The sequence below is a fragment of the Conger conger genome, chromosome 4 (assembly GCF_963514075.1).
Source record: "Conger conger chromosome 4, fConCon1.1, whole genome shotgun sequence".
In the NCBI taxonomy this organism is placed as follows: Eukaryota; Metazoa; Chordata; class Actinopteri; order Anguilliformes; family Congridae; genus Conger; species Conger conger.
This window is the reverse complement of record NC_083763.1, coordinates 44,392,368-44,680,725: the sequence shown is the minus strand read 5'-3', so window position 1 is coordinate 44,680,725 and position 288,358 is coordinate 44,392,368. Positions and strand designations below refer to the sequence as shown.

Below are 288,358 nucleotides of genomic sequence, written 5' to 3'. Positions count from 1 at the left end.
GCACCGAGAAGAAGAAAAAAAGTCATTGTATTTCCTCCAGGAAGATTTAGGTCAAAGTATTATTTCCACAACCTCCACAAAATCCATACGGTGTGCTTCGGAAAACAAAAGGCTCGTTCAGACAAAGGAATGCACTGCGGGGAAGTCCGCATGCTTTATAATAACACTTCTTCAACATTAAGCACCGAACACTGGTGATGAAGTGAAACTAGGCTAGGGCTGTAATCAGCATTGCCTCATTGTGTAAAAGTCAGGATATCCTGGCCTGATGTAGTGGCTTCCTTATTGCTTCCTATAGCACTGCTGCCGGGGTCTCTCAGATACACAACCTTCAGCCTGTCAGCACACAGCAGCTGGCTCAGCCCAACCTCCATTTAATGCCTAGAGCAGACACTGCAGGAAAGAATGAAAACTTCCCCCTTGAGTCTTTGTGGCCACTCAATCAAGTTTGACCCAAGCATCACCACAATCATGGTGTTGTCCTAAACCTCACTGTGTTTTTAAAGTGAACCATATTTGAGAATTATTGAAAATATTACAAAATTGTAACACTGAATACTTTTGGATTTACCCTGATGTATATGACTGCACATACTTTCCGTCTGTCTGAGCTATCCACCTACTGTGGCTCAGAGGGGAAGTAGCCTAGCTCACTGCCAAACACCACTGATTTCTGATACCTAAATTGTCAAAATAGTATCCAAAGAAACCAGCATTACTACAGGCATGAAAGCCATGTAGCTCCATCATGTAATTCATAGACATGGGAATTTTAGGGTAATCGCCACAATATCTTGCGGATTTGTCCACAATATCTTGCGGATTTGTCCACAAACTAAGATAATCTACAAACCTCTGTCTTAAATATTCATACTCATTCAAATTCATTTCAAAAGCTATATTCCCATCTAACAGACCATAACTGTTGCTTTCAGCACAAAAATAATTTGCTAGCCTCAAGCTATCACACGACTGTTAACGTCAAACCATGCATTTAATAAAGGAATCTGGATGACTTCTGTCGAGCCAGTGTACACAAACCCAAGAGACTGTAGAAACAGACATGGGTTCATTTGAGGAAAAATGGCGGACAAAAATGTTTGAACCAGAACCACAAAAAGCAAAGGAATTATTTGAAAAGCAAGAACATTTTATAAATAACACTGCACACAAACATTTTGCACACAGCTTCAAAAGTTCACCTTAAATGGACTTTTCACAGGGTGAGCGCACACTTTCAATGTCCTACAGTGGGGAGGAGTGAGGAGCCAGGTTACAGTCCAATCCATTTCACATTGTGTCATTAGCACCAATCCGACTTCTATGTCATTTATACACATGCTCCAATCTTAAAGACGAGCTGAAACAGAAGTTAGGGCAGCACTAGCTTCCGTGATATGACGTCACGAGTATAACCGATCTTTCTTTTATTGGACGGAAATGAATGTGGAGAGGGATGTCAAATGCGGACACCCATTGGTACACGATGATGTAAAATCTAAATTCAAATTGTTTTCCTGGAAGTAGATGGGGGAAACTTTGGTGTGGAAATACACAAGTATAACAATTTTATAAATTTTATGGAATATATACTTTAAGACGTGTTCATATGGTTATGAGGAATTTACTGAATTTAGTTTGTTTTTCAAGAGAGCTATACTTTATCCAGAAATCAAATGGTACAATACTTGTTTAAGGCAATTGATCTATAGCATTTTTTTTATTTCCCAAAGCAAAACTTGAATATTAAGGTCCAAAAGCCACAACATGGCCAACAAAAGGATTTTGGAGTTTGTTGAAAGATATTAGAAACAACCAAACACATCTATCTCAGGACAGTTACAAAAAGCAATCCAAAGATACCCTTCTAAATATAATAGGTCAAAGGTTAAAAATGCAAATAGGTCTAAATGCAAACAATGGTTGGGGAGGCCACAAAATGGCATCATCTGAGCAGCCGGGAACCCATCAGGATGAACACAGCAGTAAATATTTGAAAGACCAGCACTGAGAGACAGGATAAGAGCTGGCTGGTTATCGTGTGACTGCGCACTGCTCTCTGCATTCCAAACACTCCTATCTACACAGGAAAGCAATAAACTGTTCATCATGTGTGGTTACGATGGATCACAAATCATTGAAAGCTGCAGTCAACTTCAGTTTGCATTCTCGGTCATAAACGGTATCTATGACAATCGGTAATTCAAGGGAAACTGGACAACCATGGACATTGAGACATATTGAGACATCTTCTGATTAATAATTAAGGTCCAGTTTTATGAAAAAATAGCTAAATATTGATATGTATACGTGTCTGTATACATGTGTGGGCTCACGTTATTCAATTAAGGAGATCACCCTCACTTACAGTAACATGTTAAGTTTAGTTGTAAATAAGCCATGAATTACAGATTAGGCTGTGTGTGCATGTGTACTGTATCAGCGTGAGTGTTTTTTTGTCCAAATAAAGTTGTTAAAAACAGACTTTCATCCAAACTGGATTTCACACAACACATTGAATCTGACATCTCTCAGGTAATGGGTTGACATTTATCACAGGAACTGCTCACAAAAACACTGAACAACATCCAGGCTTAACTCATGTAGAGTAAATCACTGTAGAATTATTTTCACATTTCCTGAAGTTCCTTAAAAACTCAAATCTGTGGCGAGGTTTAAAAAAACACACACAGAGAGTTACTGGACGCACCTGGGCCCTCAAAATCCCACATGAATTTCTCTATAGGAATGTGTTTGGAATTTGTTCTTTTTGTATAAGTCCACCGACATCCCCTGGGCAGTCAGGGCCCTGCGAGTTGGGCTGGGATTGAGGGATTAATCCTGCATAGTCGTTTTCTCGCGATGGGACTGGGCAGTAAACTAATTGAAAAATAAGATGTTTACAGCACAGCAGCTTGAAAAGCCACTGACTAATGAATCTCAGAATGAAGTTCGCTGGAATAGCCATACGGTTCTTCTAAACAAACCCAAGCTGAAAACAGAAACACAAGTGAAAAATCAGACCATCAATAGCACAGCATACGGGTCATTTCTATAATTTAATCAAGCAGTTAATCAATCAAGTTTGCCAGCAGTTATCAATAATTTAGGATGATTTGGTGTCCAGTGTTAGGACATTTTAAAGCATGTCACCATAAAAAAGACCTCCTGTTTGCCTCTAGATCTAAGACCTGACAGATCACTCCATTCAAAGTGGAAGAGGTATCGTGACACGTTAACCAGATAAACTACAAAAGTGAAAACAAATTGCTCTGACGGACTCTGTTTACCAAAGCTCGTAACAACATAACAGAGGCACGCAATGTAGAGAAACAAGCTGAAAGATATGTAAATATACTACACCGTTCAGTGCAGAGGAACACTCTGACCGATATGTAAACTACACCCTTTCAGTCACTCTTCCTTCCAAAAGAGATAAATGTACAGGTAAGTGAGGACATCACAGGGAGAAGGTGCATGGCAGTTATGTTGGTTTCAGGGAGCTGTGTACAGGCTGGGGATTCTAACCCACCACAGTGCCACACCACTGAGACCAGGGAGATGAGTCTCAGGTGGGAATTAGCACTGGAAATAAGATAGCCAACACTTTCAATAGGCTCAGAAATGGTAAATAGCAACTAAACAAGGACAGAAATACAAAAACAAGAATCTGTCATGCTCCAATGTGGATACCACCACCAACCTCTAAAGGAAAGACAAACCAATGCAAATTAAAATAAATGTTTTTGTATATAGTAAACAACTATCTTAACCTTGGAGGCTTAATAAACAATACAGGGTTAATATAACAATGAAAAACAAAAAACCAGTAAACATGTTGACCCAATTACCCTGCTTCACGCAATACAAATGCTTGCACAGAAATGTTTTACTTAAACTTCATATGACATAATTTCCTCTTGAAACACATCACAAGTTTCAGTCTTGGGAGCATGGATTAGTTTCTTGAACAAAGTGAAAACATCAATGAATTAAAATTACCCTAGATGGTGAGAGGCTTTAGAGGGCAGATGTGGAGGATATTGTAACATACACAAAGGGGTAAACTTCTGAAATACATTTCAGCTCAGCTTCTATTTATAGGGAAGCAACACAAAAGATGAGAGAAACAGAAAGCCTGCAACTGAAACAGCAGACCCTCTCTTTAAAACAAAGGGATTTCCTTCAGAGTGCAAAAAGTGGTCTTAAATAAATGCTTACCTACAACTCTGACCTAACAGATCTAATATATTAGACAAAAAAACAGATGTAAATAAACCATCAAACAAGGAATCACAAACCATCGCAAATTGTTCTCATTCTGAACACATTCACAGTTTTCACACGAGTGAAAACACAAAGACACAAACCTATTTCCTCAAATTAGGAAGTTAATCATCTCATTATGGTACATTCATATTTTTATTTTATTTTATTTGTCCTTTATTTAACCAGGAAATGTCACCATTGAGATACAAGATCTCTTCTTCCAGGGAGTCCTGGCCATATGAACTGTGCAACTATCATTAGGCTACGCTTATGAACATCCTATTGTTTTTACAAGTTTGTATCAACATACATGGTAAATGGTAAATGGTTGGCATTTACATAGAGCCTTTATCGAAAGCGCTGTACAATTGATGCTTCTCATTCACCCATTCATACACACGCTCATACACCAACAGCGATTGGCTGCCATGCAAGGCGCCGACCAGCTCGTCAGGAGCATTCGGTGGTTAGGTGTCTTGCTCAGGGACACTTCAACACAGCCCGGGCGGGAAATCGAACCGGCAACCCTCCGACTGCCAGACGACTGCTCTTACTGCCTGAGCCATGTCGCTAGTTAGAGGGGAGCAACATTGCAGATTTTGCACACACTTGCTTTTTATAAGGTTTTTCTAAGATAGAATTAATAGTTTGACCAGACAGAAATGTTTGATATTACAAAAATGTCTATGAAAACATTTTTAGTAAATTTGTTTTATAATATTTTCCTCACTGACCGATGCAGCTCTATTGAGCGGCCGCCACTGCTTCACAATGAGTTAATGAATTAACAGGCAACAACCAAAGAGCTAAGCCAAACTATCCCTCAGCTGTCCAATGTCATTACTTAGTTAGCCAACTTTTCAGACAGGAACCCCGATGCTGACCTAAACTATTGTTTTAGCAAAGTGGTGCACAATCTGCATCTAGTGCTCTGTTAATGTGTAACCCAGGCTTCTCAGGAAAGTCCCAGAGGGAAAAATGTGCAAATAATGTGCCGGCACAAGATGGAAAAACAGTGTTGGCAATTTGATATTGCCAGGAGCTTCGTGCTTCTTCAAGCTAACTGAATTAATCAGCTCAATAAATAGTAGAGGAGGCAAAGCTACGAAGCTGACAACAGTGAGACAGTCACCAAGAGCACTGAGGATAAGTTACCTTGATGTAACAAGCAGCTTAGAACAGCCTAGACAGACTAGTTTGCTCACTTTCGCTAACTCAGCTGCTTGGAGCACTGCTGAGAATTTCTGTGAATGAGCCAAGGTGCTATCGGGCTAAACAAGTTGATAAATCAGTTGGTGAAAGAGGTCAGGTTTACGAACAAGAACTCTCATTTCGCCGGTCTGAGAACATGAGCACTCTTCGACTGGGCATTCTGTCATCAGCTCACTCTGGAATGTCTCCAAACAAAAATTTCCTGGCAAGAGTTCATTTGCGATTGCGATGATGTGATGTGACTTTGGATCACAAGGTTAAATATGGATACATCTTACCTAGCAATGGAGAAGAAATTACATTGAGCAAAGGTGGGTAAAAGAAACAACGGACATCCATGCTGGATAATAAAAACCATTGCTTTGGAATAATGCTGTGGAAATCCTTTTTACGGTTTATCGTTTTTTCATGTTTCGCTATAATGACATGGGTCGCAGGCGGCCTGATTTGATCATAAAACAGGTGCAAATTAACCCTTTGAAGTATAGGTCCTTTTTTCCAATATTTCAAGTCAGTGTTCTAGAACACTTTTAGCTATAATTTACGTTAATAATTACTCAGTGTTCTTTTTAGAGCATAATTAAACAAATTTGGGCTGAGAGATTCTCAGTACTGGGAGACTGACATTAGAGCTATAATGATAGACATATGGGACCATGTTTACTGTGTCTTTATTAAGCTCAGCTGCCAAGTTACCCAAGCTAACAGCACTAGCAACTTAAATAGACATCAGCACAAACAACAAATTCCTAATCAGTATTAAAACCCCTGAAGTAGTTTTTAATAGCACATGTTACTGCTTGTAGAGTGCTCAGCATTAATAAAATATTAATTAGCACAAACCACATTTTCATTTAGTGTCTTGGGAAAAACCTATTATAAAAGCATTCCATCAACATGACAGTCGCCTGCCTGTAAGGACTCCTGTTACCGCAATAGTTGTTGTCTAAGAGACAACAGTGGGGTTTTATGGATTCTAAGCACTAAAAACAAACCGAAACTAAACAAAATTACTGGCTTCTTTTCATTCCCTTTCCTTTTTGAGTCAATTTGTGCAGTTTTCCCACAGCCATTGAACTCTCTCTGCTACCTATGGGTGCTTGTAAAGACTTCCCTAGCCCAGGATTCGTGCGCAAAACAGATGTTGCCAAAATGACATCACAGAGCCTGGCGGTATTAAAACAAGCCTCCTGCTTTGTCGCCCCCCTGCCAAGCGCTGAGAACTCACTGTGCGGTGGTCCCCACTCAACCGGCATGCTAATGACAGAGCTAGAACCTGACTGCCACTTTGTTTGGAAAACATGTCAAATCAGAGAAAACAAGACCTTTCTGGCCGGAGGGGTTCGCCTCCCAAAAACCAGATGACACAGAATGAATGACAGGTCAGGTGCGGCCTCCGCGCCAGCTGAACGGCGGCTGATCTGGGAACAGCTCCCACCGAGCTCCCGGCGAGGGAAGCTCAGGTTCGCTCACAGGGAGCATGAGGAACCAACACAGAAACTCGCTCAAAGCCACTTCCGCACAGCCCCTCACACCGTTTCCCAGAATTACCAGTGTCTGGCGCAGGAGGTAAGAGCAAGAGGGTTGCCTGTTCGATTCCGCCCTGGGTGTGTTGAAGAGTCCCTGAGCAAGGCACCTAACCCCCAAATGCTCCGGAAGAGCGGGTCGGTGCCTTGCATGGCAGCCGATCGCCGTTGGTGTGTGAGTGTGCGTAGGAATGGGTGAATGAGAAGCATCAATTGTACAGCGCTTTTGATAAAGGCGCTATATAAATTCCAACCATTTACCATTTCTAGTTATCTGTGGGCTCGAAGTGACGTTATGTACGTTTATATCGCTGGCAGGATTATCGCCCCCAGGTTAGGAGAGCACCTTTTCATTTGATAATCATATCCATGCAAATTATAAGCATAAAATCCCACTCCACTGTACCAGCAGCAAGGGATAGTTATGAATGCATACCTAAAGATTATAATAGCCTTTTTTTCTGAAATTATGTTTACTTTGAATTGTTCTACTTTTAATATCATTCAGGTTACATATTAGATACATATGTATAGGCATGTGACACATTCAAGCCCCCAACATCTGACCATAGCAGGCAAACACCACACATTTCGATGGTCCACACAGGCTTACAAATAGCTGTACAGGACAATAAAAACAGGGGCCATATTGCTTAATATTTCCTTGGTCTACACATCTCATTATTATGCTACTGGCCAATAAGGTCATGTCTCTCTCCCACTGCATTCCATGATTACTTCTCCCTCCCTAATAATGATGATTAATCAGAATATCAGGATAGACCAGAAAACCCTGTAAAAAGGGTCTAAACATACACATGACAACAGGACAGCCCAGATGTTAAACTGTTTAAGGCTTTGTTCTGGGGCCTGAATCATCCCCCTTTCCGGTCTGTACACCCGGACAGAACTGTGCATGAGCCACAGGGAGAGACGCTCCGCGGGCCAGGCTTCTGCATGGCAGGGATTGGTGACATTGGTCAGCTGACCGAGCAGAAGAGTGGAAACTGATGCTGAGGTGAGTAGCGCTAGCCAAGTTCAGTGAGCAGTCTTTTTCTGGGAATGTTTATTTTGTTCTAGAACTCCATTGCTTTCGGTTACCAGTAGTGATCGTTACATCAGCATGTTCAGTTACGAACGTTCTAACCACATATTTGTAATCTTACAAATATGTGGGTTTAAAGGAGAGGGTTCTGGAGGAGCAAAGGAAGTTCGGCACAGCGACTGTCAGTGGACAAACGTGCACACAAACACCAAAATAGAGACATTAGGGCCTACAGAGCTTTCCCATCATGGTTGCCAGACTTATTTTTATGACTAATACTAATGAGTAATTCCTGTTTGATTAAAGTCTTTTTATGTGGCATGCAAATTATTATTATGAAAAATGATTTTTCAATTATTATTATTGGGCCTTATGCCTGGGCCTATGCGGGGATCCGGCCCTGACTGTTGCTTCACTTTTTTTAAAAGCACTTTGCCGCATTGCTGATTCAATGAAAAAGGCCCTTTAGGAAAAAAAGAGCCACAGTCACAAACACAACACTTCAGAACATTCGCTTTTGCATTACATTACATTTACATTAATGGCATTTGCCAGACGCTCTTATCCAGAGTGACGAACAGTTGATTAGACTAAGCAGGAGACAGTCCTCCCCTGGAGCAATGCAGAGTTAAGGGTTGTGTCCAAGGGTCGAAGTGATGTACCTTAACCACTACGCTACAGCCTTTTTGCTTATAGAGGCCTGTCAGCAAAATGGGTTCCTCACCTCCAAGTGGTAGAATTCCTGGGCTTCGTCCAGGCCCTGCACCCGGATATGAAGCCCCTTCCCTGGGCCCTTCTTCCCGCCTGGCATCGCCGTGCTGAGGGTTTGGCCCGGTTCCAGGGTACTGATTCCGGCGTGGGGCTGGGCCCCCAGACGGGTTCCAGGGGTCTGCAGGACGCAGTAGGAGCCCTCCAGCTCACCCATCACTCATCTGTGGGCCGCACACAACCTGCCAAGTGTACACCCTGTAAAACAAGATCAGGATCAGGACCAAAATGAGAGTTAAGTTTAACATTTTCCACACCGGGGATGCTCAAATTTGGCCCTCATGGCCAGATCGGAGGGGAAGAATTCTGGTTTTCATTCTTCCCCTCTGATCAGGTCGTCGATTTGTCCTTGGAGACTAGGCGCCTGGGATCCCTGGCCAATCAGAGATCAATTAATTATAGGGTACAAAAGCAAACCAGGTACTATATGCCTCAAGGATAGATTTGAGTGTCCTTGTCATACTTAACCAACAATCTTAATGTTAACTAATAATGCATCTAATTACACTCAAAATAAGTAAAAAGAATTTAATTGAATTGAGGAGCTGTCTTGTAAGGCTTTTCAAAGTTTTGATGCATGTAATCCAGTTGCATTTGGAGTGGACAAAAGTACTTCAAAAGTACTTCACGCAGAATGCTTATGGATATTCTTTAACTATCATTTAAGATGGAACAGTCACCCTCCATAACTCTGGGAATAGGAGAAGCAAACCATGGCAAATCATGAACTTTACAGACTATTGCAGCAGCAATCTCACTTGAATACTTTGGAAACATTTGCTAAATAGCAATATTTCCAGTGGCTGGCATTAAGATGGATGCAAGTGTTAATCTCGATTGAAAAAACTGAACAAATAAATAACTGTAAGCATAATAACAATGTCCAATGGGAAGGCAGGCCTAGAAGATAATGAATCAATAATGTGCAATGACGTGCGTGTTGGACATACTGAATTCAGCCGTTAATGCAGACTGTGATATCATATCAACAAATCTTTGAACACAGAATACACAACCTTTGTTACAATAAGCCTTTGACATTTCCACCAATCATTTCCTCCTTCCCAAAATCCGTTGGAACTTTGGCAATACTGAATTCCCCACTTCTGACTCACTCATTTTTTAAAGGGTTCATTTGAAAGTTTGATGGTTTGTGTGGGTTGAATCACAGTACAAATATTAGGCTCATGAACTAAACCAGCCATCAAAATCAATATTTCTAAAGTACCTTCTGTGAAATGCAGAAAATTGCTCAAGTTGGCAGATATTCACACACATTACTTTGTTAAAATGTGAATGCCAATATTTAACATCGATAAACTAATGGGGGGCATGTTGGTAGGCGACTTGATCTACTATATTGGAACAAAAAAAGTATACATAGCAATAATCAATAGGCCTATCTGTGCCTGACAGAAGCTGCCTAAAAAAAATTCTGACATAAAAATGTTGATTCTCTTCGTGGATACTTTCCAGATCAAGCACATGGTATACTAAGGGGCAGTATTGGGGACAGGACTGGAGGAGACAGACATTTTTCAACAACAAAAAATATAGGCTATATATTACTTGACATAACCGCAGTCTATTTTATGCGTCAGATTATCCAAGTTAGTACATTATAAATATTTTCATACTGGCCTGTGTATTTTCATTTTGATTTCGGCCCCTTTTTATTGCATTACTGCGGAACACAGTGTGTGTTCTTGAACCCATTCCAACTCCGAACAAGTCGATACACTGAGGCTGTTTTACGCAGACTGAGGCTGTTTCACTGACTATTTTAACAACACGCACACCAATATGCACATATTAACAATATGCACAACTCGGCGGGTTTGAGGAAAGTACTCATAACCATAGCTTATCTGTGAGTTCCTCAAGTTTTCACTTGCAGTCAGACAACCACTCCTTATACAAACACACATGAAAGTTTTATGGCGCAAAATCAATTGGCGAAGTGGCAATTTTGTCAAAAATATTTTTCAATAAACTGTTCAACAGAACAGAAGCAACACGTTAGTTACTTTGACTAGCAGTTCTCATATCACTGACAGCCGTAAGTTATTGTTGTTACCTATATGACATTCTATAACATACATTCATTGCCGCTTTCGCAACGGGACGCTCCAATTTCCTACATTGGATTTCCAAGTACAGTACTTGGGTTTCGCTTCGCCGATAATGGGTACATTCAGAACAGCATAAATTCCCACTATAAAATGTTTTCCCATATTTCAAAAGTATCTGACAACATGTAGCCTAGTTGTAGCTAACGTTTCAGAAGTTGTATCGCGATATGCTTAAGTCGTGCAATAAGTCCATTTCAGCAAGCTAGCTATAGACAGTGTTCTTGTGAAGTTAAATCCCCGAATCGTAATCGTAACGTAATTAAATTAACCAGTAATCATAACCGTTTCTCCAAAATGATCACATGGGCAAAAGTCACATAAAACCCATTAACCATAGGTATACTATTCGATTCATTTCAAAGCAGTCAAAATAATAACTTGAAAGGTTGGAGAAGATAACCAGCAAACCAGTTAGAGACTGGGTTGTCGATAATAGTCAATTAGCTTTTCTACTCGATCCAGTTCGCTATCAACTTTAAAGTTCAACAAAAAAAATCTATTTTACATCGGCGCTTTTTTTTCGCTTGTTAAAACAGCGAGTTCATAGAAAACCATAGGCTGCCTTGTGTATTGTCAAATAAAATGTGTTTTCAAATCAATACAGCTACTCGTATCAAAATATTATTGAACTGAATAAACAAAATCACGTCGTACCTGATTTTTTCCTCTTGTATTGCAAGAACTCCAAAGCGATTCTCAGACGGCCATAGCAAGCCAACTGCATTGCAAATTCCACCCTCATTGGGTACAATCCACACCCATTCCCATTCCCATTGGTCCTCCCTCCAACAAAATTTCATTTACAATTGGACAATAATATTACCTGTCAATAGATCGTGGTTGGTTGAGTGAAGAGATAGTCCACATCGATTGGTCAGCAAGAAAGTTTTATTTGGCAATGGATGAAAGTGCATGCCGCAAACGCTGGATATTATACTTCGTTGTCTCTGACTCTCTGCCAGTTACATTTGAAATAATATGAGCGTAGTTTTGATGTTTTCATTCTACCCACTGCGTAAAAATAATAATGCGACATTCATATGACATTTACAAAAGGTATCGTTGTAAATTTTACAGTGCAAAGGAGTGTGTGCGTGTTATTTTTCACTTAAAAAAAAAACTTTTTAAGTGATTTATAAGGTTGTTGTATAATAATATTAGGCTACGTATGTTACCTGACTGAACAGGTGATGTCCACCAAGTCTACCTCTGGTCCAGTTGTGAAAAGAAAGGACTGGTTTTACTAACCATTATGCGTCAACTGGCAACCTTGAACCAAAAATAACCCATTAGTGAAAGTGGTTAGTGACAGGTTGACCATAATCTTACCAGAAAACACTTCATGTGGAACATACATCCTGTGCAAAATCCAAGCAAATGTAAATGCTTTAATGATATTTACAACACATAATCACCTTTCCCAGTTCTTGAATATAATCTAACGCTATGCATTCGGGGTCCAGGCTCAGGGAACCTCAGCAGGTGGTGGGAACGCTGCCCCTGGACATGATGCGGCGTCTCAGCACCCGGTTGGCGGCCTGCAGGACATGGTAACGCTGCCGCAGGTGTCTCCGCCGAACATACTCGCTGGAGATCTCCACCACAGTGCTGCTGGGGAACCAGCCCCTCTCCCCGTCCACCGGCCTCCGGCCCTCCAGGAAGCCTGGGACCAGGGGAACGGGAGGTTGAGTCCTCTGTTAACACCCGTGAACTGGGGTTGGAAAACTCAAATAATGCTGGGATGCCTCAGTTTACAGGCGTCTTTGAATAGTGAGATTCCTGTTTAAACAAAGCCACAGGTTTCCTTTCCAAGAGGCACTTCAATAGAGGAATTTAAATTGAGGAAGAAATGGAAAGCAGAAGTGTTCAGGAGGGATATATCACCTACTCGGTAAATGGTCAGCATTTATATAGTGTCTTTATCGAAAGCGCTTCTCATACACACACTCACACACAAATGGTGATTGGCTGCCATGCAAGGGACCAACCAGCTCGACAGGAGCATTTGGGGTTAGGTGTCTTGCTCAGGGGCACCCAGGGTGGGATCGAACCGGCAACCCGACTGCCAGACTCTTACTGCCTGAGCCAATGTCAGCCCCTTGCTCAGGTACTTCACATTTACCAGCTGAATTACAGTTACGTAATAAATATGTTAATCATGACCCTGTGTGCAAGGCTACCCACCGTCATTGGTCTTCTGGATCACATTGAGGACATCCCCAATCAGCAGGCTCAGCTCTCCGGGCTGCTGGGCAGAGTAATCTGCTATACACTGCACCTGGGGGCAGTCTGAAACAAGTCACACCCATTAAAGATCCAGTACCCCCTCCCCCTGCAACATCACAACTGGTGAACCGCATAATGCACTCTGTGAATGTTATTGGCAGCTCTGCCCTCTAGTGGTCACAACACACACACACACACACACACACACACACACATTTTAACAGAACAGTGGTGTGTGTACACTCACCCCACTCTTCATACATTTCATTTTTCTCACTATTCCGTGGTTTCAGGGCCTCCACCCAGCTGGCCTTCTCTTCCCTAAGACAAGGCAAGAGTGTGAGAGCTAGAACAGCACAATGAGAAGCAGCCTGTGTGCTGCTTTCGAATAAAGCCTCTCATAATAGTGAAAGAGCAGGCAGGGAGCTGCAGAAGCTCCTGAAGACAGGAGGGATGTACAGTACTCACGAGGAAGGGGCTCTCAGCAGGCAGCGAGAAGTGGTCCCTTTGTGGTTCTTCAGCAGGACCAGCAGGAAGGTGTTCTCCAGCTCACATTCCACCTCTTCCGCCTCATCGGCGATCTCAATGAGGGAGCGGTGGACATGATCCTGCACCACGAAGCGATCGAGCCTAGACCAAGACAATACAGTCACATTTGGGATGCCTAAATATAGAGAAATGCCGTGGCGGGGTGGCACGGTGATAGCATCGTTGTTTCACAGCGAGAAGGTCCTGCGTTCAAATTCTGGCTGGGGCGCTTCAGTGCGGAGGGCATGTTCTCCCCATGTCCGTGTGGGTTTCCCCTGCATACTCTGGTTTCCTCCCACAGTCCGAAGACATGCAGGTTTCACAAATTGGAGAGTCTGTAGGTGTGAGTGAATGGTGTTCCCTGCATGACCTGTCCAATATGCATTTCTGCCTCTCACCTAATCCATGCAGGGATAGGCTGCAGCCTTAAGCAAGTTAGATATTGAAGAGATGATGGAGTCCAAGTCTACTGCTTTATCCTCCCTTTACTAGCTCTGAGTAATTAAACAATCCTCAAAGCTTTAAACAAACCTTCATCATCATTTTGATGATACCTTGACACTGATCTGTTACCCAGGAAATCAAAAAGAAGTCTTGGTGGAACTATGAGCAGAACATACCCTTTTTTGATAGTGACTAACAGCAGGTCATTGAAGAGGAACAAGTGGACAGGAGAGCCTTTCCTTTGGCCAAAGATGTTCCCCTTGTCAGTCAGCTGAGCCAGTTCCCCTTGCCTCACGAGCCAACGGGAGGAAGAGACCAGAGGAAGACCCTGCCCAAAGGAAAAGTGAAGATACAAAACAAGAGGTTACTATGTTATAGTTTCATGTTCACACTACAAGGGGCATTCAATAAAAATAAAATGATAAGTTTGAAGGCAATTTCAGTGCCACATTTTTGTAATCCGACACTAGTATTATGCCAAAAAATTAGAAATGTTTTTTCTGCTGGGTCACATGAGGATAGAGGAGTTCACCTTGCAATTATATTCTGTCTTGTTGGCAATGTGCACCAGCTCCTCCATCTGCTGCATCCTTCCCACCTCATGGTTACAGGCCTCCACTACCTACAGAGGACACAGCAGGCACAGGTGACAAAGCAGTGACTGCCAAACAGATCAAATACGCTGATTCTGCATAATACTTAATAATCTTGAAACATAAAATGTAAGATTTGTTACATTTTATGTTTATATTATAGGAGTAGTAGAAATGATACCATTGTTTAACACCTTATTTTTTAACATTTTAGAAAAGTCTTTGATATTTTTAATTGTTATTATGTGAACCTCCCTACCCTCAGTTCAATTTTATTTATTTAAGAAATAAAATGACATTAAACTAAAGAGAAAAGTGACAGCCGCATGAAGTAATAAAGCATCTAATGATTATCTTACACATTGCAAGATAATGGTTCAATGACAGAGATGTCTGGGATGAATACGATGTTGTCCGATGCAGAAAGTCATTTTCATGGCTGTTGCAGAATATGAGTGATGGTTTCAGCCCCTCTGCCTTAGTACCTTTGATACCTCCTTCAGTGCTCTCTCTGCCGATAACTGCTCGTCTGATCCTGGGTCCGTCCTCTTCAGAATAGTCTGAGAACAACGACATCAGCAGTTTCATGTTTAGTTCTTGTTACGATTTATTTTTTAGTCTTGTCATGTCACGTTATATAGTTTATTCATTGTCACGATTTATGTTTGTTTCATGTTATGTTGTTCCGATCATTGTTTAGCATACACGTTTTTGTGTCTTTCCGCAAACCTTGCGTTCATGCTTTCTCTCTCTCTGTTGCTGTCACTCACGCTTCCCTAATTGTTTCATTTTCCCGTGTCTACTTACTAATCTAGGGCGGCATGGATGGTGCAGTGGGTAGCACTGCTGCCTCACAGCAAGGAGGTCCTGGGTTTGAATCCCGGTCGGCTGGGGCCTCTGTGTGGAGTTTGCATGTTCTCCCCGTGTTCGCATGGGTTTCCTCCCACAGTCCAAAGACATGCAGGTTAGGCTGATTGGAAAGTCTAAATTGCCCGTAGGAATGAGTGTGTGTGTGAGTGAATGGTGTGTGTGCCCTGTGATGGACTGGTGACCTGTCCAGGGTGTATTCCTGCCTTTCGCCCAATGTATGCTGGGATAGGCTCTGGTTACTGGACTTTTTGCATGGTGTATCGATTTCGAGACTGCCTTCTCCTTCGGTACTGTACTTTGGTTTTGGCTGGATTATACGTGTATGAACTTTGCTTATTTTTCGACTACGCTCATTGGACATTCCCCTAATAAAGCCCTGACGGGACTTTCACATCTTTGTTGTCTGAGTCATGCATTTTGGGTCCAACCCCCACGCACCCGTCTCAGATTTAATTAGGTAATCATGTGGCAGCAACTAAATGCATATAAGTATGCAGACGTGGTCAAGAGGTTGAGTTCTTTGTCAGCCCAAATGTCAGAATGGGGAAGAAATGTGATCTAAGTGGAATGATTGCTGGTGCGAGACAGGGTGGTTTGAGTATTTCAGAAACTGCTGATCTCCTGGGATTTTCACGCACAATGGTCTCTAGATTTTTCAGAGAATAGTGCAAAAAACAAAAAACATCCAGTGAGCAGCAGTTCTGCGGGTAGAAATGTGTTGTTAATGAGAGAGGTTAGAGGAGAAGGGCCAGACTGGTCGAAGCTGACAGGAAGGTGACAGCAATGCAAATAAGCACACATTACAACAGTGGTATGCAGAAGAGAATCTCGGAACACATAATGTGTCTACAGCAGCAGAAGACTCAGTAAGTCTAAAAAATGTCTAATAAATGCCTAATAAAGTGATCACTGAGTGTATACTGCTAGAGCTGGGCTGGGGTCTGTCAGACTAGAGCTAGACAAGGGCTTATATCTGGGCAACTGAGAAGATAGTCTTCAGAAAGTATTCATACCCTTTTTCACTTTTTGCACCCTTTATTTTGTTGTAGATTAAATTTGAAATGCCTGAAACCTCTCATTCATGTAAATATTCAGACCCTTAATTTAATACTTTGCAGAAGCCCCTTTGGGTAAGTCTTCTTGGGTAAGTCTCTACAAGCTTTGCACACCTGGATTTGGGAAGTTTATCCCATTCTTCCATCAGATTGGATGGGAAGAGTCTATGAACTGCCATCTTCAAGTCTCTCCACAGATGGTTTAACTTTGGCTGGGCCACTCAAGTACAGACAGAGATTTGTCTCGAAGCCACTCTAGCATTGTCTTGGCTGTATGCTTTGGGTCATTGTCGTGCTGATAGGTGAACTGTCATCCCAGTATGAGGTCAGGTGCACTCTGGAGCAGGTTTTCTTCAAGGACCTGTATTTGGCTGCATTCATCCATCTCTCAATTCTGATTAGTATCTGTGTCCTTGCTGCTGAGAATCATCCCCATAGCATGATGCTGCCACCACCATACTTCACCACAGGTATGCTATTAGCCAGGTGATGAGCAGGGACAGTTGTTCACTAGACACAGTTCTTGAAGTTTGATTTTTCTCTCATCAGACCACCAGCCATTCTACCATGAAGGTCTGATTGATGGAGTGCTGCTGAGATGGTCGTCCTTCCAGCAGGTTCTCCCATCTCTGCAGAGGATTTCTGAAGCTCTGTTAGAATAGTTGGGTTCCAAACTTCTTCCATTTCACAATTATTGAGGTCACTGTGCTCCTGTGGACACTCAAAGCTTTGAATTGGTTTTATACCCTTGCCCTAATCTATGTCTCACCACAAGGTCTACAGAGAGCTCCTTGGACTATGTCCAATCAATTCAATTTGGCACAGATGGACTCCAATCAAGTTCTAGACATATCTCAAGGATAATTGAAGCGGGACGCACCTGACCACAATTTGGGAGTGCCCGAGCAGAGGATCCGAATACTTACATAAATAAAAGATTTCAGTTTTAGCTTTTTAATAAATAGGGCAGCCTGTAGTGTAGTGGTTAAGGTACATGACTGGGAACCGCAAGGTCGGTGGTTCAATTCCCGGTGTAGCCACAATAAGATCCGCACAACCATTGGGCCCTTGCGCAAGGCCCTTAACCCTGCATTGTGCCAGGGGAGAATTGTCTCCTGCTTAGTCCAATCAACTGTATATCGCTCTGGATAAGAGCGTCTGCCAAATGCCATTAATGTAATAGATTTGGTAAAATGTCTGAAAACATGTTTTGTTATTATAGGCCACTGAGTCTAGATTGATTGGCAAAAATGGCAATGGCAATGGCATAAATCTACAACACATTAAAGTATGGGGGGATTGTGAGGCTTTCTTCACACCCCCAAGATGACTGATTAAGAAATCAGTTCTTTCAAGCCTAATCCAAAACCAAACCATAATGCGAAAGAAACTGAAAGTGATCCAGGATCAGTTCTTTGGGGTAGTATATTCAGTATTTAAGGCCTTCAACATTCCCTAATTCTAAACCCCCACCTCTCTCCCCTCCCCTCACCTGCACCAGGATCTTAAGGCGTGTGATCCTCTGGAAGGGCAGAACCAGGAAGGACTTCAGTGGCAGACGGTTACAGCGGGAGTCCTCCTGCAGCTGTCTGAGAATTTCCTCTATCTGGGGGTTTTCCTTCCTGCATGCATACGCAGGGAGTTACTCATAGGCCCATGGGTGCATGGTAATGACTCCTCCTGCCCCAGAGAGCTTGTCTGTACAGTTCTCCTACCCCAGGTTATGTAGAGTCTGCTCCTGGTAACGTATGTTGCGTATGTAGTTAACGTAGGCGGCAAAGTTTCCACTGGCATGGAGGCGGATGACCTCACACACATTACAGTACAGATTTGATCCCAGCTCCACCTTCATGGCATCTAGAAAACTGTGCACACTGTCAGTGACATCCTCCCCAACACATGCTTTGCCTCTAATGTAAAACATACTGATTGTCTATATATGCATATAGAGTACGCAAAGACATAGGACATTTGGAATATATTGATGATGAAGTATGATGGCTGTGATGGCTACATTCTTACTTTTGGCTGATCTCTCGGATCCTGCCTATGCTGGAGAAGAGGGATTTGCGGTCTCGAGGTGCAAGGACCTTGTTGAGGGTAGGCGACTCCATGAAGAGGTCTACCACCACATTCAGGCTCTTCAAATAGGACTGCTCTGTAGTCACCACCTCATACATGCTCTGAGCCATAGGACAGGTGACAGAACAGTCAAACTTTCAAGACCACCAAAAACACAACCACTGGATATTGGGCACCAGACGGACACACAGACACATGCTTGCAACAAGATGGGTGCAGAGATGCAGACTAAGCCATATGGCTCATGACTGAGCTCATTTGAAATCAGGACAAAATAAACTAACTTAAATTAAAGAGAAACTGAAGCACACATGTACAATAACTGAAGAACAAAGACAAGTATATTTGCAATGTTAAAAACCTTTACCTCTTGGAGCAGCAGTTGCTGCTTGTTTAGTTGTGTCAGTACTCCACTGTTCAGCACAATGGTTCGGTCCTTCCAGAATGGTTTCAGGAACATATGGCACTCCCTGATGGACGTCTTACTCATGACACACTGTAGAGATGACATTGTGTCTTGAACATCCTTTGCCAGGTGGGGCAACATGTCTTCTTCCTGGTCCAGACATGCCTGTATGCCCAGTGGAGTGGCTGGGGAGGTGGCGTCAGACGCATCCCTACAGTCTTTCACAGTTGTATCCCCCTCAGACTCTCTCTCAGGGCTCTCCAGCGCTGAGGTTGACTGAGTATTCACAGTGGCTTCCTGGGGTTCTTGAATGTTCTCCTTGCTCTTAAAGGTTAACAAAATGAGCTCTGCCAAGGGCGACTTCATTTTCTGGGAAGATGATGGTGCTGTCGCGTGTGTGGGGGACCTCTTGCAGAAAAGGAAAATGTTATGCCCTTTCTCCTTCTTCAAGTGTGTCTCCTTCTTGGACTTAGTCTCCTCACTATTGCTGGGGAACTTCTCCTTGAGTTCTTCCACAACCTTCTGGGTGAGAGTTTCATAGATCTTCCTCATTTCCCTGTCCGTGTTTGTGCTTTGCATCCTTAGTGGTGGCAGGGGTTTGGCAGGGGCGGGGGGGAGGGGGTTGTGCACTTTTGAGAACGGCGGATGCTCTGCTTCTCTGACACCACCATCTGGGAAAACTGGAGACCCTGTCCAGGAAATGGAGGGGATGTCTGGGATTTTATTACAGTGAGCACGGTAGCTATATGTCTGCATTGGTTGATAGCTCATTTTGATCCTCAATATCTCACGTGTTTTGAGGCTTTCGGCAAACATTTCACTTAAAACACTTTTTTGTGATTAGTCATAGATTAATTCAAGTGGATCTCTTAACAAGACCAATTAAAGAACATTCCACAATACCTAAGTTGCTGCTGCACAGGACTACAGTGGTACAGTGGACATCTACTTCAGATGGTGATGTGCCTAATTCCATGTACATTCCCTCAGGAATGTCAGGTTCCTCCTTCCTATCTATATACATAAGGAGATAACATCACAACAGCACTCAGGGAACCACAGAGCTCTGCCTGAATTAATAACAGTATCTATCACAAAGACATTAAAGAAACCAACTGATATGTTTGGACAGGAAAACTGTTAACAGGAAAAGAATGGGAGATGCAACAGCACTGATATTTCATGTGAAATACTTAAATATGCATGCATTCTATTTGTAGAGGTGAAGTGTTCTTTAAAGGGACATAACATCTCACTCAAGTGGAAATTATGTCATTTACAGGAACGCCCAGCCCAATGTGACATAATCTGGAAAGACTGGAACAGGGAGGAATGCAAGGCTGCAAGGCCTCCTGTTGCTCTGGGCTTAACTGCCATGATAAGTCTGTGTTGACTTTCCCTCTGGGCACAAGGAAAAAGGCAAGTGCTGACTTGACCCTTGTAACTGCAGTGAAGGGGTGTTTGTGTCTAATTAAAATGAGACTGTTTTAATTCCTCCTAAGTTCCTTTCTTGGCCTTTGGTTTATCATCTTCCTTTTTTGGGGTTTCCATGTTAGCATAACGGGTTAGCTTAGTATAAAGACTTGAAGCCTAAAGGAGTCAGTTGTCTACCTCCTTCAAAGTGAAGGAACACACCAGGTTGGGAATTGAGTGGGGCTTCAGGGTAGGGCTCAATTCTGTGTGGTTTCTCTCCAGCTTTGGGGTCGCTGCTGGAATGGGGAGAAGAGGGAGTGCAAACCAGCTGAATCTCACTTGAGGGAGAGTCTCCCTCGCTGTCATTGCATCCATCAAAGAGTCTGCCCTCTACAATAAGGAGAAGGAAAACAAGCACAACAAAAGATTATCTGATTGTGAGTTGGAACAAGAGGAACAGGACAAATAGCCATCTAAAGACCAGGGATGGGATTGAAAGCTGAAGGTCATCTTCCACTGAATACTCAACTGCAGCAGGGTTACTTATGACTACAATGATGTTCAGGTCCAAGTTGCATTTCATACCTGAGAACTAAACCATCCAAATGAGAACTAAGTCTTCCAAATGCTCTGTGAATTGCACATAAATGCGAAAGAGAAACAGTCTTTGTCTATTTCTCACTTTAATGCCTTTTTCTCAATCGCCCTCAGTGAGGTATCCCCGAACAAGCTTGGTGCCCTTTAAGAGGTAGGTTTGTGGCATTTGTCCTTTCCTGAACTTCAGTAAGAAAATATTTTACACTGTACAGCAACACAGAATTCACAGAATGAGTGAAGAAACACTTTTGGGGAGACTCATAAAGTACACACATAAAGTATATGAAATGGCACAATAGTACAGCTGGACTCAGTCTATCGGAAAGGGGCTATACCGTGTTCAGTGGATGCTGCTTCACCTGAGTCACCACTATCAGGACTCTGCAGAGTCGTTGTGCTGGACACTATTTCTTTATCAGCTGCCTGGGATTTGCTGTCCTGTGGCAGGGGTGTTTCTTGAAGGCGGGGCTTTGGAACTGGGAGGGGCATAACTTTTTCGGAGAAACTGAGTAGCTCATCAGGCTGAGGAAATGGGCTGTCGTCGGTAGCCACAGACAGGCATGAACTCTGGTCGGTTGGAAAAGAGGGTAGAGATTTGTGTCTTTGTTCTCGCTCTTTCCCTGGAACTTCACTGCGAATAACATCAGTTGCTCGCCGTGGCCGTGTCTGTGTCCCCCTGGGCTCTGGTTTGGGGGGGACCTGAGGTTTTGGAGACAGGGAAGGTTGGGACTGGAGGGCTTGGCCGATCTCCTCAGTAGCCATCAAGAACCGCAAGATTTAATCACCTTAAGGCAGGGAACAGAAACATGTTAATGACAGATACAGAACAGAATAAAAATGGGGCAGAATCACCAGGAGCCGTGATACTTCTTAGGCCAGTTACTGGTAACGGAAAACTACATCTTGTATTTAACATTTTTCATTGGATTTCTAAGGCCAGAATCTCAAATTCCCCATTAAAACCCACGCAAGAAAGAATGTGCTTAGTAACTTGGGAATGTAGGAACGGAATTCCCCAGGATGAGGTGATGCATGTTTGTACAAATTTTGAATTGTCCTAAGAGGTAGCCCAATGCATTTGTAAAATTAATAAGGTACAACAAACAAGGAAGTTACAACATGCAAGGCACTGGCAAACAGAAAGTAGTGTGCTTCAAGGAAAACAAGTTTGGGCCGTGGGTGTGTGCTTCCTGCCGCCGGCTGTCATTTTAAGGCCATTAGCAACCAACGATATGAAAATGTCAGTTTACGCTGTGCCAAAGCTTAAAGCTGCAGTGTATCACAATAAATGTAACAGTAAAAAAAGAATTATAATAATCACTGCCAAAGTGTTTTCACCTTAACTTTGTCTTCGCTCTTTGGTTTTCTTTTAGAAACCTGTTGTTGCCATATTTTAAAGCCCAAATAATAATAATGAATAATAATACATTTTATTTATAAAGCCCAAGGTCACTTTACAGGGAATCAGAATCAGAACCAAATACAGAGGCACACAGTACAGAGGGGAAAAAAAGAAAAAAGAAAAATAATAATAATAAATACACTCAATGAGCACTTTCTGAAGTATTTATTAGCCTTTTTTATGATTTATTAAATCTTCTGCGGCTGTAGCCTGTCCACTTAGAAGTTTGACCCATTGTGTGTTCAGAGATGCTCTTCTGCTTACCACTGTTGTAATGCGTTATTTGCGTACTGTCACCTTCAGGTCAGATTTGACCAGTCTGGCCCTTCTCCTCTGACCTCGCTCATTAAATGCCCACAAAACTGCTGCTCACTGGATGTTTTTTGTTTTTTCACACCATTCTCTGCAAACTCTGTTGAGACTTGTGCATGGAAATCCCACGAGATCAGCAGTTTCTCAGATACTCAGATACTGAGTCAGTTAAATCACATTTCTTCCCCCCCAACAGCTGAACCTCTTGACCAAATCTGTATGCTTTTATGCATTTAGTTGCTGCCACATGGCTGATTAAATATTTGCATTAACAAGCTGGTATACTGGTCAACCTAAAAAGGTGCTCAGTGAGTGTATATGTATTATGATTAAAAAAGAAGAAAAGGTAAACGTATGCATGTGTTTGTGTGTGTATTTGAGTATGTGGTTGAATTATTTCTTATATGTATGCTATTCTGAATAAATGGGTCTTACATTTAAGAGAGTGAGTCAGAGGAGCAAATGTGCAGTGGAAGGGAGTTCCAGAGTTTTGGTGCTGCATAGTTCAATGCCCGATCACCAAGTGAGGAGAGGCGTGAGGTGGGGGCTGCGAATAGGCCAGAAGAGGAGGAGCGCAGTGAGCGGAATGAGTAGGATACCAGGAGGTTAGGGAGATGGGTGGGGGCCTGGTTGTGGAGGGCTTTGTAAGTAATAAGGATTTTAAATTTAATTCTGAATTTAACAGTGAGCCAGTGGAGCTTGTGGAAAACTGCAGTAATATGGTCATGTGGTTTCATGTGGGCTAACAATCTAGCAGCATTGTATCTAGCAGTTTTGGATTAGTTGTAGGCTGTTGATAGCACAATTAGGGATACCCGTTTGAAGCTAATTGCAATAGTCCAGTCTGGATGTTACACGTGTATGGATTAGAGTTTCTGTGTTGTGGGAAAGGGTCTGAGTTTGGAGGTGTTATGGAGGTGGAAGAAGGTGGTTTTGGTAATATTTTGTGGTTCAAAGGAAAGTGTTGGATCTAGAAGGCTAGACCATGGCTCTTGACTTGAACGGAGACGATGGGTATGTTGAAGTGAGGAGTTTTGGATAAAGTGGATTTGGAGCCGAGCAGCATGAGTTTGGTCTCGTTACTGTTGAGGTGTGGGAAGTTGTGGGTTTTAATATTGTGCAGGAAAATGTGTGAGAGCGAGTGGGGGAAGAAGAGAGGAGGGTTTGGAGCTGATATACAGTTCAGTGTAGTCAGTGTAGCAGTGGAAACAGGTGTTGTGACATCGCATGATTTTACCAAGGGAAGGAGATAAGTGAGGAAAAGTAAAGGACCCAGCACTGGTTGGCAGATATGTCAAATCCACTCACATTTGGCAACTGGCAGATAAAGTACACTTTCATGTTTTCTGAAAGATTTGTTTTTTGAACAAAGCTGTTTTCTCCCTTGTTTTTGGGAGGAACATTTTCTGAGAACCTTGTTATTCACAACTTTTTTGTTTTGTTGTTTAGATAAAGTCTGTTACAGTATTTCAATGCAAACATTTGAACAAAAATGAATTTGTGTGCTTGGAAAGTGCTGTCATTTTCCATTTGAAAGGGAAATCTCATGCTTTGAATTTCTCCATGAAAAACAAGTGAGAAAAACCCACCCACATTTCTGTCGTAAAATGTAGTTGGCTGAGATATGATTGACAACACAATTGCTTTGTTCTACGACAACTGACCTTGCCCCTGTTGCTTTTTTTATAGGCTCACTTTTCAGAACTAAGTCTTAAATCTGTGTTTTTGCTTTATTGGTTTTATTTTCTGTGATTTTATTCTTTTTTTTATTATTCATTTTATGTCTTTTTATGACTTTATATTTCTTAATATTTTTTATTCTGGTTGTAAAGCATTTTGTGCTGTATTGATTCGAAGCTGCTGTATAAATAAAGTTACCATTACTATTATGGCAAACAAATTTCTTACTTTCGCTACATGTCCAGGCCCTGGTACGATACCAGTCAGACAATCCCCTCTTACTTGGCTTCCCTGCCACTCTGAGTGCTCCAGCTAATCCAGAACTGAGTTGTCCACCACTGTCTGTTAACACCCCTTTCCTGTCTCTCTCTGGGGTTCCACAACCACATACTCATTCTCCAACTTTCCTACTGAATGGTGAACTGAGGTAACTACTATGAACAGAACAGATATCACTCCTCACCTTCTGGCACTCTCTAAATTCACCTCTGCCCTAATGTTAAATAAATATAATTTAATCATATTTCTCATTTGTATTACTCATTTCAAAGTAGGTACACTGGGGATTTGTGTTTTCTTTTGTAGATGATGATTGCATGCTCTCTTCTCTTGTGTTTGAGTTGACTTCAATATGAAATATTTTCTACTTACATATTTCATAATGCTCTGTCAGTTGCAGTGGATCTGTGGGTATGAATAAATGAAGAGCACTAAAGCTGACAAAGTCTTTTCTTTGGACTGGCGAACAAAGAGCCAACACTCTTCCTGTAGAGTTTTGGCAATCGATTCAGAGATGCAGACAGCGGAGTAGAGATGGCTAGACTAAAATGGCAGTTATCTTGTCGACAATCTGGTTATGTTGTCACAATTCAATGGGTGAGACCAGGTGTTCGTGGCAGGCATACAAATGTTTGATACATGAGTCCGTTGTGCAAAAAGATATTATAAAGCTAAAGACTAGAAACTAAGTCCATTTTAAGCAACTGATTCATAGTTCAGAAAGTTGGCAGAATGATAAACATTGTTGATTTAACACTTAAAATGAGGACACATGCAGGGTAGTTTCACTCTAAGAAGTTAATGTTAAATTTTGCTTCTAATATTTCAGTAATAATGCAGAAATATATATATATATATATATATATATATATATATATATATATATATATATATATATATATATATATATATATACTGTATATGATATAGGCTACATACTGTGAATAGATTTCTGGATATATATATACATATAATAATAACCTGGTGTCACTCATTATTTTGCCTGTAAATCACGGAACTACTACTCAGATCATAAATCTTGATGTTGTCTTTTTTTTTTTAAAGAAGAGATTACAGCCTAGTTTTACCTGCCATCATCTGGCATGTATTTTTTAACATTGTGTAAGGATTGTGCCTCCCTTACATTGAACCACAAAATACTTGAGTAGCCTCCTCCAAAGCTGTCTGAATACATTGTGCGATGCAACAGACAAAGAATAGGACTGCATCAAGGAGCCGTTCTCCGGCAGGACACTTCTCAGGGTTGCGCTCACTCACCGTTAGTCCCAGGTCGTTTTCGATACTCGGACGTGACGTCCCTTCACTGCACTTCCGAAAGTCCAAGCAAGAGTCCAGTAGTGGAGCCGCTACAACACACGGGGACGGTGCGGATTTTGTGTGTGTTGCCTCAGCCAGCCTACCCTACAACTGTAAGCAAACAGATGGGGATGTTTCTGTAAGGCTAGGGGAGACAACGACGAGTAGCTACATGCAACACTGGCATGCTGTCATACCAGAGACAAATGCGAAAGCCCTGTAATTTCACTAAAGCAGGGAAAGACATAGGAACCTTGTGTCATAACATAAATGCTATCATCTCCGCTTATTCTAATTCAGTTTCCGATTTTTAGCACTTAGATTTTTAGAGACCGAACATGATCAGGGTAACCCAGACAATCTTCCAGTGGAAAGAATATGCAGCTCTGTCATATTTTCGAAAGAATGGCTGATTTTATTTGTTGTATATGTTATACATACTGTATATACAGTGCGTATGTACAGTACTGTGCAGAAGTCTACCTAGACTTTATTATATATATGTTTATTTTTTTGGAGTGTGTTAGTATACAATAACACATTTTAGTTTTCCAAATATTCATTTTCTAAAAGATTTAATTTTACAGAGACATTTTTGTATTTTTATATTCTTGTACTGTAAGAAATTTACTACTTTTTACATAAAAACTTGATCAAGGCTGTCTGCAATGTCTGCTGTCTGATCAATGTCTGCAGAAGAACTGCGGCAAGTTCTCCAACATGCTTCGAACAACCTCCCTGCTGATTGTCTTAGCCAACACTGTCCTGCAGTTCTATATCTCAGAGAAGTGATGCAGTTTTAACGCCAAAGGGTTAAACACACAAAAAATATATATTGATTTGATTCAGTTTTTAACTATTCTGCCGAGTGACAAAAATGTGATGGAAAAGTTAGAGTATGTTTATTTAGGACCTTTCATTGAATTATTTTTGAAAGAATCTTATGTGGACAGAATGGTATACAGGTGCCTAAGACTTTTGCACAGTACTGTAAGTCTTGGGACAAATGCATATTTTTATCTTGATTTGGCTCCGTACTCCATTATTTTAGATTCGTTATAAAAAAAATTCACATTCACAGTGTGGATTTTAAGATTTTATTAAACAGCATTTTATACATCTCGCTTTCAATATGTAGAAATGACATTTCTAACAGTCATTGCATGCAAAGAATATTCAACCAAATATTAAAAATGATTACTTTACACTACATTATGTTAAAAAAATTTGATGCCCGAAAATACATTTACATTTACATTTTAGTCATTTGGCAGACGCTTTTAATCCAAAGCGACTTACAAGTGCATAGGTTCTACCAGAAGTCAAAGCATCACAACCAGAACTAGGAAAATACACCTGGACTGCTGTTCTAAACATATAGTCGTCATCATAAGTGCAATTTTTTTTTTTTTTTTTTTTGGGGGGGGGGGGTTAGACAGGGATAGGGGTATCAGAAGGGGGGGGCGGGGTAAGTCAGGAGGGAGGACTAAGGTAGAGTTTGAAGAGGTGTGTTTTGAGTCTGCGTCGAAATAGGGGGAGGGATTCTGCTGTCCTGACAGTGGTAGGCAAGTCATTCCACCACTGAGGAACCAGAACGGAAAACAGGCGTGAACGTGCAGCTCGACCGCCAGGTGCCCGTAGAGAGGGAACCGTAAGGCGACCAGAGCTGGCAGACCGGAGTGGTCTAGCTGGGGAGTAGGGAGTGATCAGGGATTGTATGTAATGTGGAGCAGTCCCCTTAGCAGCCTGAAATGCCAACACTGCGTGCGGCAATAGGAAGCCAGTGGAGGCCAATGAGAAGCGGGGTGACATGAGCCGACCTGGGCTGACTGGTGATCAAGCGGGCTGCAGCATTCTGGACCAGCTGGAGGGGCTTGATGGCGCACGCTGGGAGACCGGCTAGGAGGGAGTTGCAGTAATCCAGGCGGGAAATGACGAGCGCCTGGACTAGGAGCTGGGTGGCTTTCTCCGTCAGGAGATGACGGATGCGGCGTATATTATACAGAAAGAACCTGCAGGTTCTGGCAGTGGAGGATACTTGTGGAGCCAGGGAGAGGCAGTTATCAAGAGTCACCCCAAGATTCTTTGCCGTACGGGAGGAGGAAACTACAAAGTCCTCCACAGTCAGTGAGAGGTCAATTGACGGAGAGGACTTGGCAGGGATGTAGAGAAGCTCAGTTTTGGCAAGGTTGAGCTTCAGGTGATGGGAAGTCATCCACGCAGAGATATCAGCCAAGCAGGCAGAGATCTGTGTGGTGATTTGGGTGTCGGGGGGGAAGGAAATGAAGAGTTGGGTGTCATCAGCGTAGGAGTGATAAGAGAAGCCGTGGGAAGAGATAACAGAACCAAGAGACATGGTGTATAGCGAGAAGAGGAGAGGCCCAAGAACCGAGCCCTGCGGGACTCCAGTTCGTAGGGGTTGAGGGTCGGAGACTGCGCCCCTCCAAGTCACCTGGTAGGAGCGACCAGAGAGGTAGGAGGAAAACCAAGCGAGTGCAGAACCAGTGACACCCATCCCAGACAGCGATGAGAGCAGAATCTCATGGTTGACTGTATCGAAGGCGGCTGACAGGTCAAGGAAGATGAGGACAGAGAAGAGGGATTTTGCTTTAGCAGAGTGGAGTGCCTCAGTGACCGCGAGCAGGGCGGTTTCAGTGGAGTGGCCACTCTTGAAGCCAGACTGGTTGGGGTCATGGAGATTGTTGTGGAGAAGATAAGTGGACAGTTGGGAGCAGACCGCCCGTTCCAGGGTTTTAGCGAGAAAGGGAAGAAGAGAGACAGGCCGGTAGTTGTTCAGGGCAGAGGGATCAAGAGTAGGTTTTTTGAGGAGGGGAGTGACTCTGGCCCTCTTCAGGGAAGAGGGCATGGTGCTGGAAGAGAGGGAGGTGTTGATTAGAGAGGAGAGAAAAGGGAGAATGTCCTGAGATATAGACTGTAGGAGGGGAGAGGGGATGGGGTCAAGAGGACAGATGGTTGGGCGGTGGGAAGTAAGGAGTTTCAGTGTGTCGGCGTCAGAGAGGGGAGAAAAGGAGGTTAGGGAGTTGGGGAGGGTAGGAGGGTCAGCAGGGGTGGAGGGTTGGGAGAAGGAATTGCGAATAGCATCGACCTTCTTTTCAAAGAAGGAGACAAAGTCATCAGGTGTGAGTGATGAGGGGGGTGGGGGGGGGGGGGGGAGGGGGGGCCAGAAGAGAGGAACAGGTTGAAAACAGTTTGCGGGGATTAGAGGCGGCCGCGTTAATTTTCGAGTGAAAGAAGGAAGATTTAGCTAGAGAGACAGAGGAATGGAAAGATGATAAGAGGGCATGGAAGGAAGCCATATCACTGGGGAGACAGGACCTTTTCCATTTTCTCTCCGCCGCCCGCAGTTCGGTTCGGATAGGGGAATTATGGTTCTATAATTTCTAAATGGTCCATTCAATATTGATGAAAATACTCTGAAATTAAAGTGACAGCCTGCACTTCAACATCATTGTCATTGTATCATTTCAACCTCATAGTATAAGCGTACATAACAAAATAACAAAAAAATATGTGTCACTGTCCAATCAATTATGGTACTCACTACTTCCAGCAGGTTAATGCGTATTTCACAAAGCACACGTCATCTCAAGTCGGTTCCACAAACGCAACGCAACTAGGCTACTCAAGTTGCCCGCCACAATTATTAATGAGTAATAAATGAATGGCAGTAGTCGAAATACAACTGTTTGAGTGGCAATGTACAAAACGCAATAAACAGGTGAGAGCTCTGTGTGTATCAAGCGTGAGTGATGGCTGCTAACCACAAAACTTGCTCAGGAGCACATGAACCCCACCCCCTCCCATCTGAAGTCTGTTATGAAAAGCAAGTCGCGCAAGTTATAGATAGCTGTTTTTTCATCATGATTGCAGCTGGAAATACTTGTATGCTTCCGAATACAAATAGCGTAATATTGAAGAGATTTGGGAGGAACAAATATTAGTAGGCATAGGGTTGCCACCTGTCCCAGTTTTCCCGGCATAATCCTTCTTTTCAATAGTCAGTCCCGGAAAATGTACACTTAAAGGCTATATCAATTTTTACCGTTTCTGTTTAATTGAAGATTTAGATCTTTACGTCTGTATGTCCATTATCTTGACATGCATCGTTTTCCCGATGGTGTACACTATCATTGGCTGGGATGTGACGTGACTAGCTCATCAGCCTTGACGCCGTAAGGCCAACCCAAAGAGACCCGTTCTCCGCTACCTGTGTTTTGTGTCCAGCCAATATTTCTGTTTAATATAATAATTAAATCATGCAAAAACAAAGAACCACCAGAGTTTTGTATTAAATCTAGCCATTGCACCTGTTGTGACAGAGGACGGAAGCAGTGTTTCTTGTCTACTTATCTACGGATTGTGGCAATAAAGTAAGTGCGAAAATCTTTCATGATTCGAGTATTGCCACAAACATAATGTTGAAGAACAAAAAGTGAAGCTTTAGTTCAAAATGTCTTTGTGCCTTGCAGCCAGGAGAGTTAAAGTATACCCTTGGACATATGATTCGATTGTACAATAGATTATAATCAGACAGTATATGTTTACACGTGAAAATAAATAAATAAGTCATGTAGAAAGGGACAGCAGCAGGCAAAGGAGTTGAGAGAGTGCAATTGCGTCAGGGAATGAGTCTGCGTTTGGGTCACCCTCATCCTGAGGGTCCTGAGTGCCCGGTTTTTCACAAATCAACGGTGGCAGCCCTACCTGTGAAACACATTAGGCATATTCGTGCTTTGGCGAATATAGGCCTTGTATTATTTCATATAATTAACCGAATATCCGTCAATTAACGCGCATTAACTTCACTGCTGGCTGTGGTGCAGATCTCGCCGGTCTCCAGTGTGGGCAAAGAATACACCCTCCGCCCACGCGTAGCCACGTGAGTGAAACAACATTTGAGGACAATTCCTGAAGGGCGCGGAGTCGATTTGACGGCAAACAAGGAGGGGGAAGAATGCGCGCTGCTGCGTGAAGGGATTGGAGCGGAACAGAAAATTAACAGACATTTCATAGACATACACGCCCACTGGTAATCAATGACATGAAAATCTAAATGCAAATTGGATGGGAAGAATATTTTTTGTAACATAGGCTGCACAAGTAGGCTACAAGAATGACATTAATCTTATGGAATGTATATTTTGAGACGTGTTCATATGCTTAATAAGATTTGACACATTTTATGAAAACGTTCATTTTGATTTCCGCTTGTTTTTTTGTTTTTGTGTTGTACTGTGTATATATAATAGAAACTTGACTGAAAAATTGACCCCGACGTGATTTGAACACGCAACCTTCTGATCTGGAGTCAGACGCGCTACCGTTGCGCCACGAGGCCATTCCGTAAGAGCGGCTATCCATAGCCCCCCAGAATAATAGCACAGTTACGGCACTGTCATTCACTATTTTATACTACTACAGTTGCTAAGTAGTAATGTAGTTTTCCATATTCTTCAGTTTTGCCTCTGATGGGGATTCACCTGTTTGTGCCTTTCCTTGGAAGTGCCAGAAACATGTCCCAACTCTCCACAGTAGTGGAAGCCTGAATTATTTCTGCCTCGAGGGGAAAGGAGATAGAAAGTCTCACAGACAAATAATTGTAGGCTACCTTACACCATACAGGTGTATGAATTGTGACTACCACAAAAGCATTTTAATCACACACTATTCAAAAGTATATTGATAATCATGTGCTTGTTTACAAAATAAAGAGTTGATCTCCAGGGTAATCGTTTGATTTATTCTTTGCATGGCTGTGCAGTGTTCAAAGCTCATAAAAATCCTAGTCTGGGGACAAGCCAGAGGGAGTGTATCTTAGATTAGCAGTAATTACAATATGCCTATTGCCATTCTTTCTTAATAAGGATCTTCCTTATTTTAGCATAAAGCCAGAAATTCTATCAGCTGTAGGAACACACGATGAGCCACCTGCACACCACAATACCTACTTTTACCACAACAAGAGAGGAGTGTGCCAGACATGGAGCACAAGTAGAGTGTGTGTTGACACCACATGAAAAGCCAGAGGACTTGTTTAAACATTACCTTTGAGAATTTCTCCTGCATAGCCAAGGGTGCTTATGGCATATCCAGCAGCACCTGGGGAGGACATTTAACCTCTGAATGAAAGATGTACAGAAGCCTAGATTCTTATCCTGCTGGTGAAAATATCCAGCTGGCCTGCCTGACAACAGTAAGCAGTGGCAGCTGGATCAGCCAGTGTTCAGTTTACTGCTTGGATGGATTGTGAACTCAATGGTCCTCAAAAAACTCTTTACTCTCAAGTTCCTTTCAATGAATCTTTGCTTAGAGCACGTATGCTTTGGCTATGTGTTTGGGTCATTGCCCTGCGTTTTGAGGCATTTGTTTCAGGCTACCAGGCTGTCTGCTATTGCTGAGCTCACCAGCGCTTCTCAGCAATGTACCAAACAGCAGATTGTGACACACCTGAAATGTTCCTCCTCATGATGGTCTGCTTTACTTCCATTAATACTGCTTTGCTTTTCTTGTAACTGGAATAGTGAAAAAGGCATCAGGCCCCTATGGGGATAGAACCCACAACCCTGTTAGAAAACATGGGAGCCAAGCCTAGTAGTTAACCCCGCTGAAGTATCTCACCTTGTAGTGCACCAATCTACAACCTTGTCTAGCCCATAATCCAGTCAAATGTACTTGTTTGACCAGTACTTCTGGGTTATATCCTTTACCCCCTGCCACTGTCCAATGTCCCCACACCTGGTTTCCCCCCCCCCCCCCCCCCCCACCTGATCCAGCCAGCCCCCCTCCCGTGACGTGATTTCGCTCATAGAAATGAACATGGGGTCCATTGGTTCCATTGAGGGACAGGGTATAGGTGTTGACTTTATTCCTCAGTTGTTGGTTATTATTCATCTGTACTTGGGGAAGTGTGAAAAAAGTGAAAACTTTCTGAATCCTTTATGGGTCTCTCTTCTAGGCAATGCAAACCCAACTGAAAGAAAATAGGAAGCAGATTTAGGGGAATACATTGATGACAATAAAAAATTGTTCCACAAACTTTGGGACCCCTTTATTGAACACAAAGGAAACGTTGAATTGTGTAAAAGAAAAACCATACATCTATAAAACTATAGATCACACTATATCCTGTCAAATTATGTTTTCGTTCAAACAAATGTTTTGCATAGTCCTGTCTTATTCTCTTGTTTTTTGTTCCATTGCACTTTGTTTCTTTTTTGCCATGAGCATGGATCCCATTTTAACATTGAGGATTATTCTTTGTACTCAATTTAGCCAATTCCACATTAGCCACATGTAGGGAATGGGGAGCACATGAATGAATTTGAAGCTCATGTATTGTTATGCTCGTAAAAAAAATACAGTTCCAATTTATGAAGGGGTAATTATGAATTATAATTCTGCTTACCTGCCAAGGATATAAAACACAAGCTTCTCAAAATAAAATTCAACATTTAATATAAACTTTATTATAAGAATATCAAACAAAAGTTCAACTATACAATAAAACAGGGTATTCAGAGTGTTCTGCCTGAAATATTAGACCAATCAATACGACCATAAAGACTTCAACAGTTTTGATATGTATTCAGTCAGGCGGCACATTTCACATTTCAAAACCTATAGATTTTAGTTTACATACTCCATTAATTCACTGTAAACAATAGCAACTGAACAGCTCAATGTTCGAGTCACGGTGTAGTGTACCATGAACCACAAGCAGCAAGAACATGCCAGCACTGTGGGTAATAAAGTGCAAAAGGTAAAGAGCAAAGTCACAGGCCCATTAGAACAGGGCAATTCCACGGTGACATACGTTACAACTGCTGGATATTTGGGAAAACCCCAATACAGATACATAAGAGACTGACATATGCTTTTATAACCCTCAGGTGTCAATAACTCTTAGCAGTCTGAACTATGTAGCTGTATTGGGCTTTACCACCCAAATATCCAGCAGTTGTAATGTCAGTCATCGTGGAATTGCCCAAGAGCTACTTCCATACAAACCTTGGTCCACCAAGAGAAAGGCGTCATAGGGGTTAAGAGTCTTAAGAACTTTGACATACTGTAGTCTCACCATTACAAAAATGGGGAAATAATTACAATGCACTTCCTGGTTTGATACAGAAATGCACTACTATGACCATCAAATATATTCAGCAGAGATGCTTGAGTTGGGCATTTTGTGTCATTTTTGTGTCAATACATCTGGATTTTAAACAAAATCCCTGTATCCCCTGGTCTGGAAATACAACAAAATGTAATACAACAAATCTCATGATAAAGCATAACGAATATTACATACAATCTGTGACTCAAACTCACTACCGCTTTGGCTTCAAACTAACAAATAGTAAATTAGTTTAGCTGAACTGAAGCCATTTGGTTTATTTCGCATATTTGCTGGTGTCTGACGGATACTGCAAGAGGTGCTTATGCCCTTCACAGCATCGTCAGGTTTGGCGACAAGCAAACGCACATCCATAACCTGCCTATAGGGCTGGGGCTGCTCATTTAAAACTGGCAAAAATATTACAATTATATTGCTTCATATCACACGAATGTTCCTCAAATTGTTAACTGGTGCTGTACAACATAGTACCGTAACAGACTTTGACATAAGAAGTACGCTATGGACAAATGGGAAACAGGAGTGGTAATGGTTACGGAAGATCCGGACTCTCTCTGCTGCTCTTCTGACCGGTCTTGACCTGCTGATCAGCACCTGTGAGAAACAATCCAATTACTGACCGTTAGATAGCGTAGCCCCTCCCCCTCCATTCAGAAGCATGTCTGTACACAGCACACAGTGAAGATGTGTCACAGGGAATGCTGAAGACACTCTCCCAATTCATTTCACATACCGAAAAACACCTGCATTATGCAAAAAATGTGGTTATGAGAGGTACCGTCTAAACTAGCACATCTCATTGCTGAGAAACAGAAACTACTCAGGGCCCATGAAACCTGCTCCAGGGGTTGTGCGACGAGCAAGGGGCTCCAGGTCATTGGGGTGTGCGGCAGGAGTTTTGCCAAACCCTTCGCACGAGGGGGTAGTCGTCCCTCACCTTCTCCCTGCCTTTTCATTTGGGCCTGCATCTTGGCGATCATTTCCTGCATGCGTCGCAGCTGGGGAAGGAACCAGAGCGAATGAGCGGGTTTGAGACCAGAGACAGGCAAGGGTAGGCTCCCACTTGTCTGAGCGCCCCATTGCAGGTAGCGCTCACGCTGCATACAGTTTGAAGAACCCCAGACTTGTAGACTGAATGAAAGCACCAACAAGCAGCTTCTGTACTGTACACTCACCTGCTTCTAGTCACTGTTCTACCTACAATGACCTTCGCACATACAGGCAAAGCAATTATTATTATTAATAATAATAATAATAATAATAATAATAATAATAATAATAATAATAATAATAATAATAATATATATATATATATATATATATTTTTTTTTTTTTTTATTTTATTTTTTTTTACTGTCGACATTGGGGGAGGCTTTGTCTTCGGCATTGTTCATTATCATCACTTCAATGCGAAACTACCATTTTTTGAAGCGTGTCGGTGTTGTTTGACGATCTACTCCCTTCAATGATCTGCACAGGGTCCTTTCATATCTCTGTTGCGTAGTGACGAATCATGACGTGACATGCTGTAGAACTTCCAAAGCACACATTCAGAACTTAGCTTTCCTACCGTTGCCTAAAAGAAAAGCCATGAAAATATTATTTTGTCCATTTGCTTGTCTCAGTTAAGGTCTTAGAAGTGTATCCACTATGTATAGGCAAGTATTTTGCCATAACAGAACATTAAATTAATACTTTAGGTGGCTACGTTGTCACCCACACAGCACTTTTGATAAAAGCAGCAGTTTTTAAACATACACTCCATCGTACTTCCAGTGCTTGATTACTAGTTTCCACCAATCAAAATACTACGTCATGATACGTCACCACGCAACAGAGATATACAAGGACCCCGAGCAAAAGAGTAGATGCATGTAGAGAGAGGTTTGTGAGGGATTAAGAGTGACTGAAGATGATCCTACCTCAGCCTCCTTCTCCAGGAGGATCTTGTCCTTGTCCACTCCAACCATTTCAGCTCCTTTCCTGCAACACAAGGGACAGGGAGTGGGTGATTTCCTCACAAAGCGACCTTCGTGACACATTAATAAGAAAATGTAAAATAAATTCATGTATTTTTAAAGGTTTTAAATAAAACTTTGGCAATAACATTGCATTTATACAATTAGTTGGACCGCTATCTTCAGAGTCACTGGTAGAGGGCAGATGGGAGTCAGTTTAGATCAGTTTTATACATAATTATTGCTATTATGGCAGTGGCTATGTGGTGTATTTGTAAATACATGCTTGAATATGGCTACATGTGACAGTGAGAGGGAGAGAAAAACTTATACATTTAAACTGAGAACTGCATGTAGCTACTGGTAAAACAGGCTCACCCTACCTTTGCATGTAGGTTTTTACAGGCTATATAAAAATAAAAATAAACCCGCCCCACTTGCCATTTTCAATAACACTACGTTACTGCAATTTGTGAGTAAACACTGCCTCATGTGTACTTTGTCTATGTACAGCAGTGTGAAAAGCACCGCTACTGGTACCAAACTCACGGAATAAACTCAGTGTCTGCGCCAATACACAATAACTTTTCTAGTAAAAAGGCATGAGATGCAACCAATTTTCTGAAGTGATTTGAGCTCTTACTGTGTATGATCCTCCAAGTCTATTCTATTATGGCTTTCGGCTTTAGAAGAACCACTTCAAAGAAAGATTAGACTTTGTGCTGAGGAGCATTATGACAACAGCGAGATGAAGCCGGCCCTCTCATATTCCAACAACAGCAGCGGCCCCTGCGGGCGGAGCTCCAAAGGGCCTGCGTTGTACAGTCAGTCAGTAGAGGAGAAAACCCAAATAGAGAAGAGGAGGGGAGGGGAGTGAGAGCAGCAGAAAGACAGCAGGGGGCGGTGGAGCGCTGCAGAGGAGGGAGTGAGTGAGGGAAGACAGACGGACCTGCACCTGAGCCCCCGATGGCACCCCCCTCCTCCTCCCTCTCCGGGTCGGCGCTCTGACGGGTTCGTGCTGTGTGACCCTGAGGGAGGCCTGCCGTCTCTCCGCCCCGGGGAGCGGGAGAGGGGCGAATTCCCCGCTCGGAGCCTGTGAGTCATGCATGCACGCGGCATTGGCTGAGGAACAGACGAGGGCACTACGACAATCTGCCGCCTCAGGTGGCTGCGCTCCTTTCTCTCGACAGACGAAGAGCAAAACACAGATCTGCAAGTCGTTAGCGCATCAAAGCGGCCATAATTACAAACATATTTTAGGCCGGATATTACCGTTTGTAACCAAAAGCGCTTTTCTCAGTGTACATCTACTAGATGTACTTTTAGACTAGTATATTTAGATTAGTGCCAGCAAGCGTGTGCTTTATCCAGAATCGGACATTTTGAAGAAAGAAGGCTGCCGGACACAAGCTTTGATTCCCAAAATATTATTCTTATTTTAATCCAGAAACCATCTTTTGGCACCATGTGCCACTTTTGGCTGTTTGATCCGAACTAGTTTTACAATGAGAAAGATATTTCGTGCGTCAAAGCTCAAGTGTGCCAAAGCAGTCGAGATTATTCCCAGCCAGAACCTCCATAATCCACGTGTGCTTTACCCTTGCTAAACAGAATTGTACATTTTAAGATACGGAGGGCAACTCTGAAAGCGTACGTGCACATGTGTGTGTGGGTGTACGCACACGAACATGTTTTTATGGTCTCATCGTCACAGAGGGAATGTTCTGCTCACCACAGGGCTCACAACTCCTATGTAAAAAGGACACCACCGTTTTCACTGTAAATAAATGACGATAGCACACCGGTTTCAGTTGCAAAGCTAAAGTCAATACGCCGCAGGTGAACCGCCCTTTCCACTGCTCATTATCCGCGCTCCAGCTGAAGGTTGTGGCAGCAGGTGAAGCCAGCCAGGCTCGGGGAGGTCTGGGAGGAGGGGAAAGACAGGTGGAAAGGCACGTACGCAGGAGACAGGTACGCAGGAGACAGAGGGAGAATGTAACCGTGGGAGGACAACCTGCCGCCTCGTTTCAGGCGCTCGGAGCGGAAGTTCTCGTAGTGCAGGTCCTGGGTCACCTCCTGCAGATCCTGCATGTGGGTACTGGGGGAAAGACCAGCCGCACTTAGACAAAGAACTTCCAGTTCCAGTGTAAACACCGCGGTTTGTAAGCATTACATTACATTATGTGGCATTTAGCAGACGCTTTTATCCAGAGCGACGTACAACAAAGTGCAAATCAAACAAGCATTTTGACAGACAACAATTTTTGTTGTGTTGGCTCTGTACTGCGACAAGCTGGATTTGAAATGAAATGTGAATGAGGCTGAAGTGCAATCAACTTGAATGAGGGTATTAAATCCATATCTGGTGAAGTGTGTACGAATTATAGACGTTTTTATGCATAGTTCCTCCATTGGGGCGGCCTGTAGCGTAGTGGTTAAGGTAAATGACTGGGACACGCAAGGTTGGTGGTTCTAATCGTGGTGTAGCCACAATAAGATCTGCACAGCCGTTGGGCCCTTGAGCCCTTAACCCTGCATTGCTCCAGGGGAGGATTGTCTCCTGCTTAGTCTAATCAACTGTATGGCGCTCTGGATAAGAGCGTCTGCCAAATGCCAATAATGTAATGTAATGTAATTCCCGCCCCACTTCAAATCCAATGTGCCTAGCAGAGCCAAAAATGTCCTCATTATTGTCCTACATTTTCTCAAGATCTTTACCATTCAAACCACAAAGATTGACAGCACTGTAAGCATTCTAAAATTTGCAATAGGAAAAACAGTAATAATTTGGCTATTGCACCTGCCGTTCCGTGATAGTATGGTTTCCTGTACACGTGCAAAAGAGGCAAATCATGGCAGCCCAGGGTAAAACATGGACCGAGATATGAGCGGCAAGCAAATCGCTGTGAGTTTCAGTTTCTATTTATGGAATACACACTCAGTGAGCACTTTATTAGGTATCTTAGACTTATTTCTTAGACTTAAGTCTTCTGCCTAAGCTGCTTAAGCTGCTGTAGCCTATCCACATAGAAGTTTGATGCATTATGTGTTCAGAGATGCTCTTCTGCATACCACTGTTGTAATGTGTGGTTTTTTGCGTTACTGTCACTTTCCTGTCAACCTTGACCAGTCTGGCCCTTCTCCTCTGACCTCTCTCAGTAACTGCCTTTTCTGCCTGCAGAACTGCTGTGCACTGGATGTTTTTTGCTTTTCGCACCATTCTCTGAAAACTCTAGAGACTGTTATGCATGAAAATCCCAGGAGACCAGCAGTTTTTCAGATGCTCTGAAACCACCGTCTGGCACTTCCACAGTCAAAGTCACTTTGATCACATATCTACCACATTCTAACGTGGTCGGAAAAACATCTGAACCTCTGGACCATGTCTGTATACTTATGCATTTAGTTGCTGCCACATGATTGGCTGAAGAAATAATTAAACAGTTTATATTCATTTTAAAGCAGGGGAAAGGCTCACATGAGCATGGTGCGCAGCTTGAGGAAGTCGTTGTGCTCAGGGTTCTCCACCTCCACCCCCCCCCAGGGATACAGGCGGCCACGGACCCTCTTCCCCTTAGCCTCGATCTGCTGGTTTGAGCCCACCACCGCAAAGGGAACGCTGGCCTGAAGGTGAGAAAGAGAAACGCTGGTCAGTCGCAGTTCTACCCCAGAATGACGGGCAGGGGAGGCGGGTGGAAGGCGTAGGGGTGTAAAGTCTACCTTCAGAATACGCGTCTGCTCCTTGAAGTCCTCGTCCTCATCGGACTCTGCGTCGGGAAGGTGGTAGATCTTGATGTCGTGCTCCTCGATCTCGTCCAGCACCTGCGAGAAGAGCGTAGCTGGTGGTCAAGCAGCCATCTGCTGCTGCATTGGACTAATGCCTTCCGATAGGTTTCCCTTGTTACGCGCTTGAAACGTTCACATTTTTTAACCCCACTGTGTTAACAAAAAAAACACTACAGCATGAACAAAATTTTCAAATCTTCAGGTTTCTTTTCATAAGACGGACATTCAGGAAAATCCCTCATTATGTCTCTTGTACCATTCTCTCTTAACTATTACACTGGGTAGGCCTGCAGAGAATGGGCTCCCCTTCTACAGCTGGGTTCCTCCCAAGATTTACACTTCAATTGCTAAATTTTTAGTGATTTCAGGCCTGGGCTTTTTGGCAAATTTAATTTTGTATTTCTGTCTGTTTGTATTTTTGTCTTTGTGTCAGTGTCTCTAAGTGCTATACAAAAAAAAGTTGAATTGAACGCTTCTACAAGATCAAGCTGCCTTTTGTATAAACTTTTGCGTCCAATGAATGCACAGAAATTGGCAAATTGGTACATACCCCAACCAGACAAAAGTCAGTCAAAGGGGAAGATCATTGAGCTAATCTAGATCAGGAGAGCAGAGGAGCCGCGCTCACCCTGCGCTTGAACCTCTCGCGCTCCTTTAGGGTTAGGGTGTCAGCCTTGGCGATGACAGGTACCACGTTGACCTTGTTGTGAATGGCCTTCATGAACTGAACATCCAGTGGCTTCAGACTGCAGCAGCAGAGACAGGGCACAACAGGGGGGTGGATGAGAGGACCCACTTAACTCATTGATACACAACACGTGTATCAAAATCAGATGTAATCAAGACAAAGGTCCGCCCAAGCATTTTGTTCCAATCAGCTACATTTTCTAATTAGCATAAGTATTCAGCCACGACATAGAACTAATAAACAAAATGAGCTGGATGAGTTCATGGGCGGATGACATTGCATGACTTTTACTTTCTGACCTTATAGACTTTCCACCTCGAAATGTATTACATTTAAAATCAGTTGATTTAAAATCAACTGAAACTTCAGTTAACTTCATTTAATAATGTTTAAACATTCAGCGGTGGGGAAATGTGGAACAATTCTCTGCGAAAATGCTATTTGATGCCATTTGTTTTTTGAATTGCTATTGAATTTACAGAGTTGCAAAGCAGGGACACCCCCCGTTGTCGCTCTGCCACTAGGGTGCACCAAGCACTCCTCTCACCCGTGCCCCAGAGGGGAGATGAAGTAGAAGCAGCAGTGCACTCTGTTGTCCACTATGTGCCTGCGGTTCAGGCCACTCTCGTCGTACAGGTAGCGTTCAAACTGGTTATCAACGTAGGAGATGATGGTTCTGAAGCTGAAATTGTATACAGTATAATGAGCAGCAATCTTGTGAAAACAAAAACATACATCATACAGGCGCCTTGGTAGTCTCTCATGTGAAAATAATCCAATGAGAGCAGCACAAAACGGCACTGACAAGCTCAAATCATTCCAATATTTGACGACGGGAAAACAAACATTAGATATGATGTTCTGCCACTTTTGGAATACGCTCCTCTGGAATGCCTGTTTGTGAGCTGGGGAAACCTCATCTTTCCAACATTCCAGATGTTTCCGGTCTGTAGATATTTTAGCAGGACTAGAGTTTACACAAAGAGAGTGGGAGACACAAGGAATATGGAACAATGGGGTGCTACACGTGGAGTGACAAGGGTTGGGGTCCTGTCACCAAATTACCCATGGGGGGGAAGCATGCTATTTGTCATTAAATTAATAACTAATAACACTGTGCCACAACCTTGTCTCAAGCATTAAAATGCATGCTTTTTCTTTACACACTTGTAGCTCAAGGAGAGTTTTGTTTGTTTTGTCGGTTTGATAAGATAATCAACTGCACATTGATAATATTCCCTGCATACTTTACTTTATACCATGTCAACACTGTTCTGTTAATTTTCTATTAGAACCAATGCATTTGAGAAGACTTTCAAACTCTCTTCCACACTAGAAACATAGTCTTGAGGCCTATTTCATGATTAAAAAACTATTTATTCATGATTCAAGAGATTAGGCAAGACTAGCCACTGTTACTTCCAAAAGTGAGCTTTTGATTCACCACTCCTTCAGGACAATTTAAAAACTTGTCACAGCTCTTCTATAGGAATACCATTTTATGTTCACTGAGGTCACAAGCATGATCAGCAAAAACATCACAGAAATGTGAATTCAGTGACACACCATGGTTTCATTTTGAACTATGGTACATTTCCAAACGCACACAGAACATTTGTATACTTGTATATATATGAGACTATGCAACCGTAAGCCACAGGCATGCAATCCATTCATTTACATTTCTGTCAACACTGAATGCTATACTTGATGCGAATGCGTTACGGCAGAGGCGCAGAGCGAGGCGCAGAGCGAGGGGCAGAGCGAGGGGCAGAGCGAGGGGCAGAGCGAGGGGCAGAGCGAGGGGCAGAGCGAGGGGCAGAGCGAGGCGCAGAGCGAGGCGCAGAGCGAGGCGCAGAGCGAGGGGCAGAGCGAGGGGCAGAGCGAGGGGCAGAGCGAGGGGCAGAGCGAGGGGCAGAGCGAGGGGCAGAGCGAGGGGCAGAGCGAGGCGCAGAGCGAGGGGCAGAGTGCGGCGCAGAGTGAGGCGCACCAGTCTTGGCTGTTGATGGCGTCTCCATATCCGGGCGTGTCCACCACGGTGAGCCGGAGCTTCACCCCCCGTTCCTCGATCTCCACGGTAGATGCCTCAATCTGAACAGTATGCTCTATCTTTTCTGCAGGATAACAGCGGGTTTCAAAAGGACAATGTCAAAATGACTTTCCACTTGAAGCAGATTCCTAAAGGCTGGCTCATTATTCACTAACCAGTCTTCCACTCCTAAAATATCCAGTACATTCTTGTCAGTGCACGGATCAATTCCATTTCATTTTATTTCAGCTAAGGGAATTAACTGGAATTAATTGATTGAGAAATACCCAATGTGCTATGAGAATTCATTGAATTTCAGCTCATTTTCAAAATGAATTCAATTGAAAGGTATCGAACCCAAATCTAGCTCTTATAAATAACATTTCCCGGGCTGCTGGGTGACTTCTTCCATTAAGGCACTGTTCCTACTGTGCCTACTATCAATCATAGACCATGCCACACAGCAGGGCAACACACATTTGGCAGTAGTATGATTGTGTTTATTGTTTGTATGCAAGAAACTGAAAATTGACTAGTTATGGCTGCTCAGCAGGTAATGACCATGTCACTATGGGCTACATTACTCATGATGGAAGAGAGGTCCGAGTAGAGTAAAGTACCCTGCATGGGTGAACCCAACCCAACAGAATATTTTGAAATGGCACCTGCACACCAAAAAGGGTGCTGATTTCCCAATGCTGCATATGGACTTAATATATGGACTTAAAAAGCAATTACAAGTAGGCTAATAAGGAAACCACCATAACAAGAGTTAAAGAAACTAACCACAGTTTTAGTGTTTGATGAAATTAAATTACAAGAAGCAATACATGTGCTGCAACAGAATCAGAACTCAGACTAGATTAGATTACAAAAGTATAGCATGCTCCACTCCACAAACTGAACCAACAAAATGCGAACTCAACTTCACACAAAATCCTAAATCTATTATCAGGCATTTATAAATTTCCTGACAGTGAATTATGAAAATGAACATAATAGATGAAACTCTAGCCTGTTGAATAGCAAATTCAAATTGACTGGCTGAGGGGGAAGGCCCAGTTGTGCCAGTGAGTCATGGAAGTCAATTTTGAGGCTAAGAAATAAGAGAAAGACAGGCTGTTTGGAAAATCATTAAGAAGAAAGAGAGCACTGGTGAGCTCAGCAATTGCAATGTGACTCGTAAATCATTTTCACCGTTTCATTTCAAATCCAATGTGCTGGAGTAAAGAGTCAAAAGAACAGAAATTGTACCACTGTCCAAATATTTACAGACTGCACTATATAACAAGAAACAGCCTGTAATTGCAGTATGGTTGGATTAACCACCAGCAAAAGCCAACAGTCAAGTCGAAAGGTTAAGTAGAGAAGAGAATGGCTTGCCTGCAGCCCCTGGGATTATACGCTCTGGGTACAAGTCCGTGAGGAACAGGCTGTTGATAAGGGTGGACTTCCCCAAACCAGACTCTCCTGTAAATGGAGGAAGAAAATTACCTAAGCAAGTCAGCTCCAGAATTATTGGCACCCCTGACTGGCAATGCACAAAGTACTTAAAAAAACAAAAACAATATAATCCTTTAGATAATATGTTGCAACAGAACCAACCAAAATCAAACATTCATTTAATAAAAAAAATGATTCCGTAATTATCGGCACCCCTGGTTTAGTACTCTTTTCCTGTAATGCTTGACAAGGTTAATGAACACATTTAGAGAGATTTTGGACCATTCCTCAATGCAGATCCTTGCAAGATCCTTCACATGCTTGTGTTTGCGCACATTAACTGCTCTCTTCAGTTCAACACACAGGTTTCGATTGGATTATGGTCCGGTGCCTGAGATGGCCTTGGAATAATTCACACTAAAATACCTACCTGCAGTGCCTAATCTGTTCTAGCATAAGAGCCATTCCAGGTCAACGCAAAGAGGTTGCACCACATTGACCTCTTGGAATTTTCAATTTTTCTGTGTGTTAGTAGACAACTATGAGATATAGAATTCCGGAAATCTTGAGCTTCATACTCCATTTTGTTTTCCCTGTAGAGCCAATTAAAGTTTGCCGGGTGTCGCAATGAAAACAGAATGTGATATTTAGAGTCCATAACTTTGTAGACAAATGCCATAAATCTTAGTAAATTTGTATGTAGAGGTAATTTTGTATGAATCTCTGGTGGCGGGAATTTAAAAAAAAATCTAATTAAATTGAGAATTATTATTTTATTTTTTTTGAGTGAGGATTAAGAAATCCTAACAGCATTTTATAAGACCAGCTGGTGTGTTTTTATTATCACTAAAAATAAGATAGGGCATTCCAAAGTCATCCAATGGAAAAAGAAAATATTTGCACAAGGAGCCAATGTTACTTTCTATATAGGCTTTGAGGGTGGTTCAGTTCCATTTCAGTTCAGTTCATCATCCATCCTCTCTTGCACAGCACCTGTCAAGTTTGCCAGTTGCACATCACAGCTTTAGTCAGGAAATTCCACCTTCGAGGGAAGATGGTGGGAATGTGTTAAAGTGGAGACGAACCCAGCCTGGCTCTTCCCTCCCTGCCCAATTCTCTCTCCCAGTCATGATGTACTGTACTGGCCCCCATAGCACTCCTATCTTTTGTGCTAATTCATGTTATAGCATTGTATTTTTAGATTATTATTATTATTGCCTTTTCTTGTAATGGCTTATTTCAGACATTCTATATGATTTGAATTTTGTGTCTTGGTTAGTACAGTTAACACAGTACAGTTCTTTACTGAGGTTGGATTTGTACCTGCCAGGCTGAGAATGTTGCAAGCCAGGTCTGGCATGATTGTTCACATGAATCAGGTGAACGTACTCAAGTTCCTGGGTTGCTGGACAAAAACGTCTGCTAAATTAATGCAATACTGAAAGCAGGCGTTTCCATACAGGGGTGATTCCTGACTTAATTAACGGTCATCAAAACGTTTGATGACCATGACAACATTGTTACTGATTCTATGGCATTCTCAGTCACTAGATCAGAACCCACCCAATCATTAGTAGGAGATTTTAGAACAACATCTGAGACACTGGTTTCCAGCTCCATCAACAAGGCATAAACTTTCTAGTGGAAAGGGGTTGAATCCCTCCTGCCAGATTCCAGACAATGGTAGATCCTACACCATGGCAGATAAAAGCTTCTCTGGTGACACATGGTGGCTCAATACTCCATTATAGGACTTCACACTTGTATTTCTAACTTTTTTGCCACTACCTGTACATGCTTTGGTCCTAAACCACATAAAACCAGATTTTTTTTCATGACAGGCATGCTTGCACTGCATTCCATGGGACATACCAAGAATAACTGGCATCACAATGTTCTCTGTAGCAAGGAATGATGAATTCTGAGACTACCACAGATACATACCCACCACCATGAGGGTGAATTCGAAGCCTTTTTTGACAGACTTGCGATGGACCTGGTTTGGTAGGTTGGCAAAGCCAACATATCCTGGGGTCTCTGGGTTGGTGAAGGGGCTCTGCTGAGTAGAGAGGTCTGTACCATTAACCCAGTAATTCAACACAGTAAAGCAAACAGATTTCAGAGGGGTTGCAATAAAAGACCACGCACAACAACTAAAATCCAGAAGAGCTGTAGGAAATGGTTAGTTTGGGCAATGTCTGCATTTCCTATGAGAGATGAATTTAAGATATTGATTCTTCACAACTAAGGTAATGTTGGGGGTAAACAACTCTTTAGTTTAAATAGAAGAACACAACTTCTATACAATTTGTCATTACACTTGTGGAGATTGTCTTCTCTCAGGGTAGAGCTTTCAATCAATAAGCACTCTAAGAGCTTATTGAACTTCCAATTTCAAAATCTTGTCAAAATCCATTTCTCAGATTTCCTGAAAGTCAAGGTCAACTTTGTTGTGGCACACTGGGATTGTACACATAGCAACAACAATAAAAGACAGGCTGGAGAGATTAAAATACAAATATATTGAGTAATATAAAAAAAAAAGCTAAACTATTTTAATTAAATTGGATTCCTCAAGTTCACATGTATAAGCATTCATAATCATCCCCCTCTTTCCTTACATAGATTGCTATTCATAAAGCAATATTTAAAGCCCAAATTAAATGGTCTTCTTGCAATGAGACATTTGTATCTCCATGCATCATTCCAACATTGTAACATTCAAGCCTTCACGTGTACACCAGTGACGTGTGGGCCCTACCTTTGGTTTGTCCGACTGCGACATTTTGAGTTACAACCTGGCAGACAGAGATTGCAAATGTATAAATGACATAGGCGCAGTATATCAATTAATCTATACCCAACAACCTCGCCAAAAACAGAATGTATAACATATTGGCAAACAATGACTATAATAAAAACTGAATGAGATGCGTGTATATCGCTGCATTCGGCTACCTAGGTTAATACATAGCCTACATTCGCTTGTAATTGGAAGAATGTAGGCAGTAATTTCCTAAACACCGTTGAGGATTATATCAATTGGGGGTTAGGTCACCCAGATACCTGATCACTTGATGGTAATTAAATCCTAAATAGAAAGACACTAGTCTCGTGTTGAGGCACAAAAACAATTCATTTTTCAATGTTTTTAAATTTAACTACGCCTAAAATAATTTTCAGATTTTTATCATTACGAATGTTTGTCCGTGACTTTTTTGCCCCATGTTATTCAAGGCTCAAGTAGCACGATACCTACCGAGTGAGAATACGACTTCGAACTGTAAGACACAAGTAGACAAACTAGCTCGATATACCAAGTAAGATGAGCATAGCCTATATCTATCCACCAAGCTAGCATTCTCATAATTACTAAGAAAGTTAACCGTGGTCCGCAACAATTAAATATAAAATCAGCTAGGTAACCACTGCCACCTGGTCACAAGTTTAAAAATGACAAAGCGCCCTATTATTCCACACCATTACTTACCTTAACAAACGGTCCGTATGAATACCTTGCACAACAGTTTGCCAACCTGTGGTAGCGTATCGGTTGGAGTGAATGAAATTACCTAAAGTTCCAAAATTGCAGAGAGACGATTGGCGAAATGGCTGTCTAACATTAGCTGTCTTGCAGTCTTCCGAGTAATATCAGGCAGCGCCCCGAAAATATCCATCCAACATCCCACAGCGCCGTTTAGCTCCTAGTCTCGATTAAATCAGCTTTCATTAGATCTGAAACGTGCGAGTTAACAAATTATGAATTTTAATACATTAGCTTGTATTTTTATCCGTGCCGATACGTATGGTTAAATGATCTATTATAATGTAATCACAGGCGTCAAGCAAAATACTACGAGAAAAGTCCCCATTTGAATTTCTGGAAATACATTCGTTTATATGAGCGGGCAAAATGTATAGGCTACCATTTATGTTGTGATGAACCTTAATTCCATCCAGGTATCCTCCTGTAGGAGGATTCATTACAAACAATTGCTGGCCGGTTCCCCGTCCCTAAATGGCTCAATATGCCCTCCTAGTGGTAAGTGTGAAAACTCCAGATCCTTTTAATGATTTCAAATTGGTTTACTTTTTTAACCAACATAGTGAGTAAAGTCTGTTGTGACACGAGATCCACTGTTTCTCGTTGTTTTCGCCTGATCAGAAACAAACTGTGTACACCCCCATACACACATGTACACACTCTCCTCACTGTCAATTTCGTGCTCCGTCATATTTATTATTATTATTATTATTATTATTATTATTATTATTATTATTATTATTATTATTTACATTGCGGTTATTTTTCACAATGTCCTGTGCTTAGCTATTAACAAATCGTAACGTTTATCATTTTAAACCACAATGTGTGCTATCTGTAGATATTCTTGGCCGAGTAGGTGGGTTCGTTACAAAGAAGGGGTACGTTGTTATACATGTTGCATATGCTTCACATGCAGATCTAATCAACCAAAAACACACATACAAACTATATAATTAGTGCATGTACTAGCAGGTCAGCCGAGACGGGATCCAGCATGATTGGATGACAAATGCTCCCGTAAACTCAACTACAAAGTTGTAAGTAATTTGAATTACAACTGGTTGTAGCTAATCGTATTAACCCAATCTTTAACAATATAATGATGACACAAGTACCTGAATACATACAATTAATTTCCCGAGCTTTTATGTTCATTTTTAAACAGCTGTAACAACTGACCTCACTCGTGGTAACAAACCACCCTGTCGGCGGGGTGTCCATTGTTGCAATTTACGGGTTTTCACGTTTCCGATCGAGGCTAATAAACATCATAAATAGTTGATAGGCAGACTGAAGATATTGTCATTGTTATGCAAGCGGTCTCTTCGCAATCGGGTAAAATACAAAAAGTGTCACAACGGACCAAAATCTCCCTTATGGCCATGGAGAAGCCTATTAGCTCCAGCGGGCAGAATGAGACACTCATTTTCAGCTTTAGCTAATTAAGTTGTTTTGTATGTCGTTAAAGATGCTAAACGTTAAACATATAGGCTGCGTCATTTTCTAAGTTAAATGTTATACTAATGAACTAATCGTGGTCTTTAATCAAGACCTTGATGAGTAGAATCAGCTGTCCTAGTCCTGTGCTAAAACAACAACCTGCAAATACACCGGCCCTGTGCTAAAACAACAACCTGCAAATACACCGGCCCTTTCTGGATAAGATTGGACACCCCTGATGTAAGCAATTGAAAATGAAGACAACACGTGACACGTCTTGAAAGTATTAGGGACTCTGCATCTTTTTGGCAGTTTCAGGAAGCTTATAGTCAACATACGGTAATTTTAAACGTATAGGGCTAACGGCGACTCAGAATTATTTAACAATGATCTTACATTATTTTATACCAGATATGCATGTCATGCTTCTCTCGGTCAATGATTCAGGAGTTACTGACACAATTTTCTAAACACGAGTTTAAAATGTTAACTTCTGATTTTTGATAGTTAATGTGTTATTTGTATGTGACACGTTTTGAAGATGTCTTGAAACATTTCGTCAGAGTCAACACCTGGGAACTCTCATGGCGCTTGTCGCAAATGTAGCAAACCACATTCGAAAGGAAATGAAAAAATATTCCATAGCCTATAGTTTCCTTTATCACCAAAGTGTTTTAGCCATTCATTTTTTTCCCTTAAAATATGTGGTTCGTAATAGTGCTAGGTTCTGACGTGGCTGTAAGCCATTGGAAGCTTAGCCCTGGTATAAATATGACAGGCTTGTAGGCCGTTCGTTCACTGTTGGAGTGTCATTATAGACTTCTGCACCATATCGGGCAGACAGGAACACTAACACAAGTAAGTAACAAATTATACCCAAATAATGTTTCACGAATCCCGATTGTAGCTATTATGACGAGGGTGTAGTATCCGTTTCGTAACATTTGTAGAAAGGCATGGTATTGCTGGCTGCGAATGGCTTTTGTTAGAGAAAGATCCTCACCGTGAAAAATGTGCACAGGCTCGACTCCATGTCAATTTCTCCAGATTGTTTAGCCTTCTACCATACTGCCTACGTGGACTGTACAAGAACAGCAGAGTAATGATATAATTCAGAAAACATAAACATATGTTTGTCTAGTCAACGACACGAACCGTATTTCATCCGTGTTTTTGGAGGCATTTCCTGATTGCTTTCAACATTTTTATTCATTGTATTTTAATCAAGTTTCCAAATGGAGTCTGATCGCTAGCTAGCTAGCTACGTGTCACATCCGCGCACGCGCAAGTCAAAGTTTATTCAAGTTTATTAAAGTTCTGTTTCATTAACCATGTTTCGTGGCGAATTTCTCACGTCTTTATTAACTAGAAGGAGGGATATGTTGTTTTTATCGTTGGTTAACTAGCTAATGTTAGTTTGCTAGCCCGTAAAGCAAATGGCATATGGACTTTTTTTTTTTTTTTCATTGTTCACCAACAAATGGCTTGTTTGTTGTTCGTATCAGTTAGCCAGCTACTCTGTTGGCAATCTAATGGTTCTGATAACTACGTAGCTTAATTGGCTAAAGCTTTGCCCATAATTATCTATCGGGACTGGATCCAAGATGTAACATTAGACGTCTCGTGCTGTTGTCTAACATTAGTCAACAAATGTTAGTAATTCAATTATGTTACAAGTAATGTCGTCTTGACATCGATCATCGTTTGATCAGTTCCACATGTTACTTGGTAGCTAGGCCTTAGCCCATTTCTAGTGACAGTGCAGCTTGCTATACTAGCTACGTTGGAATAGGTTCCGGTTTTATTCAGATAGGAGTAACGTTACGCTTTTGCCTTGTCAGTAATGTGTTTTCGCCTAGCCTAGTGAACATTCTCCTTTACTGGCGTAGCAAACGATAGCCTAACTACCGCAAATATTTTGTGTTTTGAAGTTCTTGCTCTGCGAAACCCTGCCTGCCTAGCTAGTAGCAAGGTTGTTTCTTTGACTTGTGTTTACAAACGATTAATTTAATCGTAAATCTAGATGGGCAAGCAAGACATCGGTTATAAGCACAAGTTTGCAGTTAGACTACTAGCAAAGATGTCCCTGCTTTGTCACGCCATGTACCATACCTGTAAAATGTGAGGCCTGTAGATTATAGCGAGCTATTCACAATTGTTGGGTTTTCACATTTGCCTGGCTATATGCAGTCAGGCTGCTGGTGGGAACGGAAAGGGCGTGCGCTGCCGTATGAACAATGTTGGTTATCCGTATGGAAAGCTAAGGGGTAATTCTATAAACATTTGTTATCTTATTTAATGTACGGAAGGTGTCTCCGATAATGTAAAGGTATAAACGTGAGATTTACGACTCTAAGCAGGCCGCTTTATATCAAAGCTCAGTGTTTAGCCTACCATTGTTAACGTACCAATATAGCCATTTATTGGTATTAAGATTTCAGCAGTGGGTTGACTCTTTGCTCCAGCTCTACCTTAGAGCTTGCTGAAAGTGGATATCTCTTAATACCTGTCTGGTGCTCCTGTCCTTCAAATGCATGTCACTTGGAGTACTGTAGAACCAGTGGGTAATCAAATATCCATGGTAGTGGATTACCTAATGCAGGCCACTTGGTGGCTCAAATTTTCAACACTATAGTCTGCACTGTGTGCTGTCCTAGAAGCAACAGGCATTTACTAGCTATGAGGATAACCATGTCTGTATAAATATCTGGCATCTCCTGCAATTTCAGTTGTGAAATGGGATAGTTTTTTGCCTGTGTTCTATCTCAGAATCCCAAAGCAAGTATTGTTCTGTGTAATGTCTAATTATTACCCTCTTTCCCATGTCAGATGCTGTAAGACTGTCACTTGTGGAATTGTTTTCAGAATTACAGAGCAGAATGGTTTTCATAACTAGTTGCATTTGTTTTAGTATGCAAAGTCCATGTTTCTGGTCCTGTAGCCCATGTTGTTGGGACGTTTTTATTCAGTGTGTTACGGTTACTGGAACTGAAAAAGGAAATTTAAGTTATCCATTTTACTAAGATCCTGCATGTCTCTTGTAACTCTTGGAATTAGTTAATTCATCTTCTGTTCAGTAATATAGGCAATCAAACTCATTCTTTCAAACAGTCTTCATTTTGTTGTTCAGAGTGCCCATACTTGTAATAAACCTATGGTTAAAGGGTGCAAATATGCATTTTTGTATTAACTGAGTTCATTGTGATTTCTCTAGTTTGATGCAACAGGACGCTGACCGTTTGCAGGAAGCCTCAGTCTGTGTGCCTTTTGATAGAATGTTATAGCAGAATCGCTTTGTAGCTCAGCGAGCCCAGTGAACGAATGGTCAGGCTCATATTTTGCAGAACCTTGCCGTGTGCTTTAATGGCTTGTTTTCAAATTTCAGGCAAAAGCTGGCAGGCTGACGCGAACGGGCAGCTTTACAGGACGGATTATCTGGTAACTGACCATTTAGCTGGTAAGGTCTGATGCCTTGTTTTTGACTTCTCCATGCTTTTGTTCTAACCCACCGTTTTAAAAATGGTTTTAATAAATGCTTTTTTATGTTTCCAATGCTGATGTAACACTCACTACTGGTAATTGAAAGTACTGGGGGGGTCATTAAAGAAAATTGTTCAAAGGGTTAAGCAGTGATCGCTCATTCCACCAGGTTTTGTTTTTGTTTTTGTTTGTCCACTTATGCCCTGGAATCTGACAGTAAACAGAAGCTGCTCGGTTGACGCTCTTTTGTGTCGCGCTCTGTCAAAAGCTTTTTTGATCTGGTTTAACGGGCTACAAAATTATGTGCAGTGTTCTCAGCTGGGCCTGGAGATGTCTGGAGGCCCATGGAGGAAGAGGCCCAAGAAGGGGGCGAGGGCAGCTCTGCGAATCCTGTGAAAGCAGGCAGAGCGCTCAGCGATTCCTGCATGAGCCAGAACTAACATGGAGGAGCATTACGCTGGCATACGCTGCTAACGAGTGCCATAAAACTGACACACCCCCAAAAAGTATTTTAACATTGCTTTATTTTTATGAGCAATACCCATCTGGTCTTGTTCATGTAAAGTAGCAGAGGACGGCTCACACGGAACATTTTGTACTCCAAAATTTCTGGAAACGGGAAGTTCTTGGATTTTCATGCCTCCGTATCTTGTAGGATCGGGACCTCTACGGATTTTATGGGGACTACATGTATGTGATATGAAAACGAATGAGGAAATTAACTGAACTGCCACATGCCACTAATACTCTGTAGAGCTGGCAGAAGCCGTTTACTCCTTTGTGGAAAATTCAAAAAATGTAGTTGCCTGGTGACATTTGAACACGATCAGCATGACTGTCCTTTGAAGAAAAAAAACAAACAAAGAACTTAGTAATCACCTTTCATAAAATCTGATCTAACCGATACTGTTTAGGCTAAATTTAATGGGTATTTTCAGGTAGACTTGAAGGTCTTGAGTCTAGTGATCCCAGTAAATCTAAGTTATGAAGGTTTTGGTGGTGGACTCCAACCCTAACTTGTCATTGTGCCAAGTGCGTTGTGGTCACTGCTTTCGAGTGGAAATTAATTGCAGTTTTGGGCAGGATATTCTTTCCTCCTCTGCTCTGTTATTCATGTATTGCTGTTGTCTGAACTCAAAGGACCAGGGAAATACTCTTACTGAACCTTTCAGGTCATTTATCGTTCATGTTCTGTTTAAAAATGTCATCTTTGCAGTGAGTGAATGCGCAAACAGCCCCCCTTCCCCATTATGTGTATGTTACCCTTTGTTCTCTGCTATCAGGATGTACAGGCATACAATATCCTTTTTGAACTTTTAAGATTTAGACTAATTATTTGTAGTTTTATACAATGGAAAATTAATATTTTGGTTTGCACACCAATCCTGTCCCTTTATTAAAAGGCACATTTCAAAAATGCTAGAATTGTCCATTCGACCATTTATAAGATGGATGAAGACCAATTGTACTTTACAAGTTGTATAACAGGGGGAGGGCACTATCATTCTGCATATGTGTTTCTGTGAAAGTGCCATGCTTGCCTAAAAGGCTCATTTTCACCTGTGGACTTGTTGTAATGGGTGACATAAAATGTCCTATAACAGGAGCAAAATATTACAACTGGCACACAAGATGAGCTGATTTCATGATCTGAAGTGGCCTCCAGTATTATTGGCAGCCTTAATAAAAATGGAGAAAAAAAGGCTGCATATAATAAACTGCATTGATAATGATAGTGCTGTTCAAACATGGGAAAACTATACTTTTATTTCAATAAACGTACTCTTACTCTTTATTTTAATTCTGAAATCCACAGGTGCCAAAATTACTGGCACCCCTAACAATTATTTTAAATAAAATCAAAGTGAAATTGCCAATGCATTTTTACTTAATTTAGTAAATTTATGCCGAAAAGGAACTATATTGTCTTATTGTGCCATTACATCCCGTTTCACTAGAGTTTAGAAAATTAGGTAGCGATGCTAAACTCAGCGTGGGAACGGCTGAAGCACTGTCAGCAGTCACAGACCGTAATTAACCATCACAAGTCCAGTAATGGCTGCAAAAACATGCATAAAAGGATAAACATACCACCTGGCTGTCTAAGGGTAATAATAAAAAGGTGTAAAACATGGAATGGTTGCAAACTTGGCTGGTAGAGGATGCCAGTGTGTAAATGATATCCATTGGACGGTATTGAAGATGGTGAGGGGGGGGAAGCATCGCAGTTTAAGAATTGCTGAGATTGTTTGTGTCTTGGGGTCTCCCAAATCTTCAACAACAAAAAACCCTCCATTCCACCTAACTCTTTCAAAGGTTGTCAAGATGATGCCCCTTACTGAGCACAATAAACAGAACCAAGCATCTTGAGTTTGCCAAACCACATTTGAATTATGACTGAAAGAGAGTGCTATGGTCTGATGAGACCAGAATTGAACGTTTTGGCCATACTCATCATGGTAAATGGTAAATGGCAGGCATTTATATAGCGCCTTTATCCAAAGCGCTGTACAATTGATGCTTCTCCATTCACCCATTCATACACACACTCGCACACCGACGGCGATTGGTTGCTGTGCAAGGCTCCTGCTTGTCAGGAGCATTTGGGGGTTAGGTGTCTTGCTCAGGGACACTTCGACACAGCCCGGGCCGGGGATCAAACCAGCAACCCTCCGACTGCTGGACAATTGCTCTTACTGCCTGAGCCATGTCGCCCCACACCCCACATCGTCAACGTGTTTGGTGCAAAAATTGAATGCATACCAGGAGAAGCACCTCATGCCTACTGTGAAATATGGAGGTGGGTTATTGATGTTTTGGAGATTGATTGCTGCCAGTGGTCCATGGGCACTATTTAAGTTTTCAATGGCTCAATGAAGTACCAAGAAATCTTGACTCTGCTAGGAAGCTAAGTCTTGATAATGTAATCCAGCAGGACAATGACTCCCAAGCATGCATCAAAATCTACACACAAATGGTTCAGTAAAATGGCCTTCTCAGTCTCCAGACTTAAATCCCATGACAAACCTCTGGTGGGAACTAAAGAGAGGGGGGGGGGGGTGTTCAATGATATCAATGATTTCTTAAAAGTTCTGCATGGAGGAATGGTCCAAAAATCCACCCAAATGTGTTCTCTGACATCAGCACAAATTATAAGAAAAGACTCACAGCTGTCGTCTTTACAGTGGGTGTTTGCACAAGGTATTTGTTCGGTTGATTCCATGGAATCATTAATACTTTGCACACTGCAAAATAAAGCTTATGTCAACTGTATTATCTTTAGTTTAGAGCAAGTTTTGTAAAAAAAATTTTGCAGGAGTCCCAATAATTCTTGACCCCAGTGTATATTGAGTGGGGTTTGTTTCCTTGCTTTAACAAATTCATTATTGTTATTATTTTTTAAAGTGGCACACTCGGACTTCGTGTAAAAGTGGGATTTCGACCATGAGCTCCGTCGCCGTACTTACACAGGAAAGCTTCAATGAGCACCGCAACGGTCTCTTGCCTGAGCAGGCTGGTGGTAAGTGATGACCTTGGAGGGCTCTGACTGCACTTCATAGTTCATTGTTGCATTCAGTCTCAGACAGGAAATTTAGGAAATGGCCGTGCGAACACTCGCCCGTGACTGACTCCGGCCTTCTCTCCGCTAGCTGCCTCGGGCGGGCCAAGCAGTGCGGGTGATGAGGAGGCACTGCCGACCTACAAGGATGCCTTCCCCCCTCTGCCCGAGAAGGCGTCTTCGCCCGAGGGGACTCAGGATTCGGCCAACGCCTGGACCAAGATCAAGCCTCTGAAGTCATCGGTCATCACCCAGGTTTGAATGCAGTTTTAGAACGTTTTACGAAGAAAGTTTTATCGGTGTGAACTGTCCAGTTTTAGAATGTTGGCTTTCCGAGGTTGCCGTTTAGAAAACTGAGCATGTCAAGTCTATAGACCGGATTTTTAGAACAATTTGTGATTTACCGTTACAGTTAACTCGGGTCATCATGGAAATAGTAGTTTTTACTCTGCGCTTTGGTGTGGACAGCCTAGTGCGTACTCGCGGACGTTTTCAGATTTCTCTCATCTCAGCTGGTTGGTGGCTTGGTCTTATGGCTTGTATGTCCGTACGCTTGCACGGCGGGTCATTCACGTACTCTGGATTCCAGGTTTTCCACGTGCCTCTGGAAGAGCGCAAGTACAAGGACATCAGCCAGTTCGGTGAAGGAGACCAGGCCAAGATCTGCGTTGACATCATGCATAAGACCGGCGCCCATCTGGAACTCTCCATGGCCAAGGATCAGGGTCTCTCCATCATGGTGTCTGGGAAACTGGACGCAGTCATGAAGGCCCGCAAGGAGATTGTGTCCCGACTGCAGACTCAGGCAAGCGCAGAGTTAATCAGTCACCTGTTTGGTAATTCCCTTCGAGTCGTTTTGCAGAGTGGGCAGTCTTGTCTGATAAAGTATCCACTTATCTTCTAACCTACCCTTGTGAAAACTAAAAAAATGGGGTGATCTTGCATGGGCTTTTAAAGATAATCGTTATTAGTTTACTAGATTTACTCTTGTCGTTTTTTTCCTCTTGTAATGAGACTTTTCTCCCCCTAGAGGCGTCATAATGGATGGTGTTGTCATATAGGAATACACAGAGGTATTGGGGAAACCGTGCTGTGGTACTGAGCAGCTTTCTTGTGCTTGGCAGGCCTCGGCGACTGTGGCCATACCCAAAGAACACCACCGCTTCGTGATCGGCAAGAATGGGGAGAAGCTGCAGGAACTGGAACTGAAGACCGCCACCAAAATCCAGATCCCCCGCCCCGATGACCCCAGCAACTACATCAAGATCTCTGGCACCAAGGAGGGCTTGGAGAAGGCCAAGCACGAGATCCTGCTCATCTCTGCTGAGCAGGTACGTTTCTCTCGGAAACTTACACTTACTTTTACTTTAAGCGCATCCCAGCTATGGTTGCTCCTTCGCTTTACCGGCTGTTTTAATTCCTGTGTTCCGACATACTGGCGTTTCTGTTGTTGACTTGACCTTTGCGATTACTGGCGCACTAGTGTTTTGAATTTTAGAATTTATGGTCTGTAATCGCTTCTTCCCCGCTCACAATCTTATCACCTTTATCTTGGTGTTTTATGGGACATGGTGGCAATAAATGTCTTAAAGAGTATGTCATTTATTTTATTTAATTCTTACATGATGTGACCGCAGAGACTTAATGACTCCTAACAAGGCTGGTTGAGTTGGCCAGCAAGCAAGACATGTTAAGACAACAGGGAAACTTATTTAAATGTACAATAAAACAGTAAAGACCATGATGCAACTGTGGTGATATCTTCTCAGCTAGCTGGATACAATTCTCCCTTCAAAAAAGTTTTACCCATAAAGCAACCGGCTGAAGCGATGTCTGCACTCATGGGATACTCACTCCAGTGCGTTAGATTTGCCTGGGGAATTCAAATGAAATGGAATGTTGGCTTGCAAGACCTGCCTTGTCAAGATTCAGTGATTATTGCATAAAGCGGCAAAGCCCTGCCTTTGTGGCTTGCCGCCACATCAGAACCACTGTTACGACCCGGGTCGAGCACGGATGAAGCACTGGGGTGAACAAGCCAAAAAGGGCTTGGCAGGAGTCAGTTGTAAGGGAGGAAGCAAGGGTCAAAATCCAATCGGCAAACAAATCAAAAGGGGCTAGATGAGTTGTAAAATGCAAATATGGTCGTACACAAGTCAACGAAGCAGTCACTAATCTGCCGGTCACACACGCAAGGGTTCACAGTGCTGGTTTACCTAGATCAATAGAATGCGGCCTTTTTAAAGAAAAGCATGAAGTGGAAATTGCCAATCTGTGGCAAACCGGAAGTAAAACAAAGATAGTCGTCCTTCCGGCAAAGATGCGCAAAAGATGGAAGTTGTGACACCACTATAGACTCGTCATATAGTCACTGTAATTTACTTAGGTTGATCTCTTAAATGGGGAAACGTTTACAAATGTAATTTGAAGGATACCTGTCAATTAATCAACAGCTTAATATTCCTCCTCATTGCCTTTGATTGAAGGGGGGTAAACCTCCAACAGTCTCTGTGTTTAGAACATGTTGAGCTGAGGTCACCCCCTTTTATTGAGTCGTTTGATTGCTACACTGCAACTATGAATTCATTTCCAGTATGTGTGAAATAAAAGGAAAGTATCCCTCAATTGAGGCAAATAAAGTATTTACTTCTCTGTCCTCATCTGTTAGGACAAGCGTGCTGTGGAGCGGGTGAACATTGATAAGGTGTACCACCCCTTCATCACCGGAGCCTTCAACAAGACGGTGGGAGAGATGATGCAGGAGACTGGTGCGCGCATCAATGTTCCACCGCCTAGCGTCAACAAGACCGAGATAGTCATCACTGGGGAGAAGGAGCAAGTGGCCCTGGCCGTGAACTTGATCAAGAAGATTTATGAAGAGAAGGTAAGCCACTTAGCTGTTGTATGGATCTCATGTTGACAATAGACCCAGTATTGCTCAGTATAAGTCAACAAATTTCAAAAAATCCATTCCAATTTTAACTAAACATTGGCTTGATTACAACGTGAGAACTAAGGAGGGGTACAAGTGGGCACCAAACCATGTATTGCAAACCATAAAGTACCTTCCACAATGGATACTATCAATTGTGGTTGTCATGCAACCAGCAATGCAGATTTAAATGCTTCGCATTTGTGGGTGACTATCACCTTCTGGGTAAAGAGCTGAGACTTGCAGCCCCACCCAGTACTTCAGCAGGATACTTGGGCCAAATTCCTTTGGTAAATATTCATCCGTATGATTGGAGAAATGCCAAATGTAAAGTGGCAGCAGTGTATCAATTATTAAGAGCTGTTAATCAAGATGTTGCCTGTATAAATTCCAGGTGGTTTGTGGCTTTATACCCTTGAGCAGGATACTTAACTTGAACTGCTTCATTAAATATATAATTGTATAGATGGATAGTTTTTGAAATGCAAACATTGCAAATCCCTCTGGGCGTGGTACTATTTGTTATTCTCTTGATTTATGAAAGTAAATGGTTGCCTAAGTTGTAGCCATTTAATATTATGCAGCAAACCTCAAATGTCCTTCTCTACAAGTACCACAATATCTGAAGCGCCAAATGAGGTGAATCATGTCTCTAGTCATGTGATTGAGCCTCCCTGTCACTGTTTTTTGTAGTAGGTGAAAATAATTTTGTGCTCACAAAAAAGGCAACATGATTTATGCCATGTTAAATGGCTCCATAATGAGCCTTTATCTAAAGATATGGCCTTAATAGTCTTGTTCGTGATTGAAATTAAGCAGACCTGATTTCAGACTCATTTGCGCATCTTTGACCACTACTTGACACTCTACAAAAGTGGATTGAGTGAGTGGCTCATTAGTGATCTGTTGATTTGTACATCAATCCTGCTTATGCCACAGGAATTGGGTTGTGCCCTAACTCTGACTCACTTTGGTTTGAATGCTGCTTCATTGGGCTTACTTCTGGGGTTATGACTAAGCATGTAAACCTTTCCTCTGCTACTCTGTTCAATGCAGAAGAAGAATGCCACTACCATCGCAGTGGAAGTGAAGAAATCTCAGCACAAGTACGTGATCGGCCCCAAAGGGAACACCTTGCAGGAGATCCTGGAGAAGACTGGAGTCTCGGTCGAGATCCCACCACCTGACAGCAGCTCTGAAACGGTCATCCTCCGCGGAGAACCAGATAGACTTGGCCAGGCGCTCACTGAAGTCTACGCCAAGGTACATTATCACTATGAGGACTCACTCCAGGGCTGGAGGTCTGCAACATCTGCTTGTTTTCAGTGCCTTGGGGCCACACGGTGGAGCAGTTGGTGCACCATTGCTTCGCAGCAAGAAGGCTGTGGGTTTGAGCCCTGCCCGGGCCTTTCAGCGTGGATTTCTGCATGTTCGCCCGATGTCTGCATGGGTTACCGAAAGTTCAATCCAAAGACATGCAGTTTAGGCTCATTGGAGAGTCTAAATTGCCCCTTGGTGTACAGGAGTTGGTCCCGGGGCGCTGTACTATGGCTGCCCACTGCTCCTAGGTAACTAGGATGGGTTAAATACAGAGGATGCATTTCATTGCCTTTGAAGGCAGTGACAGCAAATCTAATCAAATCTAATCTAATCTTTCAGCATTGAAGTGCATACTATAAGGAATTTAATCCATCTTGTTTCAAAGGCCTAAGTTGACTGTTGGTTGAAAGGAAAAGCTGCATATATTGCAGGTTTGTTTCGGTTGTGGCTAACTGGACTCTCGTATCTGGGCAGGCCAACAGCTATACTGTGTCCTCCGTCTCCGCTCCGTCTTGGCTTCACCGCTTCATCATCGGCAAGAAGGGGCAAAATCTGGCGAAAATCACCCAGCAGATGCCTAAGGTTTGGTCTTTGTCCTCCTTTACTAAATGGTTGGTTTGTAAAAACCTGTACATATGTGAGTGGAGAGACAGCAGCCTTATCTTTGTGCAAGATGAGCTTGTTCTATCAAGGCCCATGGTCCTAGAACGAGTTGCAGGCTAAACTATAACTTGAGTATCTCATCTCGTTACCAGATTTTAAAAGACGGATAATGGATATGTTGTCTGTGACCTGTTCTTGTTTTAAAGCCTCAATTACTTAACACTGTTTCAGTTTATGTCTCCTTTCATGTTGGTTTTATTGTTGTGTACTATTGTTATTTTTGCTGTTTTTGTATGCGCTTTTATACGGTTTTGGCTAGGTCTCACTTGTCAAAGAGGTTTTAATCTTAATGTGACTATCTAGTCAAATAGGTTTAATAATATCATTTTTGCAGGTCCACATTGAATTCACCGAGGGTGAGGATAGAATTACTTTGGAGGGACCCACCAAGGACATGCAGCTGGTGCAGAGCCAGATTGAAGCCATTGTCACAGACCTGGTAAGTGTGAAACACACTGCCCTCGATGTTCTCTAGGCCAGACCACTGTCACAGGATTTCAATTAATTAGTTTTTATCATTTTCACTTGGAATTTCAGTGTATTTCATGGGTGAAATCGGTTTGACGGACTTGCCTGTTTCCGTGACAGGTTAGCCGTATGGATTACACCGAGATCAGCGTGGATCCCAAGTTCCACCGACACCTGATTGGAAAAGGCGGTGCCAACAGTAAGTGTCAGCGGTCTCGCCGGCTCTTTGAAGTGAGAAATGTTTTCTGGCTCTGCTCGTTCTGCGTCGCTTCATGTTGCATCAGTGCTGAGGGGTGAACGCAGTCTAGTGTAACATGCCCTATTCTGCAAACTTCTGCTGTTGAGTTTTAAACCGCTCAGCTGGGTATCGCAATTCCAGTACATGTAAATGCTGTGATGAAATATGAAGAACACAATGAATGATACCACACCCCCAGTTTTGTAAAAATGCCTAAAATGTTATTTATATTTTTGCTTTTTGGTAAAGAATGTTATCCGTGAGAGAATTGGAAACATTAGAATCGGATTGTATGGATCTGTCACCTTGAAAATAACCAAAAGCCTGTAAATATCGATAGTCGATAAAGTTTTGAAATGTTACATTTTTGAAATTGAAGAGTATGGAAAGTTGTCATAATTGGTTGTGCTAAAGTTCGTATGGGGACAGGATTGCAGCACCACAACCCACATTCGCTGTCAACTACCTGCAAAATCGAACACTATTGTAACCCTGTCCCTGTATCTTCTCTTTGGTGGTTCAAAATTAGTGCATTTATTTTATTGTCATCCTCTGAAATGTGTAAGTTTGCATAATGGGCAAGGCAGATGAATTGGGGAGTGTAATGCTAACCCCTCCTGCGCACTTAGTTAACCGCATCAAGGACCTGCACAAGGTGTCCGTCCGCATCCCCCCTGATAACGAGAAGAGCAACCTGATCCGCATCGAGGGGGACCCCCAGGGTGTGCAAGAAGCCAAGAAGGAGCTGCTGGAGCTGGCGTCACGCATGGTGAGGGTCCGCTTTCTCCGGACCACCGAGGCCGACCTTAATGTCCACTGGCTACAGAGCATCCTCTACAGCAGCGTTTCTCAACTCCTGTCCTCGGGACTCACTTGCCACACAGTTGTAACCAGCAGCTCACACACCTGTGTGTCCCTCGATTAGTTAAATCAGGTGTGAGTTCCTGGTGACAACAGAAACCTTCTGGCCAGTGGGTCCCGAGGACTGGAGTTGGACTTGAAAAACGCTGCTCTAAAGCTACTGACCTTTCTTTTCTTTCCTCCTCCAGGAGAACGAGCGTACAAAGGACATGATTATTGAACAGCGTTTTCACAGAGCCATAATTGGGCAGAAAGGGGAGAAGATTAAGGAAGTCCGGGAAAAATTCCCAGAGGTGAGGGTGATTGGAGTCTTCTGTGGAGTGCATGTAAAAACTCGGTCTGTCTTGTGGTTATTCGGTATGTGCGGCATTTGCGGAAGGTTGCAAACCACGCCCTCGTAGTTGGCAACCGCTGCCCACATACGCCTCACAGATGAAGTTTGGTTGCCTGGTGATGTGACGTGGTATAGCAGCCATTCGTATAATATTGGATAACTTCCTGTTTAAAATTCACAACAGGAGAAAAACACCCAATCTGAATTGGTTTGATTAGACTCAATAAGAAGGGTTTTGTCGATACCGACATACGTTTCCAGTAAATGCATGTTATAAATGCTTTAAATTTTATATAAGAAATGTGATTACGTAGCTTGTGCAACCTGTGCAACCTGCTGCACACGTATAAATGCTCTGCTGACTACCCAGAAGTATAAAACTGCTCCGGGGCTCATCTGCTTTGATCTGATCTTAAACGTGCTTGATTTCTGATGTGGCGCTCATATTTGAAAGGTTATTTTAAAATGTAGTCTTTTGTGGAAAGAAGCATGGGATCTGCCCCGAAACTAATGCTGTCCTTTCTTTTTCCTGAAGGTCATAATCAACTTTCCTGACCCAGCGCAGAAGAGCGACATTGTTCAGTTGCGTGGGCCCAGAACTGAAGTGGAGAAATGCTCCAAGTTCATGCAGAAGATAGTGGCTGAAATGGTACGGCTTGGGATTACTGATGGTAGTAAAGCCTTGAGCATGTTGAGAGAGGGGGTGGGGGGAAAGGTCATGCAAAAGATTAGTTGTAGTTTTGTTTCATAGTTGAAATGCTGAGGTTTATTGAGTGCCTAGTTTATTACTTGAAAGTAATTGGTTTACATGCTTGCAGTTAACAACATGGTTGTCTTTTGTCACATCTGTTTTATTTTATTTTGGAGTATTTTAAGCCTGTCAGGGCTCCAGCCCAGTGTGTATAATACGGATGGTGCAGTGGGTAGCACTGCCATCTCACAGCAAGGAGGTTCTGGGTTTGAATCCCGGTCGGCCGGGCCTCTCTGTGTGGAGCTTGCATGTTCTCCCCGTGTTGCACGTGTTTCCTCCGGTTACTCCGGTTCCCTCCCACAGTCCAAAGATATGCAGGTTAGGCTGATTGGAGAGCCTAAATTGCCCGTGGGTATGAGTGTGTGAGTGAATGGTGTGTGTGCCCTGCGATGGACTGGCGACTTGTCCAGGGTGTATTCCTGCCTTTTGCCCAATGTATGCTGGGATAGGCTCCAGCCCCCTGTGACCCTGTTCAGGATAAGCGGGTTAAGATAATGGATGGATGGTTCTCAACCTTTTTGCCCCCCCCCCCCCCCCCCCCTTTTTTTTAAATTTATTTTCAAGCCCATAAAAATGGTTTTTAAAAAATGGTCATGAAATGTAACCATATTAGTTGTAGTCTGGAGCCCTGCCAGTCCTCCAAAGATTTCAATGACCATTATCTCAGTTTGTGATTTAACTGCTGCCAATCATCCACAGTTTTTCAACCATCTTATTTTCACTTGGTTGTAATTCTGCGTTTCAGAATTCTGTTGAATGTTGCGATGACTATATGACTTGCGATAAATAAACACATATTGAAATGAGCACTGTTCTAATGTATTTCTGCCTTAGGTACACTGCTAATATAAGCCCCATATATACAAATAACAAATAACAAATAGCCTATGCCCACTGAATAAAAAAACAAATGCATTTATTGAAGAAATTGCACATGCACAGCCAATCAGTTTAACAGGACATGGGTTTAAATGAATGCTACCCATCGCCGTCCTAGCAGTCTTTTGTGATGACTATATATATAGGATATAATGGGCAGCCCTAATTGACATGATTTCTGTCCAGCAGTCTCTCTGTGGAAATGAATATCCAAGTATACGCTTCCCCAGGCGGTTGTTGGAACACAAGCGATTGGACTCGTCTATAGCAGAGCATTAAAGTAATGATTTGTTGGAGTACACTGTATCCGTATTTGATCTTAATCCCAGCCTTTAATGTAATCAGATATGCGCAGTGAGATTTTATTGCGAGCCACAACATTCGATTGTATGACCTTGGTGATGATCAATACTTTTTTCTTTGTTTTCAGCTCGTAACATACTTTGCAATTGGTGTATGATCTTGATAGTACTCAAATTGCTTGTGTAAAATTTGCAACTTGATGTTTTCTTTGTAGGTGGAGAACAGCTTTACTGTTTCTGTCCCCATCTTCAAGCAGTTCCACAAGAACATCATTGGAAAAGGAGGAGCAAATATCAAGAAGGTAAGACTAATGAAAATCGCTCTCGATTTTGGAGAAATGGTTGAGCCCCGCATTGACCTAACGCCTCCCTTCTCAGATTCGTGAGGAGACCAACACTAAGATTGACTTGCCTGCAGAGAACAGCAACTCTGAGATGATCATCATAACTGGGAAGAAGGCCAACTGCGAGGCCGCTAAGAACCGCATCTTGGCCATCCAGAAGGAGCTGGTAAGGGTCTCCAAACGCTGTTTGTAGGTTCCCTTCCGACACGATCCTTTCATGTGTACATTTCCATAATGCACTTTACTGCAGTGTTCATTGCCGCTATCTACTGTAAGTGTACTACAGAGGTGACCACGCAAGGCACATGGCCACTCTATTTAGTGAAATGTGGCGGTCGGTGGTTTCGCTAATGCAACCGCGCACAAACGTTACAGGCGAACATCACGGAGATGGAAGTGTCCATCCCCTCGAAGCTGCACAACTCCCTGATCGGCTCCAAGGGCCGCTTTGTGCGCTCCATAATGGAGGAGTGCGGCGGCGTCCATATCCACTTCCCTAGCGAGGGCTCCGGCATCGACACGGTGACCATCCGCGGCCCCGCAGAGGACGTGGAGAAGGCCCGTCGCCAGCTGCTGTCGCTGGCCGAGGAGAAGGTAAGCTAGCTAGCTGGCGGATGCATCGCTAGGCACACACATCTCTACACCATGAAGGGTCGTCCCTCTCGATTCGCTCACCTGAGCTTCTTCCATCGCTCGTCCCCCAGCAAACCAAGAGCCACACGGCGGAGCTGCGAGCCAAGCCGGAATACCACAAGTTCCTCATCGGAAAGGGTGGCGCCAACATCCGGAAAGTGCGCGACAGCACCGGCGCGAGGATAATCTTCCCCACGTCCGATGATAAGGACCAGGAGCTGATTACGGTGGTGGGCACGGAGGAGGCTGTGGGGCAGGCACAGAAGGAGCTGGAAGAACTCATAAAAAGCCTGGTGAGGCACCTACTGTTCTCGTTGAACAAGACCCCCCCCCCCCCCCCCCCCCCCCGTTCTGCCGGTTCTGAGATGAAGTGGGTTGTACCTGTTGGCCTTGAAGTCCATGTGCAGTGCAGTCTCATCCCTTGTAATAGGGCTTACACTGTAAGCACAATAACTGACTTCTGCTCTCCACCACATGTAGAAAGCCTGGGAATGTAAATGTGAGGCTTTCTTTTTTTCCCCCAACCCTTTCCCGAGGCTGTTATAAATCATTGTATAAACTTAGTTTATTAAAGTGCTATGTTGACTGGGACCCACAAGGTTGGTGGTTCGATCCCCGGTGTAGCCACAATTACATCCGCACAGCCGCACAGCCCTTAACCCTCCAGGGGAGCATTGTCTCGTGCTTAGTCTTATCAACTGTATGTCACTCTGGATAAGAGCGTCTGCCAAATGCCATTAATGTAATGTAATCAAACAATTCATACATGGTCAAAGTACAGATTCTCAGCTTTTATTAAAGGATATTTTTGTACATATTGATTTCACTATGTAGTAATTAAAGTACTTTTTATGCATTTGAGAAAATTAACAATGTCAAATAAAATAATACATTTGTTGGCTAAATGGCTTTATGTCATCAAGGGTCCAAGGTATCAGATGAGCCTCAAACCATCGTGCTGCCAGATAAGCTGTAGATCCGGGTCACCAGCCCCATTCCTGGAGATCTACCGTCCTTTAGGTTTTCACTCCAACCATAGCGAAGCACACCTCATTCAACAGCTAAAAATCCTGTTGAGCTGCTAACAATCAGGTGTGCCAAATTTGGGTTGCAATGAAAACCTACGGGACGGTAGATCTCCAGGAACTGGGTTGCTGACCACTGTTGTAACATTTCTTCCTGTTGAATTTATTCAGGAGAAAAGACCCTTGAAGTATCTATGGAAATAAAACATTCATCAAAAAAGCCAGAAAAGGGCATGGTGTTTCCAAACTTTTGACTGGTACTGTATATACCTTTAATAATGTAGAGGATTGAAAATGTAGATGTCAAACTGGTAGCTGTAATAGTATGGTCTGTCTTTAAAAGTACTTGGTCACATCTTCCCATGTGTCTTACTTGTCGGTTCTCTTTTCCCCCGAAGTTAAAATGTTTTTGTAATATTCTTTTGGGGCGGATAAAAGGGTAAATTTTTGACCATGTCTTCTGGTCGCCAGGACAACATTGTGGAGGACTTCATGACAGTTGACCCTAAGCACCACCGCTACTTTGTGGCCCGCCGTGGCCAGGTGCTCCGGGACCTCGCAGACGAGTACGGCGGAGTGATGGTGAGCTTCCCTCGCACTGGCTCCCAGAGCGATAAAGTCACCCTGAAAGGAGCCAAGGACTGCGTGGAGGCCGCCAAGAAACGCATGCAGGAGATCGTCGAGGACCTGGTGAGTGCTTGCTCAAAAGGGAAGCTGGCTACCGTTACCTGCGCTTAGTTTCCTAGCGTTGGGTTTCCGCAGACGTTGTTTTCGAATGTAGAATGCACTGCAGCTTGTAATTGTGGGCCGTTTTGCAGGATGCTCAGGTGACGATGGAGTGCGTGATCGCCCAGAAGTTTCACCGCTCGATAATGGGTCCCAAGGGATCTCGGATCCAGCAGATCACCAGAGATCACAATGTGCAGATTAAATTCCCAGATCGAGAGGATCCCCAAGGTGAGAGTGAGGGGGATCCTGATTTAACAAGTTTTGAATCTTCTAACGTGACATGCCTTGAAATGCTTTCATATCACTTACCCTTGTAAAGGGTGTGTTTGTGTTTGCGCTTTGCTTAAATGGTTGATTTATTAGATGACTAGTCAAATTGATTCATGATATTTATTTGCATCGTTATTTTTTGCATTAGATGGATGTCATCTTTAATTGCCTTTTATGCATTCAAAAACATTTTAACTGTTAATTTATTACAGTTACAGAATTTTTTTTGTCATGCTCCACAAACTGTTTGGGACAATTAAACTTACACTAAAACGTTTTGCGATTTCCCACAACATGAGGATTTTGTTGTTATCTAATTGCATTTCTTGTATAACAAAGAGATTTATATTTAACCAGTCAGCACTGAGTGCTTAGTGGGTATGCCAATCATTACTGAACTGTCAACTGTATGTCGCTCTGGATAAGAGTGTCTGCCAAATGGCAATAATATAATAATATATAACTTGGAAGTGAATATCCATTCGGAACCAACGTTTTGTAGCATGTTTTGAAAATATCAAAAGGACGTTTTTAGTTTTCATTATAAATTCAGAGAGGTATAAATCCATCCCATTAATTAGTGAGCATTAAATTAAGGAGCAGGGAAATAGGGTCTGTAAGATTGGCATTAAAATTGCATTAACTTGGGGATTAAGCTGCATGATGCATAGAAATTCAGATGAAAGTAGTCTGATGTGAAACTGTGGAAATGTGTAGATTGCTGCCCTTGCCCCCTATTCATAACCTGCTCCTCTGTTGCTCAGCTCCCCCTGCTGAGGCCCCTGTCCAAGAGAATGGTGAAGCAGTTGGTGAAGTCAAGGAGATTAACCCTTCCACCCCCAAGAAGTGTGATGTCATTGTGCTCTCTGGCCGCAAGGAAAGGTGCGAGGCGGCCGTGGAAGCACTCAAGGTTCGTGTCCTTCTCACGTTGCTTGGCACGATTTATTGAGACCTTCATCTTACGCTCCTGACATGGGCAATTCTGACATCCTTCAAAACAGTCTGTTGTGTTTCCCCCATTGTAGGCTTTGGTCCCTGTGAGCATAGAGGTGGAAGTACCCTTTGAGCTTCATCGTTACATTATTGGCCAGAAGGGAAGTGGAATTCGAAAGATGATGGATGAATATGAGGTAGGTTTTCATTGCAGTTGTTCAAGGCATAGTGAGCAATGCAGTCAGTGTTTTTGCATGTTGATAGGTCAATACTGCACAACCGGATGTGATATGACGGTGACTGTAACTGCAATTTGATGGATGAAGTGACCACAAATTGTATGACATTGAGGACTTTGTCAGAATTGAGTAACCTCATCTGCCTTTATCTAAATATCAAAACTGTAATAGTTCAAGTTAAGCTGCAGTGTTTCTGTGCTTGGGTTAACTGAGTGACCTTTTGAAATGAGGCCTACACTTTTACTCTAGGTTTTCTAGTCCCTGGAATTTTATTTCAGTTTTATTTCAAAGTGAAATTGCAAAAAAAGGACTCATCAATGTCACCTCTCTCTCCCTCAGGTCAATATTCAAGTGCCTGCTCCTGAGCTGCAGTCGGACATCATCTCCATTACCGGCCTGGTCAATCACTTGGACCGCGCCAAAGATGGCCTCCTGGATCGAGTCAAAGAGCTGCAAGCTGAGCAGGAGGACCGGGTGGGTGGGGCTGTGGGTCTGCCTATCAAACACAGCAAAACTGGGTTTGAAGCTACCGGTTTAGTTTGAAGGAGCTGCACGGACAAACCTAAATTCCCCCTCCCTACTTTCCCCTTCTAGGCTCTCAGGAGCTTCAAGCTGACCATCACTGTGGACCCAAAGTATCACCCCAAAATCATTGGCCGTAAAGGCGCCATCATCACCCAGATCCGCACCGAACACGATGTCAACATCCAGTTCCCAGAGAAGAATGATGAGAATCAGGTTGGCCGTTTCATGAAATCTTGTCCTTCCATGCAATCAGGAATTCAGATCTGTATCTGCTTCTGTTTTTGGGCCATCTGCATATGTGGGATCAGCCTGTAGCCTAAGTGGCTAAGTTGCTTGCCTGGGCTTGGAAGGTTGGTGGTTCAGCCACAGCAGTTGAGCCCTTGAGCTAGACCAGGGGTCTCCAATCTTATCCTAAAAGGGCCGGCGTGGGTGCAGGTTTTTGTTTTAACCCAGCAGTAACACACCTGATTATACTAATGAACTAATCGTGGTCTTTAATCAAGACCTAGATGAGTAGAATCAGCTGTCTTAGTCCTGTGCTAAAACAACAACCTGCACACACACCGGCCCTTTCTGGATAAGATTGGAGACCCCTGAGCTAGACCCTTAATCCTGCTTTGTTCCAGGGGAAACCTGTTTGGCTAATCAACTGTAGGTCAGCTAAATAACTATAATGTAATGTTTCGCCAATGGCTTGCAGGATCAGATCACCATCACTGGTTATGAGCAGAACACCATGTCTGCCCGTGACGCCATTCAGACCATTGTTGATGAGCTGGAGGAGATGATCTCGGAAGACATCACCCTGGACAGCAGGGTCCACGCCCGAATAATCGGGGCTCGTGGAAAAGGCATCCGCAAGATCATGGAGGAGTTTAAGGTGAGGGCACACCAACAGGCAGAAAGGGCGTCTGGATCTTCTTGCAGAAGATTCCCTAGGTGGGATCACTGGACTGGACTGGTGGCAGTTTTGAACCTGCACCTTATCTATGACCTTGTTTCTCATCCGTAGGTTGATCTAAGATTCCCTCAGAGTGGAGCTGCAGACCCCAACGTTGTGACTGTGATGGGCCGCCCTGAATTTGTGGATGAAGCTATTGATCACCTCTTGAACTTGGAGGAGGAATATGTTAGTTACTTCATTACAATAAAACCATGTTCAACCTGGAAGCAGCCTGCGCTGTAACCCATTTAAATGGTCTGATTGTCATTATATCGCATTTGTATTTAATGACGGTCATTGTGTGAGTGGTGTGTTAAAGCCAACTAAGCTTTCATACAATTCATAGCTGAGCTCAAACTAGTTGTGTGTTCTGCAATGCTGATCATGTTTTTTGTCTCCGTAGATGGCAGATGTCGTGGAGAACGAATCGAAACAGGCCTACATGAAGCCTCGTGGGGGAGGTGCTACGGCGGAGGAACCCAGAGGCCCATCAAAGGGCTTTGTGGTGAGGGAGGCACCCTGGACAACTAGCAGTGAGAAGGTAAGGGTCTGCAGAACTGTCCACTTTCTACTCGTTTGTACAATGTCAAGATTTGTAAACTCGCTTAAATGCAATTGATGTGGTGCTGCTGGGTGGCTCATTCGGTTAAGGCACCAGGCTTTGGATGAGGCCAGACTATGCCAGTGCTGACTGTGGCCGGGAGCTCCATTGGGCATTGGTGATTTCTTGCCTCTCAGGGTGGAGGGTTGGTTAGGGGCCTGTATTTTAGAAGAGCTGTGGTTGTGTTACTCTCTGGAAACCGCAGTTGGATTTGCACTTGAACGCTGCAGCTGTCTGCTGTGGTTGCAGACTGTTGGCCATTCCAAATTAGGGTGGGAATTGCACATGTTCAGCCCAGTGTTGGGTGCCAAATGTATTTTTAAAAGTGTAATTGATATGAAGATTACTTATTTTTGCCTTTTCTCTCTCACCAGGCCCCTGACATGAGCAGTTCTGAGGACTTCCCAAGTTTTGGGGCACCCGTAGCTGCAAAGGCCTCCCCATGGGGCCCCAAACGTTTCTAACCTGGCTGCTAAAGATGGGCATTCATCCCATTCAACCATTTCCCTGAAATCCCCCGTCCCTGTCACCCTGATTGACCATTGGCACTGGCCCTTCCAGTTTCTGCTGTGAAACATCAGCTGTGGCTTGGTGCACCACCCATAAACTCTCCCAAGAAAAATGAAGTGGTCTTTAAATAAATCAACCAGATTTTATTTGGTCCAAATTTCAAGTCATTTGGTGGAGAAAGGCTTATTGGCTCCAGAAAACATTGGCTTTCCATCTAATTTCTGGTCTGCCTTTGTAGACTTATTTCAGGATGCCATTTTGGATCTGAGCCGTAAACTATGCTCATTGCATTCAGAAATGCAATGTCTGGCTTGATGGGACCTTGCCCTCTTCAGTATGTTTGACCAGGTTATTGCTAGGTTGAAATGGGAAGGTGCCCATTTTGGGTAGAAATGGTGATCTAGAATCAGTGTTGTCACACTTCCTCTGTTGTGATTTGAACTTGTGCTGTGTTACAGTGGTAAAACTGCTTTTAATCCAAAGCTGTTGCCAAGGTGATTGAACAAAGCTGTCAGGGTTGAATGAACTGCCCCTGTGAGTTGCCTTGGAAACAGATTGTATTACCTCTGATATTAGAAGAAATGTGGCCCAAAGCTTCTATTTCTCCAATGGTAGTTGAAATTTTCAAACTTCAGGTGACTGGCCTTTTCAGCCCCTCCCCCCCCTTCCTTCCCCACAACCCCCTAACAGTAGCCATGTAGAACCTAGTTTGTCTCAATGTTAATGGAGCTGGGGTGCATGACCCTGTCTAGTCTACCTCTAGCACTTTATAATCTACACCATAACAATTTACAAATAGACAAGCGGGGAGGTTTGGACTTGCAGTGCAGAACCAACTTTTAAAGTATTGGACAGTTTGAAGTATCTTTGAGCTTAAGTTTAGACTATTCTAGCTTGGAGCTGGAATGGATGCTTCAAATTGGGAATACAGTTCCAACTGCACAATTGTTTTAATTTTAATTTTATTCCCCCCCCCCCCCCCCCCCCCAAGCTCCAAAAACAAGCCTCCCTTTGGTTTGCTCATTTGCTTCCAATCATGCCAGTTTATGCCAATGAGCAGCCTAGTGATGTCATGTCTTTCTCAACCGTAGCTACTGGGTCCGTGTCCTATCCCTTTTCTTGTCTTCCAGTTCCAGGGCAGATTCTTCTGTTTCCATGGCAACAGCCCTCTTATCAGCCTTAAAACAAGATTATGCAAAAACCTTACAAAAAGTGAAATTATATGGATAACACTGGAATTTTAAATGTCCAACAATAAAAAAGGAAAAAAAAAGAAAAGTGGTCATTTCCGTGTCTTCTTATACTTGGGTTTTTTTTTTTTTGCTGTATTCTGATTATTGCCATCTTTGTTTTAACAATCTCATATTGTAGTTATCTCTTTGTCATGATAGCTTCTCAATCATTATAGCCTACATATTGGTCTGGATTATTCAGCAAATGTGTTTCCAGCAATCCAGCAAAATAAACAAAACCTGTTGAGTAGGGTAAGCTACTGCTCTTTAAGATAACGCTTTACGTCCCCATTTTTCAGCGCAGCGGCTGCCACTTCATAGGCTAGGCATGTGTATTAAATGTTACAATTTTATGACACAAGGAAAACTAATAGCCTAGTATGCTACACACACTCAATATATTTACTTCTATTAATCAAATAGGCATTTGAATCCGGTTGAGAGTATTCATCGGTTTAGGTTACTGAAGGTTTTCTCCATCCAATGGTATGCCACTGCTATTGATGTGAAGAATACAAACATACCCACAAGCGACCAATTGTGGGAGGCCAGAGCAATGCAATGCGATTTCATCACAGGATGTGTGGCTTCAGTCACAACCAGAGAGGAGGAAACTAATTAGTGAAATCCGCAGGAAAAGTGATTGGTTAGAATGAAAACCTCCATTCTCTCGGCCCTCCATGGCACTATTGGGCACCCCTGCTTTCTAACATCGTATTACAGTTACAGACTGTTGGAATGACATCAGTTTGAAACCGCAGTAGCTGCATTCATACCAGTATGGCAGTCACAAGTATGCCAAAATGCTTGACCGACATATCCAATACCAAAAATTGTGACTGCTGTAATATGCAAAGTCACAATTGTGTCCAAACTAACTATATCACGGGCAGGTCCATTTCACCAGCCTATATTGCCTCCAGAAATAGTAAATTCAACTTCAAGGCAAGCAGAAGCCAGTCTGGAACTGCAGACCATGGTAGGTGATTGTGCAATCACCACTTCTGCCACACCAGGTTTCTCCACCCACTCATGAGCCTATCCCATCAGACCATGTAGGGCAGGGATGGACAAGGCGGGCCACCTTGGCTACGGCTGGCGGGAGTTGTGGTGGTTGGCCATAATAATTGTATTAGAAATGGTACTAATATATTTGGTTATATAATATAATTGTTTTATATATATATAAACGTAGGCGGTGCCTACAGTGGCTTTGATGAAGCTCCTGAGTGGGCTGTTCTGTCAGTAGCCCTCCTGAGGAGATCACATCAGGCTAATGCAATGTTGCGGCCTGATGGTGATAGAAGCGGGCTTGTTGTGCATGAAAATCCCAGGAGATGAGAAGTTTCCGAAACCACCCTGTCTGGCACCAGCAATCATTCCACATTCAATTTGGTCTGAAAAACAACTGAACCTCTTGACCATTTCTGCATGGTTTGTGCATTTAGTTGCAGCCACATTGTAATTGGCTGATTAAATATTTGCATTAACAAACTGAGGGCGGCATGGATGGTGCAGTGGGTAGCACTGCTGCCTTACAGCAAGGAGGTCCTGGGTTTGAATCCCGGTTGGCCGGGGCCTCTCTGTGCGGAGTTTGCATGTTCTCCCTGTGTCTGAGTGGGTTTCCTCCAGGTACTCCGGTTTCCTCCCACAGTCCAAAGACATGCAGGTTAGGCTGATTGGAGAGTCTAAATTGTCCATAGGTGTGAGTGTGTGAGTGTGTGAGTTGTTCAGCTTCATAGAAGATGACTTCCAGCAACTGGCCAACCAAGCTGCTCACAGTGAGCACATTTTAATACAGTGTAATGGTGGAAACATACTTCTATTGCATTTTTGGGTGAACTGTTCCTTTAAGGCTGAAGTTTTTCCCAGTTATTTTTTAATCTTGCCTCAATCCCGTTGCGCTAGCGTCAGCATAAATTCCTTTGTTTCACCATCGAGCGTGTGTATTGTACATCTACGATGAAAAAATGACCCCGACGTGATTTGAACACGCAACCTTCTGATCTGGAGTCAGACGCGCTACCGTTGCGCCACGAGGTCCCGTAGTCAGAGCCGCCTTTTCCGAAGGTCCGTTTTGCAGCGTAGACGGTTGCTAGTGTGTTGTTAGGTGGTTGCTATGGTGTTGCTAGATTGCTGCTAACCGCATCTGGCCGGTTAGCTCAGTTGGTTAGAGCGTGGTGCTAATAACGCCAAGGTCGCGGGTTCGATCCCCGTACGGGCCAGTTATTTTACCACGAAATGGGCAAGTTTACCACTTATCCCGAGTACTATCGATCTAACTATCGGAAGTGTCCCATCATCCTTACCGTCCGTGGGCACAACGTGCACCCTTGTTCTCTTCCTGGTAAGTTTGCAATCATTCCATATCCCATCTTTTCTTTTTTTGTTAATGTTATTTTTGGGTGAACTGCCCCTTTAAGTCATGTCATGTATGATTATTACAGCTATTAGGAGTTGTAAAATACAAATCATATGCAAATAAACAAGAAAATGTTAAAACATGCCTAATGCAACACACACTGACCCTCCTTGGATCAAAGTCATTCTAAGCCATGCAGACGCGTTTAGGATACCTACTTGCTATGGTAGCTATTGCGAATTGCATAATTATATACACTTTTACACAAAAAAAGAGAGACACGAAAAGACAGGGCTCGTCCGGGATTTGAACCCGGGACCTCTCGCACCCAAAGCGAGAATCATACCCCTAGACCAACGAGCCGGTTGTACAAAGCATTCGAATCATAGTTTTTGTTGACAATGTATGTAGATTAAACGTAGAAACTAAACATTCTGTGTTTATTTAGTGGTGAGAGCAATAACAAAATATTTTCAGGGCAAAATTCTAGTTATGGTGGCTTTAAAGCACTTGGGACACAAGGGAGTGAGGGAATAGGAGAGGATGTGTAGAAGCAACAGACTGAAATGTCTTTGTTTAAATGCTAGAAGCTTGAAGCAATTATTATTAATGGGGGCTATGACATTGTAGGGACTGCAGAGACATGTAGATGGGGATTAATATAATATAGAGGGGTATAAACTTGGGCCAGTGACCATTCCACAATAAGTTTTCATGTATTTTGGCAAAATAAGAGGGGTTCCTCCAAATCCAGGATTTAAAATTTTAGGCGGGCCAACTTTAAAAAGATGTGATCAAATTTAAGTAATGTAGACTGGGAGTTCTTGATTGCAGGACTGTGAATGAAAAGTGGAGCAGGTTCAAAAGGGTTATACTTGACGCACAGTGTAAATTAATTCCTAAAGTGCAGAAATGTAAATTGAGAAAACAATCTCCACAGTGGATGAATACAGCTATATGTAAGAGTTTGCGAAAAAAGAATAAACTGTATCAGATATATAAAAAGGACAACACTGAGAGTAATAAAGCTGAATATTGTAATATGCATCCTAAGGTAAGAAAATAACTAAGGTTAGCCAAAAGGCAATTTGAAAGGAGAACCGCAGATGATGCTAAATGCAATCCCAAATGCTTCTTTCGCTACTGCAGTAGGAAAATGAAAATTAAAGAGGAGGTCAAGTGTATTAAGAATAACAAAGGAGAACTGCTGTAGAAGAATAAAGATATTGCTGAGGCCTTAAATGGCTACTTTGTTGCGAGTTTTACCAGGGATGAGGTTACTAGTAGGCCGGAAGGCATACTCAATACTAACAATGTCTTAGCCAATATTGAGATAGGAGATAAAGAAATATTGGATGACTTACATAAACTAAAGACAAATAAGGCAGCACGCCCAGATGGCATATTCCCAAGGGTACTCAATTAGTTAAGTGAGATCATTTTTAAACCACTGGCAAGTATTTTTAGACAGTCCTTAGAAACTGGAGAAATACTGGATGACTGGAAACAAGGTAATATAATACCAATATATAAGAAAGGGGACCGTACTGATCTTGAAGACTACAGGCCAGTCAGTCTAACTTGTATTACATGTAAAATACTGAAATCTATAATTAGGGAGAAACTGGAATTATTTCTTGAAAATAACAACACTCTAAGGGATAGCCAAGCATGGTTTTCGAAAGGGTAGGTCATGCCTGACAAACCTTTTGGCATTCTTTGAGGAAGCTACTGAGTGTCTTGATGATCGCAGGGCTTATGATATTGTATACCTATACAAAATGAGGACGGAATTGTAGGACCCATTTTGAAGTGGGTTCGGAATTGGCTACGAGAAAGGACACAAAGAGTAGTAGTAGGAGGGGCCTTATCCGAGCAGGGTATTGTGAAAAGTGGAGTCCCATAGGGATCAGCGCTGGGGCCATTGCTCTTCCTCATTTGCATAAATGACCTAGACATGGGCATTAAAAGTAATTTAGTTAAATTTGCAGATGATACAAAACTAGGAGATTTAGCTAACAGTATAGACTCTACTAAAGCAACCGAGGAAGACTTAAAACAGAATCCGGAAGTGGTCGGAAACCTGGCAAATGAAATTTAATACAACTAAATGTAAAGTTCTGGGGACCACACTATAAGAAGGACATAGAGGCACTAGAAAAGGTTCAGAGAAAGACAACCAGTTTGATTCCATGTATGAAAGATAAGAGTTACGAGGATAGACTTAGGATGCTTAATCTCTTTAATCTTAGTAAAAGGAAGCTTCGGGGGGATTTGATTGAGGCTTTTAAATTCATTAAATGGATTAACAAAGTGAAGTATAGGGGATTCTTCAGGTTGAGTTCAGTTTGCAGAAGGAGAGGACACCAATGGAAATTGGCAAAGGAGAATTTCCGTACAGATATTAGGAAGTATTTTTTCACACAGTGAGTGGTCAACGCGTGGAATAGCTTGCCAGTGCATGTAGTGGAGGCAGAAACACTTGGGGTTTTCAAGAACACTGGGGGTTTTCAAGACCAGGCTTATTACGGTGTTAGATTCTATTTAGCTTTTAGGCAATTTAGGCAGTAGGTACACTTAGGGGTAGGAAAAGGCAAACATTGCTGGACTAAATGGCCGGTTCTCGCCATTACCTAATGTCATGTTATGTTATATCAACACCTGCCTCCTGAAAATTGTTTATGATAGGTTGGGACATGTGATTAGGGGTTTTTCTTCACTATGATGAGAATTATTCAGCCATCAACTTCCTTGGCCTACCAGGTCCCCCTTTGTGATTACTGAGCTCACCAGTGCTCTTTTTGTTCTTAATGATTCTCCAAACATTGATTTTGGCATGGCTAAGGTAAACTAAGGTTTGGCATATGTCTCAGATTTCTCAGCCTCATAATGGCTTCCTTGACATTCAGTATCTAGAATCTTCAGATATTCAGACTAGATACTGAATGCTCTAAGGTAGCAATTGAATACACGACTGATCAGAAACACGTGGAGCCATTTGTTCAAAACATGATGGTGTTTGTGGGAGCTATATGTAAAAAGCACTGTAATGTCAACATGGTGAAACCAAAATGTATGGAACACTCTTTGTCCTAAATGCTACCAAGGGCACTGTATATAATGTTGTATTCTTTTTTGTGAAATGAATTGTAATAATTGATCTGATGTAAATATGTATAACTTTCTATATTTTGATATAGTGCTATTTGCCTGTAAATGCACATTTCTCTTTTATGCTGTCTCATTGTCTAAATGTAAATATCTTAAAACATTTATGTACTTTAATAAGTTATAATTGTCACCCTATGTACATATTTTGCATGCTCGGTTGCATTTGCTTTGCTACTTTTAGTTCTTTCTGCCTCTTATTATGACGTCAAGTGTGAACACAGGGTTATGTTCTTGTTGTGTCGGTCATTCATCTTTTGGACCGACTGACTGATGTAGACTTACGTATCAGTAATTAGGTAGATGAAATTGTGTGAAGAAAATAGGCTAAATTCAATGTTGCATCTTTGGACTTTGTTCTTCTCAGCTTGGAAAAATGTTGAACACAAGAGGGTGCCATGAACAAGGAACAAGGTTTTGACAACAGCCACATAAATCCGTACATATCAAGTGTAATTGTGTCCTTCATAAACTGAAACAGGTTTACCGCGGAGCTCTGAAGTTTATCGTTAGAAAACGCCTTGGTTATAAATCCAGAAAGTAGGCCAAGTGGGCTGATCAAAAACAAGAAATAAAAATGCTCATTATCATTACAACGGGTAAAATAAGAAATTAAATATTATTACCACAAATAAAAATAATTCTGAAAGGCTATAACAAGTTAGAATTATAATTCAGTTATTAATTTATCGAGTTATATGGGTTGACCCTTTTTATATAAAAACTTCAGGCTTGATATCAAGAATGTCATTTTATGCTTTCCTCTCCATGCTCTGGGCTCCGGCCTGGAGATGTAGCTCAAGCACCACAACCTGACCCCGGGTTCAGCTAACCTGCTACTTCTGCCCTCCTTGTGCCAAGAACCGGACCTTCCCGGATAATCATCTATATCGGCATAATTATTATTTGTATCATTATTTAACACTACTATAATATATTTATACACTACATATAATACTGCTGTTAAACTCATTTTTTTGCGCAGTGCTGGCCAGAAGCAGATGGGCTCCCCCTCTGATTCTGCTAAGTTTCTTCCTGTCAGTCAGGGAGTTTTTCCATGCCACTGTCGCCCTAGGCTTGCTCTGAGGGGGTCTCAGGCCTGGATTCTTTTTAAAGCTGCTTTGTGACTATTTGTATTGTAAAAGGTACTATCCAAATACAATTTAATTCCAATGAAATGTAATTGTTTTCTCAGACTTTTCCCATTGTGGAACATTTTCCATTGCATGTGTTGGGTCAGCTTGTACCACCCTGGTGGCAATCTGATGGAAGTTCAAAACTATCCTTAAATCCAAGGGCTTAACCTTTGCAGGTTTTCAGGTCCAGTGCAATTGGAAGTCATTTATTTCCAATGTAATTTGTACAGTGTAGTGTGTGGAATTTTGACCCTTTCGAAACACCAGGGTTTACGGTGAGGCACTTTACACTGTCCACAACCCCCCAAACAAATGGCACTGCTGCAAAAACACGTTTGTACAATAGTAAAATATATAATTACATATATACAGAGAGATCAAACATACCAAGACATTCCCCAAATATATACAGGTATATTTACACTTTTGGAAATTAACACGGCAGTTGTTCTCTAACAAACCTGCAATTCACCACTCTTGAGCTAACACTCACCCCAATACTGTTTGGGAGCCCCTTTTCAATTATTAGTCTGCCTAACTGGCCAGTCCAACTGGCTGAGGGCAGATCACTTCATCAGTTTCAGTGAGTACCCACAACTAAATTCATTAAAAGAAATTCTAACAAAATGTAAAAAACAGACACTCACTGCTGAGGAACAGTATAAGAAATACTAAAATACTCATGTAAAGTGTCTATTCTTAATTGTTTCAGTTTTGTGGATTTAGTGACTGAGGGTTACAAAACTTTATTTTCGCACTCCAAATACCAGAGTTCCACTCGAACCAAAGCTATGGTTAGGAGCTGAATGTTAATTTTTATAGAATATAATCAAGCTGTAGCGTATTTTGGAGAAAGAAGACTGCCAAGAGACAACCAACAACGTCGTCTGGCAGTGTAATTGAGCAACATATCAAATCTTGTTTTAAAGATGCTTTTTGGAATTTAAACATGTGGTCTGTCAAAGTTGAAATGCCAGGTCCTGTGCATGTCGCACCTGACACCACCACTCGTGGTCGGTTATCTTGTTCTTATCTATCATTCCCATGTTTTTTTATGTAGCATATTTGATGCCCTTTCAGCCACTCCTATAAAATATCTTGAACCTGTCCACTTGATGCAGCAACCTCAAATATCCAGAAACCAGTCAATTAAAAATCATAACAAAACTTGATCATATATAGCCGATTCAGTATTATTCACCTGAAAAATTCCCATGAACAATTTTACATGATTTTGAAGTGAAGACAGGCACATTCAATTACACTCAGATCGTTTTTTACATATGTCATCAGACAGTTCTTTGCGAAATTTCAGCATTTCCTCCAAATTCTTACACAGCAGGATCTCCTGCAGTGACAGAAATCTGAGATCTTTGGTACATCTGAAACTGGAGGTGCTGTGCACAGAGCACATCATCTCTAGTGAAATTGTGAATGAACTTCTTTGGTCAGAGCTCAACAGGAATATTCTGGCATTCCACAAACTGAGGCTGGATCTGTCACCTGTGAACTTCAGGCTTTCGGGGCTCAGGCCCCAGCGGTCCAGACATTTGACCAGGCTGGTTCCGAAGAGCTGCAGTTCATTCACGTCCGAGAGGGATGTTACACTTTGCTTAAGGTTGTCCTCTACTCCAAGCACTATGGTCACAAAGCCAGTGGTGCCATCCACATTCACAGCAAGTGAGTGCATGAAGACACTGGGGGGTACACACTGGCCACTGTTTATCCAGCAACCACTAATTATCGAGTTCTGACCTATAGTCACATGGCTGCCAATCCTTGAATATTCAATAACTGTGCCTGGACCTACAGTACAACTAGGGTGAAGGATGCTGTGCATAACACAAACGTCTGCTTTTCTTGATGTTTCATATGAACAGATGCTAAAAGCATCTGAAATGAAACCAAGTTCAGCCCTGAGATCTTGATCTTTTGTGAAATGAAAAAGGTATTCCTGAGTGGTTCCAACATGATAGAATTTCGAGTTATTGAGAAGAATGACATTGAGAGGTGTTCCTTTGAGAGAGCTGAATATCTTTTGTCGAACTTCCAGAAGACTGCTTTCTTCCTTTGTTACATTTACAGTATTTTTAGTGTATGATGATGTGGCCCCAGGGCCTAATGCTTGCAGAAAGTCCCCATAGGCATCAATCTCACAACTGAGAGGCCCAATGTCTTTGAGTAAATTCAGCAGTTTTGTCCCTGTGGTATAATCAAAATAATACGTGCTGTCAGTGTAGACAAATTCAGGATTTCCAGTAGAAAATGGCATGGCTGCACCTTTACACACGGCACCTCTTTCATACATATCACTGATGCTTGGTTTGTGCATAAAACATTTGCAGGAGCGGTACTCAATTTCACAGACTTGGGATTCTTCCTCTGGCTTCAAAACAAACACTCCATGAGTGGTACCAACAGAAATGGGGGAAGGGTGGGCGACGGCGGTGAAGCCGGGCTTGTCGAACACAATGCACTCAGTGTCGTTGATACTGTAAAGCTCAATATCGTCAGCGCAAGTCACGAGGACACCTGGCTGCATATGCAACGGGAAGTCGATGTACATGGCCAGTTTGAGTTCCAGCATCTGGTATACCGGGTTGCCAACAGGCAGAGCAGTGAAAATCTTCCCAAGAGCACTGGCGTTTGGTAGCCGCTGACTGTATCCACCTTTTGCATTAAAAAACAATCACAAACAAATAATTTTTCTTCTCATTTTCATGCTAATCAGAGTTCAAGTTACTTTAAACCGAGAACCTGGTTCAGTGCAGTCATTAAAGATCCTATTATGGCATGGGATTTTTAACAGTTAAATTCTCAGAACATTATAATACATCTAATACATCTGGTCATGAAATCAACTTGTGTAACTACCCTTTCCATTTACCACTCACTTAGATTTTTACGCTATTACTGCAACTGCAAGTTCAGTTGTAAGTTCACACATCTGGTGAAACAACACGATTCGTAACCATCAAAATATTGAAACAAACATTAAAACACAACTGAAAATGACAATGCAGAAAAGCATACCTGCATGGATCATAAGGACTTTGAATCCACGTAACTTCTGTCCATATTTCTCTTCTAAACATTTCAAGGAATACAGTGTAGATCCACCGTTACCTGAAAATTACCATATGATGAACTGGCATATAATCACTATTCGTCCTTCCATGGGATGTACACAGTGACAGACGGATATAAACTCACCTATTTTAGGTCCGGGGGGATCAGCAAATACATGATAAGGAATGCCCAATGGCAGCTCATTCCTCCGAAGTTTCTCCGAAATCTGAAGTTCGTATGCGTCTTTCTGAGTTTCATCAGCCGCTGTGACAACGACAAGATCCCAAAATTCTCCTGTTCTCACATCTGTACCTACAAGGACAAACAGAATGAGCAAATTCGTTATGTAGCTGCACTCACCAGAGCAGTTTCACGAAACACGATTACGGAGCTAGGTAAAACTTGGAACACTCACAAATCTGGAACAAAAGACTTCGGTAAAAAAACAGATGTCCCGGGTTTTACGCAGTGCAGGTATACGACATAAATACGAGCGATTCTACTGTCAAATATTAATCGACTGACCTGTCCAATTAATTTTAATGTGCGTTACCTTGGGAAACGTTATCGACTACGCATTGCATTGTATCAACCAAAAAGTAATCGCAGAGGTAGCCAACAAGCTAAAATTCGTTAATTGCAACAATACTACTGGGAATTTAGGCTAAAAATCCTGAATGCAAAACTACGTTATCTAATGTCCGAAAAGGAAAAAATGAAATAAGCCATTTAAACTATGTTACTACGTAGCTAAGAGCATTACCTCTTAAATTATCGAACCTTTTCAGTTTTTCCCCGGTTGATTCTTGCAACTTAACATTTGTATTGTAATTTCTTCCTTGTCTGTCCATTCTTCACTATTGCAGACTTGTGTACTAGTTTGTGTGTGAATCAAGCGCGGAAGTTAACAGTCATGTGATCAAGTGCGTCCCCAGACTCAAGTACAAAAACCGTACGTCAGAGCTCTCTCTTCTAAACTCTGTCTATAATATGTCGAGACAGCGACGCCCATAGAAACATGAGAGTATAGCACTTGACCAAGTTCACCGGGGTCACGTGATCCCCGACGCACAGTTCCGTAGTTGCTCCAATCCGCCATCTTTCGTCGCCGCGTGTGTCAGCGTTTGTCTGTGGAACTGGTCCAGTGAAGAACTATTCGGCAAGCTCTTGTCAACCTTCAGGTAATATAGCTAGCTAGTTAGCTGACCAGCTTGGTCGAGAATCTAGCAATTGGCCACCCGCAAAAATTTTTATGAAAAGTATTTATTACTGTAGCTACATATTTTCCCACACTCGTATTGTAGAACAATGTAACGTTATATAGCTAACTATACAACTACAATTGTATTTAAAATTAGATGTACCAGAAAGCTAACTAAAATTAGCCAGTGATGGGCCTTGCGCTAGCAAGTCAATTGTTGGCAAATTGGAATATATTGATTAGCTTGCTAGCTCACGTTAACGGCAAACTAGCTGGCTTTTTAGCTAACGTTGGTAACAAGCTGGTGATGTGTTTGGCGAAATGCTTTGGCGGTCGTTTGAGTGGCTATCCAACGCTAGCAAGCTGTATATTCCAAGTTGGGTTTTGGATACTAGCTAGCTACAGTTATTCAAATACTTCCTCACAGGCACTCGCCATGTGTGTCCCTCTGTGCACGCTTTCATAAACTTTCAAGCCAAGCGTCAATTAGCGTTAAGTTACATGGTGGTTTACCTATAGTATTAGTTAATGTTATCTCCCAGATTACAAAATTTGACTAACCTTCTAGCGCTAATTTGCTTGGTACTTGAGCCAGCTTCTATGTATCGTTAATCCTATGCATTCCACGGACCGTGGGAACCTTCCTGGATCCGATTGTAAAACGCGGAATGACGTCTTTTTGTTTTTATTGTCCTTTTTCTATGCCAAATAAACTGTAATTGGCACATCTCCGCCCGTTTAACAGAGGAATTTTTATTTATTTTTCAGAGAGCAACATGAACCAAGAAAAACTGGCCAAGCTTCAGGCTCAGGTCCGGATAGGAGGGAAGGTATGTGTATTTCAATTGTTTAAGTGACCTTAAAAATATAATTATTAAATATTATTCCACGATCTACTTTACCAGCTTAATGTTGTAGAAATTGACTTTGGGCTTACACAACAACATTTAAGTGGCCCAAAATAAACCCCAAAGGCCTACTCTGGCATCATCAGTATTACTTGTAGATGAGTGCTGTAGATGAGTGCTGCTGTTTTCCAGGACTGTTCTGTGTGTTTCACTTTCTTTTTATTGGTTGCATCGTCACCCCCATCGACCAACCTTTTATGGATATTACTGGGCTGCATTACAGTACCTACATCACATGGTTTTATATCTGATGCCAAAAGGGCCACCTTCCTCAGTACTGACATAAAAACGTTTTAGATGCATAAAATTGGCCAGTGTCCATACATCATTTCAAGGAAGTTGAGGTGAAGGAGTTTTGGCTGAAGATGGTGAATGGCACATTTTACGTATTTTGACTCTCTTGCATTTCTATTTGAAGTTGTCTGGCCTCACTTTTTGTCCTCTTGTATTACTTTAACGCTTGTTTGTTCTTCAGGGAACAGCACGTCGAAAGAAGAAGGTCGTCCACAGAACGGCAACAGCTGATGACAAAAAACTTCAGAGTTCATTAAAAAAATTGGCTGTGAATAATATTGCTGGTATTGAGGAGGTACGTGGCTTTTAAGTTCATCTGAGGATTCACATATGGCTGTGAACTTGTGGTATAATATTTAAAGCTTTTGAATAATTCTAGTAAGTATTCATTGGTGTATTTGGTGAAATACATCATTGTTTGTGGATAAGCTGTTTAGTAACTTAAGCACTACACTGGATAAAATCATGACTTGTGTGACAGCCACTATGTTGACAGCCACTGCGGTGCAGGATCACTGGAAGAAAGGGCTTAGGAAAAGCAGTGCAAGGGCTTGACAGGAATATCACCATCTCCATTCGAACTTAACCATTCACTTTCTTGCATTACTGGATTTTCTGTCAGGGCAGTGGAAGGTATGTTCTAACTAATGTTTCTTGGGGGGCAAAAAAACACGATTTAAAGGGCTTTTGTGTTTGAAACCCGCTTTATAATCTTACTTTTCCAAGAACTAGACATTTAGGTAGTTAATTTTATATTGTCAAAGGGATTTGCATACTTACACAATATTATGTGCATTTATGAGATTTCACAAAGATTGTGTGCTTGTTTGCAATTGTCCTTTAAGTCCTTCCAAAATAAATACTTTCATCTCAAAAAGTCATAAAATGTTGTGCAATTCCACCATATTGAAAAATAAAAAGTCAAATGGAATATTAACTGCCATGGCTTGGCCACCACCAATAGTATGCAATATCAGTGTGTGAATATTACAAAAAAAATGGCTAACTTGCCTGTGTTTACATTAAGCCCACTAGCAAGTAATTGGTGACAGAATTTTTCTGCTACAGTTTCCGCAAGTATGTCTGCACAGACGCACAATGTTTTGAATTTAATGTCTCAGTGTTTTCCCTCTAAAATTCCGTCATCAATTGCCCACTCATTTGAAATCACTTGCAACAGTTAAAATGCTTTTTGCATCATTTATCCACTGAGTATTGAGAGAGCTTTGATAATATTAATCTAATTTGAGATGAAACTCTGCATGTATTGCAATGTGCGTGCCAATGTAATCAGTTGGAGTGACAGTCATGAAAATGGGTATCCTAGCCCTGCCTCTGCTTCGTTGAGTTTTGAAGTTGATTTAAATGTTCAATTTTGTCAGTATTGTATTTTTTAGATCTGTGTCATTGAACTTATGCTGTGATTGAAAGGTGGTTGCAGTTATGAAGATTAAAGGAGTAGCATGCTATTTTTTGCGTAATTGATTTTCAACTTGCCTAATGTTGATTGATTCCAAAAGTTTTGTTTGTTAGGGAAATGTTTTCATAAGCTTTGGAGCATGCTAAATGTCCCCTACCTGCTCTTATTCAATTTGATGACCGTGGGTAATTCTGAAGTAAGAAATGGCACAAAGCAATTATGACATCCATGTGAGAACTGTTAGGACCATGGGTAGGTATGAAAATAAATGGTGAAATAAAGTCTGATCTACTCCTTTAAGGCCTAGCAAAAGTAATTCTCATGTGGAAAGGTCAAATCCATGCTACGGTTTGCATCTTGTTCTGACCTTAAGGCCTCCCTCATAGGTGAACATGATTAAGGATGATGGGACAGTGATTCACTTCAACAATCCCAAAGTGCAGGCCTCTCTGTCTGCCAACACCTTCGCCATCACGGGCCATGCAGAGACCAAGCAGCTCACAGAGATGCTACCTGGAATCCTCAGCCAGCTGGGTGCAGACAGCCTCAGTAGCTTGCGCAAGCTTGCAGAACAGTTCCCTCGGCAAGGTGGGCTTTTTATTCGGACTTAACATGTAACCACACACTCACTGGGTAAAACCGATCGCTTAAGCTCAAAAGCTGAATGTAGTTTGTGGAACATTTCCTTTTTCCACAGGAAGTTATAGGTGTGACCAACCAAAATACAATTGTTTTTTGTTTTTTTTCCTCATTTGCCCTCTTAGTTGGGAATGTCAAATTGCAGTTGTAGGCATGTCCCATTGCTGCAATATCAGCCAGTTCATGGGGCCTCATCTAAAAAGCGCAGAGCCAGCTGCTGCCTCACACTGTTGTCCATGAGCTCAGCTATGCTGCTGAGGCATTGGCCCCAAGGATTACACAATTTTGTGCATCTGGGACAGGACAACTGCTTTTGCCAATACAGTGGAGGTGTTGCGATTCCATATTTAAATATTTGAGACTACATGTAATCTGACTTTGTAGATGTGAAAATGGTTCAGTTTACTGAGCAATGTGAAAGCTGGATGCCAGGAAATTGTACATTTATAAGGGGACACGTGTTTTTATTTTTTTAAATTTTTTTTCATTTTACAGATACTGTTTTAAGTGGTTTCCTGATAAATATACCTGTTCTAATATAGATGCGAAAATAGTTGCCATTTAAACGAGCAATATGAAATCTGGGCGCCTGGGAGTTATCACTTTACATGTCGACAAGCTGTTATTTTCATTGTACTGATATTGTGTTAAGCTGCTTCCTGATGAATTACCCGTTCTAATGTGGATATGAAAATAGTTTCCGTTTAATGAGGAATATGAAAGCTCCACAATGGGGAATTATAACTTTACAAACGGACAAGCAGTTAGTTTAATTTTACAGATATTGTTTTAAATTCTAATGTGATAAGAATTTAATCGCAGACAGTGCGTTTTTGTCACCCACTGCCACAAACGGTATTGTTCCTGAAGCTGTGTAATTTAAGTTGCCTACATTGCTGGACTTGCTAGCTCCTTTTTACACAGTGCATACTTTCCTAGCTTTGAAACCCAGTGCTTTGGGGAATTCAGGGAATTCAGGCAAGTTGGTATCTTGGCTGCACCTTTTCAAATACATGCAATTGTTTTTGCCAGCTTTGTCACTCATTACTATAATAGGTGGTGGCTAGCTGTACAGAATTCTTTAAATCATGAGACAACTCTTGAAGCAAATGCAAATGCTCTTAAAATAATGTTTAATAGTTGTTAGCTTGTTTGTTGGCTGCTATTGCAGATGAGTCTGACAAGTTGCTGCATCTATTTGTTGTACACTGGAAAATCACAATTTTAATTCTAAAGTATTGATGGTTGTTATTACTTTCCTTTGTCTCCAGTATGAGCTATTCAGCATGTTAGACTATATTGTAACTAATGACATGGCTAAATCTTTTTTAGTCAAATGGGTGTAAGCAGCTCTAGTTGCCTGTCCAGAATTTTCTAACCCCTCTCCCTTCTCATCTGCTTTTGTTGGAATTTACTTAAACCGAGTTGGCTAATGGTTGCATAAAACTTCCACAGCGGCAGATTGTCTGTCATAATGCACAATTGATTCGACCAGTTGACCATTTTTGGGAATGTAGCAGATGCTCTTATCCAGAAAGCTTACATTTTTTAAAATAACTCATTTATACCACAAGATTAATTTACTGGGGATGTTCGGGTTAATTACCCCACTCAAGGATAACTGCAGCACACATCAGAATTGAACATGGTAATGGAACCTTTCCGTTGCAATCCCTGTTCTCTAACTTGTGCTATGCTCCCAACTAATTGTATTACGCTTACTCTGTGTACTATTTTTAACACTTTATCCTAATATGTTACAAACTGGTCTTGATTGCTGCTTCTTACAGCAGGTCAAATATAGCCAGCCATGAATGAATGAATGCATGAATGAATTGCACCAGCCTGAAAGAATGGTAAAATGCATTTTTGAACACTGTATGCAAACTGCACTTTACACCTAAAGTTACTTTGTGCTTTGTGTGTAGTATAGATCCATATCTTAAATATGTTCACCACCGCGTCATATTTCATGGGTAAATGGGTGTTTTACCACATTTTGTTTTGATGACATTCCTTTGAGCTTGAAGAGGTTTGGTTGTCACCTTGCCCTTGCTCACCTTGGCCAGTAATAGGCCAGTCTTGGGGCACCTTCACTATCATGTTTTGATTATGCCTCAAATGTTAAAATAATGTTTCGGAGACTCATTTGGATGCTAAGATGTTTGACCTGGGAGCATAGCACAAGTTAGGCATGGGTTGTAGAAATCTGCAGCCGTTAACGCCCAATTCAAACAGCATTCATGTTAAGTACTTGAACCCTTTGCTAGCAGTTTGATGGAGGGGTGCTTTTTGAACAGTACATCAATTCTATTTTTCTTTTTATCGTAGTGCTTGACAATAAGGCGCCAAAAGCAGAAGATATTGACGAGGAAGATGATGACGTCCCAGGTACTAATACCTTCATTTGAATCTGTCATTTGAGATTAATATTAAAGATTATTTTATTAACATTGTTCCTTAACTTTAGATCTTGTAGAGAACTTTGACGAGGCATCGAAGAATGAAGCGAATTGAAGGTTCCTTTGAGATGAAGGGGACCTCCAAAGATGGGGACTGCAATCAAGAAAGGAACTTGTCAGTGTTTTAACTTTAGGAAACTAGTCGTATCATTTTGACACCAATCAGGGACTGCTGTATCATATCGGGTTGACTCCATCGAGACTTTCCAAACAAACAGAATGGTGCGCTTAAATCTGAAAGTTGTCAAACTATACACAACGGTTCTATAAGTGTCTTTAAATTGTCAGTTTTGCCTATGATTGCGGTGATACGGAATGAATGGTAGCCTTTATTTAAGTATTTTGTTTTGTTTATGCAGTAAAAAATAAAATGAATTAACCTTTCTATATTGTGATGATTTTTGATTGCAACAAGGATTAGATTTCACAAATATTTGGTCTGCATGATATGTACAAATAAATCATTTTCTGTAATCACAATTACCTATGAAATAGCGGCCAGGAAGTTAAGTCAATTTGGGCAATACATTAGTTCTGTATTGTCCGGCTAATGTAGATTAATGTAGCAGTTAGAATGTGATGCCGAAATGAGTTTGGGAATTTAGTTTTTTCCTTTTGAAGGTAAAACCGTTGAATACTCGATTGCAGATGGAAAAGCAATGTATAGAACACGTCGGCGAATTCAGTGGTGTCCTTTCCAATGGACTTTCTTTTGCCATTACATTTGTATTTCAAGTTGTTCTCAATCGTTACGGTACTGCAATAATTGGTTGTTGATGCAGTGCGCTTGCATTTCGTCCAGTCTTGGGGGGCGCTGCCTATCGTGCATTCGTATCCGCAGATGCTTATTTTGGGGTTGGGAGGGTGGAGCAAAGTTTAGCGTATGAAACTAATGCCATTTTGGCTCAACCTGACCCGCATTGATTGGGATTCATAACATTGAACGGAGTAGAGCCAAGATGGCCACACTAGGCATCAGTTTCATAACCGCTACGCTAAATCTCGGGGAGTGGGTTTTGTGCGCCTTCACCGAACTGTTCGTTAGCTGGAGCCTGGAGAGCCCGGAGTTCTAAGAAGATCGAGAAATCAAGGGGGAGATAAACCGAGGACGAATCGTTCCTTATATGCTAGCTACATTGCGGTTTTGTGGCTAGTTTAAATATGCTGGATGCAAGCTAAAAGGCAACAGCGGTTTCTTGGCGCACGGGCGCGTGAGGATGAGGGTTCCTCAGGTGAGCTCAGACGCGGGAGTTGTATTTGTCATGATGCAAGCAATATCTACCATCTGTTTAATTGTAAAGATCTAGTATTTGGACAGTATGTTATCACAATTTAGCCATCTTCGTTCGAGGAAAATGCACGAGCTTATAGATTAGCGTCATTGTGTAGAAAACGGCACTGCTTTAGTAAATCGCGCTATTTGGCTTGATGTTTGTATTGGCAAATAATAAAGAACACCCAGGTAGCTCCACGTTCACTAATGGATATGTTTAGATTAGTATATTTTAATATATGTTCTATTGATATTTATGCTTTTATTTACGTTGCTACATGACACACATCAAACTGATCAAGCTTGAGAGATAGCAGTTTGTCATACGAGTCGTGCTCGAAATCCCCAGAATTTAGCTGGCTAACGATGCAGTCTGTCTAATGTTCCATTCAGTTTTATGCGCTGAACAGCCTTAATATTTGCTTTCAAAAGCTCGATTTAATGAACATTGCATTTAGGATAAGCCAGGTAGCTAAGGTTTGCTAGGTGTTACATTTTATTTCAGTAGAAAACTGCCACGCTTTGTCGCTTAGTTTCATAGCGTAAGGTAGGCTACATCATGCATTTAGTTAGCGCTATTCATATTTCAACTTGACCATTTGACTGTAATCGAAGGGTTAAACAGCTGTCTTGCTACCCACTGCAATGACCATGGGAACGTTATAATGTTCCAGTTTACTGTCAGTTATTCATTTCGTTATTGGAGAAGTGTGCCGGTTGCTGGATCTAAGAAATAGTATATGACCGATTAATATATAATGACGAGAAACAAGAGTTCTGTAACTATTCTGGTGACCTGTACTGTGCGGTTCTTATTCTATGTGTATTTTTTAGGTCGGAGGTTGCTTTGCCAGGCGTGATCAGTATCTTGCATGCACCCATCTTAAATGAGTAACACGTTTGAACATATACAGTACGTAGCTATACTGTGTAATGGTTCTGTTGTATGCCAGCAACGCCACACAGAATGGAAAATTGCTACCAATTAATAAATTACATCGTGTTCAATGACATCATTTTTAGTGACACGTTTACCCGTTTACCCCCCATTACGTTTATCTGTGACATGTGTTATGCAGTACTTTTGTGCCCCATAGGATAATCAAAAGGTTCCAACCAAAAATTGTATAAAACATTTTTTTAAAGAATAATCTTGTAATATGCATACTATGTAGAGCCATTGCTGTATAATCAATGTCGGACAGCTCCTGAATGCTACTTGCCATTGTGAAGGTTGTCAAACCGTCAAAAGCATATAACAAAGCTGTAATGTTATAATAATAAGCATTCAGTTACTGTTTATATGTTGAGAGATAATTATCCACAAATTATTTACAAATTTCACATTTATTCAACATAGTCAAATAGTCCTAAAACAGTGAACTTTACAAAGTTCAATTTGCTCATCTGGCCATTCACAGTGAACGAATACATGAATATTTTATTTCATTAAAAACCCTTTATTTGACAGTTTTTTGAACACATTCCTTTCAAATATAGTTGGATTTTGATAAAATTGTTCAATCAAATTCTTGTAACCATTTTAAGTTATAAAATGTATTTATTCTGCATTTTACAAAGGCGACCTTCATTACTGACCCAAATTCACCAACATTATCTTTTTACACAAGCTGTACACAGGCATTCCACAACACGACTGTGGGTTAAGACGCTAGACAAAAGTTCATGACCAGTAATTTGGGTACATAAAAAAAGGAAATTGGTCAAATTGACCCACAGCATAATAGGATGGGTTGGTCTTGCTTTGGGACCTTTTGTCATAAATATGTTGTTGGAGGGGTGTGATTTCTAATGCTACTCATGAGTCATGTGTAGACTACTGACATCCTCATTTTTGTAATCTTATTTTAAATGACACAGCTCATGGAAATTTCAGTTACACAAAGATTCAGAAGAATTGTGCAACTATATAATTAAAGGGAAAACTTTGGCTTGCAAAAATCTGCTCACAGGAATGTGTTTTTTTTCCCAATTTAAATTTTGTATTGTTCACCTCCTCCGACTTAACCTCTCACGCTTAAGCATTGTGTAAAATAGGGCTGCTACCATTTAACAGTTTTTTTTCTATTTTTTTCCCACCACTCATTTGAAAATTGCTCAGTGAACAGTGCTTCCTGTAGCTGTGAAGTCAGTCAAGAAGGGATTCCCTGAAGCATTAAGTAATCATTGAAGACAGAATTCTTCCACTATCTTTTAAAGCTGCTTTTGATTTCCATTTTTTGCTTTATTTTGAATGTCATTGTTTCACATTGTGACAGATGGACATCTTGAAATGCACCTAGGGTCGAATTCCATAATGCACTACATAGCCTTTCTTTCTGCTGATCTTTGTTGTGTGTAGTGATGAACAGATATGTGAGGCAAAAGCTAAATGATGTCTACTTTCAAGTCCCTCAAGGCAGACTGTGTGCAGTATTGATGTGACGAAATAGAATACAAAAAGCTGTGTACAGGTATTGCTATTGCTCCATTTTTCATGAAGAAAAGGAGCTATTGTGTTCAGATATTTTTCACATCCCACAGTTAAAGGATGACATTTTGTTGTAGTGTTAATAGAATGCAGCTATAGCTGCCCTCCTGCTCTGTGGTAAAGTTGGTCTAGGCCTATATGCTGTATGAAGATGTTGTTATGGGACATGGTGTGATGGTGGATTCTGACATTTTGAATAGATGTACTTAGTGGGATGGAATCTCCCAGTTGCAGCTTGATTGGTGGGAAGTATGTGTCAACGTCTGGATTCTTCATGCTTGTCCCATCCACTACCCTGGCAGACAGCTCTGCCGAAGTCAAGAGTTGCTTTTTGTATGCCAAGGGAAATTTAACATGTGAATTTTGAAGTGGAAAGCACTACTAAATCAGTGTCAGCCTGCTAGCTTGATAGTATGTTGTATTGCCCAGAGGGCCTCTCACCACATCTTAGATTTATTTTTTCAGGATACAAAGTCTCTCCTGGAGTATGTTAGCTTGTTTTGAATGTTTTAAAAAATATTTTCCCCTTTTTTCCACTTCACGTTTAATCTAGATCAAACCATGGGAGGGGTATTGCAAAGCACTGTTGAAGTTTGTTAAATGACCCTTTTCTGTGTAAGGCTACTGTTCCTTGCATCTCCTCAGATCAAATTAGCCAATGCATTCAGTCTCTTATAGGCTATATACACAGTTAGTGACCACTTTATTGGGTATTTTTTTAGACTTATTCGTCTTCTGCTGTTGTAGCCCATCCACCTGTGTTGTGTTTGACATGTTCTGTGTTCAGAGATGCTCTTCTGCATACCACTGTTGTAATGTGGTTATTTGAGTTACTGTCACCTTCCTCTCAGCTTGAACATGTCTGGCTATTCTCCTATGACTCCTATGCTGCTCACTGGATGTTTTTGTTTTTTTGCACCATTCTGTCTAATGTCTAGAGACTGTTGTGCATGAAATTCCCAGGAGACCAGACGTTTCTGAAATACTCAAACCACCCAATTTGGCACCAACAATCATTCCACGGTCAAAGTTGCTTAGATCACATTTCTTCCCGATAGTCAGAAACAATGGCCTCCAGGTAGTATGTCCGACAAAAGTAAAAGTTATCTGCTAAGTGCACTCCTCTGTCAGAAATCAGATCCTGACCATGTCTGCCATTACTGTAGCAGGCAGTCCTGTGTAGGGCTATGATGCCTCCCAGAGATGGAAGGTTAAACCAGAAGCCCCCCTCCCCCCACCTTATAATGCGGGTGTGCTCTGGTCAGTCAGTGCCTGCAGTCTGACTTTGCCAGAGGGGTAGTCCTCTGACATAACGGAACTGTTCACTTGGTGGACTGCGGAGAGGATAAAAAAACATCGGGAGGCAGAATACATTTTGGAGGACATGTGTACTATGCTCCTGACGTGTTGGAGGACATTGCAGAGATTAAACGATTAGATCTTCCAAATTGGTTGAAAAATAAAGTAAAACAAAACGGTCTTGGTGGGATACGGGAAATGCTGGCCCAGAGATTGGCTGAAGTAAATGCATATAAAATACAGCGCCTTTGGTTATTTTGTGCAGAGCTGAATTATTCAAGGACAGCAGTGAGCAATTAAATCTTAATAAGGACAGGTTATTGCTAGTACCGCTTTAAGAATGCAAGCAGCCCTGATTTTTGGAGCAATGCTGTAAACAGCAGGGCTGGCAAATGTGCTTGCAAACAAATGCTGACAATCCAGTCTGCCAGTTCATTATTGTCATCTCAATGTTAAAAGTCAATACCATGGTGAAACCCATCTCATAATTGCTCTGCCTTCTGGTCCACTGAAGTCAATAAGGGGAACATGTGGAACACCTTTGAGATTGCTAATGGCTACTGTACTGGTTTTGTGAAACAGATTCATGGCCTTTTTTTTTTGCTTACAGAAGATGCAATATCTTGTCAACCCTGCAGTACATTGGCCAAACTTCCTTGGCCACAGCACAGTCAAGTTTATAATGCAGTTTAATTATTTTTATTAATATGTGTTAGGACCCGGTCTAGGGTCAGGCAGTGACAGGGTAACGGATAGAGAGATAGAATGTAGAATGGGAAGTGGGAACGAAACGAACACTGCAGACTGACGAGTAACTCCGGTCCTGCCTGCCTAAACAAATCTAAATACACCTCTGCTAATCTTCGAAAGCTTACCGGGCTCGAAGCGGTGTGTAGCCAACTCCCAACGGAGATCAAGTCTCCTCCCAGGATCGCCTTCAAAAATAACAAAGCAAAATAACAAAGCAAAATAACAAACAGTTGGAAGGATGCAATCCAGCTGGAAACACTACCTTTACCGGAGCCGCTATACGGTGAGCAGAGGGGCAAATCCCTGGTTATGGGTTTGCACATTGCACTGTTGTATGTAGCTCTGGATAAGAGGGTCTGCCAAATGCCATTAATGTAAATGTAATGAGCAGTCAGGGTGGGCGAGCAGGGTCGAGTGAGGCACTGGGGCGAACAGATCAAAAAAGGTTGGCCAGGAATCAGAGTCCTAAGGGATGGAAGGGTCAAAATCCTATCAGCAAACAAATCAAAACGGGCTAGGCTAGAGTCAGAGTCAAAAACAAACAAGGCAATGGTCATACACGGAATCCAAACAGCAGGCTAGGCGAGAGTTCATATTCATAATGAAGCAATCACTAATTCACAGTCACATTCGAAAAGGTTCGCAGAGCAAGTCTACCCAGATCAGTAAGAGTGGCGGCCTTTGCAAATAAATGAACTGGTAGCGGAAATTGCCAATCTGTGGCAAACGGGAAGTAAAACGAAGATATGTGTGATATGCTTGTGCATCCTGCAAAGCTTACGACAGAGGTTGTAACAACTTGCTACACGCTTGATTGGTTTGTTTGGCCTGTGTTAATAATTCAGTTGTCTGTAATGAACACTATACCTAGAATGGTCTAGTGTTACATGGGCGCACAGTATGGCATGATTAAAGTAACAAGCTGTGTTCAGTGTTATTGCTATCAATCATGTTATTGTAATCCTTCATAACTCTCATGTATTGGCAGCATATCACTGTTCTGACCTCGTACCCTGGTGATCAACATAGTCCTAATATCCTAGACTGCAAATATTAGTGCAAGTTTCAAAGTGTTTGAAGCATTCAGGGCTTCAACCACTTTGCATGCAGTGAATGGTTTTCTGCTTTACTAAACAGTTTTGGAAATGGTGTAATAGTTAACATGCTGTGCATTTGTGAATAGTTGTATTGAGGCTCATTTTTAATTGTTAATGGCAATACACTTTGCATTTTGCATTTGCACGGTGTTTAGTACACTTCCATGCAGTTTACTTTTTTTGGCTTGTATAATAAATTGTGATTGCTTACAGTGCTGCTTTTTAAAACTGGTTGTGAACGGGTTCACTGCAGTCGGATAAACTGAAAGATATTTACTTAGCAGTTAAGGCATCTTTAGACAGTTAAATCTAGATTCTGCATAATCTGATATGAAATCTTGCCACATCTGATGGTAGTGTACAAGAGATCAGGGACTCATGTTTCATGTCGGCAATGTCACGTGATAAGTAATTACATCAGTGTGTTTCTGAAAATTAGCATTATTTTACATAACTGAATTGTACAGAACTGTTCAGCATTTGCCTTACATTCACATATTTATTTGAATTTGTGGATAAATGTGACTACTCTTTATTCTCTGTGCCTGGATTTCAAGGTATATTGATGACATGAAAATCCATTCTCCCCGACTGTGCATCATGAGATTATTTGCACTAAAGTTTATTAGCTAGCATTGAGCACAATGTGACAATGGAGACATTTTCCACTTGTATTTAGCCTATAATTTGACTGGAACTCTGAATTGATGTCTTTATTCTTTCAGCTACCTGCATTCTGTAACTTGACAAGACAAAAGGGAACACTTGCTATTACTTAGGCTTTGAGTAGATTATTCATATATCCAGCATGCCAGCATTAATAGAAACGGTTACTCTTATTGTTCCATGCCACTCATAGATTGTTCCGGAAATACATTAGTCTGTGTACCCAAAGTGGTGTGGAATTGGTTAAAGGCCACCTTTGAGCATAGTGTAAAGGTAAGTGCAGTGCCAGAATCTGCCTTTCAAATGCAGGCCCAAGGACAAATGCAAATTATAGTAGAATATTTCAGAGTCTGAAGTGATAAACCCTATCTCCTCTTTTGCGAGGCCTCTCCACAGCCAGCAGTGATTGCTCACTGTTTCTTGTTGCAGGAATGGGTGCCAGGTGTGTATGTAACAGGTAGGAATGACTGGCTGGTGACTGGCCCTTGTGCATTCCACTGATACCGCTGGAGAGGATCTGGGAGCAGGTAAGTTAGATTCCTACCAGTAACAAAGACTAGCCAATCACAGTCCAGAGGCTCAGGCTTTGAGGATAGTGGACATGGTGTTGATCAGAAGCTTTAGCTATGGCGGATATAGTTTGTACATTGGCATAATTTCTGATCAGTAGCATAATAACCACTTATGTGCAACACAATGGAATGCTTGAACATTTTCACACATTTAAAACAAGTATTCATTTGGACAATTAATTAAATGATTAGATTTACTTCAATGTAACACTGAGAAATGACACTATTCCCTTGAAAAATTTACTATAGTCTGTAATTATGCATCTAGCGTGTTACAATAGCACATGCAGCATGGACTAAATGCAATGAGATTTTAATAACACTTGAATACAACAACCATATCCAGTGAGTTTCAAAATGAATGGTTTATTCATGATTCAATTCATTCTGCATATTAGCTGTAGCACTCAATCGTTTTGCCACATTTATTTTTTATGTAAAATATCAGATGTCTGAAACATTTTTTGTTACCGTTCATGGCTAGCAAATTATTTATCGGCTCACTAATTCCTAGGATTAATTCCTGAATTAAAATGTTGATTGTATTTGAATGCTATTATATCAATCTGGCGGGCTAGTGCTTTGTCCACTTGTAGCCGGACAATATTCATTTTTTGTACAGCTGAGACAATTTTTGCCATTATTCACTGTGATCTCCAAGTGTATTGACGGATACGCATTTGGTAATTAAATGCCATTGAAAGCTTCTCACATTACCCAATGGAGTTATATTGATATGGTGATCTAAAAAACAAAAGGCTAAAGGCAGTTTTTGTCAACTTCATCTTTAGCACCTACACTACAGTGGAGTGGTGATTGTGCAATCCTCTCATTTGGTTCATATGCAGTAATAATATAAAGTACATTTATTTATATATATCACTTTATATATTTTCCGATATGTATCATGTAATTAAATTCATGCTTAAATGGTCGGTCACTCTTTACAATAAGGTACATTAAATGGTATTAACTATTGTAGTTGTTAGCATTACTTAATTTAATTAATTGTGTAATTACACAAAGTTACATGGCCCAGGCCCGGTCTCATAAGGAGAACCATCCATCTGGCAGCCATCTTTTTTCTGTCTTTTCTTTTGCTGGGCCAATCACATCCCTGATTAGCAAACCATAGGATAAACTTACAATAAGTTAAGCATTAACTAATACATTAACAGTTTTTTCATTCCAATATGAATTGGCATTAACTAATGTGCTTGTTGACAGGAATTAAGTTAATTAGTTAGTTAACAACTACATTAGTTAAAGGCAATTCATGTAACCTTTTTGTAAAGTGTTACCGAATGTTATAAACTGTTCTGTAAGCCTAGAGCCTGACCTCCTGACCTCCTTCCACTGAGTGAATATATCACAATATTTCAACAAAAAGTACATTTTTCTGATCATATATAGATGGCCACACACATGGAAAGTCTGGTGGGAAATCACTGTACAGAAATAGGGGGGGAAAACCCTTTGGCAGTCTTCAAGCAGTGTTCATTTGGAAGGATTTGAGAACGTCTCTTGTCATCGCTAACTTGCTTTTTGCTCAGTTTTTGTCTTTGTCTTTGTTCACTGTGACCTCATGGCAGGCTTGTGTCATCAACTGGGAGAGGAGGAATGCACAGTCAAGCATGTAAGTATTTGATACACTTTCTGAAAATGTTTTGCTTATCAGGTGAATTCTGACTTACTCAGGACCATGTGACATTTTAGAAAGCTCTGAATGAACCTGCATTTACAAGAAAGGAGGGTCTATTCAAGTGATAGTGGGAATGCTTCTAAATATGGTTATGCCTTAGTCGTGTGTTTCCCCATTTCCAAAGATTCCACTGATGCTACAGTGTAGCTTTTTTTTTAAAGGTGTGCTGGTTGATGTGACGAGACTTATTGCTGGCTTTGTAGTTTGACGCCTAACCTAGCAATGATAAGCAAATGGCTTGCCGACAGAGCCTGGCACAGGCTATCGGTGTGTCTGGATGTGGGCTACATGCACTCCTGGTTGTGGTAGTAATTATAGCTACTCATCCTCCTGTGGGTTGAGTTCCAGGAGCTCATCATATAGAGATGAGTTACACTCTGGAGTACTCTTTTCCACTAATTCGGTCTGGTTGCCTGAAGTGTGTCTAGTCCCATATGCGAAAAGCACAAAGATGTGCACAATAGATTTAAAAAATCTAGAACTGCTTGCATATATAACATGGATTTGTTGTCTGGAAATGTTAGTTGGTCATGTACAGCTTGTCATTGCAGTATTATTGTTTGAGATATTTTCTGTTTGCTAACACATATGTGGGCTATCTCTTGATAATGGACCTTCAGTGGGTGTTATGAGATGGGAATTGCTCTCTATGGTATTGTTGTTTTAGGCAACTGCACATTACCTCTACATGTGTATCTTAACAGCAAACTATTTAACTTTCATGTAAAAAATGTGTGAGTGTGAAATATGATGTTTGAAAGTTGAGTTGAGTTGATTAATTTGATTGATTTTTATTTTATTATATATATTTTCTTTTTAAAGTTTTTAAAACAAGTACTCCTCACATAATAGTGCAAGAAAAATAAAATAAATAAAATCTTCATCCTGCCCTGTCATCATACCTTTTTTATGTACAAAACATCAATATATCTAAAGCACTGAACATTTTAAACGAAACATTTAAAAGAACACCTCACAGGATCTGTCTACATGCCAACCATCTTTCCCCAGAGATGAGCCCATACTAGACCTTTGAAAAACCCACTGGTGTTACTGTAACATTTGAAAGCACTGTTTTTAAAAGTGCATTTTTGACACGAGTATTGTGCAGACTGCAATTTTGGATATTTCTAGTTTCTAGACTAAAAAGGTAGCTTTTTAGTGAACATCGGAACATAGTTGGATACACTACAAGAAAATAAATCATGGTTTTGATTACACAATTTCATTTTCATTTAAAATAAATAAATTTATCTGAATTTATTCTTTAATGTGTTCCAAATGGTTTTTGTTTCTGGTAAATTTTTCTTAATTAGACTTTTAGTTCTCTTTACTATCACTTTGTTCAGTTATGGAGTAACAGGTGAAATCACTGGGGTTTTAATTGCTTAAAGTTTAATTGCATTTTCTACTGAATAGCCTGCCAGAGTAGAGTGTGACACATTCACACCTGGGTACCAAAACCTGCTGCCTATTATCTGGCGGGAGATTTTTGTGAAGAAAATGGCGTCAACTGCCTGTCGATTTTCTTTTCTTTCAGATTTTTCCCCTTTTCTCCCAATTTGGTTGCCAATCGTACCCTATCTATACCAATTACCCATGTTATCTAGGATACACCTTATCATACACTAGGATACGTCTCCCAGCAGCACGAATGGATCTAACGATCCAGAGAAAAATAATTTTTGATCTTTGGCTGTCACGGAAAGTCTCTCTCCACTCTCTCTTGGCACGTTTTGGAATTTAAATCAGATGGCATCTGCACCAATGCTCACTGCATTCTTTGTAACACAGTGTTTAGCCTTTAAATTTCTTCTCCTTGTTAGGAATGTCCAGTCAGTTGCCTGATCCCTGTTGTGCCCTCTGTCAGTTCAGAAGAGCCCCAGTGAGTGTGCAGCTGCCGCCCCTGTTTACTCCACGCTCTGCCAGCTGAGCTGCGTAGCCACCGTCCCAGAGGACCGTGCCGCGTGAGCAGCTGACGCAAAGAGACCACAGATGCCTGATTGACCGGAGGCCTCGCTTTTCAGCAGACAGACGCTCCTTCCTGGGGCACCTCTGCTATTATGCAATTATGCTTCTCCCTCTTTGGGGCCACAGGCCACTGTTGGCGCTGCACAAGTCAGGCTATGGCACGCTTCGCCACAGTGAAGCCCGGCGCATTATTCGCATGCCTACCTGGTAGCTCTCTGCGGGCATCTTTGATCCTGAAATTGCATTTTCTGTTTTTATTACCATTCCATTTTTGGAAAATATAAGCGCAGCTTCAAGGAAGAAAAATGTAACTGGTAGTGGCATGTGAGAAAGAAAAGCAAAGAAAAACTAGAGCTCTCTGGAACGCTGAGATTGGCGTTGGAGTATGCGGATGCTGTTTGGTGAACATCGCCTTTCTTTGCCAGCCATAAAAATTTAGTGTGGCACATTGGATGAGAGCTCATGCCTGAATGCGCTTTCGTGAATTGGCAGCAGAGGTTGCAACAATGATGAGATGATTAGTTTGATAGGGCATTCCAATTTTGGGGAAAAGGGGGAAAAGATGTAGAAAAAGAAATTGATGCAGTGACATTTTATACAGTGCCATGAAAAAGCATTTGCCGCCTTCCTGTTTTTCTCTACTATTACATATTTGTCAGTCTGAATGGTTTCAGATCTTTACAAAAAAGAGTAGTAATATTAGACTTATAGAAAATGAGTAAATTCAAAATTCAAATTTCATTATATCAATAAAATGTGTTTTGTGTTTACTGGGGTTCCCTATGTCTGATATTGCATTTTGTCTACGATTGTCTGAAACAATTCAGTGTGACAAATGCAAGGAAGGGTGCAATTACTTTTTCATGGCACTTTAGATCAGAGCGAGACAAAGTCCAGGGCCACATTGCACTGGCTTCCCAATGGTCTTTGTCTTTGTGCTAATACTGCATATATGTTTATGAAGGAACATTCCTGATGGTGTGAAGCAATTGCAGTCGCAAGTTGCTATGGTTTCAAACCCAAGCCTTTCTTTATGATGCAACCTGTTCACTTTGTCACGGTGCACCTCTCCAAAATATAGGATAAGTGATTCAGAAGAAGAACTGTTTATTTTACACATGTCCGTTAACAATTACTTTGCTCACATGTTTGGTTAGTATATTACTATGCATATTTTTGATGCTACTGCATCTCCATCTGCATTTCCACTGCTAACAGGTCCACTGCTCTTATTAGATGTGTGTTGATATGTGTTAATGTGCTTGGTTTTAACCAAATTATGTTTCTTATGCCTGTCCCTCTGTAGCTGCACTGGTAACAAGCAGCAGGCAGCACTTTGTAGCTCAGGCTGTGAATGAAAAACCCAATACAATCAAAATGCATAATTTTAATGGATACAGTAGATATAAAAAACAGATAAAATGAATACTCACATCAAGCATCTTTTATTCATGATAAATAATAATAATAAATTAGCTTATTAATCCAGAAAGCAACATTTTGTACTGGCAGCTACAGGAGGATATTGTGTTGGCCACTTGGAGTCAATTTTTCTTGTGTAGGTAACATGAAACTTACATTTTAACTGACCTGACCATTTAGTAGACTCCCAATCAGAAGTGAACCTGAACTGAAAACATATAGAAAGAACACGTTGTATCACAGTTCCAGCTCTTATGTTTCTGAGCACTTGCAAGAAAATGCAAGAAAAAAATGCATGCACTGGGCCTTCCAGTGAGGATGACCTCACTGGCATTGGGAAACTGCTTTCAGCCTAATGTTTCTCACTTACTGCTGGGCGTAGAGGCTATTTCCCTGACCTACATTTAACTGCCTCTCCTCAGATCCGTACAGCATTCTGCAGGGTGGTGCTTCCTGACCCATGGAGAATTACTTCCAGGCAGAAGCCTTTAACCTCGACAAGGTGCTGGACGAGTTTGAGCAGAACGAAGGTGGGTAACCTTGCTGCCACCTAATGAGTCACAACGGTCTGACCCACATGGGATTAAAGTAAAGGGCTAGGTGCCCTCCGAAAAACTAGGAACTGTCCTTTTTCAGATCTCTCTTTTCTGGAGCAGCATCTAATCTATGCAAAATTGTGTCAAATGCTTAAATCTGCACTCCCTCAGCTCCAACTGAAAACAGCCATCAGTGAGGTGGTCTTCTTTAATATTCCTCGATTAGTGACACTTTTAGTGAATGGCCCCGATCATGTAATAGTACAGTAATGTAGTTTATATTAAGTCTGTACCAGTCTCAGAGGACAGATGGCTATATTAAGTTTGAGAGATTAGCCTCCCCTTTGTGTGAGGGATTGTGCAGTGAAGGTTATTTAGACTGTGGAAGAGAAATTACTTGAATAGCCTGATTTCATGTAGGATGCACAGCTTTTATTTTACTAAAAACAAGAGAGCCCTGCTGAAAAAACAGCTCAAGGTGATTTACCAGTTCAGACCAGTTCCCAGCTCGACATGGTTTAGCTGGTTGACCAGTTCAGACCAGATCCAAGCTCGACATGGTTTAGCTGGTTGACCAGTTCAGACCAGTGCCCAGCTTGGCATGGTTTAGCTGGTTGACCAGTTCAGACCAGCTCCCAGCTTGGCATGGTTTTGCTGGTTGACCAGTTCAGACCAGCTCCCAGCTTGGCATTGTTTAGCTGGTTGACCAGTTCAGACCAGCTCCCAGCTTGGCATTGTTTGACCAGCTCAAGCTATGTTCTGCTGGTCGAAGAGCAGTAACCGTTAATGCAGCTAGATTGAGAAATTCTCATTTGTTTTGTCCAAATTCTCACTTTCCCGACAAATGGAATGTAACCTGGTTGAAGATGATGAACACTAAACATAGCACACAGATAAACTATTAATTAGCTAGAATATAATTGTCCGCATTTATAAGGGCCAAATAAACTTTTTGGATGTCACTGGTGTGGCAAATGTGCTGGTAAGCTATTTTGTTGCCAATACTAGACAAGCAATCCATTAACATCTTTAATGGGCAGTGCATAAGCATGATAAACGTTTTATACTGAAGTAACATCATGCCTTCTAAATTATCAAACTGCAGGGGTTGTTTTTAACTGGTGTTAACAACCATGGGTTTCTCTAAGCAGTTGTCCAAGGATTTCAGAATGAAAATCTCAGTGTTTCAAACTACCCGTTTCAACTGTCAGAAACATTATTATGTTGAGTGAGAAGCATTATTATGTGTGAATGAGAAGCATCAATTGTACAGCGCTTTGGATAAAGGCGCTATTTAAATTCCAACCATTTACCATTAGAAAATGGAAGTTTGAACAGTTGAAGTGAAGGCAAGGTCTGGAAGACCAAGAAAGATTTCAGATAGAATGGCCCGAGACCTGGTGAGAAATTCTCAGAAGAACCCAAACATCACTGCAAAAGAGCTACAAAAAATTAGTAGCAAACACAGGTCTAGCTGTTCACAGAATGACCTCAACACTGAATGAAGCGTCTGAAGTATGCAAAATAAAACATTGAGAAGCCTGAAGCCTTTTGGAACAATGTGCTTTGGACTGACGAAACCAAAATTGAACTTTTTGGCCACCACCAACGAAGGTATTTTTACGAAAAAAAGGGTGAAGCCTTTGTAGAGAAGAACAACTTGCCAAGAATGGATTCCACCAAATATCAAGAAATTCTAGAGGCTAATGTTCAAAGGTCAGTCCAGAAATTGAAGTTTAAGACAGATTTTCCAGCAAGGCAATGATCCAAAGCATACCTCAAAATAAACCTCCAGGAAAGATGGATGAATGGCCACCTCAGTCCCCAGATTTGAATATTATTGACAATCTGTGGAGAGATCTCAAACATGCCGTACATGCAAGGAGGTCAAAGAATGATTGAGCTAAAGGTGTTCTGCCAGGAAGAATGGGGAAAAATTCCATAAAAACGAGAATTGAAAGACTCTTAGCTGGCTACTGGAAGCGTTTGCAAGCTGTTTAAAACTGGAAAAAATGTGTCATATTTAATGTTGTACCATTTAGAGGTCTGGTTCCCTTCTATTCACTTTGATATTAATTGTAAAAGGCTTTTTTACCAGGGGTGCCCACATTTTTGCACACTACTGTATGATGCTAATTAGTTAAAGTCTGCCGCCATTATTGTGAGCATGAAAGCCCTTAGTTCGCCTGACTTTTAGCCCCACTTAACCTTAAAAAAGACAGGATGTGCTATAAGCCTGAGCTTTGTCACATCTGAGTTTTGGTGGACTGTGACTGTGGAAAGAGATAGTGAAGGAATCGACTGGAGTGGCAGGGAAAGTTGGGAGCGATGCCTTGTGGACCAGTGGCAGGAGAGGGTAGACAGGCCAGGATCCAGAGTTGAGGTAGCAGAGTTAAATTTTTACTGATACTCCTCACTTTGTTAATGCAATTTCTGCTATATGTAGGCTGATATCTTTCTGTCTGTGTTCTAGATGCATGTTAACATGATAATTGTAATACTTGTTTGAAAGATTTGCTACTCCCACTTTCTTAAATGAGTACTGTAACTATCCTGTGTATATTTTGTATCGACAGATGAGACAGACACTCCGACTCTTTCTGACGCTAAGTGGACCCAGATTTTGGCTCCGTCCACCCACCTGTTGTCCCTGAACCCTGCCATCGGTAATGCCGATGAGGACCTGTGTCCCCAGGACCCTCCTCCACTGAGCATCAAGCCCCTTGAAGACTGTTCGTATGGGACCGGGGCAGACCTGTCCAACGGTGATGAGCGGGGGCCTGCCTCGGAGCCAGAGGCCTGGGTCGACACCAGATCACCATCCCCTCAGCCCAACATTGGCAAGCTAGTAAACAGCAAGAGCGAGGTTCCAGCAGCCCCATTCTCCACAGCAGTCCGGAGGACAGACTCTGAGAATTGTGCACCAGTACTGGAGAACGGTTGTCCAGATGTCAACGGTTGCTCCGAAGAGCTTGATTGCTCTGAAGACCTTCCTTCCATCAACCAAACAAAGATCTCACAGCCCCACAGTGATGCCCTTGAACAGCATGTGGAAATGGAGGGCAACTGCTTTAAAGAATCTCATTTTTCCATTGAAGAGGAGAAGAGGCATCTTGGGACGCTTGGAGTTGAAGACCTCACTCTGAACGAGATGCAGAAGTTGCAGGATTACAACAGCATCATAGGGTCACCGAAGGGACAACATGACCTGGATGTACGAAAGAAGCCTTGGGCCAGAGAGGAAGATGTCATAGCATCATTGGGGGTTGAAGGGCACAGCGAAGGGTTGGAGTCAGATGCCATAACTCATACAGAAAAGATCCTGAACGGAGAGATTGTGGAACTGAGTGACAGTGAAGAGACCTGCATGTGTGTTAAAGGCATTTCAGCACAGGAGACATTCACCATTATGGACGCAAAAGAGAAAGAGGAGAGCGATGGCACAATTTTGAGCATCTCTTCAGGGGGAGAAAAGCAAACCGAGGCAACTTTACAGGGAGATTTACACTTTCCGGTTCACTCGCCGGAAGGCTTGGAGGTGGAGGAGTCAAGTTTTTTGCCGGACGACAGGTCCTCCCAGGCGCCCCTCTCAAAGGAGGACTCTGTGACAGAGGAGAAAGAGGTGGAAGAGAGCAAGCTGGAGTATAATGACCAAACCCGTGGCGTAGAGGCGGGGGGCACAGGATTGGGTGCAAGCTCCCTGAATTTTGACAGCGGCCGACTCCAGCCGGCCAGCGTCCCATACGGAGGGGCACGACCCAAGCAGCCTGTCAGCACAAAGCCGCAGGGTACGAGGCTGCTTTCAGGCCAGGCTCTGAATGAGCCGGGCCTGCACGGCAAGAACAAGAACCTGGAGCACCAGTTTGAGCCTGGAGCGGACCTGTCCTCTACTGACGGTTATGAGGAGGACTCGGGTCTGGCCCGAGTGAATGGTGAAAATGGAGAAAGCTTTAATTTAGGAGGAGATGTAACGCCATCTCGGCTGCTGTCCCATGAGAGCCCAGACAACGATGTCCAAGCTGGGCACCTTGGGTTACTCTCCAAAAAGCCATTCAGTGCTCTGGGGGAAGTGGCCCCTGTTTGGGTCCCAGACTCCCAGGCACCCATCTGCATGAAGTGTGAGGCCAAGTTCACCTTCACCAAGCGGAGACACCACTGTCGAGCCTGCGGAAAGGTAAGGACATTTTTTCCATTGCCCCCAAGTCCACAACACGCCAGTCATGCTGACATTTTTAATGGTGTCTTTATGTCCATGGCTTAGAGTAAAACAATAAGGTGCAGAAGCAAGCTATGAACAATATTGTAAATATGTTTTAATCAAAATTTTCGTGAAATGTTTTATTTTTTTATTTTTTAGGTCATTTGCTTTTCTGCTATTTATTTTGCTGTCAGAAGCACATATTGTTCTGGGGAGGCTCTCTAGACTCCAAATAAACCGTCACCACCAGCTAAGCACTTAAAAGTGAGGTGGGAAAACAGATGGCCGCATGCAGGATTCCTATGTGACTTGCTAAGGGCTAAGGGTATTGCGCCGGCAAAGGTGCTGTGTAAATTGTGCGAAAGGTTCTTGTAAGCCTTCCTAATTACTCCTGGCGATATAAACAGATGTTCTGTTCAGGGGCACAGCGGTGCCGGCTGCTCTGGGGCAGTGTAGCTCACAGGTGCTGTCACCGAGATGGGCATAAAGTCTCATTAGATTTGGCGCAGGGTTTGATATTGATTCAGCGTTATCAATTACAGTATGTTCCTCCATATTTAGCTTGCTGCAGCTTCTCTAGCAAGGGACTTTCTCTCAAGCATTGGGGTATTTGTCATCTCAAGCTATGGGTTGTGTATTGTTAGTGTGTGCATGTGTGGGTGTGTAGTTTACATCACACATTTAGAAAAACACTAAGTCAATTTAAGTGCTCATGTCATCCTTTTATTTACTCAAAAGTCACATGTATAATTGAACAAACAAAAGCGTAGCCTTCCCCCTTTTTTTCCTCTCGGCTTTCCATCTACACAGACGACCGTGAGCGTGTAGGCGGGCCCGGTTCCCAGGCCCCCCCCCCCCCCCCCCCCGGCCCTCTCGGTCCCAGTATCCTCCACCGCTCCTCTGAGGCGGTGCTTAGAAATCTGCTGATTGCCCAGCGGCCTCATCTCCTTGGCTCTGCCCTTCACGGGCGCACGGTGGCGGCGCGCCTGCCGTCATTTCTCCTTGAGCCACCCTCCGCGGCGCTCCTCCGCAGGCTGCTCGGCCTCCCGCAGCCCATCTGTCACTCCAGCCGAGCGCCATAAACCGCGTCCGTTTTTTTTGTCGCATCCAAGCCATAAATCCTCAGGCTCTCGGGCGCGTTAGTCCTTTGCGTGGCGCGGGGTGAAGGGCGGGTGATAAAATACAGTGAAGTGCTACTCTTTCAGGTCTTGAAGACTCCCAGCTGGTTGCGCTGTTCTCTTATGAACTTGTGGCGGCCGGTTTCAGAGTGACGAAGAGCCGCTGTAACAGGGGTTCCCAAACGTTTTTCTGATGTGACCCCAAATGAATGAAACTTACACGACCTCAACACCCCATCCACATGCAGTTTGTGCCTAACACCACCGTTTAGCCACGACTATGCTGGAAATACCTCTCCTGCCTCATTGCTTTATTATAGATTGTTTGGTGTAATGTTAAACATGTAGTGGCCTGCATTCACATATTTTAAAAAGACAAACATTTTATTTCACCTTTTTAAAGATTTTCAGGCGACCCTATCCTGAAATCAAGTGACCAAACGTGGGGTCCCAACCCATAGTTTGGGAACCCCTGCGCCATAATGATTACAGGGTTATTGCAGTGGTTTCAGCCGTTGGAGCAGTTGTTTGCATGTTTCGTTGGGGAAACCTGCAGCTACTGTGGCCAGGGTTGAGGGTGGTGTAACCTGTTGTGCCATGCAAGGGAGATGCCAGCGACCATGATCTTGTCTGTGTGGTGTGCAGGTGTTCTGCGCAACCTGCTGCAGCCTGAGGTGTCGACTCATGTACATGGACAAGAAAGAAGCACGCGTCTGCATCACCTGTCACTCTGTGCTGACGAACAGTGAGTGTCGCGGAAAAGACTTATCCACATACCGCATAGGACGAGTAATTGAGTTTCAGACGCTTGATATTTTTACCTATAACTTGATTGTTTGCTCAGTGGGTTTAGAACTAGGGTGGGGTGGAGGATCGTATTCTGTATGTAGAATTCTTGGCAGATTCTGCTCTGAAATAGTCTAATAAACCCTGCTATTTGTGTATTCTGACACTTTGGCTAAGTTTTCAGATGGGCTCATGAATGACAGCTGAAGTCTATTATTATTATGTCCCCATATTAAAGGTTTTACTGTGGTCTAATTTATGAGTGAACCCCTGTAATTGGTGGAAGTTATTTTGGACTGTAGCTATTACTGAAAAGGCTTAAAACCACTTCAGTAAAAAGTATGCTCATTGCTCAGAATCATGTTAAGATTAAATCTGAGTAAACCGCTGAGTTTGTCCAGAGCCAGTGGATGAAGTGCCAATGCTTAAGGGCACTGGAGTGTCCCAGAAAAGATTAGCCTACAACCAATTACCTTCTACTCACTGAACCCAGATTAATTTCACTGCGGCCCTCAGTTAATCCCATAGACGCATTTGAAGCCATGAAGACGATAACCGGCTCTCTTTCACCCATCCCCCATCCAGCGTGGGAGAACTCGACTGGAGCTTCTAACCAGAGCCCAAACCCCAACAACCCGGCAGAGTACTGCTCCACCATCCCCCCACTTCAGCAGGCCCAGGCCTCTGGAGTGCTCAGATCGCCTCCACCCACCGTCATGGTGCCTGTCGGCGTCCTCAAGCACCCAGGTGCTGAAGGTAACAAGCCAGGGCCAGTCATGTTTTTTGAGCCTTTAGAGGCCCTCTCAGTCATTTCAGTTGCTATTAAAATGCTAATAGATGACAATGACGAAGATGTGGCTTATAGAATAGAATTATTCTGCTATAAAAATTATGATAAGAGCCTCATGAGAAGAACTTCAGAAGTGTTTAAAATAAGTGCCGGACTGACAACTGTTCCTTGTTTGTCTTCCGTCTTGAGCGTTTTTCCTTGTTTTTGATATTTCTGATTGAACGTCCGCAAAGAATGCATTGCGGTGTGCTTCTGGGAGAAGCCTTGAACCAGGGTCACAAACTCCAGTCTTGGAGGGCCACAGTGTCCGCTGTTTTTTCTGATTTCCTTTCAAACAGCAGCCAATTTAGGCCTTGGAAAAAGGGGTTGCAGACTCTGGCCGATCAATGGCTTAAATTAAGCACTTAAGTGCAGGAACACATCAAAAACCAGAAGACACAGCGCCCCCCCAGGATTTGAGTTTCCCTTGAGATCCTATATTAGGGAGTTACATCAAGAAATGAGTTAACACATTCCTATCAGTGTAGTTTCTAGTTTCATTCTGTCTATATGAATGGAAGATATATCTGTACTGACCACGCAGTTATGAATGATCTGTGGTTTATAGCATAGACTGACAGAGGAGACATGCATTGAGGCTCTGACTGTCATGGCTGCACAATACCAGTACATACTTAAAGGCCATGTGTGTCTTAATTTTTTTACAAGGTTTCAAAACATTGTGTTCCATCTTCTCAAAACCACATATGCATGACTGAATGGAAAAAAAAAGCCTATATGCTTAGAACAACTGAGTAGACACATTGAATTTAAGGGATTGGTGTGGATGGAACCTCAATTTGCCTGTGGCCCACTCTCTCACACACAACCACACACACACACACACACACACACACACACACACACACAGGAAGCATTTCCCGGGAGCAAAGGAGGGTGTGGTTCGCCGACGGGATCCTTCCCAACGGGGAAGTGGCCGACTCCTCCAAGATGGCAGCCAGCATCCCTGCCCCTTCAGCCCCCCTGACCGTGACGCATGAGTGCGACAAACTCACAGCAGCCGACATGCCGGGGGTAACTCCGCCACTTTGACGCCTCTGCACTGCACACACTACACCTGCCAGGGCTTTCTTTAGACTCATTAAGCATAATGGAATAACGAAAATAGCCTGAAAATATCCCACTGCTTTCCACATGTCATTTTGGAAACTGAGGTAGGAGCTTGAAATACAGCAGTTGCAGAAGCTCCTTTCAGCCGGTAACAACAGGCTTAAATCAGGCTTAAGAATGCCAGATGTCATTATCTGGCTTGTTCTCACCTCACTGTTATGTATAGGTAGTTGTTTCCTGTCACGAAGACAAGTCACGCGTGGGATTTCGCGCACCTCAGCTACGGCCTCGATGTGACCCCTCTCTGTCTCCCCCAGGCTATCTCCGTCCCCCCCGCCCCGGGTTCGGGAGCCCAGGCAGGCAGCCCCGTGGGCAGTTCGGTCAACCTGATCCCCGAGGACGGGCTCCCTCCCATCCTCATCTCCACCGGCGTCAAAGGAGGTACGGGGAGCCAGCTCACAGGTGCTTGTTCATCCTGACCTTCAGCTGCCTCCTCTCTGGGGCGGGAGGGAGGGAGGGAAGGAGGGAGGAGGGAACGGCATATCCATGCGACGACCGTGGAGACACCCAGAGAAAGGGGTGGGGGCAGCAGGTGCGAGCGGTAAAGTGTGGTGACTCGCGCTCTCTGGTGTCTTCTGTCAGATTACGCTGTGGAGGAGCGGCCGTCTGAGATCCTGCTGATGCAGCAGCTGGAGGAGGGCGGGCCAGACCCCCTGGTGTTCGTGCTCAATGCCAACCTGCTGGCCATGGTCAAGCTGGTTAACTGTAAGTTTAGTTTATTTCACTTTCTGTATGTCGGGTTAATTTCTTGTTTGTTTTCACACCACTGCCGGGGTACTGATATCTTGACCTCAAGGTCAGTATTACTGCTGGTTTAAAGGTGCAATAGGTCATTTCGGACTTCTAACGGTAACAAGAGGAATTGCAGCAACAAACACCCTCAAACCACAACACTGTTTATCCCTCCCCCTTCTCTGTGAACGTGCAGGATGTTGAAAAAAGTATTTTCCTATCATTTGTGATACGGTGAGAGAACCCTTTTGGAGGGATTTTGACTGCTTGTTGCCTCATTCTTATACTCTAGTGCAGGGGTGTCCAATCTTATCCAGAAAGGGCCGGTGTGTGTGCAGGTTGTTGTTTTAGCACAGGACTGAGACAGCTGATTCTACTCATCAAGGTCCTGATTAAAGACCACAATTAGTTCATTAGTATAATCAGGTGTGCTACTGCTGGGTTAAAACAAAAACCTGCACCCACGCCGGCCCTTTTAGGATAAGATTGGATACCACTGCTCTAGTGAAACAGGAAGTGATGTAATGACAGACTGTAGTTTCTTTAGACTGAGATTAACCAAATTAAGTACAATTGTATTGACAATTTCACTTTGTTTGATTTTATTTACAATAATTGTTCCAATAATTGGCAATCATTTTTACACCTTTGGTTTTCAGAAAAAAATTGATTACTTAACCATCCCATTATGTTAAGATTTTATGACATTTCATGTTTGGGGTCAAATTGAGTCCAACAGTTTAAATAAACACACAATTATTGTAATATAAATATTTGGACACTTTGGTTGTCGCCTTCTCATTGTTTCCCAAATGACTAGCATTTATCCATAATTATGAAAAATCTGAGTAACATCTCATTTTTAAACCTGAGGTTTGGCACCTGTATGGGAAAGTGTCACCAGAATTATCCACAAAGAAATAACATTTTATACAGTAACAAAGGGTCAAAAGAACCCCACACAACCATTTTTTGTATGCAAAGATGGTACAGGATTTAGCAAAGCAGTATGTTGATTGCATTTTTACCATTTAATCCCGCCAAATGAGATAATTAGAAAAAACATACAGTCTCAATATCAAACAAGGTTAACTGAATATTAAGTGATGTCTAACACTAAATGGGGTCAATTGTTTATTATGTGCAGCCTTTTTTCATTTTTTTAAGGATGCCAATAATTCTGGAGCCCTCTGTATGCTCTGCAATGCAAGAAAGCAGAAACAATTTAGTCAGGCAGAGTGATTCTGATTCAGCAAATGTGAGGGACTGGTCAACATTTAGTAGTTATCAACAAACATTTGGATAGTTATCACGACTAAAGGAGGTTTCATCAGCGACTGAAGATAGAGAGTGCTTACCTTTTCCCAGCAGGGATATTACATTTTTATCTGATTGTTTTTTGTTGAGTATTTGTTTGAAAAGTTACCTTTTGTCTTATTTTCTGCATTCAATGGAACTTTTCTGTACTAAGACTTGTGATGATCAAATATCCCTTTTAATCAACGTGTCAAAAACAGGAAATTATATGTGGTGGGAGAGCAGTTTTTCACGACCCTGCCTTCATTGTTTCATGACATGAGTGGCATGTCCTGATGTGAAAGAAGACCAATAAAACCACCTTGTCAGGTTCTGATCCCGAGTACGGGGAGATGTGGGGTAAAGGCGTGGGGATACGCTCGTGTTATTGCATCGCTGACCACCCTGGCTCCCCCCCTGCCCCTGCAGATGTGAACAGGAAGTGCTGGTGTGTGACCACCAAGGGCATGCACGCGGTGGGCCAGGCCGAGGTGGTGGTTCTGCTGCAGTGCCTCCCGGACGAGAAGAGCGTCCCCAAGGACGTCTTCAGCCACTTCGTGCAGCTCTACCAGGAGGCCCTCGCAGGTGAGAGAGGTCACCGGCTCTGCTCTCCTGCTCCCCCGGGGGAGCTCCCTCCCCCCACCGCCACGCCAGGCCGCTATACTGCAAGAACGTGAGATGCTAATGCTATTATCAAGCCTGAGGCTTAACCCCACTTCAAGGCTAAAGACTATTTGCAGTTTCGTTTGGTAGGCAGCAGCAGGGTATGATCCTGTTAAAGGCTTCTGGAAGTAGTTATGTAAGGGACATCTACAAATTACAGACAGAAGGATGGGCAATAATAATTTGGGCTTGCACTAAACCAAGCTGATCTTTTATCCACCCTACTCGCATGTCCTCACGAGGAACATCGTGTTTTAAGAAACATTCACATATTTATTTTTGGTCAACATCCCAAGCCCAACCTACCTTGAATGTTACTGGTCACCTCACTTCCTTACAGTTTCTTGTAAAAAAAAAAAAAATAGCCAAAAAGAACGAATAAAAATTTAGAAATCCTGTACTAAATTACAAGGTCCACGTTAAGCTAATGGTATTGAAAGTAAACTGTAAGCACGGGAGCCTCTCACGCCTCCAAATCTGCCCCTCAGTAGAATGGCTGCCATTTCTACTAGACATTTAGGATAAGCGGTATGCTGACAAGTGACCGAGGGGGTCCAGGCTTGGAACAGTACGGACGCACCCCCTGGACAGCTGCGGACTGTGCCGTTGCTCCACAGGTGCAGTGAAAATCACATGTTCAGTTTCCCAAAACACGGAGCGTGGAATACAGGGCCGTCACCTTGGAGGCCTGTCACCGATCCTTAATGGTCATGTCTCCTCATGGTGGCTTTTGCATTGCAATGAAATGAGGTCAGAGCAGCATTCGGGCAAGGAGAAATGCCCTATTAAGTATGATTCTTGATGCATTTATTGAAGACTGCCTTTAAGTTGATTTACTGTAACTGTAACTAATTATAAGCATGCCGACAACTTGTAACATAGTGAATTTTGCTGCCAGAAGCTTCTCTTGGGCAGTCTGATATTAAGTGCAATTTGTAAACATTAAAAACATAGCCAAGGGCGTCTCAAGTATTAAAATGACCCTTTCTTCCTGGATCACATTTAATATCCAAGCCCCTGCGATGATTTAGTGGCTTGTACTTCAGATATGCGGATGTCTTGTTGTTTAATGTATTTATTTGCTTCTTTTTATTAGATTTTCCCCCTTTTTCTCCTCATTTTGTAATGCTTGCATTACCATGCTGAGTGTAGCCTCTGTTGATTCCGGAAAGCGCAGACAAGAAAGTGCTCTCCAAAGTATAGCTTGAAACGGGCCCACATATTTTAGCCCGACCCACCTTTGCACATATTTTTATCAGCCCGAGCCGACCCGAGCCTGTGTGTTGTGTTTTAAAAAGCCCGACTGAATTTGAGTGTGTTAGTACAGTACAGTGGACGGTGCAGTATGTAACGTTGACGGCTACCATAGCCTACTTAAGCAGGGTTTCACCAGAATTACCAGATCAACTTATAATATATAATTACAATATATATATATATATATATATATATATATATATATATATATATATATATATATACAACTGCTAATTAGCTTGCATGGTGCTTTGAGCTCAGAATTTAAAGGGCCAGCTACCGACCCGAATCAAGCCAGATAATGAATGACCCAACCTAAACTCTCTGTTCGGGTTTTATCAGGCTTGGCTCACAATTACAAGCTCTACTCTGAAGTGCACGTTGCAGAAGCTTCTTTTCAGACTGTGGTTGATAAGTTGGGCTTGCACAGGCATGAGTCAGAGGGAGACGCCTCGTCTGCAGCTCAACGGTGAGCAGCCGATCAATCAGCAAGGGTCGCTGGTGTGCGGTGAGTCATCCTCACCCCAGCCAGCTGAAACCCACTGTCTCCCTGTGACGCTAGCACCACTGCTTTGTTCTGCAGTGCTGCCAACTGCTGTTGGCACCAGCATGACCCAGATTAAATACCTGTCCGTGGGTCTTATGCACCGGAGCAGTGCCTTAACCCATTATGGATTTTAAGGTGCCCAATAGAAAACCCATAGAAAGGCCTAGGAATCAGAATGCATTTCAACGGTCATGTGTCTTCAAAAATGGTCATGTGATCAAATACAGTGCTGGTGTCACATCCGTCTGTTAAGGGAGATGTAACGCGCAGGTCACATCCGCCTGTTAAGGGAGATGTAACGCGCAGGTCACATCCATCTGTTAAGGGAGATGTAACATGCAGGTCACATCCGTCTGTTAAGGGAGATGTAACGTGCAGGTCACATCCGTCTGTTAAGGGAGATGTAACGCGCAGGTCACACCCGTCTGTTAACGGAGATGTAATGTGCAGGTCGCACCCACCCATAAGGGGTTAACAGGCCTCCCAGCAGCCCAATACTGGACATAATTTTACATCAGAAGCTGAATGTCATTTTCTCTGTTGTTTGTAAAAAGTATCACCCTTCCCTCTCTCTGTGCAGGCAACGTGGTGGGCAACCTGGGCCACTCATTCTTCACCCAGAGCTTCTTAGGCAGCAAGGAGCATGGAGGCTTCCTCTTCATCAGCCCGACCTTCCAGTCCCTGCAGGACCTGCTGCTGCCCAACCCACCCTACTTCTTCGGCATCCTCATCCAGAAGTGGGAGACCCCCTGGGCCAAAGTCTTCCCCCTCCGCCTGATGCTCCGGCTGGGAGCGGAATACAGATGTGAGTCCCGTGCCCACTTCATCCCACGGGCAGGGTGCACCCATTCATGTACACCAGGGGTGTCCAATCACGTCCCATGGAGAGTCAAGAGTATGCAGGTTTCCATTACAACCCGTCACATCATCTGCTGATTTCAGTCATTTGTTCCCTCCTCTTTGAAGGCGTGTTAATTAGTGAAATCAGCTGGTGAAGTAATTGGTTGGAATGAAAACCTGCTTACTCCTGTCCCATAGCACATGATTGGACAGCCCTGGTCTATACTGCTAAGCACACAGGCCACTGGTAGGAAGGGCTGGTGTGTGTATAGGCTTTTGTTCCAACCAAGCAATTACTGATTCTACTATTCAGCCAGTGGATCGGCTACAGCATTCGAAGACTTAATAAGTCAAAAAAATACATCTGATAAATACCTAATAGGATAATGATTTCTTTGACTTATTGGTCTTATGCTGCTGTAGCCTAACAGACCACACAACCCATCGAACCATGAAGTGGATGGGCTACAGCAGCAGCAGACCAATAAGTAAAAAATACCCCTAATAAATACCTAATAAAGTGTACTGTTATTTCACTAATATACATTATTCTGAATAATAAAGGAACAACTCAGTTGAAAAGCTCATATTAAGTAGTGTTTTCAGTTTTTTCCGCCACAGAGTTGAAAGTAATTGACAGTTGTTAAGGTAAACTCATTTGGTACTTATTCTAGAAATTAATACTTAAAATATTTCCCTACTTCATAACGCTGCATCCAGATTTTATTCTATTGACCCCCCCCTCCTCCACCAGCCAAACAATTAATGAAATGACGGTTTCAAACGTGAACGAAATCGATTGGAATGTGAATATATGGCAATCTAAAATGCCAGATTTGAACAAATCTAATCCTGCCAGACCAGCCGAGCCTGCTGCTTTGCTTGCCTGCCAATTCTAAATAAAATAATGCATATTCTCCCCAAAATGTCTGTGCACAAGGAGATGTAGAATATTGATGAAATATATTCCCACTGGAGGAAGTAAAATGCAGAGGATGGAAATATTGATCAGAGGTGTTTTTTTTTTAAAATAACAAGAAACCATGGCCCTTAATGGAATAACTTGGTTCCTTAGGTTATTCTTAACATTGCAGTTTCTGATGAATAAAAATCGAACATAATTGCGCTGTCACCACCAGCATTGTTTGAAGGGAGTGCATTATTAAGGACTTTTCTCATCCCCTTCTCCCAGACTGCTGTTGTTATCCAGCGAGGACGCTGAGCGGGTAGGCAGCACTTTGAGCGATGAGACAGTAAATTATGTCCCAGACGTTGGGGTGTTGAGCGCCGCTCTTTGGTCTGTTGCCTGGCAGATCTAGCCTTCGGCTCGGAGTGTGTTTCGACCGCGGCGCAGGAAGTGTCTAAAGACGAGCCCTCTCTCGCTGCTCCCCTGTGGACTCCGCTGGGGCTCTGTGATGAGTAGCCTTATTATAACGCTTTGACACAAAGAGTTTCATGGGGACAGCCGTGCGGCACCGATTATAGATGCTGTAAGAAATACAGAAATGGGAAAAAAGCCGCGTGTGCACAAAGGAGGAGTTTTTGGAAGGAAAAGCCTCCTTTGGGGGGAAGGCCAGATACGGGAAGAGGTAGAAAATAATGAAAGGTGCCGGCATTTGTACTGGTAAGGAGTCGGACCTGGTGAAAAGGGGTGGACGTTCTGAACCGGGAGACCCCTCATAGTCTCTTGCTCTCATGTAGAGTCTGTGGTAAGATTATACATTTTTCAAATTAGACTTTCCGAAACGTATTATTCCCCACTGGGTCTTGTGCTTGTTACACTTGGATTTGGTGGGAACGTATCGCTGCAGTGCAGGGCACTTATTCTCAGGCCAAAATTCAAACTTCAGTTCAGCCCAGCTGCTGCAGAAACATCGCTGCTAGTGAGGGCCTCCACCCCTTTGTTTGTTTGTTTGTGACAAGCTGCGGTTGGTCCTCACCTTGCGCTGTTGTGTAAACTAAGCTAGTGGCAACTTCCCTAACGAACATGCACCTGTTGCAGTCTACCCCTGCCCGCTGTTCAGCGTCCGTTTCAGGAAGCCTCTGTTTGGAGAGACCGGCCACACCATCATGAACCTTCTGGCGGTGAGAAACATCCCACTCTACATTACATTACATAACATTTCAGTTAGCAGATGCTTTTATCCAAAGCGACGTACAGAAACGTGCATATCAAGGTCATACAACAAACATCCGAACACGCCAGATAAGGTACAATTCATATGATACTGATACTGATACTTTTGTCAGATATTCATCTTTTGGTCTCAAATTGAAATACCTTAAGTATATAGCAAAAATAGCAAGTTTCAATCTGCTGTTTGAAGGGTACTGTACTGGATGTATGCATAGTCATTGATACATCAGGGTGAATAATCATATAGATGTTTAATAATGCATAAAAGCTGATTTTGAACATTTTAAGGCTGAGATGCGGATTGCTCAGACAAATTGAACGAGGTCCTGCAACATGGCTTATGTAATGAGTAATGACTGAAAAAAATGCCCAAATATTCAGTAACAGATGCACAAAAAATGCACAAATATTCAGTAACAGATGCACAATGAATGCACAAATATTCAGTAACAGATGCACAAAAAATGCACAAATATTCAGTAACAGATGCACAATGAATGCACAAATATTCAGTAACAGATGCACAATAAATGCACAAATATTCAGTAACAGATGCACAATAAATTCACAAATATTCAGTAACAGATGCACAATAAATTCACAAATATTCAGTAACAGATGCACAATGAATGCACAAATATTCAGTAACAGATGCACAATAAATTCACAAATATTCAGTAACAGATGCACAATGAATGCACAAATATTGCAGAATTCGTGAAAGGCCTGTAGGGGCAGAGCAGGTCAGGGAGGGCAAAATGGAGGCCAGAAAGTTCCAAAGCAGGAAGCCAGACAAGACAGAAAAATATTATTTTTGCCTCTTTATGTGAGAGGAATGGCAAACAATATTAGCCTATTGCATCACTTTGTATTTCTCCATTCTTCAGAAAGATGCATATATACTGTATACACAAGCTTGTGTGCCTGCGAGCATACACACACGCAGATATTTAACTGTCAACTTTCGTTGGTCTCTGGTGTTTGTGTCCAATTTTAGCACCTAATTCAAAATTAATAAGTGAAAACTGGGTGCTGCTAGTCCTACCCTTTGAGGACTGTGCCTTTTGTTCTTAAAACTGTATATGTAAGCACTATGCATCTATGTAAGCATTTTATTAATCTAAAATGTTTTCTACTGACTGAATTTCTAGGATTTCCGTAATTACCAGTACACGTTGCCAGTGGTGACAGGCCTTGTGGTGGACATGGAGGTTCGGACTACGTACATCAAGATACCAAGCAACCGCTATAATGAGGTCAGTGTCCCTTGCCTGTAGAACTGGTCACTCAGTAAGGTACTGATTGAGTCTAAGGGCCAGGGCTGCGTTTCCCATCTTAACGCTACGTCGTTCGTAAGTTATACCTTAAGCTCTATCTTAACGTTTAAGTGTGTTTCCCGAAACGTTCTTAGCTAAGTATACCTTCTGTAAGTGGTACTTTCGTAAGGTTGGTCTGGACCACTCTTAGCTATACCTTAGCGATGTTGTCAGCTCACTCCGCTAGTAGCCACCACTGTTACGACCGCAAGCCTCTGAAATCAGCTGTTTCTCTTACATCTCAATCTGTTGAGCAGTATGTATACTAATAATTCTACAGTTGTAGTTGGCTAATGTTACTACAATAACACATGAAAATACCACATTAATGGGAGTGTTTTCATGCAAATAATAAATGGTTGGCATTTATATAGTGCCTTTATCCAAAGCGCTGTACAATTGATGCTTCTCATTCACCCATTTATACACACACTCACACACCAACGGCAATTGGCTGCTATGCAAGGCGCCGACCAGCTCGTCAGGAGCATTTGGGGGTTAAGTGTCTTGCTCAGGGACACTTTGACACAGCCCAGGCGGGGGATCGAACCGGCAACCCTCCGACTGCCAGAAGACTGCTCTTACAGCCTGAGCTATGTCGCCCCCTAAAATAATTGTAATTGTAATTGTACATTACGATGGATGTATGTTGCACTTGAACGTGTAGCCTAAATGCCTTTTAAATTATATTTATAAACTGACGATTTCCCACTCTCTCTGTCGGCTGGAGTGATGTTTAACCATAGTTCTTTCTTTGTTTTGTTGGACATTGTAGTCCTAAAACTGGAAAATAATGTTTCTTTATTCAGCGGCACCTCTACAATATCTCCATTTTGTTTGCTGTGAAGCTGTGGGACCACTTCTTTCTTTGTTTTTCCAAATTCTGCATTTTTCTTGTTGGTGTGCTTTTATTGAAAACGTCAGCTAATCAGAGAAAATAGTGAATTACACCAGTAATGTGATGGTGCTTCTGGCAAATCAACCCTGATTGCAAAGTTTAAGGCACCACAACAAAGATATTAAAATAATATAAATAAAACATTACATGCCAAAGAAGGCGTATGGCCAGGTGGGTTGGTGGGATGAGGTGTGATACCACGATCTGAGGTGCTGCATTCTTGCACCCATTTGGCGAAAATTATATATATGGTTGGATAATTCAGTTTGTAAGTCACCTTTCGAGTCTTCGTAAAACGCTAAGAGACACCGTTATTGGAAATGAGGCCCAGCTCATTACGCAATCAACGAGTGGGATTGCCTACGAACTGCATTTTGCGAATGAGCCAGATCTTAAACAGCGCAGTTAAAATACGTGTTTAGTGCATTGAATGAATATCTCCTCTGTATGTGGTGATATGCATGTATCGTCTGCCACGTAGAAGCGTATCCCGTGCAGAAATTTTTTTTTAAGTATTCTAGCTGTGGCGGTTATTGTCATTTGAGTTAAAGACTATAAAGAGTGTGTTTTGTGGGTGTGTCTCTCCCCCTCAGCTGATAAAGGCCATGAACAAATCCAATGAGCACGTGCTCGCCATGGGGGCGTGTTTCAACGAGCACGCTGACTCCCACCTCGTCTGCGTGCAGAATGATGACGGCAACTACCAGACCCAGGCAATCAGCATTCACAACCAGCCACGCAAAGGTAGGCAAATAAACCTACAGGCTGACCCTGGACATTCTGACTGCCACACACATCAACACTGAACTGCCTGAAAGGAGAAGGGCCAGACTGGTCGAAGATGACAGTAACGCAAATAACCACGCATTACAACAGTGGTATGCTGAAGAGCATCTCTGAACACACAACATGTCAAGTTGATAGGCTACAGCAGCAGAAAAAAAAAAAAAAAAAAAAAAATACCTCATAAAATGCTCACTGAGTGTATATTAATAATTAATATAAATCTAAAGAAGGTTGAAGACTATTACATTTTATTTGCTATGCAACATTGATTTTGGGATATGATCCCACATTAAAATATACAGTGGCTTCAAAAAGTATTCAGACCCCTTCACTTTTTTGCACAGTTTATTGTGTTGTAGATTTCATTTTGATCAAATTTAATCAAGCTACACTCAATAACCCATAATGACAAAATTAATTCATGTTTTTAGAACTTTTTTCAAATTTATTCATAATCAAAGACTGAAATCTGTCATTTACATAAGTATTCAGATCCTTTGGTGTAGCATTCTGTTTGCTTTAATTATCCTTGAGATGTGTCTATAACTTCATTGGAGTCCACCTGTGGCAAATTGAATTGATTGAACATAGTTTAGAATGGCACTCACCTGTTTACACATGCCACCTCACACTGCATGTCAGGAGAAAAGCCATGAAGTCCAAGGAACTCTCTTGAGACCTCCACATTAAAATTGTGGTGAGGCATAGATAAAGGGTAGAAAAATATTTCTAAAGCGTTGAGTGTGGAAGAACTTTGGAACCACCAGGACTCTTCCTAGAGTTGGGCGGCCAGCAAAACTGATTAACTTGGCAAGAAGGGCCTTGTTCAGGGAGGTGACCAAGAACCCAAGGATCACTCTAACAGATGGTTATCTTTGCGGAATTGGGAGAACCTGCGGGAAGGACGACCATCTCAGCAGCACTCCATCCGTCAGGCCTTTATGGTAGAGTAGGTAACCGGAAGCCATTTTTGAGTAAAAGGCATATGACTGCCCACTTGCCAAATGGCATTTAAAGGACTTTAGCAAAAAGCATGAGGAAGAAGATTCTCTGGTCTGATGAAAAGTGAATTATGTGAATTAATTAACACCAGGCACTGCTCATCACCTGGCAATGCCTACAGTGAAGCATGGTGGCGGGAGCATCATGCTATAACGGTGCTTCTCAGTGGCAGGGACAGGGAGACTGGTCAGAATTGAGGGACAGGTGAATGCAGCTAAATACAGAGAGGTCCTTGAAGAAAACCTACTCCAGAGTGCACACGACCTCATACTGGGGCAACAGTTCAGCAGGACAATGACCTGAAGCATACAGCCAATGCTGGAGTGGGTTTGGGAAATGTCTCTGACTGTCCTTAAGTAGCCCAGCTAAAGCCCAAACTTAAACCCCATAGAACATCTGTGGAGAGACCTGAAGATGGCAGTTCACAGACACTGCCAGGAAGAATGTTTTAAGGGTCTGAATACGTATATAAATGAGAGATTTCAGCCTTTGATTTTTAATAACTTTGCAAAAATGTCAAAAAATATGGGTTATTGAGCGTAGATTGATGGGCACCCATGACAATTTTATCAATTTAAAATGAAATATGCAACACAATAAAATTTGTAAAAAGGGATCTGTGAAGGGGTCTGAATACTACTGAATACTACTGAAGCTACTGTATGTGAGTTTTTGATGGAATTTTAAACTTGGTAAGGCTAAATACTTTAAAGTGGTGTGGATAATTCAGTGGTATGCAATTCACAGATCAGAAATGATTTTACTAATTCTATTTTTGGAATTAACTCAGATAATTGAGAGATAAAATTGGGGGAGAAAGTAACTTATTATTACCTCATTATGTATTTCTGCCTCAGTTACAGGCTCCTGCTTCTTTGTGTTTAGTGGAGCTTTGAAGGCATCATCTGGATATCTGGCCAAGACCAGCATCGTAGAAGGTACTATGGTTTTGTTAGTTGTTAAAAATTACATTCTTCTGTTGTATTCTGCGGTTCCAAGAACAGAAAACTGAGGCTGCAGTGGGCACAGACTCACCAACACTGGACAGTTGAAGACTACAAAAACTTAGCCTGGTCTGATGAATCTCGATTTCTGCTGAGGCATACAGATAGTAGGGTCGGAAATTGGGACCAGCAGTGTGAATCCATGGACCAAACCTGCCTTGTGTCAACAGTCCAGGCTGCTGGTGGTGGTGTAATGGTATGGGCATTGTTTTCTTGGCACACTTTGGGCCTGTTAATACCTATCAGTCATCTTGAATGTCATAGCCTATTTGTGTATCCCTTCTTGGCTACAAAGTACCCATCTTCTAGTGGCTACTTCCAGCATGATAATTGGAAAAGCAAAAGTAGTCCCAAACTGGTTTCATGAACATGACAATGACTTCAGTGTTCTTCAGTGGCCTTCCCAGTCACTGGATCTGAAACCAATAGAACACCTTTGGGATGTTGTAGAATGGGAGATTCGCAGCATGCAGCTAACAAATCTTCAGAAATTGTGTCTTCAGAAATTCAAGATGCAATCTTGTCAACATGGAATAGAATCTCAATGGAATGTTTTCAGCATGTTGTTGAGGCTGATTTGAGAGCAAAGGGAAGCCCTACCCAGTATTAATATAGTGTTTCTAATGAAGTGCTCAGTGAGTGTATATGTGACGATATAATGTATTGGGCAACATTGGCTCAGGTGGTAAGAGCGTTGTCTGGCAGTGGGAAGGTTGCCGGTTCGATCCCATGCTGGGTCTGTCGAAGTGTCACTGAGCAACTGCAGACCATGGCTCACCAAAACTGGACAGGACATAATTTGGGAAGACCGAGGCATGTTGCATTTGCACCATGTGATGGGCTTCTACGGTGTTCCCCCTTAGATGGTTTGATGGTGCAAATAACAGCAGAGATGATGGAGGCTCTGCGACAGGCCCTTCGGGAGATGAAGGACTTCCACATCCCCTGTGGAAAGGCGGACCAGGAGGAGTGCCAGGAGCATATCCACATACAGTGGCAGGAGGATGATCGCAACTTCAACAAGGGGTGAAAAGCAAACATCAAAAACTTTGAACTTCTGTCTAAAATGGCATCCTGAAACAACTTATGTTATTCTTTTGAGTTAAAGTATGGTGAGATTAATATTTTCAGACAGACAACTTTCTTTGTGGCCAGCAAAACCAGCTAATTTCTCAGACCTAGTCTCAGTGCTTGTCTTGAGTTTGAGCTTCAGACTTGAGTCAGATTTAGTAAGTGACTAAGTTTTTCCATTGTGCAGGATCATCAGCCCCATCGATGGGAAATCCATGGAGTCCATAACCAGTATCAAAATCTTCCATGGGTCCGAGTACAGGGCCAGCGGGAAGGTCATTCGCTGGACAGAGGTACTGTGTACATGCCTGAAAACTGCTACTTTGCTCATGTATACAATGTGTATGCATCTTTCAGAAGAATGTAGGAATACAAACTGATGCAGTAGACTATAATTTTTTACCATTCCTATCAAATAAAGAAAGGCAAAAATAATGTTTTTATCTTATTCTGTGACTTTTGTCTGGCTTCTTGCCACGCTTTAATGAAACTGCTAATTGGTTCAGGCATTAAATTACCAAGTGAAAAATAAATTTTTCCTGTTTCCATGTTTGTATTAAAACATAAGGGTGAATATTAATTTCACTGTAAAGTGAAGATGCCATTGACCTTGGTACAGGTGTTCTTCTTGCAAAGCGAGGACCAGCCAAATGGCCTCAGCGACCCTGCTGACCACAGCCGTCTGACGGAGAATGTAGCACGAGCTTTCTGTGTCGCACTGTGCCCTCACCTCAAACTGTTGAAAGAAGATGGCATGGCCAAGCTGGGGCTACGTGTCACGCTGGACTCTGACCAGGTGAGGGCCTAACTCGCTGTCCGTCATCTGAACTGTGCTGTAATGCGTAGGACATGCTTGTTGTGGTTGGGCAGCTGCCCAATACCTTTGGTATTTGTTCTTGATAACATGACAGAAACAGTGGTACTGTGTATCATGTGAGGGAGAATAGTGTAGCTACAGTAACTGCACTTACTTAATTATTGACTTTAATCCCTTGTCTCTCCTACATTCTATGTCAGGACAGTGACTTGCTGAATGCACTGAATACAGTTAAAACACAGCTTGTTTAGGTTATCACTATGTCACCCTAAATCAGCTACCGGTAGCCACAAGTGTTTTGAGGCCAACCGCTGATTCATAGTGAGAGTAACAGCCTCGTTGTGTGTTCCAGGTGGGATACTTAGCAGGCAGTAATGGACAGCCCCTGCTCCCTCAATACATGAAAGACCTGGACAGTGCCCTGGTGCCAGTAATCCATGGTGGAGCTTGTCAGTTGAGTGAGGGACCTGTGGTCATGGAGCTTGTCTTCTATATCCTGGAGAACATCTCCTAAAAAAGGATAATCTGATCCGCTCATCTCCTCAAGGAGGACTGTGTTAACCACCCGTCTCCTAAAGGTGGACTGTCATCCAGTCATGTCCTAAAGGAAGATAATGTCAATCTTTCCCTCTTTTCCCTTCTCCTGCCTCATCCCACCCACCCAATCATCTGCAAATCCAAGAGCCTGAAAGCTGTGCTGAAAACGTACTCCTCCGGATCTTCTATGCACCATATCCAACTACTTTCCAGGCCTGGGCAGCCAATAGACTCCCATCATCATGGGCTTCCATGCAGCAGCGGCGTCCCTTCCCATAATTCCACTGTGGGACAGAAGCGGAGGCGGCGCGGTCTCGGTCTTGGCGCTGTACCGGACTGGAGACCTGTCTGTAGCACCCACGTGCTGGCAGGGCCCCCCAAAACTCGCCCGCAGCCGTGGGACCTCCGCCTGGGCCAGGGTCTTCGGTCGAGGAACAGCCGACGGTCATTCTGCCGCAACAAGGGGACCGCTTCCTGTTCGGAGGGAGGGACCGATCATGGACGTGGGGTGGGGGGAGGGGGACAGTTGACCGATTTGCACGCTTGTGCTCAGTGCCTGGGCTGGGATTCCTAAAGAAGAGTGGCTCTTCTGACCTCCAGTCTCACCTCGTAGCTTTATGAAACAATCACTCGATGCTTTACTCCATGCAAGAAGAGAGCGCGGATGCTCCAGTTGATATCATGCGCAGGGCCAGTCCTGACAGAAACAGTAAAACGTACATCAGGACATAAGGTACAATTATAAGGACCTCCTCTGTGCAGAAGGTCACCAGTCAGTAAGTCCTGTTGCGATGGTGAAGATACTAGTCAGTGTGTCTTAACTGCTGCTTCAGGTGTTTTCTTGTTTATTTATGTTGAACAGATGGTGGTTTATCGCTTTACTTTTGGAAAGCTCTGGTTCCGATTGTGTGGACAGGTCCTTTCGGTGCGAACAACAGTGGCACTCTTAGAAACTGTGACCCACTTTGAAGACTTGAAGAATTCGCTTTATTCACACGACAGTTCCGAGCAGACGCTGATCCGGTGGCTTTTTTATAACCCAGACGGGTTGGTAGGTCGTAAAGTTGATTGGTGCGTTTTCATAGGATATGCGCGGCACCTGCTCTAAACTGCCGATTGTGAAAAAGTGTACTATGCTGTATGCAGAGCGGGTTGGATAGCATGACCTCCGCAATAATGCAGCAGGACTGCTCGCTCCCAGAACACCCCCCCCCCCCCTCCCCCACCGTGGGTAGTCTTCATCTGGGTGCACCAGCCTCTAGACGCATTTCATAACTTAGCTTTTCATTTCATTTTATACAAAAATACCATCGAAAATACACTCAACCAGAGAACTGGTTTTAGCACTTACTCTTCAACTGAATCGATGAATCAAATGTAAGAAAAAAGAGATGCTGTCGATGCATTGAAATGTATGGATCCTGAACCACAAGAGGTGGGAAGAAGAAGGTGATTAAGTGAGTTGGTGTGACCAATTATTTTTCTTTTGCGCAGCTGTTTTGGGGCAATAGAGTTGTGTCTCCTTCCCAGGCAAAATAGGGGTGAACCCTCAGAAGCCTGAGGAGAATAGACATCAAGCAAGTAAGCAGTCTTACACACAACCTCTTCCAAGACCTTCCTGCACCAAACTATCACATTATAGTTATTTAACTGGTCTTTTTACTGGTCATGAAACCAGTTGTGATTTAACAAGCAACCCGGTTTCATTTCAGAAAGTATGAAGTAAATGGACTACTACTGGCAGAATTTGCCAACATGTAAGGGTCTACTTGTGAATTGCTGATGACTTTGACCCTAGACACTGCCAACACTCCGGAATGCATCAAAATAAACGTCTAAGCTATTTGCTATTCGCAAAACAGGATACACACAAAATACAGTTAGTTTTTAAGCCCAGAAAGAAGTCTCATTGTGAAAAAATGCTTAACTCACTAAAAGAGATAGTCTTTATGGCTACAGCTACTGCTGTTCATTTCAGGATCGCAATTATTTTATTCATTAGGATCAGCTGGGTTGAGAGCCTGTACATTATGCTGAAACATTGCAAAAATCATAATTTGTAAGATATTCCTAAGTGTTTTCTTAAAAGAACTTCCTTGCATCAAAAGCATCTCAAGATTTGTATATACTGGGAGATATATTGCAATTCTTGAGAAAAAAAAACTGTCAGGGAAGGGAAGTATTTCTTAAATGAATCATTTCATATGCTTTATAATAAATTGAGAAAACTCAAGATTGTTTGAGTAGTGATAGCATTCATTAGGGGACAAGAATGTATCATGAGGTTCTCTGGAATGTGCAAGGATGTAGAAAGCGCTGAGGACTACTATATGCAAGCCATATGTTCATCTTCAACTATAGGATAGTTGTGAATATCTGGTCCCCAAATATAGACGCACAATAGTGAAAAGTCCTTTCATCGTTACAGCATCACTGTCCTGCTGCTTTCAGTGGTGGGCATGTGATTACAGAATTTAGAAAGCTCTCACAATGTTAAGAGCAAGGGCTTCTTAACCAGGACGTGCTGTTACAGAAGACTGTGATTTCAGACTCATAGACACTCGGCTCTGCATTCTTTTACATTTGCTTTATTTATATCTTTATATATAGTTTGTCTTTTTGTGAAAAAGTTTTTCTTTTTATTTTGATATTCTCTTCACACAGGAGGCATCGAAGTGAAGGAAATTTTACTGAGACTTCCCCCTCTTGAAATCCAGCACTTTGTTTCTTTCCACACCAAACCCCCTGAGAAGCTTTGTGTGGTGAAGTCTGGAACATTCTTTTTGACTGTGTTTTTCTCCTCCATTAAAACTTGGAGCAGTTTAAGAGAAGCATCCCTTTCTACAAGACATAAATTGTCATGGAACTAACTGGATTCAAATACATTTTCCTCAAACATAACAATCAATTAAAAAGGGAGAACATCTATGTTTTAAGCCAAAAAAAAAAATCCTCCATTGTACACAAGAATATGTCAATAAAAACAGTATTCTTTATTGAACACTGTTGTATCTGTATCAGACATTTCATAAATATCTGCTCTTTCATTTTGCGTAAGTGGTAAAATATGCTGTCGTATCTTATACAGTACTGAGCAAAAGTCTTAGGCACCTGTATAACATTCTGTACAAATAAGATTCTTTCAAAAATAACTCAATGAAAGGTCCTAAATAAACATACTATACATTTTACAGTACATTTTAGTAATTTGGCAGAATAGTTAAAAACTGAATCAAATCAATATTTTTTGTGACCACCCTTTGGCGTTAAAACTGCATCACTTGTCTGAGATATAGAACTGCAGGACAGTGTTGGCTAAGACAATCAGCAGGGAGGTTGTTCCAAGCATGTTGGAGAACTTTTACATTACATTACATTACATTATTGGCATTTGGCAGACGCTCTTATCCAGAGCGACGTACAACAAAGTGCATACCCATAACCAGGGATAAGTTCGCTGAAAGACCCTAGAGGGAAGTACAATTTCAATTGCTACCTGTACAACAAAGATAAGGACGAGGGCCCTTTTTTTTCTTTTTTTTTTTTTTTTTGAGAACAAAGAAACAAAGAAACAGCAAAAGTGACCAAAGTTAACTATCCAAACACTGCTTACCTAGCCAACTAAAAATACCGATACACAAAGCAAGTCACAGAGACAACAATTAAGGTTCACAGGGAGGTAGGGAGGGATGGGGAGAGGTGCTGCTTGAAGAGGTGTGTCTTCAGTTTGCGCTTGAAGGTGGGGAGAGATTCTACAGTTCTGACCTCAACGGGGAGTTCGTTCCACCACCGTGGAGCCAGAACAGACAGTAGTCGTGAGCGTGATGTGGAGAACTTGCCACAGTTCTTCTGCAGACTGGTTGGCTCCTTGCTTCTGATCTCAGACAGCCTTGATCAAGTTTTTATGTAAAAAGTAGTAAATTGCTTACAGTAATATGTTACTTTTTAAAAATTCAATAGTAAAATTAAATCTTTTGGAAAATGAATATTTGGAAATCTCAAATGTGTTCTTTTATACTAACAAAAAAAGAAACATATATATATATATATATAATAAAGTCTAGGATGCCTAAGACTTCTGCACAGTATTGTATCACAAAAAAAGGCAATTAGTAGCCTGGACTGGATATGGCCACGATAATAGTGATGATTCAACCCTTTTCATTGGAAATGTTTCTTTAATTGCAATATGTGCTTGACTCCATGTGCCAGTGTACTGTAATTTTATAGCACAGTATCAAGGCATTGAAAAGACCATCTAAGGTAAGTCGCACCAGTGCAAGCCAAGTAAATATAATGCAGGCATACTGCTTATGCGGGTGTGGTCAATATGTGGGTAACTTTGCAGACAACATGTGGGCGGTCACCTTTAGTTCTGGCTGGACCTGTTATCTCTGCTGGCCAAGACAATGCAGAGATCTGTTCCGATAATCTCTTACAGTTCTCTGAACCTAGACCCACAGTTGACTGCTCCATTTCTACAAACCACTCACATTTGTTTACCTGCTTCAATATACATTGGGGTGATGAAAAATATTATTTTGTCAACCACAAACTGAGCTTACATTTTACATGACCTCTGAATTTTGCTTGCAGCTGATTTAATGTGTTCCAAGACCACATATTCCCAGTCCCATTTCTGATGTGATTATGTTACATATTTAAGATAAATGATACAAACATAAACAAATGTTTTACTACAGTGCTACAGTCTTCAAGTATTTGGAAATTCTGTACTCCAACAGCTTGGATTTGAAATGAAACAATGAATATGAGGTTACAGTGCTGACTTGTCAGCTTTAATTAGAGGGCATTTACATCCATGTTGGGTGATCCGTGTAGGAACTACAGCCCATTTCACATGTAGTCCCCCCATTTTGGGGACCAAAAGTATTTGGACAGTTGGCTGCTCAGTTGTTTCTTGGCCAGCTTTGTGTCGGTGCATCATTCGTTCATGCACAGAAAGATAGCAAAGTTCTGGAGTTGCCAGGTGAGTTTGCAAAACTACAGTTCTGGATGGACAGATGAGGACAGTATTAACCTGTACCAAAGTGATGGAAAGAGGAAAGTGTGGAGAAAGAAAGGAAATGCTCATGATCAAAAGCATACCACTGCATCTGAATGAAACATGGTGGAGGTAGGCTAACTGAACATTCATTTAAGCTGCTGGAGAAAAGAAGCCCCTAAACAAACAGGAACTGAAGATGGCTGGTACAGGACTGGCAGAGACCCAACACAGACATCATGCAGTATTCAAATGCAAAGATTTGTCACCGAGAACTAAATATAAGGTTCTGTTAGATCAATTTCATTCTTCCAGAAACTCTTGATTCCTAAAATTGAGTACTGTGTATAAAAAGGGATACACTTCCTACACAGATCACCCAATATCGATGTAAAGACCATCAAATTAAAGCTGACAATCTGTACTTTGACATAATATGAATATGAAATAACATTGTTTCATTCCAAGTCCAATGTGCTGGAGTACACAGCCAAAACAACAAATATTGTTTTGCTGTCCAAATATTTATGGATTCCACTGTATATAAGTCAAATAAAAACCACTGAGCTTTAAAAGATTCAACTTGAAAAGAGTAGTTAATTTGAAATATTCATGAAGGGTATATTTTGGTAAGTCATTACATTGCCTAATTGTTTTCTCTAGTTTAACACTTACAGTTAGCTTTTTACATTGTAAATATTTTATCCCAGTTAGCAGCTTAATCCATTTCTCTGACATGCAGTGTCTTCAGGAGTGATATTTTGCCTACGCTACACAAAACAGATCTAGTGGAGAGTATCGTTTCTTTATATTGATTGAAATTGTGACTCATAAAAGACTATAAATAGACTAGAATAGAATAACTTACATTCTTCAGCCACTCTATAGTGTGGAAAAACTTGCATAACATTTCATTCACTTAGCACATGCTTTTATCCTGAGCAGAAGTGATGAACATCATGTTACTCACAGGAATACAATAGTGCAATATCACCTGATGTAGTGATACTAGAGGGGAGGATGGAGGGAGAGAGGTTAAGGAGATGCAGCATACAGTGACAGTAAAAGGTAGAGGAAGCAGAGGCTGAGAGGAATATGAAAGGGAAAAGAATAGGTTCCAATTTAGTTTAACAAAAGTGCTTTAAACATGGTAAGATACCACTTGAACTAGAGCAAAATTACAATCATATACACTCAGTGACCACATTATTAGGTAGACCTGTATACCAGCCTGTTAATGGAAATATCTAATCAGCTGATCATGTGTCAGCAACTCAGAATTCATAAAAGCATGCTGACATGGTCAAGAGGTTCAGTTATTGTTTAGACCAAACATCAGAATTACCACAGAGAACAGTCTCTTAGTTATTATTATTACAGAGAATGGTGCAAGAAACAAAAAAGTAGTAGTTCTCTGGGTGAAAATGCTTTGTTAATGAGAGGTCAGATGAGAATGGCCAGACTGGTTCAAGCTGACAGAAAGGTCTAACTCAAATAACCGGATGTTAGAACAGTGGTACTGTGTACAGAAAACCACACAACACGGTGAAGCTTTAAGTGGATGGCTACAGCAGCAGAAGACCAATAAGTAAAACAAAAAGTCTGATGGATACTTAATAAAGTGTAATTGCCACCACCATCAGGGTGCGTTACACTAACATGTACATTTTAATCATTAAACTTTTCATATGAGTATTTTTATAGTTTGTAGTCACTTCAGCTCAGTTTAGGAAATTAATGATACACAAAAATACCAGATACTGTATAGCGATGTAGTATGCTATTCATGGGAAAAAAATGTTTGGAATGTACAGGTAAGTGGTAAGATAAAAAGTAAAGACTTTTTGTACAATGCTTTCTAAATATCCTGGAGGCAGCCTCTCGTAGGGTCCAGCTGTTGTGAACTAGATTTGAACATCTTACAGGCACAATGACAGACTGTAAGGGGATGCATTCATTACACATTATGCCCTATTGCAAGAGCCAGGGCAGCTCCAACTGCATTAGCATTCAGTCCTCCCAGTCTCCTACTTCCTTGTTTTTGAGGGACAGCCATCTTTCCACCTGAAAGGATCCACTTAAAATCATTACCATTGTTCCTTGTGCCATAAATGGTGTACAATTACAAAATGAAGGAACATAAACAAATTATACTGTCACGTACCTTTCAAAAACAATTATTTATAGAACCTATGACAAAAAAGAGGAACATTAGGCCAGAAATGGTATTTTGATATAAAATGTGAATGTCCTGTATAAAACTGAACTAAGGGAGAATAGATTACCATGGGTTGCTCTAGGACCAGCCAGCGCTCTGTGGTGATCTGCAGGTCCTGTCCACTCAATGGCTCCCGCAACCGTACCCGGACCTCCAGACGCCCCCCCGTGGTTTTCCGTCCCTCAGTGACCTGAACAAACACAGGTCAGCTGCCACACTCTCGGATATCTCACTTCACTTGCATTAGTGCATGAACCACTGTAGCAGGCCATCAAACCATCAAACACCCACAAGAGGAGAGTAATGAGCCAATTAAGGGGGATAACATGTAAACAGTATGCAGTTAGACACCAATTACTGCACAAATCTCACATCGATAAAAACATTTCTTACCAAATTAATTTGAACCCCGGCCAGTCTTTGCCTTTAATGCTGCCTCTTACCTCAATTATCTCCCGCATTTCACTCTCCCTCTCCAGTTTGTCCAACTTCAGGAGTGCACAACCCATAGGCTTGTCCCTCCTCAGGAAGCCCCTGTCGGTCAAGATACTTATTTTTTCATGATTTGACTTGGGCATGTGCCATGTAAATAAAATTGTGTATGCCGGACAATTAGTATCAGATTAGTATTAGTAAAACGTTCAACAAACTATGGTCACACCAAAACACTTGTACTTCCCAAAGCCAAATTTTCTGTAACACCCAGTTGAATTTCATGGAATGTCATGAGGTCACCTGGCAGAGCACCAAATCAACTCAGTTTTTAACAAACAACCCAGTGTTTTGCTGAATTTCAGCTTCACACACACACACACACACACACACACACACACAAACTTGCAACCAATAAATTTGTTTTGCCCTTCATTGTGCTGTATGGAGAAAACATTTTGCATTCTTCTAGACAGACTGAGCATTGAGAGTGTGTGGAACATGGCCAGGACATATTTTTTGGCCTCTCACCCTTTGTGCACCACCTCCAGTTTCAGTCCTTTCTGGATTACCCTCTGGAGGCCTCTGTGGTTCCTGTTGATGGTCAGTGTGAAGCTCTGGTTGTACTCTGCCCAGGAAGACAGACCTGTTACACTACCACCTCACGGTCACCTTTGGCATTTGTCCTCACGGATCTCATCATCAGCGCATGCACCTGGGCTGCTGGTTTTCCCAATGGCTGTGGTTTTATGACTTTGAGGTTGATCCTATGGAGTTAAAGCAGAGCATTCATTTACGCAGCGTGATCACATATGTGAAGGTAATTTGATGAGTGTAAATGCTCTATGTGCACACCAGCTGGGAAATCATCAAATGGAGCATATGCAAAAATACATTTATGACAGAAATTTTAAGAATTAACGTTAATAGTTTAGGTACTCACTGAGATGGGGTATGGGAACTGAAATCTGACAAAGGCATTGAGTTGTTGGGCTGACAGGCCTAAACAGAAACAGTATAGAGTTGTCATAACAAAAATAATGAATGTGCTTATGCTGTGCCATGAAAAAGCATTTGCCCACTTCCTGATTGCCTCTATTATTGCATAATCGTCACACTGAATGGTTTCAGATCTTTAAACAAAATGTAAAATTAGACCCAGGGAATATGAGTAAACCCAAAACATTTTTTTTATGTGAAAGAATAATTGCCCCCTTAAATTTAACTGATTGCACCACCTTTAGCAGCAATAATTGCAACAAAAAATCTCCCATAATTTGATGTCTTTCACATTGCTGTCGATGAATTCAGACAAATTGTTAGGTTTTTTTTTTTAGGTCTGACACAGCATTTCTATTGGGTTTGACTGGACCACTGTGTTTTGGATAATTGTCTTGCTGCATAACCCAATGTATACTTCAGCTGCTGCCAGGTGCTGGTTTACAAATGTGAGACAAGTATTTATGTCTTTCCTGACTAACAGTAATTTCTTATTGTGAAGTGACACGGACCTTAGCTGAGGTTAGAGAGGCCTGCAGTTCTTTAGATACCAGTTCTGTCATAATCGTTTGTGCCTTCCAGGATGAGTTGCTGTGGTGCCCTTGGAGGGCTGACCACTGTTCCAAGTGTTCTTCCAAGTGTTCTCCATTTGGACATCATAGTTCTCACTGTGGTCCCAGAGCCTTAAAAATGGCTTTGGAGTGGCCTTTACTTGAAGCCAATAGAGGTGTTTTGGTAGGACCTGAAACAAGCACTTTATTCTCAAAAACTGACCAATTTGTCTGATATAAAATTATAGTTGCATCTATTGCTGCTAAAGGTGGTGCAACTAGTTATTACATTTACGGTGGCAATTTCCTCACAGTTGTGATTTGGGTGTTTGATGAAATAAATTAAATGATCTAAGGATCTGAAACCATTTAGTGTGACAAATATGCAATAATAGAAGAAATCAGAAAGGGGGCAAACACTTTTCTATGGCACTGTAGCCTGATTCTGTTGCACTGAAAGGAATTGCAGAAGTGTTGCAGAACCTTGAGGGGCTGGTAGATTCATTCCTTTCACAATGGTCACCACCATCTCTGTGCTGCTGAGTTCTGTAAAGATCCTGTGGAATGTAGAGATACAGTAGTTTTATTGCCCTCTTTCGGTGTTTGGTTTAGATAGAGGGGAAAGGATGGAAACATCAGTGCTATGGTAAAGGATTTACTACCTACCTGTATCTTTGTACCTTAGTGTAAGAAATTGGTAGATGATATGTGAAAAGGCACATACCAGTGATTTCTAGTGCGAGGGGAAGACAAGTAGAGTAGGAGAAATCCTGCACAGTAGGAGATAAAAGTGTAAAGTAATAGCCACCTGGTGATCCTGTAGGTCCTCTCCTCAAAGCAGTGTTTCGGGGGGTCCCGTCCCTGTGCCTGTAACTGCTCCAGACTCTCTATGTTTTTCTTATAGTTCTCTGCCATTGTCTCAAACCTGAGAGGAAAAGCAATCACGTAGGCTATTTCACTAATATTATAGCACCAGTCCATATAATGAAAGCATATTTGCAGACAGACAGACATGAAGATGCAAACTGGAGAGGTGCTACTATTGGCAATTATCCTCCGAACCACTTCAGCGCATTCCCAAATGACATTCCCCAGACATTCCCAAAGCTCACTTGAGAAAGCTGTGTGTGAAGAATGCTTGTGGTCCAGAAGAAGTTATGAGTAAGTACTTTAAATCTCATCTGATATTGTCTGTGTGAGGTATGCAGCAGCAGGGATGCAGTGAAATATACCTTAAAGCTATCAGCAAATCTCCTACTGGGCTGTTTGGCATAAACAACTTTGTTGCTAAACATTCACATTCAGTAAACATGAAGGATTCAGGTCATGAGTGGCCAGCTTCTCTTTGCGTGAAAAATTACACACTACACTGTTGTGAAAAAGTATTTGCAGCCTTCCTGATTTCCTATATTATTATATACATTCAGTGAGTGCTTAGGTATTTATTAGACTTCTGTTGCTGCAGCCAATCCACTTAGAGTTCAGAGATGCTCTTCTACATACCACTGTTGTAATGTATGATTTTTTACATTACTGTAACCTTCCTGTCAGTCTGGCCATCCTCCTCTGACCTCTCTCATTAAGAAGGATTTCTGCCTATAGAACTGCTGCTCACTTGATGTTTTTGCTTTTCACACTCTGCTAATGCTAGAAACTGTTGTGTGTGACAATGTTTGAATTACTGTTTTATTTATTTTATTAAAAAAGTTATCAAACACCCTTGTCACCCTGTTAAAAAGTAATTGCCTCCTTAAACTTTATAATTGGTTTCACCACCTTTAGCAGCAATAATTACAATTATAATTTGATATCAATCTTTCAGATCGCTGTTTTAAAGAATTTAAACTCACTCTTCTGCTTTAATAAAGACAAATTTGATTGTTTTGATTGCTTTTCAGTCAAATATATGTGGAATTGTTTCTGTATTTTGAATCATTATCTTGCTACATAACGTTATTACGCTTCAGTTTCAGCTCATGGACAGATCACTAGATATTCTCCTTAAGAATCTTCTAGTACAGAGCAGAATGTATGATTCCTTCAATAATGGCAGCAAAACATCCCCATGCCACCACACTGCCATCACCATGTTTGACTTTTAGTATGCTCTTCTTTCTGAGAAATGCTGTATTTGCCAGACATAATGGGACCTCATTCAAAAAGATCCACATTTGACTCATCTGTCCATAGAACATTATCCCAAAAGGCTTGGGGATCATCCAGGTGCTTTTTTGCAATTGTCAGACAGGCATAGATGTTTCTCTTGGTTAACAGTGGTTTCTACCTTGCTACTCTCTCATGAATCCCTGCTTTGTCCAGTCTTTTCGTTATAGTAGATTCATGGATACTGGCATAGACAGAAGCTAGAGAGGCCTACAGTACACATCTTTGGATGTTTATCTGGGATGATTTGTCACATCCTGGATTTGTAACTACACCCGTGGAGTAATTTTGGCAGGCAGGTCACTCCTGGGAAGATTCACCACAGTTCCAAGTGTTCCCCATTATGGTTTGTTAGAGTCCCAAACCCTTGAAAATGGCTTTGTAACACTTTACAGACTGATATATTTCAACTCAACCCTTTTTTCAGGAATTTCCTTTGATTATGGCATGCCAAACCTATGACTTTGTCTGAATTATAGCAGATCTGCAATCAAAAGGGTAAAATTCCTCCACAGCAATGTGAAAGATTGATATAAAATTATACAAAGTGTTTGGTTGCAGTTATTGCTGCTGAAGATGATGCACCTAGTCATTAAGTCATTAAGATTAAGCCAATTACCAGAGGTGATATGGGTGTTTGCTAACTTTTGCTGACTTTTTCCATTAAATATATTAAAGATCTTGTCTAAAGATCTGAAACCATTCAGTGTGACCGATATGCAATAATATAGGAAGTCAGAAGGATCAGAGGAAATCAGGAAGGGGGTAAATACTTTTCAAGGCACTGTATTGTCAATAACAAAACCCTCAACCTTTGCACTTCTGCTCATTTTTGCTCAACCAACCATACTCACTTTATGGTCTCTGTGATGTTCCCTAGGTGGGAGAACTGCATAGAATAAGTTGCACATTTCTGAAAGTTGAAACAGGACATTAATGATTGGCTCCCAGGAATTCACAATTAAACTGAATCGAAACGTCCAGGTAGAGTTCTCTCTACCTTACTCAATGCAACTCACTTAATGGGATATATAAATCTAAGAACTATTCATGAAAATGATTTTTAATTTTGTTGAATAGCTTGGTGTGTTGGCCCCCACCTCATATTGTTCCTTCAGCAGCATGGACAGTTGAGAATATACCTGGTCATCCCTCTGAGAGATTTGGACATCAATGTGATTAATCACCACAAAATCATCTTCTTCATCTGTGGGAGGAGATGGCACCTGGAAAAAGAGACCAAGCAACACTCTCAGGCCAAACTCCATTCATTATTTCTTCCCCGACCTTAGGTGATATCTTACCAATGACAGAGCCTCCATTTTGACATCAGTGGTGCTCCCACTGACAGTGTGTATGCATTGCTTGTCCTGCTCCAGGTCATCCTTCTGCTTGGTCTGCACTCCCACCTTCATGGACAGCTTCCTGTGGCCATCCTGCTGATGGGCTGAGGAACCAGGAGGAAGTGTCATTAATGGACGTCCATTTCTGCTACTCACAAGACAGAGCCAAATCAAAGATGGCAGACATATCAGAAGCTAAAATGTTAGCTTGCAAATGAATGGAGATTGCTTTCAAAATTGTAGTCAGATAATAGTCCACCAGGGAATTTATTGAATGTGTTAAAAATGAATGACTTTATTGTATGAATATTTATGTTAGTATCCAAGCAGCATGTTGGCAAGTAGAGCAAAATCCTGAGAGCTCACTCAAACAATACCTAGCTAGATTGCTTGCCAGTCTATTTGTTGTTCACATGAATGTGTCAACATGAAATAATCATTTAAATTATTTGATCTGGAAACATTATTTTAGTCATGTAGTCAATTCAGCAATAGTTACCTGTGAAACCATATATTCTATGGGGAAAATGAACAATACTGAAAACTGAATAAAATGTAATGCCAAATTAAGTTGCCACAGATACCTGCTCTCACTACATTGTGCTGTACTGAGACAACTGCCACTGGCCCATGTGCTTTGTATTTGTGTGCAGCAAGCCTGACCTTCTGAAGAAAGTCCTTCCCCCCAGCTGTGCTTTGTGTTTGATTGGAAAGGGTTGGTAGTGCAAGATTGTTTTGCAGACGATGCACTGTCATGTGTCATAGGACACACAGCAAGCATTGGCTTACAGGGCTTTTGTTTGACCGACGGCTTCTTCTGAAGGGTAAAATGAGACACAGGGAATTGTGAGAAATTTGTTTTGTGAAAACTAAGCATTTGGCTGAACACGGGTTCTTATGAATTTGCATTATGTAAAAAAGACATCATGACATAACATGGTTGTTTTGATTCTTATACTAGAAACATATGCAGAATCATTTTAGCACTTAGTCAATCAGAAACAAAGTCACTCTGCATGAATATTTATGTCCGTTAATGAATACTTATACATATGACCTTTATGTACACATATGACAGTAAAAATGCAGAGTGACTGCAGATTCCTACAGTCTCCTGGATGCTTCAGGAGTCCAGACAATGACCCACCACATGTAACTCTTTTTTCTTCTCATCATCATCACCCTTTTCCAAAGCTAGCTTGTTGGCCGCTTCCAACACTCCAGAAAAGTCCTGTGGACTTCTCTCATTCTCCTGCCCAGGGAATGGAGGAAAGCCTGCAGTATACAGCCAATTAACAGTGGCAATCACAGAAGAATGTTACCAAGGACATTTACACGTATCAACAATACTGTGGAACCATCCCTTTTTCAAAATTATGTTATGCAAGCATCCCATAGTTCCAAACGTTTTTTAACTTAAAGAATAAATTAGACTGATTACTTCCATTAACTTGTTGAACCCATGGACAGCACCTTCTCTTGTTTAATTAACTGAATCTTAAATAACTGATAGGAAGATTATTCATAATAAACATCAACTAGATTTAATAGATATTTTTAGCACCAAAGTACAGCAAACACAAAGTTTTAATGGATACTTTCACATCAAGTCATAATGGAACATTCTAGAATGCTAAATTAGCTTTAGGGTGATTGTATAGGTATTGCACCTCACCAGGTGGAACAGGTAACTCTTGCAGGTTCACGGTTTTCTTGGCTTTGTGAGCTCGGATGGCACTTTGGTATTGCTGTTTGAGTGACAGGGTTTAGAGGTCAGGGGTCAGGTGGTGAGATAATCTCACAGGTACAAGATAGTCTTGACTGTAACCTATCGCCTCTGACCTTGGCTATACGCTCGTGCATTCTGGCCTTGCGCTCATCGCCAGTGGCTGTAGCCTGAGTGTAAGCCTCTTTGTACTTGGCCATTCTCTGTTCCAAAGCCTCTAGAATGTTTTTCGGCTGAAGGACAGCTGGGGAAATAAGGGAAGACAAAGTTTTCACTGCTCTCTTGTTGAAATGAGAGAGAGAGAGAGAGAGAGAGAGAGAGAGCGAGAGAGAGAGAGAGAGAGAGACTGCTCATTGTCTCTTCACCAAGTTCAGCAAAATAGTTTGCTGCACAAAGTGCCATGCAATATTAATTTGTACTTTGCCTGAGTGAGGACACGCTTCCCATTGCTAGAAATGAAATGTTACACAGAAAAGCCAAATTATATAATTTCTCCCTTAGTCAGCTGAAGTCATTCATGTAGTAGATACATGACGATATCGAAATTGAAAAACTGAGAAATGGAAATATGTGACAGAGCCACCATTTACATTTTAGCTTTAACATTTAAAACATCCTCATAAGGGAAAAGCATCACAACTGAATTGCTGAATTGTCAAGTGTGTCCTGCACTGTGTACTAATGCCTGGACCAAAAACAATTACAATATATTCGATGACATACAGTAAGTCTTCAGTAAAATATCTCATATGCTAGCCTTGGTTTCAGAATAGCTCATAGTGATTCCTTAAAAATACATTATACAAGGTCTGGCCTCCTGGAAAGTCTGTTAATGGTCCACCAGAAATCCAAAAACCGAGGGAAATAGCCAGGGGAAGACAAGGAAATAACCTTGACTGAAAGAATATGTAGCCATGTTGTTGTGGTTGATAGCATTGTTGCTTATCATAATATTTGCACTCTGAACATGTGTTACATGCACCTATCTGTTTTTCCTTTGTGTCAGAATGTATTGATCCCAGCATCGATCCTCACCTCTGGGAGGGACGGGCATGTTGCTCTTGCTGAAGGCCGAACGGTCGCCGCCTCTGTTTTCTATTCCGTTCCACAGCAGAATAGGAGTCTTGTTTACTGCCAGCATACTTGGCATATTTTAGTCCAATGATATTGGAAACAGTCAGCTGGAATGCATTCATGCACTGCCAAAACACAGTACTATACTGTTTTGGCTAAATTACCAGTGTGAGTCATCTGCTTCTAGGCTTTCAATCAGGTACAAAGTCTGTGCTTGCAAAAGTGCTAAGTTATACCATTTTCGTGCATTTCAGTCTCATATAGACAAACTGTACAAAGTGCCTTAACGAGTTCAGATGCGTGCATATTTTATTAGCTGTTAGAAGACAATAGCTGACAAAAATAGCGCAACTTTTTCAATAATGCATGAGGATAACATCTTTTACAGAAATCCAGAAATCCGTTTCTTCCATGATAACCACAACTTCATGTTCAGCACATACTCCTAAAGCACTGTGGTCAGGGGATTTGATTTGATCTACCAGTAATGTCCTTGGCAGAGACCTGGCAGAAAAGCTCTTTCATATTTTTTTACAAGTGTCATGGATGTTGCAGTGAAAATATAATTTTGTTTATTCTTGTTGAATGTCCCTTGTTGTGTAAATTTCAGCATAGTAAAATATATGGCTGTTGCAATTAACACCAGAAATGCATGTCCCCACAACAGTTAAGACCCTACCTCCCCCTCCTATTTTAATCTGATCCGAATAAGCTCACATCAGATGATTATGTGGGTATTGCTATAAGACTGCAGAACCTTGCTTACCTGTGTGAGCTGTTGAAGAAACTGCCCCCTGTTGAGCGAGTAGGCTTCTGAGTGCAGGTGTATCCTTGCCCACGACCGTCTCTTCCTGCATTGCCTGGCCTCCAGAGAAATAGGCCTAATATGCGCAACCTCAGACACCTCGCCTGGCTAGTAAGAAGGCAAAAAGGTGAACACTACAGAGGCTGGAGGAGCATTGTGTGAAGCTCACATGAGGAGGGATGTCAGCTTCTGTAAACACTCTCTCTCTACAGATGTGTCTTGAGTGTACATGCAGGGAAAATGGTCACTCTCAGTGGTGTGAGTGATATGGCTTCCCCGAGTTTTCCATCAGTAGTTACCACCCACCCTCAGGCCCCACCTACATTGAGGCCTTGGCTATTTATCCAAACCTGGGGCCTTTCCCCAATTCTCTAGCATTTACGACTAGAGTCGTAAGTTTTTTGTCTCCTCAAAATATTCTGCTGCCTTTAAGGGGTATAGAAATGAGAAAACAATCTGGAACCAATCACCGGTATGTTCAGACATGAAAATTTCAATTAATGAAGTGTCAACTTTATTCTAATCAACCAGAACTGTTCATCAAGTAGGAAAAGTAAATACACAATACTCTTCGATTGCATTTAACCTAGTCAGGGAAAAAAACTAGCCACCTGTGGCATCTTAATACACCACAGAACCTCACAGTTCTAAATATGATATGTTAAATATGGCAAAATGTTCATTTTTAAGTGAAATATATATTTTTAATATTGGAATATGTATTCAATCAAAAACTCTTTGACTTTAGCTCATTTTAGGGAGGAAACTATTTATTTAATTATTGAGCCACATAGTCTAAAACACCAAGGTCTGTACAACTAACAACATTACCAAGTATTTCAGTATCATAACTTATAAGTCAGTTGTGGTTGTTGATATTATCGAATACATCTTTTTTTTTTTTTTTCTTCCTCCTTGTTCTGTCATCCACAGTTGAGTTTTCATGACAAATTGCACAACATTTTAGGGATGGAGGCTTGTTTCTGACTCACTGGAATGAACTCACCCATGAATGTGACACAACACTAGCATTTTGACTGTTAAGGAGATTCATTAAATCCAGGCCAGTGTGGCAGTAGTATTATTTTTTTGCAAAACTACAGTAATTTATGTTTATCACTTGGAAACTATAGCTGCATTAAATCACGGGGTTCATAGCAAAATACTTACTTTCCAGGTTATAATGAAGAGAGCAGCAACTTGCATTCATATCAAATATTATATATTGAAAATAATATATATGATATACTGTATTTTCGGTTTTGTAAGTCATTCCGGAAAAGAATGTCTCATAAATTAATATAATGCAATGGGTCATTTGCCAAATGGCTTTGTTTGATGGCAACACATTCTTTATTGTTTTGTCTAGCATCCCATCAAAATGTATATATGTTGATATAAACTTACCTTACCTGGCAGTAGGAATTTAACCATTTTGCTCCTTGGTGCTCTCAGGCTGTGAGATGTGATATTGAGTTCACCTTCAAACGGATACTGTACATCTCACTGGGTAAAACAGACTACCAACAGAGGGCAGTGTTTTACTGTGTCCTTTCCTTGCTTGTTGAATTTTAGACATGGTTAAAAAACATTTGGTTCACTGGCTATTCCTTGAGCATTGCTTGTACAAAAACCTCTCCCATATACCATTATTCAAGTGTATATGTAGATAAAATAGGAAAACCAAGAAATAGGTTGAACTTGTCCTAGTTTTTATTGAAACAATTTACTGTTAGACCTTGGGGACCCAGTAGGCCTAGAAAATAACAAAATGTCTAACAATGTGGCTGGCCCAGAAGATAGGAGATTGAGAACAAAGCAGTATGGGCCCAGACAAAAAAAAAAATAGTACTAAGGCATACCGTTATAGTTATACCTCAAGCATAGTTCCTGGAAATATTTTAAGTATATATAATTAAGTATAATTAAATGGGCCAATTTACTTTTATAGTTAAATATGCATTAAATATACACTTTATGTGCTTGAATATACTTTAAAAAAGTAAACTTTTATGCACTACTTTTTTCTAAGAGAATACAAGTATCTCCAAAACAGCTTGTACAGTGACATATTACCAGAGGCTCTACATAGCATTTCTATAATAATCCATTTTTTAATAATCCATTTTTGTTTCATGAAGGTATTTCTTTCTTCTAATTTTTAAAAGTGCTGCAAGCTCTTGACCCCTAAGGTTAAGGACCAGAGAGGTACAGTTTAGATGCAGCTAAATGACCTCCATACAGCCTGCACATATATAAAAAAATGATAGCTAATATTAATATTAGCTAATGTTAGCCAAACTTACAACTGAAATTGAAGCTATGATCATGTCTGACTATGAAACTGAAGAGTTTCAGCTTTGTTGCCTAATGGTATTTATTAATTTCTGAAGTGTCTGAATGTATTAAGAAGACAGATGATGAGAGGTTGAAGGGGGAAGGCAAAATGCTGTCCTGTATGAAGACAAGTGGGGTTGGGCTGGGCTGCGTAAAGGCAGTTGGTGAAAGTGACAACGTTTAGTAATTTATCCTCATATGTTGGAGTTGCACAAGCACAAAGCAGTCCTCTTCTCGGCAAGCGCGATGCTGTTGACACAGGAAGCCACGGTACTTTCCCTGCAGCTTTCTAAAGCTGCATGCATCATATGAAATAGTTTCAATAACTTACATATCATTCCTGAAAAGAAGGCGGCATAAGCGTGTACAACCTCTGGATGTATGAGGATGCAGTATATGCTGGAGAAGCTGCTTTGGAGTTGCCTGAAGTGCATTTTCGTGGTTTAAACCACAAACCCATTGGTGTCCTTATATCAAGCTGTTGTGATGCTGGCAGGTCATGAGACACTGTTTGCATTTAGACCTATTGACAATATTTAACCTTTGACCTATTATGTTTAGAAGTGTATCTTTGGATTGCTTTTTGTAACGGTCCTGAGATAGATGTGTTTGGTTGTTTCTAATAACTTCAATCAACAAGCCGAGTCCAAAATCCTTTTGTTGGCCATGTTGTTGTTTTTGAACCTTAATGTTCAAGTTTGGCTTTGGGAAATTAAGCAAAAGTAAATACCCAATGTCCTTCATCACACAAGAAAGCTGTTTGGGCCTGAAAACATACACTAAACCTGAAAATAATAATAATAAAAAAAAACCTTTCTTTAAAACTTCAAGAAAAGTATATTTGGGGGGGGGATCAATTCTCCCCTCGTGTTTGGTGTCAGCACCTCAGCATTCTTTGCATGTGCCATAGGGAACAGTAAGACAAAATTAGAGACCATGAATTTTTTAATTAATAGTTGATGACATCAAAAACAACGCTTTCACTGACAGGAATTCTAACCCTTGATGTAAACTAATTATGAAAAGTAAAAACACACAAATATTGAGCTTCAGTGAATATGATTAAGTAGGCATTTGCATTTTTCTGGACCTGAAATGTAACCTTACTTTTTATCATTTTGAAAATAACCTTACATACGGTACTATTGAAAGGTGATGGACCAACATGCAAAGTGCAATTATTTTTCCAACATTTGCTTATGCCATTTTCAGGACATACCATTTTTATTAAAATATGTTAGCTGTAAAATTACTTTTATATAGATATATTGTACTCCACAGTGTATCCAGATGGGGATCAAAACTGCCTGTGATAGATCTTTTTGGGCACATATACTTTTCAATATTCACAAACCAAAAAAGTCTTGGGAAGAAAAAGAAGGTATACTAAAGAAAAGTTAAATCTAGTCAACATATTTTAGGAAATATCACAATTTGGTGAAATGTCCAAAAGCAACTTGGGTGGCTGTTACACTTTGACCAAAGCTCTATCCAAAAAGGCAGAACATTGATGCTTTAAAAAAATGTGCAAGACCCAGTCACTTATTTTTAAATGTTTTTTATTTAAATGTAGTTGCATTTAATTTAATTAACTTACATACAGCAGGACAGTCTAGAGGCCGTCTCAACCACAGCAGTCCCAATGGTTCTGACAGTGAAAACCTTATTTACAAACGTATTCAAGTTCATCAAGTTTATCTGTCCACAGGGGGAGTCAGGCCTGCCTAAGAGGTTAAGGGGCGAAGGGGTGAGGGGAGCTAGCACAGGCAGTTTTGACCCTGGGTTCAAGGGCACCATCAGTGAAGATTACTTCAGATGAGGTCTTCTCTTCATACATTGTGCTCCACAGTCTAATTCCCCATTTAAGAAAGCAGAGGGGGAAACCAACTGCTGACACCAATAAAAATGTCATCTCCCCATGTTTTGTGCATAAGAACATTTTAAGTGGAAAAAGAAACAAAAAAAACAAAACATACTTTGGATTCCGTGGTGTTTGTCGGAGGTTTTTTTCCAATACGTTTTGCGCGTTCGTTTCCTGTGGGGGCTAGGCTTTCTTCACTTTCCCGTTGAGGGTGCTGCCGTTCTCGTGGTGAGCGCTGCCGTTCTCGTGGTGCTTGCCGTTGGCCACTGGGGTAGGCCCGCCGGCCGTGCCGTTCTGCATCTCCTTCTCCTTCTCCGCCTGCTTGGGCAGCCTTTTGCCCTTGGTGTAGGCCTGGTACCAGAAGTTGGAGAAGAGGATGAAGAAGAAGGTGCCGTAGATCCAGATGAGGTGGAGGAACAGGGGGACCTGGTAGCCGCAGGAGTCCATGAAGTAGTACTGGGTGGCGTGGAGGGATACTAGAACAAACTGGACCTTGGGGACAGGGTGTAAACGTAGCGACAGTCAATGGCTATGCAGGGCAGAAAAGGTCTAACACAGACAGGTCAAACACATACAGATTTGATCATAAAACTTATAATAAGCACAGTATAAGGACAGCTGTTAGCACATGAATCCTCAAACCTCTGGTGGGGCAGGTAATTCTAGGTATCCACAGGTATGTTATTAACAGATGCTGTTTTGATTTGAAACCAAATACAAATTATTTGCATTAACTAAGCAATGTACACAGCCTTTTAAAAAGTGAAAAGTAATTCATTTTGAAATAGGAATATCTCTATCTAGGAATATCTATATTTGTTTCCTATTTCTGTATTATCTGCATTTGTAGTGGTTTTTTCCACATCTTTTGCACATCTTTATGTGCAACAGCCGGTTGTATCACTCAGTTGTGCTGCTCTTGCACATGCTGTTGAGAAAGCAACATAAATTAAAGACAGAGGGTCGCCGGTTCGATCCCCCGCCCGGACTGTGTTGAAGTCTCCCTGAGCAAGACACCTAACCCCCGAATGCTCCTGACGAGCTGGTTGGCGCCTTGCATGGCAGCCAATCGCCATTGGTGTGTGAGTGTGTGTATGAATGGGTGAATGAGAAGCATCAATTGTACAGCGCTTTGGATAAAGGCGCTATATAAATTCCAACCATTTACCATTTAAAGACTATTTAAATGCCACAGTTCATTTCGGAAATCAACCAACTTTTAGAAGTCGTGTTCACAAGCAGATTTTTATTACACAAAATTGTGACATAAATAATTATCATATATCATCATCAAAAGAAAATGTTTATTCAATATCACAAACCCCCTAATGTGCATATGTGGCTTTAGTTGTGTAACATATGCTACAGACACACTGTAGCAGTATGGTCAGGACAGCTTCCTGTAAGGCCATTGCACCTATTAGCCTCAGTAAATCTTCCTGGCATGCAGTGGCAATGGGTGCTATTTTTGGAATTAACCTCCGGCATGAGCTGAGTGAAAACAAAAACCCTCCAGCGATTACATATGTTTAAAGAAAACACATACTAGCTGAATGGCCGTCATGTACTTCTTCCACCAGAGGTACTTCTGGAAGCGGGGACCAGCAGCAGAGAGCCCATAGTAGAAGTACATGATAATGTGGACCACGGAGTTGACCATGGCATGGAAGGACCCCATTCCACCTGTGGTGAGCATTTAAACCGTACAAAGAACCGAACATATGAAAACAGTCTAATAATAATAACACGTTCCTGATTGCAGTGATGTAGTTATATCAGGATGAAGAAATGATTGTGAAACCTCTTACTGAACCCATGGAAAAACTCAAAGTATCCCAGTTCATGGTTAGCAAAGGAATAGCTTTTAAACACCTCTGCACTGGTGCTAATACAGTGTTAATCTTCAGGATTGAGTATAAAAGTAGATAAAGGATTGTCTGCCGAAAAAACTTAAACTGATATGGACACCACTACACCACTACAAGGGGGATTTATGTTGGCCATCTATGAGAATGAGTGTCAATATAAAACATTTCACTTAAGCAATGTGTAGCTGTCTGTGTATATTCTCTAAAACAGACAATGTGACCAGGCTACACATATAAAAAGAGAAATAGACGGTCTTCTGAAAAAAGACAGGGAGAGGCATCTTCAAGTTCAGTCATGTAAGTGTCTACAGCTGTCCAGAGAACTGCAGACTCCTTTGACCAGCTGGAGTCCCCTGAAGGAATCTGCTATACAACAGTATAAAGAGTGTGTTTACAAGCATGTGTATATTTGTGTTCCAGGGCCGTGGTGGGCGGGTGCATCACTCTACTTAAGTGATTGTTACAGGCTGAGAGGCGATACTAGACACTGACAGTGGTAGTATATCCAGAGGTATACAGAGTACCGAAGTCCTGACGTCAAAGCCACGCCCCGTGGGTCATTCCAATTCAAAAATCCCATTGACTTAATAAGAACTGTGTTCCTAAAAAAAGAACTAAAAATGAGTCCAGCCATTTTACTCACTCAACAGTGATTTTCTCAAAACACAGACTGTACCAAATATAACTAAATATCATAAACGATACAGAGCCACCTCCGAGACACAATACCTGGACTCATTTTTTTAATGTATATATTTTTTAATAAGTGATTTAAAAAACGTCAATGGGATTTTTGAATGGAAAAAATTATTGTAGCTCATGTAAAGGAGGCTGTTAGTACCAGAGATGATGCTGATAACTTGACTGATATTTTTTTAATTGTATCAATTTGTGAAATTTAGCCCCATAGTGATGTTAATGTGATCACTTTCTCTACCTGTTGACACTGGGCATAGTCACCAAATTAGTTGAACTGGTAGCAATGATGTAGCATATAGCATATACAGATATAGTTCTGACAAGGTTATCAACATTACTGTACAACAAAGAAGCAAATCCCAAAAGTACCCCATATCCAGGAGAAAGTTGTTTACGGTTATTTAAAGAAGCAATAGGCAATGTGAAATCCCATCTCGTGTCCACACGGAGAAAAGCATGACACTGCCTGGCTAGTTGCTCTTGATGGGAACTCCCCTGCGAGTGATGTACCAGGCTCCAATACTACGTAGCTCTAAAGTCATAATTTAGCTAAATATGACACACAACAGACCTTTGCATAACTCAACACAACAATTTTATGGGAAAGGGTTGGAATATTCATCAACCACAAGCCACCTTCATTTCAAGTCTAATACATATCTAATAAAGTTCTCACTGAGTGTAGATAATGCAAGAAAGTCAGCCAATACTTCACTGTAACTCAACCGGCTACGCATTTCATTCATGAGAAAAATATGGGGTGCTACTGACTCAGGAACACTGTTGGAGGCGATAACCCCAGTATCTGATGTTTCAGATAGACAAAAACACAACACGGCTTAAGGACTGGAAAATATATTTAAAATGACAAATTCATAGTCAATATTTTTTTTGGGAGGAAAATAAATATTTTTACTCTATATCTTTCTGCATGCTATGTGGATGCCAAAATGATCAGTCAACATTAGTTAGATATAGCACCTTTAAAGGGGTTGATCCATGTCCAATTCTGCGCATACTTATCTCGGATCCTCTACATATAATGCAGTTAATTTTGGCGAAGGAAAAGAAGGAAATGTAGACTCAGAAAGAACGGGCAAAAGCATCGACCCGCTGTACACAGTGTGTCTACTTACCAAAATGAAGGGACTGTCAACAGCCACTTCACATCAATGCTCATTGTGAAAATGGTCTAATAGTTTGTGAAGAAATGAATATAAACAGACCAATAATGCGTCACTTACATTTAGCGAGAGGGATGAAAAGACTTGTGTCTTTTCATTTAAAGGTAGCAATACAGGCTCATGTAATGAAATGTAGTACATTAGGATAGCAACAGGTTCTAATTATGGTTACATAATGATATGTGTTCATTTCAGCGAACATGTTTTGCCCACTGAGTAACAGAGAGGGATTATGGGGCGGTGGATTGAGGCTTACCGGGTGCGTAGGAGACACCCCACCACCAGGTCCAAGGCATGAAGGAATGGTGAAAGATGTGCAGGAATGTGATTTGGCCACGCTTTTTACGCAGGACAAAGAAAACCTGAGGGAAACAGGGCTAGGTGTCAACACCAGGAGGCATCAAAAACTGGAAAAACCCTTCAGGGATACTGTCGTCAGTAGTAGCTAACTTCATAGCATCGAGCCGTGGACAGTTTTAACCCATAGTGAAAAACATTCAATGCTTGCTCTTACCGTGTCCATGAGTTCAATATATTTTGAAAAGAGGAACAACCAGGCCACCCGAACCATCTGGTCAGAACAAAGGACAGAAACAACTGAATGAGGACTAAACAGAACTGAAAACATATTCAATCCAATGTAGAAGCATCTCTCTATCAATGGCTAAATTTACATTTCTGATATGAACATTTCATTCACTCCTGAATGGGAGTGCCGTGTTTCAGACCGCTAAGTTTCCACCTATGCCTCCAAGTAAAATGTTTTGCATATCTTTAAACATGTCTAAAAATGACCATTTACATTTGTTTTAAATAACCTGAAACACCAAAAGAATAGCCATTATTGACGGATTCTTTTAAGACCAGATCAGACATGTAAATGGTAAATGGACTGCATTTATGTATGTGTATTTATATTTTCCCAGCAGCTACGGCTACAAAGCATTGACAGTAAATGAATGGCACTCATTCACCTACACACAAACACACTCACTCACACATCAACAGGGAAAGGCAGCCTTGCAAAGCGCCAACTGGCTCATTGGGGGCAATTAGGGGCTAGGTATCATTCTCAAGGACACTTTTTGAGCAAACATCCAGGGATAGAACTGACAACTCTCCCATTGCCAGATGACCGCTCTACCACCTGCGCTAGTGTCGCCTGTGTAATATATGTTCGTCGTGTCCACTTACTCTTAGTGCCTCAGGGCTATCTGAAAGGTCAACTGGATCACATCTCCAATTGTAGCTGGTGACCCACCCAGACATCAGGAACTGGGGAAAGGATAGATAGATTGGATGTAAGTCAATAATGGAGTGAGACAAAATAGGACCTATCGAGATCTAACTCCACCCAGTGTTGGATTCACTGCAGACAGTAGGCAAAACAAGGGGCCAAGCTTGACTGAAAGGCCTGTTCTTCTTGTTAAGCTGATACATTGGTATTTACATATGTTCAAATCTAAAGACTGGAACTGACATCACACAAAAGCAATAAAAAATCCAAGGTAGCTCCAACTGCCACATGAATTATATGGAAATATACTTACCTGCAAGTAATTTCAGGTTAAAAATGTTTTAAAAATTGGCTTCAAATGCTCAAAATTCCAAAGCATCTACAAATATAGTACATGCAATTCCACTTTCTGACATTGATAAAAAAACAACTTTCTTTGAAACAGGACAAGCAAAACAGGTCTTCATCCGATATTCATAATACTTTTGGAAATGAAGTCAAACTCTCACCTCATAAACGATAAAAATGGACAGGGCCACCAAGGAGAAGTTGTAGAAGATCATTGAACCCTTCAGCTCGAAGGGCTTACGACTGGCCATGAATCGGGGTCCCGCATAGAGAACAAAAATTATGTAGGCCAACAGGATGGTTGACATTGTACCAGGGCCATGCATCAAAGGGTAGTCCCTTATCCGGACATCTGGAGGCAAAAAACATGATTAAGCAACTGGACCCTAAAGTACATGACTGGGACATGGGTGGTTGGTGGTTCAAGCCCCGGTGTAGTCCTGATAAGATTAGCCTTAGGCTTTGCAAAATTTCCCAGCATATGGAAAAAAGCACTCACCCCTTCCATTCAGGAGGTACTCATACACTTCCATGGCTTTGGTTCCAATGTCGTGCATCATGTTTCCTGGTATTTCCTGTCTTTCAGAATCAACCCAAATCTCTGAAACAGGAAAGGAGAATCCATGAACTCAAACACGATGCTAAGGTGTGCGGATCCTGTTCACTAAGAGGGAGCACGCTGAAGTTTGTATAAAGCCCTGCCCTGCCGTACCTGCACTGCCACAGAAAACACGTGCCTGCTCATGTGCTGGCAAGCAAGCAGCTGGCATGAATTAACTGCTCATTTGTATAAGTTCACCTCTTCCCCCCTGCAAAAACGTTACGATTCACATTATCTGGAGAGGCACCAGGGCATCCCCAAAGCAAAAGCCACAGACAGGTGCAGAGCTAGTCTATAATCAGCTAGTCTGGATTTAGCATTAGGAGGAAAACATACATATATTTTTCAACACAGAAACTTTCTCTGTGAACCGCGCATTGCCCACAGCAAAATGAAAAACAGGAAACAATCCATAACGCACAGGCAGTATGACAACCGTGCTGAAAAAAAGCAGCTCAAGCTAGATTTTGAAACAGCTGGTAGGTGGTAATTCCAAGCTGGTCATAGCTGGATTTTACACCAGGGAAGGCAGCTGGAATGTACTTAGTGGACCCAACTCCGTGTAATCAGTGACTTAAAGAGCTTTAGGTTGAATGTGAGACAAGCAGAGCTGTCGGTATCACGCATGACCGAGGGTTGTTGCGAATCCATGGACCCCATCACAGGCAAGACATGGCCTGATGCTGACAGGGAGGGGCTCCAGCTTATGGTCAGGTCCAAAGGTTACAGCCATGACTGTGATGTTGTGCCTCCATTTATGACAGCAAACACATGTCATCTGACAACCTTCTGAACGCTGACTAACTAGGTTACGGAAAGCCCTACCGAGGGGTTAAAACACAGGTTTTGAGTGGAACTACGGACAGAACTAGACAAATAACAGACCAAAGAGACTTAACAGCAAACAAATAACCAAACAGCATCTTTGATAGAAAATGAATGTTGCCATGAGATATATAAAAATGTATAGGGAGCCCACATGCAGCTACTTACGGGAAAAAATGAGTGTGTGATCAATACATTTGTTTGGCGAACCTGGTGGTAAAGGGACTCAGTGTAGATGTCTGAGATTTTGGTGCCACCTCCCTTTAACCAGGACAGTACCCACTGCACACACAGCAGTGTACACAGGGTTCTGGAACATTCCAGATCTGGGGCATTTTCGTTATCCTTAACAATTACAAACAGGCGTGTTGATAAAGAAAAGTCCTGCTTCCTGGTGATAAATCATCTATAAAGAGAAGTGTACCATGTGAAGCAGTCAGCGCAATATAGATGTGGGCCTGAAATGGTATGCTTCCAGGTGTGATGACACAAGCTAATCTAACTGAACCCTGCAGCAGAGGAGCACACGTGTGGCGCCAATCGGACTGTGTTTCGCCACAGTGCGAGTCGGGTGGACCTTTTGTACGGTCCCCGCCCCCCTTACTGTGATCAGCACTCAACTCGCCCTTTGAGAATACAGACTACACCCTATACCAATAGCAGTAAAGCATTGTTGGGCAGAAGCAGATAAAAGAGGAGAAAAAAGGAAGGAATGCGTGGAGGGAGCGATGCCCTCCCAAGGGGGCGATGCCCTCCCGAGGGGGCGAAGCCCTCCCAAGGGGGCGATGCCCTCCCAAGGGGGCGATGCCCTCCCGAGGGGGCGAAGCCCTCCCGAGGGAGCGATGCCCTCCCGAGGGAGCGATGCCCTCCCGAGGGAGCGATGCCCTTCCGAGGGAGCGATGCCCTCCCGAGGGATGACTCGGGTTTTTGCGCAGTCACAGCGCGGCGCAGTCAGCCAAACCCCACCTGACAGAGAAGCTGCCTGGGTCAGCAGTGGAAAGGCCGAAGTTGCCAAGTATGAGGTCAGAGGACTCGGCCACTGGGTGTCTGAGAGAGAGTGAGTCAGTGAGGAGGACGGTCATACTGGACCAGTGGAGCTCTCCACCATAGGAGGTCAGCTCAGTCTAGCAAGCAATACAGGAGAATTTACATACAGAACGTCAAGGGGCAACCAATGTTTTCTTTACAGGAAGCTCTTCCATTGCGATGCGTTATTGGTCAGACTAGCATTTTCTTTTTGTGGGGGGTTGGGGATGTGTGTGTGTATACTGTATACAGAGTACTTTCAATGCAATTCATTACAATGTCTTTCATTTTACAGATAACATTTCCCCCTTTCCTCCTACTGTAACGGGGCTTTGTAAACTGTGCTCAAAGCAGATCTGGCAACGTGTCTTCATTACAACTCAACTTATTATTGTATCAAACTTCGTCAGTAACATCCTATTTTAGTCAGGTGACAGTTCTGAGAGGAACTAGCCACTGAAACTCATTCAGTACTTCTGCCATTACTGCATGCTGTATATGCTCACACAACCCAGTTTAATGTGCAAAATGCTACTTTAGAGTGGTAGATTGATGCTGGATGTTACCACCCAGCAGTTCCTCAAGAAAATATGAAAATGTTATGGGATACATTTTTCAAAAGCACTGCAGATGGAATTATGCTAGTGGGGCATTGCTAGGCAGCCCTGTTGTCAAAACAAAAGAGCTCAAGCAAGACTCTAACCATCACCTTAAATTAAGGACATTGTGAAACAAACAATGAGAAGCGTGGACAATGGGGCAAGGCAGTTCCAACCATCTTTTTATTTTTCTCTTGTCTGTTGTCAGTGTCTTCCTTAGTACAGCAAGCTAGCCTGCTAATGATTTGAGCACATAGTTTTGCATTTTCCCACGGTCCGTTACTGATCTTATTCAGCCAGTTTAGTAATTCAACTGTCAGCATACATTTTTATTATATCAAACTGAATTCCATTACAAGCACATGTGTATAATCTAAATTACATTTATGTTCCTTCTTCAGCACTCCTAGGTGTTGCAACCAATTAAAGCGATGTGCTGCAACTTGCGGTTTGGATTCAACGCCTCATGAAGCCAGTGCCCATGGGGTGATGTGTAATTGCCCACAGCGATGTTCAGCGAGGGCGGTTTTTAGTAGGAAACGGGCGTGCTAGTCTGCACTGCAGAGCACTAACTGAACGGCTCAGCTGGTGGATTTTGGGGGGCACACATTCTCATCTGCGCCCTCCTCAATTTAGGAAAAGTTTCAGCAATTATAGCAGAGACAGACCTCCAATTTTAATGGACGTTTGCATAACAATAAAAGTGACAAAACAGTTGTTCTGTCATTTATAACCACATGCAGTTTTACAATAACTTTTGAACAACCTTTACTATTGCATGAACTGCCAAGTCGATAAGGGTGCGTGCTAAATGTCAGCAAAAATGCTAAAAATAGTAAACATAAGTACTGTGAATGCCTTTTTCAGGCTGCCCATATTTAGCCACACATCTTTCCAGACCATTTTCTCTTTATGACATCATTTGCTGTATAAGCCATTCAAAGAAAATGTACTGAAAAACTGCAAACAAGTAATAAATAAAAAGCATTTGCCTATTACCAACTACAATGCCAACTACAATGTCCTAGACCTATAACATACTTCTCATATAGGAATAACTGTACACATACAAGTCAATGTTTAAATTACAGCTTTAGTGTTTGCAGTCAATTGACCATACAGACACGGCTAGAGGAAATGGCTCAGTGGGTCACACTTTGTTCACATGGAAACCCTCAGCAATAGCATCCACACTTTAAGCAGCATTGTCGGTGCAGTTCAAAAGACAAATGTTAATGGACTCAATGTCATTTGAACTCCTCCGTGTGTTTTGACAACACGTCTGTCAGGTAGCCTCCTGCGGTTCATAAAGCCATGCGGCAGAGAGACAAGTTCACCAGGACACATGGCAGCAAGCTAATGTCTGTTTGTAGTGACATTCTGGAGTGTACATTGTTTCAGAGCGATTGTTTATGGAATACAGCCAGTCATGCAAAATGTATCTCAAAATGGCATACGGGGCAGCCTGTAGCCTAGTGGCTAAGGCACACGACTCAAGCGACATCGGCTCAGGCATCTGGCAGTTGGAGGGTTGGAGGTTCGATCCCACCCTGGGTGTGTTGAAGTGTCTCTGAGCAAGACACCTAACCCCCAAATGCTCCTAATGAGCTGGTTGGTGCCTTGCATGGCAGCCAATCGCTGTTAGTATGTGAGTGTGTGTATGAATGGGTGAATGAGAAGCATCAATTGTACAGCGCTTTGGATAATTCTAACCATTTACCATTTACTCGGAAGGTTAGTGGCTCAAGCCCTGGTGTAGCCATAATAAGATCCGTATGGCTGTCAGAGATAACCCCGCATTGCTCTGGGGGGATTGTCCCCTGCTTAGTCTAATCAACTGTAATTTGGATAAGACCGTCAGTGAAATAACGGTATGTAAAAAAAAGTTTGGTGTTGCGCACTTCTGAAAGAACTCCCTCGTCCCTGGAAAAAGCATATATGACAACCACAATCACATCTGTGGCACTGTGAGAGGAACAGGAAGTGTATAAAAGTGTACTTTAATAACTGCAGCACAGAAGTCAATGATACTGTGTATGCAAGTCACAGAGACACTTCCCATATTTAATTTGCCTAAAAATTTCCCCATGTGAAAAGAAAATCGGTCACATTAAGTCATTTGCATCTTCACATTTTCACATGTAATTGACTTTATAGAAACTGAACAACTTTCACATGTGAAAAAATAGCATAGTTGACCTTTTTCCACTCTCATATTATAAGTGGGATTATTTTTATAGTTCACATGGATACTCTTCACATATTGGGTTGTTTTTGAACGTGATTGTTTTTACAGGTCTACTGAAATCACTTTTGAAATACAACACTTTTGTTTGTGGGCTAATAAACTGAATACCAAACAAGGCCATTGTCTGTAAACAATCTCATGATTATTCAGAACGAAAGTGGGAGGCCAGTGAGCATGCTAGCAGTTAATGTGTCTATATAAATTGGGATTTAGATACATAGTTTATGCACTCTCAGGATTGTCTATTTTTCAAATATGATTCTTTGTTATGTTTGTATCATAAGCCCAGCTATTGTTTAATTGTTTGATTGATAATTGAGGACCCTGCTTGTCTATGAATATGAGTCACTTGGACTAAGGGGGAAGAACTGCTAAAGAAGGCCAAGGGCTAAAAAATGTACGTTTCCTTTTCTTTACTGTTGTACAAATAAGTTCAGTCAAAAAATGAATATATTACATGAGTGCAGACATTTTTCTACAGGCCATTTAGCATTCCCATTTACAGTTACAAATGGCTGCTAAGTCATTAGGATCAGAACTGATAGCAGTAGTCAATACATGTCTTGCGACATGAAGTTAGATACTCTCGTAGGTGTATTAAAGAAATAGAAATAGTACAGTGCAGTCCATAAGTATTTTTTTTGTTCTTTTGGGTCTGCACTCATGCGCTCGGATTTGAAATTAAGCAATTAATAATGTGCCACCTTTAAGTTTAGGGTATTTACATCCATATTGGGTGATCTATGTATGAATTACATCCCTTTCTATACATAGTCCCTCCATTTTATGGGAACTGTCCAAAAGTAATTGGACAGTTGGCTTCTCAAATGTTTCTGATTGGTCAAGTGTATTCAATTGCTTCCTTATACCACTGTACAGAAATTGTACCACTTTCCAAATATGGACTGCACTGGTATTATTAGAAAGCTAATGAGTTATGCAATATAGTTTTAGTAGCTTAAGTATGGTTAGTAAGCTTATGAAAAATATTAGATGCATTAGATAAGGCAGGCCAACAATGAGAGGCCAGGATGGAGAATTGAGAGGTGAGCTCAGTAAGGCTACTGTGGAGCGCAGGGGTCTGTCGGGAGTGTAAGGTCTGATGATAGACTGCAGGTTAGAGGGTGCTCTTCCTTTTGCTTCACCAAATATCTGTACTTTATTTGTACACCCTGGTAGCTATATTGTGAATATTAATCGTATCAGGGCTCTAGGATCGTACCTGCAGTGACAACTTAATGCCACACTGAAAAAGTTATGATTATTAAGAAATTCATTCATTTTCTTTCATCATTCATTTTAATGGATACTGTTGTGCAATGGATGGGAGTAGAACCTAAAACAGTGAGTCACAACAGTCTTTATTTGAGATGAAAAGTGAATATGAATTAGAGTAGATAACCTGTTGTGGGTTGGAGGTTTGGATTCAAGTGGGTTTTTAAGATTAACTTACTCAGGGAGATGTTCTTACCCCCACCACAACACATCTCAATTACAGGCATTATCATTCAGTTCCAGGGGAAAGGGTTGTGAAACTCTAAAATGTAACTTTAATGCCAAAGACAACACAGTCAGACAAAGCATCTCTACCTCAGAGAACTCCTCCTACTGCACGACTAGCTGAAAACCAGCCCTCGCTATACTGACAGAAGAAAGTGTGCTAGACCCTGCTGCTGTGTACATTAAACTCACTGCCCAAAGTAGACCCGTCACATGACACCATATACATGGCAGGTACTCGCAAGGGCTGTGTGAGAGGCAGCGTAAGAGAAACCAATGCAGCCTACAACTCAGTTCTCGACAGTGACTAAATGGGACTTGTAAAATATGCGTAAGGAAAGGCGAGGCGTGTCTTACTAGGCCTGAGGCAACAGAAATAAACAAGCACACTTAGGCCTTTCCAGACTTTCCCATGGCAAATAAAATGCTTTATTAATACAGATGTGTGGGGCCACACCTAGGGGCTGGTCTACACTGCAGAAGGCTTCGCACTGTGGTCCTGCTGTGTCGAAGGCTTGGACAGCATGTGAGAAGCTAGTCTTGTGACCCTTCAGTGCATAATAAGGGACAATAAAAATGTTTCATTACCAAGGCATGAGGGGAAACACAATATAGTGAACACAGCCTCTAAAGAGATATGGTTCAAATGTCAGAGGATGCCTGGGCTTCTGTCATTAGTCATCTTAGCCATCTGGCAAGGCTGAAGCCTTGAGTACACTTAACTGCCCATACTGCTGATTTTCAATCTTTATCCCACTTCCGCAGACCAGACTTACAACCATATAGTGTGCATAACCCACACAATCAAATCGCATGCTCGAAACAAAGTTCATATGCAGCAAACACAAACACCATCAGCATAACCAAACAGATAACAGTATGTGCTGATGTAGGCTTGCAGCTAAATCAGAAGGTCACCCATAGTGCATGCATAAGGTCGGAAAATCTGAACAAACCAGAGTTGACTGTATGGGCCACCCCTTAGATGATGGCAAAACATAGTGGTTTCATCTGACAGCAGATCTAGACAGGAGTGAGCAGTTTGACTCGAAAGAGGAGTCATCTGGCCAGGAATGTTCATCTGACCGGCAATAAATCACTTTACAACTATGCTTTGGGAGCTTCACATTAATCACCGGTAATGGTCGTAGTAGAGCGTCCTTATCCACGTCACCCTGCACTGCACGTGACGGTTCCCCCTGCCCGAAACAGGGTTTTTTTTTTTTTACACACAGAAAACCTCCTTCCTGGATAACACTACCACTGTGGAGTAATCAGTGGTATGCAACAGACAAACGGAACTTTCTTCTGCACAAAAAACACACCTTCCTTCTTATTTCCCAGAAATAAACATTCTCTCTGATACATCAGAATACAAAACTACAATCATCCTGGGATGTTGCAGTTGTTTCTAAAGCAACAAATAGTAAAAAGGCTTGTTAAGAAGTTGTACTCCACATTACTTGAGGAGTACCTATATTTGTAGTTAATGAGAGAACTTATCACGGCAAAACACGTGTTCATATGGCCCGGTCATTACCAGTTATTTATCCTGTTCCAATTTTGACTCTTTTGAGTCTTTCGTCTTGCCCTCATATTACATGCTTGACATCTTACAACAATTACTGCTGGGGTGGTGAAATCTATTATCTCAAATCCTAGGCAAAGATTCTGTTTTAAATAACTTTGAGGAATATAATTATTATGGTCTTAGATCCCATGCATTAAATTACATGGTTCCAGAGAGGCTTTGAACAACCCCTGCAATAAACCAGGAACCCCTGGGTCCTAATTCCAAAGAGACAAGAAGGCTTTACATAATGTAATTAACCAAGGCCTTGATTTTTCAGCCAACCTAATATCGGAATATGTGAGGCCATATACTGTATGCTGACCTTCATAGTGTACTGATGTGCACAGACACAAATAGAATAGGTTGCTCAGGATGTTTTTCTATGAACTTGAAAAGGCTCGCCGAACTGCGCCGGTCATGAATGCCCTTCGCATATTGAAATTCAAAAGCCTGGAAAAAGACCCCTGGTGAAACCATGGCTACAAAATGCTTGCGTTTCCAACACAAAAGAAAATGAACCTGGTCTAAATGAGAGATTTCAGAGAGCAGAGGAGAGTGAACAAGCACATGTATCCTGTCAATGAATCATCAGGGTGGAAAGAAAGGCTCATGAGGTAGGAGTTAATGATGAACTGAAGGAAAAAAAATCTACTAGGAAACCAGCCAAGGAGCCAGGAGCGTATTAAAGTAAATAGAGAGCACGGGAGAAAGAGGGAAAGAGGGAGCAAGTGAGAGACAGTGAGAGAGATAACGCCCTCCGTTCATTAGGAGCACCAGGAAGCGATCCCACAGGCGAACAAGAATAATCCAACTCTTCACTGACGCTACTGGCACAGCAAAGAAACTATCCCACACAAAGAATGTAAACTGTGGGAACGCTAACAGCAACATGATCACATCGTGTTGGGAAAAAAAAGCCCCGCTGGTTCAACAAGTATAACTGAGCAGAGAAAAAAAAAAAAAAAAAAAAAACGCCCGAGTGCTCACATTACACAAGTGAAAGCGTGCTGCGACAGTTGGCTAGACATCCCTTGCCTGAGCACAGCAGAAGTTTAACAGTCACACTCACCTGCTGCTGTTCCCCTCTCCACCTTCTCCTTCTCCTTCGTGCCGGTCGCCGGATACCAGCGGGAAGAGCCTCCTGCTCACTGTTGAGGGAAACAGGGAAAGAGGGAAGGGCCGGGGCAGGGAAAAAGGCGGAGAAGGAGAAAGACAGGGAGAGGGGGGAGAGAGGGAGTGAGAGAGAGAGAGAGAGGGAGAGTCAAGCTAACACTGTGACTGGTACTGCTGCCCTCTGAGTCCCCACCCTCCCTGACTCACTCAGAGGGGATGAATAACTGGTTCAGAAATATACACAGAAAGTGCAAGGGAGAGAGACAGAGAGAGAGAGGGGGAGAATATATGTGCCTGAGAGAGGGAGGGCTTGAGAGAGAACAGGCCTTCGATTGAAGCCCATGCATGCAGCGACAAGACAAAAAAAAAAAAAAAAAAGTTAGCTACTGGCCAGTTTGTGGCCCACGCCCTGCACTCAAGCTTAACTCCCCTCCTCCTTCCTTTCCCCTCCCCCTTCCCTGCCACCCACAAGTTCCTTGTGAGGTAGGTAAACATGCTGGAGTATGCTGTGTCCTGTTAGCTTTCAGACAGCAGCAGGCGGATTATATTATTTGCAGGCTGCGGGCGAGAATCGGGCGACTCTGTCATTATGAAGACCTCCATTGTTTCAAAGTGAGCGGCTTTCTGCGACAGGAGTGAAGGGAAACACCCTGTTAAAGCGAGACCGACATCGATTTCCCATAAACCGGCCGTCACTCAGTGGTAACCCACAATCAGCTGTGAAATGCAAATACTGTAGTATCAGTCACAACTAAAACTTCAGACAAATCCACCAGCCATGATTACAGATATCCATGTTTACAGAAAACACATACTCAGTGATCACTTTATTAGGTAGACCTGTACACTAGACTGCTAAACTGTACCGGCTGTCTCTTCTTGGAATGGTCTTAACCATATTATTGTACCCATATGATGACACCAGAGGAGGCTCCTGTAAGACAACAGGTGAAGCAGTGCTTCACCAAAAAAAAAAAAAAAACATGCATACTTGCTGTTCTGTTCACCTTACTCCCTTGGCCCCAGTCTTTCCATGATAGTTTGGTAAACTTCTAAATCACGGACTGTTGCTAGGCGAACTTACCATCAATTTATTTTCCCATCTACAGGCTATTTAAAATGATACGATTCCCACTCCTGTTATTTCCTCGATCCCCTTCAGTGGACATTGTTTTGTTTGTAACTTTTTTAATATGTCTGTGATTTAACACCGCGTATTTTAAGTTACTTTTCCTGTTGAATCTGTTGACACAAAGTACCTCACGCGGACGTGGACAGCTGATGGAATGTTACCAGCAATGCACTGAAATTACCCGGTATTTCTTGGCCTACTCTGTAAACATGGATTATATCGTTTAAAAAGAATTGTATAGCTCATAAAAATAAAAGCAACCCGACCAGTGTATGAAAAATGATGACTGTCAAGTTTGGTCAGAAACCAGAAAAAACTTTTAGACTTTTTTATTATTATATAGTTATGTTTGGCAATATCCACTCATTTGTTCTGTAAGAAATTACATTACAATGCATCTAACTACCAATGTATCCAACTACTCAAAATGATAAGTAACTGTAACATTACTCCTAAAACATAGTTTTATGGAAACAGATTACTTGTAACAACATGCCATGTTTAGATCATGAATGTTTTAGGATAAATAAATCGATTGACACCAATTACTTTGGAAAAGGATCAATTTTCCACATTATCACTGAATGTAATATTGCATCACCATCTTTTGTCACAGGGGTTTTCAACCTTTTTTGACATGCACGTTTGAGCTGGTGGCCAAATGACTGATGATTGATTGTACATAGTGTTAAGAGCAGGGGTAGTGATGTGTATCCACCTGCAACAACATAGCGACAACATGGAGCAGTCAGATGATCCATGTTAGAAGAGATCAAGCAGTGCTAAAAATCTAATTTTTCTAAACTCTTCATACACAACTCTGCACCAACGTGCAGCTTGTCAGTTCATTGGATGGATCAAAACTACCAAACCACTGTGAACATGTCTCAAAGGAAAAGCACCTGCACTAGAATGGTTTGTGTCAATCATCATCTATCTAAAAAACACTAACAACCGGTGGCATTACAGTCGATGCACTATTTTCTGCAAGTGATTTTAGAAATGTATAGTTTGTAAAAGCAATGAAAAGCAATCATTCAGTTTGGTCCAGTGCTCTTGTGCTAACTGTAAAAGGTTCTAAAAAAGTTCTAAAAAGTATCAAAAAATGTTTGTTTGCAATTGTAAAAAAAAACTGTGAAACAAACCCACAGTATGTTGTAATTATATATATGTTTTTTAAATGATTCCACTCTCTTCTACTGTTTCCACCATTCCCTTTATTTAGAACCACAAAAAGACCATATTGAAACATGTATCAAGTTTTTTTTCATGCTATAGTAAAGTATTGTCAAAACAACTAAACAGTCAATCTATAGGTCTCTTGTGTGGGCGATCTAAACAAATGTTCTGATAGTATTTCATGAAAAATGAGGAATTTGAACCAATGAGTTTGGAAGATTTATTCAAAGATATAAATGCACAATGCATGTTTTGAACAAGCAAAATGGCTGTGCTACAAGTTGGGCGCAAGCTTGTGAGATTAGCCTCAAAGTGATTGTAAAAAGGGCGGCCTATAGCGTAGTGGTTAAGACTGGGACCCGCGCAAGGTCGGTGGTCCGATCCCCAGCATAGGATCTGGACAATAAGATCTGCACAGCCGTTGGGCCCTTGAACAAGGCCCTTAACCCTGCATTGCTCCAGGGGAAGATTGTCTCCTACTTAGTCTAATCAACTGTACGTCGCTCTGGATAAGAGCGTCTGCCATTAATGTAAATGTAATTAACTGTAACAGGCTGTGTGATATGGTCAGTGTTTTTCACCTCAAAAAGGCCTAGGTCAACAGGTAAAGCATGGCACTAATGGGTTTGATTTTCACAAGGAGTGATGGTGGACATGGAAATATGAACATCTCTGTATTTTTCGAAGACAATATATTTATTTTCTCATCAATAATATCTGCCGCTGTGCTAAACAGCCGCTCGCTGCTAACACTCATGAAGGGTGTGCCAAGGTACACAGCAGCTGCTTCAGCAAGCACTGGGAACCGGCCCTGACCTGCCAGAAAGCAAAAGGCGGTGCGCTTCGTGCGATCGGTGCCTTACAGGATCCTGCTCGGGGTACTTTCTGGGGGTGCTCTGTGTGAGCTTCTCTCAAACTTTCTTCGTCTGTCTATGGGTCTGAATCTGGTTTTGTTCCCAGGACACCGGAAAGCAATGTGTGTGCACGGGCATTCAAGAGGGCCTACATCACCCCGCTCCTAAAGAAACCCACTCTAGACTCTAGACAAAACTACCGTCCGGTATCTCTCCTTCCTTTTCTATCCAAATCCATTGAACCAGCTGCCTCCAACCAACTCTCTTCCTTCCTCTCACAGAATAACCTGCTGGACCCCCACCAGTCCGGCTTCAGACCTGGCCACTCGACGGAGACTGCCCCCCTCTCTGTCAATGAGTCCCTTCAGGCTGCAAGAGCAACCTCTCTCTTCTCTGTCCTGATCCTTCTTGATCTCTCTGCGGCGTTCGACACGGTCAACCACTCCATCCTCTTGGCCTCCCTGGCATCTACAGGGATCTGTGGCACAGCCTTAGAGTAGATCAAATCTTATCTCTCTGGCCGGTCCTCCCAGGTGTCCTGGGCTGGAGGGGTGTCAACCCCTCGCCCCCTTGTTACAGGAGTCCCCCAGGGTTCAGTCCTCGGACCCCTCCTCTTCTCCATCTACACAAGATCCCTTGGCCCTGTTATCTCTGCTCATGGCATCTCCTATCATTGTTATGCCGATGACACCCAACTCTTTCTCTCATTCCCCCCATCAGACACACAGGTCTCTACCCATATCTCCGCCTGCCTGAGAGACATCCAGAGCTGGATGGGCAACCACCATCTAAAGCTCAACCCAGGTAAAACAGAGGTCATCTTCATCCCTGCTTTAACCTCTCCCTTCTCTGATTTCTCCATCTCACTAGGGGATACCACAGTGACCTCATCCCCTAGTGCAAGGAACCTTGGAGTGGTGATGGACAACAGGCTATCCTTCTCTGAGAACATCGCTACGATGACCGGGGCGTGCAGGTTCTTCCTGTACAACATCCGGAGAATCCGACCCTTTCTCACCACCTACTCCACTCAGCTCCTTGTTCAAGCAATGGTCCTGTCCCGCCTGGACTATTGCAATTCTCTGCTGGCTGGCCTTCCAGCATCTGCCATCAGACCCCTACAACTGACCCAGAATGCTGCAGCCCGTCTGGTATCCAATGTTCCCAGACATTCACATGTCACCCCCCTGCTCGGCAACCTCCACTGGCTGCCTGTTATGGCTCGCATCAAATTTAAAACTTTGGTGCTCGCATACCAGGCAGTTAAACGATCAGCCCCTGTATATATTCAATCCCTTATCAAGACTTATACACCAACAAGACCCCTCCATTCTGCCACTTCGTGCCATCTGGCGCCTCCTCCTCGCCACACCTGCACCTCACGCTCACGACTGCTGTCTGTCCTGGTCCCACGGTGGTGGAATGACCTCCCGGTGGATGTCAGAACGGCAGAGTCTCTGACCTCCTTCAAGCACAGACTGAAGACCCATCTCTTCAGGCTACACCTTTCCCTCCCCAACTCACCACCATGATTAGCCTTAGACTGTAATGGCACTTATGTATAGATTGTATAGATATTGTTACTTGTATAGGTATTGTTATTTTTTGTATTCTAGCTGCAATTGTGGTATGCTAGTTTGAAAGTTGATTGTGGGTTCTGATTTTCTGCGTGTGAACTATACTGTCCTCTCAGGTTCTCTTTGCACTTGTTCTTGTGTTTAATTTGCACTTTGTTGTACGTCGCTCTGGATAAGAGCGTCTGCTAAATGCCATGTAATGTAATGTAATGTAATGCATAATAATGGTGTTTTTGTCTTTAGGCTGTATTTATTACAGGGCGGCCTGTAGCGGAGTGGTTAAGGTAAATGACTGGGACACATGGTCCCGGTGTAGCCACAATAAGATCCGCACAGCCGTTGGGCCCTTGAACAAGGCCATTGCTCCAGGGGAGGATTGTCTCCTGCTTAGTCTAATCAACTGTACATCGCTCTGGATAAGAGTGTCTGCCAAATGCCAATAATGCCAATAATGTAATGTAATTTCAATGACGCAAATTATATTTTGTTTGTTCCTTGAAATGATTGATGTGCACGACAAATGGATGCGTGTTAAAACTTGTGGACATACATTCATTTAAATGTCAGCAGACTGTAGGCCTATTATTATTATTATTATTATTATTATTATTATTATTATTATCTTCCCAGAATGCATAGTGATTCTTTATTAACGTCCAGATTTGTTCAGTGGATGTTAATAATTATAATTTGTTATAATGTGTGCTGTTGTATTTGTTAAAGATTCATGGTCTTAATTAAAATGTTTGCAGTTGTTTTACATCGCTGCCATGGAGAAAGAGTTCACGTTGTTATGGAGGCTACTAACAGAACAATGTTATCTTATACTTGACTTTCATACTACTTAAAACGGTATAGCTCGCTGGTAAAAGATCGGATTGATCGGCTAATTTGAAAATCGTCCGTTCGATTGGAGCATCCCTATGCACAATGCTAACTACCATTACCATCGGTTTGACCTCTCACCTCAAGGGTTTGCTACTATCTTGCCCGCATCTGGATTCTACTACTTGCTAACCTCTGTTAGTGAAACCGTTTCCAGTCTCAAGCGTATTCTGCTATAACCTGTTTGCGGCCTAGGCTTTGGCCCTGCCAGCCCGCATCGGATTTGTACCATTTCCCACTGCCATTAGTGAAACCTCCAAATGGTCGGTTGATATAAGCATTCCTTGCTATAACCACTTGTGGCCCAAGAGTGCTGATGCAGATTGTAGTACAATACTTGCTAATTACCATTAGCACTATTGCCATTACTGTGAGACTGTCTCCGGTTTCCCCCCGTCAGTCCCAGAGAATGTTTCTGCTACATCTCTGACTAGGAGCTCCTGTACTCCTACCCATCTAGCTCCTGATGAATCCTACTGAGGGGCAGGCATCCCTTGCCTCCCCAGTCTGGAAATGACAGCTGACTAGCTAGCTAGGCATCACAGGTGCTGCAGAGACCCCAGAAACCTCACCCACCAGACTACTAACAGCAGAACAATGCAGGAGGCAGAGAATGGGTTAACTGCATATCTGCCATCAAACCTTTTATAGCCTCCCTGGTGCTTTCACCAGATGAAACCTTGAAACTCTAACTGCTTACCTCGAGGCTGCTGGCGAATACAGATTAACTCATCTCCAGAGCCAATGATACCACTGCCCACGGAGGTCTACAGAGACTTGGCTCTGTTTTTGCACTGCCCAGTGGGAATTGTGGGACCTTATATGCACAGGTGTGTATATGCCTTTCTAAGCCATGTCCAATCAACTCAATTTGCCACAGGTTCTAGACACATCTCAAGGACCACAATTTGGAGTAAATGGTTGGTATTTCTATAGCGCCTTTATCCAAAGCGCTGTACAATTGATGCTTCTCATTCACCCATTCATACACACACTCACACACCAATGGCGATCGGCTGCCATGCAAGGCACCAACCAGCTCGTCAGGAGCATTTTAGGGGTTTGGTGCCTTGGATACACCCAGGGCGGGATCACACCGGCTGCCAGACGACTGCTCTTACCCACTGAGTGCCACAGCAAAGGGCCTGAATACTTATGTAAATGAGAGATTTCAGTTTTAGATTTTTAATAAATTTGCAAAAATGTCAAAAATTACATTAATGGCATTTGGCAGATGCTCTTATCCAGAGCGACGTACAATTCATTAGACTAAGCAGGAGACAATCCTCCCCTGGAGCAATAAAGGCTAAGGGCCTTGTTCAAGAGCCCAACGGCTGTGCAGATCTTATTGTGGCTACACCGGGGATCGAACCACCGACTGGGTAGTTCAGGCAGACAACTAGAGAAGTGTCCGCCCCATCACATGATGCTTACATCTAATGGGAGGGGCTATATAAAGCACCATCCTTACCCGTTCGGGCACTTGCTCATTTTGTGCACTCTTCCATGCTCTGCTGCCTGCTAGCTGCTGCTGCATCTACCCTGCTGCCTGGCTCATTCTGCACGCTAAAGCCATCGCACTGCCTGGTTCATTCTGCATGCGAAAGCCATCGCACTGCCTGGCTCATTCTGCATGCGAAAGCCATCGCACTGCCTGGCTTTTTATGCTGCACTGCCTGTTTTGGAATGCTGCCATTGCCAATATTGCATGCTATTGCCAGTTTTGCTAGATGCTTTTGCTCAAATTATCCTGCTATTCCTAATCCATGCCTTCAAAATGTTTGTGTTCCCACCACCACTGCAGCATCCACTGGTGAGCTCTGCTTCTCAGGATCCCCATGAGGGGGGGTTTGTAGCCACTCCCTGTTTCGCGAGGCTTACAACTGGGAGTGATGAGAGGCAGAGTTGACGCCAGTTTGCATTTACATTAAACCTGAATAAATATCGGTAAATATTTTTAATTCCTGGTTAGTTAGCACAGTGTTGTTTGCTCACTGCTGAGAATTCAAAAGCAAAAATTTGTTTTTTCATTGTGAACGTCCAATCTGCATGTAATCAACATCACACAGCACCTGTTGCACCATTCTGAAGCAGGATTAAAAACAACACAGCCGTGAGGATTTCACCACACCTGACAAGTGATATTGGTTGTATGCTTACAACCAAATATACACTTAGTGAGCACTTCATTAGGTATTGATTCAACTTATTTTAGTCTAAGTCTACTGCTGCTGTAGCCTAGCCATTTACACGTTCAGAGATGCTCTTCTGCATACCACTTTTGTAATGTGCTGTAATTTGCGTTACTGGCACCTTCCTGTTAGCTTCGACCAGTCTAGACCTTTTCCTCCGACCTCTCTCATTAACAACATATTTCTGCCCGCAGAACTTCTGCTCACTGGATGTTTTTTTTGTTTTTCGCACAATTCTCTGGAAACTCTAGAGAATATTGTGTGTGAAAAGGAGACCAGCAGTTTATGAGATACACAAACCACCCTGTCTGGCACCAACAATCATTGCACGGTCAAAGTCACTTAGATCACATTTCTTCCCCATTCTGACATTTGGTCTGAAAAACAACTGAATCTCTTGACCGAGTCTGCATGGTTTTATCAATTTAGTTGCTACCACATGATTGACTGATTAAATATTTGCATTAACAAGCTGGTGTACCGAATAAAGTGGTCAGTGAGTGTATATAGGCAGGTATGGTAGTAAAAACAATGATAGAAAATGTCTGGGGCTCAAAAGCCATCATGTTGAAAGGGAGGCTCAAGCACTGGGCATGCAATTCAACACTGGGTGTTGCATTACAAAGACAAAAATAAGATAAGTGAAATTGTAGCTTGAGGGCACATTTTTCATGGCATCCCAAAAAGCCATAGCCATAGCCGCCATCAGATACCGGTGACACCACACTTGGTTCATGGTATTATGACAATGTCTTTGGCAGACATATTGTATCGTGTGGCATTCCGTGAGTATTTTGTGTATTTCTAGGCATCATGCAAAGTACAAATAAGGGTAACTAAATTCCAGGTATGAAATGTAAAAGTTACAAGGGAAAGACCAAAAATGCCCTCCATTGAAATTCAACAAGTTTTTTATTGAAAAGATTAATAAACTGAAATACAAAGTATATAAAGGGGCATATGAAGAAATTCGCAAAAAGTGCAAACATGATATTAGGAAATATTTTTGGACAGACAGTTATCAATGCCTAGAACATCCTGCCAGATCATGTAGGGGTGACAGAGATCCTGAGGGTATTCAGGTCCAGACTTGATGCAATTCTGGGTACTCCGTAGAGTACAAATAAATGACAAGCTAGATGGGTTGAATGACCTGTTCTGATCATTATATATGGCTATGCTCTTAATAATCGGAGTTACAGCCCTGAGAAGTGACTTTCCAAAGAAACAAGGTCTCCCTGGCCCACTGGCTGCAGACTGTTTCACTTAAAACCAGCAGAGCTTGTTTTACCAGTTGTTCAGACACATGGTTTGGAAAAGGAGGAGAAGGAGGTGGGGGGCTATCTGGATGCTTGACCAAAGGTTTGCTTGTGGTGGCCGTGCCCTGAATTACAGCAAAATCCTAAAAATGCAAGAAATCTATGCCTACAACAAATAATTTATCTTTCACAAAACATGAAAGGCTTTTTTTCAGATGTGTCAATTATAGCTGTTTACACAGCAGCCAAATCTCTCCCTCATCAGACAATAGGGCTTAAAGATTAAGGAGGTAAATCTTTAATCTTAAAAAAAAAACAAAAAAAAACACTCAAACTGTGACAGACATAGATAACCTGCCGCCACTATTGGATTTATAATTCATAATTAGCCAACCATTTTCCTTAAAATTGTATCATTTAGATAGCATTTGAGCTCAGTGAGAATATGAGACATGGACCTTCACAAGTTGCTCACTGAGCCCTTCCTCTGTTCCATTGGGTTCATATCGGGTGAACATGGTGACACATACTGAAAAGTTTTAGAGAATGTTACAACAATGGGACCGCAATGTTAGTGTACATTCCAAATGGGAAAAAAGAAAATAAATAATGGATAGAAAAGCTTGGCTAGATGTGTGGTGCAGTCCACAGGGCAGCTGAATCTAAAGCCATATATGATATACAGTCATATATAACCCATTTGTTTGAGGGTTTGATCCTCTCAATGCTGTGATTCCTTTTCTTCTTTCGCTCTCTGAAGTAAAAACTACAAAAGGATTGTGTGCTGTCCACTCTCCTTTGTCTCTGAAATATGAGGAATCCATTTTGCAGGCCACAGCGATTAAGCAACTTGTTTTACTTGTGAAATGCAATGCCTTTGTGTTGACGAGGCAATACACAGATAGCGGTCCTTGTCATTATCAACAACACAAACCGATCATGTGGAATTTAACAACTTTTGCTGTCACTGAAAACTCTTAAGTCAAAGAATCAGTTTTATTCAGTTTCAAGTTCAAAATCAAACTTTAAATTCCTGTACCTTGTCAGCATTCATTTGACTTGACAAAATCAGCTCTTTATATTGTCTTTGCATTTGTATACATCTTGGTACTGTAGAGTACAAACTTTTGTCACATTGCAGCAGATCGAGTTGAGCTGAATTAGAAGCTGATATGGCTTCCACCTACTTCACTGGCTTTCAGACTGTGGACCAATTCTTGAAAGCCTGGAATCTATAACCAGAGGATTTGGACACCTGACACTGTCAAGTCAAATAATCTTGAATACTCTCCAGGTAAGAAAATGACTGCATGTTATCCATTTGGGGTGAGCTGTCACTTTAATATATCAAATGTAATATATCTCAATGGTTTTTTACTGTCTGCTAGTCAGCTAAATAAGTACATAATAAAAGTGGCAAGAGTAGTAATACAAATGAAACTACTACTACTAATAATAATATGAAGCTCCCTATTTATATTCATATATTCATTGATACATAAGAGGCATTCCGCCAAGCATCAACATGCTCACCACTCTTTTGGCACCAGCTTTAGGCAGCTGGCGAATCCAGCCATGAAAGAGTTGATGCAGAGTGATTCCCCGAGCACACGAGACATGAGCAGCTCACTCCGGTTCACTGCCAGCTGGCCAAAGGTCTGTGCCATTTCAACCGTCTCCCAGCAGCTGGGAGGCATCACTTTTGGCTCATACACCCACCTTGCTGGGAGATGCTTGTGATGTCAAAATGGCCGCCAGGTACACTTCTTGTGAACTTCCTCCACAGTCATTTAAAATGGACCGGTGAATACTTGGAATAGATTAAGTGCCCTAATCAGATCAATGGCTCAAGGCAATTGTTTCCTCAAACAAAACGAGTAAACTGATTTTTTTTTGTTTTTACAGTGCATGTACTTCTCACCAAGGCAGGGACACCTCACTAGTATCCCTGATGGTATCTTTGGCAAAGTCAGAGGCTCTGAAATTACACAGGCATTATCAACCAGTGCCAGGTAAATGATGAATGACCGTGGATTTTATATGACTGATAACAAAAACGTCTCATTCTAGACACCCCACCAAAATCATCAGCTAAAACCTGAATATCCAACTATGAGAACCAGTCAAAATATGAATTCATGACATATTTATCGATTTAAACATTTTCCCTTAGACCTTGAGGCCAATTGAAATACTATGACTTTCAAAGTATTCTCTTAAACACAGGCTTTATCAACATACTAAATCTGTCAAATGCTTGAGCTATGCCACTGTATGAAAGTAAAAAAACAACACACTCCACAAATAATAATTGGTAACAAAAAAGCATTTCCACATTCTCAGCGATCCACAAGGGTATCACACTTGCATGACAGAGGTGTCATTCTAAACCTTTCTGGCATAAAGCACATGGTATCTGGTGACAGCAAGCGACCATCACTGCTGTCACAGCTTCTTCCTGTATTGCAGGTCAACTCTGACAGATTCTCAGAAATGTAACAACCACGCCTGTCACAAGGCATTTCTTGCAGGGGTTTTGAAATGCATGTCAAGTGCTAAGTGAGTGACCCAGACTGGGCCCAACCATGTAAGGATCATATATGGGTCTTTTCCCATTTTCAAGATGCTTTCCACAAGCCCAAGTCAATGGGTGTGCTCACAGTTTGTCAAGGCCATCTCCTCACAGTGCAGTCAACACTTCATTAATTTGCCTGCTGCCTGTTGCTCAATCTCAACGATCGCTCTTTAGCCCAGAGATGGCCTGCGATTACAAACATTTCCACAGCATATTAACAGGTGGAGCAAACTGCTTGCTTGTACCTGCATGATAATGCATATGAAATGATCCTTCTGTGCTTTCCCAACACTGAGGAAAGAGACATGGAGAATGGAGGGTGGTGGAGGCGGGGGGTCACTCATTCACCCATGCCACAGCCTCTCTTGGGGGTGAGGCACTGACATAAATCGTTTCCTGACTGGGGAACCCTTTTGGGGCTTAAGTTTCCTTTGGTTTAGAATAGCCGTTTCCAGTTTTTCCTCAGTATTTTTGCACGTGAATCAAACTTGTAGCTGTTCATTGCCTTGGCCTGCGGCCTACATTTCCTGGCCAAGATCGTTACAATGTGAAATGGTGTCTTTGTGGACTGAAAGCTAAACACTGGCAATTGTTCTCTAACTACAGCATCATATCAGATTTCAATACAGCAGCTGTGGTGTTATTGAGGGGAGCAAACAGAATTGTCAAAGTTATCACAACCATAAGCGATCAAAGCATGCTGCATATGCAGCAACACAGGCATTTAACTAGCTTTTCCTAAACTTCTTAAAATTGTTCTTCTTAAAAATTTTCAGTCAATGTCAATGACAAATGTTCATTTATTCCTTTGCATGGTTTGATCCAGTCTGAGTTACCAAATGGCTTCAAGCAAAGCTTTGCTAACCACATTAAATATATACTATACCTTCTCTGATGCCCCCTTTTATTAAGGGATATGCTGTATGCTATGTTGATGATCTTGTCTAATTAGCTATTCCAATGAGACGAGACAAATTGAAATGTAGGCTTCTTGAAGCCTCTCAAATCAAATAAACATCAGGGCAAAGAATGAGGACACATCACTGGGCCATATTTCAGACCATGTCTCGATTCCTGAAGGCAGGTAGAGCATTCTTGTTATGCAATCATAGTTCATTATGAATGGCATTCACTCTGGTATGTACACTGTTACACACGTTTATGTCTATGCGCCTGCACTAGTCTTTCACAACATACTACTCATACTGTGTCCTTTCAACAACTCTGTTGGCAACACCACACATTCTTCCGTAAATTATTTTAAAACTACTGTGTATATATATATATATATATATATATATATATATAGACAAAAACATAGATGTGCATTACAAATGCAGTTACTAAAGCAACAAACTAAACATAGCACAATCTATTATTAATATCAGTGTGACAAATTACATTTGTGTCATTCTTGCACTAGTCATTTTACTGCCATTTCTGTATTGCTTCAGTGTAAGCGGAAGCCATGTGAATTTCACAGAAAACTTTCCCTCTGTTTCCAAAGACACATGACAATGACCAACAGTACTGCTCAGTAGCCTTGAACATAGTATGACCAAAAATATGAACATAAGTATGTACAGTATAAATGCAAAAAGAATATACAGTACATAATGCTTCCAGAACCAAACGTTTACAACTGAGCAGTAGAAAATCTGTCTGCGTAGATTCAAACTCCCTTATTTCATATAGTCCATTCAATTAGAGGCACTTCTCTTTCACACACTATGGTTTTTTCACTTTTATTAGTTCTTGATCCCAAAAGAAGCAAACTGAATTAATAATGGGTTGATGTAACATAATTCACATAAAAGGTGTGGAAATCACATTGTCTGTGATGGGATGTAACATTTTGGATAAAACAGGTGACCATAGCCCATCAGAGTTGATGGCATGTTCAGTGACTAAAACATGCCAGCAGACATAAAACACTGCAGTGAACACAAACCTGTGAAATGTACGACTAGCCATGCCAAGCAGCTAGCATCCTCCCTAGTGTATAGCAAGGAAAGTTACCCAAATCCATAGAGTACAACAGAAAAAGATAGAGAGGTCCCTAGAGTACAGCTTGGAAAGTTAGAGAGCGATCAAGTTGAGTAAAACCAAGCGCACAAGTAAACTTCACAGAACAAGCTCTCCAGACATCCGTTAACCATTAACTAGAGCCAGTGACCAGAATATTATTGCCCTGATTCTCCCAAAGATCAGACAACAGATTGAATTCACTTATCGTGTTTGACTAGATGTTTGATTTTGTACAAGTCTTGAATTTGCATGCATCTGTAAACAACAAACTAGATCTCAAGGATGTCTGAAGATAAGCGAGGGAAGGAGGAACAATGACATTTGTGCGCTGTGAATCTCAATTAAGAGCCTCTGCATTCCTGGACACAGGACAAGGCCAGAGAAGAGATGCAGAGAAAGGGAATGAGAGAGAGAGAGAGAGCGAGAGAAAGGGAGAAAGGGAGGGAGAACAAGAGAGAGAGCTACAGCTGCAGGATGGATTTCCATAAGACACCCATTAGAGTGCAGTCTCAGGCCACGGCCCTCTCCACCAATCAGCTGCTGGCATCCTCCCCAACAGCCCACACAGCTGTGACTGTGGTATTCCTTTGTGCTCCGACTGCATCTCCAGGACAGCAGCGCACAGCTGCGATGCCACCCTGGCTCCGCTGCGCTCACAGACAGAGGGGCAATCATCGCTGCGCATTGTGCGACATGGCAACGGCCAGTCTGTCTTTAACCCTTATGTAGCCTTAACATTCTGTATACTCCCCTTGTCCTAAGGGTCAAAAATGACCCGCCTTCACTAAACCCCTAAAATAAAGCAGCTTAATTGAATTGTTAACCCCAAATCTATTTTGCCTGAAGAAACAACCTGTCACTCGTCACAGACTTTGTCGTAAAATTTGATAAAGTTGAAAAAAGATCATTTGGGGGGTTTTCTCTTCTGTTAAACATAGTGGGGGTCATTTTTTACCCTTAACACTTAAGGATTAAAGTGACGAACAATGACAAAAGCCTTACTTACAGTATATGTGCCAGTGACACACAACTCAACCTCGAACCTACCCCTAAAAACGTATTTTTCCTTTCATTCCTGTTCAATGGATAATCGGCCGGATGATGCCGGGAAGCGGGGCCCCATGACAGCGCAAATTCAATTGGTCCAATTTTCAACTTTTTTTAATGCCCCGAAGCAGCAAATGAGAAGGAATTAGGAGGCACAAACAGGACGTATGATTGGATCAGCTGAAGGAATGTTGCACACAGACCAAGCTTATCGTTGACAGTTGTGCTCCATGATAACCTTCTCTTTTCCTCACGGAACAGAATAGCAGACTTCCGAGACCCTCCTCCAACATGACACTATATATACCATGTGTGCTAATACATGATAAATGATTCTAGATGCCTTGCAGGCAATTCCAATCACCACATTTCCAATAAATTTCCGCAGGGGCTGTCTCTATCCAAATTGTTTTCCTCCACAAGATGTTTCATGGAGGAGAGAGTTTATGAGTCTATGAATTCTGTTCATAGTGACACCATTAGTGCTTTATCACATGACTAGCCATTACTACCACTATGGAGAAAAAAATGCCCATTTATACATGCCCAATTAATATGAAATCTAGAAAACGCCTTGCGTGACAAGCGTAGGAGCTGGAGCTGACAGCTATCCATTGCACAGTGAATGAGCAGCTTAAGGGGCAGGCAGGTACATACTCTTTGCTAACTGCTAACTGGTATGTGATGCCACCTCACATGACACCATTTTAAGACCAAACACAACAGTGCATAGGTCAGAATATGGCAAAAAAACACAAGGTTGGTAAATGGTAAATGGTTGGAATTTATATAGTGCCTTTATCCAAAGCACTGTACAATTGATGCTTCTCATTCACCCATTCATACACACACTCACACACTAACAGTGACTGGCTGCCATGCAAGCCACCAACCAGCTCGACAGGAGCATTTGGGGGTGAGGTGTCTAAAACAGCTAACATACAGATAACATTGGTAACCATAAAAGACGATGCACATTTGTGTTTAATCACAAGATCAAAAACATTCTGCAACTGGAAAATGAACATAAAAAAATCCACAGACTGACATGCATGGTAACCCAAAATCCGGTTTGCAACTGTTATTGTCACGGTTGGATCTCACACCTACATTGGATGAATATAACTTGTGCTCTATAGCAGTTTACTTGCTAACTACTTCCCCATCATTTAAAATGTTGTTTTTTATGTCTCTTTTCTCAAGGCAGAGGGAATAAGGTTTACTTGAACAACACTAGCCATGCACTTTGGTATTAGCTGTTGGTTGTCTCTTTCTAATAATCTATAATATTTATCCTGACAGAATGACTGATATATGTTTTACAATTGCCAGGAAATTATGTTCTGTAGATATATAAATAATATCAACGTACATTATAAATCACATAAAACATGTTTTATTGACAATCACCCATTTGTTTAATCTATTTGCAGACTTCCACATTCCCTTTTGCCTAGAATTGGCACCGATTCTAAATATTTTACATACATTGTTAATATGAATGGCTCAAGCTTGTACACTAACATTCCCCACAATGAATAATCAGTCTGACATTCCAGACCTGTCAAAATGAAACTGATATGCCTAACAAATACCAACTTGAAATGTGTTCGACAGAGTTTACACATTATGTAGACTATATTGAATCTTAATAAAATTATATAAAAACAATATCTCTATTTATGTTTGGTCAACGAGAGCAAACATACATGCAAAGATATGACATAATGTTGAAATGTTGGTGACGTATTTTTATCATGTGGTAAGACAGCGACAACAATCCACTTAAATAATTGAAGTACAGTATTTGAATGACATTCACTGAAATAGTGATTGGTTTGCTGATAAGCCATATAATTATAATGTAAACCATTTCCTACTTTGTATACCAAAAATCAAAGGACAGAAGATAAATTTCATTGCTGTGCACTTAGGGGTTAACCTACTCACAATTCCTGAGGTGCAAGAGAACATAATCAGATCTTGCAGCTTCTGTCCTCAACATACTTCAGCTTATGAAAACATGTTTTTTTCTGAAAACCACAGGTGACAAAATGATTGGCACCCCTAACAATTATTGTAAATAAAATCAAACAAGTGAAATTGCCAATACAATTTTACTTTAATTTAGTTAATCTCAGTCTAAAGGAACTATACGGTGTCATTCCATCACTTCCTGTTTCACTAGAGTATAAGAATGAGGTAACAGGAATGCAAAATCACTTGTTAATGCATGTTTTGCATGCAAAATCCAAAGAACTGTCAATTCAGAAGACACAGATGGTAAATGACCATCATGTCTGATAATGGGTAAAAACAAATACATAAATGGTTAAACATACCACTTAGGACTGTAAGGGCAAAAACATATGAAATGGTTGCAAACTTGCCAGGAAGAGGAAGAGGACAAATCCACACACACATGGTTAAGTAAAACCAACAACCATGTTCTGCAATGGCCATCTTACCCTCCAGACTTAAATCTCATGAAAAGCATGTGGTGTGAACTGAGAAGGGGGGGGGGGCTTTCATCTGTCATGGCTTTCATCTTTGCCAGGGGTGCTTGTACAAAGTATTAAACCAGGGATGCCAATAATTGTGGAACCTTTTGGGGAAATATTATTTTTATATATTATTTATCTTTCAAAGAGGGAACGCGAGGAATGTAACTGACTCCCTCAGTTAAACTAAAGGTTAATTTTATGATGGATAAACCCAATGTTTATATTCACATCAAGGAATATACTGATGGCTGTACTACATTGATCAAACTACAGGTTTGTCTTTAAATATGGTATCATAAATAAGTAAATAACATCCTACAGCTCATACAGTGCTAACAGTAAGGCCACACAACTGTATAAAGGAAGAACTGGAGCCCGGCCAAGGACAAAACCTTTCTCTGGCCCCCTTACTGTACATTTCTCTCACTCCTCTGACATTGACATGCTTCTGCCTCAGAGCAATTCTATGTCAAATGCTTTCATTAAGATGCCTCTGTCACAACAACAGAAATCAACACAAATCACAATGTGAACTCAATGTGCTGAATTTACCCAAGACAAACTCACTCAACCTCTAATGTTGAAGACAGCTTTTCTTTGTTGTATGTCCATCATAACAAACATCTGCTACTCCCCTCCTAGTTCATGAATAATAAGAAGTAGGTGAGATTGTTAACCCTTTTATTCTAGACCTACCCACAGTGACCTTGTGTCAAATGATACAGTCACGGTAGTTTATTTTAACATACACCCCTATACTTAAATAACCTATTCTGTAATGCTTGGGATATGGTGTTGCATAGTTTGTTCAGGAGCATCCAAAGATCATGCAAGTTTCCTGGAGTCTTTTTTTCATTCTTAAAAAAACAAAAACATTTTCTCTATGTAAAAAGTCCCTTGAATGTCATGTCACACAAAATAAATAAATAAAATAAATAAATAAATATATATATAATAATCAAAATATAATTTCTCAAATAACTTTTCATACTTGAGGTGGAGAATGTAGATTGTTGAATGCATAAAATGACACGTTAGCATAATTTAGATTTTTAACTGTGAAGGTCATCAGGCTACAAAGTGGCTATCTAGAATGCTACCAATCAAACAGAAATGTTTAAGAGCTGAGCACTGTTTTTCAATGCAATGAACTGCCAAAACCTTATTACAAAATATTAAGGCAATTGAATTATTAGGAATTATGCCTCTGTGAGAAGGAATGGATCTTCCATTGAAACGATACAAGGTTTAAACACTGAACTATTTACCTCTGGTTTTCAATCACTTTTGTGTGGTTTGAGTGGTTGTTTTCACTCTTGAAAACAACCATTGCTATACAAATGCTTCAAGGACACCATTCCTACAAGTAACACAGCATACCAGCCACTACAGTCACAAACTAACCCTAGGTACATGTAGTTATCTCAATCATATCAGTAATGCAAACAGTTGTATGTAAGTCAGCAGAGCAGTAGCAGGCTTAACCTTGTAGTGGTGTCTCACCTATGACAAAAGTAGCACACTAACCTGATATGTTCATACAGTACATCACATTGTAAACTAATAACCATTGCAAAACTCAATACATTGTATCATCCATATCATCCAGTCAACCACAAGGATTTCACATGCTTCAATACTAAACACTGTCAGCTTATGAGTATACTTTCTATACATTCCCAGGAGTGTTTCAGCAATTTGTACACAATAATATTTCAGTCCTTGCCCCCATATCACAAATGTTAAAGTCGGACATGTTCGCTGACAGTGAAGAAACGACCCAGTGTAAAATTAGAAAGCATGTTGAGTTTAGGTTTATTGTGTAATTGCAATAGGCTGACCTTAAGTCCTCCAAAATGAGTTGCTATTGCTTGAGCTTGCTCCAGCAGTAGATGGTCCTTTTCTTCTGGACTGTTTACTGATCTTCTGTAGGTAAAAGAACCAAGACAGTATTAATAGGTAGCGCCCACCCACTTCCTGACAAACTGAAGCTTGAAACAGAAACCATTAGACTTCCTCTGAAAAGCCAAGAAACAAACTGTCCTATCAATGGACCACATTTGAAAGTGGGACACACAACAAAGCCTCAAATAGATCTGTGGATGTGAGAATGAAGACTAATTTGGAGGGAAACCTGAGACAGGGATACACAGCTTTGTTCCAAAGCTGGTTTCCTCAATAACAAATATTTCAATGGGATATTATCACATTACAAAAAGTCTACAAGTGGGTCTCCCTGTAGCCTAGTACTTATTCTAGTCGTTATACTTGTATGGACATCCTATAGCCTATTTAACGAATGCAGGTAGTGTAAGTATATATTCTGTATGTAAATATGCAAAAATGTACAGAATCTCGTAAAAAAATGGTAATATTTGACCGATCAGTAATTTTTAAAGAGAAACAAAAAAAAAAAGAAGTTAGTCAGTTAACAGTTCCATAGCAGCATGCATTCCCTGTCATGAAAAACATGGTAGCCTAAAACACAGTAGATTAGCGCCGATAACGGCAAGCAGATGCATAGTTCTACAATCTTCTTGTGTTGCGTAGTTGTTCAGCCAGAAAGTTACTTTAAATCGAAAAGGAATTAATGGATGTCTCGCACGTTGCTAACTATGTTCTCCGTTACTTTCCCGTCGGTCGCCTATCGTCTTAAACCTTTCGCAAACTTTACTCTTAGGCTGGCCGCATAGCGTTAATTATGAAAATTCCGATTTGATAGATCTATTGAACCAACCTATGAACATAACTGCACAAGCACGTTGTACAAAGCAAAACGCCGTTACATGCGTAGACGTAAGGTACTCTATTGTCTTCTGTACAGTAGGCTACCATTTTTGACTTCCGAAGAACTAAGAAAAAAATAGACCTGAGACTTAGGCTAACAAATCTCTATTGCGGAAAATATATCAATTTTGCAGCATACCCACCTGAAAACACAAAAAGAGTTGATCAGATTTGAAGACACGGAAACATTCGCCCAAGGACGATGGGACTGCCAGTGACACGCCTCCTTTCTCTTCTGAGGGGAAATGGTCCGACCCAACCCCGAGGAAACGCGACGAGGCGGTCGAAAAAAAGGAGGAGTTGAGATGACAGCAGACTATGCTGAAATTGAGTCTTGAGTAATACCTTGAGATTAATGGATTGTTGCATTACTAAACTCGCTAGAACTGTCACAGCGTGGAAATGTTTTGGGGAAACGACAGGAATTGAAAGCATGAAACCCATCGGCTACACAGAAACACATAACTCTAGAATGACCAATTAAAGTAACTCCAGTGTTATTGCTCAGAATTATTTTTCAGTATTAGATTGTTCGCTAATTTTTTTTTCATTTTTTAAAGTTGTTTTTAACAATGTTCTGGCAGTGAGGACTATTTCAAATTTGGATGTGATGATTTAAAAAAGATTCAAATATAGACTATGAAAAGAAAAGTAAGTTGTTTCATGAATTCCTCCGCAATTCAGAGAATATAAATGCCCACAAGAACAAGTAAAATACTAATATTGTGAGTGCTTTTGTAAGTAGTTCTGCATAAGAACGTATGCTAAGTAATCATAATGTAAATGTAACATAAAAAGAGAAATGACAACTCACCAAAGTACAGTACCTATCGAGTCCAAAGGAAACACACTAACCTGAGATATTCCTAGCTCCTGACATTTACAACAAAGGAAATTTGAACAGTATAAAATAAAACTTACATTTTTATAACCTGACCCAAACATTAATTGAAGCTGTAATGATACACTGTGTTTGTTAAGGGTTAAAATCATATGACATTTTATGATGTTTAAACAATATGATTGCTTGGCATAAAATGCATTGTGTACTTTCTGCATTATGGACTGACATACTGTATGCATAGGGTTAAATACTCAAACTTATGTGTTCAACATCTAATAAATAAAAACTGGTAACAGTTTTTATCAGTGCAAGCATCAGAGATGAAACTTCAAAATCCACATACCACTGGTATCTATTTCCCTGCACTTTCCACTGTGTCACATAACTCATATTTGTAAGATAAGGTATGGATTATGCATATGTACGTATATGGGTAGTTTTATATGCATTTCATGCAGAATTTTACAAGTGATCCTTTTTTAGGTACATTGAAATGCCAATTTGCTAAACAGTGTTATAATACCAGTGAAAAATATTGCTTTGGAGTGGAACAACTAAAGAGAAAGTAGGACAACAAATGGACTGCTGGGGGGAAATGTAAAGAAAATAATTTTTATTCCTTTACACCAACTTTAAGTTTTAAGGGTTGATAGACAAACTGTGGCAACTGTACACTCTGTATTTGTATAGCTTCAGTCGGTAGTCAATTTAGTCAGGTTAATCTCTATGTGTCTCTATATAGACTATTTAATTTTATCGAAAGAAAAAGGGCATCTGAACAGACAAGAATATGCAAAAGAAAATAAATGCTACTAAAAGTAATCTTAGTTTTGGATGCCCTCTGGTGGCACAATTTTGTACACCTAATTCTTTCTCCTGATTTGACTTATTCCCCATAACTTGTGGGTGCACATACTGTATCCTGCATGCACAAAAACTGTAGGTCTACCTATCCATCATTCCAATGTTCTCTGTGATACAGTATTGATTTTGCCTGGTTTGGGGTTCTTAAAATCAAGTTTTCAAAATGAGAAATATACCTATATTTGAATAATTTGATAAAAATGAAATGTAAATATAATTTCTCCAACATAGTGTTGCTACACCTTGAAAAACCTTCAAGCTTTAGATTTGAGATTTTTGAATTTGAGATTTTTGAATTAGGTGCAGATTTTTTGGTGAAAACAAATAAATGAAAACATAAATATACCTTACAAAAATTCAAAATAAGAGAATATTGGTGAATGCGGCAAGATTTGTTCTTAAATCGCTCGCTGGTTCTTGCATGAGGCCCAATATTATAAGTGGTCTTTTATAATTAAGCAAATCTGACTGATTACTGAAGTGCTTTGTACTAATGAGACTAATACGATTGAAGTTTTTGTCAAATACCCAACCCCCATCAAAATAGTCTTCTATTTAGACGTATCACAAAATATTTGTGTTGTTCCAAAAGGTCAACCATTTTTTGCATAAAATCTCAAGAACTGTTTTTGCTGAAGTGTAAGTCTCAGCGTGCAAATTGAAAATGCTAGGTTTTGCTACGCAGGTGAAGAAATGCTGTGTTGTGACCTCCATGAGACCCCGTGCAAACCTAACAAATGATAAACAGTTGGAAACTTAAAGGTACAATAGATAAGATTTTTGGGTTAAAACATTGTTAAAAGACCATTGTAAATCCCTTCCTATCATTGAAAAAGGCTCACTGACATGTTGACTCACCCTCTGCCTGTGTTTATAGTCCTTAAATTTGGGTTTCAAAATATGCAGTTGATGGGCCAGCACTCTGTACCAAAACATTGTATAGCTGTACAATAAGACAATCAAGTTCATTGGTTGACAATTGGTTCTAATTGCCACAGCCAATGGCGTTTCAACGTCAGCGCATTCACAGATAAAGGGGTGGGATAAACAGTGTTATGGTTTGAGTGTGTTTGTTGCTGCAATTCCACTCTTGACTGTTAGAAGTGCGAAATTACCTATTGTACCTTTAATGTCATTAGCTAAAATGCTTCTCAAGGGTTACTTCATAACAAACCCATAGTCAGTTCTGTTGTGTGTCAAGTCTGTGCCCTTTGCTATCTGTGTTTCTCTGTTCCCCATTTGCTATCTAAGTCCCGAGTGTTTTCGCCTCTTGTTACGCTCTATGACCACTGTAGTCTGTTTTCTGCTTCAGTCACTCATTCATTTGGTTTGAAAGTCTCCCTCAGACTCTGGAAGGGGTTATCAACTTGGGCATTCAAATTGTGTCTCGGCTGGACTGGCTGCAACATTGGCAGGCCCAGCTCTCAGTGCTGCGCCAGGTCCAGCTTCCTGTTCTGTCCAAGACCCGCTTCCGGCCCCTGTGGTGCTTCTGCCCCAAGACCAGTATCCAGCCTCTGGCCCCTGCTATGCCTACACTCCAGGCTCCAGCCCAGTCTCAAGTTCTGGCCCCGGCCCTTGTGCCGTCTTGGACTCCGGGTCTCTCCAAGTCCAGAAAGATGGACCTCCATGAGGCCTCGTGCTCGCCTGAGACCCCATGCTACCCTGAAGGCCCTTGCTACTTGAGCCCACAATGAGCCCAAGTACAAGCATCTCTGACAAATATCAGTAGATATCATGTAGTTACAGTGAAAATGTGTAAACTTCAGCTCATCAAAGAACCGATTACGGGCATGTTATTGAAGTGATGACTAAAAAGCATTTTAGCATTGGACATTACGTTTCCAATGGTGTATAGTTTGTTTGACTTGCAAAAAACAACACGGCACAGTCTGTTTTGCTTCGACAAAAACTGTTCTTAAATTTAGCCAAAAAAGGTTGCCATTTTACAACAAAAAATTTATTTTGCGATGCCTACATCTAAATAAAGGACTTCTTTTTGGAGGAGTTCCATGGAATCTCTAAACATTTTTGAGGAAGATGGTGAAAATGCCACAATAGAGGACATTTTCAGTGACATGGCCCCATTTTATATTGGTGAGCATCTAAATACATTCTCAAAATATTGTATCATTATTCAGTATGCATATAAATAAGAAGCGTGCCTGCTTTTGAATAATACACAGCATGGGAATTGGGTTTGACTTGTTGATGGGGGTTGGGTATTTGACAAAAACTTAAATAAATGGACTTCAATTAATATATTAGTATACAAAAACATTTTCATTCTTGGTGATATTATCCTCAAATTTGAAAGGGCATTTGTCCAGTGTCTTGACTTGGCTCGATTGTGTTTCTAAGTGCACCAGCCACAGCTACAATAATCTGAATCCAGTCAATATTTCCAGTGAGAACAAAAGCTTCTACTTTCACTGTGTTTGAGCTTCTGTAACTTTGTTTTTGTAATATTTTGAGTAACCATTTTATTTTGGGCATTGTATGAAAAGTGTCAAGAAAAGGGGCGATACTTAAGGGGTTAAATTGTGTGAGATTGAATTCTGTGGTCCTTATAAGGTATGTTATGAATCAAAAGTCCTGTGCATGCTTACGATTGATTGGTATTTATCAACATACGTGTTTGATAACCCTGGAGGAATTTGATAGTTTGGTTCCAATCACATAAATTTACAGAGATTCATGAAAATATTCATAAATGAGGCCCAATGAATGCAGTCTACCAAATCAGGTGCCAACGGTGCTCCATGGTAGACTATATCCCTTGTTCTTGTTAATCCCATTGGCCATCTATCCGACAGAACCCACCTACTGTACCCACATAAATTCTATGATTATTTAGGAGAGTTTTCTGAAGTTAAGAGCGTTTGTTGAATCCAACAAGCCCTTTGTAAATTTCTCTTCCTTTATTTGTACAATAAGAATACGAACATGTTCTTGCATAAGGCCCATTGTTCTGATGTTCATCTTATAGCTCCAGTTTATCATAGTGAGTTGTGATTTTGGCCTTAGTTCTTTGTCTAAATCCTGAACTAATCTCATGTATACAACTACCATTAATTCATGAATTGTTTTATGACCTTTTGAATATATCACCAGTGATTTTTTTTAGCTTATTATATTATGTTATTTTGATATGTAAAATAAAACGTTGTAATATATGGCTAGATAATTTTCAGCTTTTTAACTCAATATTATAGGAATATCCATTACGGCTACCAGTGTTCTTCTTTCAACAAAACATTTGACCCAGTGGAACTCGAAGCGAGTTGACCTGTAGTCTCCAATTGACTATCTAAACATAACTTAATTTATCTCATGGTCCAGCAAGGCAGGCCCTTATCAGCAGTATGCAGCATATCACTTGTCCAGTAAAGAATGGAATCAGTGTAGTACAGATGGCTGTTGACAAAGGTTGAACAAACACCAAAGGTTCTCATAGTCAAGTAGACCTCTGCAATATCAGAAGGCATCATTCACCTCACAAATATATCTCAAAAGACATATGGAGACATTTTGTCAGCTTTATTGTCAATTTAATTGTCGGATATCTGAATGTATTTAGCTGTTGCCTGTCACACATTTGTTTTTAGGAGAAATGTGTTTCAGTTGGCTCTCAGTATTGTTGCATTTGGTGAAAAATACTGTAAATTCTTATTTATATTTCAATTCTCTGGCAACATTATAAAAATAAAAAAAATGCCTTCACTTCACATTTCTCTATTGGTTCTCTAATTGTGTGAATGAACAATTCACTAAAATATTGACGACAGCAATATTTGCGAAAGGTGTCTGTCTTATAGAGAGAGCAAATGAGAGATGTTGACAGAGCCTCAATGTGCCATGCAGGTTTTCTCTGACAGGGTTCTGAGACACAGTGAGGGCAGGGCCTGGTCAGAGCCAGGCTCCACAGAGGCCATGAGACGATCAATGGGGGTGTGGTCAGGAGAGGGGCGGAGAGAGACTGTAGTTCAGCCTCTCACCCCCACATAAGAGGAACCTACTGTTTCCACTTCCAGTTCTCTCAAACACATGCACTCACATGCATAATACGCACACAGATAGCAGGGGCGTGCCAAAAAAAAAACAGGATGTGACATCACTCACAGGGAGAAAAAGCCAAACAACTTTTTTCCCTTTTTCCATTGTGCCTTTTTTCGTTCTGGGGAGTGAAGTTAGAGACCCTGGGACTGCTGGCATCTGGCAAGGAGGGAGTGTCCAAAAGAACTGGAGGGGACCAAGCTAAACGTGCTGGATTCCTGTCAGTCGGGAGTGAAAGTTGAGAAGCGGGCCTTCCCACGATTCTCCACTGCATTCCAAGCCATCCACAGTGGGACTCTCAGCAGGTACTGTATTAAAACTTTCGGTTAGCTTTGTTTCTCTTCTCTGCCTCTGTTTCAGTGGTGTATAATGCTGTCTCTCCTTATAAGTGTTTTATGTGTGTACAGTTTTGTTTTAGAACTTGGGTATGGAGTTTTAAATGAGCAGCTCTAATTTCTACTCAGGAAATTCCTGGGGTTTCCATAAATATCGCGACTGCCTGTCCCTTCCCCCCGAACGTGACCAGACATGCTCTAGTCTGAGGCTGCTGGGGTATGAGGACACATAAATTAGCAGAAGAGCAGTGGAGGGACTGCCATTTGCTTTTGTTTTCACTATAACTGTTACTTGCTGTGGCAGCCCTGCTGTGGCAGCCCAGTGCTCAGTCAGACGCTGGGAGAGGCTTACCCTATGGAGATTGCTCTGACTGGAGTGGTGTTGGTTGGCTTTGAATGACCCAGGTGCAGATTGGTTTAACCTCACCTTGTGTCCCTCTTTCATGATGTGGTCATCTGTCCAGTGGCCACACCACACAGACTGCCCACTGGCTCACAAGCGATGGAAAGGTGGACCCCTGAGAGGTGTCTTTGGGTCAGCCAATGGATTTCTCAGGCACCTGATACAACAACAAATCACAGTGGTCAGCTGAGGGGGAGGCATAGGGGCAATTTGTTTAAAGACCACATAGTTGAAGAACAATCAATGTGTCTGCCGAGAAGATGGATTACAGCCTCCCAGCATGTCTTCATGAGGAGTAAGAAAAGCAGGCACCCCAAACCCCTCTATTGAAAGCTAGCCCAGAAGTGGATGTGCAATAGGTCAATTTTTTTATGTGAACGGTTATTCTGTTTGCCATTTTCCAGTCCAGATGTCATTTCGTCAGTCTTGCAGTGCTTTACAGATGTCACACAAATGTCAGCTAGAGCAGGGGAACAGATAGGACCTTTCTAGATGGCACAAGCCATGGAAGGACAAAGACAGGAATGCTGAGAATGGCCCAGTGTGAAAAGACACAGGACACAGTATATACAGTAGATGCTGTGCTGGTTTTCACCACACGGTACAACGAACTTAGCTAATTAAGAACGATAATGATGAACTTCCATCCACCTACCCATTCTCTTGCCCACTTATTCCTGGTGAGGGTCGCAGGGGGTGCTGGAGCCTATCCCAGCATGCATTGGGCGAAAGACAGGAATACTCTCTGGACAGGTCGCCTAATTATTGCAGGGCCTACTGATGAACAGTACTGTGAAATTTCATCGTACCATCTTATCATATTTGCTTATAACCCGTCTTTATCAATGGTGACTCATGGCATTTGCTTCTGCCCCTTGTCTATTTATGCAGCTGGATTTTTAGTGGAGGCTTTATAGCAATGATTCAATAGTCAAGGCTGGCAGAGTGCAACTACAGGTACAACTAAAATTGACTGATGGTCCTCATCACTGGCCATAAATTGCACTCATCACAGCCCCCCACCCTCGCAGTTTGCTAGCTCTGTCCTGACCTTTTGCCTGAGATTGCTAATATAAAGCATTGAGCTTCAGCTTTGAGTAGTTATTTCTGGTGATACAAAAATACTGTCAGTTGTCAGGAAGGAAAATGTCTGTTCATGGAGGATCTAGTATCTATTCAATTGAAATTGATGTCACAATTATGGGTTCAAGGTGCTCACGGCTAATTGCTTTATGTGACAGATTGCATTTACACGTCCATCACATTCTGTACCTTCATCTCTGTCACCGGCCTCTGTTGATGGACTTTGCAAATGTGTGTGTGAATATGGATGCATCCTTATTCAGTATTTTATTAAACAGTGTATTTCAATTTACTGTAATTTAGTTATGTTATTTCCCTGCTTTCAGTGGTGGTGTTTAATTGATTTTGTAGCTTTAATCAAAATGTTTATTAGTGTCACAAATGACCAAAAAATGTGCGTACATGTGACTCTGAGCCATAATTTTCCCCACGTGACTACCTTGTGTGTGTGTGTATGCGTGTGCACACGTATGTGCCCTTGTAAATTACATAGAACTATGAGAGAAAGGTTGATAGTTTAAATTTCATTGCCAAACTGAGACTTCAGAATGGTAACTCTCTATGGGTTGAGCTGTGAACATCAAACTTCCATAATTTTGATTTAATTTCAAAGCCACACCGATTGGCTTTGCATTGATTTCCCTAAGGCTGGGAACTCTGAGCTTGAGTCCATGGCTTTTGCAGTTCCCAAATGTACTCTGGCATGAGATCCAAACACTAAACACTTTGGCCTGTACACCGACTGGCTGTCTATGCTCCCCTACCATTGACCTATAAAGCCCAGTCTGCTGTTCTAGTGATATTAGTGATGTACAGCCTGTCCCTAATTTACTGAATTACTTGTCCCCATCGCCAGTGATCTGATTTCAGTTTGACATCACACTGGGTTCTATTTTCGGCCCTGGGAGGAAAACAGAAATGAGGGGATGTTTCGGTGTTACCCAAGACCTTGTGACATTTAGACAATGCTGCATTTATGGTAAAGTGTTTCATTTTCTATTAGTTGTGCTTTCTTGAGTACTATTTATTATGTTTGTTCATCCATAATTTTGAGTAGCAGTTTTACATATTTGCATATTCTGGAGCTGATGCTATTTCCGTCTCTGTTGAAATATAGGTATGTGTAATGATTTAACCAATAAAAAACAGTTTCTGTTTATAAGGTGAAAAATGCCATATCTGAATGACTCTCACTGCTCAAGAGAAAGGACTATGGTCCATCAGAAAACTGCGGGCTCATTATTCCGCATGTACTTTAACAATTCATTTTCAGTTTTTCTTACTTCTCAGCTTCATAATTGCTTACTTGACTGTCATTGGCACAAGTGTTGTCCTCATGTGGACATATTCCAATTACAAAATACTCCAAATACTTCAAAAGCAATCAAAAACCTACAATTAAGACTAGATACTGAAAGGTTTCTTATACCTGCACTAAGGAAGTGACGGAATTCTGACTAATCAGAAACAGCTGAGAAGCCAAATGTCCAATTACTTTTGATCTCCTAAAATGGAGGGGCTATGTATAAAAAGGGATGTAATTCTTACACTGATATGGATGTAAATAATATATATTTAAATTGTTCAATTTCATATCCAATGTGTTAGATCACCAAGCCAAAAGAACAGAAATTGTACCAGTCAAAATACTTACAGACTGCACTACCACTGTATTCACTCTCCTGTGGGTTGGGCTGGGTTCTGCTAAGACTTCTTCCTGTCAGGGTGTTTTTCCTTGCTACTGTTGCCCTATGGTTGCTATGAGGGGGTCTCAGGCCTGTGATTTATGGAAAGCTGCTTTGTGACACTTTTTGTTGTAAAAAGCCCATTACAAATACATTGAATTTAAATTTAATTGAATTGCTGTCTGTCTGACACAATGGCACTGTAGCTCAGCTAGTGAGGAGTAATTAGAGGGAATAGAAACACTGGCTGGTAGTACACATCTCGGAGGACAGTCATGGAGCAAGTCAGTCAATGCTCTCCTGAATTGATGGAGGACATTTCAGTAATGGTGTGGGCCGACACATTTTTTTATGTTTTAAAATAAGTCATTTAACATTCATGAGACCCTTAGTCTTGACAGTGTTTTAGTGTAAGCATTCCTGTCACTTGTCTTTTTGTATGAAAGCATTCAGGGTTACCTCACAGTGACACCAATGACACTGAACTATTCCTCCACCTGATCTGCCGCTCCTCAGGCCTGCAGTACAAATTCTGATGTCTGCTACCCTTGCAGTGCCAAGTTCAATCTGCATTCAGCAAGAGAAAGTTTCACCTTGACATATCAGCTTTCACCAAGCACATAAAAATCTACCTAAGAAGGAGGCAAGCTTGCGGAGTGGTGTTTCTTTAAATAGCCAGCATAACTAAATCATGAGCACAATCTGGATTTGAAGTTACGGAGAAATCCCAGCTTTTGTTGCAGAGTGGATTTGAAAACATAACGTCTGAGAAAGTGCTTGCAGTGGTAAGGCCCTCTCCCCGAGCCAGAGGAGGAGGTGCGGACTCTGGCTTTACTTATCTCTCTGCTGCAGATGTGTGCAGCTGTGACAAAAGCCTGCTGAATCCTCACGCTGGAATCCAGTCTAATGCAACAGGGCAAGGAAGAATGTAATCGGATTCAATCCCGTCTGATTTACGAGCCCCATTGTGTAAACAAATAGAATAACACCTCTCGATTTTTTCAGAGGAGGAGAGATGTAGAATCTGAGGAAGATTCTCAGGATTCAGAGCGCATGGTATGTTTTCTTATGAAATGATAGTTGGTCTTTTTGGAACAGCTAGAAATCTGATAGGGGGAATGCCAGGAGTGAATAAACCTGTGTGACAATGGCAGATACCAGTATGTTATTTTTTTAAACCAGACCTGGTTGATATTTTGGCTCGGTGCACTCATTTTTCAACTGTTTTTGGGGATAACTGAATAGAAAACAAGATGTAAGAAATGGCAGCAGTGAGCGTCCTTCATTTACAAGGTGAGGTTATTTTTGTACAGGGAAGTGTATAGTGATTGTCTGAATATTTATTACATATGGCAGAGCTCCAAACAAGGGTTACTACCCTATGTACTAATCTTCTCTGTTGAGCCCCTAGCCCCCTATGTCTATGCTTTTGTTCTGAATGTTTTTGTTGTGAAAAGTCTCCACTTTGTTTCCTGTAGTCTCAACCAACTATTTTACTACTGCATCTGGAGGAAACTGGTTTCTATAGTGGGGATTCAAACTATGTATGGGAATACAGAAAAGACCCACCATATTTGTATTCTTTGTACCCTAGCATGTGGTATGGTCAGTCCTTCAGTCTTGTTTACTTTAAATAATCTCTCTCACAGCATGCTCTATTTTTATTTTGTTTCAGCAGAAAGCACTAAGTACAAGTATCTGATGGCAAGCATATTTTGAGGCTTGTTTATTGTGCTGCTATTCACATTCTTGTCAATTTTATTGAAACACTGTATTTCACGTTTTGAATTTTGACCTTGATCTTAATTTGTTTTATTGTCTCTCTGCCTGATTGCCTCCATTCATGATGCAGTAATGTTTAGAAGAACAGAATGTTATAAATTCAGAAATGCAGGCTTCTGAATTTGCTTTGCTCTTAATTCCAACAGATTGAAGTCCCTACTTACCCAACCTGTGTCTTAGACTAAACCAGCTGTGTGGCACAGAAAAGGCTGAAATCTATGGAGGCTGAGCCACCTACCGCCCCACCTTGAAACAACATTATCTTCTGAAAGTAAAAAACAACCCCTGTTCCTCCAAAACTCTCCGCCCACTGTCCACCCCTTCCCTCTTAAAAATAGAAAACCATGGCGCTTTGTCTTGGACAAGTCTTCAGCAAAGACAAAACGTTTCGGCCTCGGAAGAGGTTCGAACCAGGGACCCAGCGCTTTGAGTTGTATAAGAAGGCCCAGGCCTCTCTGAAGTCAGGCCTGGATCTGCGCAAGGTAGTGCTGCTGCCTGAAGGGGAGAATATCAATGACTGGATCGCTGTGCATGTGGTGGACTTCTTCAACCGCATCAACCTGATCTATGGCACGGTCAGCGAATTCTGCACGGAGCGTACCTGTCCAATCATGTCTGGTGGTCTGCGCTATGAGTACCGCTGGCAGGACGGCCACCTGTACAAGAAGCCCACCAAGCTGCCAGCCCTCAAGTACATGAACCTGCTGATGGACTGGATTGAGACGCTCATCAACAACGAAGACATCTTCCCCACGCGAGTAGGTGGGTTGGTTTAGTGATAAAGTCAAAATACCAATTTCTGTTAAAATATGAACTGTTAAATATTTCAAATATAGCACTTTATTAGGTATTTATTGCACATACAGCAGCAGACTTATTAAGTCTTCTGCTGCTGTAGCTTATCCATATAGAGGTTTGACGTGTTGTGTGTTCAGAGATGCTCTTCTGCATACCGCTGTTTTAAAGCGTGGTTATTTGCATTACTGTCACCTTCCTGTCAGCTTTGCCCAGTCTGGCCCTTGTCTGTTGACCTCTCTCATCCACAAGGCATTTCCGTCCCCAGAACTGCCGCTCACTGGATATTTCTGGTAAACTCTAGAGACTGTGGCATGTGTAAATCCCAGGAGAACAGCAGTTACAGAGATACCCAAACATGGCCATCTGACACCTACAAACCTACGACACGGTCGAAATCACTGTGATCACATTTTTCCCCATTCTGATGGTTGATGCGAACATTAACTGAAGCTCTTGACCTATATGTGCATGATTGTATGCATTACAGTGCTGCCACTTGACTGGCTGATTTGATAATCGCATGAATAAGTAGGGGTACAGGTGTTACTAATAAAGTGCTCAGTGAGTGTATATTAAGATATGACATATTACAAACTTCATGACACTACAAACCATTTAATTGATATTTTGCTCAATGCTCTTTCTGTCCTAATTTTGTATTACAGACTGAAAACAGGGTTGATCATACCTGCTAACAGTCGTATTGTGTCTCTGTGTGTGGCATATTCCTGCCAAATCCTGTAGGTGGCAATCAATCTCTTCATGAAAGTATGTGTGGCCAGAAAGAGAAGTGAAGTTGGTATGAATCTTTTTTATGAGGATCTTCTGCCGGCATGAGAGTGTTTCTCTGACAGGCCTAAAAATGGAGAAGATATCATTACTCAGACTCAACTATTGTGCCTTAGAGCAGTGGTTCCCAAACTGGGGGCTCGGTAAAGTTTCACAGGGGGTCGTGAGGCCCTCTTGTTTTCAAGGGGTGTAAAAAAAAGTCTGTGGGAAAATGTCTTTATGGTACTTTCTTCACCGCGTTAAAACAGATAATAATTTAAAAAAGCACTACCTTAGAGCAAGGTTCTTACCTCCTGCAAATTCAGTGAAAGAATACTGCAGTGTAAATGGATTGCAGATTACCTGATATTTAAAATGGTGCATATTGTAAAATAAATTGATAATCCCAGTTTCGACATAAAAACGAATTAAATTGTGCTTATGTTACTGAGTTAACCTGATAACAATATTCAAGATTTGTTATAATTACAGACATATTTTGAGAAGGTTTATAGCCTAGGTGTCTGTCCTTTGCCCTCATCCAGAATACCTCAGCAGGGGCCATCGACAGGTTAATTAAACAGGGATGGTGACATTTGAAACAAATTGTTTAGGTGCTTCTCTGTGATATTTTAATGTCAAACAATGGGGCTGTCAGCCATCTGTTTCTTCTCTAGGACTCTCAAAGACATAGGGCACCACTGGAATAAAACAAATCAAGTCTTCATCCAGGAAGACTGAAAACGGACTTGTTTTGTGACTGAACAAAGAAACACAATATCATGAGTGGATAATCTACCATAAGACAAGAATAAATAGCCAGGTGTGCAGTACATATTAATTGTGTATGTTATAAAGTATAGCCAGTTCACCAAGTGTACCAAAATAAGTAATATTTGAATTGTTGAGGAATGGGCTTCACCTGTGTAATATGCTGCCATGATGGTGGTCCTTCCATAACCGCAAGATTTAAAAACCGGTATCACAGTGGCTTCCTCACTCTTCCAGGTGTTCCCTTCCCTAAGAACTTCCAGCAAGTCTGCAAGAAGATCCTGAGCCGCCTGTTCCGGGTCTTTGTTCACGTCTACATCCACCACTTCGACAGCGTCTGCAGCATGGGCGCCGAGGCACACATCAACACCTGCTACAAGCACTACTACTACTTCATCACAGAGTTCAGCCTTATCGAGCATTCGGAGCTAGAGCCCCTGGTGAGGAAATGGGTTGCCTGGTGGTGTGGTGTGGTGTGGTGGGTTGGGGTGGGGTGGGGAGTTTGGTTTAGAATCTGTTGGTTGGGAGAGGTTGGTTCACGTGATCTACAGATATGTTTGAATATTGATAATAGCATCCCACCCTTGAAAATATGATGGGGGGCACTGGAGATTCCCTTGCACTTTGCAGTTCCTCGATTTGTAACATGAATTTGTGATGGGATAATGCAAATTTCTTCATCTCCGCCTGTGGTGCAGATTGCTGATTTGTGGTGCAAATTATACAAGGCCAGTGGAGGGAAGGTGCTTTGCTGGTGGAGTGAATACTTACTGTACTGCCGCAGAATGGAGAAGGTTCCGGGCAAAGAGGATGAACGGAGACAGACAAAAGAACCGTGAGGGGATTTCCACCCAGGACAGCATTTTTATGCCGGTCCAAATTCTTCAAATTCAAATTCTACTTGTCACAGACACAGTCATATAGAGTACAATGCGCAGTGAAATTCTTGTTGTACCCATTCCGGCTAAAATAGATTAAATGTATTAAAAACAGCATAAATTAAATAAATAAATAAAAAGATTAGTGTACACATGCAAGATAAAGATAAAATGCAAGGTGCAAAGCATTTTTATGCCAGTCCAGACTTTCCATCTCTTGTCCTGTCTCACTTACACAACAGATGAAGCTAATGGTTTGATCCCCCACTGAAATAACTGAGATAACCCAGATTACCTTCACTGCTTTTCTCCTGTATTACTGTATTGCTGTATTTACAGTGAGGCATCAGGGAGGGGGGTCTCTGTCCCTCCTTGAGGAAATACAATTAAAATGTCTACGCATAATGCAGTGGCCTAGTATAGAAGGCAATGGTTCAGTGAGGCATCTGATTCCACCCTGATTATGACAGGTCAGATTCTCTACATTTATGTAACAAAATGGTGCAGGGGGAAGAGAATTCAGGAGGCATCTCACAAATCAGTGTGCACATATTGACTCAGCAGGAACTGGCCCCCACTCTCAGGCAAGGTTAATTGGCTATATGTGTTCAGTAAACAAAACGGAATTACATTTGGTAGAACATTCCTTAATTTATGATAAAATAATGTATGTCCTGTGGGAGTGGTGTTGAGGGCTAAATCATTTTATAATGAGGTGGTCACTATTGGTATTGCACCCTTGAACATAATAGTTACATTTTGCCAGCTTTAAGTCATGTTATAATAAAAGGAATTCATTACAGTTCCAGGACCAGTGACCAGGGCTAAACCAAAAGAGCAGCACTGCCCAAACCACACTCAATCCACTGGAAATCCACTCAGACAATGAAGGGCATTCAGTGTAACTGCCATGACACACACATGAGTCTGTTATTGCCATTTGTCAACATAAGGACCATGAGTTGAGCCAGTGACAGTCAAGAAGGCCATAATGAGGCTAACAAATAAGAACATAATAGTCAGAGACGCCAACTAAACAATAGGCTTACCAAACAAAATGTTTGGCACATCATTAATAAGAAAGAGAGCACTGGTAAGCTCAATAATTGGAAGAAGAACTCTTGCCGTAATGAAGAAAAACCCCCAAACACCTGTCCAGATCAGAAACAAGAGGCAGGCATCAGTGAATCTCCACAGAAGACTTCATAAACAGATCTACAGAGGCTATGCTGCAAGATGCAAACCACAAGCTGCAGTGGGGCAAAAAAGTATTTAGTCAGCCACCAATTGTGCAGGTTCTCCCACTTAAAAAGATGAGAGAGGCCTGTAATTTTCATCATAGGTACACTTCAACTATGAGAGACAGAATGGGGGGAAAGAATCCAGGAAATCACATTGTAGGATTTTTAATGAATTAATTGGTAAATTCCTCGGTAAAATAAGTATTTGGTCACCTACAAACAAGCAAGATTTCTGGCTCTCACAGACCTGTAACTTCTTCTTGAAGAGGCTCCTCTGTCCTCCACTCGTTACCTGTATTAATGGCACCTGTTTGAACTCGTTATCAGTATAAAAGACACCTGTCCACAACCTCAAACAGTCACACTCCAAACTCCACTATGGCCAAGACCAAAGAGCTGTCAAAGGACACCAGAAACAAAATTGTAGACCTGCACCAGGCTGGGAAGCCTGAATCTGCAATAGGTAAGCAGCTTGGTGTGAAGAAATCAAATGTGGGAGCAATTATTAGAAAATGGAAGACATACCAGACCACTGATAATCTCCCTCGATCTGGGGCTCCACGCAAGATCCCACCCCGTGGGGTCAAAATGATCACAAGAACGGTGAGCAAAAATCCCAGAACCACACGGGGGGACCTAGTGAATGACCTGCAGAGAGCTGGGACCAAAGTAACAAAGGCTACCATCAGTAACACACTACGCCGCCAGGGACTCAAATCCTGCAGTGCCAGACGTGTCCCTCTGCTTAAGCTAGTACATGTCCAGGCCCGTCTGAAGTTTGCTAGAGAGCATTTGGATGATCCAGAAGAGGATTGGGAGAATGTCATATGGTCAGATGAAACCAAAATAGAACTTTTTGGTAAAAACTCAACTTGTGTTTGGAGGAGAAAGAATGCTGAGTTGCATCCAAAGAACACCATACCTACTGTGAAGCATGGGGGTGGAAACATCATGCTTTGGGGTTGTTTTTCTGCAAAGGGACCAGGACGACTGATCCGTGTAAAGGAAAGAATGAATGGGGCCATGTATCGTGAGATTTTGAGTGAAAACCTCCTTCCATCAGCAAGGGCATTGAAGATGAAACGTGGCTGGGTCTTTCAGCATGACAATGATCCCAAACACACTGCCCGGGCAACGAAGGAGTGGCTTCGTAAGAAGCATTTCAAGGTCCTGGAGTGGCCTAGCCAGTCTCCAGATCTCAACCCCATAGAAAATCTTTGGAGGGAGTTGAAAGTCCGTGTTATAAATTCTTTAAAAATCAGACAATGTGATTTTCTGGATTTTTTTTCCTTCTCATTTTGTCTCTCATAGTTGAGGTATACCTATGATGAAAATTACAGGCCTCTCATCTTTTTAAGTGGGAGAACTTGCACAATTGGTGGCTGACTAAATACTTTTTTGCCCCACTGTAGCTGTAAAAACAGGGTGGCCAGGTTACAGTTTGCTAAGCAGTACCAAAAGGGCCTGGAGAGAAAAAAGGTCTTGTGGACTGATGAGACCACGATTGATGTGTCAGAGGACAAAGCATGGAGGCTAAAAGGAACTGCCCAAGAACCAAAGCTCCTCATCTGCGAAACATGATGGTGTTTGGGTGTTATAGATTTGGCATGTGGGCATGAGCAGAATTAATTATAAAATGTAAAGAAGCATCGTATCTGCTCAAATTCAACCAAATGCTTCCAAACTCATTGGATGGTGCTTCATCCCACAGCAACACTCACTGAGCCCTTAATTAGGCAGACCTGTACACCAGCTTGTTAATGTAAATATTTAATCAGCCAATCATGTGGCAGCAAATAAATGCATTAAAAGCATGCAGACATGGTCAAGAGGTTCAGCTGTTTTTCAGATCAAATGTCAGAATGGGGAAGAAATGTGATCCAAGTGACATTTTTTGACCGTGGAATGATTGTTGGTGCCAGTTTGAATATCTCAGAAACAGCTGGTCTCCTGGGATTTCCGTGCACAGCAGTCTCTAGAGTTTGCAGAGAATGCTGCGAAAAACAAAAATCATCCAGTGAGCAGCAGTTCTATGGGAAGAAACACCTTGCTAATGAGAGAGGTCAGTGGAGGAGGGCCAAACTGGTCAAAGCTGACAGGAAGGTGACAGTAACGCTAATAACCACACTTCACACACAACGCGTCAAAACCTTTCAAGTGGATGGGCTACAGCAGCAGAAGACCAATAAATCTGAATAATAAGTCTAATAAATACCCCACTGAATGTATATCAATGTTGTGCACGATGTCACTTCTTTGCTAGCAGAAAATATTCTACCACATGGTTTGCAAGCTTTTTCATTCTATACTCAAAGCAACCTCTTCTGCTGGGAAATCTTTCCCCACTGGATTCTTTTAGGATATTTTTATAGTTTGAAATGTTTTCATTTTAAAAATAACCACTACTTAACTCTGTGCCACTTGAGGGCAGAGGCTTGAACCTTGTAGTACTTGGCTGCGTTTGAAGTAACCAAAAAGAGAGCCGGCCCAAATCCTGTATTGAATGATCCTAAACCTAATCCCTTGTCAAGCACTAGATATGGATTTTGAGCTCATGTTACAGTACTTGGCCCTGTGTGCATAGCCACACAAAAATGTCTGGCCAGTGTCCAGTGGCCACTGCCAAATCAGTAGAGTGGCTGGCCCTTCAATTTCCAATGGTCATAGAACCTCATTGTCTGAGAGAAAACTCTCAGATGCACATCTATGTTTTGATGTGTTTTCTTTTTCTCAGAAAAGATAAGAACACTGCACTGTTCATAAAGACATAAATGTTTCTGCTGGATTTGGTGAACCTTGCTACTAGTTTGGAGGCATGTTTTGTAAACAGCATTAATGTGCAGACAAGACATTTTTTTCTACAGAACGCTGTAATTGTAGAGATCTTCATACAGTCCGTTGGCTGCAAGGCTTTCTTTTGTTCATCATTTATGTCAGTTTACCCTGACTTGTACCCCCGTTTACATGTCTTGTACATTGAGTTGAACTGTATCTGGGCAAGAAAGTCTCATCTGGGATGTCTGGGTATTAATCAGGACAATTTCAGTAACTAATTGAATCTCCCTTTTTCCTCACAGAAAGAAATGACAGAAAGAATCTGTAACTGAGACCATGGGAGTTCCTGTAAACCCTACAGCAAGCACAGAGATTCTTCTAGAGACTATTGACCAGTAGCTTTCATTCCAAATGTCAAAACCAAAGCCACTTTATTTTCTTATTGTAATACGGTGACTGCATATGTCAGAAGACCATTTTACCTGTGCTTACATTTTCTATGTTGGCCTCCTCAGTAATAGCATAGTAATTAATACCATAGCTGTGTTGTCAAAGCATGTTTTACTCATTTACTAGCATCTATGCATGCATGTGATATACCACTATGAAATGTTTAGTGTTGTTTTTGTTTTTCAAAGTACTTGTACTGTAGCTTCATGTCGGGACCAAGTTCTGAGCCATTGATTACTAGTAGTAAGCTGAATGGACAAACCAGGGTGCTGCAGATACCTTTCTCTTTAGCAAAAGTGTCATTCCAGTTTCACATAATTATGTAAAAGAGAGGCTTTTATGTGACAATGAAGCATTGATTTCACCCAACAGACTTTACATTAAATATAATGTTTGCCACCATAAATGTGTGGGTGTCCTGCCCTGAAAAGAATAGCTGTGAAATACTGATTCAGTTACATTACTGTTCAGCAGACAAACTAGTATACGTATGCCGAATGAAATGCAATACATGTCTGGACCAAAAAACCTTATTGGACCATTTTCTAAAGCTAAATCAGCATACAAGAGAGGTACCATATTAGCAAACCATTTTTCATTTTAGTCCTGTCAATGTCAAAATGAGCTAGATCAGTTTCATGTTTATGTTTTAATGTTTCAATTGTATGTTTTCAGGTGATGACTTTATAAAAAATCTTTTGGTTTATTACAATAATACAGTACAAATGTATTTAAACATGAGCCAATGTGGCTTATTGCCTTTGCAGAATGTTGTAATTCTTGTGTTTTCAAATATTTTCTATTTGGTTTTGAATATTAAAGACCATTGTTACATGTCTCCCTGCTTGCAGAGCGTACTCTGTACCTGAGATGCATATGAATACACTGTATATATACCTTAGAGACCACCTTTCTTGGCTGCTACACAAAGCCCTACTGAATGCTTGTCATCATTAGTTGAAAATGTTTGCGGACTAGTCACAAGTGGGATCTCTTAATAGTGGCAAAATGAGAAACGCATACAAGAAACCCGCCTGAGAACTAGGGACTTTGAGCTGAGGAGCTTTTTTTGTTTGGGATCGTATTTTTTTTTTTTATTATAGATGAGAGTAGAAATGTACATTCTGAGATGTTATTGGCAATAGAAAAAAGCTGATGCAACTGATTGGAGTCCTTTCAGCTATGAGAAAACACATCAATTTCTTTATACCCAAAAATATGTTTTTGTCTTTTCAAATACAAACTGTGTGAGCAAGGGTTTATTTTATTATTGTGTATGAAAAGGGGGAGTCTGAGAGGTGATTAGGTATACTTAGGGAGAAACCTACTGAGATTACAGTTCTGGGGCTGTATTACAGAAACATCCAATCTCCCCTTAATTTTATAATTATTCTCAGTGGGATTTAAGTGTTTTCCCAGTTGCTTTTACCCCGGGTTCCTAACTGTCTGAGTTGTGGTTTGAACCAGTAGGTAGGCTACCGGTTGTATGGGAACTGGTGCCCTAGTCATACGTGTAGGTTTGAGGGGAGACAGGGACATATCACTCAATATTTTCATATGAATTGCTAGACAAGGAGACCTGGGACTGCAAGAGATTAGGTGGTCCAGTAGTGCGTCTCCCCCAAAGGTTAAATTAAACTAAATTCCTATGGCTGTAGTGGTACCGGCTTTCAGTGCCCAACCCTACGTGTTCTTGTCTCTGAAAGAGATGGCTAACTAACGTCAGTTTGTTAATTTACCTAACCAATCTGCTTTAATAAAATAGAATGGAGTAGATAAGATTCCTAAAGTTAGTTAAAATTTGCATCTCTAATATGAATTTGTCAAAACGATCTTAGATTTGTCCTATCATAAATTTGGACTTAAAATAGGATGATTCTGTAATACAGCCTCTGGTGAAAATCAGAAAACACAGAAAGGGACAAATAGTCTCAAAATGTGTTTGTGCCATCACTGTGTTGGAAACAGAGTTACTTGGCTGCTATCCAGGATGTTAAAGGTAGAAAGGACTTAATACATTCTGTCAGAAATAAGTCATGAGCCCAGGCTGCAACAGTTCTTGAAGATAGTGACGGCAGCATGCTTTATCCTCATGGTCATTTTCACACTACAAGTTCCACTTTATCAGAAATTGCTGGTTGCAGAAAATGTGGTATTTCAACTGTCTCTGAGCAGGCGACCAAATGGTTGACGCAACAGGATGAGGGTTTGTCAGCAACATCTTGGTAGGCACACCAGCAAAGTTGTTCAGTCAGACAACTCACAATGTTTTTTTACTGAGAATAATAAAAATGCAAACTTTGGCATCAAGGCTCTGCCTCTTTGACTTCCTATTTGCAAACAGATTGTAGCTTCAAACCAGCCAAATTAATAACAGAAAGTGACCACTACAAACCCCCCAAAAAAACGTGAGAGAGCAGAGCTTGACACACCCATGCTACAGTATGTGTAAAGTGGAGACGCATTAGGAGATCAAAGGTTTTCAGAGGCTGGTTTGACCATGTTTGAAATGGACTCTCCGCCATCTGGATTTTGGGCAGAGTCCAAAGAACCCGGGTTCCTGTTTGAACTGAAGAGGTCCAGGGACATGATGATCAGACAAAGCGATTCATCAAGATTATGTGTAGACCACACTGATGGGTGGGTTGGATGTACAGTGGGCTCCAGAATTATTGGCACCCTTAATAAAAATGTTGAAAAAAGGTGGATGTGGATAGTGATCATGAACATGGATATTGATCTATATTTTATATACATACAGGATACTTGATTTCTTTATTTGTAGTTGACCATCACAAGTTGGGTAATTGGTATTTTTTTTTAAAAACATAAAAAGTTTAACATACTACTTAGCACTGTAAGGGCAATCGTAAGAAGGTGTAAAACATATGGAATGGCTTGCCAGGAAGAGTACACAAGTGCATATTATCATCATGGATGGTAAGGAAAATGCTGAGAGAGGCCATAAGTAACCAGATTGCAGTTTAAGAATTGCAGAGATTGGTTGTGGCTTGAGGTCAGCAAGTCTAAAGAAAAACATAAAATGGCACCTCCATATCAGCAAACTCTTTGGAAGGGTGACATGAAGACAGCACTTATTGAGCACAATAAACACAAGCAAGCATCTTGAGTTGACCAAACCTCATTGGAATTATGACTGGAGAAGGGTGCTATGGTCAGATGAGACCAAAATTGAATGTTTTGGCCATACACACCATCAACATGTTTGCCGGTAAAATGGAATGCATTCAAGGAGAAGCTCCTCACACCTATTGTCAAACATGGCAGTGGGTCATTGATGTTTTGGAGATGTTTTGCTGCCAGTGGTCCAGGGGCACTATTTAAGTTCAATAGCACATTGACTTCAACAAAGTACCAGGACATCTTGGCAGAAAATCTGGCTGCCTCTGCTAGGAAGCCGAAGCTTGGTCATAGGTAGATTGTCCAGCAGGACAATGACTCCAAGAATACATCAAAATCCACACAAAAATGGTTAAGAAAAACAACAACCATTTTATGCAATGGCCATCTTCAGACTTAAATCCCATTAAAAACCAGCAGTTTGACCTGAAGAGAGGGCTATCCCAAAGATACCAATGATTCTGAAAAGTTCTGCATGGATAAATGGTCAGTAATCTCTCGAAATGTGTTCTCTAACCATGTCACAAATTATAGGAAAATACTCATGGCTGTCATCTCTGGCAGGGTTGTTTACACAAAATATTTAACCAGGAGTGCCAATAAGTAAAACCTGTTTTTTTGGGGAAAAACACTTTTTATTTGAAAAATGTAAGACTTAGGTTAATTCCACTGAATCATTAATAAAGCACATTACAGTACAATACCATTGGAAAATAAAATGTTGGAAATTTTGTCAATAACTATTATTTTCTAGTATTTTTGTGAATATTCATCAAGGGTGCCAGTTATGGACCTAACTAATTAAAATTATTTATCTTGCAAGCAGCAATTAGCTTTGTGTGAATCTCTAGTGTATTTCCTGCAGAATCATAGTATTAGAGCTGAAGTTAAGGAACTGCCAACAATCAATGATTAAGACCTGTAAAATATCAGATATACAGTATATGACAATATTATTCAAGAAGGAAAAAGAACATAACAAAAGAAAGGACATGGACTCTAGCGTTTATATTTCGTTTATCTATAGAGATCAAACTACAGAAGAAAAAAAAAGAGTTAAATATAGATAAAATAAATGGCTTAATTTAAGCGAGAAGTGATTTCGGATTTCCCAAATCAGCAAATTTAAAACAAGGCCATTGGTTGGAACAAAAAGCAGTACGCAGACTAACCATCGAGCACCCTGACTCTATTGACTTTAGGGTACCGAAAATAACACTGTTGAATTGTAAGCTATATGACTTCATTATATTCTGAAAACATTATATTAACTGTTTCCATGTGAGTTTTAATTGAAAACTGATGAAAAGACGTGAAAAACAAATAATGATGATGGGGTTTAAAAACGAGTGATAGCACATGAAACTACCATTGCCACAATGCTATCATACATTTTATAATACTAGGAAGTGGGCATGATGGTCAAAATTTGAGGGTCTTGCTCATGGACTATAACTAGTGCACAACTCCACAAGTCTGCAATTTGAGACACAGTCATAGCTTCTACGAATTCAAATTCTTCAGCACCCTCACATGGTCGCTGTAAGCCTGTCAGCATACATGCGGAAACGTCGGTTTCGCAAGATGACCAATGTTTTTTATTCTCCTGTGCTGAACTAGCTTACTTGCCGCCTCTCGCTGGTTGGGAAATGGCAGAGGGAGTCAAGGCACAGCTGGGGTTGTACGGATGCAGCTTTCAGGTTTGTCTTAAATAAAATAACATACTTGTTTTATGACATGAATGTCCGGGTTGTGATACGCACAATTTAACATTAGCTCGTTGGCTAGTTTAGACAGCCGTTAACTTTTCAGATTTCAGTATTGACACCCGAATTTCATGATGTGACCAATTTTGTAGCTAGCTAGCCAAATCGCTAACGTTATCTGGCGAAGAGTTGCTGGTCGGCTAGAGATTATGATGGCCAGGTAGCTAGCTAAGGTTATAATGTATGTGTTATTGCAATTTAATACGCCGCCGTGTAAGGCACCTGGCTAGCCAATGCACAAGCCATATCTTACGTTAATTTAGCTAACAGTTAATAGTGATCTTATGTATTAATATTTCACCTATTTCGATGACACAATTTCTGTAACGTTAAGCGATTATCCAAGATACAGTTGTTGCGTAGTGCGTCAGTTTACTGTATCGGTTGCTAGCGATTCGACTGAGCTAGCTGGCTCTAGCGGAATTAATATGTAGAATATAAGTATAACATCGTAGCCTATATTGATGAGTGTGTAACGCACAAAGCTGCATAACGTATAGCTAAGCTAAGACTGGTTATCATTGCGGTTGTGGAATGTGTCTTGTTATTGAGAATACATCATGATGTTCAGCTGGCGAGCACGCTAGCAGGCTAACTAACTTAGATACAAGAGATGATTGTCGGTCTAGATAGATATTTGTCTGACTAATACGAATATCAAAGACCTTCTGCCATTAGCTAAGTTAGACTCTGTGTTAGCTACATCTATATCTAGATCCCGTTCCATTCTTTGAGTCACGAGCCACTAGCTATGGCTTGAATACCTACCTAGAAGAATGCCTTTCGAGTAACGTAGATTCACGGTGTTCCAAAAAGAGCACCAGGAAACGGCTGCTTTCACCAAAGTAAACGTACGTTCGATGGTTTATCTCGTGAGGAATGTGGTTTATGATTATGGTTGCTTATTGGCTATCCCAGACACAAAAATACTTTGATTCATTTGAATTGGACCAATAATTATAGAGAAAACGACAAATAACGACACAACTCACGATATTGCCATCACGATGTTCCAATACAGCACCTGAAGCATACTACTAGTTTCCCACTCTGTTATGCAGGTTAATCTTTATTTGGTTAATCTAAACATTACTTAAAAACTGATCTGACCGTCTATATAACACGGTGTGTACCTGCTTGAACAATTTTGCAAGGAGCACTTTTGGCTGAACGGTAAAAGCGTGCCCAGTTCGGAGTCTCTCCTTAGCAACAGCTTCCACAGAACACTGTCACAAGGAAGCACCATTACCTTGTCACTGTATGCTGAAATGAATCGCGTACGTGACTTACCAAGTTTTTATGAAAACGGAAGGAATTAAAATTTCCAGAAATTCTTGGTAAACCAGTTCGGCGATTCTTGCTGCAAAGACAACACAACATAATTTTGTAATAAAAAGCCAGCTAGCATTTTCTTTAATTAATGTTTCTTTTTACTACTTGCCAACAGTAGCCTAATGTTAGACGCATAACTTGCTAATTCAGTTTTCTTTTGTTTGATATGACTTAACTGTTACACTGTAACGTAATTCGATTGTTGATTTGATAAATAGCTACAGCACATACAGTAACTGGAGTTCTGTGTTATATACTTTAGACTTCCTGCCGAGAAGCATTCTTAACCAAAAAGGGCGTGTTATTTTCAGCTAGCGGATATGGTGAGACAGAGAAAGATAGCAGAGCTACAGGCTTTCCAGCGGACTTTCCAGGTAATCCACACGTCCTCCCACAATCACTTGTGCTTTCAGATGAAATGTTGCCAAACCATTTTTATCTCGAAATAGACCACTGCTGAGGGCTTGTTTATGATAGAAAATGAATCACATATTTGAAATAATACAGTCACAGAAATCAGATAAGTTTTTTTGCATCATGTAGCAGGAAGGGCAATGAGCAGATAAAAAAAGTTACAACCTTAAGTGAAGCAGAGGTCAGAGCAATTCATCTTATGGTACGATTCTTGCCTTGAATGATTAATGGAACAGTTTTGGAGAACTGACTGGTGATTACCTCAATGTAATATCGAAAGTGTGGAGTCATTATCGAATTGATCTGACTTCAGACAAAATTACCTAATTCAGGGCAGACATCTCACATTGATTTTAGATGATGTAATGCAGCGTCAGTGCCTATGAGTAACAGTCTATCTAGAGAAGTGGAAATGCTGCTGGGAATTTCACAGGTCAGATAAGGTTCTCCTTCCTCTTAGTCTATCATGTGCTTTCCTATTGCTATGCAGTATTGGCTGCCTGCCCATGGGGATCATAACAGGCTCGTATACGTGGCATGGCCCGTAATACAATACCTACTATATTTAAATATATCTAGGTCAAATCTTTGTTTATTTCATGAACCTCTTCTTTTTCTTTTTGCTGTGTCATCTTGCTGGGCATGATGGGCAATGTGTCAAGTGCCCTTTGCTAGTATAGTGTGTAGTGGCCATTTGATTCCTGCTTCTTTCTCTCTGTGCTGTAACAGCAGAGCATGTCTGTGGACTCTGTCCCAGTGGATGAAAGTTGTGCCGGCCTGGACCCCCTCCAGCAAAACGGCTCCCCTGTCGAGGTGCAGCGCAGCTCGTCCTGCAACGTGGCTGGCACTGCAGCACAGAGCCCAGGTCAGAAAGCAGAAGCAGCCACACATCATGACCGTTCACTGATATCCTGTGAGACCTGCTAAATTTCAAATCACACAAAGCCTTGGTAACTTCTGCTAAATACTGAGCAGATGGCCAAGAAACAATGGCCTACATGTTTATTTGGGTGACTGCAACATTGTATATTGGTCAAGGTGGAGTTTATTTTAGTTCCATATACAGCGGCTTCAGAAAGTATTCCGATCCCATTCATGTTTTGCATGCTCTATTTTACCCATTAGTGTACACAAAATAACATATAATGATGAAATGAAAACATGTTTTTAGGAATGTTAGCAAATTAATAAAAAAATCAATAACTGACATCTCTCTGTTCAGACCCTTTGCTGTAGGACTCCAAAGTGTGGTCAGGTGCATCGTGTTTGCTTTATTTATCTTTGCGATGTGTCTAGAACTTGATTGGAGTGCATCTGTGGAAAACTGAATTGATTGGACATAGTTTAGAAAGGCACGCCCCTGTATATATAAGGTCCCACAATTCACACTGCATGTTGGGACAAAAACCAAGCCATGAAGTAAAATTGTGGCGAGGCATAGATCAGGGCAAGGGTATAAAACCAGTTCTGAAGCTGTGGGTGTTTCCATGAGCACAGTGGCCTCAATTGTGAAATGGAAGAAGTTTGGAACAACAATTCAACGGTCACTCTAACAGAGCTTTGGAAGTCCTGCAGAGATGGGAGAACCTGCCGGAAGGATGACCATCTCCGCAGCATTCCATCAATCAGGCAGGGACAAGGAGACAGAATTGAGGGAAGGATGCATGCAGCCAAACACAGAGAGGTCCTTGATGAAAACCTGCTCCAGAGTGCATGCGACCTCAGACTTGGATGACGGTTGACCTTTCAGCATGACAATGACCCAAAGCATACAGCCAAGACAATGCTGGAGTGACTTTGGGACATGTCTTTTAACTGCCCTTGAGTAGCCCAGCCAAAGCCCATAGAACATCTGTGGAGAGAGCTGAAGATGGCAGTTCACTGATGCTTCCCATCCAATCTGACAGAGCTTGCCAGGAAGAATGGAATGAAGTGCTCAAATCTAGGTGTGCAAAGCTTGTTGAGACTTACCTGAACTTACCTGAGAACTGAAGCTGTATTACATTTGCAACACAAAGTGTGGAAAAAGTGAAGGGGTCTGAATACTTTCTGAAGCCACTGTATATTTTATTTTGAGAGGTAATTCGAGATTGGATCAGACCATGGAACACTCGCCTACTGTACACGGCTCCTAGCACAGGCCCTGTAGGACTCAGGCTTACAGCCCTAAACCCCTGCAGTTAAGACAGAATGCAGCTGCCTGACTTCAGTCTTCCCAAGCATGTGCATGTCGCACCCCCGCTCATCTGGCTTCATGGGCTGCCTGTTACAGCCTGCATGAACTTCAGGGGAGTGAGGGGAACAGCTCCACCATGTCTCCAAGCAATCTTAAAATACCTACACACTCTCCTGGCTCTCCTCTTTGTTAATGTTTGTATAGAGTCATAATGCCTGTCGGTATGCCCCTATGGTGGAACAAACTGGTCAGGACGGCAGAATTATTGGCTATCTTTCGATGCAGGCAGATTGCTGGCTGCATCTGGATTCCCCTCTCATTCCCACCCTTTCTCACTTTCTCCTTTTATAATAATTTAGGTTATTCTATTCTATTCTATCTTATGGTTTAAATCTATGATTTTGCGTCTTTACTAACTGGTGTCAGAACATTGTTAAACATTGCTCATTTTAATTAAGGGAAGGCACTTCTCCTAATTTGCTCTGCATACGACTGTTTGTTAAATTAATATAATTAGTTTTTTCAATGAAGCCTGTGAAGTTTTTGCGGACTATTTTAGGTATATTGACAAATCTTTCCAAACATGAACATGTATCCAATTATAGAACTACAATGTAACCGTCAAATGGTTGCAGATAAAGTAAGTACTCTTTTTATCAGAGTAAATATTATTTATTAACAGATATTGCTAAACTTGCAATAGAACCAAATTGTTCAACTAGACTGGTTTGCGTCACAATCATTCCCATATTTGTTTACTCCACACTGACCGTACACTGCATCATTATTGCAGTAATGGAGGGCAGCCAACCCATAAGCATCGAGGACGCTGCCAAGAGAAAGAAGAAGAAAAGGAGAACACGGGCGACGGACAGCTTTACAGGAAACTTCAATGGTAACACCATATAAATGATTTTATGGAACATTTGAAAGGAGACTTCAAATGACCTTTTTTCCCCACTAAAGGGAAAAAATGGCTGGCAGGTGGCCCATCGTGTTTAGACACCGTTCCAGTGTGTGTCCCGCGTTTCTGTATCAAAGCCCTGCTGTGTCAGTGCTAACCAGGGCTCCAGGCCTCCACAGGTTTCCACCTGATTACCTAGGGAGGGAGGGATTTTAGTTGGTGGGATAACCATGTCTTCTCATGCGCCTGTGACAACATTTCAGATTGCAATGCATTCATGACCAGCAGAGGTCATGTTGATATGAAATGTAAAATACAGGCATTTTTCAGTCATTTGTATGTTTGTTTAGAATAAGAAATGAAGATCGGTGTATTGACTCTTTCTATTCTGGCAGCCAATGGCACAATACTTTTTTCTGTGTGCTTTTTCAGTTTTATGGCAGTTTGTTTCCCACAGTGTGTTTTGCATCTGGTTTGCATGCACACTACCATTCAAAAGTTTGAGGTCGCCTGGTCTTTTTCTGCTTTTTCTCATTTAACATCTTATTTTCTCTGTTTGTAATCAAACAATTCATACGTGGTCAAAGTGCAGACTCAGAGCTTTTATTAATGGGTGGTTTTTATACATATGCAGATAGATACTACAATAATTGTTTCCCCTGAATATTTTTTTCCATTGAGTTCAACAGGAAAATTAATCAGGAGAAACAATTCTTGTATTATCTACTGAATGTCTGACAGCAGCACAGTGGTTTGAGGCTCATTTGATACTTTGGACTCTTGATGACTTAAAGCCATTTAGCCAACAAATGTGTACCACACTGTATCAGCATAATTTTCAGCTCAATAACCAGTAACCGACTCCAATGTAGTAAATGAAAAGCCTAGGATCAAGACTAGATACTGAAAGCTTTCTCATACTTGCACTAAAGAAGCAGTTGAATACACCTCACTATTCAGAAACCGCTGAGATGCTAACCATTCAATTACTTTTGGTTCCTTAAAATGGGGGGGGGGGGGGGGGGGCTTTATATAAAAAGGGGTGCGATTCCTACACGCATCACCTGATATAGATGTAAAACCCTCAAATTGAAGGGGACAGTATCGCTTTAACTTCAAATTCATTGTTTCATTTCAAATCCAATGCACTGGACTATGGAGCCAAAAATTTTATTTCAATGTTTTTGACGTCTTGCCAAAACTTGCACTTTCTTGAAAATGTCTTAATGAGTTTGGCTTGATCCACGTTTTCTTTGCAGACTTGTACAGGCTAACTGAGGAACTGCTGGGAAAGGGGGCGCATGCCAAAGTTCAGGGCTGCACAAGCCTGCAGAATGGAAAGGAATATGCTGTGAAGGTGAGCGGGGGCTGTTTCAAGCAAAGCATTCTGGGAATTGTTATTTTTAGTTTTAAGGCATTGCTGTTTATATTTTTGAGAAAGAGGGGAGTACTGTAGGAGCAGACCAATAAATCTATGCCCTCTTGTTTGGTATGTGCAGATTATAGAGAAGACTAAAAGCCACAGTCGCACCCGTGTGTTTAGGGAGGTAGAGACCCTCTACCAGTGCCAGGGGAACAGGTGAATTGCACCATCACTCTGTATTGTTAATCACACTGTATGTTGGCATCATGCATTTCTTGAATGACTTCTTTTTATTTTTATTTTGTAGGAATATTTTGGAGCTCATAGAATTTTTTGAAGATGACGCCTGCTTCTATTTAGTATTTGAGAAGTTACGAGGAGGTAGAGTACAAATTTGCCTTTTTAAAAGTTTTCTTTAATGTTTTGTGCTTTAGAAGTTCAATAGAACCTTGAAGATACAAATCCATCAAGAATACAGGTTACACATGTAGTGTTATATTATTGTTATTGTTATTATGTATTGTATGTTTGGGTGTGTTGTACTTGATAAATATGAAATTATAAAAGAATGCAGGTTATCTGTATCCCTGAAATGTTTCCGACTTTGAAAATGAAAAATACACCAATAGCAATTCTTATTGTGTAGTTCTAGTCCTTAGATTAGGTTAATAAACAGTAATGAAACAAACCGTAATGAGGATTTCATTAAAACTTAATTTATTTTTTCCATGAATGATACAGCTCCTCTTCATGTACCATTATCTTCTAATACTGAATGTTTCATTTATTTTTTCACCCCCATATTTGTATCAAGTACTGACCTCCCCACATACGCATTTTGCATTTTTTATCAATAGAAAGTCTGAATGGAAAGAGCTTGCATTGATAAGGTGTAATTGCTTATACTGCCTCCAGTTTCCTAGCCTGTTCTGTTGACTTGTCAGCCTAACTGAGATTTGTATCTTTGAGGTTCTGTTGTATGGTAAATTTTGCATTCAGCAGACGCATCAGAAATATTAAAGGCTTGCATTCATTGCAATTATATATTTATACTTTGAGGAGAAATCCATAATTTCTGTTATAAACATGCACTGATGAGTCAAAACATTATGACCATTATGGCTAATATGGCTCTTACCCGCCAAGGCATGGAGTCTACAGGATCTCTGAAGGTGCCCTGTGGTATCTGGCACCAAGGTGTTAGCGCCAGATACCATACGTCCTGTAAGTTGTGAGGTGGAGTCACTGTGGTTCGGACATGTTGTTCCAGCACATCCCACCGATGCTCGATCAAATTGAGAAATGGGGAAATTGGAGGCCTGGGCAAATCCTTGAACTCTTCGTCATGTTCCTCATACCATTCCCGGACATTTAGCCTCATTTATCAAACGTGAGCCAAACAAAATTGACCGTAAATCCTTTGGAAATGCATTTGCACAAATAATGTGGGATCTATCAAAGTTTTCGGATGTCAGTTTGTTCTCAGCTGTTCGTATTGTGTGCGTGAAATGAAAGCACACGGTTGTAAAGTATGTTTTGTGTTTTCATTATTCCATTAATGTATATTTTGATTTACAGTGGTAAAATTACTCTCATAAGCCAATTGAATATTATAATTATTCATATCATTTAAAGATGCAACAGGATTCAGCATTAATATGGGTGATCCTGATTAATTAGTGTTAAATATAACTTCCATCAAACATGTAAAAAAGAAGGTTCACTATAAATAGGGTGTAGCTTACAAGTTATTGTTTCGTTTATATGTCTGGCCGCTCTTCATATTACATGCACATTTATTGCTTTATTAGAAGATTTGTGGTGTGGTGTAGCCTACTTTGGAAAGAGCACATCTTCAAAGACCGAGTCAATTTCTTTGGTGAAGCTCATGAAAGAGACAACAAACAATACTGGCGAGTTCAAGTTTACACCTGCAAACATCATTGTATAGAAGTGGCATGGCATGTAGCTGATGCACCTCATTTTTCTGCGAGTTTTGTTTTTTGCCTCGCGTTTAATGTCACTGGTTGATGTGAACTGCTTTTCCCAGTCGGAAGGTGGTAAAACGTGAATGCAGCATTAGGCTTTGTTGCTATGGCTGACTTCTCTCTACATTGCATTTACTGCTGTATTACAAGATTTGACGCCTAGCCACATAATCATGGCCATGGGCACTCTGACTGGGTAAGCAGCCCCATACGCAGTAGGGTGTGATGCACCGTGTGTTGTGACACATTCCTTCCATAACCATCATTAACATTTTCTGCGACTTGTGCCACTGTAGCCGTTCTGTTGGTTTAGACCAGACGGGATAGCCTTTGTTGCCCTCCCACATTGATAAGGCTTGGGCGATCGACATCCTGTCACCAGTTTGTGGTTTGTCCCTCCTCAGACCACTGTCGGTAGGTACTCACCACTGCTGACCGGTGGTACTCCACAAGCCTAGCCATTTCCGAAATGCTCCGACCCAGTCCTCTGGCCAGAACTATACTAAACATGTCTCATTCACATAACATTGCTGTGTCCCAAACATCATGGTGCCTTGAATTGGGGGACTATATCTAAACACATACTACTGTAATTTCTACATGGTGAAGCCAAAATGTGTAAAAATGCCCTGTATTTCATATCTGATATATATATTCACTAATATATGTGCACTTTAACCATGTGTGATTTTTTATTTATTTTTTATTACAAATCACAAAGGTAAATTAATAAATGATGCCCAAATGTTATGGAGGGCTCTGTATATCCCAGACCTTGACATGCGCCGTCGTTATGAAATAATCAACATTATTCGCTTCATCTGTGAGTGGTCATAATGTTTTTGCTCATCAGTGTATGTGACTTGGAGCACCATATCCTGTAATTCCATTTCTGTGTGTTTTAAAGTAAGGAGCTGATTTTGTATTGTAGAGAGTGAGTGTTGCTTGTGTAATGGTAAAATGGAGGCTGACCGCTCTCTGTGCTCCACAGGCTCCATCCTGTCTCACATCCAGAGTCGTAAGCACTTTGATGAGCTGGAGGCCAGCCGGGTGGTCAGGGACATCGCCAAAGCACTCAACTTCCTCCACACTAAGGGTAGGCGGCCGCCAAAGGGGGTGGCGTATTTTCTCTGATCCGAGACAGGCGAGGCGAAGCGAGCTTCCGTTAGCTCACGCTCGTGCTTCTGCTCTTCGCAGGAATCGCCCACCGGGACCTCAAGCCTGAAAATATTCTGTGTGAATTCGCTGACCGGGTAACGTTCGCTTTGTGTCCTTACGCAACTTCCTTTTATAACAGAACACTAACGTAGCTGAAAGCCATCAAGTTATCGGGAGGCAAATGTGCAATTTTTATCAATTTACTTATTACTGAAAATACCATTAAATGGGCAGAGGGGATGGCTAATTGTTGCCTAAAAAAAAGATGGCATGGATGATTGAAAATATATAAATAAATAAAATGGAATAAAGATATTGGTTAATTTAACGCAATGGGTGTATTTGAACATGTGCAGGTGTCTCCAGTGAAGATCTGTGACTTTGACCTGGGCAGTGGGGTTAAGCTGAGCAGTGCCTGCACACCCATCACCACCCCCGAGCTCACCACTCCAGTAAGAACACCAAGCATTCTTCTATTCACACAGCCCCGGGGTCTTAAGCCGCAAGAGTGTGTCATTGGGCCGTGTAATGCTGTTTAAAGGAGAACAAAATTGCAGTCTGGGAGGGCGATACTGAATACTGTCCTATAGACAATGCTGCTTGTCTTTTACTGGTCTTCAGATTAAAGCAATCAAAGAAACCAAGCCAGACGCCTTAAATGCGTATTTGTAAAATATATTCATTTCTGTTTGGAGAAACTGCACAGAAGGCTGAAATTTACATGCAAGGGCTCTCACACCCTGAATGTGCTGTATGTGCGTGCGGGTTTATGCATGTACAGTTGGGTCCTAAAGTATATGTACAACAAAACAATTATAAATGGCTGCATTTCCTGCACGGTTTACTTCATATGGATCTTAATACCGTCTTGCAGAGTCTGCACTTTAATTTGAGAGTATTCGCATCCATGTGGAGTGAACTGTGTAGGACTTACAGCCCGTTAAAATCGTGTCACCGTCCACGCTGGTGTGTGCCTGTGTTTATTCGTCCCCTTGCGTGTCTCTCCCTCTCAGTGCGGCTCTGCGGAATACATGGCCCCCGAGGTGGTGGAGGTGTTCACGGACGAGGCCACCTTCTACGACAAGCGCTGTGACCTATGGAGCCTGGGGGTCATCCTGTACATCATGCTGAGCGGCTGCCCGCCCTTCACCGGCCACTGCGGGACGGAGTGCGGCTGGGAGCGCGGGGAGACCTGCCGCGCCTGTCAGGTAAGCCCCGTGCTTGTGTTTGCCCTCGACAGCGTCCTGAGGGCCGACAACAGTGTTGTGCTCGATGTTACTACCCAGGCGAACTCCGTTCTGCCCTTTAAATGGAAAGTTACTGCAATGGACACATTTCAGTTACGATTTTTCTTTCACCAAACCTCCTGGACGGAGTTGAAAAATGTTATTTGTTTTTGTATAATCTTTTTAAAAGTGAGCAAAAAAAAAAAAAAAAGGAACAGGTGAGTCTTGAACTCTGCATTGAGATTCAAAATCTCCCTTTCAAGGGAGCCGTCAGGTGCGTTCAAGATCGCAAACTAACCAGAAAAACTCTCTTAAAGGGACAGTTCACCCAGAAATTAAATTGAAGTAAATTTTCACTTACCCAGTGTACTATCTATCCGATCCAGCCATGAAATAACGGACCATATGGACCTTTTTATTTCTGAAATTAATCTGACAAAAATTTGCACTCGAAAAACTCAAACGCAATATCCCTTTCCAAATATAATGCCACAGTTACTTGTGAGCATCAACAATGGACATTCTAATTTCTTGCAAGTTGATCCACTGAAGCATACCAGTATTCTGGGGTCTTCTTCATAGTCTGACATTGCGAGCTAAGACGGTTCTTATATTGTCTTTGCAATTTCGAACACTGGTGTGGAGGTTCTGCTTGCAATATAAGAAATGGCTCTGGTTTAAAAAGTTCACTAGTAACTGTGGCATTATATTTTAAAATAGTTTTTCACCGGATTCATTGCCAGGAATAAAACGGTCTGTATGGTCCTTTATAGCACATCAAACTGTCTCTTAATAAGAACATAAAAAAATTGTCATATCTGGTTGGATAGATAGGTAACTTTTGGGTGAATTGTCCCTGTAACGGCTGACAGTCGATGAAACCAGTCATGTTGGGCCATAGGTGAAAGTATGTCTTAAGTCTTCAGCTTTAAAAGTTTTAACAGAACTTGAATTCCTAAATGATGAAGTAAGAGCATTCCAGGTTTAGAGTGCACAATATTGGAATGCTCTACTTCCAGCTGTTTTATTGAATCTGAGCTTGAAAAATAGCCTGCATGTGTGCTGGTGTTTATGGTGCAATAAGATCTGGGCTCCTGCAAGGCTCCATTTGTTAAAAGTGTTTTGAAGTCTAACTGGCAGCTGGTGGACAGAAGAGAGAAAAGGAGTTATATGAACTTACTCTTCCAGCAGAGCAGGTTTAGGCTGGTTTGCGCTTAATGAAGTCCCCAATCTTGTGCCAGAGGCATTGATGTGGCCTTCCGATCGGGATGGTGCTTTTTTTCCCCAGAACAATCTTTTTGAGAGCATTCAGGAGGGGAAGTACAAGTTCCCAGAGAAGGACTGGGCGCACATCTCAGACGACGCCAAAGACCTCATCTCCAAACTGCTGGTGCGAGACGCCACCCTGCGGCTGAGTGCGGCCCAGGTCCTGGAGCACCCGTGGGTACAGGGCGTAAGTGTCTCTGCCTCCGCTGTCACAGCTCGGATAGCAGAACGATGAGTCACCGCTAATGCTAACACCAAAAGGTGTCGAAACCATGCATTAGTATTCTATTTATACTGTAGCCTTTACTAGATTAAACATTCGACCTTCTAATTTGACCGATAATTTAATGGTGTTATGCTTTTAAAAATGCGTGTTGTTTTTAATGTTTGTTACTCGGGAGGGTACTAAATAATTTTTGTTGCTATGCGTAACAGTTATGAATTTCAGATACAGTCCCTTCAAAAAGTATTGGAACAGCAAGGCCAATTCCTTTGTTTTTGCAATATACTGAATACATTTGGGATTGAGATAAAAAGATGAAAGAGTTCAGACAAAAGTTCAGAATTTCAGCTTTTATTACCTGGTATTTACACCTCGATGTGTTAAACTGCTTGTTAAACTGTGAACTCTAGAGTCTGTTGTGCGTCATCAGTTTCTGAAATTATCAAGCCACCCTGTCTGGCACAAACCATCATGCCACAGCAAAATCAGATCCCATTTCTTCCCCATTCTGACATTTGGTCTGAAAAACAGCTGAACCTTTTGACCATGTCTGCATGCTTTTATGAATTTAGTTGCTGCCACATGATTGGCTGATTAAATATTTGCATTAACAAGCTGGTGTACAGGTCTACCTAATAATGTGATCACTGAGTGTATTTCATGTTGAAAATGTTCACAGCACAGACCGGGCTAATATAATTGAGGCTGACTGCTTCCATATCAAGACTGTTCTTAAACTTGTAGAATGTCCATTAATTGTTCACAGTAATTTTCATGCCTTTGTTATTTGCTGAGTGCTTAGCACAACAATTTTTTTTATTGTACACCTTACAACATTGCTTTGTGTTTTAAATAGCACTGCACTGGAACTGTGCAATCATGTTATGGTGAAAGTAGAATAGATTTGATTAGCACCTGATTTCTTATTACTGTGTGGTATAAATTATACTGTATACGTTTTCATGTAATCTTCATTATGTGAATTTCTAGAGCACGGTAAATCCAGTTGATTTTATTTTGCCTATTTTTCATCTCCCCTTCTTGCCCGTCCCAGAATGCTCCAGAACGAGGACTTCCTACACCGCATGTTCTACAAAGGTAAGGCACAGAGCCATAACATTCTCCACAGATTATAGATCAACAGAAACAAACTAAACGAATGTCAGCAGGAGGTGCACTTGGGAACGGTGGACTGCTGTGTGAATTGTATTTCTGTTATTGATGTTCTTCTAATGAGCGGAGACATTCATTATGGTGCTTTAGTTTGGGAGTTCACTGAGCACAACTGTGTGTGTGTGTGTCTGGATAAAAGCTTCTTCTAAATAAATATAATGTGTTTGTCTGTGTGTGTGCGCAGAATGAAATTGCAGTTCCATTTTTTTTATGTGAAGATGGTTCACCTTTTTTTATTGTCCTACAAATGAAATTGCTGGAAATGATTGCGGGTCCATCCGAGCCGTGAATGAAGGTGGTTTAATGTCCCTGCCCACAGGAACAGCAGCACCAAGGACCTGACGCAGTTTGCAGCCGACGCCATCGCCTTCAACCGCCAGCTCTCGCAGCACGACGAGGAGCGGGAGGACATGACCGCCATCGTGTGCTCCATGCGCCTGTCCCCGCCCTCCAACTCCCGACTGGCCCGCCGGCGGGCCCAGACCCACGCCCTGCGAGACGGGCCCCCGGGGGACTTCCAGGCCAGCGCTGAGGGGCCCCCTGCCTGCATCAATGCGTGCTGACCCCATGAAGCCAGCCAGGACTGTTCCTGGTCTCTGTTTCAGTGAACCGTCACCAGGCTTTAACGTCCATCCACATCAATAACTATAACTATAACCGCAACTTGTAACGACAACGATGTCAGCATCCACATAGCTGAACGTTAACGTTCTGTAAATAGTCTCTCGGTAATGTCGTCTGCTGTTTTGCATGTGATGCCCTGTAAATTCAGATTAATTTTGATTGGCTGGCAGCCTTTTATCGTTCATGGAGCTGGAAAAAAAACACTCTGAAAGTGATCCTAATGATATGATATTGTTTGTTGTCATTGTCGCTATAGTTGCAGTGTGAACTCCACCATCCATCTTGAGTTAGAACGATTTTTAAAATGACGTATTTATAGTTATAGTTGTTGTTCTTGGTGTGGATGCTGTAGCAGTCCATGTTTCAGTATATCCCCAGATTATTTAACCCTTGGGTAGTCTTAACATTCTGTATACTCCCCTCGTCCTAAGGGTCAAAAATGACCCGCCTTCACTTAACCCCTAAAATAAAGTGGCTTAATTGAATTTTAAACCCCAAATCTTTTTTTCAAGAAGAAACAGAGGGTTTTCCCTGCTGATAAAGATAGTGGCGGGTCATTTTCGACCCTTGAGACAACACAAGAGTTCAAGAATGTGTGTGAGGTAGACGTGAGCATACCCTGCAGGGCTCTTAAAGGGTGTGGCTGGAAGACGTTTCAAAGTATGTGCACTTTCTGTATCGTGTTTTTTGACGCTGAAGTCTTTCTTAGAGGTCCTTGATTTGACAATTGATTGTTGGTCACATTGACAGTATTGGTAGCCTGGATATTCAGTGCAAACTAGATGAATTTAAAGGAACAGAAATTCAGGAACTGACATGAACCCAGTCCTATGGACTGTCAGTGTTATTTTCTTCAGTGTACTTGAATGTGTTGTCCTCCTAACAGACATTGGACAGTAATAGCATTTTAGTTGAGCTGAAGTGAGTCACTTTAAAGACTTCCTCGCACTGATAACGGTTTATATTGTCTTCCTGAACTCAATGAGATTCGGTGCAAATGGGCTGATGGTATGTGAATTCTGGCAAAAAGGATGCTGCTTCACACGTGCACACAGTATATACAGTATACAGTGAGATCCAATTGGGGCAAAGAAAATGTTTTCCTTTGTTTTGGCTCCGGACACCACAATTTTTTATTTGTAATCAAATTATTTAGGTGGTTCTCAACCTTTTTTAGAGGATATTTTAGTTTACCATTTAGAAATTACAATTAGAAGGAACATTTATCGGGTTGGAATTTCCAGGTCAGGCGAAGAACAAGGCGATGAGAAAAATAAGTGGCTGGAAAGAGGTACCTTGCCTTTCTGTTCTTGGCCTATGTCATTTGACTTTTTTTATTTTTACTCAGTCTCATAATGGCTTCCTTGTCTTTTATTGGCACAACTTTGGTCCTCATATTGACAAATGCCAATAATGGACTCCAAAAACTGGTTACTGAAAGCTCTCATTCCTGCCCTAAGGAATCAATTGAATACTCCTGACTAATCGGGGGGAGGGGGGGACTGTATAAAAAGTGCTGTCATTTCTACATGGTGAAACCAAAATGTGCCTGTATAATAACATTCGTTCATAGAACACTTTAATAGTATGTGAATTGTTTGATCACAAATATAAAATTGTGGAGTATTCAGCCAAATCAAGAAAAAATAAACAATCAATATTTTAAAATCAATCAATATTTTAATCATATTTAAATCAATATTTTAAATGTTATCAATGTTGTAGACATAATGCAGGTGGTCTGTCAGCACCTTGTCAAGGCATAGCTATTTTATGTAGTTATTGGACTCAGCCATGGGGCCAGTGACGTCAGTAAAGAGTATCAAATACTTTATAGAAGTATATGCATTTGTGAGATACAATTTTCCTGATACAATAACAATTTAACTCTTTTACTGATTAAATAATCCTGAATTTTACAGTTATTTTTACCTACTGTAGCAGAAGCAATGGTAAAATGGCTTTTGTACATATGCGTACATATGAGTGATATGGTTTATTCATAATGTTTTTAAAAATTAAGTCTTCAAGCTTAATAACTGTAGTTTGGTTTGGTGAATAATTTTAGTTAAAATCTGACATTACGTAACATGAAAAGTATGACCGTAGTCAATTAGCATGTTTTTTGCTAAACTGATTTCATGTGGGACATTTTTAAGCATGTAAGTTGCTTGGAAAAAATCTGATTTACTTACGCAAATTACCTCAGTGTTAATCCTATCAAAAACAGAACAATAACAACAAAAAAAGCTGTGCACATTTTCGACACTTTATGCTCGTTTTTCTGCATGGGTATGTTTGAGCATTTCTGTCAGTTGTCCTGTCTATGTACATGTTTGCTGGTTTATATCTTTGACTAAGTTATGTGATATTTTTCCAATTTTGCTTTCTTATACAGTGACTTGGTTTCAGTTTATGAGGATTGCATTGAGCTTTGGAGTCACAATTCTTCTAATCTGAAGTCATGCTCATTCATGTGTTATGTTTTATACTTTTAAGAATTAGGCTGATAGCTGTAGCATGTTTATGGAAGTTATTATGGAAGTTTATGGGATTGTTACTTTAGTACTTTACTCAGGGCCGGTTGTAAAAATGAGTGTTTTTTATGTGTATTTTTTCAAAGTTGCTTGGTTTTATATGAATCTCTTTTTGTCTTAGTATTTATACTTTGTTTAGTCTACATGCTATTTTTTTTTCTGTCTGAATAAACTTTGCCAATGATCTTATTTGACGAGGCAAAAATGTCACTGGGTTCCAATGAAAGCATAATGGTGATTGAGTCGCTAAAGTGATTTGAGAAAACGTGTGTGGACAATTAGAGGGAAAAACTCAGGGAAAGTATGGCACACCATTGGAAGTCTAGACAAATATGCTGTTGTACAAGCCACTTTATTTTCTTAAAATTAAATGATGCTATTGCAACGCTACATTGTTCTTTTTGAGTATGGTGTGGACAGAGTGATGCTTTCAATTACAAGCGACACTGAAGCGGATTGAGACTAGCACCTGCAAGGTCATGTCCTTGCAGAAGGACCGGGAGTGGTCCATTTTACTATTCAGTATTTTTCCCTTTGATATGGGCAGTTCTAATGCCTACAGAGTAAATGGGTATTTTACTGAAGAAATCCGAGCTATTCCTTCTGTAAAGCATGTTCATGAATCTGAGAATTATTTATTTAATTATTCTGAAGGTACAGTACATGCAACAATTTTAATGCATTCTGTTGGCAGTTTTGTTTTGGAATGTTAACCTGTTGATATGTCTTAGTAAACAAACACTATCACACCCTTGAACTGTTTTCTTTCCATTTTTCTTCCAAATGGTGTTTTGTAAAACGATGAAGGATCTTTATAGGACCACTATATTAACTGTTTCTTGTGTTACCCAACTCAAAATTTGGTATTTTGAAATGTAGATTTTTGATTTAGTTTTGTTCCAACATAATCGAGCTGAGCACACTTGGAAGTACACTGCTGTGTTAGTCTCCCCACTTACTGATTACTAGTGAAGTGATTTTTTTGGAGTTACGGTGGCGCACTGCTAAAGTAACGGACCTTGATGCCAGCATGGGTTCGGTACACAGAGGATTGGGGTTTGATTCCCAGTTTGGCTGGGACTCCTACTAACCCCTGTCGAGTTCCGAGGGAGGGACTAGGCAGGCAGGGGTTAGTCGGCAGGCCAGGGGTTAGGCAGGGGTTAGTAGGCAGGGCAGGGGTTAGTAGGCAGGGGTTAGTAGATTGTTGTGCACAATAGCGCCTCAGAATCACAGTCATGGGCGAGATGATACAGCTAGAAGAAGGGAAACAAAAACACAAAAAAATGGAAAATTCAGCTGCTCAAGCTGCAGTATATCTCTATCTGATAGACTTGACATTTTAAGTAGCACCCTCATTACCCCTCAAACTATTTGCATTACAATTACCTGTCTTGAGCATGTCCCTTAAGGTACGGATGGACAATGAGATGGTGATTAAGTTTGAACACACCCCTTCTCATCTTCCCGTTTCACAGCTCACAGGTTCAACAATTTATTGAGCAATAGCGGTACACAGCTTCGATTCAGTCGAGAAAGTCTCGTTGTTGCAAGCAGTTTATTCAAGTTAATTTTAAATGTTTATGAGAAACGGTTCATCTAAGTCACTGAGAACAAAGTCATTTCAACAATTAGACGAACCAGCAAATGTATTGCTTATTTTCTGCAGCCTATTAACATCATTTATTACCCACTGGCATAAACTGTATGTACCTACGTCTCACCCAGTTGCCATGGATACCCCATCCCTATAGCAACTAAGAGCCTTCATAAGCAGCCTCACAACTGAGGAAGCCTTGCAATGCGCTTTATTGCACACATTCATTTAAGTGCAATCAAGACAGCAGTTGTTTATTCTCCCTTGAAAGCCAGTCTAAGAAAGGCTAGAGCATACATCAGAAATGGATATGTGACTCAAAAAGCTACTCGACTACTATATGTGACTTGTTCATACCAATGTTGTATTAGGTTGAGCATAGCATATCAATTAGCTGTTGGCTATCCAAACACTAGAGCTTACTTCAAAGTAAAGTTTTTAACAAGTGCTGCATTTACCTCTTTTGATAGTCATATGCGTTATAATCTGTGTTTTCTTTACCATGACATTTCCACAATTGGACATTTGGGATATGAAAATGGTGCAGTTAAATACACTTTATTAGGTATTTATCTGACTTATTTTTTAGACTTATTAAATCTTCTGCTGCTGTAACCTATCCACTTAGAGTTTTGACCCGTTGTGTGTTCAGAGATGGTCTTCTGCATACCACTGTTGTAATGCGTGGTTATTTGCATTACTGTCACCTTCCTGTCAGCTTTGACCAGTCTGGCCATTCTCCTCAGACCTCTCTCATTAATAAGGTGTTTTTGCCCGCAGAACTGCTGCTCACTGGATGTTTTTTGTTTTTCGCAGCATTCTCTGCTAACTCTGGAGACTGTTGTATGTGAAAATCCGCTCAGCAGTTTTTGAGCTACTCATACCACCCTGTTTGGCACCAACAATCATTCCACGGTCAAAGTCACTTAGACCCAATTTTCTTTTACCATTTTAATGGTTAATGTGAACAGTAACTGAAGCTCCTGACCTGTATCTGCATCATTTGACCTGCCACACAGTGGCTGATTAGATAATTGCATGAATAAGTATGTTCCTAATAAAGCGCTCAGTGAGTGTAAATTGCAATACAAATTGACTAAAGCCGACATCAATATTGTGTTATGATGGTGGTACCCTGGATACTCTTGACAGTTTCAGATTAAAAGGAAAGCAAATCTTTGGAAAGTGTTATCTGTTGATTAAGGGCACCATTCAGGTATTCCCCGTTATCCGCTAGTAATGCCAACATGATAAGCAATCTCCAGGTGATAATTCTGTATGACGTAAGAACTCTTCAGTGCAAAGATAGTTATAGTATATTTCAATGTTAATGTTCTTGTTCTCTCCATCCTGACTCCTGCCTTTGGCATTGAGATGAAACGTCTCCATAATAGGTCCTAAATGTCAGCCTGTCTTCTGCCTAGTTAGGCTGGCAACTCCATTCAAGGTATTTTGTATGCTCATGCGGTATCACTTCAGTGGTACATTTTGTGCATTTCAATGATGGAAGCCCAAAAGAAAAGGACCATCTTTGTTTTGAAGCACCTGGTGTTGGGATTGGTTGCTGGAGGTACGAGGCGGCAGACTTCGTATCAAATGTAGGCTTAGCTATGGAACTAGGCATTCACTAAAATAAACTGAATAAACAGCCCCTTACCCCTCAGTGGGCGGCACGGTGGTGCAATGGGTTGCACTGTTGCCTCACAACATAGATGGTCCTGGTTTTGAGCCCTGCCGGGGCCCCTCTGTGTGGAGTTTGCATGTTCTCCCCGTGTCTGCATGGGTTTCCTCCGGGCACTCCGGTTTCCTCCCTCAGTCCAAGGACATGCTGATACTACAGATGAAAATGAGCTCATTAGCTAACTTGGGCGCATTTACATTGATGTGGAAAGTGAAAATGTTGATTAATGTGCACTGTCCCTGGTAAATACATTAAATAAATACCTCAGTGTTGCAATCCAAAAGAGCTCATACTGCACTCCAATCATGCATATTTTGGTGCGCTACATATTCAACCAGCAGTTTAAGTACTTAAACTTACATTAGATATTACTCTCCAGTTTTAATTATTTGTTAAACTCTCCAACAGGGGACCTCATGTGTATACCTTTTTGACAGGAAGTACATGTGCTGTATGAGGACATTGCAGCACATGCCCCAAAAGAAAGTATGTGAGATATGATTCATAAAGTGTCTATTCCGAAAATCAGCCATGAAACAAATTCTCAGATTTGTATGTCTCTTTTTCCACACACACACACACACACACACATACACACATACACACACACACATCCTGTAACTAGGGCCACAAGATTGTTTCTCACATGTGCTTAAAGGTACAATTTAAAGGTCATTTTGGCCTTCTAACGGTCAGGAGAGGAATTTCAGCAACAAAGGCCCTAAATCCACAACACTATTTATCCCTCCCTCTTCTCTGTGAAACGTTGAAACGCCATTGGCTGTGGCAATTACAACCAATTTTCAACCAATGAGCTTTAATTATTTTACTGCTATACAATGTTTTGGTACAGTGTTGGTCCGTTAACTGCGTATTTTTAAACCATAATTTAAGGACTATAAATACAGGCAGAAGGTGAGTCAACAAGTCCGTGACCCCTTTTCAATGATAGGAACGGATTTACAATGGTCTTCTAATAATATCTGAACACAAAATTCTTACCTATTGTACCTTTATGTGTGAAGCCAGGTATCCCCATTGCATTGCAGTCATCTGCTTTGATAAAGTAATTGCTACTAATGAAGCCCAGAACATAGACAGCAATGTGTACGTGATATTAAATCAAGCTTAATTGAACACATGCGGCTATATTTTGAAACCTACAAATTTAATTACAGTCCCTTGATTACAGTCATTGATTGATGATGCTTGGTGAAACCTTGTCCATGTATCGTTTGGCGGAATGCATCGTGAGATGCATCATTTGGCGGAATAGATTGACGGTAAATTATATTTTAACGGTTCACAGCAGGTTCTGAGAACAGGGACCTGTTCCACAAAGCAGGAATCCTGAGCTGGATAACTGCACTGAGTAAAACCCGGATACCCCCAAAGCATGGGCATGGACTGAAGTAAAAAAAATCTCTTCTGGGTTTTACTCAGTTATCCAATGATCAATTGGCACGATAACAGAGATAGTTCCGCTCAGAAAATGAGGCAGGTTTGCAAATTGTCATGCCTTTGTGACCTAGTGCACTGTAATGTCTTTATCCCCCTCGTGCTTTCACAAAGTTCCATATATTATCTTCGGTTTTCATTATTTATTATCCCCCAGAAAACATCCAATGCAAAAATGTGTCTTCCCTTTTACTGTTAAGAGTAATATGGTTTATGCAGCCCTCATTTGTTTTGGAGGACAGTGACTGAATTTTATATGAATATTGCAGTTGAGACTTATCTATGTATTCTCAAAGAATGACAGTTATTGCGTGATTATTGCAGCTGCACTGAACCACTGTCTGGTCTTTGATCTGCTCAATGATATTGCCTCATAGGGTTAGAGGGAAAGGATTTTTCTGGATTGAAAATTGGAGTATATCATTTCTATGTACTGTATCTACAGTGCTGTGTGCCTTTAGACAAAATATACACTGCAAAAAAATTAAGGGAACACTTAATCATCACAGTGTAACACCAAGTCAGTTAAACTTCAAAGATATCAATCTGTCCATTTAGGAAGCACAAGTGATTATGAATCAATTTTACCTGCTTTGGTACAAATGAGAGTGACAGGTGCAATGGAGATGCAAACACAAGACAACCCCCAAAAAGGTAATGGTTTTGCATGTGGTGGCCACAGACAATTGCTCTCTCCTTATCCTTCCTGACTGATTCTTCTCTAGTTTTGTGTTCTGCTAGTGTCCTTATCACTACTGGTAACAGGGGTGGCCTGTAGCGTAGTGGTTAAGGTAAATGACTGGGACACACAAGGTTGGTGGTTCTAATCCTGGTGTAGCCACAATAAGATCCGCACAGCCGTTGGGCCCTTGAGCAAGGCCCTTAACCCTGCGTTGCTCCAGGGGAGGATTGTCTCCTGCTTAGTCTAATCAACTGTACATCACTCTGGATAGGAGCGTCTGCCAAATGCCATTAATGTAATGTAATGTAATGTAATGTAATGGTAGCATGAGGCGGTACCTGCAGCCCAATCAGGTTGCACAGGTAGTCCAGCTCCTCCATGATGGCACATCCATATGTGCGGTTGCAAGAAGGTTTGCTGTGTCTCCCAGCACAGTCTCAAGAGCATGGTGGCGATACCAGGAGACCGGCCATTACACAAGGAGAGTTGGACAGGGCCGTAGAAGGGCATCAACCCAGCAGCAGGACCGGTATCTGCTCCTTTGTGCGAGAAGGAACAGGAGGAGCACTACCAGAGCCCTACAAAATGACCTCCAGCAGGCTACTAGTGCGCATGTTTCTGACTCCATGAGGGTGGCCATGGTGAACGTTATGCCGCCTGTAACATCATCGAGCATGACCAGTTTGGCAGTGGATCAGTGATGGTCTGGGGAGGCATAGCCTTGGAGGGTCGCGCAGACCTCCAGGTCATAGCCAACGTTACGCCAGAGTGCGTAGGCAGCTCCTGGATGAGGAAGGCATTGATGCCCTTGACTGGCCCTCACGTTCCCCTGACCTAAATCCAATTTAGCACCTATGGGACGTTATGTATCGGTGCATCCGACGCTGCCAAGTACCGCCACAGACTGTCCAGGAGCTCACTGATCCCCTGATCCAGGTCTGGGAGGAGATCCCCCAGGACACCATCCACCGAGTCATCAGGAGCATACCCAGACGTTGTCGGGAGTGCATACAGGCATGCGGGGGCCATACACACTACTGAGTCACATTATGAGTTGCCATGATAAAATTCACACAATTTGGATCAGCCTGTGATTTCAATTTTTTACTTAGATTTTTGGTGTGATTTTGAATCCAGCCCTCAATGGGTTGATGATTTTGGTTTCCTTTGACAGTTGTTACGTCATTTTGTTCTCAACAAATTATACAATGTACATCAGTAAAGACTTTCAACTTGAATAAATCGTTCATTAAGATCTGATGTGGCCCTTAAGTGTTCCTAAAAAATGTTTGAGCAGTGTATTATAAAATGGAGCAAACACATTCTAATCACAATTTAATTATTTTTAATGAAAGAAGTTATCAAACACCCATATCACCCCAGTGAAAAAAGTAATTGCCCCCATAATCTTAAAAACTGGTTGCACCACCTTTAGCAGTGACATGGGGGCGACATGGCTCAGGCAGTAAGAGCAGTCGTCTGGCAGTCGGAGGGTTGCCGGTTCGATCCCCCGCCCGGGCTAGGTCGAAGTGTCCCAAGACACCTAACCCCCGAATGCTCCTGACGAGCTGGTCGGCACCTTGCATGGCAGCCAATAGCCGTCGGTGTGTGAGTGTGTGTATGAATGGGTGAATAAGAAGCATTAATTGTACAGTGCTTTGGATAAAGGCACTATATAAATGCCAACCATTTACCATTTAGCAGCAATAACTGCAATCTGTTATGTACGGTCCAGAGAACCCAGACGCAGACCACAGGATAATCCAAAAGAGTAGTTTTAATGTCCAGAAGTCACAAGCCAGGAGATCCAAAACACAGCCAAAAACGAAAAGCAAAAGAATAGTCGAAAAACAAGCGAGAGGTCAAAATCCAGAAAATCACAGGGGGCGAAGGTACAGCAGAGCAAAAGCAAAGTCGAAGTCAAGGCAAAGGGGTGTCTTTCAAGAATCTCTATAACAAGGCTTACAAACAATCGGCACTTATCAAGATCAACGTTTTGACAACGAAGCATACTGAGACTGAGGTTTAAATACAAGAGGGAAGGTGACAATCTAGGCGGGGCAGAGAAAAAGGTGGGCTAAACAAATGGACAACAGGTGGGGAAACACAATAGGGTAATAACATAATAACGGGAGGGAGACGAAAACGCGGACTGGATGCACGAAACAAAACATGTAAAACATACGGCTCCGGATTAGGGAGTAGACATTTGTATAGTTAGAAGACGTAGTGATAGTTAGAGACAGGTGCGAACACTTCGCTGAAACTAAACGAGTAATCAGGGATAGCATAGGGAGGCGGAGTTATAGAACAGTGGAGAAATACTAAGAGATAGCGTTAGTGAATTAGTTTCGTGAATATTTCTAAACTACCCAATAAAAGTGATTGTTAGTTAGTTAGTTAGACAGACAGTAAGTGTATTAATCGGATTAGTACTGTACAAAACCTAGATTAGTAGTAGTTAGTAAGAATCGTGCTTTACAACATTTAACTATCAAGAAAAAGCAGGAAGTAAGAATCGAGAGTTTAGAAAAAATGTTGAACCCTGAAAACTACCGTAACCACCCGAATAGTGGGGCACGCAGACAGGGGAGTGGCTAGACTGATAAACATTCAGACGTAGACATAACAGGGAGGACAATGAGAACTGTAATGGGAAAACATAAACCAGGTACTATGGGAAATGAATAATAAACAAGAATAAACATGAAAACAAACAGAACAAGTACAGAAACATTACACAATCAAACACTTCCTATAATTTGATATGTCTTTCACATCCCTGTGGAGGTATTTTAGCCCACTTTTCTTTGCAGAACTTTGCAGCTTTAATTCATAATTGGTTTGGTATGCCATGATCAAAGGAAACTCCGGAAGAAAAAGTTTCAATATATCAGTCTGGAAAGGGTTACAAAGCTATTTCTAAGGCTCTGGTATTCCACTGAACCAGAGTGAAAGCCATTACCTCCAAATGGAAAACAAGTGGCTGGCTTGTCAAAATTCCTCCAAGGGCACAGTGACAACTAACCCAGGAAGTCACAGATCCCAGAAGAACATTCAAAGACCTGCAAGCCTCTCTAGCCTCAGCTATATCAGTGTACATGACTCTACAATTAGAAAGATAGTGGGCAAAGAATGGATTCATGAGAGAGTAGCAAGGTGGCAACCATTGCTAACCAAGAGAAACTTCAATTAATTATTGAAGGAACCATGAATTCTGCTCTGTACCAGACAATTTGTAAGGAGAATGTCTGGTCATATGTCCATGAGCTGAAGGTGAAGCATAATTGGGTTATGTACATGACAATAATCCATCCATCCATCCATTATCTGAACCCACTTATCCTGATCAGGGTCGCAGGGGGGCTGGAGCCTATCCCAGCATACATTGGGCGAAAGGCAGGAATACACCCTGGACAGGTCGCCAGTCTATCGCAGGGCACACACACCATTCACTCATACCTCCTTGCTGTGAGGCGGCAGTGCTCCATTGCACCATCCGTGCCGCCCATGACAATAATACAAAACACAAAAGCAAGTTCACATCTAATTGACTGAAAATAATCAGAATTAGTTTTGCAGTGGTCAAGTCTGACTTGAGTCAAATAGAGAAACTATATTCAAACCTGAAATCTGAGCTTGAAACCATGCTCAAAAACACAAACAATTTGTCTTTATTAAAGCACAAAAAGTTTATTAAAGAGTGGGTTAAAATTCCTCCACAACGATGTGAGAGACTGATATCAAATGTTCAGTTGCGATTATTGCGGCTAAAGGTGTTGAAACCTGCTACATTTTCACAGGCATGACATGGATGTTTGATATCTTTTTTCATGAAATCAATGAAACAAAATGTGTTTTATGTTTACTCAGGTTTCCTTTGTCAAATATTACTTTTTGTCTAAAGATCTGAAACCATTCTGTCTGTAAAATAAGCAATAATAGAGGAAATCAAGAAGGGGAAAAATACTTTAATTTAAAAAATAGAGAAAATAAGTTCTCTAAAATCAGTGTTTTTTGCTCATTTTGTGTCTGTGGTGTTAAAACACACAGTAAGTGGATTCTGCACCCTGCAGAGAAAGTGGGAGTGGTAGAGATGAGGGCATTGTCCTGAATGCCCGGTTTTCTTTTTGGAACCCTTGGTAACTTGAATACGACTGGCTTTTCATCCAACAGCCCAGTATGTTCCTATAGCAACAAGCAAAGATCAGCTCAGCCCTTGTTTTTCACCCAAGGGGAATCATTCCATCTCCATTAAACGGTTCACCTTCCCTTCATTGATCTCAGAGGCAAAACTCTGATTTATAGTTCACTTACAATTCATAGCTATCTGTTCACTTCTCTTTTTTTATTGAAGGTTATATTTCTTTTGTGAGAATTTTTGTGAGGAATGCACAAAATGTTAGGCAGTGTACAAATATTTGATATCACATATTTTAAAACTGTGTTTAATAGATAGGTAATTATCTGCTCCTCAGAAAAGGAATGTTTTAACTCACTTTTCACTTTGAAGGTTTGAGTCATCTTTGGAACAGTAGCTCGCCTTCATTCAGCTGTTGTCCTGTGTACATTTTTTGGATTGTAAATACTCTGAATACTTTACAAAGCCACTGCATCTTTCATTTGGTTCACTAACTAAAAAAAAACTAACTTTTTGTTATTCACATTTAACCCTTAGATGCATAGGCTCAGTACCCTAGTACCTGCATAGGTGAACTATTGCAAATTCATTTGGTTATATTGTGCAGTGTGTAAGTATTTTGACAGTGGTGCAATTCATATGTGGTCAAAATGCAGACTGTCTTTTATTTCAGGGTATTTATATCCATCTTAGGTGATCTATGAACAGTTGATTTTGGAAGTCTCTTGTTTGGCTTATGTCTCTGCGTGTCTCATAATTGCTTCCTTGACTGGTGTTGGCACAACTGTTGTCCTCATGTTGACAGATGCCAATAACAGACTCCAAAGCCAATCAAAGACCTAGAATCAAGACTAGATGCTGAAAGGTTTCTTATACCTGCACTAAGGAAGCAATTGAATACACCTGAATCCAGAAACTGAATATAGAAACAGCTGAGAAGCCAACTGTCTAATTGTTTTTAGTCCCCTAAAATGGAGGGACTATGTATAAAAAGGGATGTAATTCCTACACGCATCACCCAATATGGATGTAAATGCCTTCATATTAAAGGTGACAGTCTGCCCTTTCACCACATTGTTTCATTTCAAATCAAATGTGCTGGTGCACAGAGCCAAAATTGATTGCCTTTGGAGTCTGTTATTGGCGTTTGTTAGTGTCTGTGCCAATGACAGTCAAGGAAGCTATTATGAGGCTGAGAAAGGTGGAGAAATAAAACAGTCAGAACATAAGCCAAACAACCCTGTAACTGCCAAAGGACTGGTAGGCCAAGAAAGACCTAAACCTGACCGAAGAATTCTCGCCATAATGAAGAAAAACACCTGTCCCACAGATCAGAAACACTCTTCAGGAGGCAGGCATGGATATGTGAGTAACCACGCATACAGTAAGACTTCACAAACAGATCTACAGAAGCTACACTGTAAGATGCAAACCACTAGTTGGCTGCAAAAACAGGATCACCTGTGAAACATAGTCTGTGCATGTATGGCTGTCACTGATGCTGGCTCGTTGAATGTAACTGCTGACAGCAGCAGCAGAAGGGATTCTAAATTGTACAGAACCAACTTATCAAGTTAAATCAAATGCCTCCAAACATATTTTGTTTGGCCTGTCTGACTTTTTTCTGCATTTCTGAGCCTCATAAGTGCTTCATTGACTTTCCTTTTGGTACTTTTTGAAGCCCTCTTGGTCCCCTAAAATGACTGCATATACAAAAGGCTGTAATTCCTACATGGATATAATGCGCTGGAATACAGAGCCAAAATAACAAAAGATGTGTCCCTGTCATTACATTACATTACATTACATGATTGGCATTTGGCAGACGCTCTTATCCAGAGCGACGTACAACAAAGTGCATACCCATAACCAGGGATAAGTTCGCTGAAAGACCCTAGAGGGAAGTACAATTTCAACTGCTACCTGTACAACAAAGATAAGGACAAGGGCCTTTTTTTTTTTTTTTTTTTTGAACAAACAAACAAACAGAGCAAAAGTGACCAAAGTTAACTATCCAAACACTGCTTACCTAGCCAACTAAAAATTAAGGTTCACAGGGAGGTAGGGAGGGATGGAGGGATGGGGAGAGGTGCTGCTTGAAGAGGTGTGTCTTCAGCTTACGCTTGAAGGTGGGGAGAGATTCTATAGTTCTGACCTCAACGGGGAGTTCGTTCCACCACCGTGGAGCCAGAACAGACAGTAGTCGTGAGCGTGAGGTGGAGGTTCTGAGAGGGGGAGGTGCCAAGCGGCCTGTGGAGGCTGAACGAAGCAGTCTGGCAGGGGTGTAGGGTCTGATGATTTTTTGCAGATAAGCTGGGGAAGACCCTTTAACTGCTTGGAAGGCTAGCACCAATGTTTTGAATTTGATGCGAGCCATGACAGGCAGCCAGTGGAGGGAAGTAAGCAGGGGGGTGACGTGTGAGTATTTGGGAAGGTTGAAGACCAGACGAGCTGCTGCATTCTGGATGAGTTGGAGGGGTCTGATGGCGGATGCTGGGAGGCCAGCCAAGAGGGAATTGCAGTAGTCCAGGCGGGACAGAACCATCGCTTGGACCAGGAGCTGGGTCGAGTAGGGGGTGAGAAAGGGGCGGATTCTCCGTATGTTGTATAGGAAGAACCTGCAAGACCGGGTCACCGCCGCAATGTTCTCGGAAAGGGACAGTCTGCTGTCCATCACCACGCCGAGGTTCCTTGCACTGGGTGACGGCGTGAGTGTGGTATCCCCGAGGGAAATGGAGAGATCCAGATGGGGAGAGGTATTAGCAGGGATGAATATCATTTCAGTTTTACCTGGGTTGAGCTTTAGATGGTGGTTGTCCATCCAGCTCTGGATGTCCCTCAGGCAAGCAGAGATACGGGCTGAAACCTGCGTATCAGACGGCGGGAACGAGACGAAGAGTTGGGTATCGTCCGCGTAGCAGTGGTAGGATAGCCCATGTGCAGTGATCACAGGGCCAAGGGAGCGAGTGTAAAGAGAAAAAAGAAGCGGGCCAAGGACTGAGCCCTGGGGAACTCCTGTGGCGAGGGGCCGAGGTGTCGATACCGAACCAGCCCAGGCAACCTGGAAGGAGCGACCAGAGAGGTAGGACTCAATCCAGTCCAGGGCTGTGCCACAGATGCCCGTTGCTGACAGGGCAGACAGGAGGATGGAGTGATCCACAGTGTCGAAGGCAGCAGAGAGATCTAGAAGAATGAGGACAGAGGAGAGGGAGGCTGCTCGTGCGGCATGGAGTGACTCACTGACGGAGAGGAGCGCAGTCTCTGTCAAGTGGCCCGATCTGAAGCCAGACTGATGGGGGTCTAGCAGGTTGTTGTTAGAAAAGAAGGAAGAAAGTTGAGTAGAAGCGGCTCGTTCTATAGTTTTAGAAAGGAAAGGAAGAAGAGATACCGGGCGGTAGTTCTGGATGATGGAGGGATCCAGGGTAGGCTTTTTTAGCAGCGGAGTGATGTGGGCCCTCTTGGAGGATGCCGGAAAACAGCCGGAAGACAGGGAGGAGTTGACAAGGGAGGTGACAAATGGGAGAATGTCAGGTGTGTCCAATGTCAGGCTGTCCAAATACTTACGGACTGCACTGCATATAATAAAATATTTTGCATATTTTCTATTCATTTCTTTCTCTTGTGAAGAACTGCAGTCAGTTCAAATCTGTCCCACTGTGTTAAGCAAGTATTGTATAGTGCATGCCCATTCTTAGAGTGCTATGGTGGATAACTGAGTGAAGTTAAACTATTGTGTATTTACCGTATTACCGTATTGTGTATTTATGAATCAAAGAGGCCAGAATAAGCAGAGACAGAATTAATATTAGCCAGCTTGCTGTCCACCCATACTGCCTGGTAATACGGTTTTCAATTTACAGCTCACTCAGATGGCATATATTGATTGCGTCCTCATGCTATAATATTCGATTTATGTCTTTTTCGCTCAGCATTATATATTCTCATTTTCAGGTAGAGAAAAACTAAACACTGTGATGTGTTAATCACACTTTAAAAATCTGAATGGAAGCTTGATTGGTTAAATGAAGTTGAGTTCTCTAGGATACCTAGCCATAGCATAGAGGTGGGTTGATACACACTGCTCTGAATATCATATGTCAGTTTAAATTAGAAATGAAAAATTGCAGATGAAGTCCAGGGATTACTGTGATTGAAAGAACTGATTAACACATTTAATAGCTTATGAAATGGGCTTCAGTCAATATCAGGCCTGTCATTTTACATCTTTTCATTGAGATTATTACCTTTAAAGCAGAAAATAGATTTGATAGGACACAACATGTGAACAAAAATGGAAATTAATCTGTGATGATTTTGTGCGATTTGAGACGTCTTTCATACTGAAGAATGGCATAAAACCATGATTAGTTAATAGTTGAATCAGATGTAGCGCTGGCTTAAAAATAAAAACCTGCCTCCACGGCCTGTTTCAAATAAGTTTGGACACCCCTGTTAGACTTTTCTTTAAAATGTCAAAACCTAAATATTACACAGTGCTTTACCACTTTTTGGCATTATGAGCAAAAACAGTCCTCTTTATTTGGTAGAGTCATTACCACGGAGAGTATATTATTGTCCCTTTTGTTTACCAGCATGCTATCATAATTACCGCTCACTCTCCCTCTCAGCAAACTGTGTTTCCCAATTTTTCTTCAGTGGCACCTGTAAGTGATCCTCTGTGATTCAATTATCCCTGCTCAGTTAGCACCTTCTGGAAAGACCAACTGGCACTAATTAGTGGAGAGGGTGGTCCTTAATGACTTCGGCTGTCCAGTAGTGCAGCTAATTGGCAATCCTTTGTAGACAGAAATACACACATACACAGGAACATGCACACACACACACAATCTCAATGAGGGTGTCATGTCTTTTTCTCTGACTGTATGTATGCAGAAACCCAACAGCTTTCTTGCATAACATAATATTATGCAGAAGCAGCTGATTATTGGGTGTCATTGCTGCTCGGGATATGAGTATATATTACATGTAGGCAGTGGGTGTGTCACAGTCAACAACAGTCTCTTCAGGAATATGTGCATTGTATGTGTGTTTATGCACGTGCACGGAGAACCCATAATCCCCACGTACCGTATCCTACTGTGTCCTGGCATTCTATGGTATTTTTTCTACGTGACTCTGCTCTTATCCCTGTGGCTGCTTTCAGTCACACTCACTGTTTACTTTCCACTTGATTTAACAGTATTCCCAGCCCGTTCACCTCAGGAACCTCAAAGTCTACTGTATGTCACCTGGCCCCTGTGGCAAATCAACCAGCCAGGGAATAGGAACACCATGCTTAGCCAAATTAAATCTGAAACTTCACATGTGGTTACTTCTACTGAAGTGCCGTTGGCACGCATTATTCCCTCACAAGTCATAGTTCTCACACGTCTACTGAATGATGTCAGTTCAGTCTAGACTCAACAGCTAATTAGCTGGGGTCTGGTTCCAGATAAATCTCTGGTTCTTGGTGCAGTGGGGTCATTCCAATCACTTTTTTTCTTCTGTTTTATCTTTTACTCCTGACCCGGAAATCGATTGTGGACCGCCATCTTAAAGGAATTTCAACCCCTTGGAAGAAATGAGGAACTCCCAATCTTTTCTTTGAGCAAGAAAACATCAGTGCATCGTTTACGTATTTTTCCAGAAAGTCTGACGTATAAATGATCAACCTGTGGGTCCACCTCTTCCACGTATCTGCCACATCTGTAACTGAAGGAGCAAGGGCATTGCATCTGCAAAATTTGCAGTTCTCGATTTCCCCATCTTTACTTCTTTTTCTTTCATCTTTTTCTATTCTCGCTCTGTGGTTGGAGCTAGGGGCAGGAAAAGGAGAAAAGAAAAGTAAAAAGATAAGATAAATAATGGATTGGAATGAGCCCAGTGACTCACCCGGCAGTGCCTGAGAGACCTGCTGTGTACACCTGGTTGTGGTATTTCCCCGGGAGACAGGACTCCAATAGGGCATTTCCCACTTAATTGGGCAATACCAACTTCTCTGGGAAACTGGGGTATCTGTGGTCTGCCTGAATTAACCGCAGTCCTCCAATGTATTCCTCTAGTGCAATTTATGCAAAGCTCAACTCGAGGCTTTAAAAGAAGTGCGTGCAAGTCTGCATTCTCCACGGAGGACTTTGCAATGATTGATACAGTTTAATGATTGAGAGCAAGTAACAATTAAAAATACTCATAACCTCCTCAATATCAAGTCCATCACTCCTCTGGTAATTGTGTCCTTAAGACCTTGTGAAGCCACATGTTTTTGTGTGGCCATAAAATTACAAATTAATTGAATGAGACCATCAGTGTGCACAGAACACAGACACTACTCAAGCTCTCCAGAAGCTGGGCACTGCTGTAAAATGCTAATGTGCCCACAGCACTCTTTATTTTTCCTCTGAATCACAATTCATACCAGTGAGACACAGTGTTTTCCTTACTCTCTTCCTGCAATAACCACAGTCCAGACAACAGCATCGTTCAAATGTTTTCTAATATCCTCTCCAACAATTTGCCCACGGTTACCCAGAGTGTAGTTGGTGTGATGAAACACTCTCGTCTCAGACTCTGACACTGAAACTATAGCTTCCCTTCCCACAAGGCACTGGAGCTACCATGGCTGAGAAGACCCAGCTGTCCAGTGCAGAGGGATCAAAAGGAAGGTGCTGTCTGACTCACAAGTCTCACAAATCACCCTTCTATCGCTGCCAGTCACATCACAGGTGAGCCAGATGAGATGTGCAGCCATTTTTGTCCAAAGGCCTGTCTCATTAGTGATGTGAAAACATTTGATATACAGCCAGAGGCCCTGCCAGTGACAACTGAGTAGTGCCTAGACAGTTTATGGCAAGGGAAGAGCCTATATTAAAAGTCAAGGCCAACGGTAGGGAGGAAAAGAGGTGTAATTCTATATTAAAGAAAACACAACATAGTGAATTGTTATTTTATGGAAATTCGGCCAAACCAATGGACTGAAAGAGACAAGGTAAAAATATTGTTTTTAATTAGTTGTAACTTGCTAAACACAAAAATTACAATTCACCAACTTCTGTTTTTTTACATTACATTACATTATTGGCATTTGGCAGACGCTCTTATCCAGACGCTCTTTTTCATTTTATGGAACCTGCTCTTTGCTTTCTGGCTTCCAAATACTTGTATTGTTTATCAATAATTATACTGCATACCACAAAAAAGGGAAAACTTGCAGACATTACGACAACGTCTGACAGTGCACAATGAATACATAACATGAGAGTTGCAGACATTTCAGGTCTAGCCTGGTCTAGACATCACTGCTAACCAGATTGTGATATTTATTCATTATTACTAATCGACTGCAGGGGGATGGAGATGGACAGATCTGGGAGTTTGGGATTTGATCAGGACATTAGGATTCTAAGCGCTTTGCGATCCTTAATGAAAATAGTAAATCAGAACCTCAGTTAAACACTTTGTTTAGAAAATTGCATCTCCTACAGCACAGTGTCCCTATCATTACACCAGAGGCAATGTTGTTTACATTTTGTTATTGTGGCATACCTATTTTATCATGTATCAAGTCTTCCTGCAGAACACTTTTATACATGAACCAATAAATTATGAAAATGCAAACAACCACTCTAATGGTGTTAGTCAGGAGCCACTGAGGGAATCACACCATTTACCCTTGTGTTGGTCTTAAGGGTCAAAAAGAGAAAATGCCCTAAATGATATTTTTTCAATTTGAAATTTGATGACAAGTTTGTGATGAGTGGCAGTTTGTTTCATCATGCAAAATAGATTTGAGGTTTAAAATTCAATTAAGCTGCTTTATTTTAGGGGTTTAGTGAAGGCGGGTCATTTTTGGCCCTTAGCACAAGAGGAGTATACAGAATGTTAAGACTACACAAGGGTTAAATTACAGAGCCACGATCATGGACTGCTCTACCAATATGACAGAAATTGGAAAAGAAAGTTTGGGAAATCAGTTATTACTGGAGAGACTTGAATGAACGGACCCCAGTGGTCCCATTATGACTTTTAGACTGTTAGCTCTCAGTCAGCTGCAAAGAAATATCAGAGAGAATAGAACTGCGACAACTGTGTGAACAGAAACAGTTATGGAGCGAGACCCCTGTGGATGTGTAAATGTGATACAAACAGATATAGAATGATAGCATTAGGCACAGCATTTAATCTGAAGCATGAACATTTTCTGCCTAATGTGCTGTTTTATCTGGCTGGCTGCACACATAAAGCAATTGACACTAAAACTCACAATTAATTGAACACTGCATCGGCAGAGAAAATCTGTTCCTTAGAACAAGACATGGCATTTCTTTCCAGATTGTTTTTAGTCAACATTTGAAAACTTGGCCGTTACCTAACCTGTATGTAAGGTAATACATTCTAAGCGTGAAGAGATTGTAAGACATATAATTCATGTTTTTTTTCTGTTAACATTCAATACATCGGTGTGGTTCACAAACCAAACATCAAAGGTCAGTATAGATTTTGTAAAAACAAAAATAAATTGTGAAGATTTACAAAAACACTGTCAGTATTACAAATATTAAGTGTGTCTCTGCTATGTGTCCCCTCTCACCTCCACCAACACCCACATAGACACATAACACACTATAAGGGCGGAGAATTTGTGGCCTTATTGTGACTGAATACTGAGGCTTTCTCTGCATATCGAATCACAAAAGACAATTATTTTGTCATTTGTGGCTTTCATGTACTTGTGCTGCGAGATGTGCACTCTTCTTCTTTCATTGCTCTATTTTCCTCTGCCTCTCTAAACCCCAGTCGAACATTAACAGAGCCAAATGAGGGGCATCTAAGGACATCAGTTTCAGTGCTCTCTATGGAGGAGTAGCTACCACCTCTCTCTTCACAGAATCTGCAGCACAGGTTTGTGCCTCTATTGATCCGTTTACTGTAGTTTCTTGGTATAGGTAGGATAAGTTGGTAGGCTAGATCTGTTGGCAACTGGTTTTTAGAATATACTATCTTTTTTCCCAAGGCCACAAGACTCTTTACAAACCTGCAGATAATGGCAGAAATGGTTGTGGCATAGTAAAGTAGTGTCAGACCTAGACAAGGGACATTGCTGAAGGATGTGTAGTGTGAGGATGATTTGACTTGAGCGTATAGTAAAAGATGCTTACAGGCTTGGATTAGCTGACCTGGAATTGGAATTTGTATTTTTGTCTTGCTTTGAGGAAGGCTAAGCATTCAAGACACACACTGTCTGTGAACTCTGACTTATTTCAGTGGGAGAGTGGCACTTTTACAAAGGAGGCCCTGCCTTTTATCTGAAGAAAAATCTAGAGAAAATTTATTTTTTATGTATGTTACCTAACAATAAAATACGTCTTTTAAGAAGAAGGGAACATAAACCTAAAATAAGTTTTTGATGGTAAATTGTTCTGTCCATCAATAATACTGTCAAGTAATGTCAACATAGTGAACTTCTATTAATCCTCCTATCTTGAAAATATCAAAATCTCTCAAAAAGCAGAGACTCTCAAGAGACAATAATCTCAAAAAGCAAGGTGCATTTCACAGAGAATAGAACAGGTGGGCAATCTGTTTGGGCACGTTTTCATGTTCAGACTCAGTCACCCATCCCCCACCCACAGAAATAAGAAAGGAAACAAGATGCTGTACTTGAAGAGTCAGTTTGTGTGTGACAAAACATTTGCAGTGAAACATTGCCACCCCCAGTATTTAATTTAATGTGTTTCCAGAATAATTAGATCTAACCCCTTATGTATCACCCCCTTTTCTTGACACAAGCTACTCTAAATAGTACTAAAACAAAGTTACAGCAGCTCAAACACAGTGGAAGTGGAAGCTTTTTTTCTTGCTGAAAATATTTTCTGCTTTTAAATGGATACAGATTATTGTGGCTTTTTAGAATTAGAAACCATGAAAAGCACACTGACATTACCTTATTTCCTATAGTGCTATGGATTTCCAAAATGCAGAGAAGGTGAGTTTGCTTTGCCACCCAGATGTTACAAAATAAGTACCTGTTGTCGCTAAAGCAATGCCATCTTAAAATAGGTTATACAGATATAATCATGAGTTTTAATGCTTTCACGTGGTATCTCCTGCTACCATAGTGATAGAAAATTTCACCGTGAAAAAATGAATGAATGTAAAAAAAAAACCCACACCGGCCCGGCCAAGACTTAAAGGGTTAACATAATGAATGATTTTGATGTAACAATAAAGAGAAGTCCAATCCATGCCTAACAAAACTAAAAAGTGTGTAAATAAATAAGCTATGTAGTGGAGTGACATAGCCGTGTCACATACTGTAGTCATATTTCGAGTCATATTTGTAAGGCATGGCAAGTAGGATATATAGACAACCACAACCACAATATGTATGTTCCCACCATGAATGTATCTTGTCAAAAGACAAAAAGCTGACAATACCTTTGTACAAACCCTTTTCTTATGGAAAAGCAATTATATATGTATATATATGTATATATAACAAATATACAATTTTCAGATTAGGAATGCTTCGCACCGTTGCATACTGTAGAAGGGATATAGAAACCGCATTAAACTCAATGAAATCATAACTCTCACCTGGTACTTCTAGGACACATAATCACATGACAGTTGCCTCTTCGGAGCCTTCATTAGCATGCCATTAAGTTATGATTACCTTTTCATCAGTGGGGAGATAATGCCCTTGACTAAACCAGCTATTCTCATCTCGTTACTTGAGAGTAATGAAGTGATTATCCTGCGACCTATGCTTATTGTTTCAATTGGCCATTCAAAAACAGTTTCTGTTTCAAAGTCAGTAAACATAATTATCAAACATGGGTTTTCCCAAAATTACGCATATCATCTACATAGCTGATATATTTTCTGAAAGATAAAATACAAGCCAAATTTGGACATCTAGCTGGCCAAGTCAAAGCAGAAGTGATAAATCCTGGCGTCATACATCTACTGCATGTAAGCACAAGACTGCCTTTTTCCACTTCAGAAAGATAGCATGTGTCATGTAATTCATGCTAAAAAGCTGGCACATAGATTTATTTTCGGCTCCTAGATTATTGCAGTGTACGTTTGATGGGACTGCCAAAGAAGTTGGTTGATAGATTACAACTGGCACAAAATTCTGCTGCCAGAATTTAAACAAAAACAAGGAAATCTGAACACATCACTCCTGTTCTGGCCTCCCTGCACTGGCTCCCAGTATCTTTGAGGATAAGTGCTATTACAAATCTCTTTATAGTTTAGCACCATTACGTATACAATTCTGATGGCCTGTCAGCTGATGACATAGATCATCACCATGTGGTTAACTTAAAGGTACAACAGGTAAGAGTTTTGTGCTAAGACATTGTTACAAGACCATTGTAAATCCCTCACTGACATGTTGACTCACCCTTTGCCTGTGTTTATAGTCCCGGTTCCAGATGGAAGTCTCCTCTTAATGAATGAGTCTCCAGCTATGCACATAAACCTTGTTGTACATGCAAAGCTAAAAACAGTTTTGACTGTAAAAACCTGTATATTATGAAGATAGGAAAGTTATTGTTTTCTCAAATCATGTTTAGAGGCAAAGTCAAAGCTGATGTAAAATATGTGGTTAATACAAATATTATCATTATAATTGTTATGAATTCCACAGCATTATTAGAGTTATTAGAAAGTAATTCTTTCCGATTTTGCTTTATTTGCTTTTGTGTGTAAGAGAGAGTAAGAGACTGTGTGCAAAAGGCTTAGTAGACTTGTTTTTGAAATCCATTCAACAGTGAAGGGATTTTGGTATTATTTAGGAATAACCATGGCAACATCAGGACTCAAGACCTTGGTGCCCTCTCTTTGCAGTACAATGTAAAGGCACTGTCTCATAACTTCTACACTCACTGAGCACTTTTAGGAACACCTGTATACCTACTTATTCATGCGTTTGCAGAGTACAAAAATCACATCCAGTGAGAAGAAATGCGCCAAACCAAAGTGGATAGGCTATAGCAACAGAAGATTTAATAAGTCTAAAGGTTTGACGCATTGTGTGTTCATTTTTTACATTTACATTTTAGTCATTTGGCAGACGCTTTTAATCCAAAGCGACTTACAAGTGCATAGGTTCTACCATAAGTCAGAGCATCACATCCAGAAACTAGCAAAATACACAGGAAATGCTGTTCTAAACATAGTTGTCATCAGAAGTGCATTTTTTTTTTTTTGGGGGGGGGGTTAGACAAGGATAGGGATATCAGAAAGGAGGGGCAGGGGAAATCAGGAGGGAGGACTAAGGTAGAGTTTAAAAAGGTGGGTTTTGAGTCTGCGTCGAAATAGGGGGAGGGATTCTGCTGTTCTGACAGTGGTAGGCAAGTCATTCCACCACTGAGGAACCAGAACGGAAAACAGGCGTGAACGTGCAGCTCGACCGCCAGGTGCACGTAGAGAGGGAACCGTAAGGCGACCAGAGCTGGCAGACCGGAGTGGTCTAGCTGGGGAGTAGGGAGTGATCAGGGATTGTATGTAAGGTGGGGCAGTCCCCTTAGCAGCCTGAAATGCCAACACTAGGGCCTTGAAAGCCAGGAAGCCAGGAAGCCAGTGGAGGCCAATGAGAAGCGGGGTGACATGAGCCGACCTGGGCTGACTGGTGATCAGGCGGGCTGCAGCATTCTGGACCAGCTGGAGGGGCTTGATGGCACATGCTGGGAGACCGGCTAGGAGGGAGGTTCAGAGATGCTCTCCTGCATACCACTGTTGTAATGTGTGGTTATTTGCATTACTGTCACCTTCCTGTCAGCTTTGACCAGTCTGGCCATTCTCCTCAGACTTCTCTCATTAACAAGACAGTTCTGCCTGCAGAACTGCTGCTCACTGGATGTTTTTTGTTTTTCGCACCATTCTCTGCAAACTCTAGAGACTATTGCACGTGAAAATCCCAGCAGTTACTGAGATGCTAAAACCACTCTGTCTGGCGCCAACAATCATTCCACAGTTAAAGTCACTTAGATCATATGTTTTTCACTATTCTGATGGTTCATGTGAACATTAACTGAAGCTCCTGACCCATATCTGCATAGTTTTATGCATTGCACTGCAGCCACATGATTGGCTGATTAGATAATTGCATGAATAAGTAGGTGCACAATGCTTAGTCAGTATAGCTAAACTTGTCTGGATGAGTTTCATCCATTTATCAATATACGTATAATCTACAGTGAGGACAAGTAACACATTTGATTCAGGCTTTGTCAAGATGAGTTTGAAAATGTTAATGTTATATTGAAGTGAATATTGTGCCAAATGTTCCATTTTCTTCCTTAATATTTTCTATTTAATATTTTCCCCTGCTTTCTATTTGTAATGGCATGGCCTTTTGCAGTGTTTTGATCTGTCCTTTCTAAATTCAATAACTACAGAATGCATTTGTGTCTACAGGGAACATTTATTCTTTGAAGCGGAATAACAAAGTTTTAAAAAAACACTCCCTTTAATCTCAGTCTAATAATTATCTTATTTCTGAACGTAGGATCATATTCTTTTTATTTTTATTTCAATTGAGAACAAACTGAAAATGAAACTAACATGGATAGCACTATTATAATAGCTTACACGTTGTTTTTGTTGTTTGTGGCATAAAATACAAACGTTATCTATATATTCTACTACTGTATTTACCATTTTAGCTGTTGGAATTCATTATTTTGGAGGCAATACAGTAGGCTACCTACTTTTGTAGGCAGTTTTTCACCTACTTCAGTAGCTTGTAATCATTCAGTTCATGGCAAACATGAATAATTAGTCGCTATTATATTAATACATTTATAAATACCTTTTTTTGGTTTTAGAATTTTGTTTAGTATAATGTTATAATGTTATATGTTACACTTATTTTATGATGTATTATTGCTGTACAAAGTTATTTATTGCTTGTTTAACTAGTTGCAGAGTCATGAAAAAAGTAAACTGCTTTATTTGACCCTTTCAGTTCTCTGAGCATATTTCCGGCAGGTACTCCGCTGATATTTCTATATATTATAAATCAATGGCATTTCCTATTGACATGGCTATATGATGTGATTACCCCATTCTTGTAATGTAGGAAGATACTGACACTTTTGATTTTGGAGATATACTGAAGTGAACATTTTTTTAAGTAAGTGAAAAGCCATATCATATCCAAGGCTTGGCTTGACATTTTCTGAAAAAAAAGAAGGGTTGCATGAGGGGTCAACCTTTTAAATCTGTAAATAAATTAATAAATTAATCTAAATAAAATCAACACTAGCATTTACAGCAACTGTGTAAACCCATCCATCCATCCATTATCTTAACCCTATCCTGAACAGGGTCGCAGGGGGGCTGGAGCCTATCCCAGCATACATTGTGCAATAGGGAGGAATACACCCTGGACAAGTCGCCAGTCCATTGCAGGGCACACACCATTCATGCACACACTCATACCTATGGGCAATTTAGACTCTCCAATCAGCCTGACCTGCATGTTTTTGGACTGTGGGAGGAAACTGGAGTACCCGGAGGAAACCCACACAGACACAGGGAGAACATGCGAACTCCACACAGAGAGACCCACACAAACACGGGGAGAACATGCAAACTCCACACAGAGAGGCCCCGGCCGACTGGGATTCAAACCCAGGACCTCCTTGCTGTGAGGCAACAGTGCTACCCAATGTTTAGATCAAATGTTGAATGAATCACCAATAATAAATCCTATTTCTTAAAATTTGCTATTCATACTATCTCAGAGAACATTTATGCGGTGAAAAGTAGGTGAAGCTCCATCTAGACATTCTGGTGAAAAAGAAATTTATACATTTGGTTGACCTATGAAGGTTTTCTAGCTGATTAGGAAATAACCAGGCTATATCTGGGTAAAACCTGAGCTATATTGGAGTTATAATCTGTTATATAAAAACATCTCTCAACCTAGATGCCTACCCCTTAGATGTCTAGATGCTGTCCTTTGCTCACTTTCAAACTGAGTCATTAAATTCACAAGGGAATTATGGACAAATGACTAATTAAGCATATTTGATGGATCCATGTTTCTCTGCAGTTACTGATTGTAGACTACATTTCCCCCGATTCACTTGCATAAAACAAGCTCACACCCACAGACAGTAACATGAGGACAGAGATAAAACAACATGTAAAGGTAAATGACTGGGACACGCAAGGTTGGCGGTTCTAATCCGGGTCAGTGTAGCCACAATAAGATCCGCACAGCCGTTGGGCCCTTGAGGAAGGCCCTTAACCCTGCATTGCTCCAGGGGAGGATTGTCTCCTGCTTAGTCTAATCAACTGTACGTCACTCTGGATAAGAGCATCTGCAAAATGCCAATAATGTAATGTAATGTAAATGTGTGGGGATGGAACCACTATTCAAGGACAGAAGGAAACAAGGCATTTATCAATGGGAATATTGAATGAATAAAGTGTTATACACTCGGTGACCAAGTAATTAGGTACACTCCAGTGGGTAAGACCAACTTTTCTCACCAGAAATGCTTTTCAAGTTTTTCTAGTTTTTTTGTGGTGTTTAACAAGGTGCTGGAATCCTTCCTTAGTGGATTTGGTTAATGTTGACTCAATAGCTTTACACAGTTTTTGCCTATTTCCCAGCAACATGGTCATGCTGCAAACCTCTCATTCCACCTCATCCCAAAGGTGCTCTATTGAATTGAGATCTGGGAACTGTGCAGCCCATTTGTATAAACTGAAGTCACTGACACATTCATGGAACCAGCTTACAGTAAGATAACATGTGCTTTGTGGCATGGCACATTGCATGCATTTTTTAATGGGTTGACTGTGGCCATTAAAGGGATGCACATTGTCAGCAACAAAGCTTAGGCATGCTGTGGAATTCAAATGAGGAGCCTCAAGGAAACATTCCACATTAAACCACCACCACCAGCCTAAACTGTTGACACAAGACATGATGGATTCATGCTATTTACACTCCCAACACCTGCATGATGCTCATGTCAGGCCAGGTGAAGCTTTTCCAATTGTCCAGTTTTGGTGAATATCCGGCATTGGCCTTCTGCTGCTGTAGCCCGTCTGTTTCAAGGTTTGTTTGGCTGTGCTTTCAGAGATGTCCTTCTTCACAACACTGTTGTAAGCTGTTGTTATTTGAGTATTTGTTAAGTTATCTTACAGTACATTCAGATTGTATATATTTTCTCTGAGGTCTTCTTGAGAAGCAAAATCCTTTCTGAAATACCTGTGCGACTAGATGGGCTAGGATCAACACAATCAGAACCTGGAGCTATTGTTCTGCTCCATTACGCGAGATGGCGCCTCCAGTGGATTATCTTCGTGCGGAACTGCCGGACAGAAAAGACGTGCGTGTGTGTGCGTTTCAGCTCCGGCACTCGGAGTGTGAAGGCAGACAGGGAGAAGTCTTCACAGCAGAATTACCCCTAAAAACAGCACACCGGGGTTCACTATGAGACTGAAAGGCTTCTTTAAAGAACAATACGCGTAAAACGAGTTTGAGTAAAACTGCATGACCTCGTTATAATCCTGCGACAAGTGGAATGAGTGAAGATAAAGAAATCTGATTATTTATCCGTTTTTTTTTCTTTTTTTTTTGCTTCGTTCAAAATAAGGTAAAATTATATGCATGAAAAGCAGTGGGTAAAAATATAGAATCGAACATTAGCCTATTGTTTTCTTCATGTTTCTAAAGGTGTCATTGAACAATGTCTACATGTTAGACTCAAATCGTTCACTCAAACGGCGATGGTCCAGATCTTGTAGAAAATCGTACTGCGTTTCTCAACGGATTTGGTGTGAAGTTTTGTAGAAGAAACAAACGAAAAAAAAAAAAAACACAGTTTGATTTTGAGCTAGTTATTGAACTCGGCAAAATCTGTGTATCGTCCTGGAGCACTCGATTGAGGCTGCTTCTTAAAATAGAAATTTGGTTGTTCCTGCGAAGTCACTCCTGGGATGGACACGAATTCGAATCATAGGACGGGACCTGTAAATGGGAAAATAATTTAGCCACCTGCTTCTCGCTTCAATATCACATGGTAAGGTTTATGTGCTTAGTTATGGCTCATGGACACAGCACCTACTCTGTGGTTTTGAAACTTAATAGTAGTGCTCTCGAAAATGGTGAAAATGTAAAATATTCAAGCGCATTTTCATTCTGTGCTTAGAGGACGGTTAGCGAAACGTGAGTATGAATAAATACTGCTTGTCAAATTATTCAGAATGAATGCAATAACGCTGTGACAGTCTTCTCGATGTTTTTCAACAGTTACGAGAGGCAAGACCACTAGGCTATTGTTAGCTGTCGCTTCTCATCGCGAATCATTTATGCAAGAGATCTCAAGCAATCTGGTAGCTACCGTTAGATCGTTAGACATCCACAGAAGATTCATGATGAATTAATTTCTGGAAAATTAACTTTAAAGTTCATTTTTCATATTTTTACTATAGAATTTGTAAACAGCGAGGATATGACCAGTTGGGTTGATCATTTATATTAGAGACCCTTTTTCTATTAGAAAAAGAGTAAAACCTCGAAGATGAGTAAAAAGTGAAACAGCAAAATTTGACCAAAGGGAAGTTCAAATCTAGACTATAACGTTCATATTGGATCACTGCAGGTTTCATATTTGGAAGGAGTGAACCCATCTGCAAAGTAGCCTAATACAAAGATCATTGAAGTTGCATGTTAAGCAATAGCATGTTTAGACATATGCCTGAGTTTCCATGTAAATTAGCTGTTGCTGTTACTGTTACTTTCTGTGGATTGCAACTGTAAATTTATCATCAGCATTAAATGTATCCTTTAGAATTTTCAAAGTTTTGAATCTTTAGTGTGGTTTATGTACAGTAGTTTCAAATACAGTTAGTTGTCTCAGAAACCATGGCTGCAAACTGGACTCTTAACAAAGGGAAACAGCTGTGCATTAGCACTATAGATCTTCCAAAATTATTGCTTAATCGCCAGGTCTAGGAAATGTTCCTGTGTGTCAAGAGAAAGCACTCATTCTGCAACTCATTTGACAAACAGATAGTGCTATAATTTACTGCTGCCCTGTGTAGCCTAGTTGAAACAGAAAGAATTACTGAACTGTTATTGCTGCAACAGAACATAATCATTCAAACCTACAGCTCCACTTAAAATGAAATAACTATTCTTAATTTTAGGCCTAGTCCTGGAGTAAATTGAGTTTTGTATGGAGAATCTCCATTCGAAATGTAATTTAGTTTCAGTCTAAGCTTAATCTGTGACAAAAATGGTGTGCAAAAATTTGTACTGATAATGAAGAAGTGGGAATCATGTCTAAATGAAGTTAACATCGGATGCCCCTCTGGCTATAGTGGCGGATGCCATGTGTGTAATGCTGAATTACAATCTTGAATTATTTCACCATTTTCCTGCTGTGACATCTTTGTGGCTTAGGCCTACTACTAACAACCACTGTTCTTGAAGGCCAGTTGGGAATTACAGGCATATTGTGGGACTCATAACCAATGAACCAATGTACAGGGCAGAGGATCTTGCTTTAGCATAGAAATGTTAAACTTTTCTGTGTTGGCAAAGGGCCTGTATTGCGTCATCTCATTCCACTCAATAGCTTTAACTGTCTAAAAACATTCAGAGCATGAGTATTGAGGACCTCTCAATAAATCCAACCCCCTGCTTTTAATCATGGTTTCTGTATAACAGTTATCAATTGCAAATAAAATAAAAAATACTTTGAACTGATGGTCTGTGCATTGCTAATGGTACAAGTGCCTAAGAGTCTAGATTTGAGTTTTCAATCTTCAATCCTGGGGATTCCTACTGTACACTCAGTGAGTACTCTATTAGGAATTTATTAGACTTACTTTTTAGACGTATTGGTCTTCTGCTTCTGTAGCCTGTCCACTTCAAGGTTGGATGCATTGTGTGTTCAGAGATGCTCTTCTGCATACCACTGTTGTAATGTGTAGTTATTTGCATTACTGCCACTTTTATGTTGGCTTTGACCAGTCTGGCCCTTCTCCTCTGACCTCTCTCATTAACAAGGCATTTCTGCCCGCAGAATGTTGGATGTTTTTTGTTTTTTTGCACCATTCTCTGCAAACCCTAGAGACTGTTGTGTGTGAAAACCTCAGGAGATCAACAGTTTCTGAGATGCTTAAAACCACCTTGTCTGGCACCAACAATCATTCCATGGTCAAAGTCACTAAGATCACATTTCCTCCCCATTCTGACATTTGGCCTGAACAGCAGCTGAACCTCTTGGCCACATCTGCATGCTTTTATGCATTTAGTTGCTGCAACATAATTGGCTGATGAAATATTTGCATTAACAAGCTGGTGTTCAGGTCTACCTAGTAATTGCACACTTAGTGTATGTATGCAGATTTTTGTTACAGCCAAGCTCTTGCTCAATTAAGGTTGTTGAACACGTGTTTACGTTATTTCATAATTATTTCTTAATGCAGATTTGGCTCTTTATCATTTGCTTTGCCTTTGAATTCTTAATTTTCTCATTGCCTACCAGTTATTTTTTGCATTCACACTTTCATCACTCTTCATCAATCTCACAACTTTTTTTCTCTGTCTTTTTTACTGACTGTATCAGTTGTAATCTTGTAATCTTGCGTAATAAGCACAATGTGAACGTGGGCATTTAATTCTTCAGGCCATGCCTAGCTTTTTTTTTTTTACATTTGAATATGGTTTAAGAGTGTAAATGATTCCTCAAAAACCGGAAAAGTGTAATTAAGAAAAATGAACAGCTTTTGCAAATCTGGTGGGATGGAATGAAAAACAGTGTGAACATGGGTCCCCAGGTCTGAGTGTGAGAACCACTGGCTTAGATAGACCTACAGTAAACCAAAATGATTGCTCAACTGCTGTTGTATAACTACAGTACTTTAATACAGTGATACTTCAGAAAGGTCAGTTTATCAGATGCATGACTCGCCAGAGAGGTAGAAGGAGATTGAATATCAAACTGTTTTCCTTCATCAGTAGTTTTATTGGTTTTGACTGGATGGGATTTATATAATTATGATGATCAGTTGTATTGCTGGGCAGTAGTTGGCATGTCTACTCCCAGGGTTGCTAGCTGAATAAAAAGCTTTATTTATGTTAAGTATCACCCCTTTTTTGATACAAGCTTGAAAATGACATACCCAAAATAAAATGGTAACTATTCTTGAACCCTTTGGCTACAGGCAATATCCTGGTCTCTACTGAAAGGTAACCCTTTGGGGTCAGAATTACTCAGAATATTACCAAAACAAAGTTCAAACAAAGTGAAAGTGTGAAGATTCTCACTGAAAATATATATTTTTGAGTGGATACAGATTATCGTGGCTGTGGCTGGTATGCTTTAAAAAATGTAGACATGTAACATGACATTGTAACATGACATTGTAAAATGTCAACCTTTTTTGGCTTAAAATCTCAAGAACTGTTTTTGCCAGTCTCAGTGTATGTTTAGAAAATGCTACAATTTTGATACACGGTTTTGATACGCAGGTCTTGATTTGCTAGTGAGATTTGTGTCCGTAAGTGGGCAAAAGTGCGGGAGTTCTCACAGGTGACCGAAAGTTGTGGATCGGAGAAAGCAGAGCAGGGCTTCTCCAAATAAAAAAATGAGTAGAGCTACGTAACATGATGCTGGACAATTTTTCAGTGTTTGCACAATGGGAACGTACAAAAAAACATAAAAGATGCTGTTTGCTCACTCACGGTAGCTTGCAAGCTAACTAGCTAAGCTAGCGAGTTTGGCAGAACAATGTTAGAGCTTACATTGCATAGCAACCCTCTGGCAGTATTTGGAAATATTTTCTTGTTAATTATTCTTGTAATTAATTAATTAATTAATACAATAACTGTTTTGTAATTTTATCACAGCTACAGGGGTTGCAACCCTCTGCTGCAAGTCAGGCAGAACAACACCCTTATAGCTGTGATAAAATTACAATATACCACTGCCTATCATGAGCTATTGCTTAAGTAATTCTATCAACGTTCCTCTAAGTTGGCATGTCAATTATGTGTTTGGTTTGGTGGACCCTTGCCTTGACCCTTGTTTTACCACCCACGTTACAAAATAAAGAAATGTTGTTGCTAAAGCAATGGAATCTTAAAATAGGTTATACAAATAGAAACATGAGTTTTAATGGCCAACAATTGCTTTGAAAATTGCATCCTGAAAAAAATAATGAATGCAAAAACAAACAAACAAGGGGTTAAATAAGCATTGAAGTGATCTCAGTTTTAGAGCAGTACAAGCCATATGTTTAGAAAATATATACACTCTTAGAATTTGATTAGATTTTCCTATAAATATGAACAGGTCAGTTTTTAATGGGTAGCATTCAGAGAACAAGAAACAACACATAAGAAGGAATGGGTAGCTTTTTAAGGCACACACTTTGTTGCTCCTGTAATATATATATATATATATAACATAAGACCAAAGTATATAACATATTATACCTTGCCTATTTGCAAATAGTATGTTACACATATAATGTATTTTCACATATTTATAATTTCCTATGTCACAATAGGACACAATATGTAATTTTTAAATGGTGATATCATGGTGATATAATGCAAAATAGCACAAAATGCAGTGCAATTTACTGAAGGAGCTAATACAGAAAATATGAATTAAAAAGTATTTATTCAATTGCTAAGGTGCTTACCCCACCTCAAATTTGAAGATCTTCTCCATGTCCAATAAGTGTGTACTTGCTTGTGGATCCACAAAATTATTTTTGTGATATACCCACATCTACCCTACATGCCCAGTAACAAGAATTTACTCATTTGGGGTAGATTGTTAAGCATTTATGTTACACATTGGAAGGAGGGTAAATATAATGTAAATGTAAATATGAGCACTAATGAGACAAAATTTCTTATTTAAAATACTATGTGCGAGTTAGAGTTTAGATTTTCAGAGTTATAATGAGCAGCACTGTTCTCTGGTATTGTCTTAAGTCTTTTGACAAAAACTCTGTTATAATGCATTATAACTCCTTTAGCCACCTTTAAAAGATGAAGAGCTATAGTACAAGTATAATTTGTCTTGCAATCTATCAAAGTGATTCTTTATATTTGGAAAGGCTGTCATAATTTCTCAAAATCTGACTGGTTGTAGCAGCACTTATAATGCATTACACATACAAGTCCTATAAATGCATTATATGTCTGCTTAACGAAAGTGTTACTGGAATCTTTAAACAGCAGCAGCATGCTAATTTTACACAGCTGTATAGTGTCCTCTTTCAACGGGTACAGATATATGTAGTATGGAAATTGATGGCCAAATCACAATGTACTCCAGGTACACCTGTTAATGACCTGCTCACTGAGAAGCATGGTGTATATTACATTACATTAATGGCATTTGGCAGACACTATTATCTGGACCGATGTACATTTGGTTAAACTAAGCAGGAGAAAATCCTCCCCTGGAGCAATGCAGGGTTAAGGGCCTTGCTCAAGGGCCCAACGTCTGTACGGATCTTATTGTGGCTACACCGGGGATTGAACCACCTTGTGTGTCCCAGTCATTTACCTTAACCACTGCGCTACAGGCCTATGCGGGATTCCATATTACGGAATCAGGTGCCATACAGTAATGTACCATCTGTTGTCTTACTTTTCATGAATTCCACAGATATGTATAATATGCGGGCAGCCTAATTATAAGTCATCTCATGATTCACTGAAGTTCCTGGAGGGGCATTAGGTTCCCTAGCCCACATTTGTAAGTAGTTTGCACATTGTGGCTTTTAAGAAGATGTTCAACAACAACCAGACCCATTATTTGACACGACTGGGTTTGGGAGGAACACGTCGTTAGAGAGCAGAGTGGTAAAAGCGGGCTTGTGATCGGCGCTGAGGTTTCAGGTGATGGATCACGTCCTCCCCCTGCTCCGTTTATCTCCGGAGGCACCGCACTCTCCACACCCGTCCATGCCGGAGACCACGCTCTACCCCTCCTCCTTCTAGACCCCTCGCTTTTCTGAGAGGCACCATTCAGGTTGATAAGAGAGGCGCACAATGGCCTTGGCTGCTCCCTGCCAGCGGGAGACAGAGGAAAATGCATCAATCATCCCCCCCTATTGAAATTCTCTTCTTTCACCGACTGTACTTACATGGCCACACCGACTTGGCCACCACACCATATCACCCATCGGCAGCTGCTGCTGCTCCTTCTGCGATCTCTGACATGGGACCGGGGCGATTTTAGAAACCTGTTTTAGAAACGTCTTCCTATTGACCAATACGTACAGCGGCATGCAAAAGTGTGGGCGCCCCTGGTCAAATTGCAAGTTTTGTTGGGATCTCTGCAGGGTACAAATTACACATTTCTGCAAATTTGAATGCATAATTAAAAATGTTTTGCTGAATTTAACAGTGTGAAAAATGTTGCATGTGCAGAGGTTGATTGTGTATTGCAATTTATAGAAATATGTAATGTTTAAGTTTGTTCCCTGCAGAGGTTAACTTCTTCTTGCATACAAAAAAATGAACAAAAACAAAATGCAATTTGACCAGGGGTACTCAGTGGACTTTATTATGGGGAGGTTATGGCTAACATCTCCATGGCTGAAGGGGAAACGAGAAGGAAACATCACAGCCCAGATCCTACAATTTGAGAAAATTGCATCATGACAATCCAGCCTCTCACAGTGAGTTTACCACAAAGCTAATCCCATAAAAAAAAAAAAAGCTAGACGTGTGCTTCTGAAGAACCTAATGCCAAGTAATGTTTTCCCCTATGCTGATGCAACTGTATGCTTTTATTCATGATTCTAGATAAAATAATTGACACAGGAGTGCTCTTTAAAACATTCTTAACCCTTTCCACTTTGCCACTCTAGAGTGCAATTTCCACCTGTATTTTGTAGTGGTCCTATAAAAGTGTCAATATCTCAAAAACGATTTACTGCACACACATGGTTGAAGACTGAGATTAAAGAAGAAGCTTGTACCATTCAGGAATTTGAGACAGAACAAATTTATGTCAGAGCAGGCACATACCCTTTCTGTAAGGACAGACCCAAAACAACCCCCATGAGAGCCTACCAGCCATAAGGAACAACACAAAACAGACTAATTCAGAGATAATATAAATACAGCATTATTTCACAATCTTCTTTATGTCAGGCTTCTCGAAGTCATGCTGCAATAATGTAACGCAGCAACCCTAGCCAAAAGCAACCAGATAAATGAGCAGTGCTGGACAATAGCATTCACTCCCATTGTGCAATACAGCCCTACGGCCTGTTTTGATTTGTATAGAGGCAGTAAATTATTCGTGGAACGAAATAGCTACATTGGAATTACAATTGACGAATTAGAAGCACTGGTTGCTCCGAATAGCTGTCGGGCTTGTTGTTATGCTAGCTGCAATCCTCGTTGACATAGCTTGTTGATCAGATAATATTAGCTAGTGGTGTTCGATTTTCTATAACCCTCAAACATAGCCAAATAGACACGTAATTTAAATAATTCCGGCCAGCCTAATTTGCATTCGTATAAATAATTAGTTTTATATTTAGAAATATTATTTTCTTAATATTATTAGGCCGGCTATTGTCATACTGCAGATGTAACTACTTAGTAAAATCGCAGCATAGCTTATCAGCTGGCGCGACTGTCTCGGTGACTAACGCATAGCTCGATATGAAATATTTACTTCAGGAGAAGAAACACAGTAAACACAGGAATCCACCGCAAGATGTTATAAAAGACAAATAATCATACAGATAACACAAAATAGTGGATGGCAAACTCCCTGACAGAAACCTATGCAACAATCCATCTGCTGTGTTTGAATCCCAGCCAGAGAGGACACTTTTGGATTTGGATTGGATATTGGATCCTGTATATCTTGGAGTAACTCCTGTTTACGGTACATCCAGGTAAGACCTCATTCCAACTATATTTGAAAGTAATTGCTGATTTGGAGTGAAAATACTGACAGATTTGAAGATGAAGAGGCACACTAATAACTCTAACAAGACCCAAGGAGATGAGCCTGATTTTGTAACTATGGATATGCTCAAGGACATGTTGGAACAACAGAAAATCTTTTATGAAGAACTTCTAAAAAGACAAGAAGCGTCTTTTAGTACTTTTACTCAAAAGATCCTGGATTCGACAAATAAGAGAGTTGACTCCATGCTGACTGAGATTCAAGACCTTAAGATCAGTCTGAAATACTCTCAAAAAGATATTGATGATATGAAAAAGGATCTGACCAAGCATTCTGCTGAGGCTAAGGATCTTGTAAAACAGGTCCTAGAAATCAAATCTAAGCCATCACCTTCAAATGACAACTCTGAGAGGGTGGATTATCTGGAGAACCAAACCCGGAGGAACAATCTAGTCATTGAAGGCATCATGGCTGACAAAGCTGATGAGAATTGGACTTAGGCTGAAACCAAGGTTAGAGAGCTGTTCACCTCAAAGCTGAAACTGGATGTGGGCACTATTGAGATAGAGCGTGCACACAGGAATGGCAAATTCAGGGGTGATGCTGGGAAGCCAAGGCCGGTAGTGGTTAAGCTTTTACGCTTTAAAGACAAACAACTTATCATGGCCAGGGCAAGAGCTAACCTCAAGAACACTTCTGTGTATATAAATGAAGACTTTTCATATCAACTGCACAAGAAGCGTGCTGAACAGTTGCTATAGACCACCGAGTGCAAACATTCAATACTTAGATGAACTATGTTTAATGTTGCAAAAGGCTACTGACATTGATAGAGAGATTTATTTTTTAGGTGATTTTAATATTGATTGGCTCTCGGAAACATGTGCTTTGAAAAGAAAACTGAGTGATATGGCAACTGTGTGTGATTTATCTCAGATGATAAATGTACCTACTCGGGTTTTGGGTATGGGACAGAATTCACCAACCTGTATTGACCACATATTCACTAATGCTAAAGAAAAGTGTTCAAAGGCTGTATCAATTCCAATTGGTTTTAGTGATCATAATTTGGTGGCAATGGTCAGAAAAGCTAAAGTTCCAAAAGCTGGACCTAAAGTCATTCTCAAGAGATCTTTAAAACATTTTTGTGAGAACGACTTCATTGGAGACATAAACAAGGTACAATGGGAAAAAGTGTGTGCAATAAACAATGTGGACACAGCACTTGATCTATTTACAAAAATGTTTACTGAGGTGGCTGATAAACATGCCCCCATTAGGAAATTCACCGTTAAAACAAGAAAAGCACCTTGGATTGATGAGGAACTGAAAGCCTTAATGGCTCAGAGGAATACAGTGAAAATAGTGTCAATTAAGTCTGCCAATACAGCTGATTGGAAGTCATACTGTGCACTTAGAAACCAAGTAACAAAAATGAATAGGAAGAAGAAAAGTATGTATTATCAGAATAGGATATATTAAAATAAACATGATGGGAAGAAATTGTGGAAAACTCTAAATGATATAATGGGTAGATCTGGTGATAATACACCCTCCTTCATAGAGTCCGACGGTACCTTTATTACAAAACCTCAAGATATTGCTAATTATTTTAATGAATATTTTATGAGTAAAATTAAAAAACAAAAAAATGAAATGACAGTTTCCAATAGCAAACTCTCAAAACAACTAATCAATGACTTGCTTATGAAAGATAGAGATTGTAAATTTGATTTTCAGCCAATCCAATGAATAAGGTAAATGAACTTCTGTGTAGCTTGGATGGTGAAAAACCCTCAGGTTTAGATCACCTTGATGGGAAACTCTTAAGAATGGTTTCTGGCCCTATTGCTCTACCCATTTGTCATATTTTTAATCTGAGTTTACAGGACGGTGTTTTCCCCCAGAACTGGGAAGCTGCTAAAGTGATTCCTTCACCCAAAAACAAGAAGGACACTTTTACAGGTGCTAATAGTCGCCCTATCAGCATTCTTCCTGTTCTAAGTAAGCTCATGGAAAGAGTTGTTTTCGATCAGGTTTCAAATTATTTCTCTTGTAATAATCTTAATTCTGAATTCCAGCATGCCTACAAGAACGGTCACTCCACGAGCACAGCTTTGATGCAGTTGACCGATCAGTGGTTGGGTGATATAGACAAGAAAATGATTGTGGGTGCTGTTCTACTTAATTTTAATGCTGCTTTTGATTTCATAGATCATGAGATGCTCTTGATGAAACTGGCTACTTATGGTTTTAATACTACTACGCTTAACTGGATGAGGAGCTACTTGTGTAATAGAACACAAATGGTTTTCTTTAATGGAAGTTTTTCTGACAAAAAGATGGTACAGTGTGGTGTTCCCCAAGGAAGTTGCTTGGGTCCATTGCTCTACTCTATATTTACCAATGATATGCCACTTGTTCTGAGTAAAGCCAATTTAGTTATGTTTGCCAATGACTCCACAGTACATATGTCATCAAACAGTGTGGATGAGTTAAATGCTCTTTTAGAAAATGAAATTAATTAGATTTTTGACTGGATAACCAATAACAAGCTAGTTCTGAATATACCTAAGACTAAATCCATTGTTTTTGGCTCAAGCCATGCATTAAGGCAAGATAGCAAATTATGTCTTAACATCAAGGGCACTACTATAGAACAGGTCACTGAGGCTAAACTTCTGGGGGTTATTCTTGATGGGCATCTATCGTGGCATAAACACATAGATAAGATAGTTGGTAAAATGGGAAGAGGAATATCTATGTGCTCCTCTTTCCTGACTCCAAGCACCACTCTGCAGGTCATACAGGCCTTGGTATTGTCTCATCTTGACTACTGTCCTGCAATCTGGTCCAACGCAGCAAACAAAAAGCTGCACAAGCTCCAGTTAGTGCAGAATAGAGCAGCACGTCTCGCCCTCAGCTGTTCAATGAGAGAAAGTGTCAATAAAATGCATGCAGATCTTTCCTGGCTGAAGGTGGAAGACAGATTGACATGCAGTCTCCTGGTCTTGTTCAGAAATATTTGTGTTTTAAAACAACCCTATTGCCTGTACTCAAAAATAACATTTTCTAAGGACAGACATGAAACAAGACAAGCGAGAATGGGTCATGTTACAATGCCTCAACCTAGAACCAATGCAATAAAAAAACGGGTATGTATACAGCTATCTCCCTTAGGGATTGCCATGCTTGATTACTCAAGCAACAAGTAAAGTAAGTTTTAAAAAGAAACTAAAGAGGTTATTCTTGGGTACAGGCCTGCAAAATAAATTTTTTTGGTTTTATTTAAATGTGTTTGAAATGTTCTGTTATACTGTAAAGGTGTTTTGTGTTTGTTTTTGGGGGTGTGGGGGGGGGGGGGTAAGATGATTACTGTAATGTATTAATGTATGCTTATAAGTGAAAGCATGAGTATACTTTTATGTTTTTAAGGTGGACCCCAGGAAGAGTAGCTGCCTCGGTAACAGCTAATGGGGATCCCAATAAACCAATAAACCAATAAACCAATACAGTGCACACAAAGGTACACTAAATACAAAGAAATTACAAAACGTATATTTTTATAGTTTAGCACTGAATATCTACATTTCTAAATCAAGCACCATCCCAGAACTACTTTATGTACAAACTTGATGTCAACTTGCATACAAAATTTGGTAAAGATATCAACAAGCATTCACATTCCACATGAGTGGAAGTGTCCCCAAATGTCTTCAAATACAAAACATCTAGATATATTTTTGTCCAGACACATGAATGATCAGAAAAGCTTATTTTTCTATTAAAACAGATTATTTTTATACAAAATGTCAAGAAAATTAACCTTTACGTGTGTTTTATTCACATATATGAGAGTATGTTTTTATAAAGTATACCAAAAGTGTCACCTTTCAGGTCTGTCTCGCCATGTTTTATGTTTATTCATTTTGTCTTAGTCTTGTATTGTCTTATCATGTATTATGTTAGTCTAGGTTCGTCATGTTGTTTAGTTTATTTCATGTTACGATTTATTTTCTCGTCATGTCTAGTTATGTTTCGTTACGATTATATTACCTTGTTATGTTGAGTGGTTATCGTCTTAGTTTCGTTTTGTGTTATGTTTTGATTTATGTTTATTGTTACGGAGACTGGTTACTGTTTTCAACATACACTTTTACATGTCTTTCCGCAAACCTTGCGTTCCGCCTTTTCTCTCTCTCTCTTTCTGTCATTCACACCCTAATTGTTCCATTTGTCTATTTACTAAAACTACTAACGCTAGATCAGGATTGGGTAGAACTAACAAACTAATCATGTGTTCATGTTACCTTACGTTTCTCGTGCATGTCATTTACTAATTTACTAATGCTAGGGCAGGATAGGTTTATTACTAACGATTACTAATTACCTTGTTAAACGTGTCATCCATCGCACCTGTTTTCCATTTCCTTGCTACGCTCTAATTGTCTACACCTGTCTACACCTGCATTTATATCCCAGTCGCGCTACTGTTCACTGCAAAATTGTCTGCCTCTTGTCCGTCAAAGCAACTCTTGAGCATTATTTACTATTGATTACACGTTACGATCCAAGCCTGTTTACCGACCATTGTTTATTGATTTCTGTTTTGTTGACCCTCGCTTGTTTTTGACCACGTCCTCGCCTACCGTTTTTGTACCTTTGCCTCGCTGATTGTTTTATGGTTTCGACTTCCGCTTCGCCCACGACTATGCCTCTGCCTGCCGGACCTCCCTGCACGTCTACCGACTACGAGTTTGCCTCTTCCCTCGGCACCGTGCTTTTTGTTTGTTTACTGTTTGTTTGGCTGGATCTACGTGTATGGACTTTGCTTGTTTTGACTACGCCCCTGGGATTCGTCCCGAATAAAGCCCTGACGGGACTTTATTTTACCATTGTTTCTGAGTCGTGCATTTTGGGTCCAACCCCCAGGCACCCGTCTCAAAAAGTCTCCAAAAATATCCAAAAAGGATTACTCACTGTAAATACGTTCTAACCAAGCTGCATCACATTTACAATAGAACTGTATTTCAAAATTAGGTAAACCAGAGCCCCGGTAGCCCTGTTAGCCAGTACAATTAACGTTACTGTTTATCTATAGCAAGTTGCATTTTTATGCACATTTGCTTATTCAAACTGCTATGCGAATGCAGCCATATTCCTAAACTGTCTGTCACTGTTCCCGTCTAAGCTGTTGTTCTCCCTAGCGGAGAGTCTTTTTAACAATCTGCCATCACCGTTTTATGGTTTTATTACGTCACAGTTTTTTGTATTCTATAAATATGAACAGTAATTTGAGTCGTAAAAATGGAAATAAACAGGAAACCATGATAGTGAATTTCCATAGGTTTCTCCTGTTTCTTGCACTTAAGAGTAATATGAATGAAGTTTACAAATGAAGTTTATAAACTTCATTTAAAACTTGCAATTTAGCCACTGGTTGGACTGGGCCTTGAATCACCGTTTCATTATTATGATGATTATTAATTTAGCCATGCAGCAAGTTTTTGGCTGTGACAATAGCCGGCTAGCGAACTCAAGTTGGGAAATAAATAATAGGCATACACATGGTATTGGCCGAATATGTTGCAATTCCTGTAAAATTAATGTATTGCCTTGTTTACCTCTGAGGTCACTGCAGTGCTGCTTGGAGAACCCTACACCCCCCCCCCAAAAAAAAAAAAAAAAACATATCTCAGGTTGCTGCGTTCTGTCTAGCTGCCCCTCCCCAAATTCCAAGTGAAAATGATGCCCTTGCATGCGAGTATATATTTTTTGAAGGGCTCTGACACGTTCATTATCTCTCTATTCCTCTCACAGGAATGTTTCCACTCTGAGGAGCACATGCGGTCCTGAGTGAGTTTTTAGAAGACTAAGAAGACTGTACCGGTGAACAGATGATGTTCACAGACAAAAGCTCTAGCACCTCTGTGCCTAAGAAGATGCCCAAGAAGAAGAAGACCCGGCCGCAGGGTCTGCCCTCCCCGGCCCTGTGCTGTGCCTGTGGCCTCTGCATCATGCTAGCAGGCATCAACATCACCCTGGTGGGAGCCTTTGCCTTTGGCACCTTCCTGCCCAGGAGAAACCCGCCCATCATCATCGGGCCAGTCCTTCTCCTCGTGGCCTTCGCCTTTTTTGGGGCCTGCTGCGTATGCAGCCGCCGCCCCCCCGCCCAGGGCTCACGCAAGGCTAAAGGGGGAGGCAACCTGGGCCTGGTTCGGACTGGAGGCACGGCCTTCGAGATAGAGACCAGCGAGCACACCCTGCAGGACACCACCGCCGTGCAGCTGAGTCCCACCAACTCACCCAGCTCCTCGCGCAGGTCCAGCCCCTCCTACGAGGCCAACGCCACGGGCCGCACGTGCAAGCTGTTCACCTTGGAGGCCAACGGGCCAGCGTCCGCCTGCTACTCTGCCTCTTTGGCCGGTGAGGCCGTCCAGCTCAACCTGCCCCGTGACCCTGCAGCAACCTAATATGGGAATTAGGCACAACGTTCTTTTGTCCGGTTCATTTGTTGAACCTCAGGGTGCTGCTCTGTCATAGGAGGGTCACAGGGGAAGATGACCTCCAGTATCTTCAGAACGAGCCTGACAGTGCTAATGAGTGGTGCTCTCACTGAGATCGTAGCCTTTCTAGCAGAATTTAGGTGTCGTACTGAGCACTGTGAAAGAAGAAACTGGAAACAAGTACTGCTAACGCGATTGTCTATCTTCTGAATTATTATTTGAAGAGGTTGTGGGAAGTTTGTGGTTGTAAGAAAGAGCTGATTGGATCTGGTGTACCAATCCGGTGTACATTAAGGAGGACTTCTCTGCACAATCTGGTGGGTTTGGTATTAAGAATCATCCTGGTAAACATTGCTTTCCCTTGTGAGGGGCTCTGTCATGCTGTCTCTGTGTTTTACTTCCGGAATGAACAAGACATTGTTATGCATACGGGAATATGAGAACTAAATATATATGTGTGTGGTCAGACTGTAAGATAAGAAATGCTTTTGAAAACTGTGAAATATAACTTCATGGCAATATTTTTGTGAATTTATTTGAAATGCTATTAATTTAGCAAATAATGCTTACCTTGTGGAATTTTCATAGAATTACTTCAGCATGAAAGAACGATCCAGCGGTAATATTTCTTAGATCTATATTTCCTGTCAACAATAATAAAGTCCCTTTGACTGAGCACAGAAGAACAAGCATTAGCCTTCCAGCCATACTGTACACTACTCCACAATCAATCTAAAGCAAGAACCGATAAAAATAACAATAGAAAACTTTTAGATATAAGTGCAGTACAGTACAGTGCAGTCCGTAAGGATATGGATAGCCTCTGTAGATCTGTTTGTGAAGTCTGCGGAGAGTATTCACTGACACATCCAACCCTGCCACCCGAAGAATGTTTCTGGTCTGTCGGACAGGAGTTTGGGAGTTTTTATTCATTATAGTGAGAATACTTCAGTCATCAACTGTAGAGGACTTCCGTGGCCTACCAGCACCATTGTAATTTCTGAACTTCTTAATGATGTTTCAAACTGTTTATTTTGGTGAGCCTATTGTTTGGACTATGCACTGGTCGTGTTGTCCAATGGAATATTCGGTTTTTGGAATGCAAGATATTATAAAATCTGCAGAAAAAACAGTCCAGAATGCTAATACTTTTGTGATTTTTGTCATCACATTTGAAAGGGAATTTGTCCAGTGTCGTGGCTGTGGCTCCATTGTGTTACTGAGGGTACCAGGTACAGCCACAATAATCTGTATCCACCCAAAAACAGAAAGTCTTTCAGTGAGAAAAGATTCCAGTTTCACTGTGTTTGAGCTTCTGTAACTTTGTTTTAAATAATGTTCAGATTAACTGTCTCTGAAAAGAGAGGCCAGGACCATGCTTGTAGTCAAAAGGGTTCAAGAATAGCAACCATTTTATTTTGGGTATGACATTTTCAAGCTTGTGTTAAGAAAAGGGGTGATACCTAAGGGGTTAAGCTTTTTAATTCTATTTTAGCCTACCATTGACAGCTTGTTGTGGAGGGGGAAATTCTGAATGCACGTTTTACAGAGGACAACCTTACCACAGTAACACTAGCCTTATCTCTTCATTAGTTTTAATTGGATTGGCTCCAATACAAAGATGACACACAGAAAACAATTCAAATGCATTATCTTAAAAAGCTACTGAGAGTGTGACATCTAGTTTTCTACTTCTTTTTGATACTGTCAATGGCTGTGTAAATATTATGATCTATACATAATACAAATTTCAGACACTGAAATGATTGGCTCAAAGAAACAGGAGTAATTATTTTGCTATGGTCCATGTTTGGGTCATTGTTGTCATTTGCTTAAAAAAGACCTTGTTATATCTGCATTTATAGAAAGCAGGACATTTCTTTTCTCTGTGTGAAAAGCACAGGATTCTGTTAAATGCAACCTCTGGGCCTATGTCTCTGACTGTTTTCTTATTTCTTAGCCTCATAACAGCTTCATTGACTGTTACTGGCATAATTGGAAGGACAGTTTTATTGTTATAATTGAGAATTATAACAATAAAACTGTCCTTCCAATAGTACATCAAATGGGAGATATACAGTGCAGTCTGTAAGTATTTGGACAGTGGTACTACTTCTGTTCCTTTTGCTCTGTACTCCAGCACCTTGGATTTGAAACAATTAATGTGAGGTTAAAATGCAGATTTTCACCTGTAATTTAAAGGTATTTACATCCATATCAGGTGATCCATGTGGGAATTACCCCCCTTGTTATGCATAGTTCCCCATTTTAAGGGAACAAAAGTAATTGGCTTCTCAGCTGTTTCTGATAAGTCAGGTGTATTCAATCACTTCCTTAGTGCAGGTGCAAGAATTCAAATATGAAATAAAAGTGTCAGAGACATAGGCAAAACAATAGGCTGACCTAAATCAACTGTTTGGAACCTCATTAAAAAGAAACAGAGCACTGGTGAGCTCAGTAAGTAATTTCAAAAGGGCCGGTAGCCCAAGGAAGTCCTCTACAGTTGATGACTGAAGAATTCTCACCATAATGAAGAAAAACCCGCAAACCCTTTTCCGACAGATCAGAAATACTTTACAAAAGGCAGGCGTGGATGTGCCAGTAACTACTCACAGCAGAATACTTCACACACAGATCACAGTGCAAGATGCAAACCAGTAGATAGCTACAGAAACAGGACAGCCAGGTTACAGTTTACTAAGTAGTACCTAAAAGAGCCTGCAGAGTTCTGGAAAACGTTCTTTTGGACAGATGAGTTATCAGAGTGATGGAAAAAAGTACCCCCCTCATCTGTGAAACATGCTGGTGGGGGTGCTATAGTTTGGGCATGGATGGCTGCCACATGTGCTGGGTCACTTGCCTTCATTGATAACGTAACTGCAGATTATGAATTCAGTGAACAGAATGAATGTGTACAGAAGCATATTATCTGCTCAAGTTCAATGAAGTGCCTCCAAACTCATTAGACAGCGCTTCATCCCACAGCAAAGTAATGATCCTGAACATATACCACTGATCTTTTTTTTTCTTAATGATGTTCCAAACAGCTTGTTTCAGTAAGCCTATTGTTTGGTCTATGACTCTGTCTCATTTTTTCCTCTTTATTTCTCAGTCTCATAATGGCTTCTTTGACTTTCATTGGCACAACTCGGCTCCTCGTGTTTACGAATGCCAAGAACAGACTCCAAAGGCAATCAAAAGCCTAGAATCAAGACTGAAGGCTTTCGGAAGCGATTGAATGCACCTGATTAATCAGAAACATCTTAGCAATCCAATTACCATTAGTCCCCTAAAATAGGGGGTATACATATAAAAAGAGTGTAATTCATTCACAGATCATTCAATTTGGATGTAAATACCCTTTCACTATGGTAAAAGGTTGGCATTTATATAGCGCCTTTATCCAAAGCGCTGTACAATTGATGCTTCTCATTCACCCATTCATACTCACACTCACAGTGATTGGCTGCCATGCAGGGCACCAACTAACTCGTCAGAAGCATTTGGGGTTAAACGTCTTGCTCAGGGACTCTTCGACACACCCAGGGCGGGATAGAACCGGCAACCTTCCGACTGCCAGACGACTGCTCTTACCGCCTGAGCCAATGTTGCCCCTATATGTTGCCACTATAACCTCACAGTGATTTTTTCATTTCAAATCCAATGTGCTGTTGCTTCCATCCAAAGTGACTTACAGATGATTAGACTAAGCAGGGAACAATCCCCCCTGAAGCAATGTGGGGTTAAGGGCCTTGCTCAGGAGCCAAACAGCTGCATGGATCTTGTCTTGGTTACACCAGAGCTTGAACCACCAACCTTCGGGGTTTCATTCATGCACCATAGCCACTAGTCCACATGCTGCCCTCACATACTTACAGACTGCACTGTACATCTTTGGCATTTGTGTCTAGTGTGCATCTAAAGTCAGACAAATAGTACAGCAATATGGTTTGCGTTGACTTGGCTGACACTGGACAGAGCTGCCACTTCTTATCACTCTCCACTCCTGACCAGAAACCATGCTGCAAGACTGCACAGGATTGTGGCCATAGGCTGTGCTATTATTTCTGTGCCTGTGGGATTCCCTGTCTGGCACTGTGAGGACTTGCAGCAACGCACTATGAGCGTTGTTCCTCAGCTGCATAGTCTACTCAGGAGCCCCCTATTTATTTATTTGTTTATTTATTCATTCATTCATTCCTTTATTTTGCTGCAGTGTGGCATGAAAGAACTGTTAAAAATACAATTGTGCTCTCAACTTGTCAAAAGATATGCCTTCCCATGTTGTAACAAAAACAAACTAAAGACAATGTTTTCAGTTTGTTCTGCACATAGGTTTTTGAAGTTGCCTGGTCTCTCAAACCATGCCCTAATTAAAGCTACAAACATGGTTGAAAAGTGTATGTAAATGCAATATAGGATAAGTCTCTTTTTTTTTTTTTTTTTAGGTTTTGTGTACTGCTTTGTGCTGCCCCTTATTTGACAGGAATTTAATCCTGAGCCATTTTTGACAGGTATTGCCTTATGGACCTTTAAGTGGGCTACTCACAACTGTGCATTCCTGAAGTGGGCAACAAAGCACTTTATGTTGTATGATGTGTCGTATGATGTTCTTTGTATATTGGATGCTACAATTCTCGTGAAGCGAAGTTTAAATAAGTATTTCCCAATTTGAGATAGGATTGGTATGGCGTGTATGCTTGAAATAGTCTCACTTTGCCATGTGGCTAAGCACTACTGAATTAGGGGAATATTATGCTCGATTAATGGACATTAAATGTTCTAATATAACAAAACATTAAATATGTAGTTAGCCATTGAAGCAGTTTACCATTTCTGCGTAACATTTCAGCTTTTAATAGCATTAGAATCATGTTAGCTTTTGAAGAACGGTTCTGTAAAAATAATTTACATTGAATAAAAACAGTAACAAATACATCCATGTTCATAATGTATTTATAATCATAAGAAATGTATGTCTGTCTGGAGAGTAACAAATAGTCGGTGTACTTTAATGCGAGGCTATGCAAAGAGAGGGAAACAATGACTCACAGGCACATCATGAGTAAGTAGACTTGCTGTTTGGACAGGACAAGTGTTTAACTGCAGTGAGCTCCCATTGGTCTTTTAAAAGCAAAAAGTAGTATACCATGCCATCTATACTATGTAAGAGTCTCCCGGGTACTGACTTTCATATAAATGGCTGAACTCAGCTGTGCATGTTCTGAAAGGGTCAGACTCAGGCTGAAGTGAAAACAAAATGGATGCACCACTGCCTTTACCCACGACAATGCATATTAGGGCTTAATGACATCTCCACACTCCACTTAACACATGCTTATAAAGAGACATACACATGCACACATGCACACACATTTACACACAGGGATGATCAGCCACAGTCAAGCATGAATGCAGTGACCCAGAATAGACGTTTTGATAAACTATGATTCTGAAAAGTGTGTGTGTAGAATATCAATTCCCCTGAGGACACGCATAGAAAAACAAAAACTGCACTGTGATGACTACTCTCAGAATGTAAAATTGTGTTTTTGGTCAGTAATAATAACAAGCCTGGCTTTGTTTGTTGTGCATAATCCCTTGATTCAAGAAGATTATCCAGATAACCCACTGATTTTCAATGCAGTGAAGCATGGCACTGTACAGAACTTCACCCTAACTAGCCATGCTAGCCAGGACTGACAATCCTATGAAGTCATGTGTAACTGGTCATAGCTTTACACAGGGAATGAAGGTTTCTTCTGGAGGAAATTACCCACCATAGGACAATAGTGATGCGTCTGGTTAGTTGAGGACCTGTGGTCTACCTGCACCAGCTGCATGTAGTGGACAATTCTCTGCTACAGTTGCTGAGCAGCTGAGCTGATGGATTGTAGAGTGAAAAGAATGAAAGAGAAGTGACATTGTGAGCTGTATACCAAGGTACATACTTCAGGACCTGGAGTATCCTAAGATCTGGATGTCCATACATCAATTATTATTGGAGGCACTGCTGAAAAAAACCAACATATTTAAAGGTGCCAGTGTGGTGCAAATATCATGCTGTGAGATCAATATTCCCAAGTGTATATTTCCATCTGTATGAACATTCAATATTTCCACTCAGTTCTCATACAGTTTCAATAGTAAGATTTAATGGAAGAGAACAGGAGGGGGGAGTAGGCAGAATTAAATGGCAAAATAAGCTCTGTTCATTTGCACAGGCCTCTGTTTGATGTGTTTTCTAACCACAATTTCCTAAAAAATGGTCCAACATGGAGAAAAGAACTGAGCAGAAAGTCAGAAAGATCCTTACCTGTGGCCAGAGCTGTGCATGTGACCTAACAGATGCTGGCAAACAGTGCACTGTTTGCTCATAATTACACCTTTACTGTCTGCAAGCTGAGCTAAAATGTCAGTGGCATTACACATAGCGCAAATGCTGCAGCTTCAGGGGCTGTGTGAGGAAAAGGGAGCATTTTCTGTCAAAAGAAATTTGAAATGCCCAGGCTGCCAAAAATGGCCGATCACTCATTTACAATCATTTGAAGGTCTTTGCAACCCAGCAAAAGGACTTTATTCAACAAGCATTGTATGAAATTCCCTATTCAAAATAGTCAAATAGCCTTATCAATCTGACGCCTGAAGCCAGAAGGCACATGTGATTAAGTTCATGTTTAATTATGTGATTCATTATTCACTGGTTGTGTATAGATAAAGAGTCTCAATTATCTATTAGAGGTTAATATTTATATTGTATATAATCTCATCAATCTGAGGCAGCAGTATGTAGGCTGCCTTTCACAAAGGCCTTGGACTAATGGGAGACATCAGCTTCATTTTACATGATTTCTGAATGCTTAATTGCATGTGTATTGTGCATGAAAAAAATTATTAGCAATCACTATTGCAGTTCAGTAGAACTCCTCAATATTAAAAGGTAGCACAGTGCATCATTTCCAGCAAGGCAGCCTAGTATTTACAACATTGTCCAACTAGTTTAGGACAGAACAGTTTGCATTCTATACTATAAACTGAAAAATGCACTGTATTTAATCAGATTTTTAACAATTCTAACAAAATTTATACTGCCTTTTCTTCCAGGTGGTATAGTTGGTCAGAGCGCTTAAAAGGAAGGACAGATGCAGAGACACAGACAGATCTGTAATTCCATTGTATGGTTCAGGTGCACCAGAAATGATAAATCACATTGTGAAATCTCCAATGTTAAACCGCTCTGATAGGGTACATCCCACCCCTAATGAACACTGATCATTAAATGTACAATATGTGTTTCTATATCAATGAAGGCACCATTACATAGTAGAGTTGTTACATTAACTGTTACACCAGTAAAAAACACATGGAATTAGCCCTAGTTTCTCACAGATTAAATTCTGAAGCATCTGCAGAGACATTAACTAAGAGCCCAGTGTGACACTTACGTCACACTCACTTGAAATGCTTGTCATCATGCTCACTTGCCACGCACTCAGGAATTTCCTTTGCTGTATTAATCTACAGCCTTAACAGATCCCATTTATCTCAATTTGGTGGTCACTTTTTTATTACTTAAAAACAGTGATCCACACAATTTGGCCAAAAACTGTATGCAGTACATGGATGGTGACAAATTTCCATCAATAAGGTAAGAATCATGGTTTGAACCAACTCGTCATAGTCATAAGCTATCTGGGTAATCATATTTTGGCTGCGTACTGGGTGGTTGAAATGCAGTGTGATGTATGCGTTACATTGGGCCTTCTGGTGTAGTGCATACAGGTAAGCAACATAGCTAGCTCAATATATATATACTGTACTAGCTCAATTATATACTGTACTATCATGGCCATGAACAAACTGCAGATGTTAATGAAATATTCTTTAGTCTCATACGTATAATTGAGTTTGTCCAATAAATATTGTGGGCAATTAGTTTTTATTGTTTTTTGTTATTGCTCTATTAGCATAGACAGAAATATGCATATTCCTATTAGGTCGTATGAATTACCTGACACATTTGGCCGTAAAATGTTGGTAATGCAAATGTACTTCTTATAATGATTAATATATTATTAATATTTTTACATTGTATTTTACATTACAAGCATGAAAATGTTACTCTTATCAAATTATTTTAGCTGAAATGGTTTTAATGTTTTCTCAACTGTGCTAAGATTTAACTATTAACTTCAAAAATGCATCATTGTGACATATATCATATTGAGTGACTTCATGACATTCTGACTTTGTGATGCATACTGTATTTGCACATCTTTAGGGGGTCAATGTGTTCTTAGGGGCCCATTTGGTTTGTTATGCGGTCCACTTCATTTTCCTGCAAGGCAAACTGGATGTGAGCTTTCTTCATTGAATGGTACCCCCAGACTGATCCAGAGGCAATTGTGCTTTGGCCTGTGTGCTGCCATCTGCAGTTGGCACTGGCACAGTCAATGCCAAATCAAGGAGCCAGACCAGGCATTTAAACAGTACCTTAACAGGATGAGCCACTCTGACACCCATGAGTGTCAGGACTCGGGACAGAAGAACTATGAGCAGACTCACTGATAAGAAATAGAGCAGGCTTTATTAATAAACAGGGGACAGATACAAAACGTAATCCAGGGACAGGCAATGGTCAATATCCAGGCAGACAGGTACATGCAGGGCAGGCAGAGCGCAATCATAACACAGTAACCAAGGAGACAGACCAACAAGCAAAAGTACAAAACCAGATCCAAAAAAACAGAAAAATAAAAAAAAACCAGACAGAATAATCAGGGACGAAGGCGCCGTGAATAGGCGGCTAGAACCGGGGTAGAGAACACAAGGGCAGAACTCAGAAACAGAGAGAGACAAACTAGCCACGAGAACAGAAAAAGGCTTAAATACAACACTAACAAACAGACAATGAGAAACAGGTGAGGGACGTGATAGAAAGACAGGAAGGAAGTACATATATGGAGTGGGAGGCAAATGGGGCACAGGTGAATGAAGTGAAAGAACTAACAGTGAGAACTACGGTGAGCACAGAGGGTAATAAGGAACTTAGACAAAAGAAAAACACAGAATCTGACACATGAGTACATGTTTTATTTCAATGCTCAAATGAATATATGCATTATTACATTTTTGCAGAAACATGGACATGTGTAATCCATATTTTTATAATACTACACACAAGCAGTGGAAAAGTAAATATATACAGAAATGCAAGGGCAAAGACAAATCAACTGTGGAATAAAACATGGAACTAAGGTGCACTGATTCTATGATTATAGCGCCTGTCACTGACAGAAAGCAGAAGGCAATCACTAGAAAATATTTGTGTTGATACAAAGCACAATACTATTTTACTTCCCTGCTTCTTCCTGCTGAGATGCTGAATGGGGAACCCAAGCAGGGTCCGTCTGCATTGACCTGGGATGCTCACATGAGAATGGCTGCACGAAAGAAAGCAGTACCCTCATTGATTTTGATGAACTGCCTCTGAGTGGACCACAAGTACTGCATTGCTGGCTGACTGCTCTGAAAAGGTAGTCCACCTGTGGGACTGGGGCGATGGGTCTGAAGTGACCATTTCATTACCTCAAATTATGTGGAGGAGAGGGCAGGGGCTTTGAACTCGGACAATTGTTTTTTGGGACCACAAACTGACTGAAGCCAGATGCTGTGCAGATGTAGTGTAGGAGATGCCAACAGGCCAGCCCGTGAACCAACCGCTGTAATCATCCACCATAGAGAGGTTCTTGAGCAGTTCCTTTTAGCTTCCACACTTTGCTCTTCCATCAGAGTCAATCCTGGTCACCTCTGTCCACAATAACATTTTCCAGAACTCTGCAGGCTCTTTTAGGTACTTCATAGCCAGTGGCGTACAGAGTAAGAACATTACATTAACAGCCTACAAAATCAGATCAATCTCCATGAAATTATGTGTTGGTTACACCAACTTTTACAATAACGCAGGAAACTACTTAGCATGAATACAATGAGCTAGGCTTTAATGAAAATGAATAATTGTATTCTTAGTGCTTCTGATATAAGAAAGACAATGAAAGATAAGAATGCAATACCGCCAACTAGTGGTGCGGCCAAACAATTTATTTTGGTCAACATATTGTTTGGCGCATGTCTCTGACTGACTGTCCCCATATGTATAAAAAGGCATGTAATTCCTACACAGCTCACCCAATATGGCAGTAAATGCCCTCAAATTAAAGGCACACGTTAAAATGATACTCAATGTTTCATTTCAAGTACAGAGCCAAAAGCACTGTACCACTGTACAAATATTTACTGACTGCTCTGTAGATGCACTGTACCAGACACATTCTGTTTACATATAGATTCAGAGTTCAGTTTAACAAAGGAAAATGTGTCTTCATGTTAAGCTGTGTGTTAGTGAGAAGTAAACTTGGACCATCACCGTGCAGAGATAATGTGTACTTCTTTTTTCTGTATTTGCTGTATTTGAGAGGTGGCTGTGAATAACTGTGTGCCCCTGGTGATTGCTGTGGATGAATTACATTACATTATTGGCATTTGGCAGACGCTCTTATCCAGAGCAACATACAGTTGATTAGATGAAGCAGGAGACAATCCTCCCCTGGAGCAATGCAGGGTTAAGGGCCTTGCTCAAGGGCCCAACGGCTGTGCGGATCTTATTGTGGCTACACCGGGATTAGAACCACCAACCTTGTGTGTCCCAGTCATTTACCTTAACCACTACGCTACAGGCCACCCTGAGAAGAGTTCTGTTAATCAGTGGAGACCTCACACTCTGGCCAAGCCTAATTACACAAACACTACCAGAATTAATGTTACTAGGCAACCACTGGCTGTGGTAGCAGAAAACAAAAAAGAATTTAGACAAAGGTGCAACTACTTTTTTAGCCACACAAAATATGTGTAAAGTGGCCTAGGGGATAGACTCTATGTTAATCCCATTGCAGTGTTTCTGGGGCGTCTGCTTTGTCACATCCTTACACTGGGGTTAAGCTGAGCTTGAAAGGTTCTGCTTACGGGAAGTAAAAGAGAACGGAATAGCGTGTTATTATGCTCAGTAAGGAAATGTTTCCACAGTTGGTACTTTGTCAAAACATAGTCAACACATAGACATGCAATAAATACAGGACTCATACACCTGAAGATTTTTGAATATGTTTTAATTTGATTTTTATTTCTTGGTGATGATTACATCAGAAGTGTCTTCCATACATTTTTACATGTCACTGACTTTTAAATATGTGAACTTGAAATAGCATAGGCTGCTATTTCTCTCATCTTATGTATAATTATTCTTATGGTTCACACGTGTAGTCTTGTTGGGTGTTCGCATGTGGTTTTGGAACACATGTGGTTTTTGAACAAATTTTTTTTCATAGGGGCTGTTAAAAAATGTTGTTTCCTTATGAGGCATTAAAAACATATGAAGTGGCGTATCCAATGAAAGCAACATACAGTACATGTGTATGATAACTACTACTAAAATGTAGCCTAAAGCTTGACAAGGCCATTAATAACAGAAAGCAATAATATCAGTCACTGGATGAAAATGATTAATTAACATTTCTTAGGGAACATACGTTAATTGACTCTTGCAGATTTTAGTCATGGAGGATGTCTCCATCTAGTGGTCACTATGTAACACTCCGAATAATGTGTTGGGTTCATATACAGTGTCTCCTCAAGTGGTTTATTTGACGTCAATTCAAGTTTTTGATATGAAATCTTCACTCTTGTATAAACTTAAACTATATTATGATATTATAAAATATATTTAAAAATTACAAAATACATATGTGATATTAGTTTGGGTGCATTTCAACAGAGCTAACCACAAACAAGCTAAAACACACTGAAGAAAAAACTAAATGTATTGGACATATTAGGGAAATAACTGCATTGGATTGGTGCTCGAAATGGAGACAAACAAGATATGTATTGCTGTAAAAGCATGTTCATTCTGTAGCTGCATGTTCCATATACTGGAACTGGAAAGAGGAGAAAAATTACTGTGTGCTAAACAAGAAGAACTCCTGGAATACAAATGGATGGAAAATGAAGTCTCTCTTGTTTTGGAATTACTAAATAACATGCAGAACTCCCGTAACACAAAAGGCCTCTGCTCTGCCAGGCAAGGATTCAGTGACAACCAAAACCATTAACTGAGCAAAATAAGGAAGACAGTGAATAGAATAGATTAAATAAATATAATTGAAAGTAGATAACATCTCAGAGACCACAGCTATTTAAACATTCCGCTTTTCATATTTGATGATTACTAAATTAATTTAGTCATAACTCTCTGACAGTGGTGAGAACCTTTTGGTCCTGGATTACCACAGTCTTGACATTTTTCTGTGAAGTTGGAGTGTCTTTTCCTATTGGATTTCACACACGCACACACAAACACACGCACACACACACAAATTTCCAATGATCAAATTCCTCCTGCTTCCCTGAAGTCCTCCCAGTGCAATTTTATTTTCAGCCACTAGAGGACGATGAAGCTATTTATGAAGTGTAGACATACCCCATTCAAAAGTATTGCATAGGAATCTACTGCTAGAGTCAAGGTACTCAAAATGAATCTTCATGGATTAAGGCAGTCAAAAAACAGACCCAAAGTCCAACCAAAGTAAAACCGATCACTGTGACATACCTGTACTATTTTACATGTGTTGTAGAAATGTTCTTCAAATTTGAATAGTAGATGTGTTGAATACAAATAACTTGTTTGCCGTTTATTATATATTATCTGTCATCACCCAATCACTCACTTTCACTCTTTCTCTCTCTACACACACACACACACACAAACACAGGGTGTGACTATCCTCAAAATGGCCTCAAAACTGTGTCAGTGGCCTGGAAATGTGTGCCTCTTTGCGCACATGCTATATGAATGCGTTTCACCTTGGGCCATAAGTGCTTGTAACTTTTGTTCAGAGAAAATGTACCTGAGCAAGACTCCCTGCGTGCTGCAAAACAGCCGCCCCAAGGGACTGAAGCACTCCTGTCTCCACAATGCACCAGGATAGAACAATAGCAAGGTTAATGCTGTGTCTTTGACGCTCTGTGGATTCAAATTGTGGTGCAGATGAAAATGCTAAAAACAGAAATGAATTATTTCCTTATAATGTGTATTTTGGTTTCGCATGTGACCTCAAGCATATACTGTGTATATGTGTGTGTGTGTGTGTGTGTGTGTGTGTGTTTAAAATATTCAGCTGTCATGAAGGAAACAAATACACAAAATTGTCTCTTCGCCAGGCTAAGATCTTGAGCCAAAGATGTGGCTATCAGAGGCTATCATGGCGTGTGAGATACCATCTCTGTCACTAGTTTCATCTGGGCACATATTATAATTCAATTATTTAGTTCAACAATCCATCAGTTAGTTAAATTGTATTCAATGTATTCATATGTAAATGAAGTCAATTATCAGCTAGTATGATCATGATTATGTTTAAGGTAGTAGCTCTAATTGTAGGGTCTTTTAATAAAGAAGCACATTATTCAGAAAATAATTGCATGGTCACCATGAGCTTCCGCAATTATAGAAAATATGTCATTTTTATAATATTCATGTAATGAATATGTGTGACCTTTCAAATCCAATCCAATGATGTTCAGTAGCTAGGAGATTTGCTAAGAACCTTTTAAATTAAGGAATCCTTTATAAAATTATTTTAAATCAAGTCAATGAACAATTAATGAATTACACATTCACAAATAAAATTCAACTACATATTAAATACATTATTCATTTCTATTAAAAAAAATTATTGATGAAATCAAGCTTTATAAACAGCACAGTATATGTAAATGAACAGACAATGCAATGGCATGGTATCTTTACAAACACTGCTGACTAAATACACAATAGACAATTTGACAAACAATTTGCACAACCACCCTAATAATCTATTTTCAAGTAAATTATGATGTACTGTACATTTAGATCAACACAATTCAATCTGTACTGTAAATACTGACTACAGTATTTAAAACAAGTATGCCTCCGGCTGAGTAGCTTTCATAATTATGACATTTTCACAAGACTGTAAAAAATATGTTTCAACCAGACACTTTGATGTCACGGCATGCTCCTAAGAAGGGAGCCATTGCTACTTATGCACTTATCGTATGCATATATTCATTTTACTACTGCATTAATTATGTCTGATTGTAACAGCGCAAGTGCATACTGCAGAAAGGTAGGACAGAAATTGTTATTTTCAAAATTATTTATTTATTCTTTTTGGTTTTCTTTTTATATTAGGCCATTATATGCTTTAATGTACTTTTATTAATTTGAAATATGTTGGAGTACTTTCTGGAAAATTTGGCATGTGACTGTAATAGTTTTTGAATCCCTCCTCAATATTAAATATGAACAAAACCACTAATAGAACAGTCACAAAGCATTTATTTTCAGTAATTCGTTTAAGTCAAGTATATTCAATAGTTTTCAAGATTTCTACTGCTGATAGAATTTAATAAAAAAAGAGAGAATTTTGCTCGAATGGTATCATCCCAGAAATTAAATTGCCAATACCAGTAATAATCAGTAATAATTATTAATAACAGCAATAATATGCATACATCTGAAGATAATTAAACCTTTAAAAATAAAGGTAATTCGACTATCATAATAAGATAAATTACCTTCCCACCTCAGAACTTCTCTCAGCGGACAGAAAATATTAGAATAGCGATGAATTTCAGATCAGTTTCTCAGAATCGATGAATCTTTCACTTTTAAAAGTACTTGAGAAGAAGAGCTGTGGCTTGCACTTCAGCTGGGTGACACGCGTGATAAATAAAGCGAATGCTGACATAGCGTTTGAGACAAAGCATACCGCTGTCTTATCACAATAATCCTAATCTGTTTTGTGATGAGAACTACATTAAAAGGAGATGGGGGGGTGGGGAGGCTGCCAGCCTATGATAAATGTACAAAATGGCCGACGAAGCCTGTTTGGACATTCCCTCCTAATGGCCTGATTGCTCAATTAATTTCACATTTCATTCCGAGCCCCCCCTTTTTAATGTGAAAATAGTCATATTTTGTCCCAGATTAGTATAGATACAGGCTGACAGTTCGCACTGCTCAAGGTATTTGGGAGACATAATTCATTCATAAAGCCAAGAATACATTCATCTATCATCTCAAATTTTTTCGACGTCTCCACTCAGCTCGTGGCTGGTGGAGGGGGTCTGGGGGCCTGGGATGGGAATTGGGAGGTGGGTGCAAGGGGGGGGGGGATGTGGGTGGCAGTCCCTCTCTTGCTGATGTATTAGCTGGCATATGCAAGCAATGAATTATCAAGTGAAAGGAGTCAATTATCCACTCCAAAAATGAGTGCCTAGGTCTCTGTAGCCTGGGGGGCCAGTCCCGTATTTATGAAATGATTTCCCGGGAAGAGTGAAGAAGGACCAAGGGAGTATAGGAGGAAGGGAAAACAGGCACCCCCCCCTCCCCCCTCCCTGTCTCCTCTCATCACCGCGGCTACAATCTGCCTCTCTCATGTCTCCGCTGCTAACCAGAGCAGAAGGAACATTTTGAACTTTTAATGCAATAATCCATTTTTATACACACCTACTTTTATGACTGATTTCACTGAGCCAGAATAGCCTCCCTGTGACTGGCAGCCATTTTGCTGTGTCCCGACACTCTCCTTGGCCTTTCCGTCAAATCAAAATGGGCCCCGATTGACTGCAGCCCGACTAATAGAGTGGAAAGCAAATGGAATATCGGAATAGCTTTTCTTTTTTACCCTCCCTCCCCGAGTCCCCGGCCACCTTGCCTTGTCATTTTCCTCAGCCGTGGAGCTTTCTAACCTCTTTTTTTTTTCATCAGGGAGAGAGGGAAGGAGGGAGACCGGGCGGTGGCGGTTCCGGCCTATGAGCCTATGAGCGGGCGGGACCGCTGGATGCGGCCGGGCGGCAGCCCCTCCGCTGACTGACACACCTGACACATAGGGAAATGAGGTCATTAGACAGAATTACTGGGGGTTTTGATAGCTGGGTAATGGGTTTTAATGATGGAATTTAACATACAGCCCCGCCAGGGACAGGTTTGATACACAGACCGACAGGTCGTTTAATAGAGAATAAAGAGAGACCTTCTTTTCAGCGCAGAAGAGAAGGGGACTATGTGGAAGGGAAGAAAGGAAAGGCTCTAAAAATAAAAACATTCGGCCCGCTGATATGCTAGCAAGCAGGGAATACATGAAATCGTTTTCCGGAGAGTGGATGACTGACCTGGTTTTTCCATCCTCCGCCCTCTTAACATAAGCATAGTTTCTCTTGAAAATGTATTGCAAGCTTATATATTGAGTGTACTTTCATGCCCGTGTAAATAACTTGCACTGGCTTATGAACTTATGAGAAAATTTGAGTGGAATTTGAGTAGAATAGAGTCGCAAGATATTTTGAAACCATGACAAACATGTAAACATCAAAAATGATCTTTATATACCAAATGATGTCGTCCTGTAGGGTATTCCAGCCATTTTCCATATGAAATGGAAATTAGGTCCTTCTGACAACAAAGCAGCGGTGCATATCCTGATGTGTATTATGTGACAATATCACTTTGCAAGCAGTTAGCCAAGTTATTTGAAGATTTAAAGTTCTAAGTTTTAAAATTGGAAACAAAGCTTGGACAAAAGAGTCTTAAGTCATAAGCCATCATAGAGCCTTTGAATGAAAAATTCCGGTGGATTGTTTTTGAAAGATTAGCAAAATGCAAACCAAATGAAGACTCAGAACTTGTATGGGATTGTAACTCGGGGATTGGCTGAGGCTCTTAAAACGGGGCAAGAGGCTATTTCAGATAACCAGGCTGCCAACATCAAGTTATTCACAGTCTATTGCAATGCTCCTTCTCAGCTCCAACTGTAATGTTTCCCCATAAAATTAATGGTCCACTTTATGGCTATCACAAAACTGCAAAGAACATCAATTACTAGGAAGATATAGAGGGCCATTTTGAGTCTAATAGAATGAATCATGGCCATCTTCCATGTGAAATATCGAGCAGATTTTCCCATTCTGGTCTGGGCCCTGAATTGTATCCTGTTCAGAGAGAGGCTTACGGAGGCAAGCCCCCTCTACGGGCAGCCAAGTTTCAACTCCACGTTCCTGAGGATTTACTGCTGCCCAGATGAGAAAGGCTAACAATACAAATCAAGTCATAAAAACCATAAAGATAGTCTGTGGCCGGCTCTTTCACCGCAAGGCAACTAAAACTCTGCAATGTGGAAAATTACTCTGGAGGATAGGCGGAGAAATGTAGCTAACCGGTGACTTGGATTGTGGGACAACGCGGCCCCTTTTCCCCACACGTGAACCGAAATGTATTTGCCCTGGACATCATTGGGGAAGGGGGATGGGAGGGGGGTCTTGTCCCGTCCTTGTTCTAGGATGGCTGGGGAGTTGAAAGTGGCTGTTTAACACAGGCGGGGAGAGGGCTGGGAAGCCGCGGCTTACCTCCGACGGCAGCTGAGCCAACCTCACAAGGGGACGGAAGCACACTTTCAGTCCCGGGCCGGCTAATGAGCTAATGACCACTGAGCAGTCTGGATGTCCTCTCTTTTTCGAAACCCAAAATGCTAATATTCCCTACGATTACACCGGAGCACAATGCAGACCGAGAGGCATGACCAGAAACTCAAAACGCTAATATTCCCGCGATTTCATCGGAGCACAACGCAGAGAGAACACTTAGGGCATGACTGTTGGCCTGCTGCTTGTCGATTTTTTATTCTGTTTCTCTTTGACTCAACAGTATGCTGCATATAATAATTTTTTTTCAAGATTTTTTTCAACATGTCATGCTTTTAAAAACATAAGGATATCAAAGAAGGAGAGGCTGCTATAATCAAATTATGGCAATTTGAATAAGCTGTTTAAGTCTGTGCTTCTGCCCCCATCTGCTCTGTGCGTTCTCCCATCTCCCGTCAATGACGACCAGAACACATTTTGCCACGCTCCCTCTCTGTCTGTTCCATCGGAGGTGGACACCCTTCACACCGAGAGACCCGATCCAGCAGCTCCAAGCCCCCTGGTTGCCTGAAGAACCCCTGGCAGCAGGTGAAGGATGTCTCCCTCACACAGAGGCTATTTTTCAGCGGGTAATTGGTTAAGTAACCCCCGCAGATCTTTGACCCTGCCTCTCCCAAAACGCTCTGTCCTCTGAGACGGTGCGCTCGGGAACCTCCGGGGGCCCCTTACACGGCGGGTAAGGCCTGCTTATCCTGATGTGTGCAGCCGGAAGCGCTACGGGGCAGTCTGGCGTTTTGAGGGGAGCAGCCGTGCCTGGGACGGTCGGAATGACCCTTCGGAGACGCCATAAAACAGGCCCGGAGAATTGAAAAGTCTGAGTACAGACATATTTGTTAAGTGAAGCACCGATCCATTACAGCCTTGGTGATGGCACATAAAACAAGCTGCTAAACCACTGCAGCAGGATGGAAGCACCCCATATATCAGCCGCCAGGAAACTCACAGTGAAACTCACACAACACAGGACTGCTGATGGGAGATGGGTCAGGAGAAGGCTTTGGTGGTTATACGGTGCCTTGTGGCATTGTGTTTTCTGATATCACAAATAAGGGTAATAACCTTGGCTAAAAACTATGTCATCCCAAACTGATAGGAAGTATGAAGAATGACTAAATTAACAAGCATGTGATACAGAATGTGGTTCTTGTTTTCTATTACTCCAAATATTACTAAAACAAAGTTAACTCAAACACAGTTAAAGTGGAAGCTTTTTTTCTCACAAGTTTTTGACTTGATACAGATTATTGTAGCTGAGGCTGGCGCTCTTAGAAACACAATGGAGCCAAGTCACAAAACTGAACAAATCTCCTTTCACAATTTAGGACAATATCACCAGAAGTGAGCATTCTGCATTGTTTTTTTTTTTGACTGTTTTCCAAAAAGGACATTTGGAGACTCCAGAAGGACACGTGGAAATGAAAGGATATTATCGGTCTTATGAGGTGTAAAATAGAGCATTTTGCTTACTAAACTATACAACACTTTCTATCCTGAAAAAAAGTATTTGCACTTCCCCCCGCCTGTCACCCTACCTCTCTGGCTCAACCTCCATCCACTTGCAATAAGTAAAATAATCAGAATAATATCATCTTGTATACTAATAATATATTCATTGAGGTACATTGATTGAAGTTTTTGTCAAATACCCAACCCCCATCAACAAGTCAAACAAATTCCACAATTTAACATGCTATGTATTATTCAAAAGCAGGTTGGCTCCTTATTTATAAACATACTGAAGAATAATAAAATATTTTGAGAATACATTTAGATGCTTGGGGTCACGTCACTGAAAATGCCCCCTATTGTGGAATTAACAGTGTTTTCACTCTTTCTCAGAAATATTCACACAGACAAGAGATTCTTCTGAAATCCTCCAAAGGAAGTCCTCTATTTGCACATAGGCACTGCGCAACAGTCTCACCTTATTGACAATGCTAGTCGGCTCTTTGATGAGCTGAAGTTATTTTGTTACACACGAATGGGGCTAATTCATTTTCTCTGCAACTACATTAATGATACTGGTCAGAGGCACTTGTACGTGGGCTCATTGTGTCTAAGAGAGCCTATACAAAACGTAGATAATAACATTCCTATGTAAAAGTACTTTTGTATACAAAAGTATACAATGGTGACAAGTAAACAATATACATTCTATTGATGTTAGCACATTTTTAGAATGAGAAACTATTGGGAATTTGGTCCTGACATTGACTTTGACATTGACATTAATTTATTTCTTGTAGTATGTGGATTTTCAAAATGCAGAGAATGTGAGGTTACAAAAAAACCCAGATGTTACAAAACTGCCATTACTAATGCAATGGCATCATAAAATAGGTTATATAGATAGAACTGTGAGTTTTAACACTTTCAAACTGTTACCATAGTGATTGAAAATTGCACCATGAACAAAAGAATGAATGCAAAAAAGGGTTAATGCATCTAATCAGCCAATCATGTGGCAGCAACTCAATGCATAAAAGCATGCAGACATGCTCAAGATGTTCAGTTGTCCATCAGACCAAACATTACAATGGGGAAGAAATGTGACTTTGACCGTGGAATGATTGTTGGTGCCGGAGGGGTGGTTTGAGTATCTCAGAAACTGCTGATCTCCTGGGATTTTCAGGCAGAACAGTCTATAGAGTTTACAGAGCATGGTGCATAAAACCAAAGGAAATTAGCATAAATTCTGCAGCCAAAAATGATCAGAGGAAAATGCTCAGACTGGTTCAAACTGGAGTAAGTCTAATGTTACAACAATGGTATATAGGAGAGCATCTCTGAACACGTCAAACCTTGAAATAGATAGGCTACAGTAGCAGAATTTCAGCAAAATAAATACCCAATAAAGTGGCCACTGAGTGTATATCGCACTAATATGGAATTTCATGTGGGCAATACTCATGTTTAGTCACATGACCCTCTATTGTGGAGTCAACGGTGTTTTCACTCTTCCTCAGAAGACCCATTGCAGAAGCTTTGATCTAGGAAACATTTCATAATGTTGTCGAACAAGGAAACAAGGAAAAACCAATTATCATTCCTATTACGGTATCAGACTATTCATGAATAGACATGCAAGTCAGCAATGTTTCTTTTCCCAACAGGTGCACATAGCACCAGTTTATTTTAGCTGGAAATCAATAAATAACACCACTTTGAATAAATCATTACAACTTTATTCAAGTTTTCTTCAATTTTTCCTTCCTTGTACCATGTGTAAATTCAAATTGGGTGTGGAATGAATAGATAACGCCTCCAGTTGAAGAAGAATCAATTGCCTGTGTTGGAGAGATAAATAATTCATTAAAATGTGTATTAACGGGGGTTATTATACTTACTATTATTTAGGTTCTTCTTTTATGTTTCTTAGAGAGAACTATGCTTGTAAAGGGTGGAGGATGAAGGGGAAAACATGCTTTTATCTGTGATGGTTTGCAGTATGGCATAACAGATTGCATTTATTTATTAGGCTATTCTTCAACCCTTTGATATTGCAAACATAAAGCTCTCATTCGTTAAGTCAGCGGACCGAGAAAGAGAGCCACGCAGGCCCTCCTATTGAGTATCGAGTAGGTGTGTGCGATTGTGGCAGCAGGTTTAAGTGACAGGTAAATTGCAGGTTAAGTAGGGAACACAACCTTTTAACAAGAGACTTGAGGCTTCTGCAAATCCCCCCCCTCCACCCAAAGTCTCTAATCTGAATACAAAAGGCTGTGTGGGGATTAAATTTGACCCTTGAATGTGCTGTTTGTTCCAGCCTAGGGCCTGATTAGCCGGGATGAGAGGGGAAGGTTTACATTTCCTTTTGTGCGTCTCAGCGGCGTTTAAAAACAACAGCCCACAATGGAGCCTCTTCAGGCGCTAATTTCCCCGGGACAAAAGAAAGCCTTGAGCCCTTGGCTTCCTCAACGTTCCTATTTGCGTGGGCCTGGGAAGCAGGCAGCAGTGGCTGCAGCAGCGACAGCGGCGGAACTGTAAAGGACTGTTTGCTTAATTGCGGATGAAATGGCATAACGCGCCGCTATTAAGTGCGGCTGCCAAGCCAAAACAAATCCCACTTTATTTAGCAGCGGAATGAAAGGGAAAAGCCGGGGCGAGGCAGCCGGCAGGAGCGCCCGCGAGAAGGCGCTTAGTTGTCAACGTTTCAGAGGCTTAAAGTCAAACCTATCCTGGCTCAGGAGGGAGAAGTGGAGGAGTTAGGGAGCAGAATGACTCCTGATAGAAGGTGTTTGCGGCTCAAGTCAAAGGGAATCGTCTGCGCTTACGCGATGAGGGAGGACTAATTGATTCTCTGACGTTTCCTGTCACAGGCGTGCGATTAGAGCGTTCCTGGAGAGGTGTCGCAGAGATCAAATGCGGGAAAAGAGGTGGTACAGTTTGAGTGCATGGGTGCGCTGTCTGTGCATGTGTTTATATAGCTGTGTACAGAATGTGTGTCAGTATGTTTTCACTGGGTGCCTGCATGATGGTTGTGGGGCAGCATGTAGCCTCGTGGCTAAGGTGGCTAAGGACTGTTGATGGTTCAAGCCTTGGTGTAGTCACAATAAGATCCGTGCAGCTGTTGGGCCCTAAGCAAGGCCCTTAACCCCATATTGCTCCAGGGGGGATTGTCCCTGGCTTAGTCCCCTGCTTAGTCTAATGAACTATAAGTCAATTTGGATAAAAGCATCAGCTAAAAAACAAATTATACATTTCTATTTTACCTCTCAACTTACTGCACTCAGTGTATGGTATATGTTAGTACTGCCTGCAGTCATTCACTCATGAACTACCAAACATTACGGCATCTTAGAGCTAGGGGCACCAATGGGCTCCCTCTATCAAAGGGAAGAGGAAGATTGAGCGTTGGGTAGGGGGGTACGGTGACCCAACCGAGGGGGGGCTGAGAGGGAAGACGGGGCCCGGAACTGGAAGGCTTAACGTGCCTATCCAGCGTTGAGCTGTCAAGAGCTGGGCTGTAATGGCTTGTTTAGCAGTGGAGGCCCGAGCCAGGGCCGCTGAGAGCCATATTTCAGAGGGTATCGATCAGCCCCGCTGCCGCCAGCTCTCCTTCCCCTGTCCCTGATCCTGTAAAGTAATAACTGTACTCATGTCAGGGAGGTAATTATCATTGATCTGCAGCAATGGTGACAAATTCTGCAGTCTCTGGGCATGATTCATACCTGGGGTTGGGCTAACCGGTGCTGGCCAAGCTACAGCACCGAGCTACAGAATTTTCCTTCCTTTACTCCATGGCAACTACCTTTTTTCTTAAGCCTTCAGGCTGGGGAGAAACAAAAGGTGAGGTGTTGTAAATCAAATTTTCTGTCTGTGAATTTGGAAAAGAGAAAGAAGACTCAAGAGAAAAATATGAATATGAGATAATAGGTGTGCTCTTTTTGTCTTGGTTTTTATGATTGACCCAGACTTACAATGGCATGTGAGTGATTTCTAGACCAATCAGAACTAAAGCAACTGTAGAGTTCTTGTTAACAGTTGTCACGTATCGCTTGAATATGGTTGTTTCACTCCTGCCACTTAAGATGAAGCTCAGTCCAAACCACAACAAAAACCTGGGAGGCAAGAAAACTTTTCAAACTTCCTGATATTGGGGTGCATCCCAGCAATCAGTGTAATATTACCAAGAATAAAAAATAACATTGTGAAAGCTTGACCCAGGTCTGATTATCACCTAAGTGTGAAAGGTTTCACATCTTATCAGCATGCTGTCTAGCCATCTTGCTAGATACCTGAATAATGAACACAGTAGCAAGGGAACTACAAAGCCAGAATGTCAGCTGGACAGAATATTACTGGTTAGCGAGCCAGTTCCTTTTTTTCATTTCATATTGTCATTTTCCTGAAAGTATCTGTTGCCCCCTACCAAACAACTGCATTTCTGCAACTGGTCTGAACAGTGAATTGAGTAGTAAAATAACTAGAATGCGAAAGCAGTTTCTGGACATTCTCTTCAAAATGTAGCCGTTTTTTTATTTTTTATTAATCTTCCGAAGCACTGCAGGCATGACTTATTATGTGAAGAACCAGCCCTTTATCAAACACCTCCACCTTAAACAAGTTCCACTAGGCCTAGTGCATCCCCAGCACTTTCCTCGGCTTGGCCCTGTAGATTAAGCCTTCCACTGCGGGGAGCGTTCCGTTGCATTAACCACCATTTCCCAGCGTGTGGAGAGAGTCTGAGCTACTTTCCCTGCGTCTCCATTAGCTTCCCCGCCCCTCCAGCGCTCTGCGTCTCTCGGCCCCCCCTTTCTCTCTCTCTCAGAGCGCTGATAGATGACTGATTGCCAGGGCCGGCAGGAAGATTTATTACTGTTTATCCAGCACTCTGTGGTCACCTGCGGCTGAGTGCGATCAGAGGGGCCTGGGCCCAGCATGCTGTGAGATAGGGCGAGTGTATGTGGTGTGTGTGTGTGTGCGCCTTTGTGTATGTGTGTGTGTGTGTCTGTACGTGAGTGCGAATGTGTGTGAGGATGTGTGTGTATGTAGGGGTGTGACTGAGTGTGAGGAAGGGAGATTGGTTCAGGACACACACTCAGTCCCCAGGCCCACTGGGCCCCTGTCCAATCTGCACCACACCACCAGCAGGCCCACAGTGGCCAGCGCTGGACACTCTGATCCCCTTGACACATTAAGACCTACAGTGCTTATAGCGGCAGTGTATAGATTAACACTGTTTAAAGGGATCCTGACTAAGCAGCGGCAGATACAGGTGACTCCTGTTGCTGAGGAACAAGCAGCGTGATCTGTAAATGCAGGGAGAGGCAGCAAATTGCTTATCTACCGGTCAAAGACGGTTCACTGTTCTAAAATGTATTTACATCAACAGAGAGGTTAGTGAATGGACTGCCATCTGAGTTAATTCAATGCTTCATAAGAGTCCTTAGCTTACAATACACAAATCACCTGCACCTGCAAAACCAAACAAACAAAATGGTGCAGCAACTGCTTGTAACTGGATATTTAATTTAATTGAATAAACATCTATATTGTATATTTGTTTTATTGAAAATAAAGTATTTTAGGCCTATTCAGACCTTTTTTGTTAAAGTAAATTCATGGTGTGAATTTTCTGTTCCTGTTACATCCATCACCAGTTTTAGTGTTAAAACTCACCCCAGTAGTGGGGTAGGTAGATACAGTCAAAGCTGTTGTATTTGACATTAACTCACACATTCAGAAATATGAGTATAGTCATTAGTACAGTCATTTAGACATATAGTATATGTGTAGCAGACAAATATGTGCAGCTTATGTCAAAATTTGAGAGCTCTAGCTTAAAGTCTCATTGAGTTATACGTGTAGGAGCAAAAAGTGTTACAATCATCCCTGGTCACCCCCACATTGTCAGGATTAGTTGGCCTAACATTTCAAAGAGCTATTTTAGAAAGCAGGGTAATACACACACCTTACTCGTTTGTATTATCCTCTGCAGTAAAAATACCACTTTTCTCTCTGCTCTCTGTCAGATTTTGGTTTAAATGCAAGTTGTTTTTCTCCAAGCAAAAGAATAAAAGCAATGAATCATCAGATGCTTTGGTTAAATTCTGCAGGATCATTGTTTTTATGCTTCACACAGCACTGTGTGGCATACACAGGGCTCCAAGGGCACAACAGTAATTCCTGTTCATTTTGTCAAAAGTGTTTTAATTCATTGTGGCAGTTGGAAAAATGGATATTATATATTTTATTAATATAAAGGATAATTATCACCAGTAGGAAGGTAATACACACTATTGTAGACATTCAATCATTCAGCTGAAAAGTGTAATGAATGCTTGAAAATGTATGAAATCATACTAAATATATATTTGTTTTTAGTGCATATGATCATGACAGAATGCACATTAAGGCAATACATCCATTATTTAACATGTAAACTATAAGAAACGATACATAAAAGGCATTTACTTAATCGGCTAATTTTCCCCATATCCCTACATCAACACAAATAGCCCTTTTTCTAAACCTATCCCTAATTTCTTTCCCTGCATTTATGTTAAGAATATTTTAAATATTTAGTACAT

At 41.3% G+C, this 288,358-nt stretch overlaps 12 protein-coding genes and 4 non-coding genes across 33 annotated transcripts in view; 7 read left to right on the top strand and 9 right to left on the bottom strand.

Annotated features, from left to right (window-relative positions):
* farp2 (FERM, RhoGEF and pleckstrin domain protein 2) overlaps positions 1 to 11,708 on the bottom strand; it is a 53,026-nt gene extending 41,318 nt beyond the window's left edge. Inside the window, exons 1-2 of the mRNA XM_061238292.1 lie at positions 11,607 to 11,708; positions 8,777 to 9,018 (exon numbers count right to left, since the gene is read on the bottom strand). Coding sequence (XP_061094276.1) covers positions 8,777 to 8,977 — 201 coding nt within the window. The 5' untranslated portion in view covers positions 8,978 to 9,018; positions 11,607 to 11,708. The remainder of the gene's footprint in view (positions 1 to 8,776; positions 9,019 to 11,606) is intronic.
* A 232-nt stretch (positions 11,709 to 11,940) lies between these two features.
* On the bottom strand, positions 11,941 to 26,256 carry LOC133127561 (ephexin-1). The gene is made up of 15 exons (XM_061240537.1): positions 26,118 to 26,256; positions 21,502 to 21,865; positions 20,768 to 20,959; positions 20,060 to 20,170; positions 19,118 to 19,845; positions 18,691 to 18,851; positions 18,384 to 18,533; positions 18,161 to 18,290; positions 15,229 to 15,303; positions 14,683 to 14,772; positions 14,327 to 14,478; positions 13,647 to 13,808; positions 13,426 to 13,499; positions 13,137 to 13,241; positions 11,941 to 12,615 (listed from the first exon to the last, which is right to left on the bottom strand). The coding sequence occupies exons 2-15, from the start codon at positions 21,653 to 21,655 to the stop codon at positions 12,428 to 12,430; spliced, it is 2,472 nt and encodes an 823-aa protein (XP_061096521.1). The 5' UTR covers positions 21,656 to 21,865; positions 26,118 to 26,256; the 3' UTR covers positions 11,941 to 12,427.
* Positions 26,257 to 31,443: 5,187 nt separating this feature from the next.
* On the bottom strand, positions 31,444 to 31,515 carry trnaw-cca (transfer RNA tryptophan (anticodon CCA)). Its single transcript has one exon. It is a non-coding gene; the product is annotated as a tRNA-Trp (tRNA).
* Positions 31,516 to 33,656: 2,141 nt separating this feature from the next.
* Positions 33,657 to 49,121, bottom strand: LOC133126394 (septin-2B-like). 12 transcript variants are annotated; one of them, XM_061238575.1, is made up of 14 exons: positions 48,139 to 48,154; positions 47,703 to 47,947; positions 46,974 to 47,010; positions 46,157 to 46,271; positions 44,153 to 44,239; positions 42,731 to 42,854; positions 41,288 to 41,422; positions 40,681 to 40,798; positions 39,987 to 40,088; positions 39,745 to 39,890; positions 38,281 to 38,364; positions 36,231 to 36,291; positions 35,246 to 35,306; positions 33,657 to 34,902 (listed from the first exon to the last, which is right to left on the bottom strand). In XM_061238575.1, the coding sequence occupies exons 3-14, from the start codon at positions 46,995 to 46,997 to the stop codon at positions 34,841 to 34,843; spliced, it is 1,119 nt and encodes a 372-aa protein (XP_061094559.1). In that variant the 5' UTR covers positions 46,998 to 47,010; positions 47,703 to 47,947; positions 48,139 to 48,154; the 3' UTR covers positions 33,657 to 34,840. The 12 variants fall into 12 exon arrangements, with proteins under 12 accessions (XP_061094559.1, XP_061094556.1, XP_061094561.1 ...); XM_061238572.1 differs by lacking the exons at positions 47,703 to 47,947; positions 48,139 to 48,154 and adding an exon at positions 48,939 to 49,121 and having other exon boundaries at positions 46,157 to 46,285; XM_061238577.1 differs by lacking the exons at positions 47,703 to 47,947; positions 48,139 to 48,154 and adding an exon at positions 48,939 to 49,073.
* On the top strand, positions 48,178 to 73,016 carry hdlbpa (high density lipoprotein binding protein a). Of its 2 annotated transcripts, none has more exons than XM_061238571.1 (28): positions 48,178 to 48,254; positions 52,585 to 52,656; positions 56,085 to 56,199; positions 56,330 to 56,493; positions 56,828 to 57,043; positions 57,363 to 57,569; positions 58,907 to 59,122; positions 60,227 to 60,433; positions 60,965 to 61,072; positions 61,488 to 61,592; positions 61,742 to 61,820; positions 62,489 to 62,628; positions 62,909 to 63,013; positions 63,590 to 63,703; positions 65,202 to 65,288; positions 65,365 to 65,496; positions 65,706 to 65,924; positions 66,035 to 66,256; positions 67,460 to 67,678; positions 67,807 to 67,945; positions 68,752 to 68,897; positions 69,013 to 69,117; positions 69,499 to 69,633; positions 69,754 to 69,897; positions 70,385 to 70,564; positions 70,697 to 70,813; positions 71,031 to 71,168; positions 71,603 to 73,016. In XM_061238571.1, exons 3-28 carry the CDS (start codon positions 56,124 to 56,126, stop codon positions 71,690 to 71,692), a joined length of 3,810 nt encoding a protein of 1,269 aa, XP_061094555.1. In that variant the 5' UTR covers positions 48,178 to 48,254; positions 52,585 to 52,656; positions 56,085 to 56,123; the 3' UTR covers positions 71,693 to 73,016. The 2 variants fall into 2 exon arrangements, with proteins under 2 accessions (XP_061094555.1, XP_061094553.1); XM_061238569.1 differs by lacking the exon at positions 48,178 to 48,254 and adding an exon at positions 49,981 to 50,057.
* Positions 73,017 to 74,941: 1,925 nt separating this feature from the next.
* On the bottom strand, positions 74,942 to 75,013 carry trnaw-cca (transfer RNA tryptophan (anticodon CCA)). Its single transcript has one exon. It is a non-coding gene; the product is annotated as a tRNA-Trp (tRNA).
* Positions 75,014 to 75,121: 108 nt separating this feature from the next.
* Positions 75,122 to 75,195, top strand: trnai-aau (transfer RNA isoleucine (anticodon AAU)). Its single transcript has one exon. It is a non-coding gene; the product is annotated as a tRNA-Ile (tRNA).
* A 428-nt stretch (positions 75,196 to 75,623) lies between these two features.
* trnap-ugg (transfer RNA proline (anticodon UGG)) lies at positions 75,624 to 75,695 on the bottom strand. The gene has a single exon. It is a non-coding gene; the product is annotated as a tRNA-Pro (tRNA).
* Positions 75,696 to 79,970: 4,275 nt separating this feature from the next.
* Positions 79,971 to 83,608, bottom strand: fpgt (fucose-1-phosphate guanylyltransferase). Of its 2 annotated transcripts, none has more exons than XM_061239965.1 (4): positions 83,469 to 83,608; positions 82,850 to 83,017; positions 82,670 to 82,762; positions 79,971 to 82,306 (listed from the first exon to the last, which is right to left on the bottom strand). In XM_061239965.1, the coding sequence occupies exons 1-4, from the start codon at positions 83,554 to 83,556 to the stop codon at positions 80,892 to 80,894; spliced, it is 1,764 nt and encodes a 587-aa protein (XP_061095949.1). In that variant the 5' UTR covers positions 83,557 to 83,608; the 3' UTR covers positions 79,971 to 80,891. The 2 variants fall into 2 exon arrangements, with proteins under 2 accessions (XP_061095949.1, XP_061095950.1); XM_061239966.1 differs by having other exon boundaries at positions 83,486 to 83,602.
* Positions 83,609 to 83,696: 88 nt separating this feature from the next.
* LOC133127452 (transcription factor BTF3 homolog 4-like) lies at positions 83,697 to 90,013 on the top strand. Its single transcript, XM_061240367.1, has 6 exons — positions 83,697 to 83,886; positions 84,675 to 84,736; positions 85,290 to 85,403; positions 86,915 to 87,116; positions 89,499 to 89,558; positions 89,638 to 90,013. The coding sequence occupies exons 2-6, from the start codon at positions 84,683 to 84,685 to the stop codon at positions 89,682 to 89,684; spliced, it is 477 nt and encodes a 158-aa protein (XP_061096351.1). The 5' UTR covers positions 83,697 to 83,886; positions 84,675 to 84,682; the 3' UTR covers positions 89,685 to 90,013.
* A 9,377-nt stretch (positions 90,014 to 99,390) lies between these two features.
* Positions 99,391 to 126,833, top strand: LOC133126624 (zinc finger FYVE domain-containing protein 9-like). Its single transcript, XM_061238967.1, has 18 exons — positions 99,391 to 99,413; positions 103,295 to 103,402; positions 105,985 to 107,582; positions 109,370 to 109,475; positions 110,096 to 110,266; positions 111,211 to 111,374; positions 111,728 to 111,872; positions 112,053 to 112,175; positions 113,928 to 114,083; positions 116,546 to 116,770; positions 118,808 to 118,890; positions 120,094 to 120,198; positions 121,750 to 121,900; positions 123,802 to 123,882; positions 124,812 to 124,974; positions 125,207 to 125,312; positions 125,639 to 125,815; positions 126,189 to 126,833. Exons 2-18 carry the CDS (start codon positions 103,333 to 103,335, stop codon positions 126,348 to 126,350), a joined length of 3,786 nt encoding a protein of 1,261 aa, XP_061094951.1. The 5' UTR covers positions 99,391 to 99,413; positions 103,295 to 103,332; the 3' UTR covers positions 126,351 to 126,833.
* Positions 126,576 to 141,960, bottom strand: LOC133126623 (coiled-coil and C2 domain-containing protein 1B-like). Its single transcript, XM_061238966.1, has 16 exons — positions 141,846 to 141,960; positions 140,927 to 141,054; positions 140,760 to 140,832; positions 140,235 to 140,359; positions 139,748 to 139,895; positions 139,046 to 139,188; positions 138,842 to 138,967; positions 138,596 to 138,654; positions 136,387 to 136,503; positions 136,062 to 136,135; positions 134,972 to 135,030; positions 134,744 to 134,795; positions 134,560 to 134,656; positions 134,040 to 134,130; positions 133,664 to 133,786; positions 126,576 to 126,794 (listed from the first exon to the last, which is right to left on the bottom strand). Exons 1-16 carry the CDS (start codon positions 141,958 to 141,960, stop codon positions 126,576 to 126,578), a joined length of 1,749 nt encoding a protein of 582 aa, XP_061094950.1.
* A 3,993-nt stretch (positions 141,961 to 145,953) lies between these two features.
* Positions 145,954 to 182,010, bottom strand: elovl1b (ELOVL fatty acid elongase 1b). The gene is made up of 10 exons (XM_061238536.1): positions 181,871 to 182,010; positions 180,782 to 180,866; positions 161,665 to 161,743; positions 152,723 to 152,824; positions 152,385 to 152,575; positions 151,833 to 151,913; positions 151,153 to 151,209; positions 150,895 to 151,000; positions 148,434 to 148,570; positions 145,954 to 147,379 (listed from the first exon to the last, which is right to left on the bottom strand). The coding sequence occupies exons 4-10, from the start codon at positions 152,781 to 152,783 to the stop codon at positions 147,071 to 147,073; spliced, it is 942 nt and encodes a 313-aa protein (XP_061094520.1). The 5' UTR covers positions 152,784 to 152,824; positions 161,665 to 161,743; positions 180,782 to 180,866; positions 181,871 to 182,010; the 3' UTR covers positions 145,954 to 147,070.
* Positions 182,011 to 187,484: 5,474 nt separating this feature from the next.
* mob3c (MOB kinase activator 3C) lies at positions 187,485 to 201,295 on the top strand. Of its 3 annotated transcripts, none has more exons than XM_061237485.1 (5): positions 187,485 to 187,793; positions 192,923 to 193,538; positions 195,351 to 195,553; positions 195,812 to 195,948; positions 200,310 to 201,295. In XM_061237485.1, the coding sequence occupies exons 2-5, from the start codon at positions 193,121 to 193,123 to the stop codon at positions 200,317 to 200,319; spliced, it is 768 nt and encodes a 255-aa protein (XP_061093469.1). In that variant the 5' UTR covers positions 187,485 to 187,793; positions 192,923 to 193,120; the 3' UTR covers positions 200,320 to 201,295. The 3 variants fall into 3 exon arrangements, with proteins under 3 accessions (XP_061093469.1, XP_061093472.1, XP_061093470.1); XM_061237486.1 differs by lacking the exon at positions 187,485 to 187,793 and adding an exon at positions 189,627 to 190,288; XM_061237488.1 differs by lacking the exon at positions 195,812 to 195,948.
* A 3,866-nt stretch (positions 201,296 to 205,161) lies between these two features.
* On the top strand, positions 205,162 to 222,505 carry mknk1 (MAPK interacting serine/threonine kinase 1). Of its 3 annotated transcripts, none has more exons than XM_061237483.1 (14): positions 205,168 to 205,298; positions 207,008 to 207,070; positions 207,843 to 207,975; positions 210,080 to 210,181; positions 211,450 to 211,547; positions 211,690 to 211,769; positions 211,861 to 211,934; positions 214,533 to 214,637; positions 214,739 to 214,794; positions 215,056 to 215,151; positions 215,713 to 215,907; positions 217,214 to 217,378; positions 218,469 to 218,512; positions 218,907 to 222,505. In XM_061237483.1, the coding sequence occupies exons 1-14, from the start codon at positions 205,248 to 205,250 to the stop codon at positions 219,148 to 219,150; spliced, it is 1,506 nt and encodes a 501-aa protein (XP_061093467.1). In that variant the 5' UTR covers positions 205,168 to 205,247; the 3' UTR covers positions 219,151 to 222,505. The 3 variants fall into 3 exon arrangements, with proteins under 3 accessions (XP_061093468.1, XP_061093467.1, XP_061093466.1); XM_061237482.1 differs by having other exon boundaries at positions 207,840 to 207,975; XM_061237484.1 differs by lacking the exon at positions 207,843 to 207,975 and having other exon boundaries at positions 205,162 to 205,298.
* Positions 222,506 to 262,139: 39,634 nt separating this feature from the next.
* Positions 262,140 to 262,715, top strand: LOC133125871 (transmembrane protein 275-like). Its single transcript, XM_061237567.1, has one exon. The coding sequence runs from the start codon at positions 262,140 to 262,142 to the stop codon at positions 262,713 to 262,715; it is 576 nt and encodes a 191-aa protein (XP_061093551.1).
* Positions 262,716 to 288,358: the final 25,643 nt, after the last annotated feature.

What these genes read in the sequence shown, in the direction of transcription:
- LOC133127561 (XM_061240537.1), bottom strand. Translation starts at nt 21,655, where the DNA reads ATGCCCCTCCCAGTTCCAAAGCCCCGCCTTCAAGAAACACCCCTGCCA. An exon ending in GTTCCTTCACTTTGAAGGAG is followed by an intron (nt 20,171 to 20,767) that starts GTAGACAACTGA and finishes TTATGTATATAG; the next exon opens with ATAGGAAGGAGGAACCTGAC. An exon ending in ATCCGAGAGATCAGCCAAAA is followed by an intron (nt 18,534 to 18,690) that starts GTAAGAATGTAG and finishes CAGTGTGCACAG; the next exon opens with TTTTCTAGATGCCATGAAGG.
- LOC133126394 (XM_061238572.1), bottom strand. Translation starts at nt 48,980, where the DNA reads ATGGACACCCCGCCGACAGGGTGGTTTGTTACCACGAGTGAG. An exon ending in TATAATCCCAGGGGCTGCAG is followed by an intron (nt 42,855 to 44,152) that starts GCAAGCCATTCT and finishes GTTATCCTGCAG; the next exon opens with AAAAGATAGAGCATACTGTT. An exon ending in AATGAAAAGGCAGGGAGAAG is followed by an intron (nt 34,903 to 35,245) that starts GTGAGGGACGAC and finishes TGTTTCTCACAG; the next exon opens with GTGCTGATCAGCAGGTCAAG.
- hdlbpa (XM_061238571.1), top strand. Translation starts at nt 56,124, where the DNA reads ATGAGCTCCGTCGCCGTACTTACACAGGAAAGCTTCAATGAGCACCGC. An exon ending in AGATCATGGAGGAGTTTAAG is followed by an intron (nt 70,565 to 70,696) that starts GTGAGGGCACAC and finishes TCTCATCCGTAG; the next exon opens with GTTGATCTAAGATTCCCTCA. An exon ending in GGACAACTAGCAGTGAGAAG is followed by an intron (nt 71,169 to 71,602) that starts GTAAGGGTCTGC and finishes CTCTCTCACCAG; the next exon opens with GCCCCTGACATGAGCAGTTC.
- fpgt (XM_061239965.1), bottom strand. Translation starts at nt 83,556, where the DNA reads ATGGACAGACAAGGAAGAAATTACAATACAAATGTTAAGTTGCAAGAA. An exon ending in TCCCCCCGGACCTAAAATAG is followed by an intron (nt 82,763 to 82,849) that starts GTGAGTTTATAT and finishes GGTAATTTTCAG; the next exon opens with GTAACGGTGGATCTACACTG. An exon ending in AGTCCTTATGATCCATGCAG is followed by an intron (nt 82,307 to 82,669) that starts GTATGCTTTTCT and finishes TTAATGCAAAAG; the next exon opens with GTGGATACAGTCAGCGGCTA.
- LOC133127452 (XM_061240367.1), top strand. Translation starts at nt 84,683, where the DNA reads ATGAACCAAGAAAAACTGGCCAAGCTTCAGGCTCAGGTCCGGATAGGA. An exon ending in AGGTCCGGATAGGAGGGAAG is followed by an intron (nt 84,737 to 85,289) that starts GTATGTGTATTT and finishes TTTGTTCTTCAG; the next exon opens with GGAACAGCACGTCGAAAGAA. An exon ending in ATATTGCTGGTATTGAGGAG is followed by an intron (nt 85,404 to 86,914) that starts GTACGTGGCTTT and finishes CCTCCCTCATAG; the next exon opens with GTGAACATGATTAAGGATGA.
- LOC133126624 (XM_061238967.1), top strand. Translation starts at nt 103,333, where the DNA reads ATGGAGAATTACTTCCAGGCAGAAGCCTTTAACCTCGACAAGGTGCTG. An exon ending in CTACCAGGAGGCCCTCGCAG is followed by an intron (nt 114,084 to 116,545) that starts GTGAGAGAGGTC and finishes CTCTCTGTGCAG; the next exon opens with GCAACGTGGTGGGCAACCTG. An exon ending in CAAGCAACCGCTATAATGAG is followed by an intron (nt 120,199 to 121,749) that starts GTCAGTGTCCCT and finishes TCTCCCCCTCAG; the next exon opens with CTGATAAAGGCCATGAACAA.
- LOC133126623 (XM_061238966.1), bottom strand. Translation starts at nt 141,960, where the DNA reads ATGCCAAGTATGCTGGCAGTAAACAAGACTCCTATTCTGCTGTGGAAC. An exon ending in AGAAGAAAAAAGAGTTACAT is followed by an intron (nt 139,896 to 140,234) that starts GTGGTGGGTCAT and finishes CTTCAGAAGAAG; the next exon opens with CCGTCGGTCAAACAAAAGCC. An exon ending in TGGGAAAACCAGCAGCCCAG is followed by an intron (nt 134,657 to 134,743) that starts GTGCATGCGCTG and finishes CTTCCTGGGCAG; the next exon opens with AGTACAACCAGAGCTTCACA.
- elovl1b (XM_061238536.1), bottom strand. Translation starts at nt 152,783, where the DNA reads ATGATGCACGACATTGGAACCAAAGCCATGGAAGTGTATGAGTACCTC. An exon ending in CCATTTTTATCGTTTATGAG is followed by an intron (nt 151,914 to 152,384) that starts GTGAGAGTTTGA and finishes TCCTTTCCCCAG; the next exon opens with TTCCTGATGTCTGGGTGGGT. An exon ending in ATATTGAACTCATGGACACG is followed by an intron (nt 151,001 to 151,152) that starts GTAAGAGCAAGC and finishes TGTTTCCCTCAG; the next exon opens with GTTTTCTTTGTCCTGCGTAA.
- mob3c (XM_061237485.1), top strand. Translation starts at nt 193,121, where the DNA reads ATGGCGCTTTGTCTTGGACAAGTCTTCAGCAAAGACAAAACGTTTCGG. An exon ending in CATCTTCCCCACGCGAGTAG is followed by an intron (nt 193,539 to 195,350) that starts GTGGGTTGGTTT and finishes TCACTCTTCCAG; the next exon opens with GTGTTCCCTTCCCTAAGAAC. An exon ending in ATTCGGAGCTAGAGCCCCTG is followed by an intron (nt 195,554 to 195,811) that starts GTGAGGAAATGG and finishes CCTGTGGTGCAG; the next exon opens with ATTGCTGATTTGTGGTGCAA.
- mknk1 (XM_061237482.1), top strand. Translation starts at nt 205,248, where the DNA reads ATGGCAGAGGGAGTCAAGGCACAGCTGGGGTTGTACGGATGCAGCTTT. An exon ending in CTTTACAGGAAACTTCAATG is followed by an intron (nt 210,182 to 211,449) that starts GTAACACCATAT and finishes TTTTCTTTGCAG; the next exon opens with ACTTGTACAGGCTAACTGAG. An exon ending in ATTTGAGAAGTTACGAGGAG is followed by an intron (nt 211,935 to 214,532) that starts GTAGAGTACAAA and finishes TGTGCTCCACAG; the next exon opens with GCTCCATCCTGTCTCACATC.
- LOC133125871 (XM_061237567.1), top strand. Translation starts at nt 262,140, where the DNA reads ATGATGTTCACAGACAAAAGCTCTAGCACCTCTGTGCCTAAGAAGATG.